Genomic DNA, 279,082 nt, shown 5'->3' with positions numbered 1-279,082 from the left:
TTCATGTCAAGAAAAAAGTCAGTTCATTAAGCCAAGTAAAATCATAGACATGTTTATGTTCATGGTCTCCAGGTCTGGCTCTTTTTAAAGGGAACTTGCTTTGCATTCTTATTCGCAGTTGCTGTTAATGCATTGGAAGGAAAAGACTGCAAGGAATCTGTCAAGCTGATTGCAGAAAGCACTAATCTCTCAGAAGAGCAACTTGCATTCCTCATTTCTGGCATGTACACCCTTCTCCGAGAAGCACTGAGACTGCCCTTATCAACTTTCAAGCAAGAAGTAAGTTCTGGGAGTACTTGGTTTCCTGATTAAGTTAAAAGCTGCATCAGATGCAAGTTACCATCTAAATCCTATTTGCCAGGGTGGGAGCTGCACATAAAAACGTTGCTCCAAGTTAAAGTGGTTGGAGGAAACTGTTACAAATCTAGAGCTTATTATTTTACTTGTTGGATAGACTTACAGTGAGCTTTTTGGAAGAGTATTTAAGCTTTGGGAAAGAGATTCCTGTATCTTTTTCTGCTTCAGCATCTTCTTTACTGTGCATGTTTGTTTTCACTCTTAAATTAAAACTCCAAATGAAACCATTGCAAAGTGTTATTTCATTGGCATCAAGTCTCTCTCTTACCCCAACTGTGTGTCCGCACATACTGCTCATGTTGTCCACACCTGCCATTTCTCATATCTGTTTGCTTGCCTTTCTTCATACTTCTGCCCTGGAAGAAGGAAGGTCTTATGGTCAAAGCAAGATAGTGGAACTGGGAGAAAGTGCTATTTCTGCTTACGCTATGGATGTTCAGTGTGAATGTTTATGTATCTGCCTTGTTCCCAACCCCTATCCCTTCTCCATGGCTATTTTTTTCCCCTTTTCATGTTACTTTACCTTACATACTTTCTTTTCTCTTTTCCCATTTCATTTTTATGTGAGTGAACCAGTTCAGGGTTTCCAGCACCTCTCTCTTGTTTAAGATACTGTTTTCATATTTACCCGCGCATACTGGGAAAGTTCATATAGTGCAGGACACATAGTGAAAGTATGCTTTTAGTATTCAGTTTATCTTTTTGCCACTTCCTTTCTGTTGTCATTGTTTAACCAAGTTACTGCAAAATGTTTGAAATAAGGGCACATAATTACTCTAAAAGAAGAACCTGTTATAGATGACTACATAAAAAAAATGGCAGGATGTTGTTTTCAAAAATAAAGGCTTCCAAGAGATTTAGTTTCTCACAACTTGATTGAACACTTCTGGAAATTCTTCTCAATATGTAACCTGTCATTTCAGAACTACTACCACTGAGGACTAAAACTTTTGGGGAGAGATACCAAGCTATTAACCACAATTAATTCGCTAGATAAGAAATCATCTTTCAAGACTACATCCTGTAAAATTTCACCTTCCTTGTCTTTCTAGGTTTTTAAGGAAGACCTAAAGGAGCTCAGGTATGCCTGGGTTTTTTAATCTGTCTGCTTTTTCATAGTAACTGCTTCCCTGAACCAACTTTTTTACACAACAAAGTTGGCATAAAAATTACTTGTAAATAACACACAATACATCTGTTGCCAAATGTCATGTGAAGCCAGAGGAAAAACAGGTGTTGTGTAAGACTTCATTTAGCACTGAGCATGAGCAGTAAATTTCACATGCTGGGGACACTGGTCTAATTTAGTCCATAATGTAGGTTATGCAAATGTGAGTGACCTTCTCTCTGCCATCCCCACCTTGCCCTGCAATATTTTTTTAGCATGTTTGGTAAGACGGTGGTAACATTTCAGATGCTAAGAAATTGCCCTACTTCTTTGCTTCTGTCAAAAGCCAGTGATATAACGCTCATGAAATCCCATCACCGTGTTCAGCTACGATCTCCCCTGCCCGTTACCCGAGGAAGCACACATAACATTTGTTACAAATTAGTCCAAGTCTGTATGAGTCTGCTCAGAGCATCTCTGAATAGACCTTCATATCCTAAAAACTAGACAGCAGATGCTAATAATTTTTATAGGTTTTCCCTTATTTCCGTCTTCAGTAGCAATGAGAGAGTAACAGCAGCTAATGTTTTCATCTATAGAGAAACCTTCGCACCAAGGCTCAATTATTTTAAAATGTTCATTTCCCGTAATTCTTAGCATTCTGATTGTTACCTAGGAGAAATACATAGATATGTTTCTAATTCTTTTTTCATCCCTTTTTGTCGGTTAACCTGCACATTGGCTTTCTCCTCAGACTCCGTTCTACAGAGTCATAAGCATTATTCACTTTATGAGCAACTTCAGGCAAATTAAAGCTGCGGATTTAGACATGTAATCGGGGTGTAATCGGTGAAAGGTGTGACTGGGGCCATGATGAAAGGTGCCTTGCTAGTTGATACAATTCTGTCTGCAGCTCAGTGCTGGAGTGTGGCCTGGCTTTTGTCTTGTGAGCTAAAATGCAAGCTGCTTCCTCTGCCACGTCATGGAGTTCACACCCAGGTTAAAGTAGGTCAGTAAGAAGCTGATGAATCGCTTTTGACCCAGAGGGAGTTCTTTGAGGTGCACACAGAGTGTGTTCAGTGTGATTACGGAATAGTGAGGAGCACTGAAAGCTCCATGGCAAGTTCTCTGGGGGCGGGTGAATATTCCCCTGTTGAGCAGTGGAGATAGTCGGTGTACAGGGCTGCTGGAGGTCGCTGGCTGTGTACACTGGCTCTGTTCAGAAATACAGACTCCCAGGCTCCTGTCCTTGTTGTTTCACCGTACTTTGATGCCTTACACTTTTGTAGCTGGTGGTTGTTTTTTTCTCACCTTATGGTTTATTCATGGAACTATGAAGACACTTTTCAATCTGGGTGATCTTTTTAATGTCTTTTCTATCCTGAGAATTTTTTTTTATCGTTGTTCTGGTTAACATGACTGATATAGCAGCAATAGTTCAGGTAACTGCATTTGTGTTACTTGCAGACTTGTATGTTTTATGTTGCTGCTCGTTGCTGCTATACTTCCATGGTTCTCACAGTACTGGGACTTTTCCTGTCTTCCATCTCTGACAGTCTTTATTTCCTGTGAGTAGCTCTCTTCACCTTGTGGCTAAACTTTTTAGAATACTAAATAGCTTATTCTACTCTCAAGGCATGATATTTAGTAAATTCAGTAGCACCTTTAGCATCTTTGATTCCTATGGGAAATGTCATTTCCTATGTTTCCCAATGCACTTGAGTCTGAAGATGAAATACCTGCTTGTTTTTAAGACACCTGCTAATTACGTTCAGACACTAATCCTTCTGCCGTGACTTCTTTGGCTCAGCCTGTGATCATGTGCATGAAGAACACATGTATTTGGTTGAACAGCAGTGTTTTAGCATTATTAGCACCCAGTGTTTGGTCAGGTATTTTGCATTTTAAGGCAGAAAAGTGGCTTATTTCTCTTTTTTTGTTGTGTCGTCTTTTAAAAGGTTTTAGCTCTGAGCCAGGCTACCTTTTATTCACCTCTCCATCATTCTATTTTTTTTCCTTCAGTGAAGCTGAAAATTGGACTAATACCACCTATATAGCCTTGTAATTCTCAACTTCCTGGTGATGCAGCTGGTCTTGGCTTCTAGTTTTGGTGGAGAGAGAGGATGTGAGACATGCCCACTTCTGATTAATTAGATCAGTACCACTGGTTTCACAGGGTTGCCATTCTGTATCCCCTGTTTCTTGACCTGACTGGCTGACCCAGTGAGAATAAATTCACTCTGAATTGTGGGTGCTATTTTTTCCCTTCCCTCTCAGGTTGTTCAATAAGTGTATGGCTCAGGCCAATAACATGCGATTAAGACATCTTCATGCCTTCCTTGCCCTTTGAGTCCCTTCCTCAGAATGTTCCGTAGAAAACTGATTGCCATTTGTAGCTCAGGCTTGAGCTGTGCTATGTTCTCTGTCTGATCTGTTTAGTGTGTGACTGACCTCATATAAGCTGCTTGTGCCAGGAGCAGAATTTTCAGCAAAATCATGAACTGCACAGCAAAAATAATGCTACCTTAAAGGCAGTATTAATGTTTCTGTTTTAGTAACACTTGCTCTTACAGTTGAGCAAATATTGTGATAGGTGTCATAACGATCATATTACAACCCCCCGTCTCCAGCTATTCTGCTACATACAGAGGATACTCGGTCATCATCAGGATGGGTTAAGTGATGCGCTTGCACAGACATTATAAGTAATGTTTGCAGAAATAGTCTTGTCTCTTCTGAAAGACAGACAGACATATGCAGCCAAAAAAGCACTGTCTAATCCCTCCTCCTCACTTCCCAGTTTGCCTCAGATAACTACCTTGCTAATATGAATTCAGTTTTACCCAAGCACCATTTTAAAATGTGTTTGAACCCTGCTTGTTCCATTAAGAATTCTAGCTCAGCTGCTGTTTCATCTTCCCACTGTACGAGTTGATGAGTTGTTTTTTCTCCCATCATTAGACACTGTAAGCCCTTTAGGACAGGTGACTTTCTTGTTTGCTTTGATCTTTCTTTGCTATACTGCTGTGTGTCTCAAGCCACTAGTGAGTAATGTCTCTGGGCACTGATTTATGTTGAGTGCTGGATTAACTGTGGCAGCAGTAGTCACTTCTCACACTTGTCCAACCTGCCTCTCTGTAGGAGGTTACTGTCCCCGTGGCGAAGGCAGCTGAATGGATAGTGTTTGCTCTGCAGTCTGTGCAGTTCGCAGCCTGATACACTGAACTGAAAATCAAGAGCAGCTTGTTTGTAAGGCAACAACAGCGTCAGAGGAGTAGAGTAGTGGAGAGGCTTAAGTGGGTGGAGTGTGAGTTAGTCTATTCAACCAGTTCTCATGGTCCCCATCAAATTTATGCTTCTCCTCCCCATGTTAGATATGCTCCTTTTGTAAGTAATTTGAGCTGCGAGGGCCTCTGGTTTTACTTTTGAGGGAGCAGTTCATTCTGTCTTCTTTTCATTACACTTCAGTTGAAAGTGAAACAAAATGTATAGGTTTGGGATTTTTGACAGTATGCATTGCTGGCCTGCCTTCTGCACTAGTCAGAGCCATCAGGAAAACTTTTCTTGACTTTACTGAGAGAAGTTAAGCAAATACTGGGTTCTTTTGAAACTTACTGTTGCCATACTAGGTATGACAGGAAGATGTAATACAGTTTTTAGGGTTCCTGTTACAAAAACATAGGCTGTTCTTTTGAGAGCCTAGACTGAATCAGTACCGAAGTGCTTATGTAAGAGCTGATGGCAATTCATTTTTTGTTTTCTATAATAGTTTCGAGGGGTGGGGGGGGTGGGGTGTTGTAGCTGAGGCTGTATATTTTTGGTTACAAAAAACTTAGCTCTTTTGTATTGCTCTTTAAGGATACCGGAAGATTTCATTGTGGACTTCTCCAGCATAGTCTTTGGTAACAGGTTAGTATCTTCATGTGTCATGCATTGTGCAGTCAGATGGATTGCACAGAGCTCTGCTGACAAAAATCCCAGGCCTACTGAAAGAACAGCAAAATTCTCTAAATTAATGAGAACAAGTTTTGTCCCATTATTCTGATTCGACATAACATGATGTCAGTCATTCATGGCTATATATGTGCAGTAGGTAGCCTTCATACCAACTCTCCGTTTTTCTGTGATCATTGCCCATCAGTTTCTATAATGTTCTATAGACTCTGTAAGGTGCATCAGTACCTACAGATGAAAAATGCATTGTAGAATTAAGCATTTTTATCATCATTATCATTGCAAGTTAGAGCAAAAGTGAAAGACTTGCTTTGTTGAGAGGCAAGCTACATATGCCTTCTATATGCTGTGGTTCATGAAAGCTTTCTCGGATAGCATTTATTCAAGTCTTAATGTACAGTTGAATGGGGAATTCACACTGAGTAACTTGATGTCATGTATGAGATATCAAGTGCTCTGCTAGCTGTAAGTCATTTTCAAAGCAGTATACATCAGTAGCTCTAGAGGAAGTATTAAATCAGGAACTTTTTGAACAGGCTATCTGTTCTGTCTGTTCCAGGCATTCCTTTTTTCTATATGGTCCTCTGTTCAGTCATATTTAGCTTAATCTACATCTAGAAATTGCTTGAACTTTTTCCATATGCAAAACTTCCCTCCTGAAACTTGAGGTCACTCAGCACATAGCATCACTAACCCAGTGCTGCTCCAGATACTCTGCAAGGAGTTCTGGTGATCATAGTTGTGGTTTTTCAGTTACCCTCACAAGGGTCTAAATGCTGCTACCAAAGTTAAAAATATTTTTCATTTCCTTAGTTAAGATCTTGGCTTAAAGCTAAAGGTTCTTGGAGTAAAAATAAATTCAGCCTTCTCATCTTTTCTTTGCTCTTCTGTTTGAATTATAGGTGTTAAGAATGCAAAATTCATGGTTGCAAAGTGGAAATATTGTTTGCAGTGGAGAAAGAAGATAAATTTAGATGTCATTTGAAGCATGCATGATTGTCTGTTTTCTACTGTGAAATCACGATGCTGGAAAATTTAGCTTTTTCTCATTTTGAAAGCTGTGATTATCCAGTGTAATCTTGCTCTGTGTTTTGAGACCAGAGAAGAGCACCTCAGATTTGATTTCTAGACAGATCTGCTTTTATAATCTTAAATGTAACACTGAATCATACATATGCTTATTGAGTTGTAAATATATATGATTGTGATGGTAAAAGAAGTATTAGCATCTGATCAAAAATTCAGTATGAGCTAGATAACCCAGAAAAATCCATTTTTAATACTTTTGCTGGCATCTTATCCTATTTTTGCAATTTTGACAGTGAGTAAGAACCAGCTGATCTATTTTTTCCTGCTCATTCCTTTACCATACTATTAGGAATGTGTGTCACTTATGACACCACCCAACACACCACACCCCCCCAAAAAAAAAAAAGGATAAATTCTTTCTTATATTGCCTTTGCTAATGCAAGAGAATTGGAGGCTCTCAGCCTGTCAGCCCATTAATCTTCCTGGGCAGTTTCTAAAGGCACCAGCTAACTTGCACACAAGAATCTGAGTAGGCATGTTAGACTATCATTCCTGCAGGCCTTGATTTGTTGAGAGAGGAATCCTTTCTGATGTAAAGTCTGTAATTAGATTATGTCTAGCACCATGGATGAAGGATGTAACATTTCTTATCTTGCCCTTAATGGGAGTACTAGAGTAGCTTTGAAATGTACCATAAATAACTTGCAGAGACATGGGATGCTTAGCAAAAATTATATATATTTTTTTTAATATATAAATACGCTAAGTAACATGAAGTCCAGACTAGCTCCCAAATGGACCAGCTGAATGACCTCATTCTGAAGATATTTCGGCACATATATCTAAAAATGGGTGGTTGTTATGTCTGTGTCAGATCTGGCTTGTTTATTTACCCAGAGCTTAAGATGCTGTTAAAATTTTTAAATTGTCAACCATCTGAAGTTTAATTGCTGTCAACTGTATTTCCTTACAGAAATAAACTGAGGCTTGATCAGCCTGATTCTTCCTGCAATATAAGTAATAGGTGAAGTCCCTGGCTTCATACACAATAGACTAGACAGAAATGTTGAATGTTGTGCTGGAGTTGGCAGTGAACATTATGTAAGGAACTTAGAGTTTGTAAATTATGTTGCATTAACAAGAACCACCGTGATGGTGTTTGTGGGGTTTTTTAAAGTATGCTTCAAAGTACACTCTAACATTCTTATGTTTTAAAACATTGCTGCTTGCTAATACTAGGTGCTTTCTGCTGAAAGAGCACAGTGACCATATTGCAACTTTTTTGCTCAAGTCACCTGTCTCATTCCTGCTTGCTTGTTCCTGTTGAATCTGCATGAAAGTAAAGTTATATTTGCAGAGACCTTTCTATACCTCACAGCTGCATATAATTGAAATAATAGATATGTCAGCCACCACAATGACTCTTAGTAAACTTTATAATGACATCAGTTTACTGGAATTACACAGAGTCACTTGGTCTCTTTTTTTTTAACTTGGACTTTTTAACAAGGTTTTAAGTGTAGGATAAGTGGGCAATCTGGACACAGCTGTCTTAAATACACAAAACTTCCACTCATTCAGACCTCTCTAAATGAGGGTAGATGTAGGACAGAAGCAATTTCTGGACAGGTTGGTTTTGAGGAATCTTATTTTCTCTTTAAATTGTTGTTTCTTTTATGAATTTGCATTTCAGTCTCTCATTTCTGATTTACACTGTAGGCGGCCCACTTCCGAAGGCACAGCTCTGATACAAGGAAGTAGGTTGCCAAGCATCCAGGACTTGAAGTGGAGAGTGGACGTAGCTATATCCACAAGGTATAAAAGAGAATCCTGAGTAACCCTAGAAATTCTTTTGGCCAAGGTTAAACTGACTTCTTGCTGCTTAAAAATGTTAACAGTGTTAAAATATATCTTGTTGTTAGGGATTGGCACGTAGCATTCAATGGTAAGATAGGAGGGAATTTTCTGAACAGTGTGGAAGTTGGTTTATGTACAGGTTACTGCTATTAACAATGACCTGCCAACAGGCTGCAGCCTTTGTCTTCTACTAATGATACATTTTAGGCTCCTTATTTGTTTTGATCTCTAAAACCTCCGTGCTAGAAATATTTCACTCAAACTTTGAGTCTCTCTTACAGTATTTTAAAACTTAGCGGAGCCGATACAACCACACAGGTCCTCAGAGGTGATGCAATAGATCAGATGGATTGAGCCTCACGCAGCCAGCCAAGCTCTCAGTTACACCAGAGCAGGGGAGGGAAATCTATTCAACTTCTCAAGTAGACTACCATTTCTGTTGCACACATTAAGTAAAATTACTTTCCATCACCTGTACGGTCTGCTGTGGATTCTACAAAGAGAGGCTTCAGAACAGCACTTTTACACTGCCATGGTTAAGCAATTGGTCATTGATCTACCGCCTAGGTTTTTGGTGGTGGTTTGGGGGTTTTTGTTGTTTGGGGGGGGTTGCTGTTTTGTTCGGGGTTTAGGGTTTTTTTCCCCACAAAGTAAGGAGTAAAGAAAGGCCTTTGTGATCATCCTGCAGTGAATAGCTTCTTGCCACCCTGCCACAGCAGAGGCAGCTGGGGGATGGATCTGTGGGTAGAGCAGAAGGAAATGGAAACCTGTTGTGTGTGCTGTTCCTGGTCTTTGTCTAGCTCTAACCAAGACAGATTGAGTTGAAAGAAACTGGAAGATGATTCAGTGTTTGTCAGTAGCGTAAATTGTTAGCACGAGTGACCTCATATTGTATTCATGAATACCTGCATCCAAGGGAGAGTGTAGTCTCTCTGCTGCCATAGTTGGGAGGCCTGTGGTTACATAATCTTCCTGAATTAGAATATCCTTCCATGGATAGTCTTCCTGAAATCAAGAGAAAAGGCTCCTAAGTGAAAATTGCAATGGCCACAAGCTACTAGTTCAGGTGACTGTCAGATGAGCAGTGGTGTAAGCACCACACAGATAGCACTGTGAAGAAAAAATCTGTACCTGTAAGAGAGCAAAATATACACAAAAACATCCTCAGGCACAATGCTTAAAAGCTGCATGCAAATCCCATGATTTGTTTTCCAAACAACACAGCACCAATACATTATCCTTTTCTATTTTCCTTCATCTTATTTTCCTTTCCAGTCAACCTTCCCCCTGGGATTTCTTGTTTTATCATCCAGTAACAGCCTCTGTGAAGAGGTATGGCTTCTGGCTGTAATGCCTGTCAGTACCTGAGCAGGCTTTGGCAACATTGGTTAGTGGAAGCCGCGCAAGAATGACTCATTTCCCCTCTTTGGGTCATCAAATAAAATAACAACCCACAAATTTATCATGAAGACTGGAAGAGCTTAATTCCCCAAATGAGATGGCAGTTGAAAGTATAAAGGGATGGAAAGAATTAGTGCAACATGGTAAACTGCATAAGAAAACTGTGCGTTATTAGTAGCAGTACTTGGTCAGCTCTTATCCCTGACATAGTTCCACTAAATTGATTATTATGTAAAATGAAAATGCTCCTAAATTTGCAGTTACTAAACTATTAAAAAAATTTTTAGTCTCAATACTGAGGTAAATAAGACAGAACTTGTATGTTCAGGAGTTCTGTGTTCCAGCCATCCAAGTACAGGACTCTATGATTGAAATTACTTATGTCCTATGTAGAGCCTACATGAACATCTTAAATTGTTAATGTACAGTGCTGTACTCATCACACTGCTGATGTCTATTGTTGTAATACTAATAATGTAAATAATTTCAGTTCACTGGCCCGTGCACTTCAACCATCCATTTTAATGATGATGAAGCTTTCAGATGGGACAGCTCATCGCTTTGAAGTAAGTCTGATTGCCAGAATAAATAAAAAAGAAAGCACTTGAAGTTCTTTTTAGAAAGTTGAATTACTGTTTAAAATATTAAAGCTTTTGTAAACCATGTATTATCATTGGTTGGTTTGCTTGGGAATCCTTCATGTTCAGCATAGCCACATACAATATATAATGAAATGCCAATGAAGCCTCATTTGTTAGAGGAATATTAATCACTGAAAAGCACCATTGCTATCTGGTATGATTATAAATTATGGTTTTGTTATCAACTGTAACCTTCAGACCCAATGGTGGCTCCTGAAGGCAGGAAAATTACTGGGGTAGTTTATATAATGTATGATACGCTTCTAAGCCTCCTACATTTGGTAGAGAATGGTAACATTCTCTTCTCTGGCAGGGGTAGTTTTATTCTTTTTCTTCAGTACAGTTCTTGCTGCTAGAAGGAAAGTAAAACTCTTTGCTTTTTACGTCAGAATTAGTCAGTGGCAGTATTTATGACACTGTACATAAAGGCTTGCCAGAAGATGGCATGAACTCTTCCATATTTTCAACCTTTGGAAAGGAATGCTGTTTATTCTATAAATAACATAGTGGTGCATACAGGAATTCAGTGCACAGCAGGCATTGTTACATTTGAACGCTTAAAGGTTTTGGCTTCAGTTCATGCGTTAGTAGTAGTCTGGAGGAAGCACCAAGGCACTGTGGGTGGAAAGAGGTGGACTGATTTCACTTTTACAAGGGCTGACAAGAAGGCAGCCATTGAGGAAGGCACAAATCCTGTGCTACACTGCAAAGTGTTGCGGGTGTCACTGCAAATTCACCCCTCTGTGGGCAGTCCAGCTTCAGAACATCCCATATGCTCCGTCTGAGGTCTTCCATGGAACTTAAATGATGCCATGGACTTCAGGTTAACCCTTTACAACAGGGCAAGTTTCACTTCTGAGAATAAAACTAGTATATATTCTTTATGTGTCAGTTTGGGGGTTTATTTCCTGGTATCTAATGTCAAGTCTTGGTGCCGTTGTTCCTGGTTGTTTTTGGTTTGGTTTTAGGTTGGGGGTTTTTTTTTGGTTGTAAGTCTGTGGAAGACCTTTTGCTATTCTGCAGTGGAGATGTGTTGGTGTGCCTGTCCAGTATGCACAGAAGTGGAGCTATCTGATGGCAAACAACGTGCTTCTCTTAGAATCACCTTGCTGCTGCTTAGATCTGAATGCCAAAGATCTGGCTGTAAACATGATTGCTGTACCTGATGAATGGTATTCCTACAGTTAGCAGGTCTTTGGGATAAACCTGTGTTTTGGCTCAAGGTACCATATGCAAGCAAATATAGTCCGCAGCATTTCAGTTTCCTTTCATTTGGACAAGTTCAGAATGTCCTGCTAACAGGACATGTCAGATGGTAAATCCAAAAGATAATTCTGTTATGAACAATTTTAAAATGTGAATGCCACAGGGAGAAGTTACACATTTGGTTTAGGTTTTTAATTGCAGTGTGACTGTGTGACTACTGACAATGAAAATTTTTATAAAAAGCAGTGGGAATTGCAGCATTTTGAGTCTTGTATATATGTCAGAAGTGAAAAGGACATGATGCCTTTTTGTGCATTTCTGATGCATATGGAAAATGCAAATCAGATGTTAGATTCCTCTCGCAAAATTGATATCTGTGCTACAGTAGGCAGAAGGATGACAAGGGACTCTGTCAAAGAACTGCGTGTCTTCAATGTAGTCAAAGAAGTAAATTAGGCAGTGCTTGGCAGAGCAGCCTGGGACTAGCTAGACCACTGTCGGTACTCAGGTGAGCATGTGCATTTGTGCATTGCACTAGTGTTAACCTGGGTCACCCAGTCTGTGCCTATGCTCAGATGTGGTTCTCCATCTCAACAGATGATAGATTTCCATCCATGTGGCTTCTTGGGCTTGCAGTGGTAAAGGAAATTCCATTAGTCTCCTGCAGTTGAAAATGTTCTGTATATTTAAAAATCTTTTGCCTTCCATGTATAGACCGTACCTAGTCCTCTCAGTTCTTGAGGTTGCTGCCAGGTCTCTTGCTTTGAGGCTCAATTCCTTTCTTTTGCAAGTTTGGACAAGCAGGATATCTGGACTTTGTTGCTTGAGAATTCTGTAGGCCCCACAGCCTTTCGCAACCTCTTTATCTTTCCTTCCAATGCATGACACTCTTACTTTACCACAGCGGCTATCGGTTAACATTCTGGAGTGCTTCCTTTTTCACATCAGGCAATATAGAAAATGTACTATGTAGCTGTTATTTCTGTTTCTTCCCACTCTCCTTTTCCTTTTTCACCCAGATGATTTAGTTGAATTAACTGAATTTTATTAACCTCAAATCCTTTGTCTTAAATCTGAAAAAAAAAAAAAAGTATTTTAAGACATTGGGCTGACAGTGTGGAATGTTCCCTATCCATAGGCATGCCCTCATCAAAGTTCCCAGGATGATTCATGTTTTCTAACTGGAATATTCTGTTTCAGGTGCCAGTTTCAAAGTTTCAAGAACTGAGATACAATATTGCCCTTATACTGAAGGAAATGAATGATTTGGAGAAGTGGAGCATACTGAAGATCCAGGACTGAATACTTCTAGGTTGGGAGTTTATAGACCAGATCTGAAACCCTCAGCAAGTTTTGTGAATGGCAAGGCAGAGGACCATCACCACTTTGCCTGTCTGAACTTCAGTGTAGCGTTTATGATGTCTGCTGTAAATATTTTTTCTGATTCAAGTGTTAAAAGCACAAGCTCTTTTCATAAGACTTAGGAAAAACAAAGTATCTATGAAAAAGTATAATGCTGCTTGCGAGCATTTTTTGTATGATTCATCAAAACATTTAAATAACTGTCTTAATAGATGTAAGAGTCATTTATTTCTGATTGTGATTCATCACTAATTATTTTTGAAAGCCTGTTACCGGAAGCCACATCAATGTGTTTCATAAGAAAGCTCTGCAGTATCTCAAATAAAAAATAAAATTAAAAAAACACTCCTGTGCTCTAGTATGACAAATGTGAACTTGAGTTTTGCATAAGTAAAACTGCTGTCTGGCTTCTCACTAAATGACTGAGGTATAGCTACAGATATTGAAAGCCTAATTTTGAAGAAAATTGCAAGTCTGCAGATCAAGAAAGAAATATTGACAGACAACCAATTCCGTGGAACTGCAGAAGTGGAAAGGTGCAATCAAGTCTTTATCTGGTTGATCAGAATGGGCTAAGTAGCAGTAATCTCATAGATTTCTAGCTGGAAATGCCTGCCACGTTTCATGTATTTCCGATGTGTTTGATGTGATCAGAATTATCTGACTTATTACTGGGCAGAAACCTCTGCCACTGCGACGATGGCAAACCTCAGGAGGCAGTAGTCTTGTAGGGCACTGCAGCTGTATCTCACCAACAGTGCAAGTCAAACCCCAGGATTTATCTGGCTGCCACAGGTAGTTTAGAAAGTATATGCCATTACCATTGTTAAGCGTTGGCTTATTCTAGCTGTTTTCAGGGTTTTTACCTCAACAGCACTACCCATACTTCTCTCTCTCACTTTTTGTGATTGTGGAATTTGCCTTTATCTTCCTTAATCCCTGCAGAAAACTACTGAAATTAAAATCATGGATGCAGGAGGCCTTTTACACTCCCACAGATGTTTGTGTAGGAAAGGATGACTTGGCTTTTGGATTCTAAGAATCACACCAGGCATAAAAAGAATTAATTGTCATAATTTTTAAGAGGAGACTTCTTTGACAGCAGTCCACACCAACCTAAAGACCGCTAAATAGCTGTGGTCCAGAAAGCTTTTAAAATCTGTGCAAGAACGTGTCCTGTAGTTTCAAATAAACCAATCAGCCATGATTTCAGACGGTTTGAAAGCTGCATGTTCCGTTTGCTTTGTAGGCTACCCATGGATAACTTCCAGGTGTTATGCATACTGCCTCTTAATTACTGTGTGCGGGTAACACTGAATTTGCTCCTACAACTGCAAGTGGATTGTAGATTGCATTAATGTGGTGCTTTCTTTTTGGTTTCACTTTGTGAAGCTTGTTCATCTTCTTTCTGGAATTACATTATCAGAAGCTGTGAAACAAAACATACATTCTGACATTCCTTTTTACAGCCTTTCCCTTCTGAGTGTTTAGGTTTATATGGTTTCGAGCTGGAGAGGTACCTTGACTGAGGCCATAAGTGAAGTCTTTTCAGACAAATAGAACACTGCACAGGTATAAAATGACCTATTGCTCAAGACATTTGCAAAGTATTTTTTTTGACTGGTCAGAGTAGAAGAACCCATAAATACCTTTACCTTCTAAACAGAATATATTCATTCAGTTGTAACAGTAATTGTCCATGTTCTCCAGAAATGGAAAGGCTTCTTGACTGTTTTCATCATGTTCTCTGCAAGGGGTGATGGACCTCTTGGTCTCAAGTTTGTCTTTCCACACATTAAGCGGGAGTTTACTGCAGCTGGAGGTTGACCGTGCACACGGAGGGGTATTTAAACACTGCAGAATTTCGTTCCTCTGTACTTAAAAGAAGGGTTAATTTGGGCTTTCCCTCTGACAGATCAGTTTTCCAGTAAAACAGCAATTGTCACCAAAATGGCTAGTGGGAGTGGATAGTTCCTCAGTTTTGATAAAATACGAGCTTTCAAATTATTGTTAGGTTTCTCAGAACTTAGTGGTGAATTGCGTGTCAGATATTTGTTCAACACTGAAATATCTTCTAACTTCACAATTAAAATACTCTGGAATTCAAATTCCACTGAATTTCTGACTGTAGCTCTTTCATTCCAATACAGAACAAAAGTAACTTTCTAAGAATCTGGGTATGTCTGAAAGGAAATTATTTTACCCATCTCACTCTAGGCGTGGTTGCACCTCAAGGACGCACTGAATCCTCTGTTCTGTATCACGCAGTGAAGGATACAGCTGGAATGGGATGCTTGCTTTGTCGGTCCCGAGGTCTTGTTAAGCTGGTCACTAGTCAGTTATCAATTAGTAAAGTAGGAGGTTTGCATGGAAAGGGCACTGTTTTTTTTTCTTATTCCACACTGTTAATGGACCAGCAGGACCTTTCACAGGTTCTATTGGTAGTTTTCCCTGATAAACAAACCCTAGTGATTCTCTGTTTGATGGTGCCATGCATTTATTTAAACTGGATAATGTATTTGTGAATGTCTTAATTCTAGTGATTTCCCAACCATGGCATATAAACATACATTTCTACTTTACACATTTTCTTTCGTTTCCTTTATAGTATATATGGAACATTATGCCTTTTCTTTCAAGATTAATGTGTCAAAATATATTTAAAACCAAACTTGATTGTTTTTCAATGCAAATCATGTGTATAATAGCAGAGATGCCCAGTGCCTGCAGGAGTAGTCACAGACAAAATGCAAAAGGAGAGTTGGTTGCCAGAAGTCATTCAGAGATTCAGTGGCAAAATAACACAGACCTCACATGCCTTTGCTTCCTGTTCTCTAACCTTACCTTAGCACAGCTTCCTGACGTAACGGTCAGACCTCCCTCTGGTTTTGTTTTTAATTGGCTCAACTCCATGGGCCATTAGTCCAAATCTATTCTTGCCCATGGAGTATTACAGCATGTGCAGAGCACTTGAAAATAAAAAGCCATCTGTGGCTGTATTCATGATGTGACTTTTCACATCCCTGCTTCCAGTAAAGAAGGAGCTTTGTCAGCATGAGTAGTAGGTTGGAATTTCACACTTGGGTTAGTTGTGTTTGAGAGGAGAAAGAAACAGGTTTGATGGTTGTTTTTGTGGTCTCAGAGTGTGATGCAGATTATAGCTCCAGAAGAAGGATGAGGGATGTAGTCATGCTCTCATACTGCCTGTTATGCCAGCCATTAACTGCTGGAAGAAGATCAGTATTGTGCTCACTGTCATTAAAAGGAAGAAATTAAACCTCCCTTTGTAGAAAAACCATACAAGGGAGATGTGCTTTTACAGCATGAGTCACCTCCTAGCTTTAACTACTTCTCTTTAAGTGAAGGATAAATCCATTCTTGATCTCATAACAATGCAGGTAGGTAGGGGGGTGCTTTTCTCGTTTCTGGTGGTTTTTTTTTTTCTTTTTCTTTTCTTGCTTTCTAATCAAGTGCATCTCATGACCCACTGCTGCTCCAAATCCATGAATATATGTATGAATGTATGAAAACTCCGTGCTTTCAGGATGTGTTATATAAAAACACCCCAGCATATCTAGATTGACTACCTACATTCAATTTACACAGCTGTTTTTGCTAAAATAGTCTTTGCAGAGCCAGGTCTGATGCCAGAATCAAATATTTTGTAGTTGTTTGACTTCTAGCAAACAGTAAATTAGTATCTTGGTTTTAAAATAATATTTTGCCATTAGAGACTGTACAGCTCACTCTGTACCTGTCACACCCCACAAAGTACTAAGGTTTACTAACCACCGCACGTACCAGGAACTAACAGAGGCAGAGCCAGCTGGTTTCTCTTCCTCTAAGAAGTCACAGAGTTGTTGCCCATCGGCCATCCATGATAAAGTCTTAACTGTTTCCCAGCTTTGGATAAAGGTCTGTGTTCTGAACCCTTCTACGCATACAGCTTCCACCATGGGAGTAGTGCATAAGCACAGCTTCCCTTTCCTCTTGAAATGTTTCAGCCACATCCCCGCTGGTGTAAGAGCACTCCCAGAAGTACACTTCACAGTGCTTTTTTGACTCATTTCAGCCCCAAGTGATCAGACTGTCAGCTAGCCCTGCAGATGCTTCCATACATTGTAAATAGAAACTGTGGAAGTTTCAGAACACAAATGCTGATTATATTTTCTACTATAGTCTATTGCCATTCCCTATCATGTGCTGCTAGAAACTCTGCCTTTCTACCGTGACTTACCTCTTTTAAGCATCTGCTGTGTATCTATGTAAATCCTGGTGGCATATCGCTGCAAGAGAGATTGTCATTGCATTGCTACTGGTAACCAGTGGTTATGTCACTTTCCCTCGCTTGAATAGGCTTTGACTCATAGTGGTTTTCAGGACAATGGTTATAAAATAACACACTGAGGGGTTGCCGAGACTATAGTTTTGCAATAGAGACAACTGTCGACCTCAAGGCTACAAGAAAGTGTTTCTCTTTTCTTTTTTCGTTAAGGGCGTTGTTCTTTTATAGTGTGAGTTTTCCTTGCATGGAAGTTTGGAGAGCAAGAAGTCGATGTTAGCAAGCGTGAGTCTAGTGGGAAACCCCCATACTTCTGAGCACAAATGCTAATTATTTCTAGCTGTTCTGAAGCATTGTTCAACTGAAACCTTCAGTGCTGCATTTGTCCTACCTTTGAATTATCTGATGGCAGGCTGTGCTATACTTTGGATTATTGTCAGACTTAAGTGATGGCAGAAAGAATCACTGAAACCAGTGGTTATTCAATTAATCTTTTTCTTTTTCTTTTACTAATTAAAGGATTTGCCTGGGAACAACAGTTAGATGTTGAACTTTTTCTTTTTTAAAGATTCAAGAGCCCTAGAGACAGAGGCCAAATTTTTGACAGATATGAAGTGTCTTGGCATCATAGGAATCAAAGCCAATTGAAGGATCTGATGGCTGGCTTCTGTTTCCAGGTATATATCTGACTTTCTGTTTAAGGTTGCCTACACACAGACACATAAACATCACAAAATTAGCCCTCATTATTGATTTGAAGTGTATATTATTAAAAGTTAAGATCCTGAACTTAAATGGCTTTAAATTAGATTTTCACTTTAAATCTAAGTTCATCTGGACTTTCTCAAGTATCCCCTCTAAACAAGGTCTTAGAAAAGTCACATTACCTCTCCGTCCTTCCATCCTTTGTCCTGTCCATTCAAACTCCATAGGCAGGGCTTGTCCCTTAATACCTGCTTAGCTCACACAGTCTGAGCTGGGGAGTCCAGACACTTCTGTAAGAAAGAAACGGGAAATTAATTCTTTCATCCCCTCTCTTCAGCTTTGTGAGGAGGCCATTAGTATCAGTAATAGTATATCCTCAGAAATCTCAAATTCTGCAGTGGATTTTAAGACAGTGTGAAAAGTGCCTCATATTTTTGCAGTATTTGAAAACGTATGTATATATATATTGGGCATTTCTAGCAACTGTAACTGTAGATCTGCGTAGAAGTGCAAAAAAAAAAAATATATAATCAGACAACTATTAGAATGACCTCTTCTACTCTATGGCAGCATAGGTGATTTTCTCCCTAGGCTACATTTAGCACAGTTACACAACTAGCACAATCCTTTCGTATAATCAAAACTGGTAGGAAGGTGCAGGTCTAAGCAGTCAGCACAGCTGGCCTTAAATAAAACAAACATACACCGAAGGGCATGTGCTGTTTTATCTGGAATCTGGCACGGACAGGTGTATCTATGCAATCTGCCACACCACATGATCAAATAAACATGACATTTTCCTTCTAATGTTCCCATCGCTTGTCCTGAAAGCGTGATTAGCCAACATGGAAATAGCTTCACTGGTGCGTAGGTTTCGCTTAAAGAGAGCGACTGCCTGCCTGACCGCAGCTTTTAAAAGCCCAGTTCTCGCAGGAAAGGGCATTCTTTTTTTCAAAGCCGCTTTGAACTGTTTTTTCTTTAGTATTACGGTGAGCACCGAAACACCGAAGGCGGGATCTCTCGCCGCCGTGTCACCGCGGGTCAGACCCGACTTCCCAGCGCGCGTAAGCGGGCGGCCCGGCGGGACGCGCCCCCCAGCCGGTGCCAGGCGCAGGGCCCCGCGGAGGTGCCCGGGCCGGGCCGGCGGGGCGGAGCGGGGGTGCGGGGCTAGCTCCCGGCCGGCAGCCCCGCCGAGCTGCTCCGCGCCCCACGGACCGCCACAGCGGCGCGGCCTGCCCGCCCAACGCTGACAGGGCGCCCCTCCCCGGGCCGGGCGCCGGGAACCACCCCACCCCCCGCCGCCGCCGCCACGCCGGGGGACGCTGCCGGCTCCCCCCACCCGCTGCCGGACCTCGGCCGGGGCTCGGTGCGGCGGCGGCTGCCGTGGGCCGCGGCGGGCGGGCGGCCCCTCAGCGGGCCGGGGGCCGCGGTCGGCGCGTTACAAAACCGCCTGGTTTTGTAACAACCTGCGGGCGCTGCCCAATGAGCGCCGCCGCGCGCCGTCACGTGCCCGCCTCTATATAAGCGGCGGCGGCGGCGCGGGGCGCTCGCGGCGCGGGGCGGCAGCAGCAGCATGGGCCGGCGGGGCCGCGCCGCGCCCCCTCCCCCGCTGCCTCCGCGCCCCGGCGCCCCGCGGCGCAGCCGCCCGCCCTGCTAGAGGCGCCGCTCCGCCGCCATGGGCTCCCACCTGCCGCCGCAGCAGCGCCCGGAGCCCCAGCTGGTGCTGCAGCTGGCGGCCGGCGCTCTGCAGGCGCAGAACTTGGAGCTGTCGGGCGGCGGCCTGGGGCCCGAGTGGCAGGTGCTGCTCGGGCGGGCCGACGCGCTGGCCTACGGCGGGCGGCTGCACGAAGCGCTGCCGCTCTACCAGCTGGCGTCCCGGCACCAGCAGCTGCGGGCCGAGCAGCTGGGGAAGCTGGTGGAGTGCCTGGCGCAGAGCGTCCGGATCAAAGAGGGGCTGCCCGCCGCCGGGAGCGGCCCGCCGCAGCCCCGCGAGTGGGACGTCTTCAGGTGCCGCAAATGCCAGGGCTTCCTCTTCGAGCCCGTTTCCTTGCCTTGCGGACACACGTTCTGCAAAAAGTGCCTGGAGAGGGACCGGGCGGCCGAGTCCCGCTGCGTCCTGTGCAAGGAGGCGGGCGGCGCGGCGGGCGGGCAGCTCCTGCGGGTCAATGTCATCCTCAGCAACCTGCTGGCCAAGTGGTTCCCCTGCCAAGTGAAGGCTTCGCAGCTCAGGCACGAAGGGAACCTGCTGTACAAGGAGAAGAAGCTACAAGCCGCCCTGCAGAAGTACAACGAAGCGGTCAGCCTAGGTAACGGCGTCCCCCTCTGGTTGGGGGCTGGCCCGCCGGTACCCCCCCGCGCCCGGGGCCGCCGCTGCCGCCCGGTTCCCGGGGTGGGGGTGGGGGGCGCCGGGAGGGGCCGGGGCTCGGCGGCCCGCGGCGGAACTGGGTCAGGAGAGCAGCGGTTGCGTAAGCCGGAGCCCGCGGTCCGGCCGGGCGCCCCCCGTTGTGTAACCGGCGGGGAGCGAGCGGGCCCCCGGGAGCGGAGCCTTCGTGCCGCCCGTGCCCGGCTGCTGTGGCGGGAGCCGTGCCACCGCGTGTCCCTGCGCTGAGCAGCGGCACGGGCAGGTCTTCCTGTATCCCTGGAAAACTTTGATGCTAAAAACGTGGAAGCTCCGCCCTGCAGGAGGGTAGCGTGGCTCCCGCAATGCCCCCGGTATGGACCCACCAGCCACCCGGTCCCCGGTCGGGGCGGGTGCGTTACGGTCCGGGCGGCTCGGCGGTGCTTTATGCAATGTTCCCCGCAGTTATATAATGCGGTGCTGACACTGTCTGGAGTTGCCCAAAGAGGTTTCCAATTTTCCTTTAGTACAGAGCTATTATGAAAACTGGATGTTCTGGGGCTTTGTGCAACTTGGAAGCACCAACATACAGGGGTTTTTTTAAAAAAAAAATAATTAAAAATTAAGGTATCAAGCTTATGTAACTAATTTCTAACTTCAATCAACCAATTTTTCCGTTTTCTACAGCTCCCAATGACCACTTACTATACAGCAACCGGTCCCAGATTAACTCAACTTTGAAAGCTTGTGAAGATGCGCTGCACGATGCAGAAACAGCATGCAGGCTCCAGCCGTACTGGTTAAAAGTAAGTTCTGGCTCCAGCTGTACTTTGTTGTGAAACAGTTTTGATACTGCCCTGATAGAAACCGTTAGAACAGTCAGACAGCAGAATCTGAGGGAGGCTTTTAAGTTCTGTAACTTCTTGGACTCCTGTGACTTATGGACATTTAACCATGATATTCCTGAGCTTCCTGAGGTGAAGGAAGAGAGTGATAATCCTGCAGGATAAGCTTAGGCTATTGTCTTTGACCTGGATGAATCTCAAGTTCATGAACTCTCCCTAAAAACTAAATGCTGTCCTCATATACTTCTATAAGGACATAGTGGCTACTTTAGGAGATTGCTGTAGGGAAAATAGATTTCTCCAAGATCTGTTGGGCTCTGCTGTGAGAATCATACTGGCTTGAGGTAGCGAATATCCCACTTCTGCCTGTAAGAGTTTTCAGGACCATTGTGGTTAAAAACCCAGGCACTGGCGGTGTCCTGAGTGTAAGAGATTGTTATAGGGATTCCCCCTGCCTAACTTGTTCTTCTCCAGAGAGATCTTTTGTGATTTCATCTTGGGTTTATTGCATATGCTCTGTCAAAAAACAAAAGCTGCAACCATGGATGCATTTTGTTGCAGGGTCACCTAAGGAAAGGACAAGCATTAGCTAATCTGGGGAAAACAGAAGAAGCTTTAAGAGAGTTTCTGTTCTGCCTTGCTTTAGATACTGGGAACAAGACAGCCAAGTCTGAGGCACAAAAGGTGAGTTCCTAAACCTGGAACTGCATTATTGTTTTCAGTGGCCTTTCATAAAGGAGGATAAGATTTTTTTTCTTCTCTTTTCCCCTTTCTTTCTCTCTTTGCTGCAAAGAGCTGGATGGAGACACATAGTTCAGATCTGAGTTTGTGTATTTCTTACCTGGAAGGTAGGGAGGCAGCAAGAAACCACGCTCAGCAGGCACTATATAGAAACGGTTACGGTGTTAGCATCAGCAAATCTGAAGTAGAACGGAATTGTTAATAAATTGCCACCCGCAGGCTTTTGTCATTCTCTGTAGTCTAATTTCTGATCCGTTTCCTAGCTTGGCAATGTGTTGCCAGTGATGGAGTGCAGAAGAGGGGGAGTTGCTATTGAATGTTGTTATCGGGCCATTGACTGGCAGAAGGCAACACGCAGCACCCGTCAAACTCCGCTGGGGAGCAGCAGCTCTCTTCCCACCGCCAGTCCTGCGAGTGTCAGTGCGTGAGGGAGGCATGAAAGGAAGCAGTGAACAATAGAGCCGTTTTGAAATAGTTCTTAAAGGTTGCTAATAACGCTAAATAAGCAACAAAATGGATTGGCAGCGAAGCTTTTTTCAGTAGCAGCTTAAGATGTGATGTATGTGTTCTTAAATGGCTTTTGTGAAGACTGCTCTGTTTTGCATACCCCTCAAATATTTCATTTCCTGTCAATCAGTGTTTTGACATTTGACTTTTTTTTTGTTGTCGTAGCTAAAAGGCTCAGCATTGCAGTGATAGCTTACAGTAATAAAAATCTATTAGTTCTGTTTTCCTCGTACTGAAATTTCTTGTATGGCAGTGCATTCATGCTTTTCTTCCATCACTGGTGGGATGGGAACTTTGGGGTTTCTGTGTGCTGTAATACATAAGGCTTCCTAAAAGCACAGTAGAATTCTTGCTGTAAAGCACTGTTCGTGAAGGTACCAAGAGAGGGTATAACCTGGATGGCTGTTGTGCAATTGAATTTCTATCTTATTTGGATATCACAACCTTATACAATATCCTGTGAGCTTTTTGTCACTGGTATTTGGGCGTTTTGTTTGGTAGCTTTTTTTCTCCTGGTGGGTTCCATGCAGTCTTTCACTGTCATTTTTATTTGTTCACGTAGTTGTGCTGAGAGACATCGTGTGCACTAGAGCAAAAAGAGCAGGAACTGATACATTTCTAAGTTTCAACTCCAAATAGCCTTATCCAAGACGCGTAATTTCTGAGCAGTGCAGTCCTGAGAAACTAGGCTTCTTATGACTGAAAGAATTACTCGTGCACTCATCAGACACAGAGTTCATCCATGATGCAATGTTCTACTGGGTCATTTCCAAGGCTGTTTGCATAACAATGACATGCTACATTTTACCAAATTCTTTGGGTGCAGCTGTGATGTTCTGCTTGTATTAACTGTCTGTCCATGTTAGTTTTGTCAAAGTGCGATCCTGTGGAATCCTTTTTCACTTTAAAAAAAAAAAAAATCTTAGCTGTCACATGGCTTCCTCTGGCATCAGCAGGATCACCTCAGTAGTATGTTGAAATTAATTTTTGAAATGCGAGTCTTGCATTCAGATCTGTTTATTTTTTTAAATAAACATCTGATAAGCTGTGCTGTACAAGTGGCTGCAAGCTGCTACTTGAAACATTCACTTATTTTCTGATAGCAAATGAAGTAGCATTTTTCTACTGTCTACGGGTTTTTTGTATTCTCACATAAGTGAATTAAAAATAGCTACAGTTCACAATATCAGATATGTTTACTTAACTGAACTTGGATTAAGCCTGTGAGATGAGTGCTCTCTTATTAGTAAACTCCAGTGAAAGCTTCTGATGTGCAGCACAAAACATTTAAGGAAGATGTTGGTCATTTCTGGTGAGCTCTGAACTGCAGGACAAAGAGGATGAAGGCATGTGCGTGTCACATCAGGGAATGATTAATAACTTTATGGGCTTATTTAACTCTGAAAATGTCTTTTGCTGTCTGTTTGGCCTATACTGCATTAGCTCTTGCACTTTTTGTTCTTGCCCTAGTCTAAAGGGCTCTTTAAATGGTTTTAACAAATTCAAGGATGCTTCTTTCAGCTATTCCCTTACTTGCTTTTTCATTTAGAGGTTGCAAGGAAGGAACTAAGCAGTGAAGTATTCTGTTTTATATCACAGCTTCTACTTAGTTTGTTTTCACTCATCCCGGGAAATGCTCAGGAACACTTACCCGATATCCTGCAGCTGTTGTCACATCACTCTAGATTAAAGGGGAATCTCCTAAATTCAGTGGGATCTGGAGGCACCAGCCATAACCTACAAAGGTTGCTCAAGGTAAAGATCAAGTCTGATGTGTGGTTCTTAATTTGTTGTGTGTGTTATGTTCACATGGGGAAGCCTTCTCTCCTTTTCACCTCTGGGAGATAGAAGAATGCATTTCCTCAGATTTTTACTGAGTTTCAGAAGATACAGAACAATGTTGACTTACTGAAGTCTCTTTTTCTGAATTTTTTCTTTAATAGAAGTCCCCTGGTCTGATTTTTATGCCGGAATTGAGCGGGTTCTATTCCTGTAACTGTCTTTAGCTCTTCCACTTAGTTGGTAGTGGGAAAGGGCTTCTGAAGATTGGATTGAGGGAGCCTCAAAAGCTGTGAAATATTAAAATCTACAATTTCAGCTTGAACTGTCATTGATGTCGGTGACAAAATCATCCTGCATTCAGATTTTGTACACAACTTAGAGGTTATTGTCGAGCCACAAGCTATATTAGCTACTCCATAAACTTGGTTTCACAGCCACAGTTTTGTAAATGGCTGTAGAGATTTTCGTTCATGGGTTTGTAAGGATCACCTTCGCTTCACTGAAACCTGAACTTTGAGGATAGCTTTTGCATATACTGTATGTGTAGGAGAAAACTTCACTAGTCCTTACAAACAAAAATGGTAGGTTTTGAGCAGCCCTATTGAGACTGATCAGAACAATCAGCGACAGTGCCTTCTGGAAAGGCTATTGGGATATTCTGATAAGAAATCCTTTTGTATGACCCTTTCATGAAATAATTTGAGGCACAGTTCACTCATGTTCCTGTTACGCATCACCACAGCTCCTGATCAAAATCCACAGTATCTGCTTTCGGGTTCATCGGGGAGTTGATGTGACAAGCTGATAGGTGACGTCCTGTATAATGGCTGCTCCCAGGCTGTTCTGTGGCCATAACAGGATCAAGACTGATTGTTTTATCCTTTACAAAAGAAATGTGTCTTGCTAAAGGAAGCTCGGTGCGATATCTCCGTTATAAATTTTGTGTTTATACTGCTTCCTTAAAATAGACTTGCATTGATTTGGTGGCTTTGATGGTTGATACCATCATTATGATATAAACAATGTGCATTTTTCCATGGGTTAAGTGATAACAATATATTTCACCTGAGATCTAGCCACATTTCTGCCTGAATCAAGTTTCATGGCCAAGCTATAAAGCCACACATAAAGGCTGAAAATATTCAGTGCCATGGTGGGGTGGTGGGAATAGTTTGCTGCCTTTTTTTCCCCTCCATTAAAATCAGGCCCTGACACAGCAATGCTCAAACTGATGCTTCTTGACCTACAAAGTCCTTCCTGGTGATCCATAATATTAAAATTTGTGACAGGTTTGGGTTTTTTATTTCCTTACCAAGTTGTTGGAAGATTGGTCTAATGTCAGTCCTTTCTTCGCATAGGTAAATGTGGAACAGAAAAAGGGTTTTCCTGTTCAAGAGGAACCAAATGTAACTACTTCTGGTAGTTTGAGGAAATCTATACAAATCACAGAGAGCAAAAAGGACTGCTCAGAGGAGAACAAACTCGCCTCCATGCCAGAGTCTACTTTTCTCATTTCTGAGAAGTGCAACCTCCTGAAAAGGAAGTGCTGCTCAGAGGAGATGCGAAATGCTGAGGTACCCTGCAAACTGATGAAGAAAGGTATGTTTAACTATGCACAGGAGAAGTTCTGTGGCATGCAATCAGTGGGAATTCTACTTTTATAAAACTTAAGAGGAAGAGGGTCCAAGTTACATTTTTACATTTTAGCTTTTATATTTTCACTTCAGCCTGATCAGGGCATGATGTGGAATCTTTCTTGTCTGTGTAAAAAAAAAAAAAAAAAATCTAAAAAAGGTGAGGGCTGGGCTAAGAAGGTTGGGTCAAGGTTTTGTTATAGTTGAGCTCTGAGTATTTTAAGGAACATCAATGTTGCACGTAATCTTAGCACTTTCTGGATCAATAAAAATTTGTGTAAAAGCACAAATTCTGTTAGTTCATGATACCTGGCCTTGTTTTCATGCTGTGGGATGTATTTACAATGGTATGACAGAAGAATTTTTCTCCCTTTAGACTTTCAACAAGAATAAAAAAATGTTTTGACATTAATTGTTAATGCAAGGCTAAATTCAACCCTTTACAAGTGGGTATAATGTCACTGAAACTAAGGGGAGGTATGCTGATTTGTGCCAAGACTGAATTTGATGCTTTGCATAGAAATTATTGTAATGAGGCTTAATGGTTCACTGCAATACACATGTAAATATCAGATGCTGCTTGTAGATACATGGGGTACTGTTGTTTAATGTAATTGAACAGAGCTGTGTATAATGTGTGTTTTGTTATTGATAGATACAGTTGATACTAAGGGGAACAGTACTGGACAACATATTCCATTTGAATTTGTGGATCCATCAGACTTGGACTGCTCCCTATGTATGAGGTATCCATTGTGTTCTCACAGATGTCTTCACCTTTTAAGCTGTATCTTTTTCCTTTTATGACCTAGATGGTCATAAAGTACCATAAATGGTACTTACTTTTCCCGCTGACTTGAAATTAGTTCTTATTATAATTGTTACTCCAGTGGTGCATTTGGAGACCTTTGGTTCTGAACACTGTTGATAAGTAGGAACTTCTTGATCTGCTCTAGCCTAGTGATTGTTTGGGAAAGGGCCTATAAGGTCACATTGAGGAAACATGTTATTGAAGGTGTCTGAAAGATTTCTTGTCATGAGTTACACACACCCACCCACTGACACACGTAGTGCACGAAACCACAGTTTGTCCTCTGGTATTTGTAGAGCTGTGTATGATGTTATACAAAGCATAAAGTAGCTAAAGAGACCTCATACAATGACTATTCCAAGTTTACATGTAAATACCATGTTGCTACTATTGCAGTAGAAGGATCTTGCAAGCAAACAAGAGCATGGGTTTTTCCTCTATTGCTTAAGAGATATATATCCTTAAATAGCAGATAGCATCTTCGTGGATTTATTTCTGAAGGCCTGTACTTTGAGAATTCTGGGGTTGCTTTGTTTTATTATTTGTATGCAGGGGAAAGGGGTGCCCTTCAATTTATTTCAGACAAACTGAAATCTTCGAGTCTGGTTTGCTTCTGCTTGGAATAAACCAGATCTGCCCCCCTCCCTGTCTGCCTACAGCTGAAACATGCTCCAAAAGTTTATACAGCTGTCAAAACACTTGATACTGCTAAGAGCAAAACTTTCCTCTAACAGAAAGCCACTCAATTAGTCTTAGCTGGTTTTAATGAGTGTGCATGCTTATGATCATTATGTCCACAAAGCATTTTTCAGATGTTTTTAATAAAATTAATTAGCCCTATTTCCTCATCCTCTATGTTAAATCAGAAACAGCCAGACTACAATACATTTTTAAAGGAATTGGCTCAAGGATGCAGATTCCCTTATGGTATAGAGGATAGTGATGCTGGTCTTGTAATTGCAATCACAAATACAGACCTTGCATGTAGAAGGATGTTACTTTCAACATCACTGCAACAATGAAGGCTTGGGCTAAGGGAAGTGGTCACAAGATCTTTATCTTGCTATTAATACAGATGGATTATAATTGTTTCCTGCTATGTTCTTCAGAAGTATCTTAGGGATTTGGATCCTGAGATACTTTGAACTAATTACCTAGTAACCTACTGACCTGTTCACAATTAACTGCAGGAGCTGTTATTAACCTATTTGTTTGATGGAGTGGCCAAAATGTTATTGATCTATATTTCCTCCAACAGCAAGCAGAAGAGAAAAAATAATAGTCAAAGCAACATAGTGGTGAGAAGCGAAGGAGCATTACTCAGCAGGAGTGTATATTTATTTTCTGCTGTTACAATAGCTTGAAATGATGTCATGAGAAATCTTGGTGTATAGTGTTTCTTCCTGTAAGTCAGGAGGCTTGGTCCAGGTCCCCTCAGAGTCATTAGGAAAAAGCTGCCGCTGGCTTTTGTGAGAGCCAGAGCAGACTCCTGCGTTTTAGCAGGGATTTCTTGTCTTTATGCTAGTGTTTCAGATCAAGTAATGATTACATATGCAAAGCAGTGCTCACTGAAACATTGTAGAATTCAGTATTTTACTTTGCTTAAAGGAATAAGGTAGCCTTGGTGAAGTGAGGTTTCTGTTCATGAAACAATTTGCAAGAGTTCAATATACAGTCAAGCTGCAATAAGATAGGTGTGGTATTTTAGGTGGTACTTCATATGTTCCCTTGCCTAAATGTCAATATTCAATGTCATTAGTTACTATAAATAAACTGGCTATGACACTCCTGTTCAGAGCCAATTACACTCTTAAATACACTTATCTTGTCAAAGATGCTAACAAATGTGGGTTTACATTCTTACAATTTCCACATGTGTAATAGAGTACTGTTTTGATAAATGGTAATACTTTAAAGTAAACTTATTAATTTAATTAAATTAGATTAATATTTGAGACCTTAAAATGCTTAGACAGTATGTTGTAAGTTATAGCAGATGCCTAACAGCTTGTTCCTAGTTTTGAATGTTTTCTATTTAAAAAAAAATGCTTCTGTATTATTTACATTTCCTTAAGATACTTATTGGCAAGGAAACATCACTTTGCAATATCACATAATAAGTGGAAAATCCTTACATGAAAGTAAATGTCACAGAGGTAAATGGGTAATGATTAGATACTGTGATACTTTGAAGACCTGGCCTTATACATTTAAATATTTTTGTAGATGAAACATGAATCTAATGCCACTAACTTTCCAGAAAAGCAGTAATTTGAAGGTAAAAACCTGTCTATTCTAACAAAACTGCTTTCCCAGTCCCCATTAGAGTTGGCAATAATAGTTTATTGCCATCACTTATGTGGACTGTTACTGCAAATAGCAATTTTGTGCTTAGCTCTACACATACAAGTAATCACATGATTTCCACAGTAATAGTGATGCAAGTATTGCTCAGTTTCATTACAGAAAGTCAGATGGTCCAACTTCTGCTTCTATTTATCACTCACACAGAGGAAAATTAAATCCTGGCTTGTTGGAAGTTAATGACAATATGCTTTTTCACATCCATTGAAATTAGAGTTCTTGGGCTGCCTTTCATGTTAGGTGGCAATAAGAAAGTTGAATAAATACAGAAGTAGGTTGAAAAAGTGAAAAGCAGGGAACAACTTTTTTGGTAGCAGCTTTTACTTCAGTACACAATATTGTTGTCTTTGTTTTTGGATTTGCCAATCCAGGCTCTTCTATGAACCTGTCACTACACCTTGTGGACACACCTTCTGTCTCAAATGTCTTGAGAGATGCCTGGATCACAACCCAAAATGTCCCTTGTGCAAGGAAGGGCTCTCGGAGGTAATGAGGCTTGGATCTTCTCAGCATAAATTCAAGGGCATAGAACAGGATCAAGTAGCACCTTCAGAAACCTTTGATATTTCCCTGCTCGAAGGAAATACTACATAACTTAAGAATGTGATTCTTAAAATGTTCTTCTGACTTAAAGCATGGATAGTATCCTCTGTTCAGACCTTGGGGCCAGACCTGTACTTAAAAAAACTGTAGGTGACTTTACTTCCCAGGTTTCCCAAGAAAATGCCCATAACACAGGGAATAGTTCAATGAACAACTCCTTAGTGGCAGTGCAAGCTTAAAAGATCATTTTGATTTGCTGTAGACGTAAGAAAATGGAGCTAAGAGATGACTGCTTGTGCACGGGCACCATACATGTGGAAATGCTAGACATATCTGTAACTGCTTGCATATGTTTTTATTGCAGTGCTTGGCTATGAGGAAATACTGTAAAACAGTACTAATGGAGGAGTTAATAGCTAGATATCTTCCAGAGGAACTCACTGAAAGAAGAAAGATTTACGAAGAGGAAATAGCAGAGCTTTCCAAGTATGTAATCCAGTTATATAAAATCCAGTCTTTAATACTACTGCCGTTAGCTGATGAATGGCTCCTGCTGCTGTGGAACACGAGCTAAGATGCTGACAAAGGAGCTTCTTAATGTCATGTGATTTCAGAGAGAACAGGGTCCAGGTGAAATTGTGCTTTGAGTTAGCATAAAAACTGGACACGGTGCTAAACAATAAACCCAAGCAAGAAGGCTGCTTTATAAACGCAGTGTGGTTGCTTTCAGTGGCCTTCCATGAAAGCCACAGTGTGAGACAATAGGTGGAAGTGGTCTCACAGGCTGGGAGTTGGAATGTGCTGGGTAGAAAAGAAATGGGATTAAGGAAAATAAAGTAAATAAAAGCAGTAATAGAGATGTAGTTTTGCTCTCACTAGCAAAACCAGAAAGCATAACTAAAAATTCTTCTACTAGTAAGTGGTATACTACTTTCATAATGTCTAGTCAATTAAGGGGGGAAATAATTTTAGTTTTTACTTCATTAAGAACTTCATCCTAAAGATGTTACAATATTAAAAAGTATGTTACTGCATAAAATGTATTTCATACCTTGTCAGTACTTTGGTAAAAGTATCATCTCTGATTTGTCCTTTCTTTCTTACAGCCTAAATAAGAATGTTCCTATATTTGTCTGCACGATGGCGTATCCTACAGTCCCATGCCCCCTGCACATCTTTGAGCCTTGTTACCGCCTGATGATTCGAAGGTGCATGGAGACTGGCACCAAACAGTTTGGGATGTGCATCAGTGACCCGGTAAAGGGGTGAGTGAGCAGCATGCTCTGGACCGTGTGATATACCCCACTTAGTCTGGAGCGAGTTTCTTTGGAGAGATGCAGAAAGGTCCATGGCTGTAATATCTGTGATAGTTTTCCAGTAGAGAAAGTTTCTTTCTAATTCTGATGGTTAAAGACATTGCGAAGACTGAAGTTTTTTTCTTAAAAGCACTTAGATTCTGACTAATAGGACTACCCATTTTTCTTGAAACATACACAGCTAATGTATATTATAGAAAGTTAAGCTGCAGACCTCTTGTGTAACACTTCCTTTTCATGTATATTTCCTACTGTTTTGAAATCTGTTGAATGTTTTGGCACAAGAAATCAAATTGAAATGGCAATAAGGTGTATTGGTGAGCTTATTTTTCTAAAATTATGGAAAGAGTAGCTAAGTTATTGGGATACCTTTATAGCCTCATGTTCTGGATATAGTGGAGGCCACAGAGGTACGGCAGAGCCTTCATAATTACTGGTTGAGCGTTTGTGTTGAGCCACTTGCAGTCAGTCTTGGGTAATTTAATGTCTGTCTCTGTATTTAGCTTTCCTCCCCCTTTTTATGATGGGGTATGTATACATCATAAAAAGCATGATGTACAGAAAATACACGCCTACAAAGTAAAATCTGCTGAAATTGTAGGAAAACATGGATTTCCATAGTCCTTCCACGATTCTAATACCCTGTATTGCACTTGTTCTTCTGTACAAATTGACTGAACATACTAGGATTATGGAGAAAGTGTGCTTCTGAGCTGTCTAACTTTCAATTTCATAAGATGCTCCCTGTATTCCAAAACATGCAGTTAGTGTTAATCAGATTAGACAGCCTGAATCTTCCTGATAGTTTTAAAAACAATTGTGGAATAATTTGAACTACAGCAGGTCAGTACTATGAACAATAGAAATGAGCTGACACTGGTAAATACCTTTGTGGTGGGGACTGGCTGTGTGGCAGTTCTGTGGAGCTAAGGGTGGAGAGAATAAGACTTGTTTACTTGCTTTTGTTCTGATTTCAATAGGTTTGCAGATTATGGCTGCATTCTGGAGATAAGAAATGTTGAATTCTTTGCTGATGGCCGCTCTGTTGTAGACAGCATTGGCAAGAGGAGGTTTAAGGTGATACAGCACAGCCAGCGTGATGGTTACAATACAGCAGATATTGAGTACATTGAGGATCAGAAGGTAAATTTAGAAATACTTAATTTAAACTGTGTATTATGTGTCAATTCTGAGCACATACGTTTTCAGTGAGTCCTCTTTTGTAGAACAGTTTAGAGTAGAACAGATCGGTGGTATTTACTAACTGCTCATGGTTAAAGATGGGAAACGTAAGTTACCACAGACATGCACATACACTGCCCATATACTGAAGAGTGTTTCTCCTAGAATTTTTTAGCAGAAGACAAAAGGAAGTGAATCCGGGGTGAGATCTTACCACTCTTCTAGACAGAATAACTGCAGTTTACAAGGGGGGATGGGACAGGAAGGGACACCTGCCTCCATTTGCATAGAAGCCAATTAGAAAACTCCCATTCAGGTAAGAAGCAGCAGGATTGGGTCTGCTACACCTTCAAAATTATGTACATTAATTCTTATTTTAAAAATGTAGGCAGAGTACAATGAGTGATGTATGAGCCTTTGGTATACAATGGGAAGATGTCTACTCTGAGGAGCTGCTACTAATTAAAAAAGATTTGCATAATCTCTTCTGTATTGTGTCATGGTTTATGTAAGTCTTTTCATATAGCAATCCAGAAAGTGCATGTTCTGTAAATAGGTGTCATTGGCTTAGAATGTAGGGTAGGAAAGTGAAGGATTTGATGGATGGGGAGCAGAACAGGGGACACCAAAATAGCTTTCAGGATTTATCCTGGAACTCTTTTTGGCATACTTTTTTCTTTGCCTTTCCTCTACCCACCCCAGAAAATCCTAAAAACTAATGTTGTGCCTTCCCCAACATGCAGACTGAACTAACGGTAAGCTTCCCTCTCTTTGCTTGTTTCAGGTGCAAGGACAAGAGTATGCTGCATTACTTGTTCTCCATGATTCAGTCTATGATCAGGCATATATGTGGTTTAACTCCCTCAAGCAAGCGCTCAAAAGTCGAATTCTCAGTCATTTTGGTCCAATGCCAGCTAAGGATCCTGACCCACAGGTATCCAGAGTCAGTGGTTTATGTAACTTCTAGAGACAGAAATAGCAGGGCTATCCGATAAGCTGGGAGGCACGGTGTTATAAGACTAAGAAGAGTATTCATATTACTTATCCTGCATAAGCGAAGTAGCGAAGTTATGTTGCCATACACCAGTGGTAGCACAGCTGTGAACAAAAAGCTCCTGTTTAGACTTGGTAACTTCCTGAGACTCCTTAACTGACCGCATGGATCCCAGGAGACTTAAATGCCTTTTTACCTACTCTGCTTCCCTAGTTAAATGACTGAGAGAAAATAGACAAGAGGAAACTTGTTCAAGGACTGCAAATGGTAAAATAACATCTAAAACAACAGAATATAATAACAAAACTAAATACAAAGTAGTGACATGAAGTATGAAGGGAGGCAGGAATCCCAAAGAACTGGGCCGATAACAATATGGGACTAAAATACTACTAATAATGTGGGAACAAAATAAAAAAAATTTAAAGGCCCAACCTGTAGATTGTTGATAGAAATGCATCTTGCTTCTGCCTTCAAAATTCTACTTTTAGGAAAAGTGCAATTTGGTTGCAATTTGTTTCAAGCCAGCCTGTAGTCACAAGCCATTTGGCGATGAAATGACCTGTTTCCTAGATGGCTATCAAAATACCATGTTTTCAAAGTTAAATCTTCAAAACTAAGACTGTACCATGTATGTTTACCCTAATTTCTATTTTTCCCCCCCTTACTGCAGGCTAACCCTAACGGGCCAGCCTGGTGCTGGTGGGTCTTAGCTGTCCTTCCACTTGAGAACAGAGCTCAGCTCCCTTTCCTTGCCATGAAATCCCTCAAAGACCGCTTGAATGGCATCAGACGTGTCCTTACATTCATGTCTCGTACGAGATCACGGTGATGGTGAGAAGGAGAGCTGTGAAGTCTCCCACAGTACTTGACTGTAGACTGTCTCTTGTAACTTCATCTAACTGCAATAATGTCTTACAGATTTGAGTGTCAGGATGTTTCAAGCCTGAATTTCAAAGAAAATGAGTTCTAAAGAGCAAGGGATGTTTATGGATACTTCAGTAGTTTCCATTTGGAACTCTCAGATGATTATTCAATCACTGCACTGCTAAATTAATAACAAATGTGATAGAACAAAAAGTGATCTTGTTTGCCATAAATCTTTTAAAAAGCTTAAGGGTTTTTTAATTTATTTTATTTTTATTTTTTTAGTGGATAAAGGATAAACTGTGCAGTTTAATGTGAAGCAGAAATAATAATGTTAATGCATTATTTCAGTGAACTGCAAAGTCTTTTATTCCAAATGGTTCAGGTTTTATATAGCATTGTGTAAAATAATGTTCACAACTTCTGTTCGATAATTTATTTTTGCACTATAAGTTTTTGTTTCAAAATGTATATTATTTATGTGTTCATTCCCTAAAGGAAAGTGAGCTGCTCTATTTATTTATAGTGTTTTTACCCTGTATTTATGACTGGGGGCAAAATGATAACTCTAGCAGTGCACAAGCAACTGCTTAGATAATTTTCATATTTGTGTTCAAATACTTTGAATGTTTTTCTACTTATCCCCAGTTCTACTGTAGCTTAAGAAGGATTTTTTTTTTTTTCCCTGAAACAGCCTGCTGTGAAGTCTTTGAATATACAGATTATGTCTGAGAACTCAAGCACAGTTGTTGGAGCTTGATCCTATGCTTGCGACTTGGTTCCTGATACCACAAAAGAGTCAAGCACATGCTTAACCTTAAGCATGAGTGTTTAAGTGCTTGAGTAAATTCAAGTACTGATTAGCTGATGTCAGTGGGAATTGGCCATAGTGGTGACAGAAGGATCTATCCCCTAGTTTTTCACAGAACAGAGAGTAACTTGGAGTTTAATGTATATCTGAACTCCTTCTTGCAAGAATGGATAATGGCTACAAATAACTGCGAAGAAAAAGCCACAATGTATGAGAAGTTGCTTCTCCTGAAGAAAACTGGAAGTACTGGTATCATTTCATTGTAGGTTACCACATAAATTTTTTTATATCAACTCTTCTTGCTGTTAAGATCAGTTTTCTTTCAATTGTGTGGTGGGATTTGGGTTTGGAGTGTGTTTGGGGGAGGGGGAGTTATTTTGAACTGTAGGACTGAGAGTGCAGTTTGTAGCACATAAGAAAGAATACGTTGTAATAAATGCTATTCATTTCATCCCATCTTCAGGTTTCTGTTAGCTTCAAACTCTACCCAGCCATTGCATTTCTTTTAAGAGATTGGGTAGTGTTGCTAATAATCATTAACTCCCAAGGAAAAGTGAATTTTAGCATGATGACTTCTAGCTATAAAAAAAAAAGGTGAAAATAGGGCACAAATGAGAGTAGGAAGTATCTTGGGTTTGATTATTTAGATCAACAGTTCATATACTTGTTTTGCTGCTTCTATTGCTTTCAGTGTACCACTGTCTGGGACTGATCTTGCCTCATCTGACTCTGGACTTTAACTGGTTTCAATGTGAGCAGAACCAGGCCTTTCATTCTAAGCTACTGTTTTCCTTTTCAGGGGCAAAAAATAGATTGAATTGAGAATGTTATGGAATGCAACAAATTTCCTTATTTATACCCGGGATAATAGCACTCTTTGCCATTCCATGCCTTTATGAAAAATTGCAGTAAAACTTAATGTCAGTTCTACATGTGTTTTCCGTCATCTCATCAGAACTATTTGTTAGTGTAAAAGTAACTTCCATACTGTTAAGTTTCCATAAAACTACCTTTTTTCCCCCCTCTTGTTAAATTCTATAGAACTTCTCCATAAGGGTACCAAAGAAACAAATGGAAGACAAACGTGTTTCAACCTTGTGATGCAAATGGAATATGTATCCTGTGATTGCATTGAGCTGCTCTAGGAATGCTACTTCCACACTGCTAGATCGCTGTACTTCTTCCATAGGTGGTACTTTACAAGCTTCTCTGTAAACAACATCTAGAAATACATACATGTTCTGAACAGTAACAAGTGTATGGTGGCTGACACCTGCTATGGCATTTGTCATCATTAAGTCAATAACAAAGTGATTTCTACTTGTTTGGAAGTGAAGCTGTGTTAAATGCAATTCTTCCTTAAACCATTATGTATTGCATAACATATAAGGGGCTTATATTGCTCCCGTAGAAAAAAGTTGTCACTTTGTTACTCTTACCTGTGAGAAAAGGACCTTAAATACCTATTTTAAACTGTTTTCTCACTGATGTCATTGTTCTTCTTGCCTGCATGCTACATCTTCCACATATTTATAGTCAGCCTATTTTGTTGATTTAGAAATTGACATGGAAAGAACCCTTGATTTTAAAAGTGAATACTGGCTTTTCTATTAGCCTTTAGTAAAGCTGCCAGAATCTCCTAAGCAGAAACTTCTCTACATGCCCCTCTCATGAATGCCCAGTGCATTTGTTGCAACCTGGAAACATGGCTTACTGCATGTCATGCGTACAGTTGATCTGCATATGCACAACAAACTGAATACATGAGGAAAATTCATCTGTATGTGTACAGTGGTGTTCTGTCTGGGACTGCTTTATGGCTGCACATCCTAGATTAATAGCTGAAGTCTATAAATGCCATCAGAAGAAAAGAAAATACTGAGAAATAGATTTGCTAGAGAACACAGACCTGTCCAGGAAAAGCTAGACAAGGAGTAGCTTTAGCCTTCAGTAAGCTGAGACTGTAAAGTTTCAGTAATGAGGTTCAAAAACAAAAGAAATCTTCTAGTTATGCCACAGTACTGATTTTTTCAGTTGTATTAATCAGTACAAGGATGTAAATGCAATGTTTATTAGAGATGTGAATAAACAGCCTAACAGATTTTAAAATGCTTCAAAATTCATTACAGAAATGGCATTGATCAGATAAAATGCTAATTGAGGAGTATTTTATTTAAGCTTTTCAGATTTTTCTAGACACTGAACCCAGTCCTATAACCAGTCTTGCCCATCTGTTTTAAAAAAAAAAATAAAAATCATAACTCAAACTTGCATTTCCTATGTGGCCAGAAGTACTGATTAATCTTTGTTGTGCAGACATAAGTAATGCATAGTGCTTCACAGAAGTCACTGTGCTTCACAGAAGTCAATTTCCATTGACCTTGGGTCACTGAGTTAGGATTACTGAAATCAATAGAAATAACTTTTATTTCTGAGTAAATGTGATCAATCTCCCTTTAAAAATAAAGGCTGTGGGGAGTACAAAAAGCAAGTCTTCTGTAACGCAGGCAGAGAGAGAACAAAGAGTAGCTCAAACTCTAACTAAGTGCCAGTCTCCTGGGTAATATCACCTGAACATCTCCCAGCAACTTCTTGAAAGTTTTAGACTTGCATTTGTAATATATAGTTTTGTTAATCTGAAATATCTCACTTTTCTGTAAATGAAGTATTTAACAAAATACATTAAATAACAAAGACTGGCTGTATCACCTTTCCAAATCTCTGTACATACACATTATGTGGCTTCTAATTAAAAATGAAGTTTTCTGCAGAAAGTAATAGTAATTTTTCATTCCTGCTATAGACAGGTTTAGGACACTCAGAATAACTGCTTTGTCTTACATGCTCCTTTGCCTAGAATACCTTAAGGGGATATGTTTCTATGAAAATAGCTATTATCTTGGCTAGCATGACTTGGTTGAAAGCAAACCAGAGATAGGGCTGGATTAATAGGAGAAATCATGAAACCTGAGAGTGGACTCAGACACGGTTGTGGGAAGTAGTTTAGTAGTTTTAATAATGAAATGATAAAATAGTGTGATAGGCCACTGCCATACCAAGTCTTAAGTGACATTCTGGCATTAGTTGTAAAAGTTCCTTTTTTTTTTTTTTTTTAAGTGCTGATATCTTTTATTACCTTTGTAGCAATAAGAGATACCAGCTGTCATACTGAATGGCTGACCTGTTCCTTGGCCTGCCCTTCTGTCCTGACTACTTACTAGCAGAACACCTGAACCATGGATTTCTTAATCCAAAGATTATTTTAATCTAACAAAAAAAAAAAAAAAAAGGTAGGTTTGGATGTAGCAGGTCTGGATTAATCTGTGCTGTAGAGAAAGAGCTTTATAAAATTAAGTTTTGTTTTAGATGGTTTTTTCATAGAATCATAGAATACCAGGTTGGAAGGGACCTCAGGGATCACCTGGTCCAAACTTTCTTGGCAAAAGCATGATCTAGACAAGATGGTCCAGCACCCTGTCCAGCTGAATCTTAAGTATCCGATGTCGGGTAATCCACTGCTTCCCAGGGGAGATTATTCCCTTGCTGATTGTTCTTGTCGTGAAAAAATTTCATTTTAATGATTTCTACTTGGTGCTGAAGTTTTACTGGTGTTTAAATGACTGACAGATAGGAATTATATTTAAATGCAGTGTTTAGGAATGGAGAACATGTTCACAAATTATTATTTAAATGAAAGTGTAACTTAACTACAGGTTTTCTGTGCATATAAATCCAATGGAACTATATGCACTTAGGATAGTGCTCCGCGTTCCCCCGAGTCCTACATCAGATGAACTCAATACCTACTTTCAATCCCTGCTTAGTTCTCACTCAGTTTCAGCTTCACAACCTAACTTGTAACTGGTGCAGCAGATGGTTTAGGATCCTGGGGTTTATTCCAAAGCCCAGTAAATCACTGAAAGTCTTATAGCTACAGAAAAATGGTAGTTTCAGCAGAGTCACTATTTTGAAACACTTTGCTAAATAAATATTGTCTGAGGACAAGAAACTAATCTGCTTAGACAGGATTAAAATGGTGAATAATAAAAAACCTGAACTACTACATTGACTTACTCATCCAGGTATCATGTGAAGTGCTTACTAATGTTGAAGTTTCATAAGGTCTAAAGTAACCCTCACGTAGAAGTGCCTGTATTCTGTTATTGCCATTCTTGAGCTTTTTAATAGTCATAGCCATATATTTTATAAGTACAAACATATGCACCTTTAAATCTTTACATTCAATTTGCAGAACAAAGGTTTACAGAGCAGAAGTGTAGCAAAAACAATGTAATAGTGTCTATAATTCCCTGGTGAGGAACGGGAGAAGTATAAAAATGAGGAGCAAAAGACTATCTGTGTAAGATGTCTTAATTTGGAACCATATACTTGTCCAATTTAATTCCATCAAGCTATGTGGTTACTAGAGTGCCAGAAGTATATCAAGCCATTTTAAATAAAAAGTTTTGTGGACTTGTGTATTCCATTTGTTTGTAAAACATCCTTTTGTGCACTGTAATGAACTTGAAATGCAACCTAAGTTATACTCTCATATCACTGAACGGAGTACTGTTCAGCTACCTCTACATAAGGTTGAAGTAATTTTGCTTTTTCCAGATTTGTTCACATTGTCATATAAAATATATTTTAAAAAATCATAGTCCAAAGAACCTGTATGTGTTTGTAGATGTACTTATAACTATGTTGTACCAACAATGTCTGTGTGGACAGTTGTTTGCTAATTAAAATTTTTGTGTTCTTTACTCTTTGGCTTGCATAACAAAACTACTAGAGGTGAACAGATATTACACGTGACCTGTTTTCTTTAGGTGTTTTGGATAAAGGAATAAGGAACAAATCCTAGATCACAACAACACTCGGTGTGAAGGAACCAAACCATAGAAATGAAGTTGTCCAAACCACATCATATATAAAGGTCATTAAGTGCTTTTTTTTTTTCCCTCCCCTCTTTGCTGTAGTAAAGTAAGAATAACGGGAACTGAAGAGGGCCTGGCTTAACATCACTACCACATACTTCTCTGCACTTTGGTACCTCTCATGCATTACTGTTTGCTTTACAGGTTTCTGTGATTTAAAGCTATAACCAGGATACCTTTTCATTTACAGTTTCAGGCAAGAATGAATCCTAGCTGCATTTAAGCTGCATCTGTGAAGTGATGAAAGGACCCTTTTCAGTGGAGACCCCTTAAGAAGCTGCATAGGATTTTCAAAGTCCTTAACTTCATAGAAAAAGCTAAAGAACAGTTCTGTTCATAAACCTACCTAACATTGAGAGGAGCATCTTGATACCTTATTCTACTAAAAATGTGTTAGGAGTTGCCAAAATATTTTTTTTTTTACAGTCGCATATGTATGGGCTGCTCCTTTTGCCTTGTATTTAAGCAAGATGTGGCATGCTTGTGACTTGCTGCCTAAGTCCCAGCCACCTCTGGTGTCAAGAGACTGGCGTACTGGTCTCTTATGTAAGCTTGTTCAGGCCCTCTATTTATTTTAGAATCCAGGGCACAGGCTAAGACTGTATATGGTAAGCCAACAACTAATTATGTCAACACTGCTGTTTTCTATAACAAAATACATTTGCATCTGAGCAGAGGAAGTGTTTTGGTTCAAGTGCTTTTTCCAGCAGGAAATAGTAAATAGCCAAAACTGACGTGTTGCTTGGGAACATGTTGGTTTAAACTATTCCTTTTAAGTCATGGGTTTAGTTTTGAAAGCTTTGAGAATGGTTGTAAAAGTGGTGTTCAGATGCAGTATAGAGCAAAGAAAATTGAAACCAAATATAGGATAGCAAATTGTTTCCCAACTATGTGTTCACTGTGTTCTCATTTTATAACAGTGTACCTACACAGATTTATTCAAATGGCATCTGAAATATTCTAAAGTCATCTGTGCTTACATAATGCTTCATATTAAAATGATCATCTAAAACTGCTAATTATCTCTATCATGTAAAGCAGTTCAAGGGAAAGTATTTATTCCAGTCAGGCTTTGCTTCTCAGTATAGTTCCCTGACACAAGAACCTGCACGGACTTTGCTGAGGCTTGGATCAGGACTGTTGCTTGCCACAGCTTTGGAAATTTTGTCATTCAGCTGTAATGCGCTTTTTATTCTGTGAATGAGATGCCACAAAATCCTGCAACATCTCTTAATCTGCCATGGTTCTTTGTATGACTGAGTGAAAAGTACGGCGACATTTTTACCTTCAAAAGATGGAGCTGACTTCTTTATTTATTTAGCCTCTGCTATACCAGTCATGGATTGACTGGTCTTTGCTCCATACTAGCCACAATAACAATGCAAGGTATGCTATCTGTCATTCTCTTGGCCACATGTACAGACGAAGGAAGAATAGAAACTGCATTACTAAACTACTGCAGGGCGGGTGCTGGGTTTTTTAAAATGTATTTCTGATTTGCAAACAGATTTTTATCAGCAGACACACTAACAGCAAGTTATCCAAAAACTACACAATAGAAGAATAGATGAAGTTGTGCTTAATAATAAACCGTAATGTCATCAGGCCGCCTTTACCAGAAATGTTATGTTTTTAATTAACCAGATAAACTGTATATTGATACCAAACATTAACATCCAGAGGCTACCTGGAAAACCAGAGCACAGACATAAAGAGCAAGATCTCCTAGGAAGACTAGCCTTCAGCTGCCACACTGAACAGTTTACATCTTATGCTAGGGCGGCTTTTGAGTTGTTAAAGCAGAAAAATTACTGGCTGAAAGAATCTATATAACGAAAGCCTGCACATGCTGTCAATACCGGGTTTATGCCAGTATAACATCTTTTGTTTCAGTAGATCTGGTCTTGATTTATAATGCCATAAATGAAAGGAGAATTAAGCTATTTATGTAAGTGGCTTTATTTATATAACTGATTTATGCTGTATTATGTGATGGAAAAGAAGACCAAGCACACGTCTTTTTTGCGTTTCCTATGAACTACAGAAAGATTTTGCAAAATTAATGCTAGTAATAAATAGTTCTAAGTAACATATTAGAAATTCAGTCTCATCGACATGGAGGTTTTATGATGAGTGGAATACATGGTAATAGATGACACAATAATGTGGAAGGATTTTAGCAAGTCTGCAGACAGTCTAGAAAATGTGAATGCTGAACATCACAATTTAGACTAAGTTCAACAAAGCAATTGTTATTCAGGCTCTTCCTTGGATGAGTCAATGATTTGTACTGTGACTATTAGTACTGAATGTACCATCTAAAATTCATTTTGAAAGATTACTGAAGCATTAATGATGTAAAAGTGGTTTCTACAAGTATTTTTTATCAATGAGAAGCCCAGGCACTATCAAGGTTAAAGAGCATGCACGAGGATTTTCAACATAGTAGAACTGGGTTTTTTTCACATGCTTTTTTTACATTGCTTTTTATTCCTTAGTGAATGATGACTATATAATATTTAGGAAATCAGGGTCAGTAGAGTAAATGTTTCTGTAGCAATTTGGCAGGCACACCTTTCATAACTCATAAAGTCACTACTGGAAAGGCACAACTGGGTCACAGAAGTGCATGGTGGGATGCTGCTTTCCAGTTATGCAACCAGGGTAACTAAAGGTTAGAGTAAGCACTTGAATAACGAGCTTTTTTTTTTTTTTTTTTTTGGCCAGAAAGAGTAGAACAGAAAAACACAGTGTTTTTAAATGCTGGCTTCTGAGCAGCAGCCGCCTAACGTGTCTAGTTAGGAGTCATCAAACCGAAATAGAACCGGATGCGTCAGAACTTTGAAGAATGGCAGTTCAACATCCCAAAAGAAAAATGCATCTGCTTGTATTCCAAAAGCAGATCCTACCGGTTCTTTCATTCCAATAGATGCTACTCGAGCTGTTTGCAGCATACTGCTTCAGCTTTTTCTCCCGGCCCGCTGTAACTGGCTTCATCACTCGTCTCTTGCTTTTTTTACTTTCTTCATCATCCAGCAACATCTTCAGCTTTAAGGAGTTCTACAGTTTGCCTCTGTTTGCTTTCCTGCTTCTATGTACATGTATGTTACTGGGTGACAATTAGTGCAGAATTCTTACTAACTTATGACAGAGGAAAAAAGAGAGAAAGGAACTTGTCTTCTCATACTGTGAGGATCTTGCAGGGTTTGGAGGGCTAGGAACATCGCCCAAGGGCACAAATGATGACATTAACTAACAAAGAACTCCCCTCAAGTTTGGGGATGTTAGTTACAAAACCTGAGCACTACCACAAAGAGACTAACTAAAATGGTGATTTTTTAATCACAATTACATCTCCTGTTACAGCTGCACACCAGATAAATACATTAATCAAAATGACCTCATTTTAGGCATGCGTAGCTGTGTGTTATATAACCATGTTAAGTATGCTATTTTATTTGCCTCCTGCCAAGGAGAAATAGTGTTTTTCTTACAAGAGTTCCAGATAAGTCTGGTTATAAAGTGATGGGGAAAAGAACAGGGAGGGAGAGATGAAAGTGAGAGAATTAATAAGCAAAATGACTCATACCCTGAGTGCAGAGGTGATGTTACACTCCACTTAAATCTCAGTTGCTCTATAGGAAGCTAATGCTGTCACCAGCAGTCTCGGTATTCCTAACATGCCCAACATTTCTCAGAATGGGAAAAACAGATGTGTAACAAGGATGGAAACTACGTCTTTTCAGACCTCATCGGTTCACAGCACTCCTGTTTTGTTTTCAAAGCTGTTTGTGAAGGCTGCCTCCATAAACAAGGAGTCTGCAGAATCCCCTGCCGCTCTTTTTGTTGCTCACTTCTTCAGAGAAAAGTGGCATTCAATTAATTCTTTTCTCGTGCTACTAATGATGCTTTAAACAAGCTCAAAAGCACCCTTAAAAGTCGAATACATCCCCCCACACACAACAAGGCTGAGACTCAGCTAGATTTATACTGCACTACAGAAAAAAGACCAAGAGGCGTACATTTTTGCAATATAAGATCACTCAGCCAGAGAACTCTGGTAAGTGCTGAAAATGTGAAAAACAAATGGCAGGGTATGCATTTCCCATTTGCTCAATACACACACATAAAAGAAACACTGTGTAGGCTTCACTGCAGCATACCAGTGCGTCCAAAACTCAAAGGTTAGTTACATAAATGATAAGGCGTGGGCTTAAATGCTTCATTCAGCTTGTTAATTACTTGCTTTGTGGCCTGAGCCAATGTTCTGAAACAGGTTCATCCAATATTGTGTTGCTTCCTCTGAATTTTCATTTAGTGTATTAAGCTGAAGCACGTAACAATTTGTTGCAATACCTAGGAAGAGTCTGTTTTCTTTTCAGGCAATTTACAGAACAAACTTACTCAGGCAAATCCACAGATGCTCTTTAAATGTCCTCGCTATTTCAGAAAATTATGAAATTTAATTCTTAGACCATTCTGTTTAAATAAGGGAACTGCTGATTGCATAAACATGTACGCATCGCTGGTGTATGTTTTGAGGGTTCCTTCTTTGTGTTCTTTTTAATCTACACGTACAATGTGGGGAAATGAACGGTGGTGTGTTAGAAAACTCTCAAAATAAAATACTTGTTATGTCTCTGGCAGAAAACTACTAGAAGCTATATTTTAATAGTAGATTGAAATATTTCCACCTTCAATTCAGTTAACTGGGACACCTAGTTGATGAGGCTCTTTAATGCCATGGGTATGAACAAGCCTTCATTAGTGAGCAGCCTATCCCAAGACAGACAGACCACCTATCTATTTCATGAGATGTGTGGGCAGAAACTGGAGGTTTCGAATTCCTTACCTCTGTGGAAAAAAAACCGTACTGTATTTGGAGCTAACTGAAGTTTTGCCACGAGATACCTCATCAAGACTGTACCTGGGAACCCCATCTAAGATTTACTTCAAACAACAAAATTTGTTTTAAAGTTCAAATTGCATAACTTGCCTTGTTTTCATCAGTGTACACTTGCAGACATCTTGATTTCTAACTCAGACACGGGCTAAGAAGCCTATTAAGACTTTGAATGTAACAGCTACAATGCAGTGGAAGCAAACTGAATGCAAACATTTCAGAAATTTCTGACTACCGGCATTTTAAAAGACTAATGAATATCCTTCAAACTGAGCTCACCTTTCTATTTCTACATGAAGGCTCCATCTTCTTCCTCTATGATAAGGATGCCACTTAGAGACTTCTGAGTCACAAATGCAGATTAGTATTGGGATTTGAATTAGAAGTCAAAAAACGGAGGTTGACTGAAACAGAACTAATCCAGTCCATTATATGGATCAACTGCAAAATATAGATTGCAGCTGCAAATCCAGGCTGAAGCTAGCTGGCAGGATGCACTGCTGTGTGAAAGGTGATGAGATTACCACATTGCCACTCTACATATAACCTTCCTTCTGAATCATTCTCGGGATTTTTCAGGAATATTACTTCTGAGGATGCTCATTCCCTTTGGTTCTGCATTTCATATTCCTTTTCCTACTCGTACTGGCTTGCTTTACTTTCCACATTTTGTTATTTCCTGCCCATGGGCCATATCATATCACATCATTTCATCAATATTTCATCAGAATGACTCTCTACTGGAATCAGTATGGATTTCTGCTTAAAAATTGATACAGCAGTATGGCCCCACATTTCTATACTTATGCACCTGTTCCTCTTGAGTTACAATCCCTCTATGTTTTAATACTTCCATTCTTCACATTGCTTAGAACATCAGAGTATTCTTAACTGTATTTAAACTATCAGATGAATACCATTCTGACTTAGAACATGCATAAAAATGCCTTTTCTGTTAGCAAGTGAGACTCGACCACACTGTTTAGCTGATTTCCCTACACAGATCACTTTTGTCTTGAGGCTAAACATTGTTTCTTCAAATTGAAGATGAAAACTGCAATTAAATATAGGCCACAGATGTTCAGGATGCAGAGGACAAAAATATAGGTTTCATAACTCGACAGTTATGCAACCAGTTGCTTTTCAATATTAAAATGAACATTTAATTTTATGCTTTTATTTACCCTTAATCTAAACACAAATAAACCAATAAGGGGTCCTTAAAATGGTGAGACTTAAAGAAAGATGTTTCTGATTTGTTTTAATCACTTTTAATATACTTTCCTCGAGATCTTCATTGGTTTCTAATTTAACTTCAGATCCCCAAATACTCAGACATCCAGTTCTCCATTGCATTAATGAGACACCTAAATAACTTTGAGGGTATCAGTCTTAATCTCGTCACAGATCTGGTAAAGGCAAGACTGTTTTAAAATAAGGTCATTATACATAAATGTTATTTACCTACTGAATATCATTTAAAGTGTCTACCCTGATAGTCAAAGTCCTCTCTGGGACTGGCTGCATGACACCCTGCAGCAATGAAACTCTCATCTAATACGGCACAGTAATACGTGCAAGAGACAAATTTTTTATAGCAGCTGAATCTAGACTATGGATATTAATCCCTTAGCAGATAAAAATGATCAGGGGACTAAGCACTTTCTGTACTTACATAAAAATCCTTTTCTTCAACTTAGCTTCCCTCTAGTAAATCACACATATTAATTCTCTCATGCAAAAATAAGGAAGCAAACAAAACAAGTTGTTCTGTTTGCTAAATGTAAATGGAAACAGAATGCAAAAGTGAGAGAATGTTCTTACAACTATTTATACTTTTAGCCTCGTTTTCTGTGGAAGCTTCACTTACAGTATAATACTGCCTGTCCATCATCTCTGATAAGTTTTGAACTAGGTGACTGATGTTTAACTATTTTTTTTTGAGATTTCTGCCACCTCCTTCCAAATTTGAAACTGCCAGCCAGTCACCCAACATGCGCACACACACACACACACAAGGTGGTGGGCTTCCAGGTGGCTCTGGACTAGCTGCAAAGTGGAGCGACAGCACAGGGGATGGGGGGACAGTTGCGGTGGGAAATAAGGAAAAGAAGGTAAACAGCTCTGTATGAGAGCAAATTTCTCAGCTTCAGCATTCACAAAATTAACTTCTTAAATATTCAGGAGGCACCTGAATTCCTTGGCAGTAGGAGCACAGTTCACAGAATGAGAAATAAAAACTGAAAGGCTTGCTAGGTATTTAGCAATTTTTTTGTAAACAAAGGCCACAAAGCACTATCTTAATAACAAAACCAGTAACAACCAAAAGCGGAATAGGAAGACAACAGGTTTGCCCGGAGTCCATAAAGGCAGTCATTCTCAAAACAAGTAATTTTTTGTGATGAATGAGACAGGCCATGTAGGTATCTCAGTTTGAATTTTACATCACAGTGTGACTGACTATGCAGAACTGGTATACTTTTATTTTTAATCTAAAGAAGGTTAATTCAGACACCACACAGAGCTTCACAATACCATTTTGCAGCCATTTCAGAAGCAGAATTGCACTTGGAAGAATGCAGATAAGAAGAGCTAAGAGCCTAAGATTTCTTAGAACAAAATCCATGTGACTCTAGAAGAGCTCTTGACCCTTTTGCAATGTCTGAAGAACCGGAAAACTACACAAACAAGACACTTAATAAACTTGAATTACAGCTGCTGGTATAAAAACCTGATGTGTACGTCTCATTCTGGGTCCCCGCAGCCTTGCAGAGGCAGAATCAGCTGCTCCAAACCCCTGAAGAAAATCTACATTAATCTCTTCTAAGGACCTGACACTAGTCAGTTGGGTATGTCAGGTTCAGCCAAGCTGCATGAGTCGGGTCACACAAGTCAAGAATAGAGTTTTACTGGTAACTCAGAAAAGAGAGAGACAGAGAGATGGTTGTTTTAAACCCCATATAATAGCCAGTCTGAATCTGGCAGGCCAGTTGCTCTCCACAGCACAAAGCAAGCTTCTCACAGTTTCTAAATGAAGCACAGAGTCCTTAATGCAGTTACTAAATGAGAAGTGGCATCTCAGTGGGCTGCCTCAGTGGATTAATTTTAAATGCATAATTCAATATAGACCCACATAAACCTTTATGAATAGAAATAGAGGTTATATAAGCATGTTCTTACAGCATATACTGCAAAGTTAAAGGCCAGTTTGAGTATAAATCAACTCTATCTTTTATTAATATTTTCACCTTCCTGTTGGTTCATTTCTCTAGCAAATGTGCTAATCAGATTACTTTCCTCAGTCATACATTGAGATGCCTAAAATAAAAACAGCATTTCATTGCCAGAGACCAACTTTTTTTCCTCAGTCCTTTAAGAAAAGTTTATGTCGGGCTTGTTCTATGGAGACAGTGGTGGTTCAGCAAAGGCACTGAACGTGAAACCGTCGTTCCACACTGATCAAAGTTAAACATCCACAAAGTCCTGCAGGGACCTGCATGTCTCATAGTCTTGTCTCACAAGAGCAGAAAAGATGCTGGACAAGCTCCTACAGAAAGGCAGTGCTAGGAGGCAAATTTGCAGCCCTTTTATGTCCCAGGAAACATCCTTGGGCAAATTTAACAAGGTATCAGGTGAAAGTGGGACATCTCCTGAAAACAAGGCAAAAGCTGTAAGCCTGCCGCCTTTGGAGCCAAAACACACAGTCTCCTCAGGGAACCCAGAATGGAAACCAGCTTCCTATTTTCAGCCCTTCCTAGCTAGACAAAACTGGCCCGCCAGCTTCAGACACACAGGCACTTCTCTGCTCTGCCACAAGAAATGGTCACAGGTTCATCAGTTTAGCTATGATTTCTGTGCTTTAAGCACACATCTTTTAACTGATCAAAGCCTTCAGAAAGCCAAAATAAATCAAGACCTACCTCAAAACTATTTTTTGTGTGTTAGACGAATCATTTCCCAGAAATCAGTTTCTTGGTATACTTCACTGCACTACAGAAAAAAAAAGGGGGGTGTGTGGTGTGGTGTGGTGTGGAGATTACTTTGATGATTCCAGAAATATAAAGATAGTCATCTTTTTAGCCAGGGATTAATATTGCCTTCTAAGCAAGGTAAATCCCTAGCCCACTGAATGCCAGTTTTGCAAAACTGATTAGCAGCCTCACCAGTTAAAAAATATGTCCAAAGCGTTACTACAATTTAATATTAAACATAATCAGATTAATTAAAGTCAGAATGTCAGGCTTGTGCTATTAGTAGAAATATTTATGATTACATGTTGGTAGTAGCAGCTATTCTGCTATTAGGCCGTGTATTAACAGACTGCATCCAAAACGAACACAATTTATAAGAGCTAGAAAACTGCTTGGGTTCCAAAACAAAAACAACCCTCCAAATACCCTCAAGCTTTGAGGGAGCTCAGATTCAGATCAGGACCAGAGCAGTGCATCTGAACTACACCTCCACAACACACAGAACCAAAACCTTAATTCATGTACTTGCTGAACTCTGGAAAACTTTATATCCAGCTCAAAATGTGGCTTTCTATCTTGGGTCCACCATCAATGTAAGCACAAATGAAGAACATGCTGTGAATGACTGTGGAAATGCCTACGCTGTGTTTTGCAGGGAGATGCGAGCTGCTTTGCTGTCTTTCAGAGTCAGGCAGGCATCAGTCAGTTCTAACTTAAAAGCCATTACGCCACAGGCGCCACGTTACATCAGTAATGCCGTACAACAGGTGACACGTGGTGGCACCCAGTCTGGTGCCAGCTCACATCCCCACAGCTCTGAACATGAGCCCAGTCAGCTGTGGTCAGCCTGTGAAATCTCCCACCTTGTGGAAGTTCAGTGGAAGAAATGTCTGCAGTGACAACAAGGAATTCCAAGAAGCCAAGAAAATAGTATTGTTACTAAGAAACAGCTGTTGATTACAAGTCAAGTTTTAAAAGGGCTACCTGGGAAACAGATATTTATTCAACCATTTTTTCACTGTAGACTATCAGACTGTGAATTTGGGGCAATTTCCCCCAACTTCAGCATAGTTCTGGCATAGCTAGGAGGAGGCTTGACCCCAAGTTATTTACTGAGATTTATTTTTGAGCAATGCAGAAACAAAAAAGACCCAATTATAATCTTATTTAGACTAAACTAATTCCACTGGCTTTGGTAGATTTGTTCCTGTCTGACAGAGCTGTTCCTGAGATCTGAAAGAAAGCCCGAACTGCCACTCAGCACTGAAATCCTTCTTGTTATTTCACATGTCTTTGGAAAATTGCATAAAGTCTGTTGTTGTTGAAGTCACTCCCTGAAAGAAAAAAATCTTTGCTGCAGTACTGTGGTTACAGAGACATACTGTTAATAAAAACACATGCAAAAGTATCCGTTCTGGCTGGAAAATTGTTGGTTTTATCTGCTCAGTCAATACAAATGCGTGTGTGCATGCTTCTAGAATTCCCATTATTAAACAGAGTGAGAAGACTGACAAGCTGCCTGTCCAAGGCAAAGAAATCAGATGTACCAGCGGCTCTGGCTCCAGCCACCACCAGCATTGCTGGCTCAACTTCTTTCACATGGTAAAAGCTACGAAAAATTCATTTTGAAGACCAAGTTATTATGCAATGGCGTTGGTTACATCAGCACAGCGAGGGAAACATTAGAGGAGAGTAAATAAATGTCAAGGCTCTGCACCTATGAGATGGCAGCTGCCCGCAGGAACCAAGCCATGGATCTGGGCTGGGAAAGAACATGAGCAGCACCCAGACAGCACCAGCACTGCCACCCTCCCACAGCGGCAGGGCTCAAGACTGGCTCAGACTGTGAGACTGGTACCCACAGTAGCCCCCAGCACAGGGTTGGGGCTGGATGTCTCAAGCCCCTGGTTCACTGCACTGCATCCAAGCCAGGGTTCAGCACTGCTGGCCAGGGTGGAGAAGGTGAAGCAGGGAGGGGAACAGGCTCTGGCACACCTGAAGTCTCCGCAGAGGGGTCCAGGCATCCCACTGCTCCATCCCAGCTCTCTCTACTATGCCATTAGCCTTCCAGGGATACAAACTGTCTTTCTAAAGGAGTGGCACGCTCTAAAAATGAATCGGTCGTGGCAGTATGTCTGTGTCATGTCACTTTTGGGCCACTGCCTTCAAAGGAGAAATCCATAAGAAAAAAGATGGAATAAGACATAAACCAGCATTAACAAATTACATTCCCATACAATTCCAGTGACTTTGGAGAAGTTGCAAATGAGACTGTTGCTACATGTGAACTGAACGCATTGGGCCAGATCAGTGGCCGGCAGTCATATGGCCACCTGTGCTGTAGGAAACCCACTGAACTAAATTAATTACACATACTATGAAAGACACCAGAGATCACGTCTGGACAACGAGTGGCAGCAGCTTACTCAGGAGAGTCCCTAATTAAAGCTGCACAAACATTTGTTTTGCTGTATCACAGTAGGGAGCTTCTGTCTGAAAGTAAAGCAAAACGTACAGCAGAGCAAGGTGCCTGTTAGCACGGATGCAAGCGCGCTGCATGGAGCAGCTACTCTTCCTTTGGATTTAAAAGACTCCCAGAAGTGACTTATCAAATCTGGCTTTAAGGAAGATGCATTTGCTTGGAACTTCTGAACTGATGTCACCAGATCCTTCAGATAACACCATCTGGCAGTGCATTACCGAGGAGTAAGTGAAGGTCTTCATGCCCAGCAAATCTAAGCCAAAGATGTCTCCTAGAGGTGTCAGACTGATCACAGCCCCAAAACCACACCAACCTGGTTACCAGACTTGGATTCCCAGGAGCGAGTGGTAACACCCAACCTCCCCCCCTGCCCCATCCAAGAATGCCTGGACTCGAGATTGCAACATTACACTTTGTCACAACAGCCCATGCCATTTTAACCCCCAAGTTATATTGCTTGAATTTGCATGACATGATTGACTATCAAAATGACAACACACTTTTGGGAAAGATTTTGTTCCATTTTGCTTAAACATCTCTTAAAAGGGACCAAATCCAGTTTCCTCTGTGGCCAGTCAAGAAGAGGACTAGATCTGCAGCGTACCTTTCAACAGGCCACACATGGTCAGACCAAGCCCTGGCACACATTGGTCCGTACCACTTTGTAGAATTAGGGCTTTAGTCACAAGTCATGCTCTGAAATTATTAAATAAATAACAAGTAAAAAGTTATGTTGATTTTTCTAGCATTTTACATGCAATGTACAGATTCCCAGCTACTATTCTACCACGATATGTAGTAATTCTCACAGCCAGAGCTCTTATTTTATAAACAATGTGAAGTAAGGAGAGAGTTATTTTTATAAGGCCATAACACTAAGAATGCTTATGTAATAAACTGTCCTGTCAAAATGGGGAAAAAAACCCCAAACCACAAAATGAGGCTCTGTTCCAATTTCCTTTCATGCAGGTACAGATCAGCTTATTCATCTTTGTGTGATGGCAAACTTCCTTTGCCAATCTAATCTATCTACTAAAACAGATCCGTATTTCTCCTCTTTGAAATATGTATGATTCAGGATCCAAACTGAGTAAACACCTTGTGTCTAAAACACAGCCCTAGTTTAATGTAGCTACATCCTAATTTGTACATCTAGCTGTAACAGACAAGTCACTTTATTTACTCCTATATGAATAAAACATATATCCACAGCTCATGAAGTCCAGCGAGGTTATTACATCCCACATGCACAACTGGTAAAATGCTGCACCTTTGGGAGCATGTCACCCCTCCGCCGCTTCTCAGTGATGCCACTTTACTCCATTTGCCCACGTCACCAGTGACGTAGGTATTTAGCACAGCAGGAACGATGCACTTGCTAGGAGCCAGCCAGCAACATCCTCTGCTTTGTTAGTTCTCAACCGGTGCAGATGACATCGTTAGGGAAGGCTGCTGCCTGTAATTTAAACTCTATGGAAACAAAACACAGCCCCAGGACTTCAAGCCTTTCCCACACATTGCCGCAGTTGCTACAATGAATTTACTGTGTAACTTGGAAAAAGTTACCTCAATGCCACAGAAACATAGTCCTGAGCAACGTGGAAAGCTTCTAATTTTAAAACAGTCAACCTCACCCTTCTGTGTTGGAAAAATACCTGTAAATCAGAACTGATTTGGAGCCAGAATGGTATCGTAGGGAAAATGTAATGAAGTATTAGCTTAACAAAGCAGGGTAGTGTTGCCAGTATAGATAGGTTTGTTATCTTGGATTTGTCAGCTTTTCATCAGATTTCTGTAAAATATGGCTGACTACAAAACATGTTAAGTAAAAAATTGGTTTGATCTCATAAATGAAAAGTAAGAATGCTTAGGGAGAGAAGTAATGTGTTTTTTTAACAGGACTACTCTGAGGAAGATAGAAGAAAGGCTGGAACGAGAGCTTCAGGTACTAACCAACCTCTTCTATTTAGGTTTATTTATGTAAATGAATCCCTTCTTACTACCTTTTTATTTCTACAGCATACAAAATTGTACCAATTACATGCTCCACACCTCAGCCATTTTCATACCTGTTTCTTGTTTAGTGACTAACTTGGTTTACAGATCAGTCTAAGAACTGACAGTTACTAACCCTGTTTAGATAATCTGCCTCTAGCTTTTTCTTCTTTCAACTGCCTCTGAAAAATAAATAGCTATTAAAATAACTTATTTGTAAATCTCTCCTAACACAAAAAGAATCATAATAGCATCTCACATTTTCCATAGTCAATAATCTGTCCCTCAAATCAGGGAAAGCTGCTAAACTTTGGCTTAGCTCCCTTCTGAGAAGCTGCAATTTTAACACACAGATCACACAGCAGTTCCATTTAAAGTGCTGCACTGCTGTGGACTTGACCAGCAGGTCACAGCATGCTTTGATTTGCAGTGCAGTCAAGGTGCTCACCTGCTTAATGTGGTTCAGAATAAGGCATGAGGTCTGGTAACAAAGCATTACCTTTCCTGGACCACATTAAGTGGAAATGTATGGACTGCATCAAATGAAAGGGAAAAAAAAGGAAAAGAATTAAAAAAAAAAAGAAAGAAAGAAAGAAAGAAAAAAAACCCCACTGGGATAGCTGTGGGTATCTCTGATGTATTTCCATTCATTTATAAGAACATAAATGAAGAGGTTCACTACTTAAAGGCCCTTTTTAATACCTTTCCTTGGGCTCAGACATCCCACTACAGAAGAGTAATTTGAATTGTAGCTTCCCACTCCAAGCCTTTTGTGTTTCAACTTGAACTGTCATTTTTCCCTAGTCATTCACCTTGATCCAGCCATGATCCTTCATCCATCCAGCTGGAAATACCTGAGCAACCTTTTTGTTCTGGGCAGATGCATGGGTTTGTGTTCCAAATTCAGAATTTACTGTTTATTTCACCTGCCTACTTCCATAAAAGACATTAAAAAATATTTTCAATGAAAAACAGAGGTTTCAGTCAACCTCTGCAACAATAACAAACCTACACCGTAACAACAATAGCCTGTAACAAATATTGGCACTTTGGGTACAATCCTTCCTGACAGCATGTAAGAGAGAGAATGCAACAACTACAGCCAGGAAGAAATCAAGATCAAAATCCTAAACAGATGCTCAGATTCCCCCAATACAAAAGGTTCCGCATCATAATTACTAACATTTGGGTGACAGTTGAGAAGACAAGATTGTCAAATCTCATAACCAGGATAAATCTCTAACAAAAAGGTAGGCAGGCTAACACACACTAGAGGGAAAGACAGAGAGAGAGATGTTTGCCTTATTTATTAGGCTGCTAATCACATCTCTTATTACCAGTATCCTTCAGATGTATCACCTTCCAGTAGCAGTTCTTATGGACAAAGTATCTTCACAGGCTAGTATCTTTCCTGTATTGATCTCAAAAGCACTTAACAGAGCAGGTGGCACAAGCTCAGGAATTACAGCTTTTATAAGCTGAGAACTTCTACTGTAATACTTCCAAAAAACCTGCATTTAAGGCTACAACACTTAAAAAGACATGATGTAATACTAGTTAGAGGGGCCCCTCTCTATCCAAACCTTCTAACACAGAAAGGGCTAATGTTTAGTGTTTGAGTATGGTTCGTTTCCCTCACTGTTCTAACACTTTCCTTCTAAGTACAGTAATTGAAATAAGTATTGGTTCCTCAGTTTTATATCTGAATTTTAGAATATATTCTTTGAGGTATTTAAGGAGATGTGTACACAAGATCCTCGTAATAAAAGTGTTGTCAGAGTTGTGCTAGAGCAGAAGTGTGTAGCTGTGGAAATTTTGAGGGTTTTTTCCCCTCTTTGAAACTGACTCATTCCCTCTTGTCCACAAACCCTCTTAATTACAAGTACATTCTCAGCTGGATAATAACCTAACAGATTGTCTTTTAGCCCAAGTCTTTACAGCTCACTGTTACAGCAAAAGGAACCTTCGTAGTCTACAGCTAGGTGCACGTCAAATTGCTGTTTGTCTCTAATCTCTTCTGTAAAATCATCAGATTCTACAGCTGGCTGGGATGAAGATCAACCTCTAGCCGGGCAGCAGTTGTTCTAAGCAGTAGAGTTGAAATGCCAAACTGCAGTGCTCTTTTTAGACAGGTTCATACATCTCCCCACATGGCCCCACTGCAGGACTGCACTCATCATGTAATCTACCTTTCCCCATCATTGTCATCTCCAGTTCTCAGGGGCTTCTTGTAACAATAAGGTAAAAGTTTTTTTTCCCATACTTTATAGCTCCATCAAATCACAAACAGAAATACTCCTCTCTTTCAGACCTCTCTGCATTAATGGAAAAATGCTCAATTCTCTGCATTAATGAAAACCTCCATCCTCCTTACTGTAACAGCGCACATGTAAATGCACACTGAAATCTGCTTTCTGGAACACTGAGAACGCAGGGGTTCTGCGCTCCCCGAGGACGGCACTGGCACCCTCTGCTGTCACACAGCAGCACCAAAGTCAGCTGAAACCCGTCGCTGTACTGTGCACAAGGAATTTCAGGGACAGCTTTCTACATCCTCCGCTAAAGATCCTGAGCCATAAAATCTCACAGTGACATTCTGCGATGAACTCTGCACTTCAAGACAGCTTATTTTCAAAGACAGCGGCTGTGTCTAGAAATAATCACCCAAAATGAGCTTATTATATTAGTTATTTACACTGACCAAACACCTAAAAACTCCACTAGGAGAACAGGAAATTAATGCCACGCTAACAAAGCTACCAACTTCTATAAATACATCAATAATTCACTAATATTTCAATGTTTATGTTAAAACCCATCTTCTAAACTCTTGTGATCATATGAGACGGTTTTGATTTTTTTCTCTACATGCTTTTTGTTCTTAGTTGCAGAGAAAAACTTGAAAACATTAATTTCTGAAATCCAGAAGGCAAATAAGTTCCAACTGTAACATCACATGATTCTCATGTGGTTTTCTTCTTTTTAAAAGCAACCCCAAAATGTCTTACAGCAGCTGGTTAGCAATACCAAAACACATTCAAACAAGGCTTCCTGCGACCAGAAGTGCTAACCTTCAAGTCAACCTTGTACTGAAGGAGCAGTAACTCCAGAACACAAGGAGAGCCATCAGCACTCTGGTGATGCTTTATACTTTTAAATAGCTAGTTTTAGAAAAGTTCATTAGTCTGACCAGCTGTGTTGATCAGTCCTAGGCCACACAAAATCCTCTCAAAACAAGATCTATGCAGTATATCCGTATATAGAGTCTACATTGACCAAAGACCTCTCTTTATTTTTTCCTTCATGAATGAGGGCCATCTATCACTCTTCCCAGGAATTATAACATCATCACTAACAACAGCATTTAATCATAAAACAAATAAGGGAATGGAATACAAAACAGGTTCCTTCAAGACAAGGATTACAAAAACATATATACATACCAAACATAAAAGACAGAAACAATATTAAGATCAAAAGCCAACACAAGGAAAGAGAGATTATAGTATCATTTGCAGTACTTTGGGTGAAGGATCACAATCCACACTAATAAAAAGAGGAGAGTTTGCTGAATATAGAAATCGCAGGTATTTTACACCAGGTCAGTAAGCTTGTGATGGGACAGCAGCTGTACAAAACTTCAGGAATCAAAGCTGAGTATGTTCATTTACATTACACTTAAAAGTTTCAGAGAAATACAAATGTTTTGGTTCTTTGTAAGAGAAGATATGCTTCCTAAGATAGAGAAAAGCAAGTAGTAAAACAGGCGTGAATTACCAAGCCAATGTGAAACTCTTACTCTTTCTGGTGTTAGTATAAAATACACAGCATCTCTAGCTTCAGTCAGCCTACTTGGGTGAGTAAGTCTTCACCTATATTTAAAAAAAATCACAGTCTAGGTCCTAATAAATACTGTTTTCAAATTGCAAGAGCTACATGTTAAATACAGGCCAAGACTGGAAGATTAAAGTTTTGCTTCAGCTGACCTGAAACCAAATTTTTTATTTTGTAGTTAATTCTACCAACAGGTAATATTTTCCTTAAAAATACCTACCAACTTTTCAGCTAAAAACTGTCCAACAGCCAAGTCAGCCTTCAAATTTTGCACTGACTGTAAACAAAAACTACATAAATGTACAATGCTGCCGAAACTGAAAAGGACCGGTAAGCACCGCTGCCACTTAACCCACTAACATAATTTTACAAAGCTTCTTTTTCAAATGACTGCTTCCTTCAAAATCAACAGCACAACTTCCATCAACTTAAGTGACTGCAATGCCAGGCCCTGAGAGAAAAATCCCTTCCCAGCTGCACATTCTTAGACCAATATTGAGTTACTGGTTAAAGACTGATGCAGCAAGGAGGAAAGCAGATGCCCCTTTTATCACTAGTATTAATACAACTGACTAAACCCATATCCACATGAACACGGAGAGTAGAGTGGCACTTGCTGAAAACAAGATGCCATCTTTTAGGTAGCCAACAGTTCCCATCCCCAACATCTCTTTAAGAGAGACAATTGGCTGAGGAATCTCACAAATAAAAAATCACCATTTGCCATAATTAAATAAGGGTTGGGGTTTTAGGGTTTTTTTGGTAGAATGGCCAAATTATCCCAGATTTCAAAAGGTGTAACCAAAAGCATAGAATATGCTAGAGTGTGGTGATTTTCCAGTGCATGGGAGAGAACAGGTGTGGTTCTGGGCCATTCCTGCTGGCATCAATGAGCAAAGCACAAGACCCACAGTGTTGTGACTTCAAAACATCCAGGAACCCGAATTCCTCCAACTCCTACTGCTGTTCAGATCTTATAGCTATCAAAAACCAGATCCATTAGCAATCAGAAGCAAAGTCAGACTGCCCATCCCAGAGCATTAAAGAAGCATGATGATACCAATGCCCACAAGTCATGACGTGTCAGTGCCCAGCATTGTATCTATTCTATAGCAAACATTAATTTCTTAGCCAAAATCACATTGCACAAAATACTGTATAGTCTGTGGAAACTTTAAAAACATATTCTGCAAGGGAAACGTTTCAAAAGCCTGAAGCATGTCTTCTTAGAACATCACTGTCAGATGTGTAAAGATATAACAAATTCATCAAGTTTTCCTAGCATTTGGTAGTAGGAAATGCTCAGCTTCCTAATACTTCCAATTAAGCCTGTGATGGCATTTCTTCATTATGTATTTACATACAACAGTCCGATCAAAAGTTTTAAGGCTCTTATTTCTCAAAAAAATGGTCACAGTAAATAAGAGATTAAATGGAGTTAACACAGCTATTGGCAACACAAAGACGGATGCTCATGTCATTTGCTATTGTACAATCTGGGGCATTTCACTCCATGCTTTGGCTTTCTTCTTGGCCAGGGATAGCCATGGTGGTTCAGCAGGGCTGCATGGTGTCATTGGCAGGTTAGAGGAGTGTCTGGCTTCCTTTTCAACAGCAGGAATCACAGATGCTTCCTGAGCAATGGGTCCAACTTTACCTGCCAAGAACAAGATATCCATCACTCATCAGAAGCCTAGAGAGTTAAGAACTCAACGTCTGCCAATAGTATTTCCTTCTCTCTAAAGCAATTGTTATACAGCCTGGAATATTTGTGACTCAAAAATAAGTCAGAGGAGTTGTTAAACTGGGTATTGCTAGCACTATCTGGTCCAGCTACAGTAACAGCAAGGACTAGCTATTGCAATGGAAGAACTGATACTGAACTGTTAGTGAATAATCTGCCCATAGAAGAATCTTCTTGGTCCCAACAGCAAGTGTCTAAGCCCTGATAAACGAAGAAGTTCTTCAAAATTCTTCAAGCATGTGGAGACTATAGCCCCAGGTATTTTTATCATTCATATTCTTGGCTAACACATTTCTTAATCTTTTCAAACTCTTAATTTCCATGACAGTGCACAGCAAGGAGTTCCACAGGCTTATTCTGCTCTGTGAGTGCAATAAAGTCTAGAAATAAGACTCCTGAGTATGCAGGAAAATGGAAACAAAATATCTGCAGGGAAAATATCACCCCAGGCTTGCTTCAGGGTTGAAAGTGACTGGTATATGTTTTTCAACACTGAGAAGTCTTAAGGATTCTTTTTTTTTTTTTTAGTCTTCACTGTTGGCACAAATATTGCTCCAGCAATATCATTAAAAACTAGGTAGGGATCAAACCAGTACTTTATGCTCTTGGGCTTGTAAGCCAAGAAGGTGGGATTCTGACGCGGCTAGGCGTTCCTCTTCATGTAGCCTAACACAAGCCTGTCATTCTCACAAAGGATGGAGGAATACAGGTAACACTCCTTGTATGGCTTTGAGTTACTATTTAGAAAAGGCCTCCTCCATCCACCTTGTTTGAAAATTTTCAAGATTAATGGCTTCAAACAGACAGCCTGGAACAGGGCTTCAGAGAATGCAGCTCTGAACAGACGCAGCTCTCATTTCTGAAGACATGGTTCACAAGTCTTTCAATGTCATGCTCTCTTCATCCATTTCAACCCAGGCAGTACTTCATCTCTGCGTCTAAGTCAAACGGAGAAAATTCACGCTTTTTCTCATACTTGATTACTCTGTGTGTGGCATGTGGCAGGCACGATGCGGCTACTGTGCTCCAGCACAAGAACAGAGGCCACATGGGGACTTAAGCAATGTTAAGTACAAGAAGCTTGATCTTGCTTGCACTGAATTCAATAGAAAATGTCCATTAGTTCCATCAGTGAAACTCCTGAGCAAAGTCAAAGAAGTTTCTTATCTCCACTCAGGAGGTCTCTGGTCTTTAAAAACCCTGGCTCATTGGTAGTTCTTGCAGGAGGCAAGCTATACTTAGGAATACTGTAGAAAGTATCAAATTCATTAAAAACAGGGTGCAGCTCTACGTACACAGGTCATTTTTCAGAAGTACCTAAGAATTTAAGTGTTGCTGAAATTTTTGTTTTCAAAATTAATTTTAATGTTTTGGGAGACTTCCTTCTTTATAATAAACAAAAGCAACAATAAAGACCTTTGCATGCTCTCAACAGCACAAGGTAAAAACGAAACCTGAAAATGGTGGCTCATGCCTATTTGAGGGAAGATAGGTTCTGGAACAAACCCACCATTCTTAGGATGAAGTGGGAGAGAGAAAAGGCAAGCCAAGTAATCTTTCCTTGGTTATGACATGGTCTTCCACACAGCAGTAACAAAACAGTCACAGTCAGTGAAGTAAGAATCTGATTGCTTGGAATTCTCTTCTAAACTTAGCTGACCTTGAGCTGTCCTGGCTCTTGCAGTTGTGTGCAGGATGTATGTATTGCACAGAAACCTCAACCGTCCGTCAAGAAAACCACTAACAGTTAACGTAAGCCAAAAAGCACGATCCAAATTACTAACTCTTTTGGATACTAAACCTACATCCTTTCCACCACCAGCATCTTCAGCTAGACAAATGGCTGGTTGTGCTAATGGGAACCAAACCAGAGAAGAGGAGAGTTTACATTTGGGGTTCCCAATTTTCTACTTCTGTGCTTACAGTGCTGAACATTTCCTAAACAATAGGGCATGGCTTTCTGAGCAGTAGAGAAGCAGTGTTTTCCTTAACCATCAGCACTGGTCAGAGCTCTTTGTGATATTCAAGGAGTGGAAGACTACAATATGACTAAAAATGCTATCCCTGGAGGGGAGGAAACAGTCATTGGATGTCAGGAAACCAGGCCAATTCTTGGGAAGAGGTGATGCAGGAAAAACTGTAATTCTGCTGCAAGGACTGCAAGTGGTGTAAGTTCTAGTAAACAAGTAGCAAAGTACTTTGCAGAGTTCTGAATTTTAACTGAAGGCTGCTGGGATTCCAAGGTTTAGATGATTTCAACACACAGAAATCCAGTCTGCTTGTGCCAGCATTTCAAAGGAAGACCTTCTAATCTGAGCAAAAAATCTCAGACTCTTTACATTTCATCTCTCACTTTGTACCTAAAACCGTAAGACAAAGCTGGCCTGTAACAGAATCCTTTTAAAAAACTATTGTATCTTAATCACACACACAGTTAGCTGGCAACTGACATCAGAGCCTCTGTGTTGGTGCACATCTTCAGCTGGTCAGCTACCTGTAGTAAGGGAGAAATCCTATTTTGTAGGACCCGTAGATTCAAAACTGGATAACATCTCTATAAACAGCTACCATAGGGAGCAGGCACAGAGGTAACCCTAATATCTCTAATATAACATTTCTGGATGCTGGTGCATTATAAGGGCAAAGTGGCCAGGTGCATGCACTCTCTCTAGACAGTATCTCTTACTGACAGTGTCAGCAACCTGAAACAGAAAAGCCACTGCTCTGACACAATGGGGCATTTCTTATCTTCTTAGGCAGTATCTGAAATCAATAGCTTTCAGCTAGCACAATATGCTTTTAGAGCTAAAGAACCAGCTTATCTATATCTAGCTGGAGCGTGTCTCTGAGGTTTGGCACCACACTGAGTAAGCAGGGAGGGATATGCTGCAGCCCAGCAGTAGCCTTGGAAGAGGTATGTGAGTCACGATGTCTGAGTCACACTCTCCCGCGGCATCTGTCTTACAGAGAATCACAGCTGAGAAACACAGCTAACAGGCAGGAGAGGGGCCATCCAGCCTCTGTGCTCACCTGAGGGGGGAACTGTCTCTGCCTACATTATTCTTGATACATGTTTATCTATTAAACACATCCCACAATGGCAACTGAACACGCTCTGCAGGCAACCTATGCTATTCTGCGCTTCACCACTTTTATTGTTGGAAAGTATTTCCTAATGTTGAAGCTAAACCTCCCTGGGTGCATTTTAAGCTCACACAGGCCATAAAGACTAGTCTTGTCCTGTGCAGCAAATGAAGCTGTCTTCTCTAAACTCCACTCCCATCAGTAATTCCTGGCTGACTAGAGGTCTAGAAGACCTGACCTTTTTTGCTGCTCTCTTCTGGACTCTTTCCAACTTCAACCACTATTCTTTAGTACTGACCTTTGCCAGTAATAAATAACCATACAATTTATATGTCATTCCACGAACTGGCAGTGGAGATAAAAGTTCCTCACTTGCTTTCTCTGTTAAGTAAGCAAGCCAAAGCGTTGACTTATATGCAAACTATAGTCTGAACAAGCTTTACATACAGTATGCTGATTATCAAAAAAGTAGTTATCTCCCCCTCCATTACCTGTCACCCACACCACTTAGTGGTGTAAACTATGTAAAGATACAAAGAAAGAGAGTACCTGCTGCAGCAGACACAGTGGTCTTTGTCTGCGTTTTTCTGTCCTGAGAGTTCAAGCTGGAAGGCATATTCTTCTTCAATACGTTCTCACTAGCACAGATCCCTTGCTACAAAAGGAGGAGAGAAAATAATGCAACTAAGAAACTCGCTGGCCACTGGCACTCATAAAGCTCCCCCTGGCAACATCTCTAAGCCTGACTGTGGAAATGCAGCAAGAGCCAGACCAGGGTGGCTGGGGACATCCTGTGGGAGAGACGGAGAAGGCAAGAAGGATGACAGCTGCTACAAATACAGGGTTACTTCACGTGCAGGCAAGATATCTTTCTCTCTTACAGACAGAGAATTGAGGAACTTGCCCAAGCTGCACAAAAAACTTGTGCAAGCGTGAGTGGAAAAGTCAAACTTTCAGTACACAGTCTCCAAAGCATAGCAGAGAATGCAGCCTATAGGTCACTAATATTGAGGAAGCTAATGCAATTCAAAGTAGCTCTTGGGCTACAAAAGTACATTCTGGGCAATAGGCAAGCTCTGAAAAGGTTCAGGTTTGAGTAGTGCAAAGGAACATATAGGAAGATCCAGCTCTGAAACTAATCACTGTGACAGCGTACATGTGTTTGCTCACTTGCATCATTTCTGTCTCAATACATCTGAGAGGCCAGTCTTTAAAACCTCTCTCCAAATAGTGCTCACAATATACCTCCCATGAAGATGATACTGAGTGGTTTGCAAAAGTACCCAGGCAATCTGGTGCACGATTCACAGCCATGCAAAATTACTTGGTACTCTACCTCCTCTTGATCCACTTTGGTCATAGCTTTGTCTTCAGCTTTATGTTCTTTGGCAAGAGGGTGATCCTGGAAACCCTTTTGTTTTAGTTTTGCCATGGAGACCCAAGCTGGTTCAGAGGAAGCTGTTTCCAAATGTGGAGAGGAGACTTTTTCTACAAAAGAAGCATTTTTGAAGTAAAGAAGGGATTTTTAGGTCAAGTCCGTCTAAAGCTAGTGTTTTTTGTTTTAAATCCTTCAGCATCTGTAATACCCTTTGAACACTGCGGAGATAAAATTACCTTCCCTGATGATTTTGTCCTTGGCAATAACTGTTTTCTGTTTATTCTGGAGTTTTTGACCTGACTCTGCTTCCGTTTAAGTCAATGGCAAAACTCCCACAGAGACCACTGTGAACCGGATTTTGCCTTTGAAACAACATCCTTACATTGCAGATTAAATGAGCATGATAACCATTATTTTTTCATGTAGGCCGTTAAATACAGGCTGCCTTTTCACTTTTTAAATATTTTAAATGAAGTGACTGTAGAAAAAAATCACACCTAATGCAACTCCTAGTTAAGGTTTTAGCTGCTGCAGTCTGGAAAATTAACTACAAAACAGCAGCAAGTTTTAAAAAGCTGTGTTAAAACTCCAACTATATGTGCAAGTAGGTCACACCAGAAATCTTTCAGAGGCCCTTAAGCTATTACTCTGTTGTTATTCTTGCTGGAACACACCCTTCATTAAGATAAGTCAAGAATTCTCTTGACTGGCCAAGTCATCAAGCCAATTAAATTATAGTGCTGACAAACTCAAGGCTGAATTTGGTCCTTGTCAAGAGGACTTTTATCTTTTGTTTTCCATTCTGCCAAGGTTCTTACATGACCACTGTTATTTACAATGTCTGGGTAAAAATACAGCATAAAATACCTGAAGGTTTATGACCATTTTGCTTCTTTGCCACTTCTTCTGATCTTGTCTTGGGAGAATTTTTGTCTTCTAGGAGATCTGTTTTTTTAACAAACGATTTTGGGCTGATAGGAAAGCACAGAGGTGGCTTCCCAGTGCCCACCAATTTCTGATCCTCTTTAACTGAAGCAGAAGCAGCAACAGGAACAGCTGAGGGGATCAACTTTGGAGATTCCGCACGGCTTTCACTCTGGTATTTGAGTAAAGAAGATGTTCTCCTTAGTCTGACCCCAAATGGGTTTTCAACGTTTTGTGCTTCATGGTCAGCCCACTCCACAGAAGTCAAATGAAAATCACTGTCCTTACAATCTCGATCAAATCTACCCGAGCTGTTTTTTGCCGATTCCTGGATGACTACATCAAAACGTGTGTGTTCTTTCATCATACCTTCAAACAACTCTGGTCTTATAGGGGACGTTGGGGAACTTCTGGTATAGGAATCTTCCTTTGAATTTGAACCCCCTGAAAGAGATCTTTGCCATGCTGGTGCAATGGTAAATCTGACTGGTTTAGCAGAAGCAGTCTTCCGTGGAGTTTTAACATTTTCATCTGAAGATGGACTGTCTTCCACTGTTTTTCTGTGAGAAGCTGTACTGCTTATCTGGTACTCCCTACTGTCATCAGCGGAAGAGATATTACTCTTCAAGCCAGCCAAACTGGAAGAGGCAAGACATCCAATGGAAAGTCTTTCAGAAATATTTGAGGTGTTGGCCTGTTGACTGCCTTGGTTACCCTTCGAAACAGGAACAGTTTCTGCTTTAAAACATACTTCCAATTTACTGGGAGGTAGCATGCAACCTGCTTCCAAGATAAATGCAGCAGTGTCTATTAATCTTTCTGCATTGCCTTTGGATGACTGAAATTCCATTCTTTCACAAGTTTCTTTGTCATTTCTTCTTACTGAGCTGTTTTCAGGCTTCAAAACAGCTACCGTCTTGATGTCAGAAGACTCTGAATCAATTACCACAATCTGTGAAGGGCCTGGCGCAGTACCTGAGACAATGTGGTTGGACTGATTCTCAATAGTACCCAAGCAGGCTTCTACTTTGCCAATAAACAGTAGATCCCCCTTTTCCTGGTCTTTAATGTTTGGGTCCACAGAATTTACTGAGGACCTTTGTGTAACCTCTGCCAATATATCCTTGCCCTCTGTTTCCACACCATTGCTAAACAAGTCAGCTGCTACTATGTCTGGAAACACAACAGCTTCTACTCCAATTTGTTGTGATTCTGGAAATGTAGATACTTCAGTATTGTTGTTTTGCTGATGTAATGTCAATTCATCAGCAGACTCATCTGAACAGTGTGACATTTTTGCACTGTGGTGCTCCTCCATGCTCACTGGAGAAGACTCAGGTTTCAGAAGGGGTGCAGCTGCTTTATAGTGATGGTCCATGCTGGGGAGGCATGTATCCTCTTGCAGCAAAGCACACGAGTCTTCTGCCACAAGTGTGGAATCATGAGAGTCACGGGCAGCATCAGTGGGACTTCTTACACCTTTTGTCTCCATAGGATCACCTCCCTTTGCACAATACCCCACCTGGGCTGATAATCCTATATTAAACACAGGAAAAGAGTGTGCACTTAAAGGTTACCATACAAGCACCATCTGCATCAGTAATTCATTCCAGTTAGTGCAGTCATTTAGCACACGTTCCTCAGGTGTCGGCACCATTGCCTGATAAATAAGGCTGTCGAAAGTGTATTTAGAAATGGGCTGTCCAAGTGAGGAGACTATAAAGGTTTTAGTTCAAACATATCTAATCCCAGGAATGACTGAAAGTTGTTGTCTGCTTAAGTGTACCAAATCAGTTGCTCTTCAGTTCTTTTCTGTGCATACCACTACCTCTAAGACTACCAGCCAGATTTCCCTAGACATTTCTTCATGTGTGCGCCTAGAGCAGCTGTCTAGAATGATCTGGAGGATTTTCTGTATTTCAGCAGAACATCTTAGCATCAGGTAGCTCTTCCTCCTGCAGCTCCAGCAGGGCTGCTGAACATCTGGATAGCTTAGATGTGTCTGCACACACAGTAACTCTGATGTGTGACAGCATCAGGTCCTGAGTCCGCCCTGACAACAAAGTGTCAACATTCCCACTACACTATAGCCTTATCATCAGCCAGTGCATTTGTAATGCAGTGTTAAAGAGAAAAGTCTTCAGTGCTGTTCTGGAGAAATTTCATTCGTTTTTAGAATTTAAAGATACAACTGTGTTACCACTGGCAATTAACTACTATTCACATGATAAGAGGGGAGGTGGCAAAGGAAGATATAGTAAACACAAGCCAATTAAAGTCACCTTACACACATAACAGATATAATGCTGAGGTTAACATTTTTCTGAGTATCACAGAACTCAGATCCCCAGTCAACGAGCTCTAGCCAACTGTGTAGCACACAGGTACTTCTGAACATGCAGCTTTCACCTCATGTATTTTTCAATGCTGCTCTCAAAGCTCACCATTCAGCACCACTGCGTTGAGTGGAGTACATGACTTTTCCATCATAACACTTCAACAGCCAGGACTGGTTTTATGATATAAAACCAAAAGATGCCTAGTTTGAAAGGACTTACAATGCAAATAGGTCCTGTCAGCTTTATAGGGAAGAGTTCACGGACCCAAAGTAGCAATACATAAGTCTTCATTACCTTCCCAATCACTTTTATGCTGGTCATTTGCAAGTAATTCTGTCGAATTTCCCTTCTTTTCTGGAGTTGCAGGAAGACATGCTTCACTTTCCAGCTCTTCCACCTAATGATGTGCAGTAATATCTTTTAATTAAAGAATAATGCACAAAAAATGTATTTTATACACACACATGTTTATGAATACTCAGAACATAGACGCAAAACCCCCATCCTGTAATTTACCAACACTGTGGGTAATGTACTATTTCAGTTAAGAACCTAGAAATCATTCGTGTTTAAAATGTCAAATGCAGCCCACTGATGTCTCTTGAATCTGAAACATTCTGGGATTGACATATTCTGAGTGAACAAGTACATTTTTAAGACATCACCAAAGCTAACTGGTGGCATAGAACAGACCAAGCCATTGAGAAGAGACATTACCACCGCTTCTGGTACCTCTGATTGACTCTCCACAATTAGCTTTTCTTCAGCAGTTGCACCAGCTGCAGCACAAAGAATATCCAGCAAAGATGTCATAAGGCCCAAATTTCAAGGAAACCTCATTCTATATTACTCTCATCCTGAATTCCCCTGTCGCGCTCCTCTCGACCTTTCTCAGGGCAGTGCACTTCTAAGTCCAGGACAGATTTTTGTGCATGATTCTCTGATGGAGAGGTGAACATGCAGTAGAGAAGCATAACTCCTTATTTCTGTTATGCTCCAGATCAATAACCTTTTCAATCTGGTGAACTTCACCTTCACAATGTGTTTCCTAGAAGCCAGGATGAGAAGCATCTCATCCTAATTTCCCACATGCAGAGCCACATTCCTTCCCAAAGTCCTTCAGTCTTTCCTTTGACAAACAAAGAATAAAGTTAAAGCTAATCTGAAATAGTTTGTAGAAATAGATTTAAGCTTATTTAAAACTGAAAACTAGGTTTTCAAACAACAGAAATGCTTTTACAAGTGAAGTGTAACCCACAAACTTTTTGGCTAAATAATGAAAAACCAAAGCTGCACTTTTCTTTAGCTCCCATGATAATGAAGTTTTCTGAGTCTTTCTTTGGTTGGTTGGTTGGTGGATAATAGGTGGTTTCCCATTTTCCAATGGAAGATTAAAAAAAAAAAGTAAAGGAATGTGGACAGGAAAGAAGAAGAAATAAATATTAAAGTAACAGTTAAAAATTCATATCCACTTCCTTCTGCGCAGTGATTCTTCCCCAGAAAACTTACCTGGGGAGTTTGCTGATTCTTGTTGGTAAAGCCTTTCTGTTTCCGTGGGTTTATGGCAATCCTGTGCCTGGCGGCTGAGGTGTCCAGGCAGCCAAGGGGACTGGCAGGGATGGTGAAGTCAACAGGAAGGCAGCTGCTGCCCCGAGAGCTGGGGGCCCCCAGAGTGGTGGAGGATGAAGGACTGATGGGCCTGGAGGAAGCTCCAGAAGGTATCTGTAAAACACAAACACGTCACTATACGTTTTGTTTGGCTTCCCCACATCTCTGAAACAATTCCTTGCCTAGCTCATTCCACTTCAGAAGCCTGAAATGGCTGTATTTCTGGACATAAATCCTCACTTTAAAATGCATGTCTAATGTCGTCTCTGCATAGAAATTACTCAGTTCTGTGTGTTCAGCTGTATGTTACACAAAAGTGAGAAATTCCTGTCTCTGCCTCTCCCACAGTAAGAGCCTCAGCTTGTCCCCCTCCCAGTTCTTAACCGGAAAACCATTTGCAATATATGTATACACCAGCAGGAGACACTGGTGCAGTTTTTATAGCTGCTTTTTCATCCCAACAATGTGACACATTGCAGGAGTACATTATTAAAAAGCCACAAAAGTAGCAGGGATGCTTGCTCCTCATTATCTGTATTTCTAAGAAAGTTACTAAAGCCACTTTGCTCTTTTAATATCCACTCTCCCAGGAAAATCAAATGCTCCTCTCCAACAAGTATCCCAGAACCATCTTCCAGACAGTGATGCGGATCTCACCCTTGCAGCAATGCTGCTCTGGGGATCTAAACAGCAGTAACCTTAAGTTATGCTATGAAAAATAAAGGGTTAACATAATTGTTTGTAGAGGGACCCCTAAACGTGCAGTTTGGTTCGTTGTGTTACTGCTTTCGAAACATAGACCAGACGTTGGAACATTGGCAAAATTTCACAGACATGCCAAACAAGCTTCATTCAGTGTAACGTACCTCCTATTTTGGCTTTGGCCATAAAGCTAGGTGAAACACAGCCATTTAACTGCACTTGGCATTCAGATTTTAGTTTTATTTAGGCTTAGGATATAACACAGCATTTAAAACATGTATGGTGATGAAGTTTTAAATATAATGAAAATATCTTCCTATCTGAGCTACAAAAATTGTCTAGGTACATTGCTTTGTGTTTAAGATAACTAAAAACAATTCCTTTATACTCCATTGAATTTTTTTAGTTCCTAGATCTGAAATAAACCACAACAGAATGTATTATGACAGATACAGACTCTTCTCATGAAAAATTTACATGCTATGAAAGACAGAAAGAAGAACACAGCTAGCAAATAAGCTAATTACTGTTATAATTCTACAAGATTAATGATAAACCTGGAAGGATCATAAGAACTTACAAAAACAGTAACACTGTTACTCATTTCTACATACAAGTTCTTCTGCCTTTCAATTATAAAATGACGGTTGTGCTTATTTAATATAAAAACACCTGCAGCTGAGCTACTGCTGTACACAAACAGCAAATTCCCTACTCCACTGAGGATTCAGGTATTTTTGTCTCTGCACACTGACAGTTGGTAACTTCTCTCAAGGACAGCGCAGCAGACACAAGATTTCCACATCAGTGTTTAAGTGTAAGATAGATTTGGTGTTTGTTGGTTATTGGGCAGATGCAGGAGCCTGCACAAGGAGAATGCTGCAGCTAGGAGACCCATTTCCTGAAAAGTGTTTGTGCCAGCCCCACGAGCTGAGACCCTGTTTTGGTTTTAATCAGTCCTGGTTGAAGATGCCAACAAGGAAGTTAGATTTCCATAAAGGTTATCTGGAAAAGGCAGGGTAATGCTGGCTAATGTCTCTGCGAAGTCACTTGCTGCTTGTTTTGAGTGATAGCCTCACATTTAGCTTTAGATTAGCCAGAAAGTAGGTCTTCATAGATGTGGAAAGCGCTGAGAAGTCACATGCATAACACAGCAGTGTTTCACGCAGAGGTGACAGCAGCGTGAAGCTCTTGGAAATCCCAGTGAAGCAGCACAGGGAAAAGAAATGAATTAACCATCATCTCAGCAAGATCCATGCAATGGTAAAATGTAAACTACTACACTGTGCGTAACTTCAGATTGCTTAGGCTCAAATCCTCTTTTTTCTTTACTATATTCCTGTACAACACTGTTAAATGGAATAACTGGTGTAGATTTCTTGGCGCTTTTCACAATTGTCCTCATCTTTGGGATGAGATTTTTCAGTTTATAATTTGTGTTCTGCTAGCTCAAATGCTGGTATTACATAGTTTCAAACGCTACTGCAAAAAATGATGATTATTTAGGAAAAGGGTTTTTATTTCATTTAAACATCTTGGCAAGATTTCTGCTAAGCCAGGCTCCTGACTAAGAAAAGTATTTGGGTAAAGGAACATACATGATACTATAAAGAAGCTAGCCAGATTCCTAGTGAGTTTGGAAGAAAAATGAAGACACTTTAAGTGGGGAATCCTGTGCAATACAGAAGAGAGAAAAAAATTTTCTCCTGTCCCTGCCTTTCTTTCTTGTAAGAGATGAGGTTGTAACACTGAAAGGGCTCAAAAGCTTCAGAACTGGATAGAAAAGGGCTTTTTGCACTGTAAGGAAAAACAGAATGTAGGCTTACAAAAATGGAGCATTTTATTCAAAATATAAGACAGGAGATAAGTTAATAAAATGTACATTGAAGTAAAGATAAAATATATAAAAGAAATTACTAAAAATAATTACGTTCCAAGTTACCTAGATCACTTGGGCCTCTAAAGTGGTGTGACTAGTAATCTGCTATGAGGGGGAGACATTGCTTTATCTTTCTATCCCTAAAGGAAAAGATCTAGGAATAACTGAGCGGGAGAGTGTCTGATCTCAACCACAGATAGGAAAGTTGAGCTAGCCTTGCCCAAAGGTTGCTCTCTTCCTTCTCAAAGGCTGGCCAAAGAGAGAGGGAAAGGGAAAGCTTCCTTAGCAGTGGGACTGGCACTAACTGACCCTCAAGGTCCTTCCCTGGCTGCTTAAGACCTTCTTAATCAGGGAGGAATCTTCTACATACCCTGCTACCTCCCCTTTACGTGTGGGCTAGTCTCAGTTTCACAAAGGGTTAGATTTTGTTCTCTCTGGTGAGCTTTTCAAACAGGGATTTTGTATGGAAGACTGCAAAGCTTGGGCTAAAAAGACCTGTAGCTGTTCTGGACCCATAATTATTCCCCTTCTCAGCTCTGTGGCAGATTACCTTGCTAGACAAGGACTATTCCATGAACCAATCAGCTCTACCAGAGCGGCAGCTGCCATTGTCACTGGCATTTGAAGACCTCATTGGCATAAATGTGGTCTGACTCGTCTTTTAGACATTATATTAACACTGGAGAAAGCCAATACAAGCAAATCTTGCAGGCTTGTCTTGAAAGCGTGAGATGGGCAGGAACTAATTAAGCTTCAAGCGGCAGGGACAGACTGTAAATTTTTCCAAGCTGGTCAAGGTTTAGATTGTGTTGGTCTGACAGGAGAACCTGATACTTCTGATGGTCACTTATCATCCAAAGAAAACTGCAAATTAACACAGACCTTTTCCTGTATAATACATGGTGTCAGAAAGCGCTGATACTGCAATTATTTCCCATGATAAGAGATGCAGCGCATTGCCTACAAGCCACTGCTGATGGGCAGGTGTTTAAATTAGACTACTGCTGTTGTTGGGTATTGGGGCTCTGGGACATGGAAATGGAACTGAAGTGCTTTGCCTTCTTCAATTTTCTGTTGTATAAGTTTACAGATTCATACTGTGTCACAAAGCTGACTATGCTGTTCACACAAACCACCTACCAGTAGATTTCTGCCTCTACCTGGTTCTTATTCAAAACTCTGAGAGAGGTATATTTTCAGTATCATTTGCATCACTCTGGAGTGTTTATGAATTGTTTGCTAGGATACACTGTACCCGGAACAGATTTAAAAAAAAAAAAAAAAATAAAATTGTACTGGGTCCATACAGACACCACACATGCTGTCTCAGGAAAGTTTATTAGCAGGAAAAGTAGCTATTTACCTGTTCATCTTCACTGTCTGTCCCGCCTAAACTCAAAGAGCTATGACGCTGAACAGGGTTGGAGGACTGTGGGATAAAATAAGGAAGAGGGTAAGTCAAGGAAAGTATCACATTGAATTATCTGGGACTGGATATCCAGTGCTAATTATGAGAAAACACAAAAGGAAAGATAAAGGAAGGGTCACCGAGTCCCTGCCTCATAGAGTAAGTTTCATTTGTTCACTGGGGATCAAACAGAAAGCAGGGGAGCTTTATCTTGCTTATGAGATATGCCATGAAGGTTGACCGCGTGAGGCGATATGTTTTATAAAGTTATTTTGGCTTATTGTTTTAAGATATTCAAATTTACAAATGCTCACATGTTCACTCAAGTCCAAAATCATGCATCTGCTGTGAGAAGGCAATTCTTAAGATAACCCAAACTCCCTCTGAGTCCCACCAAGACCTGTTGTCCTCACTTACAGCATTGTCACTTTCCTGTCAATACAACTAATATTGCCCTAGTTTTGAGCTATTTCATTCTAAAACCAGTAATTGTTTAAGATTCTCTTGCAGTCCCCATTATTTTTGTTTTCCTCACTAGCTTTAAAACACCTAAAAGTTCTTTCCATTTCACAGGTGCAGGAAACTGCCAATCTCTCCAGCTCTTTGAAGCTGGAAAACGGAAAGTTTGTTCGTGCAGCGTAAGTACCTCAGCTTGTTCTCAGACTGGAAGCAGAACAGTCACAGTAACACAACACTCACCCGTAAATAATTGACTTTTTATGCTTTCTGTCATACAGACCTGCCAGGAAAGACTGCCTTGCCCAAAGGCACTGACAGTTGTCATATCAACTGACTTTCTCTCCTCTTCCCCTAATGATTTAGATCAGAACTGCCCCAGCATTGGTCTACATAAAAGCATAAAAAATTGTACTCTGAAAGGGTATTTGTAATGACACTTCCTAAGTAACCCTCATAGTGACAAGTCCACGATCCACATAGGCAATTTGTTCTAGTTCTGGCTGATCTGTACCATCAGATTTTATCACAAGCAAGCAAAAAGGTCCTCCTGTTCTCCAAACAGATTTTATCTTTTCTGTACAGGTGGTCACTGAAGTGACATAACAATAGTACCTTGCTTGGTGAATCTGTCAGAACTTCATGAAGGGTTGAAATTTCAGGAGGGCTTCTAGGTAAACCATCATCTTCAGAAACAGCACCTGCATCTTCCAGTTTCTTTCCAATTATAACAAGAGGAGGTGATCCAAGTCTGATGTTCGGCTGCAACTGAAGCTGTGGTTGAAAAGAAATTTAGAATATAGACTTTTAATGGCATTATTTATAAAGGACATTTTGGACACTTTTAACCCAGGTGCTTCCATTAGGCATGCAGAATCTATTTGTTAACAAAAATACTTGAAGAAACAGACTGCTTACAGAAAATAGCCATTAATAAAATCTTATGTAGTTATATTCATGAAAGACCCATCATTGGAACTAGCTTTGGTACAAAATTAAAATCACTATCAGTTTTATTCAGTAAGTTACCAAAGACAGAAATTTCACCATTCCAGAAAACTTACAGCAGTTTAACTCAGTTTAAATTTAAAACATTAAAAATTCTAGATTTAAATATTCTTTAAATAATTACATGTATTTGAATGTTCCAAATAGTCACACAAAGTTTTGTCAGTCAGTAGTTCTCAGCCCCAGGTTTATATGGTCAGCTTTCCTTTACAAAGCCCTTCCAGATATTGAGAGCTTGTCACCACCCTCTACCACACAAGTAGCTGAGTCCCACTTTTTATACAAACACAATTTAATTCAGTTTCTAGTCCATCCTAATGAACTGCTTGTTAATTTTCCCCAGCATCACATCCTGGTCCTGCCTACAGCAAGAATGATAATGGCAGCCAGGAACAACTTTGTTTGTACAGGAGTGTGGGGATTCTTTTCCAAGATTGCACAAAAGAATGCTCTGGCAGGCTCTGACCTTAGAAAAATAAAACAAAGTCTGCAACCTCACAAGCAGCCAGATGTTCTCTCAAACTAAAAAAGTTCAGATCTCAGGAAACACCACTCTTAAAATTCTTGGCTTAAGTCTGTCAGCTATGTCAAAGCTGGAACAGAAACAAGGTCTGAAGCAAAACTTTGTCCTTCAACTAAAAATGTCTCGACTGAATATTCCCAAGATAAATATGCAGACCTGTTTTTTTTCTGTTTCTTTGCTTATTAAACCAGACTGGGAAATTCTAGGTCCAATTCTGTGCTTTTCTGCAAGCTATGAATTCATTTATATCTCTGTAAAACAGATCTAAATAGCTGACATTCTTATTCAGCAAGATTCACTTGCAATGTTAATTCCTATGGATCTAACAACCACGCAGGGTAGCACAATGTTACCCTTTAATCCACCAGTCTCCCATTTCAAACAGCTTTCTCACTCTCTTACCCACAACAGAGAAGTATCACTGATACCAGCTGCAAAAGAGCTGCAAAAGCAGGACAAACTGATGACAAACTGCACAAAGACTGCAATATATGGGCAAAACAAGACATAAGACATACCTGTGCACTTCACGGGAAAGAAAATAGAAAGTCAGTTTTGCTTTTCTCTCTTTTCACAACTTCCCATCTTTGATTTATTAAATTTATTACATGCAGACAGCAAAGTGTTGTGGGGAAAACTCTGAATCTACAGTCTGTCTTCTACCGGTAGAAGTTAATTTACATTGCTAAGAAAGTAACAGCTTTTATTAGTGCTTGGCTTTTATTCTGGCAAGAGTCAAGCTCACAGAAAAAGGCTGTCTTTTATGGCTATAAAAATAGTGCTGGTGGTATTGTATTAACACACAGGATGATGGACAGATGAAGAGAGGGCACAGTAGACTAGAGATAGCATGAAAAGAGCTTTTTTTCCCTGACAAAGTTCTGTCATATATAAACATGATTTCTCCTGCTACTCCTATTGTTATGCAAAAAATACCCTGAATTGAAGCTTAGCCTATTTTGCAGTCTTATGGAGGAACAAGTCCCTCTGTGCATCTTCTGTTACTTAACATGTGATGCAACTGGGTTTTGCAACATGAAGCTCACACTGAGCAAAGGAAGAATTTCAATGGCTTTTGGCTGCTTTATCAACAGTTTGTTTTCAGACTCTGGAAAAACCTTAAACTTTTATCTCAATGCTCTGAGCTGGGCTGTTACTTAAATGTAATTAATATAACCAACAGTTGATAAGGGAGCTGTCAGCGAGGGTTCAGTATGTGCTTTGGAAGACGGAAATGACCCAGCAGAATACAGTATCCTTTGCTGGCAGAGATCGGAAGAATAATGATATAAATAAAGCTGTCACTAAGATTGCCCTGACATATTCATCATCCCACACATTTACATAGCTGCTGGTGCTAGCTAGTGAAAACAACATAGCCAGAAACTGCCAAAAAGAATAATATATAAAGAATAACAGTGCAAAGGACATGCTATAGAATAAATAAATGGCCTTAACCCAAAAGCAGTAGCTATGAAGTTCAGAATGGAAATCCCATTGGAAGAGGAAATGCTCATTAATGAAAGTTTCCAAGAGTCCATGAGCTGGATTCATGTCACACACTGAGACGTGGGCAAGGCTGAAAGCACTGGGACTGCTCAAAGATGCAGCTTCCAAGAGGCAGAATAGATCCAAAAGTAGTGAATCTGGCTTTGGACACTTTAGTCAACAAAATCTTAAGGCACACAGCAGAGGAATCAAGCAACAGTTTCCTAGGAGAGAGCTAATACAGAGCAGCACCATTAATGAGGGGGCAGTGACCTCACCTGCAAAGCTTTCACTCTTCCAGGTATGTTTTCCTGAGACAACGTGTCACCCGCCACATTTCCTGGTGCAGACTCAAAAATGAAGACGCTGTCATGGGACAAGGCTTTGTTTCCCATGCTTCCTTTGGGCCTGGGAAGGAAGGAAGAGTGGTCAGTGCACTGGGTACAGCCCTCCAACACTCCCCTGCACTACTTCACCAGGGCAGAAGGATCATAAAGATGCCAGGGTGGGATGCATCTCACTTAACTTCAGATCTGTGCATGTTAACTGCCTAAGGTAGTCACTGCTAGCTCCTTTTATACTCAGGAGGGAGGAAAACCCACTTTTTAGGATGCTGATCTAATGCAGGTGTTGAGCATCTGCATTGAACACACAGGTCAGTTTATGTGGACTAGGGAGGGAATCCAGGGTGATTAGGTCAGATACTGGGATCTAGTTGGATGTATGCCACCTTGAAAGATGTCTACAGCACAGAGGAGGGCAACATGAGTCCCCTGCCCTCCTTTGGTAGCAACGTGCCTAGCATGAGACATTCAGGATACAACCTTTGCAGCCTGGTGTGTGTCATACCTGCCAAAGATCGTGGATTATCTTTCCCCTTCCTGCAAATGCAGGCAGAAAATGTAATTCCGCTAATTAACAAACAAGTCAAATCCTCTCAGGTCCAGCAATTAAAACAGTTCCATTCACCTGCATCATGAACGTCACCAGATCCTAAGCATATTAAAAAATGTAGAGGGGACAAGCGTCCATGGCCATAGTTACATACCTGTACGTGGTCAAGTTAAAGTACCCAGGTTAAGATATTCCTGCTCACTGGGTTAAGATATATGCTCACTGGGTGTTCAGCCAAGTGAAGCACTGATGAGTTCCCACAACAGCTGTTAACTGAGTTGTAATCAATTAAGATTGATTGGGGCTGGGCTATTAAGTTTTGCAGGGCAAATTATGCACTTGGGTGGCACAACAAGGCAGGCTCCAAATCTTTTATTCACCAAGTTCCACCAGCATAGGCAGACACTGTCTGTACATTACTTTGTCCAAAAGACACAAGGATGGCCTCTACCAGGATCTTATTCTAGAATTTAACTGGAAAACAACAGAGAATACTCTCACGTTGTTGACCACCAGCCTCGTAACTCACAAGCTACAAGGATTCTTTCACTCAACTGCCATGCAGGCAATGTTCATTGTCTCTGAAAGTTTTAATGTGGGTAACGGGATGATTAGGAACAGAACTTTCACAAGAAAAATCCAGTAAGGCTAACATCCTTCTGCAAGGAAAGCAACTAGAAGAGGTTTCTGCTGTTTGCCTAACCCCAGATTCTCTCTTTATTTAGAAGAAAGCCCTGAAAGACTGTGAACTTTCGTAAGGTAAATACACCATGTAAAAAACCCCAAAAAAATTCCTTTCTTTTTTTTTTTTTTTTTTCCTCCTGCATTTCCCTTCTTTACATCTCCAGAGACAACACCTCCTTTGTCTGCTTGACTAATCCTCCTGTTGCCCCAAAGGTACAGTCAATCTGTATACAGTTATACCAAGTCTCACAGTAGGGCAAAACAGTTTTTCTCTGTGTTTATGTTGTGTTGAAGACAATCTGAACTCTTGCCCTCACAGCACAGGTCAGTTCATGCTTTCTCCTGGTGTATGTAGTAGTTAATGCCTGTGTTAGTTTATAGGACAGCAGTTCTACACACAACTAAGGCACTTGCCTTATTTCACCACTAAAGTGAATGAAGTCATCCCATCTTTTTGTGTGTTTGATTTTTGAGTCTTTTTCAGGATGAAAGACACTCTATATGGGCAAGACATAATTTTACTGCATTCAGAAAGACAGTGTCATGCAACTTTTTTTTACTGTAATGTATATTCATTATTAGTTGGCATATTTTATTTACTATACATGTGCATTAGGATGTATTAACCTTCTTAACTGGGGATTTCCTCACTTCCTTTACTTGGAATTCTTTAGCAAGAAGAGCTGAGGCTTCCTTATTTTTGAGGCTGCCAGTACAAGATCTGCTTCTTTTTCTCTCTCTCTGCTCATGTTTCATATGTGTTTGCAGGCAAATTACTGTATTTTCTTTTGGCAGTCACAAAAAGAGCACTGGATTAAATATAGAATTAACTGCGGCTTTAGTATAGATGAATCTCTTATGTGCAAATATACATTCACATGTAATTCCAGGCAGTGTATTCATATTTGCACTGAAGTTAAAGATGCACTGTTAGTTAAACCCTCAGATGTTTTAGCCATTGTATCTCCACAGTGGTTTCCCTATACAAATGCTCATGTGTATCAGACACTCGAGCTAGCAAGACTGAGGAAATGATGGGACTCAACAGCCAGCAATAAAGCCACTCCTAAACTCCTCATGGCCTGTGCTATCTTCCACTTCTTCCTGCTGCAACCCCACGCCTTTTACTAGTGTTTGAGGTGAGGGGAAGAAAGGTGACACAATTCCTTCAGGCAGCCACCCTCTCAAAAACGACTGCAGCCTGCCAAAGCAGTGAGTGTTCATTACAAAGACCAGGACAATTTTACATGTTGTCCCAGCAGTTTTTCCTGCTCAAAGCTTTTTAACTGGATTAAGACTATTTGGGACCCAATTTTCCGCTATGTAAGGTCTTTTATCCCTTTGATAATACAGAAAAGCAGTCACGCTTTAACTTTGCCATCCAGGTTTTCCTATTTCCATTCAAAACTCATGCCTCTTGAAAGATAAAGAGGCAGTGGCACATAATGCTTCCTTCCCCTTCACAGATGCGTAATCCTATCGATTCCTTACAGCACCCTGACATCTAGACACATCCCTTTGGTTGTTACAAGAAGCCTTTGGCACATCTGGGGGTTTGGTCTCTGGTTAGTATTCTGAGAAGTTAAATTTTAAAAAGATTACATGGTGTATTGGGTTTGCATGGCCAAGCTTTGGTAGTGGGGGGCTGGAGGGGTGGTTTCTGTGAGAAGCTGCCAGAAGCTTCCCCCATGATTTGCCCCTGATGGTCATTCGTGAGTGATCTCCCTGCCCTTATCTCAACTCATGAGACTCATTCTATTTTCTCTCCCCTGTTCAGCTGAGGAGGGGAGTGATAGAGCAGCTTTGGTGGGCACCTGGTGTCCAGCCAGGGTCAAACCACCACACACAGTTTAAAAAGAAAAAAAAAAAAAAAAAGATAAAAAAAAAGGAAGGAAAAAGCAAAGCAGTGCTTCTGCCTCAAGAACAAACAAACAGCAGCACTGTTCTAGGATTGGTTTTGAAATTCTGCATGCCAGAAATTGCAGAGCTCAGGGTCCTGCTATAAAACTTTCACAAGTTGTATTTCCACTCACTTTCAGGATCAGGTTTTCCAAAGGATTGTGTAGTTCAGTCTCTCTAGGTACTTACAAAGCATGCTTATGCCTGCAGGGTCTGGACATGATAGGGTTTTCAAGTAGCACAAACACCTGCTCTTAATTTTTTTGGATAGTCCATCTGATCCTATCTCTAAGGGAAAAAACAGAAGGGTTTTACTCAATTCCTGATTTCTGATCTTGCAAAACAGTTCATTATCACTGGAGGGTAGTGCTGAGGTAAACAGCAAATGGACTTTAAGTACTTGGTTAAGGGCAAGAGAAAGAGTTCGCACTCATGCTGCCTCTGGAGCAGACAGTTGATTTTTAAGCCAGATACCTCCTATGGCCTGGCGGAGTAAGCTCAGCTGTTCCTAAACTTTCGACTGGGTTAGCTGAGTCAGTCTAATTCCCTTACTCCAGGGGACTGGTTGTGTGGTCACTTACTCTGTCGCTGTTATGCTAACAAACAAAATAGAGAGACTGTTGTTTCATTCCGATAATTTCCATGATGCGTTACATAAACGCAACAGAAGAGAGTGGGGAAAGGTGGGGAGAGGAGGAACAGGCACACATAAGAAAATAACATCTATAAGCTGTTCCACCAAAAGAAATGCAGTGTCCAGCTCTACCAAATGCCTTCTTTGGTGATACCAAGCATTTGGCAGCAATGCTGATTTCAGTGTGTCCCACCCCAGTCACCTATTCATGCCCTTTGCCAGTGTCACCCATCCAACGTCTTCTCCAAAAGAACACAGCAAACCATAGGATGTGGCTGGTGTTTTGTCACACCTTGTTAGTCTGCAGCTCCACAGCCCAAGGCCTAGGGTAATCCAAAGACAGGCCTAGCTGAGTAGCTAGCAGGGGAGTACGAGGAGGGTGGGGAGATGGAAAACAGCCAAATTATAGGTTGCCAGATACTGGTCCATGACACCCCGGTGAGAACCATAACCATGTTCAGAGGGTTGTCCCACCCTAGATTCAGTTTGAGACATGCAAGGGAAGTGTTGTATAGGTTGATGGTCTAGGGTTATCAGTGAAGCAGTGTTAGCAGTCCAAGTGTTTGTTTTACACTAACTGAAAAAAGGGTAAGTTTTGGAACTAACATCATTCAGGGTTGTGAAAATTGCTCTGGGCACTCCTTAAGGACTTGCAAACCTCACCTTATGTGCACAGCCCTCCAAGGGTAGCTGACACAAAACTAGAGGCCTTCAGTTGTTATCTATACCTAAACTGCTATGTAAGAAAGTTAAAGCAGCAATCTCATACTGATAATACACCAAAAATATTTCTTTCCTTTTACCTCAGCCATGACAGAGGGCACTGATGCTAAAGAACAGCAACTCAACTTCACACGTATTCTCTGTACTAGCACTACCCAATCATCATCCTCTTGTAAAGTTGCTGATCGGACCTTCCAGGACAGATTTCAGACACTAAAACCAATCAAAACAATCTGGGCTATCTGCAGTTCTAGACTAAGAGATTGGATCACCCTGCCCCTGGCTGCCCTCCCCCTCCTTTCCTGGCTGGCTTTTGAAGCACTAGCAAAGAAAGAGGAAATTCCTGGAATTCCTTCATCAGCATTAGGGCTTGTTTTGTACAAACTTGGACAGAGGTTGCTCCTAAGGGGCCAACTCATGCTTTCATCCTACTGCTGTGAGAGGTCCGCTTTTATTTATTTATTTTCCTTCCCCGCCAGCTTACCCAGCCTCCTTTGGTGAATGAAGTGCAGTAGTGTCGAGCACAGAGATGCTGACATCGCTGCTGGACTGGCAAGGTTTTAAATTACTCTCCCCCCTGGGAGGTGGAGGGTCTTTCCTTTTCTTCTTGGCAAAGAAGTTCTTGAAAGTCTGAAATTTGGATTTTTTCTTTCCTGCAACATGAGAAAAATGAAAATTTATGGAAGTTGGAGGTGTTGCTTAGATTGGAGAATGTTATCTCTTAAATTCTAGAGGAAGCCTCAAAGCTAGAGCAGCCCATTCAGTTTTAGTCGGCTCCTTTGTAAATAATTCAGTGGTGGAGTCCAGTGAAAGGTGAAGCTGCAGTTCTTACATTTGCTGCCTATAAAGCAACACTGGCATTACACTGACAATAGTGGTGCCTACTTAGGTTCCAGTTTATGAAAAATACCCCTTATACAGAGAATGCATCTACCTACAACTGAACAGTGATCATGCCAATCACAGTTGGTATATTTTCATTTAAAAAATTGATGCCAATGTCTTTAACTCTTATTGTTAAATGTCTTTACTCATAGTGCTCTTTACTTAGCTCAGTTTAGTTCTGCTTTCTCTTTACTCAATCCTGTAAGGAGACAACACCTCAAGGATATTTAACATTTGGTAAAAAGATTGAAATTGGCAAAAGAATTCATAAACTCTAAACCCAAAATATCTGTTTCCACATTAAACCACTGCCCCAAAATAAAATCAGCAACTCCTTCAAGGGCAATGGAGCAAACTTAGATTAAGACACTGCCCAGCAGGACATTAAACCCCTAAACATAGCACTCCTAAGAAAGAAATTAGAGAACTGTTAATCTGATTTCAGATTTTCCATTGTCCAAATGAAAATACAAAAAGAACAAAATAAACCATAGAAAACATCACTGACATTTCATTTTTAATAACCTAAGATACTTTAACATTCTTACTTGTATTTTCTTTCAGCACACAAGTGCTGCATTTTGTCACTGACCCTTACATTGAGGGGTAAGTTTGGAGCAGTTTGGGCCAAACTATTGTACTAAGACCCTGTGATTTACTTAAATACATATGCAGAGCAATAACATCACTGCATATCTGAGCCAAATTCATTGTTCAATTAATACTTTACAGCAGTGGGCATAATAAATGCCCACAGCTGGAGGACTCCTTCATAAGCAAGGCATTATTTCAACACAATTATTGTCTTCTCCCAGCAATGATTTAGTCGGCGATGCTCTGTCTCAACGTGTGCCCTGTACGTGTAGGGATCTCTGCCAATGGGCCTTATCTGGGCTGAAACTGTGCCACCACACAGCTGCATCAGACAGTAGCCACTTTGAGAAATAAACAATGAAACTGAGATCTACTTGCCCTGCCTCCTCCCTGCTTTCAAAACCAGTGCCAGCACCATGTGTCAGGACACACAAGGACACTGCTACACTGTCCGGCACAGACTGATGAAATGGCTACCTCTGCAGAGCAGTAGCTCCCACTCATCTGAGTAACAACAGGATGTGGTGCTCCTATGGAGAGTTTATCGGTGGAAGACCTTTTTGTCTTCCACTGCTGCTTATCAGGCAGTAAGTGGATAAGATAGTCACAAAAAACATACGGGTTATATTGCCTGCCCCAGATTACAGAGCTGGCCCCAAGGCTTTTGGATTTGTTAAGACTCTGACAGGGCCCGATGAGTTTCATGCTGCGCCCATAGCAATAACTGGTAAGAGAAGGCAGGTCACACAGCAACCAGAAAACCACAGTGCCTCTCAAATAAAACAAGCATGTCGAGTATCATTTATAAAATCTTTAGAAATACCTCCCTACCAATACTGCCATTCATATCAGCAATTAGATAATGTGTATGGTATTCTCCCAGTCAAAGTTGAGTTGGTTTATTTCAGATGAGCAAAACAAAAGATTACAAAGTTTCATGAAAACAGTGTCCCAAAATTACCAATTCAGCAATGTGTGCTACCACAGTCCAACAACTCAAGGAACAAAACGGAAGACTTTGTTATATGTAGAGTGGCCTGCAACTTAAAGGCAGTCTAAATGAAAAACAAGGACACTCTCATGTACGCTGGTCAGCTGACAGTGGTACAGACAGAAAGCAAGTTCGATCCTAGTGCAAGTATTACTGATGAGCTTAATTAGATGCTGCTATTTCCAGAGAACCAAGGGAATGTTTAAAAAAAAGCCCACAACACAAATAACACAACAACAAAAAAAAACCAAACAAAAAAAAGTGATGACATTTAAAGAGACACAGGATAACACTGCCAAGGTACTACTCCAAATATTTTTTTAGATCAGAAGTGGTGCTAACTTTAGAATGGAGCCCATGGAAGGGATTTGCAGACACTGCCAATGAGTAAACCTCAGCTGTCACGGGACAACACTTGGGTATCGTTGTGCACAGAGATCCTCTGATGCAGACACATCAGTTACTTTTAGTGCCTTCTCTAGCCTCTAATTTATTACTGATGTGCAGGGTACACCCCCTCCAGCAATAATTCCTCTTCAGCCATGCTCTTACTCAGCTGCATGCCTTCAGCTGTTTCAGATGAATGAGAAAACAGAAAGCCTCCCTGCAGTTCCAGAAAATGGGCACTTGCCATATTATTATGCTGAAACAGATAAAAATCACTCCTAGACACTTAGTGCTGCATGTGGATGAAAACTGTGGGACTGCTCTGTGTGAGAGCATTTGGCAAAAAAGACATGGTTCAGAAAGACGGTGTTCATATTTGTTTCCTGCTGTGAACACTTGTGTGCTGGTTTTACACACCATTAAAAGCATGCCACATTAAATTTAAAGGTGCCTACATTTCAGTGCACTGTGAAGCAGCCCAACATATCACTAAATTGGTAGAGTGCTCTATGATACTTGAACTAATAATAATATACAAGAGGATCTCACTACTTACAATGGAAAAAAATCATTGCGTAACAAAAATCCAGTCACAGCAGAAAAAGACAATCCAAGCTCAAATGTGTCTATCTCCCCTTCACCCACTGATGAATAATGACTCATGATTTTTTAATTCTTACATTTACCAATCTTCAATTTTATGTCATTAAAAATAAAAGATTAAAGACTACTGCCCTCAAAAGCAAAAGCCTTCCCAAAAACTAGTTGCTTATGTTAACTATGATTTAGCCCATTATAACAGAAAAAGGGGTAGGAGTAAGCATTTTGCTTTCTCTGTAAAGTTTGTTTATTCTGTATTTTTTATAGTTTGTGTACTGCCTATTTCATTGTTTCTCCGGTGCACAGAAAATTAATGCATCTTTCTGCTCTTTTCATGCTTCTTCCCTATAACAAGATAGAAGAGAAAAAGATGCTTTTTCCAGTGCAAAACTGAGACTAAAAAGCAGAGGGAACATCTAGTTTGGGAGCTCAATGATCATATTTAAATTAAACAGTTAATTTCGGGATCTTCCACGCTCTCCGACTTCCTAAGGTATGTTTAGGACACATTTTCCATTTCTTTTCTGAAATCCAAGGACTAGATATTTTCATCAATAAAAACAAGACGATAAAAAAAAATCCAGACAAGATTGTGAAAAAATACCATGAGTCTAGCTTCATAAAAAATAGCTGATAATGCCAGACAGGCAATAAAATCATGGGATTCAGTAAGGCTAACATTGGGTGCTGACAGTTTTTGGACTGACCTGATTACTGCCATCAAGAAGGAGCAGCACACACTGGAAGCCCTCTACTACTAGTCAGACAAGAAGGTAAAGCTCAAGAAATCAATCTAATTGACTACACTGTGAAGGCTGGGGATTTTAGCCTCCTAGAGCCTTTACATCACCAGCCAATTAAAGCTATGAAGAGGAAGAGGTGAAGCAATCCTACATTAACTGGAAAGTAAACAAAAGATCCAGGTGCAGTCAAGTGTCTCTTGAATACTTCAGCAATAGCATAGCAGCCTTTAACTTTTTTAAATTTCGGTTCAGTTTGAGACAAATATTCCTGGTCGGTTTAGAGCCAACACTTAAGACAGCAAGCCATCTCCTGCCTTCCCTATCACCCAGGTCAGAAATCGATCCATTTTCTGAATCTTCTAGTGAACCCAAATACAAAATCAGCATGCGTGGGTCTCACACAAGTTTGCCAGTGTGCCATGGGTAACCCTGGACTATGTGATAAACTAGGTTAAATTTAAGAAACCAGCCACTGCTGAGCACCCATCATTACACTTTCTTCAACCCCATCCATCTGCCCTGCAGAGTTCAACTGACAGTCACTTTGCCATTTGCTTTTTGATGGTGGCAAAGGTATTTCTAAAGGATAAAGCAAAATGACCTTTGAAACACAAACATTTGATTGCAAGACATTAGCCAAAGAAAAGAAGAAAAAGTATCAAGTGATATGACAGCCACTTATGAAACGCCTCAGCCATGATACTGTTCTTCATATTCACCTATCTCCTCAGGAATAGTCTGAACACTGGCAAAGGGGATTTCCTTTAATTAAGACAACTCTTTGGCATAAGTAGAGAAATTACTTTTTACTTTTTTACTTAATTACATTTAAAGAATAAGTAACAAACGGTTGTCTCTGGCCAGAAGCAGAGAACGAGGCTGCAGCAGGGATACCGGTACAGCTCCCACAGACGGGGGCTGGCTAAACCGCTCAGCCCCCACCTCTGTAGGCTACATCAAAGCAGGCACAACAATGAGCCCTTTAAGTTCTAACATCTTGGTTTTGAAAATCCAAGCCAGAATTGAAAAGAATATCCTCCATCAGGTTATGACCCTCCAGTACTGTACATTAAAAGATCCTTCCCATAATATAGCCAGCTGACAAAGCCACAGAGTTGGGGTTTTTTACAATACAAAAACCAAAACAACACTGCAAAACAAGTCACTACAGCCCCCCCAACCTGAAGAAAATAAATCCCAACTTCCAAATCAGCTATACTTTCAGAGAACAACTGCTTACCCGTGCACTCTTCAGCTGTCTCTCCTGTTTCAGGTGACTGTGTGACCTCTGTTGGCCCCGTAGCCATGTTATAGTCACTGAAATAGAGATGAAAGCTTCAGTTAAATTTTAGTCCACTTTCCTAGCAGAATATGGTCCCACCCAACATGAAGAAAGAACATGGCTGGATCCTTTCTGAAACTACATACTCAAATGCTTATCAGAAATATGGCTTGCACACTTTTTTGCACTTCAGCCACGAAGCTTTTCCTCATTTTTCAGTAACACCTATTTCTCCAGCCAAAACTAACAAACCCTCTAATTTCTTGCCAGTACCTCTCTCTTTTTAGTAAACCAGGATCAAAGTTTGCATTAATGAAAGATGTCATTAAACTTGCTCAGCAAAGACTCTAAAGCTTCCCAGCTTCAGAATAATGAACATTTATGATTTCTCTTTTCTAGAGAGTGACAGCTCCATGCTACTGTAAAAAAACATCTTAAGTGCTCTGCTGCTGAGGGTTCATGTATTACAGTGTCTTCACAGCAGGCACCAGGCTAGTCTGTCAGCGTTATTAAAATTAGTTAAGCTTCAGCACTGAAGCATCATCCTGGGCTATGCTACATTTGTGGAAACCAATAGATCAAATTTATTTTGGATTCAGTGCAATCAGCTTTTAGCCACAAGCTTTGAAACCCTATCGCAAGCAGGGCTATTGATCAACCAAATTAGCTGATGGCATCATCTTCCTCCCTGATGAAAACAAAAGTTCAGCCTAGTTTTAAGATCATTCAATGTTAACTGGCTCCGCTATGTATTTTCCAAGACTCCTAAACGGGTGTCTGTTAGACACAAAGGAACTAAGCAGCAGACCACAAGAGTTACAGTACAAATGTCAAGCAACAATAGAAACGTGACAGTTTAGCAGGTCAGCTCATAAATATTGTCCTTTGTTATGGAAGATATCTAGGTGATACATTTACATAGTTAGCAGTTCCAATGTACTGTGTCAGGAGTTAAAGAGTAAGAAATCTTTACAAATAAATGAAAATACCCAGAAACAAATCCTGCTCCCTTTTCTGCATAGACCTCATCTAACAATTTTCCACATCAAAATGGTATAATTTGGCAGTATAACTGCCAAATTAAGTATCTCAACAGCAAGCAAGATTATGATTCTATACCAATTTGACAAATCAGTAAACTATTCTATTTCTTCTGTATCACCCACACATTCTATAATCTGTCATGCCCAAAAGCACTGGAACTTTCCTACAAGCCCACATCCTCAGTTAACCTGAAAAGATAAGGTGCACAAAATCAGAGGCAGAGGCGATAGGACTGTAAAAAAAAAAAAGGGGGGGGGGGGGGGTAGGTGGGAGGTGGGACACGGATGACACACAGACCACAGAGGTAAAAGAAGCAGGGCTCCTGCAAAAAAAAAGAAACAGACCTCAAAGTAAGCTTTCCCTGTGCTAGACACAGATACACAAACTGCCATGCTGCTGTACTGTAGCAGAAATGGAGGAGACAGACTATAGACTGCAGTTTTCTTCTGGTTTGGAACGGATCATCTGTGAGCAGTGAACACAGGAGAGCATTAACACACTGTAGTTCCAAGCAATCTCATCCCAACCTGCTAAAATCAATGAAAAAGTCATTGCAGCAACCAGGACCAATTACACCTTTTCCAAGTAAGAAGCACTGAGGATGTTTTTGAAACATCCTCATGTTGAAACATGTTAGACAGTATTGAGAAGGAACAAAAAAAATAAGACTTTTAAGATTCTCCCTTTTGGATGATCATAACCGTTCAACTCTTCTTCCTTTTTTCCCCCGTGTCTCATCAACTATCCATGCAAATGTCTGCATTTTCTGCATATTTTGATTAAAGTGGTCATCAGCAGACTGTCTCATAGATTCTCTGTATTAAAAAGAATTTTTTTCCCATTTTCCTCCTCAACTTTATAGACCATGCATATTGATTATGTTAGATTTTTCTTGAGGGAAAGGGAAATGCATTTGAAATAAAACATCAAGAAAGCACTCAAAAAATTTCCAAGGACAAACTGGCAAATCCCCAGAGATGAGCTTATTTTCACAGAATGTGAGTGGGCCTGACATCTGGTTCATTTAGACCTCTAACTTCTGCTTTACCCATCTTCAATAAAATCAAAGCAAGAGAAAATGCTGCTTTCAGATCCAGCTTTTCTTTCACCAGCTCTACATTTATTTAAATTACTCAGTCATCTCAGCCGTTCACTCCAAATCCTTCCAGCCTTTGGAGATATTTTGACTGCTGTGTTTATTATAACTGGAAGCATTTATTTCCAATTGGTATATCTTTTATACAAGTAGAACTATAATTGCAAAGCAGTTCAGCTCCGAGGCAGTCTCTTCACAGTTAAATCAGCTCCAGCATTAACTCAATTTTATAGCTGAGTTCTCTGGGGCATATGGAGGTCAAGTGTCAATTGCAAGGGTGCATTGGTTGTTTGCAAATGTGCCCCATTTAGGACCTAATGGTTTGGTGCCTTTGTATACCTCATCACAGGATCATCTTTTTCCAGTGAACTGAAGAGTGACTTGAGGTGAGGGGAAACCATCACAGATTTTTACAAGCTTTAAGTTAGCAAGTATTTAAGCGACAAGAAAAAAAAATACATATATATATGTACAGCAAAGTGTAAGTTCCATCATTAAAAGCTCGATGACACACCCAAAGGAAAGTTAGCAATTAGTCGACACTTAGACTTCTATTTCTGGTGACAGTGAGTTGTACTTTACAGAGAACAGATAGGAAATGTTCTGAGCAACAAACCCTAGCCTGAGGATCAATATAATGGAGAAAAAGAGGACAAAACTCCATCAACACAAATACATGTGAGTGCACAGGCATTAACTGATCGAATCTTCAGACATTCACCACTTCCAGGCCTTAACGACAGCTGGCAGACGCAGCATCAGGATCTATCAATACCATGTATGTTCAGTTCAATCAACTGTATGAATCCTGTGCACCCTGCAAGCTTTCCCAGAGCATTATGCCATTAGAGACAAAGTTTTAAACAAATACCATATGCATATTGATTTCTAGTGATAAAAATATCAGGTTAAATAAATGGCCTTTTAGAGCAGTATTTCTGATACTCTTCAGGCTAGGAGATGCTAGAGGACAGCTGGGAGAAGGAGCTCACAGGGGGGGAAGGAGACTCCCCTCATGGGGGAACAGTCAAGGCAGAGCAGTGACAGACTGATATCTACGGCTGGCCAAGGGAGTAGAGTTGTCAAGTACCAGCTACCGTTTGATTACCACTAGAAGTGGAACAGTGGGCACATTTCTCCAGTCTACAACTTTTTTAATCATGTTCTTATCCTCTCTCCAACAGTACTCACAATCCCTGCATGTGCACAGGCCACAAGATGCTGAGTCTCTCCTAGACACCCTAAAAGCCAGGCCTGGCCATGCCCAGTAAGGCCACTGCAGCAATTCCTGCATAAGGCCATGGAAATGACCGAAAGCTTACTGAGGGCAGCAAGGACTGACTACATGGTGTTCATCTCTCCTTGCACAGGGTGATGGGCTGGGGCATTACATCTACAACCCAATAAATTAACTTGCAAACTGTGAAGTGGCTTCCTATACAGATGCAATCACAACAAAAAATCTGGTATTACTAGACTTTATTTGCATTGCGAGGGTGTATTTTAAAGCAAAAAAAAAAACCAAAACCTCCTGCAAAATTGCAGGGCTTGCTTTACTTTCAAAGCAGGCAGCAGGACCTACTTAGCAATCACCACTACCTTCACATGGTTTGATGGTTTAGATCTAGGCTCCCTGCTATCCCATACAAAACTTCTATTAATAACCCTGCTGTGTTGCATTCACTTGAGGCTCTTCAACTCATTAAAGGAACTAATGAGTCTTAAGAGAAAAAAAAGAATCTCCAGGAACTGGAGAAAAATTCCTGTCTCCCTGCTACAAATGGGGCAACTGGCCAGATATTTGGAGTGCTCTATGGGAGGGCAGTGACAGGGAAAAAGAAATAAAGTCCCAGGGTGGTGTTCTGACCATTCCCTCTTCCCAGATGAGTACATTACTGACTACCTACATTGGGGCGGGGCGGGGGAAGCTAAAAGAAGAAAAGACAATTCCCTTTCACTGCTTGGTTTGTGTATTTAAGGACTCCTGGGAAGTTAACATTGTACAGTCCTCAAGTCTCCTGCATTTAACAAAGGCCCAAGACAGACGCTTTCTGCTCAGTCTCAGAAACAGGACACAGCCTCCTTGCTGTCTCTCCAGTGGAGCAGAACACTTGGAGACTGCACAGCAAGGAAGCTCCTACCCCACCTTTAGTGTTTCTTCAGCTTTAGTCCCATGCTTCTGTATAAGCATTCCGGAAGGCCTTATGATAGAGAGATCAAAGGAGATGTTGAATCCTGAACAGCCTCTTTCCTACCCAATAAATGCTTGAGGAAATAAAGACTCAAGAATATAAAGTACTGGATTCAGTTAGCATCTTTATAGCCTACAGAAGATAGACAATGGTAAGCAGCCAAGAGAAAGAGGTGAAATTTTTGCCTGGAGCTTTTAAAGACCAATTTCCTTCACGCTACAAAAATTATTTGAAATCAAGCTTATGCTCCACATTTCAGAACACACACTTTGCACAGCAAGATGGATCATCACTGGGAAATACACTTCCTTCATCTGGTTCTCTAGGCCACCATCCTGCAGCCAGCCTCCCCCAAGAATACATTTCAAGCTACAGCAGGACCTCAGAGAAAGCCCCTCTCTGTTTCTTCTCAGCACCGAGTTTCAAAGAGACAGAGAATGCAGGATGGTCTAGTATTCAGATTACGTTCCGCAGCAAAAAGGTGACTGACAGGTTAAATTTTCACCGCAGCAAAAAGGTGACTGACAGGTTAAATTTTCACTCAGTCTTACTAAAGCACATTAGAGGACTTTGTTCTGACAAAATGTGGCTGATGGCTTTGTTCTCAAGGAACCCTACAAAGCTAACTATCAATGAACTCATTAATCCAATGACACTTAAGTGAAGTAAAGTTTACCCTCTGCTACTCCATGGAACAGGATTTCAGTCAGTCATAAAGCAGCAGCAGAGCCAGCAAGATTCCTATCTCATTTTCACATCCCTTGAGCATATCAGAAGCTCAATAGAAGCCCTTTGCCCTCCATGCAATGAGCAGAGCGAACTGCACTTCCAGGTCCAGGTTCAGGGAACATGCTGAATAGTGTGGGATCCCCACACACCTTTGCTGAAACAGCGTACGACCCAACATGACAGCAGGAACTGGGATCTGACCTTGCACAGCTGATCCCATTGTACTCTTGTATACTGTAGTGTTTCTAGGATGAAAATCCCAGCTTTTTTTACCAGCTCCTAGCTGGTATGTCCCTAGCCAGACCGTGGCCGTTTTAGGTAAGCACAAGAGAACAGCACAAACAGCAGTTTACATTAGGACTCTTGCTACTGCCTCCATTGATAACAGCGAGGGGAAGAGTTTACATTGTTACTGAATATTGCTCTTGTCATTTTCACAGGAGGGAGAGTTTAAGAAAGTGTAAGGTCCTTTTCCAAGGATTACCAATGATACAGTAATAGTAGCGATCAGGAAGTCTGGATAAGCACCTAGATAATATTTAATATCAATAGAATACTCTCCCAGGATAAGTTATGACCAGGGGGTCATAATTACCCACAGCAACAGGCAGCATTCACCTCCTACCCTTGAGGAGATTTCCAGAGCAAACAACCATTCACATAAAGAGATCCATTCACAGCTTTCACACACTTTGCCTTCAGCCAACACCCCCTCACTGCCCTCTGTCCCCACACCTTGGCTTCTCTGAGAAGGCTTGTCAGAAGACAGGCCCCAATGTGCTGAACTCTTTTAACCTACAATCTGCTTTGAGAAGCCTCTGTCTGACAGCAGTTCTGAAGGATTTCTGCTATTCAGCAGTGCCTGAAGCATTATGTGCTGCTCTCCTAGTGAGTGTGTGTGTAACACTAATGGAAAGCAGCTGGTGGGCTGAAGCTGACTGAAAAAAAAAAGTAACAGGAGGAAATGCCTTTCATACAGTCGCACAGGCTCAGTCTGTAATTGTGTGAGAAGCCAAAAGGATAAGCAGGGGGAAGGGCAAATGAGACAAAAACGTTCATAAGCTACTACAGAAAAAAAGTGGAAATGCACTCTGTTACCAGTCCAGGAACTGGGAGAGTAAATGCCTCCGTCCCCTGCACGCTGCCTGGTCTCCACTCCCTCTCAGCAGTCATGCCATTTGCTACATCACTGCAGAACGGTCACCCTGCACGTGGGAACACAACTGCAGCGTGCACACGCAGGCCTGTGTCACCTTAAAGCTGCAGCAGGTACCAGCAGCAGAGCAGCTGTTAGTTTGTACTGAGCTCAAGATACCAAACTGAAGTTGAAACTACTATAGCTTTGCAACGCTTGGCACCCAGGCCAGATAGATCAACCTGTTTTGGACATGCCACTTCAAGCTGCCCTTGTACACCTAATCACTCTGCAGTGCTTGTTAGCATGACCTTGTGTAGTTACTGTCAGTGCAAGGATCTCCACTGCAAGTTTCTATCTGCCCAGACAACAGAGCAAATATCTACCTGTTTGCCAAAATCTAAACAAAATGTTTCTGAATAGCCCGTCCCTGATAATAATTTATCACATAGTTTTTCCAGTGTATTTTCTAATCTGCACCAATCAGGAGAAATGTGACAGACCTTTGCTCAGACCAAGACTGGCACTAACATGGTCATCATCTAAGCACACGCAAGAGCTCAGCCAGTATTTTGGGCCCAGACTGCCTCTATTTTTAAGGAATGTACATTAAATGACCCAGCTGAATTGCACTATTTGGCATTAGCATAGGAATAAGTCAGTGCTTTTCCCGTGTAGTAATTCTTTTTCTTCACACTACCACACTGGGGAAATTCAGGAAACAGCTGGAATGGGGATCTTCTTCCACTCTTCCTAAAAAGATGGAAAAGCAGCAGTAGTCATCCAGCAACTGTGCTAAAGAGCTAGTACCATGCCAACAGTAAGAGACACTCTTAAGATCTACTTGACACGGATGCATTTCGAGTAGTTGGGAGGGAGGGGGAACATACATTTAAAAATCAAGGATATAACCAAAGGCTGCCTTTGCCAGTTTGGGAGCTACACCCAGTAAGTGTTACTGCCTTTGGAAACAGTTTCAAAGAGCAAAGCAACAGGAAACATCAAGCCACTATCACTAAACAGCAGGCATGCCTCATGCTGGCAGAGTCAAGATGTCAGAGAGTTAAGAATGGAAATAAAAGTAAAGCTTACTGTCTCTGCCTCTCCATGTGGCTAATTCAACAAATGCACATAATTTTCCATCCCAGACCTGGGTGGTGGGCATATTTGGCCACTGTTTTCTAGCTTGTGCATGTGCTTTTTACCCCCTCTCCAAATTCCTAATTAATTTTGCTCCACCTGTGGCCTCCCAACGTAAAGTTAGATGACTGATATCTGACCTGTGGTGTGCAGAGCCCTGGGAGTCCACGGGCTGCTTCACGGGGATCAGCAAAAGGTAGCTAAGGAAAGGAGTTTACCATCAGCCGGCTTCAACATGCTCTACAGGGGCTTGAAAAACTGCATGTCTGAAAAAACTCCATGGAAATTGCCAATATCTGCAAACTGTGAAGGTGAGAATTATTAGTTTAAACAGTAAAATCTCTAAGACAGAGCTCATCTTTTAAACATATCCTAGCAGATGGAGACTACTGGGCTGGGACTTGGGAGAATTGGCTGATTTTCCTGGCTCTACCGCTGGATAAAAGGGCAAATTACTGGACTGACAGCAGTAGTCAAGTTATTTATCACTCAGCTTTGAGTTTCTTTACCGGTGGAATCGAGATGGTCACACTGAATGCCTGGAAAGCTTACAAGCCCTATGGGGAAGTTAAGCACTACCTCCACTATGGGAGACCAGCATGCTGGAATCATACCCACTGACACTGCCAACAAAAAGATGAATAACAAAACCCATAAAATTTCGCAAGAGTAGCATGCATATCTGCCATACTCCTGTATTTGAGTCTCACACTGATTTCCAAGACCTAATTCTCACAGTATATGAAGAATCATTTCATCCTGGGCCTGAAAGAAAGAGTCTGGAGGCATTTTTACCAAATTAAGCTGTTTGAATATTGCAGGGGAAATGAGGCTGAAACAATAGTGAACTGAATGCCAGAACCGAAACATGGGACTTAAGACTATGTTTAAATCTTTCTGTTTTTTAAGGTTTTTCCAAAACAGTCACTTATCCCTCAATTTGTGGGTTAAAAAGCAGCTTAAGGATGGCGAAAAAAAACCCCAAACTTTCAGACAGATCAAAATTCCCAGGACACATTTCTACCAAGAGGAGATAGTATAGGTATTTAATGCCCAAGAATTCAAAGTACACTGAAAAAAAGGAGAGGCTAACAGAAATTTCCAGGGTGAACTGTGTTACAAATTTTCACTCTGAAGATCAAACTGTCATAAAAACAGTGAGCCATCTTTTGGCTACAAGAAAGCAAATAAAACACAGGCTTTGTGGTCTCAGAGGCTGCCTTTGGCAGGAAGCTCAGGAAATCTCTCTTCATGTGAAGTCCCAAAACCTAGTTGGGGCAACATCTACTGCCTGCACACACACAAAAATAAAAACAAAGCCAGCTCCTTCCTATGTTGAAACATACTGTGTCTGGCTGGCTAAACCCCCTGAGTTCCCACTGCCTGCGGGTATTTCTGGAATTCAGACCCCATTTTGGCTCCTGATCAAGGAAGGTCTGAGGCAGCTTCTAGCCTTGTAGAAGGAACTCTTCTGCAGCTATGTGTGAACTTTGGGGGTCTCCCTTTTTTTGCTCTAAAGGAAACCTCCTGCTGTCCCTGCTCTTCACTCGTGGCTGCTCTCTCTGAAGCCTCAAGTTAGGCAGCTTCTGAAGTACACTTGGTCTTGAAGCACATGGAGAACTGTTAGAACCAAGGGAGGTAATACATGTGCTTAAAGCAGCTTCTGAGCCATTCCTGTCCCAAGGGCATCTACTGACTTTCCTCTTTAGTATGAGCAACCACAAAAAAGGGATCCTGCTTCTCCAGGATTCCAGACACAAATACCTCTCTAAAATAGGATCATATTAAATAAGATTATCTGAGCTAATGCTGTTTTGCACCAATGAAGTATCAAGCTGTATTCAACTGTGTTTTGAAGAAGGTGATACGGTAGCATCAGGCAGCAGAGAGGTTGCATGACAGTAGAAAAACCCAGGCGGGTGACAAAAAAGCAAGAACTGCAAGATGGGGTACTGACAAGTAGGCAGTGGCGGGGGGAATCAGATGTGAACAGACATTCTGTAAGGTCTTCACAGGCCAAGGCTACAAGAAAGGAAGCAATAAGACAATCTGCTTTTTTTGAAGGAAAGCAATGAAGTTTCCACTTCTGGAACATTCCTTTCACTAAACGGAGATGATGGAAAGCAGTTTGACTGCTAGAGTGAACTAGCAAACAACTCCTCTGCACCTCTGTCAGATCTGTATTTTCCCATGTGCACAGACAGCTTGATGATTAACATGATGTCTGCATCATAACTCTGAGCTAGAGCATTCAAATACATGCCATTTGTATCCGAACTACTGTGTGGATCAGAACCACGCTGTTAGATGAGCAATACTTACAAGCCCTGGCAAAAGCACACAGTTAACATATTTTTGAGAATGAATAAGCATAAATGAATTCATCATGAATAAAAGTCAAACGTAGTTCACTAATTAGCACCAGATTCTTGAAACTCAGAGGCCAAAAGAAACAAGCACCACAAAAATCTGAAGCTGGAAAGCTGCCTTAGCTCTGGCTAGATGGTTAAAAATCATAATCAGGCAGCTTTGTCTGCACAGTCAAGTTACCCTGCTCCAGTGGAGAGGGCTACAATCCCCTCTAACAGTGTACTGATTTGGGCTGGGACAGGGTTCATTTTCTTCACGGTAACTAGTATGGATCTACATTTTGGATTTGTGCTGGAACAGCGCTGCTGACACAGGGGTGTCTTCGCTATTGCTGAGCAGGGCTGGCACAGAGCCAGCCAGTGGGCTGGGGGGCACAAGGAGCTGGGAGGGGGCACAGCCGGGGCAGGTGACCCCAGCTGACCCAGGAGATGTCCCACACCGTATGGCGTCATGCTCAGCGTGTAAAGCTGGGGGAGGAGGAGGAATGTGGGGACGTTTGCAGCGATGGCGTTTGCCTTCCCCAGGCACCGTCACGCGTGCTGGAGCCCGGCCGTCCTGGGGATGGCTGAGCACCGCCTGCCCATGGCAGGTGCTGGATGAACGCCTTGGGCTGCTTTGCTTGTGTGCGTGGTCTGGCTTTACCTGTTAAACCGTCTTTATCTCAATCCATGAGTTTTCCCACTTTTACTCTTCTGATTCTTTCCCCCATCCCAACAAGTGGAGGGAGCAAGCAGCTGCGTGGGACTTAGCTGCTGGCTGCGGTTAAACCACAACAGTCACAAAGGTACCAATAAGCTATAGCATGGTGGCAGGATACGATAGACCACAGAATACCTTGTACCTATATGAATGCAGCAGCAACACACCGGTATAATGACACAGTTAAAAAATGAATAATGATGTATGTGGCCCAGGTCTCAGCTTTCTCATGCACGTTGTGTTGGAAATGTTGAGCTGTTAGGACAACCCTGACTGTTAACGCAGTGATGATCAGTGACAGCTCAGCATCTGCAAGCAAACTCAGACGGGACATGAACTGGTTGACTTTTTTTGTTTGTTTGTTTAAACAGTGACTCCCACAATGGAGTCTTGGAGGGCCACCTGCCATCTTGATAAAAATTATTATGAATAATATAACAAGATTTTTAAAAAAATCAAAAAGTTTGCAGTTATTATTTGCTGTATTCAAAATACTGTTTAAAACACCTTAATCCATCATATTTTCACCAACCTTGAAACTACAACAGATTTAATGCAGAACTGTACGTTTGGATCATGTTAGAGCACAGCACCTCCTGCTCAACTGTTTTCTTATAGCAGCAACCTTTAGGAGAAATTACGGGGGGGAATCAACCTTGGAATTACCTTGGGATTTTCTTGATTTCCCCACAGACAGACTTATCTCAGATTTTCCTAAGTTTGGCTAGTAATCAGCTCTAGCTGCCCTACACCAGCTCAGGTAATTATCTACTGGAAGTACAGATTGGACCTACTACATCTTTGTCTCACTTATCTATAGACAGATTTCAGCTTCTAAAGCCAATTCTAGGCCTTCGCAACACGGCTATTAAACTTTCTAGACCTCTGTACAAGGAGGAAATGACAAATTCATCTCTCCAGTTGGCTGTAAAGGTACAAGCTAGACACTTTGAGCAGCAGAAGTTTTTGTATAAGAAGAGAACACAAGGCAAAGTTATGACAAGATGTTTTCATTGCTCAGTCTGGCAAAATAATGTAGACAAAAAACCTGCCAAATGGTGCAGAAAAGTGAGAATCACACTCGGCAGATTGTCCCAAACCAAGAATTTTCTGCTCCACTGCAAGAGAAGTCGGACAGGCAGCATTAGAGGTACATATCTGCCAAATACTCAGCACCTTAGTGATAGGGAAAGGGATGTTCTGCTGAAAGCAAACTGGCATGCCTGGTTGGAATTCTTCTGCCTACAGACAGCAAACGCGCCGCATCATGGTGGCTGCTAAAACAAACACTGTCCAGGGAGAAGCATGAACAGAACAAGGACTCGGAGGCGCGGAGTGACTCACTGGTGTATTAAGCCAGAACTGAGCTTCTTGCACAGAGGTGAATCAAATGGAATGAATCAACAAAGAGAAATAGTTGATCTTTTTGTTAATAATACAGCACTATTGTACTAATTGTGCTCAAATGCTTGCAGTGCCATGGCTCTGCTACCTCCTGACTGCTTTTGTTCACCCTCTCTACTATTCTTAAGTAAGAAAACAGCACTTAAGCCTCCACACATTTAATACCAGGCATTGTAATGAACAATTCCTGTGGGCTGAAGACAAAATACTCACAAATGTCCAAATGCTCTGTATAATTGCCATGTACAGGAACATGTTCATAGGTTGCATATTCAAAGATTCCACTGAAAGACTCCCAATGTCCAAGGATTCCTTCCACCTCAGCTCACCCTCTCTGACTTGGCCCCAGCTGGGAGAGCTCTCCGCTTTCTACAAAAGCACAGCACTTCTGTCCAATGCTGTGCCTCTTGCACCTATTTCTTGATACCCAGTATTGTCACCCCTGTGTAGATCCAGGGAGTCTCTGCACTGATGAACTAGCTTTGCTGGGCAGGAAGCACCTTTCATCCTCAGATGTTTTCATCTCAATAAAAAAAAACATGGAAAAACTGAAAATGAGTAATTCTTGCCCTCCCTGGGAAATATTGTGTTAAAGTGGTGTAAAGACAGGTACACAAACACATTTCAGAATTCCAAAGTGTTCATGTGAAGAATTTCACCTCACCAGAATTCACTGGCCACACAGGCAGACCCCCTAGATCACCATGGGACCACAGCACTAGCTCTGCCACAGCTTCCAGGCAGCATGCACCAACATGGAAGCCACACGGCCTCCTGACAGCTGCCAGCCCCACTGAGCCTATGGACCGCTGCTGAGCCAAGCCAAGCCCAGGTATGTGGAGGATGCCACAGGCAGGGATAGCCAGGGAACTCAGCATCTCACTTTAAACAACCTGTGAGTCCTGGAGAGATGCTCCATATCTAAAACTGTGCCAAAGAGCAGTGTCATGTACTGTGGACAGTCAATAAACATAGCTACTTAGACCCCATGGTGATGACATGCCTCCAAAAAGTGAGAGAGGCCACAGGAGGCGAACGAGCTGCTGACAGAGAAGAGCCAAGCGTTTTAAACTGCCCCATTACTCACAGTGCCAAGTTGCTACTTTGATAGCAGTTTGTGGAGCTTTAAAACACTTCCAATCCACTTGCTAGTGTCCAAGCTAAAACAGCAGCTGCTTGCTGTGGAGGGGGAACCAAAGGCTCTAAGGACTCCACACACATATAACAGCTGTAAAAAGCGTATTACGCACCAAGGACCAAGGGACTTCTGGCACTCCTTCCACTGTCCTCTACAAGCCTCTCCAACAAGAGGGCTTGGGGTGAAGGTGTGGGAAGCAGTGAACAGACATCTGAGCCTACTTGGTTATCCATCATGTGGACAGCACCATACCATCTTTGCAATAATCCCAGTAAACACCAAAACCACTTCCTGATGCTCATCTGAACAGGCAACAATGCAAGCTACAGCAACACAGAAACAGCACCTAATCCAGAAAACACATTTTACTCAATTTCATGGTCATAACATCATTCCACATGTGCAATGACTTCCATCTCAAACAATCCAAAAATGTATTGAAAATTACACTGATGCATCCCTTGTTCAACTCAGTTTACTCAGATGCTGAACCTCTTTGCAGGACAAGAGTGCACATCAAAATTTTCTGATCATTTCGGACTATAAGAAAAGAACACAGTATCCCACTGGAAGTGCAGAGCTTGGCATAGCAAAGACATTCAAACTGAAATATGTCCATAATTCTGGGATTGCTCATGAAAGGCACCATGAAGCCCTGAGTGACCACATTAAGTACAGAACAGTTAAATACATTTCCTTACAGTCTGCTACAGAAACCAGTTCTGAGCTGGCATGCAAAGCCTTCAGCCAAATATTTTATATAGCTTCTAGCATACTATATTTGTCTTTGGAAATTGGCAGTTTGTGTTGACCATCAGTGAACCTTACTATTCAAGCAACCACATTTTCAGCTCATAACTATATATTTGGCTAGTACCAAAAATTGAGCAATGTATAAAAAGATCCCTCCACAGACTTTAGAAAACTTCATCATATCTGTCCAGGTCTAATATTTATTTCTGGCACCATACTAGGATGAAGCACAACAAAACTTTGCAACAAGGATGATGAGCTATAAACATAGTAGAATAACAATTTAAGATTATTCAGAATCCAGATGCTGGTCAAAGAGAAATATGAAAGCAATCTACAACTTTCATTTCAGTGGAATAGCAGCCAAGATCGGGGCTGTGATGAAGAATTACCTGGTGGATACCTTTGGGCATTATTTTTTTTTTGTGACATCTCATAAAAGAACATTAACAAAGCACAGAGACAGGAGACTCTGCACAAAGATCAGATTCAGCCATACATTATCCATGTATCAAGACAGAGCCTTTGCTTCCCCTTGAAAAATGTGGGGGAGTGAAAGTAAATGTGACAGCAACACAGCAGAGCACTACCCAAAGCAACTTTTAAAACAGCCCAGGTGCGTTAGCTAGATCCAGCAGCATAAAGCCCTGGATGGACCCCCTCTTTCTCAGCATCAGTGGCAGGTTTTATGGCCTTCACTGAGCTCTACATTGCTTTGTCTAAATCACTACTGGCACCCAAGCCAATTGTTTAAAACATAAAAGTAATTTCATTCCAAAACAGCTTTCATTCAGAAAGCAAAGTAACTCCTACAGGTCAAATGACCATGTGAGGATTTAGGAAAGCCGTTCCAGTGACCCATTTGTCCAGAAGGACAAACACTTCATGTCAAACTCCAACTAAATTTAATCCAAAATTAATTTCAGGCTAAAAACATCACTGTTACTGCAATTGGTGTCTTAGATTCATTTTAACTGCCAATAATCACAGCCAAAGCAGCATATAAAATTTGTAAAGACTGCAGAGTATTAATAGTTGCACTAATCCACTTGGGAACACATCACAAGGCTGAAAGAACAGATCAAGGAATACAATCTATACACATATCAAGTGTAAAGACATAACTGAAGAGTAACAAGAAAGAAGAATTTGTTGATGAAAAAAAACCCTATTCCCCACAGATCAGGTGGAGATCCACCAGTAAAGAAGAGATTGTATGCCACATGAAAAAAGCTTCACCCACCCGGCCTTTATAGCCTCTCTCAGACCTCCAAGTTTGTTTTAACTTCATTAGATGCTGGAGGGTTTGGGGGAAAAACAACTTAGCATAAAACAAACAATGTAAATTGATTTTTCTTTCAAGTGTCAATCCTCCTACCTTCATCAGGACTCACTCTTAGCCCTTTTGCTAGTTCTGATTGCATTCTTCCCCTTTATCTAAGGCAGACTTACTCTCCAAATATTAATTCCTTCTCATAGACACTGTTAGAAATTTCAAAGGAAGACAAAAGTCAATATGGGATGGAAATGCTACCTGAAATCCAACAAGATTGATGTGCCTTTGAAAACGCCTCTTTCCACTAGCATAATGTGAGACAAACTGTTGGTATGAGGGATATAACCTTTAGGAGAGAGACAAGGAGAAAGAGTGAATCTTTGAACTACCTATTTTTCCCTCTGCTAAATAGGACTTACCCATACATTTAGCTATCAGCATTCACATCTTAAGCCTTGAGATACAACTTTGCTTGCCTTTCACTGTGCATTTTCACTTTCTGTAATCTCATACTGTGTGCAAGAATAGAGCCCTCTACAGTCTGCTAAGGCAAAACATGATGAAAAACCACTGTTCAGTTTTTGCAACAGAAAATTTTGTTCCATTCCTTAGCAGGGACAATGTCAAAAGAAAACTAGAATGTATCTTCATGGTGGTTTAAAGCACAAATACTAACATGCATTGTTGCATCCTCTTCTACCTTTACAGTCTGCTCCAACAGAATTATGTCAGTGAAGCAATAAAAAAAAATATTTCCTTTAAATACAACCAAATCTCTCAACGGGGAGCAACTACAGAATCAAACCTCAGGTTCCTTATATAAAAACTGAGCACATCAAGTTCTCAAAGAGCATTTACTGCCAGATTCTAAATGAACATTTTTTAAAAGCCAGTGTGCATTTCTGTATTTCTCATTTTTATGTGTTAATAAATAAACAATATAGCTAATCAATAAGGAAGACAACATTTTCCTTCTTGTTATAATTAGAGAGGAAAAGATTCTTAACTCCTTTTTCAGCATTTCATGTTTATACCTCTGAAGAAAAAAAACATGACCAATTTTGATCAATTTGGTATTTCAGGCAGGAATGATTTTTCACACTTTTGTACTCAGAATGGTACTTCAGTCTCAAGGTATAAGCATTTTTTTCAGTGCTGCTGCTAAAATACAACAAAGACAGAATTTCAAAGTACCCACTAGCCTCAGCTCAGTTTGGAAAGGTGGAGGGGAGGGCTTAGCATGGCACTTACTTTTTACTTTTCAGGCAACCGTAGAATCCAGCCATGGTCCTTCCCGGGAGGCATGTGTGCATTTAATTCATCCTTGTGTGTGGATGCCAGCACAAAGATTCTGCTTCGTATCCTGCTCACCAAATGCCCACACACGCACACAAGAAAGCCAGCATGCCGATGCAATTACTAGCCAGATAAAGTTCCTGATCTGAGGCCCTCAGACTCTGCTGAACTGGGTCCAAGGAGGGCTGTGCCTGTTCCATACATGGTTATGAATTGTTAACTCCCCCTTTTCCTGTCTCCTTCCAGCTCTTGGTAAGCACAGCATCCTAAGTGTAAAATACCATATGGCATTTGATTCTGTCTCCCTGTGGGACTAATGAGAGGCTTGGTTGTAATTAAGATGTGAAGAAGCCCTGAGGAGATTAATTTTTATTGTTATTTTTTAGGCAGAGAAAGGCTACAGAAGATACTTGCAACATCTTTGAAATAACCACTAAAAACCGTAATCATTTCCAGCACATAAGGGGTGCATGGGACCTTCCAGAACAGGCATTATCCCATCTCACTGTAAATCACAATCTATTCTAACAAGCTATTCTGCACATTAACAGAAGAAAAATAAATAAATAAATATATCCATGCAATATTGCAAGGTCAGGCAAAAAGCTCTGGGCTTTAAAGTAGCCAGCACACCCATACGAGAAAAATACTGCCTGGTGATGCCCTCTGACAGTACACTAACATTGTTACTACCGCAACTAAAGGAGACCCTCACTGGGTCTGGAAGGAGGAAAATGGCTATGGTTTAATGCTGGGGAACATAAACCTCAAGCAGCTTCATTCACAGGGGTGACCCAAGCCCTGGGGACAACATAGCCACACACATTTCTGACATTACATTGTATTAAATTCATATGGAAATGAATCCACACCATGGCTGTTAATGACCCCTGTTGAGGTAAAAGCAGAGAGATGAGGCAAGACATTGTTTGTGCTGCCTGCACACAGCTAGGGAGTACCAGCAGCCAGTAACAAAGTGTTAGCCTGTTGCTGGAGTCATATGTCTTGGTGAGAATCTCAGCTCTTGAAAAAAACCCACATGCTTGCATATTTAAATAAATTCATAATTGTCAGAATTGCAAAGGAAAGATTTACACTCATTCCTAAAAGATCAGAAGAAAACCAATTTATTTTTGGTTTTCAGCCTAGTACATAGTATTTGAATCCTTGGGTCTGGCAAGCCAGTAAGAGGGAGTATTTATACAAGTGTTTCTATATGAGTTAAAGGCATTGAGTAACAAGACCAGATCTAGGGTGGAGCAGTTCTTCTGGAATACCTGGGAAAAATATTTTATTTTAACACCTTTCCCATACAAGAGACATGGAGGTTGAGAAATGCACCTCAGCTGAGAAGTCCCATAACTGACTCAGCTACATCAAATTCGTAACAGTGCAGAACTTTCCAATCTATGAACAGACAACTCCATTTGTCATTTTTCTATAAAGCCTCCCACACAAAGGAAAGCCATGACACAAATAATAAAATGCAAGAGCCATCACAAACAGGAACCAAATTATATTCTAGTCTAGTTTCCCACTTAGCAGGAAGAGAAAGCCTCTACAAGCAGTCAACTTCAATGCCATCCACAGAACTGCAAATCAAACCTGACCTCAAGCAGATACACTTTCTCCCTCTTGGGAAAAGACAAAGAATCAAAAATACAATGACACTACTTCAAGTTTTACCCAAATGAGTTTCACTGTTGTCCTGAATTACTGCACTACTGCACTAGTCAAGATAACTTCACGGTGAACTCCGAATCCTAACAGGAAAAGGGTAGCTAAAAAGCATTAGTCTCCACCCATCAGAAAGCCCACAAAAAAAACCCAAAAAACAACAAACAAACAAAAAGAGGTCAAAATTAAGGATCCGACTACTGGGTAACGACCACCAAGAAGGAATTCCTGGAGATTACTGAAGAAACCTTCTGATGGGCTTAATATACAAACCCTTGGATGTAGGATTGCACCTGAAACCTGCCTGGCATTTAGTTCAGAAAATGCTGCCAATGGAAACATTTATAGTAAGAAATAAAAGAGACCTCATGAGAAAGTCACAATTGTATTTAAAAGCAAGAAAGATCAAATGGCCTTCCAGTGGGAAGACCCAATCCCTAAAGCCAGTGGAAGGGTGTAATCCTGACGGCTTTGGAAGAATTTCATCACTTCAACTGGTGTAGAATATGGCCCACAAGCTTCAGAAGATCAAACTTTTTGCTAACATGAAGCAGATTCCCTGTCTCCTAACCTCCTCAGATGGTGTGCCTTCAGAATATGCTTCCTTTCATTATTATTTTTTCTTTCATTTATTTTTGTCTTGAAGTTACTTACTTGAACATGCAAATCTTCATCTGTTGGGTTCCATTTAGGTCAAACATAGCCCTGTTCCCAGGAACTGACAGTTTAGCAAAACACATTTCACCATCTAGAAACCTCCTTACTTTCTAAGAGGCACAGACTAGTAAACATTCATTAAAAATAATTACACCACCTCAGGATTTAATCCTTTTTGATTCTCTATCTTCATATCAGTCTCCAAGCCACTTCATGGTCTTTTCCAACCTAAATGATTCTATGATTCTACAATCCTATGGCAGCATTTATTATTCACTGCTCTGCCTTCCTATCACTAGCACAGCTCCCAGAGGCTACACATTGAGCTTTTTGGGTACAGATCTGAAATCTGAGATGTTGATAAACATCATGGCTCTACATCCACAGGCAAATCAGTGGGAGTAAGCAGTTACGTACTGTACCCCAGGTCTGACAGCCAAAGAGCCAAAGACGTTAGCTCTTCATTTCTGAAGTGCTAAAGTAAATGGGCCGCTCTGCTGCTGGTTAGTTAATTAAAACTGTTTCCAGCTTGGAAAGTAGACGAACGCCAAATAGACACAGAATATGGACTTTGGCAATGTAAAGATGTTTCTTAAAGATAGGGAAGGCAGCAAGCTTAAACACCTGGAAGTTGAATCAGATCTGGATTTCCTCTAAAGTTTGTGACTTGGCTTGACTGAAATAGACCAGTCTAGGCTCACTTTAATTTGAAAATTATGGCCTTCCCCACTGACTTCTTCAAACTCTGTGTCGCCACTTTCCCTCAACAACCCAACATTGCACCACCCTCCTGTGATCACTGCACATCCAAATCGGCCTTGCTTCACCTTCTGAGTCTGCAAGGAGAACAAGCAGTCCAGGTGGCAAGCTGCCCTCCCGCAGCAGCACCGGCAGGGATGAAGAGATAGCAGCAGAGCTCCCAGCGCCTGATAAACTTCCCAACAAGTTTCTCAATTTCTGCAAAGGGAATGAGGGAGGCAAGTTTGAGCAAGGCCCAGCAACCCGATCACTGAGAAATGCTTGCACCGAAACACAGCTCCCAAAATCAGAGTTACTTGTTTCTCTGGCACTTTCACCTGCGTCATTGCAAAAAAAAAGGCCTCTTCAACATAAGTAACCAACAGCAACTAGTAATCCAACAGGGGAAGCTCAAAGTGAGCTAAAAAACACTGGCATGTTTCCACCGTCACTTCCTACACATATACATGTACACAGGGTACATGCCAGCAGCCTGACAGCAGAGGTGTGAGGAGCTACACACATAACCAGCAATTCAAAATACATTTTGTGTCCGACATCTACTGCTTTTCTTCAAGCCTCTTACAACTGGATCTCTAAGGGCTAACTACATCCTTGCCTCTCTGGCTCTCAGCTAGTGAACACTTCACACTTTGCAAAAAAGTCCACTCAGAGCTGGCTTGCACGCGATCAGGACACGTACACAGTGCAAAGCAGCAGGGATGGACCAGATGTCACACAGTTAGGAAATCCCGTGATTCACCAACTGTGTTTAAACATGGATGTTTGGTTTGTATTTTTTTGTAATTATTTTCAAACAAACATAGGCGTAGGAGTAGAAATCCTACAGCAAGCTGAGAGACCGTAGCATTTCAGATTTTCTCTATATTCTGGCGTCTCTGAACTGACTTCTGGTTAACAAGGCAGACTTCTGTCTCCCTTTTTTAGCCTTTAGCCTCTACCAAAAGCCAGTCTAGTTCCCTCTCTCCTAGTCACTGTAACAAAGTTGCATTTTGACTGCATTCCTCTGGTAATTTCTGCTGTTGAAAAAAACACATCTATCAGGTCAGAATTCACTGAAGGTTTGCAGCTCCCCCTACCACCATTGTGACTGATCTATATGCACTTGGATTTTATATAATGAAGATTCTGTGTATTTCTTAACATTCATGTTGCATCTGTACCCTTAGCAACATTTTGCACTTCTCAGTTATTTTGCCTCCCCACCTTTCCCAGCCACTGCCAGCCTGAAAGCACCATGTGCCCTCCTGCATCCTGTAACACAGTTGAAGACCTGCAGCGGCATAGACCCTCCCCTCCTTTTAGGGCAGGGCTGCACACCCTCCAACAACTGACATTTTCTATTCATTTGTTTAACTCTGAAAAAGTAACCCTGTCAGTGTCTGGACATCAAATGAGGTATTTGGGGCAAATCCAGCAGAATTCCAGTTCTCGTCTCTTTACCATTGACCAATGAAGCCTAGGTTAATTGAGAACTTTCAGATTAGATTTTATGCTGCACTTGATCTTGCCCAAGTATTTACAAAAATGTGCTGCTCCAGCTGAATTGCATGTAAAGCACTCCTTCCACTACAACCAGGAATCAACCCTGCACAGAAGTCGAATCATAACATTGCAAGTCACTCTTCCCATACCCCAATTCTCTCTGCTTTTGGTGTGGATTGCTTACCTGTGTGCTAACATAAATGTGACTCAGGAAATACTTTCCTGAAGCAGAAATGGATTCAGCTTTCTTACAAGTGAGGTTCCCAGGCTGGCAAATGGGCCTGGCTTGGAAATTTTCACCAAAAACCTTTCAATACTAAAGGAACAACTAAACATGCATCACTGTTAAATGCTGCATTATCAGAGCTTTAAACAAACCGGGTTGGAATCAAACACAGTACTCTGCAGAAAACAAAGAAGTGGAGATAAGAGGATTTCTGCCTTGCAGAGTTTATACATCCATCTGTGATTAATATTAGGAGGAAAATGAGGGTCAAATCCTGTCTCTAAAATTGAGACAGTGTAGTCAGGGGCCTCTAACTATGCACTATATCAGCTTTTTATTCATGCATATAAGCCTGAAGAATCTGACATAATACTTGCTCTGGAGTCTAATTACTGTATGTTGCTCTAATTATGTCTGGTTTTACACCATGTACAATGTGTGGGATTTGGGGGATTTTTATTGTTGTTATTCCCTGTTAGAGGAAATCCTGCAAGCTCCTTCAATAAAAAGAATATTTCAAAGACAGCAGCAATACATACAGTCTTTTTGAGTCCAGTGTTCGGTAATTCTGAGTCTGAATCATTTCTTGCAGTTTACCACAAACACACTGTATTCACCTCTTAGGAAAGAGTGAAGATAAACTTTGGTATGGGGTATCCACTGCATTACTGAACTCTAAAATATGGCCAAAGAGATACTGGGATACTAAATCTGTCCTTTGTGTCCCCACAGTCAAACATGAACTCCTCCTGGATTATCTGCAGATGAAGGTCAAGCTATGTGTCATTCAAAAGGTAATTTCCCCTAGATTTGCAACAGGATCACAGATGTAACCTCAGACTTCAGTGTCAGAAAATATCAATCGCCAAACAAATAAGATAGATAAAGACACATAAGCGTTTGTTCAACATTTTACAAATCTACAAGGATTGATTTGCCTATAAATATGTAATTTATTTACAGAGAAATAACAGCATCCCTATATAAATAGACAATATAGCCAGGATGTGCTGCCTCTCATATATCTGCTTTTCTCATCCAAGACCATAAATCTAAAATCTAAGATTTTAATGAGTCAGAATGAAAAGCAGATTATTTTTGACACAGTGGAAGAGCTTGGTATTTCCTGTGAAAATACTAGCATGGTCAATATTTTATATACTGGAAACTGTGGTTCTTTTGTCTAAGGGGTGGGGGGAGTGCAGAAGCTGAACAAAGGAGCTCTATTTCTACACATTCTGACATAAGAAAACACCATGTTAAAAAATACTAAGTTCCAACAACACAACTTTTCCTTCTTGCTGTCCAGGCAGGCACCAATATAGACGAGCATCTGGAAAGAAATGTGAGAACACAGTATGTAGCTACAGGCACATGGACCAGTGCCTAGCCTAGATGTAGAACATCAGAGGTAACAGTTACTTAGTCTTAACAAATAATCCTGAGACAAAGTGAATAATGAATTGAGTTTTCTACACCCCATTCTTTCCAAATTCCCCTCTAGGGATAGATCCAATCAATGTCCCTGCAACACTCCTGCCAAACTCCCTTGGAGACAGAACAGACTGACATTGCCACTGTTTGTGCTGTGAATAGCAATCAAGTTTAATGACTTCCCATGTATATTAGTTTTGCACTAATGTAGACCCACCTCTTCAACAGAATTACTCCCGATTTGTTTGTACAGGTATAAGCAAGAGGAGAACCAGGGACTCGCACATCTGGAATAATATTCCTAAAGCCATCAACATCCCGAATTTCAACTGCAACTGAAATAAAAATTCAAAAGCGAAGGTCATCTCTGATACCATCTCACTGGCTGTCGACTGAAGTAATAATATGGGAAATCACAGAAGTGCAACTGGGGAAAAGGCTGTCTGACTCCAGTGCCTGCAAACACAAGGCTAAAGATAAAGTGACCATTAACCTTCAGAGAAGGGCAGTGAGGTCCCAGAATGTCCTGCCTGCAGGCTTTATTGCTCCAAGGGGAAACGAACAGAAAAATAAAAGTAAAAACTACATACCCTTGACATTTAACTCAAATTAGTAGGCAATGGTAACATCATGCTTTCTTTGTTAGCTTTCCTCTGTATAAAGGCACAAATACAGTACCTGGTTCATTCCACAAACTGCAAAATCAGTAGAAAGTATCAAGTAATAATAAATTTACTCCTACTACTTGATAGCTGCAAGATTAATCACAAGTACCAGACCTGTATCCCTCTGTACAGAATATATTATTACTCCACACTGCCGATACAGCTGGAAGAACTGAGGCAGAGTAATTCAGTGACTATTCCAGAATCCATAAACTGCAACTGAACCCAAAGTTCCTAGTGCCTGCAACTGTGTTTTAAGAGACTTTCCCCATCCTTCCTTGCTCAAAAAGGACAGCCAGAAAGCCCCTACAAGAATAAGCACCCTATAAATATCCAGGATAACTTTAAGTTCACTAGCCAGCCTTCAGCCGTGGGAACTCTTACAGGATCACTGGCATCAGAATGCTGAGTTAAATTAGAAATCAATGACTGCACTGCATGATTTGGCCCAGCCTGTCCAGAGTTTTAAAATCACCACATAATAAAAAATACCTCATACTGAGCCAATTTCACCAGAACAGACCCACAGCACAGCGGAGTCCTTACACAGCAGCCCAACGCATTACTCAGATTCAAGTTCTGGGAATCTTTAAATATCTCAGTGTGTTCCCAATTGTCTCTTAAATATGCTGGAGCTGTTCCCATCATAATGGGAAAGGAAAATATCTAATAAATATCCAGAAGCAGGAAATAAGCTAATTGAAGAAGAATTTTACCTAAAACTGTTGAATAAACTACAGCTCTGTGTCACTAAGTCACATAATCACATGCTTAAACTGGATCTCTGCTTGGTCCTTCCCATTTCAAACAGTGCAACCACAGAGCTGCGCATACACTTCAGTAATGCACTGCGGTGATGGGTCTATCTATCATTCCAGGATCACCAATATCTGAAAAAGCTGCAGCTGAGAGCCACGACAAACATAAGTCCATTGTTTTAGTATCTTTTTGCTTTACCACAGAGATTAGGAGATACCTACAGCTTTCCTAGGATAAATGCCACTCTCAGCCTCACCACTCCAGCCCCTATTGCTAGTCTTTAAACAGAACGTACTTGAGATCCACTGGTGTTGGCCTCAGGTACTGAACCGTTGCTACTAAGCAGTTCCATCCATCTAAGTAGTTTCCACACTATGAAATACCAGCCGACACTGCAGGTCTGAGCAGGAAGAGGAGCAGTTGTCACCATGTGCCATGTAGCTCAAAAGTCACCTACCCCTTCTACAGGTTTTATCAGCGCCTATGCACCAACACAAACTTAGATCCTCTCATGGAAACAGCTCCTTTGGAACATAACATAGAGGCTAATATAACTGATACTGTTTGGCATGGTAATAAACAAGTCCTCAAGGGACTCCATATATTGCCTGGAGATAAGCTAATGTGAAGTGTAAAGATTAGCTATGCTTGTTCTACACCCGGAGAGCTCCCTTTGGTCATCAAAATATTAAGCAAGCCCTCCATCTACTGAGAACTATTGATATGTAATGTGTATAAGACTAGATAGTATTTAAAAGCAACTAAAGGTTCATGAGCTAAGATACAAGATGGTTTTCACTGCTGTCTTGATTATGCAATACCTATATTGTAGTATTTTCTCACTGCGGATGAGATTTAATATTTCATGAAGGCAACAAATGCTAAATACTAGTAAGACTTCTTGATTGTTTCCCTAGTTTGTGCAAAGTTTTCTCACCATGAATTCATATGTCATTGCTAAATATAATGGGATGTTAGTAAAAAAACATCCAAAGGAAATGACATTGAATGTTGCAGAATAACCACTGGTCATCAGTAAAAATGGTATCAGTGATGATATGATCAACCTTTTATTTTGATCAGAATCAGTTACAAGAAGAGCAACTATGTTATCTCTGAAAAGTCCCATACACACTACAAATGTAACACCCCTTCCACCAAAATGAAAACCTGTTCAAGATCTGAAATATTTTTCCTTTGGAGGAATGAGGGCACATGATCATGCTGATGCTGTGTAATGTACAGTAGAATAAAATCAAAGTCACACCCTATGACTATTTGTATCCCTCTTGTAACTGCAGAATGAAGAGCAAGTGGCAATGGCCATCATTGGAGGGCCAGCAGAGCAGAAGAAATGTGATCACCAGAATCAGAGCGTGTGAATTGCTTGTATTCCTTTTCTTCCTCTAATCCAATCCACAAAAGTTGTGGTGGTATTGTTCATAACATAGTTTCTTCAGACTCATCACAACAATAATGACTGGTTTACTCCTTTTTTTTCCTCTTTCTTCTAGTTAATGTCATTTTACACTGCTTCGCATTAAAAAGATAATATAAATCCTTTTGCATAGCCTAAAAGCTTGACAAATCAACTAATGCAAGAACTTCTGAGATAAACGATAGTCTTTCCTTGACTCAGATTTCTTGCTTTTAAGCTGATTTATTGTAAGAACCTTAACATTTTAATGTATTTTCTTGTACAATATGATATCATTTTTAGTTATTGCAGAACCTACAGCTTTAGGAGTTTAACTATCATTAAGTCCAGTCCTCAGTCAGCACAGTAGCAACAAAGTGATAACGTAAGAAAGATAGATCCAAAAAAAGAAAATAACCATTAAAAAAATAAATGCTTAAAGAAGTACACGCTGGTAGTTAACAACAGGTATACAAATGGTCTAATGTTCTTCTCCTCACTGTATTGCTCTTGAACTCTAAGCACACAAACACATTGCATTGTGATTTTGAAATTTACTCCGATGTGGAACAGCTGCATGCTACGTTTCAAAGGACCGGAATCTTTAAAAATGAAAGATTTGTGCATCTGTAAATAAGGTCTTTCTTAATATATCTGCAATGAAAGAACAAAGGATTTTGGAAAGAACTTTCATTAGTATTGTACACAAGGCAATTCTGAAATGCCATCTCCAGCTGAGTTTACTCTCTCAATCTACAGACGGTTTTCTAAGCCCCATTCTCTCTAACATTGTGTTGACATCTCCTTTTTTTTACTAAGATTTAAAGAATCAATTACATAAATCCACAAGCGCCCTATGAGGTGTTAAATCATATGCTGGCAGACTTGAATATAACATATAAATTGTAAAAGCAACAAAATTAAGCAATCACCGTTCACAAACAATCCCCATTTGTAGCACGTTCCTGGGTAATTATACCACAGGTCTATAGTTTAAATTTATAGAGAAACTCTTGGACCATTTCTCAAATGTCAAGTAAACCACGCAGCTTACCTCCTCTGCTTTCTTTCCCTCCCCCTTTTACTTCCTCCTGCCGAGATAATGAAATGTATAATATAAAAAACAGAGGGTAAATTCAGGAGAATTCAGAAATCCTGACACTGCTTTCAAAGAAAATAGGATGAGAGAACGCATCTTCTCTAAACCTTCTCCCTCCTGCCATTACCAGTGCTTAGGAATATACAAATAGTTTCTTGAATCATAGGGATAAAATTTATCCTGACATTGCAAGAAAGAGCCTTACACCCCTGTTATCTGGCTGCAGTCATTGCAGCAAGTCAGCAAGTTCCAGGCCTGGGAAAAGATGTTGGTTTGCCAGAACCATGATCCAAGGTGATCGCATGGCAATGGCTGCAGCTCCAACTGTCCTAAGGTAGCAATCTAAAAAAAAAAATAATAAAAATAAAAAAATCTGGGCACTCAAAAGAGCAAAGACTGGAAGACTAACAAAGAACCAGCCAAACTAAAGCAGCATTAACCCTTTCTGTGCTGCAAGGTATCCTTCCCACATAACCTAGTGGAATACATAAATGGTCTTATGAAGTGTAAACTGGAAGAAGGGAAAGGATGCACTTGACTGCAAGCTACTGTAACATTTTCTGGCAAAGTATAGCAATAATACTAAATAGACTTCTATGAATGATGGCAGACTCTTCTTACTAGCAAATACCAGTTAAATTTAAGAAATGCATGTTCAGCAGAAAGAAGAAAGGGCTGGAACAGCAGGTGAAAAGCCTAAGAATGGCAGTGAAAACAGGATAAGCTGTAAATCCTTGACATTCCATTTTGCTGAGGTTAGCTCTAGAGAGGGTGTCAAAGTTGTAAGCAAGGTAAGTATGTGCACTAACCACCATTTTCCCCCTCAGGCTTTTAAGCAGCAATTTAAAAAGAAGTTGTGAAGTAAGATCCTTATTACTTCCTCCAGTTTTAAGAGTTTGAAGTAGTGCGGCCACCCCAAAATCAGCATTCCTGAGTCAGCAAAACTATGTGATGGCTTAAACAAGCGGATATATTGGAAATATTGGGTGCTTTCTTCATTTTCAGGCTCTGATTCATTAAAGATCCTGCTTTCAAGCTTTTCACCCAAGTATGTATTTTGGCAGTTTTGCCTGGGTTTGGTTGGTCAGAAGAATGTTCGGAGTCTTGCATGATCACTTGGCTTTGCAAGCTATGACCTGATGAGGTCTCATAAGATTTATGGGGGGAATGACAAGTCAGGAGGAGGGAGGGAGGAACACCAGTTAAAACTAACTTTGTTAATAACATCATCTGGAAATCCCAGTGTTTGCTGCTCACCAAAGAGGTGGTTTCAAGTTCTAACCTGTAACACTCCTTCCACTGCACATACAAGCTGTCAACCAAAGATACGGAGATAAACCTCTTCAGATGGAGAGGAATCTATTTAGCTTTATGCTTAAACTACACAATAGATTGCCCTTAAACAGAAGAATTGGCATAGAAACTCATCGGAGGGAATGATGGGGGGATGCAGCCCTGTCTGACTACATTTCCACTAAAACCAATGTCAAGTAACAAAATCTCACAGAACGTGTTTGAATTCATTTAGAAGAAACTGATGAAATTCAAATGGCATCTATGCTTGTGGCATTGGCATTCCTTTTGGAAGCTATTTTAAACTTTAAGAGGATGTATATGTATCTGTGTATGCATGACTCAACATGATGTTGGTGGCATTCCAATATAGTCAAGCCACCGATTCTTGAGTTTGGCCCATATCCAGAGCTCATTAAAATCAATTACAATCTTTCCACAGAATTCAGCTCTTCCTATCATAACCTAAGCTTGCAGTCTGATGTACAACAGGGACTACAGTCACACTGCTTTGTCCCCTGTTTGACTTACTACACAGCTTGATGTTTACGTTACATAACTAAAGATATTGAGACCAACCACACCACGTACACCGTCCACAGTACAAACATAAGGATTACTGAAAATCCTCAGGGGAAAAAAAAATAAAATCAACTCCCCAGTTTGCTAAACCAATGTGTGCTTTCTTTTCATTTATATAGTGAGAGTTCATATAAATAAATAAATGTGAATGAATAACACACTTCTAACAGTATCAGACACAGTAAGCATTCTGGTCAAAGTTGTAGTGGATTTTAGCAGAGATTAAGCAGTCAAAGATGTGTTTGTTGGTATTAAACATATTAGTCTCTCCCACATACACACAGGATTGTTCACTGAGTGTCCATTTTCACAGCTGTTCAAAGCTGAGTAACATCTTAGCCTTCTCTTAATGCTTATGCATCGTCCCAGTATTTGCACTTGCACTTGCAGCTAGTGCTTTCTTGTGAAATATTCTCAGTAAACATTGATCTCTAAATAAATTTATTTAGAATCTAAAGAAATGGCCCTGTACTAAGCAGTTCTTTGGACCAAGTACAGTTTCTCATTTCTTCTTTGACTGTCATCTATCTTCTTCTGGTAACAGAAAACATAGCTGTACATTTGTCTGCAGCAAATTCTCTGGCCAGTACATAAAGACACATTTCAAGTGGAGGCAAATATTAACTTTGAAACTAAAGCCAATGCCAGTAACACTTCTGGAGTTGTAAAACTTAACTTTTGCTAGTTAAGTCTGCACTTAACTGGCTCCTGGGAAGACTAAAAAAAAAAGTCTAAATGGAGATCTACTTCCCAAATGTCTGAATACAGCCAAAAACCTGTGCTGTGGGTTCTAAAGGACAAAGAGTTTTGAGTCATCAAATCTGCACCCGGCATATCTCCACCTTTGTGGTCACAGGAATCTGTGACATTTCATTTTCAGAAAATTTCCATCAAATCTTTGACAGAAACACAAGCAAACAGCTTAAGTGGAGAAGTATTTAAACTCACAATGATCTAAAAAACCCCATGAAGTATACTTTTGGTTCACGTAAAAAAGCCCATGAACTATACTTTTGGTTCATGTAACATCCAAGTAACTTGGTTTTGCATAGCAGAAAAAGCATTTGTATACATATATAATCACATAAATATCTATATATACTAAACTTTAGTCAGTCATAAAGTCTAAGGTGGGAAGTGCTTTGCACTTATACTATAGTGAGTAAGAACTGAGCCACTTTGAATTTTGCAGATATGGACCCAGATTCTCTGTTGGGCTGGATAGTTCTGGAATCTTTGCAAACCTCACATCCCACCTGTGCCACAGGGCTGCATTTTTTTGACTATGTCGGAGCTCAGTCTGGAGAAGTGTAACTGTATTGATCTTGCATTAAGTCATCTACTGACACACTTTAGAAACAGATGAGCAATTTCACTAAGTCAACGCAACTTTTCAGGTGCAATATTCTTCAGGAATTGGTCTACAGCACTAGCAACGTACTGCTCCAGCAACGTACTGCTCCATACACTGTATAACCAGAAGTCCAAATTATAAACTACCAATCAACCAACCAGTGCAGAAAGTTATTTCATGTCTATTAAATCACTGAATTAATTTTTCCTTGTATTTGTTTTATAACAGCAAGACAAATATATATTTGCATTTTTCATCTTATTACGTATCTGCAAAGGTACTGGAGTCCAAATTATCATTTATTATGTTGTGTAAGAGAAAACAAAATAGAAAATTCACATTAATGAAGCTGTTAACAAAAGGTAATGCCATCAAACTTGCCTTTCTGTTTTAAAGGTTGCTAACACTATACTTGAAGTTACCTGTAACCTTCAGTTTCCACCAAGTATCAGGGCAACAGAAAGTGTAAAAGATCCACAGTGACAGTAATCCCAAGCAGCTCAGACTATGTGTACTAGGCTACCTCTTTCTAGTCCTCCAACCTGCTACATCAAGTCTGAAATGAACAAAACCCCATCCAAATCGGCATCAGACAAACTGATTGCATGGGTCTAGGCAGAGGACACCACACTGAGAGATCTCTGTAGGATGTGGTGCAAGGGCACAGCACAATGGCTGGAAGGGGAAAGGGACATTTCCAATGACATTTCCAAGACAGCAGTTGGACTAGACTATGGAAAAGACTGGAGGTGGTTTGCTGAGGTTCTGCAATACTCCGTGCTCATACCCTGCATGCAGCTCGTTACCTTGATGAAAGCACTTGCCCTTACATGAGCCATTCTACTTGCACAAGGATAGTTATCACAGGAAATCCATCAAAGTCATTACATGATTAAGGCTTTACTCCTGCATACAGTTGTTTATAAGACTGAACTCTCAAATTATGGAGTGTATCAGCAAAATAATTGTGAAAGAAATGACACAGTGGGTGACTTTCATTCTAATACAGGTTATGGATCCGATCTGCTCCCTTTACAAGACCCTACTACTCCTCTCACACCACCACTGCACGCTCGCTCCAAGATCACATGGATTGCCCCAGTCCGCAACACCAGTGTTAATACTTGGCATGTGGGAGACAGCCAACAATTCTGCTAGCAATGCAAGAGGGAAAGTCAAGTCCAGCTCATATTAGTAACCGTGCCTACTTCTGCTAAAACTGGTTAAAAAATGTTTTAGGGCATAAGATGCGGAGATCTGACACTGAAAGACCGCAAGGTCTTAAGTGAAGGGTAAGGATGCCAGTTCAGCCCGACAGACCCAACATTGGCAGGAAGAGTAAGGAGCCGTTAGCAGCAGTTGGCGAATAAAGCGTTTGAACAAAGAGCGCATCGGGGAAAGCTCTCGCCGCTCGCCTACGCCACAAAACGCCCGCCAGCGCTGCCCCACACCGGCACGGCCCCGCTGCCGAGCGGCGGGCAGGGCGGCACCACTGCCCGGGAGTCCCCCGCTGCCGGGCTGCGGCCGCCTCCCCTGCCGGTTACCGCCGGCCCCCCCGCGACCCCGCCGCCGCCGCCACTCACCGCCGCCACCCGAGCGCTCCGCGCCGCTCCGCCGCCCCGGAGCGGCCCCGCCCGCCGCCGCCCAGCGGCACCCTGCGCGCCGGCCGGGCACCGGCCCCGAGCGGCAGGTAGCAGGGTAGCAGGCCCCACCTCCCTCGCACCGGGGGAGCGGCGGGGGGGCCGGGGGAGCAGCGCAGACCCCCGAAACGAACGCCGTGCCACGCCGCTGCGCTCGGCCGGGGGAACCGCGGTAAATAAAATGGAGGCTTCCGACATCGCCGGAGTTGGGGCTTTCTCTTGCCCGGGCGGGGTGGGAAGGCCGTGTTACCTTCTTGGGCCTCCGCACTGGTGTCCCGGGAATTCCCACGGGCTCGGACCCAGGAGACCTGCCATCATTCAGCTGGGTGCAGCAAACCCACAGCGTGGAGGTCGTGGCGGTGCTGTGGCCTTGCTCTCGAGACACAGCGCTCGGGAAGATGCGAAGCCACGTAAGGGGTCTGCATCCGGCGCGTTGCCCAGCGGGTCTGGGGCACGGCGCGAGCCATCTTCTCAGTGTACATAATCCACGTAACATCTCTGAGGCTGTGGGGTGACTTTGAGGGTCTGAAAGATTTTCCCACTGAGGACATTGCACTAGAACAGCTGGAAATCCATCAGGCTGGGAAACTAACGGAGCGCTACCTTAACCTGTTGAAAACTGGATTCCACTGGACCGCTGCTTAGCCAGCCAACTTTGTGTGAAACCAAGCATGACTGAACTGTCTTCAAGTATTTAATAAAATCAGAAAACCAAAGATAAAAGGAACCATTTGTGGAACAGACAGAAATTTGGCTTGCGCCTGGAAGTGTGTTTAATCTAACCAGACACCTAGATGATTTTGAAAAAAAAACCCAACCAAGCAATATTTCTTCCACATGTCTGTCTTCCTACCATGGCTTTCTTCTTTTTACTCAGTCACCCCCATCTTGTCTCTACTGCTTTGTATGTGAGCACTTAACTAAAACAGAGCAAAGACAGACAGCAAAAGCTTTCTTGGTAATCAACAGAAGCAGATTTCAGCTAAATAAAACTGAGATAAGAATCCATGCCTGTCTCATTACACTTCTACAACTAAAATGTTGTAAGGTTACACCTAGAAAACTCTACCATCCTAGCTCACTGATACCTCCCTTTTTCTAATCTTTAAATCTATTAATGTTGAAGTTGGTTGTCAATTCACATCGAAACAGACTGGCCTGCTCCGTAGCAGAACTAGCACACTTTCATAGCAGCAGAGAAATAACAGGCCCTACTTCAGGGATATAGTGACACCAGTGAAGACAGCTCACGCATTCCAAAATGCAAAGTGAATGTTTCCAGCGTAAGCAAAAATTGGTCCTTGTGAAGAACACATGTACATGCAATGGATACCATTTCCCCATCCAACACTACCAGAGCAGAGAGAACATTTCCTACTCCCTCTAACAGTGCTACTGATTTGATTCAATCTGTGAATGCACCAAGTCTCCTTTATGTCATCCAGTTATTTTTGATACACAAAACGCTCCTGGCTTATCAGACCTGTAAGCAAATCCAAGTCGTCATTTTCAGGAAGTCAGGGACTTTACCCTTTCAGTGTCAATCATTGTGCTTTCTAGGGATACTGAGACTGTTACATTGCAAGAATCACATGCAGACTTGTGTGTCGTTCTTTCCTTGCCTCTTTCAGAAGTATCTACAGCTTGCCCAGATTGCTTTCAACATCTGCTGCCTTTCAAAAAAGGAGCCCATACTGAGAATTCACACCCAGATTTTAATCCATAGTTACAAGACAAGGCATCTCCAAAATTTTTCTAGCACAGTTGCTGCACAAACTGACCAAGCCAGCTTTCTTGTCATAGTGACTGTCAGTCCTGTTCGGCATGACTGAATTGAAAACCATAGTCCAGGCAGCCTAAAAGATAAGCAAGCAAGGGGGAAGATGAAGCTGGGGAGGAGATTTTATTTGCAAGCTCCCATCAGTCTGTTTCTGAGGAAAGCAATTCTCAGACATGAGCAGACTCCGCCTTTCCAACCTCCCTCTCTGACACCTTTTGTAAAACTTGGTAAAAATTCCCATCTGGAGCTGGTTTACACTGCAGATGTTTACACATATATCTCCAGGAATGACAGGATCTTGATAGCCTTCTGCATAGTGTCATCTTCACATTGCAAAGTTCTTTCTTCTCGCACTTCATTGGATGAAGAGCACAGCTACAAAGTCAGAAGATGCAACTGAAAAATAAACAGAAGTGTGACAGAAACGCAAATAAAAACAAAACAAACAAAAAAAAAGAAGACCAGCAGAAAGATGATATATGCTTTTGACCTGAGGACTAGATGTAATTCAGAACATTCCTGGGTCAGGTGCCTGCTCTGCACCTGGAACAGACCCACACTAACAACAGCTTAATAGAACGCCTGCTGCCAGCATTAGGAGCACACTTGACCTACAGGACCTCTTCAATTTAGGGAGGGGTTCTGTTTTCTTGGCACAGGTAGGCACTACTCAGTAAAATAAGAGATTACAGCATCTCATCATTCCTTTCTTTTTCCTCATTAGTAAGTTAAATTATTGTAGGGGGAGGGGGGAATGAGGAAGAAGTAAGACCCATATTAGACCAGCTGTGAGAAACAGGCAGGTGTGATAGAGCTTGCCTACGTCAATGTATTGGATGGCCTCATATAATATGTTGTCTCTCTCTAGAAGGCTCAAATTCCTCATGTCCTTGTAAGGCACATTTAATCTTGCTTTTTAATTTCTTTACTTAATCTACAAATTCCAAGGAGCCACTTGGACCACAAGGCAAAAACTTCTATGGTTGCTACTTGATGTTACAAGCTGTTTGTAATGCAGTACTATGGTACGTTACTGAAATATCTCAAATTCCCAGGTGTGAAGTTACAAATCAGACTTTAGGCTGGACAGTAAAGATCTAACTTGCCAGTGGTTTTATTCATCACTAGTTCTCGGTAAGCTCAAAGACTAAGATACCTCATCTGTCCTTCAGAAAGCCTGGGTCCTTGCAGGTCGAATGAAAGCCAGCAATAGTTCCAGGTGATCAGCAGCTCTGGCAGTCTGCTCCCAACTAGTACAAATTAGGCATCAGTATCTTTGCAAACTTCTGAAAACTTTTTTGCAGCCATAGTTTGAATTAGATTCATCAATCAGGTAAGTTAGAGAAAAGAATTCTTGTGGAGGGCTTCCAAAGGAACAATGAAAGAATGTGAGGACCAAAACCAGCTTGGCAAGAATGGTCCCCATGTACTCAGCCATGGTAAAGCATATCACAGAGAAACCAGGCAAAGCATACTTTGTTCAGAAGCATTAACTATGCTCTCAAAGATTCACTAAATATACCGGACAAATTCCAAAGTGGAAATAGAGCAGCAAGAAGAATGCTGAGGTGTAGCAGAGCTAATTTTGCTTCATCTCTAACAGATTCATGCTGGCTATATAAAAGGAAAAAAAAAACCCAAGTAGGAATATTTTAAAGCCATTTGAACTACTCTGATTTGCAAGAATATGAAAGTTACCCGAGTCCCAATGTTTTCTTCAACTAACAAGAAGAGAGCATTATATTAGAACTGCTTTATCAACCCATCTAATAGATGTTGTTAACAGAATGGTTTCAGGAAGGAAACTGTTGTTGTCTATGGAATAGAGAGGAAAACCTGTGTGGGAGCAGAGCTAATGCATGTGGTATTTAGCTGGGGCCAACTCTGTTCTGACTAGAACCTCAGTTCCATTTAAAGGCATTGCCAAATAAGCTTGCTAGCAAGAAATGTATAGCAAAGGATTTATTAATTTAGATAATGTTGACTGATGTATCATAATTTTGCTTATGCCCATTTATTTCTAAATATCTTTCTTACTTTTTTGTTAAGTAAGATACATTCTGAGGCATACAAATATTTTTTTATGTGCTGCAAGGTGAAAAGAGAGCTTGAAGTTGAGCAACTGTAACTTGCAGTACCAGTGGCACATAACAAGATTATATCAATCTCAGCAATGTTTCCTGGCCTTTCTTTATCTAGGAATGAACTGTTCTTAGATGGTTTCTCTAGGATACTAGGAATAAACAGAGCTTCTTTTTCCCTCCCTTCAGTGTCTGGTTCATGGTCAAATTCAGGGTTGGAGTTGTTTTGGAGTCCGAGTTTTTTCCTTGCTCTTGAACAGTATGTATTGTAAAAATGAAAGAAAAATCTCCTTCCAAACTTCAAGTTTTTCTACATCTATTCCTCTAACATGTAGTATCAATACAATGAAGTGTAGTAGTGTCACGTCTACACTGAGCAGAATTAACTGTCATCTAGGTAATACAGTTGAATAATTCTGAAGTTTCAGAGGTTTCTTTAGTATCCTAAATGGGTCAAAACGCAGACCTACTTTACTACCAAATACGATTCTCAGTCATCAGATCGATCAAACAATGGGTTTTCCAAGTTACACAGCAGGTGGAAGCAAAAGTCAGTGTATACCATGAAAGGACAGATCAAGGTCCAAGTACTGATCAATAAAACAAGGAGCTTCCCAAACCAGACAGGGTGTGGAACCAAACACCCTACCTTGCAAGGGCCAACATGATTAAACACCTTAGAACTGAGAGGTCTTGAGCATATCCCAAAAGACCTTTTTATCACTAAACCCACAGAGTTAAAATTTTCCTAACACGGAGAATTAGAAAATATATTAAAAGCACTGCTTTTGATTTTATTTATCTAAATGTCCCAATGATAGGTTCAAAGCGGCCTTTGTCACCCAAAGCAGTGGTACGGACCATCTGCCATCGAGGTATGGACCACCTGCCAAGCGACTAGGCGAGATCAAGGCTGGCACACCACGCTTTCCCGCAGGTGCCCTGAACCGATGGCACTCACTCGTGAGGAGGGAACGATGATATTCTGACTGGGCGTTGGTTTGGGCTCTTTCTGAAGGATGGTGAGGACACAGTTTGCAGAGACAACTACTCAGACCCAAAACATCACCCTGCTTTCTCAGGCCTGATACCGAGGAGCAGAGGACACCAGCAGTGCTTAGCTGTGTTCCGGGCTCCAGCTGCTCCATGTGAACACCACAGCAAGTCCACACATCAGGCTAGTACCTCCTTTATCGGAAGTTTTACTTCACCAGAACTTCCACTGAAAGAAGCCTGGATAAAAACGTCCATGTCCAGACACTTTTCTGTGTTATAATAGTACCTTGTGGCTACTGCTTCTGTCTTTTTTTTTTTTTTTTTTTTTGGGGGGGGGGGGGAAGGGCCAGGGGGTATTACCTGAAGAAAACCCCAGAAGTCTGATAATTTCTTCCCTTTTCTCCCGAGTTTGGCACGCTCGCTAGTAAGCGCCCGAAGAGATACCGCCTTGTCAGGAAGGCTGAGGCGCGGCCCCGCACGGCAGGATGGCGCAGGGAGGGCGCCGGCAGCTCTGATGCGGGTCTAACGCCACCCCGAAGCTGGTTTTGCCACAGTTTCTGTGCAACCGCCTCCCCCGGAGCCGCCGCTGCGGTGGCCCGGCCATCCCTGCTGCCGCCTGGGCGGGGAATGGCGGCCGGCGACGCCCTCCGCGGAGCCGCCCTCGCCTCAGCCGCGTTCCGGCCGGCGCCCGCCATCGCCGAGCTCACACCACCACCTAGCGCCGGCGGCGGCCCAGCCCCGCTCCGCTCCGCTCCGGCTGCGGGCAGCAGCCGCGCCCCGGCCTCCTCCCGCCCTCACCCCTGCCCGCGCCTCAGCCCGCCCGCCGGCCGCGTCCCGTTCCCCAGCGCGCGGAGGCGGCCCGGCCCCGCCTTCCCGCCGCCGCCCCGCCCCTCAGCCCGCCCGCCGGCCGCGGCCCCTCCCTCCTGCCCGCCGGCCCTGTCCCGCCCCGCAGCCCGCCGAGGCGGCCCGGCTCCTGTGCCCGCCGCCGCACCGCGCCTCAGCCCGCCGCGCCGGAGCGCAGCCGAGCCCCATGGCCCGCGAGGAGGCGGCGGTGGCCGGCGAGGAGGTGGCGGCCGAGGGGGGCGGCCTGCTGCTGGAGATCGTGGGCTCCCCGCTCAACCTGAGCCTGCTGGGCCTCTGCCTCTTCCTGCTTTACCAGATCCTGCGGGGCGAGCGGCCGGCGGCGCCGGCGGGGGAGGCGGACCCGCCGCCGCTGCCCAAGATGAAGCGCCGCGACTTCACGCTGGCGCAGCTGCGGCCCTACGACGGCGTGCGCGACCGCCGCATCCTCATGGCCATCAACGGCAAAGTCTTCGACGTGAGCCGCGCCAGGAAGTTCTACGGGCCCGGTGAGGGCGGGGGCCGGCGGGGCGGGCCCGGGAACGCAGCGGCCCTTTGTGCCCGGGGTGGGGGCGGAGGGACCGCGGGGGCTGCCGCCGGGAGGGCCGGGGTCAGGCCCGGGGCCGGGGTTCACGCCCTGCGGCGCGGCGATCAGCGCTCCCCGAGCCGCCGGGTGAGCGCCCGGCTAAGCCGCCCGTGCCCTCTCGGCCCTGCCCGCGATCGGGAGATCGGGAAAGGATCCGGCTCTCCCGGAGCCGGGCGGGGCGCGCTCAGCTCGGGCCGGGGGGCGGCTGCTCGGCCTCCGCCGCGGGAGAACTCCGGCGCTACTCCACGTTGCTGCGTTACTCTCTTTGTTTCCCCGGGGCAGGTTACACGCACCCTCGGTGGCTGTGCCGCTGCCGGGCCGCTTCGTCGTCCGCGGGTGCCTTTGCCCGACGCCGGGCGTCAGGAGCGGAGTGTGCTTGCAGCGCTGACATCCCATCCCCAGCATCACTGGATTGCATAATATTTATACTAAATACCTCGCAATTTACATTAAACCAGCTTCCTATCATGAGTGTAGCCGGTTGGAACGTGCAAAGATTGAATAAGCTACACAGGCTTATAGAGCAGCTAGTGATGAGGTGGGTGGGAGTATGTGCACCCAGGTATAAGATTTAATCACCTCCACGAGGACACGGGATTTTACTTTTAACAGAGGCCTCCTGTTAAAGAGCCTCACAGAGGCTTGCTAATTTGTGCCAGGATCTGTCCGGCATAACCATTCTTGAGCTCTCCAGACTGTGGGTAGCTGCAGTAGCAAGCTGCCAGTGCTACTCTGAGGCAAGGAGAGCAGTGCAGGAGATGCCACGTATTTGGAAGCACAATGAGGTTACTGCTTTTGGTCCAAACATAGACTGGAGGCTGTCATTGAATGATGTGGGACTGTAACTTTGAGTTCTGCAGCAGTCAAGATGATAATGTGTAGCTGAGTTAGGCATGTAGTTTTGTATTTGTGCAAACTAAACCCACTTGACTTATGGACCACACTTTGGATTCTATGCATGACAGCCAAAGCTCCCTATTGTATCTAATTTGGTTAAATGCTGAATGGTTCATCACAGTGTCTGGCTGGTTTGGGTTTCATTTTAATGGAAAAGTAAGATGCTTTTGAGGAATTCAGAAAGAAACCCTGGGAGGTGTGGAAGATGGCATGCTGTACAGTAAAAAGAGTTCATATTAACTTCTTTTAGCTCCCATAAGACTTTTCAATGTCTAACTGCAAGATGTGATACCTCCGTTTTCAGCTTGTCATGCAAGCAAGTGAATCATTAATGAAGTTTAGCAAGAGTCTGTCTTGATAAGATATCTCTGATCTGCTGTGAGTTGCATGTTTTGATCATTTGAGCTTATCTTGCACTTTGGGAGTTGTAATAGATGTTTCTTCCAAGTTGGTAATTTCTGGTATCTCCACCACATTTTCTGTCAAGTCATCCTTTCAGCTCTTTAAGTCAGGAGCATCTCTTAGAAAACTTCAATTTCACCTCAGACACACACCATTTGTATGCTTATTCTTACCCTGTTTGTATGTGCCATGCACTGTTGTGTGGTTCATTGTCCTGATGTTTCAGCAAACTCATCTCTTCCCATGGTTTTGTTTCTTGTCCTCTTCCTCTGTTTTCTGTTATTACCAAGCAGAATAAAACTTCAAAACATTTCAGAAGTTGGAGGCACCTCTGACCCATGGGACAAAGTAGGAACTCATTGTTTCAGTTTGGTGACTCTGATCCATGAAGAACATACAGCATCCGTTACCCCTGTAATAATGCTGCTTACGTTTTTATTTTAAAGGGGGCCCGTATGGGATTTTTGCTGGAAGAGATGCATCCCGAGGTCTTGCCACCTTCTGCCTGGATAAGGAGGCTCTGAGGGATGACTATGATGACCTCTCTGATCTCAACGCTACACAGCAAGAGACCTTGAGGGACTGGGAGTCACAATTCACTTGTAAGCCATTTTTAACCTATTCACAAAGTAGCTAACTAGTGTGTAATAAGGGAAGCAATGGTTAAAATGCAGTTACCAGCTGGAAGCATCAGTCTGCAAACTTACTTTGAGTTAATACCTGTTTACTAAGTATTACTAGAATTACTGTTAGTCAAAAGAATTAAGAGAAATGTCAGGTTTTCCCTCTGCTTTCTCCCTCCCGCTGTGCCTTACAGAACAGTAGGAGAGATAGAAGCACTCTCTCGTAGGGTAAAATCTGTAAGGCCACCCAAAAAGTTGACAGGAATTGGAAATTAAGAGCATGTTTTTGATGCAGTTATGACCCCATCTATAGAGACTATTAGATTTTAATGCTCTGAAAAAATTAAGCTTATGTCCCATTCAGCCTCTCAGAAATGAGAGTAGCATTTCAGTTACTACTTCCTTGGGGGGTTTGAGTTATGAAGACTGTTTAAACCAGGCCTTTTCCGCTTGGAGCTCTTGATACAACTTTTTTTACTCTTAAGTTATTCTGCATGGCCTTGCTGGTGGCTTTATTAGATTCACAGACAACTGTATCCAGCTGATTTTCTTCCCCAGCAGGTGATGAGGAATGAGCAAATGCCACCTCTGTGGTTGCAAGCAGCCTGGTTGTTACTGTACCAGTGATGGCCAGAGTGGCAGAGGAAAAATGGCAACTTGCACACTTGAGATGTTTGTTCTAAAAGTAACAGAAGGAAGTAATTTTCATAGTTGCCTTGTTTTTCTATGCTCAGTATTGGAAGTTGAAAAGACGCAATTCAAACTGTTTTCTGTCATGTGCCTCAACTTGCTGCTCAAAAAGAACTTCAGCCACAGTTTTATGGAAATTGCTGCATTGACCTTGTACCAGGGCATGCCAACTGGCATGATTTTTTTTTTCTCCCAATGTGTGTCTTGTTGATGAAAATTAATTCCTCTGTATCTCATGATGCCTTTTAGGCAAGTGAACACCAAAGGGATTGTTTCTATTTGGGTAAGACAAAAAATAAATGTATCAGTTGTTTGTCTTGATGAATTTTTATACGCACACACATAAATATATATATACAATGGAAACTGCATATACAAAATAGTAGTACAGTGGAAGTAAAATGTTTTTTGTTTTTAAATCTAGTGTTGGGTTTTAAAGATGTACTATGACAAGCTAGAATGGAGCTTTACTCCACTTAATGTCATCCAGAGTGTCTCAGTCCTGACCTGATGTGCCCCTCCTACTTTGGCGCTCTTCCTGTCTTAATCAAGACTGTTGATCATGCCATGCAGAATGGCTGTTTTATTATGCTAACACAAATATGTCACAGGAACCAGAACTATGCTACCAAAATACCTGCCCTAAACTAGTGTTTAAATCTACTTTTTAAAGAGTCAGGCATCAGGACCAACAGTGAACTGCACTCTTTATTACTACATTTCTAGTAAATTTGGCAATTAGTTGCTTTAAATTCTTATTAATTATAACAATGCTAGTCCGAAATGCCTATAGTCAGAGGCATCTTTTGCTTTGTTGAAGTTGACAGATGGGCAATATAGCATAGCTCTCAGTTCTTATGTGTATATGATCTCAGTGTTTTAACATGTTCAAAAAGAGATATAAGGCAGAGGCTTAGCTGCATAATCGGATAACAGATCTGTCTTTATCTTTGGGGAGAAAGGATCCCTCTTCTGTCCTATTAGATACTTTCAACATACGTTACAGACGATAAAACTCCTTGAAAGCTGCATACATATATGCAAATATGTATATGCGTGCGAGTGTAATACCTAACATAAATATTCTAACAATGCCATTAAGAGAAATAATCTAATCCTGGATTCTGTTTCTTAGTTGGATGAGTCCCCCAGTTTACATGTGTCTTTACATTTATTCATCTTTTGGCTTAGGCAGCAGAAGGAGAATTACAGCTACATTCACTTTACACATTTCTTACTACAACATTAGTAGTAGTTCAGGTAGTTGAGTTTGGCTTTTCTCCTTCCCTGCCCAGTGGTTGGAACAAGTTGCTGAGAGCTGTTTTATTATTATATAGGCATTTTGTTGAGTTAAAAAAGGCACATCTTTCAGGGAAGAATAATTACTTGATTTCTTTTTTTTTTCCCCCCAGTTAAGTATCACCATGTTGGTAAGCTGCTGAAGGAAGGGGAGGAACCCACTGTGTACTCTGATGAAGAAGAAAAAGATGCCCAAGACACAAAGAAAGACTAGAGAGTACAGTGAGGAACAATCTGGTTTTTGAATCGTAAAGGATCGTTTGTAACATTCCACTTCTGTTTTACAAGTTGCAACAGCAGCAATGCTTACAAAAGGTCCAGAGTTACAGCGAATTGTTGCTTTTCAAAGGTTTCCTTTTAAAATTCAGTGGTAAACTACTAAAAATCTAAGATCTGTCTTACTTTAAACCTGCATAATCTGACGTATGCATGAGAAATGCCTGTGCACAAGTAAACTGCAATTTTGGCAATAAAGGACTATTAATGTTTTTCTTCTATCACCATTTAGCACAGAGTAGGTTGAAATCCAGTTTTTCATTAACAACCTAGTAACTGTGGACACAAGCACAAGAGTAAAACTTCACACATGCAACACAAATTCCACTAAATCTTGTTTTGTGTTAGCTTTTGCAGGATCTGGGCCCCAGGCTGTATTTCCTTTAGAAAAGGGACTATATTTTATTTGTCCATGAAGCATCATACTCATTTGTGGTGCAGAGTAATTCAATATTATGTAAGGTAATTTGGCTTTTAAGGAGTTACATAGTGGTTTACAGATGAAACACTAACTGCTTTAAAAAATAAGAATTTTTTAGAGGTTAAATCACTTTTAGATACTTAAAAAATTAATAAGGACTAATGAATACTTGATGTATTCAGTCATGCATAATTATGCATGGATTAATATTCTTTATTCACGTTTAAAGCCCATCTGAAGTGCTACAAAGGATTAGATATTGAGTGCATTACCTGAAAACCAGGTACACCATGAAGCGTAACTCAGCTGGACTACTACTCATTCACTTTTCCTCCTAACAAAACTTTTCTGTGATTGTTAATGAAATTATATTAAAAGGGGAAGATCAGCTGCTGTCAATTCCTAGGCCTAAAAAAGATGACTTGCTGGTATGGCATAGTTTACAAGTACTCTTGTACACGCAGCTTTAACTAGCAGAGTAATGTTACTGGTCAGTGTAACTTACACAGTTTTCCTGCACAAAATAACATTGTGTAAGCTGTTTCTGTGTTGAGGCCTTTGTTGCTTTGGAACATTGCCATTAAAGAAACGGCACAATCCCATGCATAATCAGCAATACTATACCTGGGGGAACCTGACCTTTGAATTGCTTTTTACTTACTTGCTCTCTTAACTTACATCTATGCTTAATTACTAGTCTCCTGCCAGAGGGGGCTGGGTAAACAGATTTGACCAAGAAGAAAATGTCGATGTGCTCCATCACTATCTAAAATACTTCTGCAAAACTTTCTTAGAAATTCCAAGAAGGTAACTAATGATTTGCTGATCACTTGTAAATGTGTTTCTTGTCCAGGTGATTATGCTTGGGTGCCTGTCTGGGGTAGTTCCCCCCTATGTAGTTTCGCTGTCCAGTTGAGTTGTTTCAATTTGGCAACATAACCAAAATGATGAGTCCTGAGTGGGAAGGTGTAAACTGGGCCAAATTGTTTGGAAGCAGAGTGCATTGCACAACAGCAGCTTTCGTGAACAAGCTGACACAACGCGTTAAAAGTGCCTGAGACCATCTGTGGTGAGAATGAATGACTTTCCCTCAGTCCTAACACTGTCATGGCATTTTCTTCTGGTTACACTGGGCCTTCAAATGAAGATAGCTTGTGTAAAGTGGTACTGTGTGAACTACCTAACGAAGGTCTGGAGACGAATTTAAATCTTGTCACAACCTTTGTGTTGCTGTTTTTTTAGAGACATTTGTAATACTCTTTGCAAAGTACTACTAATGGTTTACCTCAAATCAGAAATACGCTTTTAAGCCAGAAAATAAAATACTCTTGTGTAATGGTGGTGTTTGGTTTTATTCACTGCAAGTAAACGTGATACTTAATCCTCCCCAATGTTTCAAGTTTTGTATTCTCTTTCTCCAATGTCCAACATTATCCAACTGAGTATATATTCTAACTGAATGCCTGTAAATGTGGTTCTGTAGTATAACTTGAACAGAATATTAAACACAGAACATGCGCATGTTGTATAACATGCATTGCTGTTGGAAAAACAGAGTTAGGTGTAAAAAGGCGCAAGTAATCATTAACACTGAGCAAAAGCTGGAGCTTCGGAAGGCTGACACGTAGCAGAATTAGGCTAGGCTATAACCTACCCTTCGGTGGACCCAACCATCTGACTGTTAAGGTAGCCCATAACATATCCTGAGGAACTCAACACTGTAACACTTTTAAATATTAATCTGTACCTTGCAACATGATGCATCAAAGAACAGTAAGAATACATAAAAACTACACAGAAAACCGGTCATAACACAAGACAAAGCTCAATGTTAAGCATCTGTGCTTCTTGGGAAGGAAATACCATGCTTTGGCAAGACCACTGCTTTTTCAGAGAAAACAAAACTAATTTATTGTGGAAGGGGAAGAAGCAAGTAACAAAAGTACAATTTCATGAAGCACCAGGCACGGATTTTATTTTCTCCTAAAGTACTGGAGAAAATGTATGGGTTTTAACTTCATTTTTACTCTGTTCATTGCAACTTGGCCCCTTCCTTCAACAGTGACTGGCTGCACTGATTAAGCAAAAACAACTGTGCCAGGTAGCTTATCAGACTGTACATTAACCAAGTAGGACACGATGACCAACTATGAGCAGAGACTGTCAGCCATCTCCCCCACGTGAAGCATCCAAACACCCGTTACTGGTGTGTGTAGTAAAGGCATACTTGAGGAGCTCTAGGACAAATCAAAACTTGACAAATTTGACACATCAAATTGAGCAGCATCTCCTTTCCAACCACTTCTGTCACTGTCAACTGCTTTGTAAAATTCAGGTATTATTTTGTCTGGACTCTCCCTGCTCTCAATCATCCTTATTAGCTCTTATTTCATGCTGTTCCACTTTTATAAAAGTTCAGTAATGAATGCTTATGTCTGGAGTTATGCAAGGGGTTTACAAAAGGTGAGGTGTTTCTATGCATTGCCTGGAATCTCTGGATTAAGAGAGGGCTTTATATCATAATTGCTGTGTTCTTGTATTTCAGGCAGACTGACTGATGTAACAACGGGCATTGTGTATTTCTGCTTTAAAACAGCCCGTAGGGTTTTGACCAGCATTCAGCACGAGGTACAACAGGCTGTGTATTTCCAGTAACAAAGCTTAGTTCAGACAGCTCCCCGGAGAAGACTTATGGGCTCACTAGCTCTATTAGGAGTCATTTTCACTAGTTCTGTAGGAAAAGTCAGATTTGATTGCAAGATCTGATCTGCAGTCTCAGCACCCTACTTCATACTTGTCACAGTAAACAGTGTTTCCAAAAAAAAAAATTAAATCCCACAGCGTGAAATGCCGGCTGAACAACAGCACATGCCAGGCTCAAACTGAAAGGTGTGAAATTATGCCAGCAAAGTTATACACCTCTGTTGCTGAACTATATAAATGCTGCTTTTAATGCATCTTTTCACCTGTGAAGTGTTACAATTGTCAAAACATTCTGTAACTTTCATACCCGAGATGTGACATTTATTCCTGTAACTATTGACATTTAATCTACAAAGCTATGCATCTTAGAAGTCTTAAAGCAAAATTTATACGCATCTTTAAAGATAAGCCTTCAGGATAACAAGCAAAATTATACTGAATAGTCCAGCGTATGATAGCATGGGGCTATCATGGGGAATTAATATTAAAACACCTGAGAACAGGTTCTACATAATGCCACCTGTAAACATAAATGTTGCTTCAGTATGAAGCTTACAATGGTGTCTCACATTTTAAAGTGCACACATTTTATTTACTAGCAAAGTTTTACACAGAATGAGGACTTGGAGAGAGAGGATTTGCTTCATCAATTTCAATCAATATAGGTGAACGCAAGAAGCAATTACAGAACTGGTATATTTATTTGTTATTGAATATTGTGACAACATGTTGATAAAACACTGGAAATTTACACCGAAGGAAATCTTTAGTTCCTGCTCCCCCAGATTAGCAAAAAGAAATGCTTCCTCACCTGTAATCAAAAGGCCTGTCTCATGGGAAATGGGTACTCACGGACACAGAACCGTATGGATCGACAGAGGGGGAAGTCTTGTCATCTTTAATCCGCAAATATTGCGTAGAGAGAAAACACCCTTGGTATGTCACATCAGTGCAACTGAAACATTTCACACAGTCAACAAATACAATAGTTGATCTTCATTATAACCGTATAAAATACTAAAAAGGAGACTTCAGAGGGGCATAAATGTTCTCCAAAATAGTCAGAAAATATTTCTGTCAAGAAAATAAGATCTTTTTAGATAATAGATTAACAGTACTTTGAGTAGCAACCATTTGTCATTCACGACCTGAAAAGGCACTCAACATCTGAACGTGTGAATAGAGAATACTGATAAAACCTGGCTTAGAAGCCTGTAGGAGTCACCAGTATTGAACACTGGGGAAAAACCTATCTACCATGAACAATTACAATATTTTTTTTAATTACTATTTATTAGAGCAGAAGTTACAAACATGGGTAAGATTCTATGTAATGAAGGCAACATTATTACATTATCTTCATATATTAACATGTAATGAATAAAGCATATTAAAATGATAGCTGAAATAATCAGTATTGAACTTACTGTCCTCTATATCTTGCTAAGGGACTTTGTCCAAAAGCAATTGTGGCTGTTTTCTAAATATAGCCAGCTGAATAAATATTAATATAACTCAAGCTCCTAGACTGTGTTTTTACGTTTTTACCTACATGCAGCACAAGTCTGACAAAATTTCACAATTTCTCTGGAAATTATTTGTAAGCAAACACACTAGCTATCTCACTACACGTGCCTTCAAAATATTGAGAGCAAATTTTCAACCTGCATACAGATACGGGGACTGTCAGCATGCTGACAAGTGTGGCCCTTTCCCTACCTAACATTCAGAGCTTTGCTTAGACAATCATTCAGATTCCTGGAAGCACCACATCTAGCAAAAGTTCAGTGAAACCCTTCCTTCCAAAGACCAGCAAGGCTTCAGAAACACTTCTAGAACTGTGAATAGAAAACAAGCATTTTCCCAGTGTGAGATTTACAGAAGATTGATTTTTTTTCTTCATATCTGGAAATCTATTACTTCCCACAATTGAGTATAAATGTCCCCTACACCTTCCAGTCCCACCATTTTAACAACCTGACTGAGGAGGCACTTGATACGCTTGCTCTAGGACTTACATAGCTATGTTTTTTCCCAATGATTCATTACTGCTAAAGACTAACTTTGATATTTACATGGGCCCCTACATTTAATCAGGGTATATAACACTCCAAGATCTTAATCTGTATCCTTTCAAGTTCTTAGCAACTGGTCCATGAAAGCCTGTCTGGTCCTCAGGAAAGTTTTGGTCCTCTGTTATCCAAAAGGCAAACACAGATTCTGGTGTTGCGTCTCACTACACCAGTTAGATATTCAAACCAAAGGAATTACCTAAGCAAAAAGACCCCAGTATTTCATATACCTTATAATGGTCAAAGGACTTCCTTCTCCCACTTCTGTATCAAAACTTAAGAGCTATTATATAGCAACTGTTCAACATCCTCTTCTGGGCTCTGCTCCACAGAAAGTATCTGAGCAGGGATTTGTCTGAATTATTTCAAGAGGAAATAGAGAGCATCCTCTGACATCTGCATCCACATCTCTTCTGAACATTAACTTCTTATCATCTCCTGTAGGTAAATATACGAAAAAGTTACTTTAAATGAGTTTATCATGGGGCAGGGAAAGAAAGGGTATGGGGAGGCAGCTGTAAGGTATCACCAATGAACTGAAAGCATAGTAAATTGTGAAAGGGCTGTGAGTAACAATAGCCAGAAACGCAGCAATCCTGTATGGAGATCAGATCACTACCTGTATATAAATTTACTAACTTCCCACCCAGATGTACCACATACTGAGTTACCTAGCAATGTTTTAGTTGTCTAAAGCATGTTGAGTTGTTAGCATGCATGTTATTAACAGTATAACCACCTATCTGCTAATGCCCATGACAGATACTTTGCTATCCAATTAAGCAGACAAATCCTGCTCTTGAACCACCACTGCGCATAGCGTTTCTGAGCTAAACTGAACAAACCTTTAACTGCAGAGAACTCGCACTCCTTTTTTTATACCATGTTTATATTCTTTAAAACTTTTTAAAAACAGTTACCATTCATCACTGTAAGAACTGGCAACTAACCTTACCTGCCAGAGACCTGTCAAATTCAGTCAACTTAGTTCTGGTGTCCCTCTTTCTCACCTGTGCTCTGGATGGTCCCCTGAAGTTGTGAGCCATCACGAGGGGTAACACCTGGTGCTGCCATGGTGCGGTGAAGGGTCTTGAATTTCACTTTTTTGTGGAACATTTTCTTGTATTTTCTTTGTATCTTTCTGAGCGACTCCAGCTGCATGCAACTGTCCATCTCTGAAAAGCCACATTCATCAGATAAAAGATTAGAAGAAAACTTTTTTGGCTTTTTCTTCATTTTGTGAGCACTTCTCTCCTCTTCCCCAGATTGTCTCTCACTTTTCTGTCCTTCATGTCTTAATTTACTACTAGACCTCTTGCACGACTTTTTAAACTTATGTTCACACTCCCTTGCCAAGTCCTCATGGACAGCATTACAACAGAAGCTACATTTGCTGTTTTCCTTCTCTTGACCTTCCAGAGTTACATTTTTAAGGTAAACCAGTAATTTTCTCTCCCCTGCTCTTGCAGGCAAGCACCCTTTGCCACAATTGCTGTAAATTTCTTCACACCTTCTTTCTGTTCTCTTCATCGAACTGCTACGTGCCCCTCTAAAGTACTCTGAATCACTCATCTCTTCCAACAAATCCTTTAGCCTGCAAGCAGATCTGCATGTTTCGTATGGTACAGTACCTTCATCACTACCTTCTTGTTTGAATTCCTTATCATGAGTAACAGCAGTGCAATCCAAAGAATGATTCAGTCCAGCACGTGGTAAGTTATCAGCAGTGAGAGAGTCATTCCTCTGCACTTCCAAACTTCTTGCAAGCCTACCCCCATAGGCTTTGTTTTCTAACACCGTGTCTGTGGACCCCAGTTCCCCAATAGTGATGACCAGTCTATAATTACCATCGCTACTACAGTTTCTCCTGTTGAGGTTTTGCACAGGGCTCGCTCCTCTGAAGCGTTCACCATGTTTGTTACTTAAGCAGATGTCAAAGCCACTATCATCATCAGACACCACTCTCTTCCACCAGGACTTGTTCACCGTGCTTTTTGGCTCTAAGCAAACACGTGCGTAGCGTGGTGTCTGATAGTAGTTTAGTAAATAATGGATGAATTCATCAGTCTCATAAACCTTTGGCTTTTTGCAACCATCTTCATCAGACACTGTCTGCGTGTGAACTACATTCAGTGCTGGGAAGTCCCTTCCATCGAGGGATTCGATGACCCTGCAGTCTTGCGTAACCGTAATCAGTAAAGATCCACAGCCAAAGGAGTTGTGTGCATCTCTGCCAGGCAGTCCGTCAGAACTCGGGGCTGTAGAGGAATCACTTAAAATCGTCCTGACTATATGACAAGTAGATGCATGGTAGTTACTCGCATCTCCTTCCTCACTACATAAGCTGCTACTTTTTCTGGTTAATGGGCACTTAAACTCTTTCTTACGTTTCAGTTCTTTGGGTGTAAGATAATGGGGGTTAATCAGTTCCTGATGTGTGCCTTTTAATCCTGTTTCAGGAAAGGAATTGTCCTTCCTTACGCCCAATGAAGGATCCACTTTTTGACTTGCCAACTGCACAAAATCCTTCAAATAAAAAAAATCAGGAAAATTATTATGTAAATTTTTCAAGCACTATAAAGAGTGCTAAACTGCAAACTCATGAGCAAGCAGTCTCACAGTCAGAAGAATTACACAGGTGATGGGTAAGTTTGGCTGAGTTCGGAGCTCAATAGTACAATCTCACAATTCCTAAGTTAGAACTACAGATATTTCATCATCTCAGAAAGCCACATTCTCAATTAAAGGAACCTTTCAACCAATTCACCTTTCTCACTGCAACTGTGTAAGAAAACATTCTTTGTTTGATCACAGCATCACAACAACTAGTATTGCCGGCAACAGTTACATTACCACACTTTTGTAGATCAAATAGTTTATTTAGAATAAATTGCTTTGTTATACATTGTTGTAAATGGCTCCAAATACAACCAATCTAAAGCTTTCCAAGTGGTGAAACCAAGAAAGTTGAAGTTTATTTAACACATCACCTTCATGATTAAAAGGGTAATGTCAGATTTTATAGGGCCCTAAAATCACGCAGAATGCCTCTGATTTCAACTCTAAGTAAATTATAGTCCTTTAGAAATCTTTTAACATTAAGGACTGGGGAAAACACACACTTGTAAGAGCTGTAAGCAAATGTTACTTAGCAAATAGTAAAGACAAAGTCATGTTAGTACCCCTGAGAAATTAAAACCCCTGTTTTCATTTAAAACATTATCTTTTTAGCCCAAAGCACTAAAACAACCTCCAAACATTAGCCTGTGTGCAAAACACTCAAATTTTTATCAATCCTCTGCTGACTTTCTCAAGACATTAGCCAAATCAAACTGAAATAAAACTGATAGCTTCATGCTGGCCACAAAAGAGAGGCTATTAGAAATGCAGCTGCCATAAATCATGTCAATTTAATTCTGCCACTTGTAGACCTGAAACCAAAACAAGCAGAGATAGCATCATTTACGTCCCCGCCCTGAAACTCCTTGTTTGCAATGCTGGATCAAGTCTAATAGAGCTGATACAGCCCTTCCAGCCCTATTTTTATTCAGTAACAACAAGGCCTCAAACAAGCATCAAAGGCAAAGTTTCCAGGTGGAAATGTGCTACCTTTGCTCTCAGGGTAAGACAGAGCAGATTGTCACAAGACTTAGACCTGAGGCCTTCTCAGTGTTTGGTCAGTACCAAGGCATTCCTCTGAACAGCATCAAGACATCAAATGTCTAGTGAATTACTCAAGGTCTAATAAAAATCCTTCAAAATTTAAAATACGTTTTAAAATAGTCTTACTTTCACATGGTTTAACAGCACTGTAAGCAGTCTGACAGACTCCACTCTTCTCTGAGCTAGCAGGGATTTCCTTTCTTCCCATTCAGGCATATTCTCTGGACACTGCTGTTCTTCAGCTGGTACCTTCTGCTGCTTTGGGGGATGTTTCTCATCTCCATCTATCTGCCTCTCTTCTCTCCTCTCGAGCTTAGCTTTCTTTTTTCTCTCTTGAACTTCATTTCATCACCACGTCTTTTTCTAGGTAATTATCAATATGGGACAATTTAGATGACACTTGTTTTACATTTTGAGTCCAGGGGAATTGGATACAAGTCTTTGAAGTGCTAATAAGCAGCAACCAGTTGCCAAGAATCCGCATGTGGCTAACAAAGAATCTCGTTTGTTCGAGTAATATGTTTAAAAAACCACGGCACATAGATGACATGCATCCAACTGATGACATGTTTAGAAAGTTCTTTGTGTCTTCAAATGGTTTGTATTCTAGGGTGTCTTTACAAGCACTGCCAAGACGACAGAGCCGCATCATCTTTTGTCTCCAAGGACACAACTAGAGACTAATGATTTGGATCTAATTCTTAAGTTAATACATCTCCCGTACAGATTAGAATGAGGGTCCCATTTAAGAGGTATTACAAAACTAATGCAGGGATGTTTTTGCTATTGCTGAGCAGGGCTGGCACAGAGCCAAGGCCTTTTCAGCTCCTCACCCCACCCTGCCAGCGAGTGGGCTGGGGGTGCACAAGGAGCTGGGAGGGGGCACAGCTAGGACAGCTGACCTCAGCCAGCCCAAGGGATATCCCATACCATATGATGTCACGCTCAGCATATAAAAGCTGGGGGAGAAGGAAGGGGGGGGATATTCAGAGTAATGGTGTTTGCCTTCTCAAGTAGACGTCACACGTGATGAAGCCCTGCCTTCCTGGGGATGACTGAACACCTGATTGCTGATGGGAAGTGGTAAATTAATTCCTTGTTTTGCTTTACTTGTGTGCGTGGCTTTTGCTTTACCTATTAAACTGTCTTTATCTCAATTCATTGGTTTTCTCTACTTTTACTCTTCTGATTCTCTTCCCCATTCTGACATGGGGGGAGCGAGTGAGCAGTTATGTGGGGCTTAGTTGCCAGCTGGAGTTAAGCCACAACAAGCCATCACTACTTTCTGGAAACCCTGTTCTGCAGAAAGGAGATCCACTAAACAATCAACATGACGTGTCACAGAAAACTCCAGAAAATTCAAGGAACAAAGTGTTCACCCAAATAAGTATTTAAAAAAATATTTTTAAAGTGTTTGAATTGGAAGGTATTAACAATAGAAGCATAGCAATATTTTCAGAGACCTAGCATTACAGTCACTATGCTCCACATTCCAAGCATTTGGGTTTTTTAAGACAGGAAGGTGTGACAATTTAGGATGCCATCCAAACACATTTTCTACAGAATTAAAACTTCAATATACTACTTTACTCAAATACAAAGATTTAAAAACACTGACCGAAAGATAACAACAATGAAAAAATAACATGTAAAAAGGGGCAGAGAGAAAGACAGAAGTGTTCACCTCTAGCTTTGGACCTTCCAGTCAAGTGGGAGGCACCCAGAAACATATGTCACATTAATTTTACTCCAGGGCATAGAGACATTAATTTGTGATGTTGCAGCACAGAGCAATACAAAAAGCCCACATGCAGAACCTTAAGCAATCAAGCCTCAGAGCAATTTGAGACCAATGGCTCTCCGATCTCACACCAGATCATAGAGCACTCCAATCTGAAAGAGACCTCAGGATGTCTCTAGTTCAACAATTCTCATAACCCAGACCCCTCCATCTGATGTTTTACACACAGAATTATCATGATGCTTTTCTTTCCAACAGTAACACATAAAAACTACATAGTATTGCTTCAAGTTCCCTGACTCCTGTTTCCTCAAAGCCTGGATTTTTAGAGTAGCCACTCTCTCTGGATTTTACTTGATATGAGGAAGTGTAACAAATCTCAAGAAAATGGGACATTCTCTAAAAATACACTCTCACCTTTCAACCCCCTCTCCTTTCCCCCTTTTCCGAACGTGCTCCTGTTCTTGCAGCTTTAGTCTTTCCAGGCTTCTCTTTCTTATGGCTCCTTCACTAAAGTGTCTGGTTGTATCAAAAGTCACCTGTCACAGAAGAAGCAGAGTCAGACTTAGCAGTCCAGTTTGCCGTGTATTTATACAAACACAGACAACCTGCTGAGCAAATGAGAGACCCTAGGTGACTAACAAAATATTACTATACCCACGAGACTCACTCTACCCTGGCATACTAGAACATCTCTTCTGGAGTTCATGCTGGGGTGTCAATCAAGCTCAAATGTCCCACTCCCAAGTGTCTCTTCCTGCTGTGGCATCAGGGGCCCCCAATCTGACATCATACCTTTGGCCAAATCTGTTCCTGGCATAACCTTCTGGGGACTCAAAGTTCAGCGTGTTCAGCAGAGCATTCCTACTGCAGGATTTGTGCAATTCTGCCAAAACTAGAGTTCACTGACTCTTAGAGCAACATCTTTTGGATCAAATACTTGCCTGCTTAAAAATTGGTGAATTCTGTTGATGTGTGCTGCATTTCATCAGCTTCAAATGACTAGATGTGAGCACAGTCAAAGAAAACACTCAAGGAAATTGCATCAACGTCTATCTACACTGAAAAAATAAGTAATGTGAAGTGTTATTTCCAGCATAGAGGTATATTTTAGGGTCACAGTTTAGAAATTACCTGCTGGAAAAAAACACCGAAACAGGGTACGCTATACTAAGTACCTACAGAGGTAAGCTGTTAGGCTGTGGAAATCAAGCTTACAGACTTCAAGTTTTCTTTTGTAATGTCACACTAAGCATAGCACTTAAACGGATTCATCTCTCAGCATACTTACAACAAAAAGGTGCACAGAAGAGAAAGGGTACCCCTTACTCACCAAGAACCACCTAAATAGGGCAGCTGCCACACCTACTTCATGCTTAACAATAAGAAACCAAGTATCTTTCAAAGACTCTTGCCAGCTCCTGAGATCATCTCCCAGTTTTAGTGCCAACCACACTGAAAATATTTACAACTTTTAGCTTACCCAACCAATTTTTCAGGAAATCAAAGCAGTAAAATGTCATTTTTCAATTAAAGGACTTAAGTTCAGATACATGAGCTTCATGTATCAGTATCTCTGTACCCAGCATAAATAGGATAAGCATAAGGGTTTTTCCCTGTCACATGCTTAACTCTCCAAAAAGTTTGCAGAGAGGCTTCCACTGATTAGCAATGAAACTAAAGGATTAGGTTCAAGGAAAAAAAGAGCCTAAGTTGGCAAACCACCATCTATGCCAGCTTCTTCCACAAAATCTCAGCAGCTAGTTACAAATAAAGGTTAGCATATTTAAATGCTGTCCATAAGCTATATTTTTCTCTCTTTTTAGCCACCATTTTAACATACATACAGACTATAGGAAAAAAATAACATATATATACACGGAGAACTGCAGGAGTGCCACATAAAAGCTTCCACTGAAGCAACGTGAAAAAAAGTCCATAGGATGGTTGTCACAGGTTAAAAACTATACTGCCATCACTTGAAAAATACCTGTTTGCCTTCAATACAGGAATCTACAGGGGAAGATAAGTGCAGTACAAGAAGCTGTTTGGTAAAAGAGAGTAAATACACTTCACTCAGAACAATGAAGAAAAAAACCACATATGTACTGAAGAAAAACTAATGTAATTTAAAAAACAAACAAACAACAACAAAACCTGGAATCTCTAGAAGCATCAGCTACAGCAGACTGCAGCACTGAATTGCTTGTGTTAAGGAACTGCTGCCAAATGCACTCAGAATTAACCACAACTTCATCAGGCAAAGCCGAGTATCTCAGGATTAATCTTTGAATACGGTCACTTACATATATATTTAGACACACCTTCAGCATGTCATACAAGCAAAGCAGATACACTACAAAACTCAAAAAGCGAGTAGTCTCTAGAATCCTTTCTGCCCACTGTGCATTAAGATAAAGAGCTTCCTCAAGCTATCTGTAATGTTAATATCAACTACACTTTTTCCATCACACTAAGATTTGAGCTGCAGCAGATTAAAACATCGAGGACACTGCTGCTGAAAGCTGTGGAGACACGAAAGTCAAGCCTGAAGAACGGCTGATGTACGCAAAAGCTTGTTCTGTTTTGCAAGTGCATCTTCTTTTAAACCAACTGATATTACCCTGCCCTCGCAAATCTTTCTTCACTCGTATCCTTACACCATCATGGCTGCAACCATATTCCTGCAATAAATCACCTAGAAGTAAGCCCAAAATTCTTTTCACAGGGCTGAGTAAGCTATGGCAATTTGCCAGTGCAGACCATTATTACCCTTGCTCCTCCCTGTATTCTTCATAGCCAGCTCTTCAAGCATCAGAAATGTATTTCTCATCATGCAACTGTGTATGAAGCACAGAATTATTTACTGTCTGATCCACCAGCTTACTACTCAGCAGCATGGGCTTTTGGAATCAACCCTGACATATTAATAAGCTGTTAACTTTAGGTTTTAAGCGTTCCAACTGACAAATCCCAAGGAATCTGACACTCAACCCCTTTACCAAGTTATTATTTCCTTTGAGCCATTCTGACATGGTTATAACATCAGAAACACATTTGCCCTTGCACTAGGGTTTACTATGAACTGCAGGCTGAACTGTCCTGTGCTACCTGCATGCCTGTCTTCTGTGATCGTGTGTTCTGATAACACTGATATATACTCAAAATAATAAAAATAATAATAAAAAAAAGATGTTACTTAAATGTATAAAAAGGAATCAAGATACTGACCTGGAACTCTACAGATCTGTGACAAATTCTCAGCTCTACTGAGGAATTCCTGTAAGCACCAGTAACTTCCTATGTCTCAAGGGCCTAAAATAATACAGTATTTTAGAACAGATTCAAGCTGATCAGGACAACAGGCCATCAGATCACTTACTCCAGCCTGTGCTAACCGCATCTCTTCCAGGAAGGCACCTGGCCCTGGTTTGAAAACACAACGATATGAAAACCTGCCACTTCGCACAGGCAGTCTGCACCGTTCCTTACTCATTCACTGTTTGAAATGGAAGCCACTTCTAGATACCGATTTTTCATAAGCCCTCCTCTACTAGATTCACATCCTTTTAGCATCTATGTGTTTTTTTGGCGGGTTGAGTTGTTTTTTTCCCCCTCCTCTTCCAAGTGATAATCCAGGTGCCTCTCCGTCAGCTTTCTTATATAAAATACACAGACTGAGCTCTGAGAGCTTTCTCAGTCCCTCATTATGAGACACTTTCTCCAGCCTGCAGGTATTTTTTGTTGCACTGTTCTAACAAGCTCCAATGTAGAACATGAATCCCAAACCCACACACAGTATTAATTTGGTCAGTGCCATGCACAGCTAATTGACTCCTTTAAGCATGCTTTCTATCGCCACTTATACTCCCCACAACACTGCAATGGAAACCCAAGCCGTTACTAACGTACTACAATAACCCTTTCAGAGCTTTAAAAAAGACAAACATGAGGATAAATCAGTAAAACTCTGAAATTACTTGCCTGAATATCTGCACAATCCTTTTTACAGTGACCGTCTTAGAACACCCTGAAATATGTCACCCAGGCTCATACTTAAAACAAAATGAAGACTTTAGGAGAACATTAATAACCTGGCAATATCTAACCTGAAACACCCATATAGCCCATATGAGCAGAATGCAATTAGTGAGAATAATTCAATGCCAAGGCGCCCCTCACATTTGCTTACAGTACTGCTAGCTCAGGCAGCTCTTACCAGCCCCAGTGTCCCAGCTGGTCACTCATGTCAAGCCCTGGGCCACCACAACTGTTTCTGAGACCATACCATCAACCAGGTCAGGAAACAGATCTAGCTTGGAGGCAAAAAAAAATTTTTAAAAAAATCTTATTTTGCCAGGTGACTTTTCAGAGTCTGTTGCCCTGCCCTCAAGCAGTTCTGCCCGCAGAGCTCGACACCATCATTCCGCAGAGGTGGGCACACAAGAGCACCTATGGCAAGGTGCCCAGCGTTCGACGTTATTGATCCATACCGTTACATACTATGGGTCCACAGTAGCAGACAAGAGTATATCACACAGGGGAAAGCATGTACCAGAAAGAGCCACTCGGAGAAGTTAAAAACACGGGTTTAAACAGATTTTCAACAGATGGGACTTGCGTGTTCTGCTTGCTCTGCGCAAAATTAAGCAAAAAGGAGAGGTGATCGGCAGGGCTGCCGCTCAAAGCATCGCAATGGAAGGGGCGTTGTGAAGCCACCGCGCCTGGCGTCCCTCCTTCATGGAGCGCCTTCCCGGGGGGGATGAAGCCGCAAGCCGGCCCCATGGCAGCGGCCCCTGCGCCCCAAGGAGCCCCGTGGCCAGGGCCCAGCGCCGCCGGGCGGCCGCGCACCCCTCGGCCAGCGCCCGGGAGGCGGCCTGGGCGGGAACCGGGGGACGGAGGCAGCAGCAGGGCCAGACCCGCTCGCCCCGGTGAGGGTGCGGGGCGGCCGGTGAGCCCCTGAGCGCGGCCGGGGCCGGACCACCCCCGGGCCCAGCGCCCGGGCCGGGGGAGAGGCGAGGGGCTGCCGCTCCCCCGGCCGAGCCTGCCGCCGCCCCGGCAACCGGAGGGGAGGGCCGGCCGGCCCGGAGCCCAGCCCGGCACCCGCCAGCTCGGCCCGGGAGGGCCGCGGGCTCCGGGCAGCCCCACCTGAGCTGCCGGGTACCGCTCCGCGCGCCGGTGCCCCGGAGGACGCGGGCCAGGCCCGGCACGGCCGGCACGGCGCAGAGCGGCAGCCCGCCGGCCGCGGCCCCTTCCCCTCACGGGCCCCGCCGGAGCCCCCAGCGCCCTCCGGCAGCCGCGTCCCCCGAAGGAGCGGGGCACCGAGCCCAGCCGCCCGCCCCGCCCCGCCCCGGCAGCGCCTCCCGCAGCGGCGGACGCCCTCCGCCGGCAGCGCCCCGCTCCCACAGGCCGCAGCGGGCCGGCTCCCCTTACCCCTCCGGCTGCCGCCCGCCGCCGGGCGCCCTTCCCGCCGCCACCCCGGGGCGGAGCGCGGCGCACGCCGGGCAGCGGCGGGGGGGACCCGCCTCGGGGGCGCGGCCCGGTACCGGCCGCTCCTCCCGCCTGCCGGAGCGGGGCTGGGGGCGGCGGGCGGGGCCGGCTGCTCGGCGCGGCCCCGGGGCGGGGGGGCGCTGCAGGCGCGGGGGCCATTTTGCGGCGGCCAGGGCCCGGGGCGAGGGCGGTGCGGCCGTGAGGTGTTCGGGCGTTTCACGCGTTTGTGAGGCACGATTCGCACAACGGGGCTCCATGCTTCCCCTGGCTGCTGCTCCCTGCCTGCCGCCCCCTGCCTGCCGCCGGGCACCTTCAGCCTGTGGTCGTCGTGTGTGTGGGCGTTGCGCTAAAAAACACCCCAAAGAGCCCCCTCCTCAGCCATTGCCTCACTCAGGCAGCATGAAGGCCTAGTTACAGGGGTGTGCTGCAATACCGTGGTTTTCTTTGTCCTGTCACACAGGTAACTCACCTACCACTGCTTCATCTGGGCAATAGGTGTGTGAGGGTTATTATCTGCTCTTCCCTGCTGCAGGACTGGCCTGTACGTGTTTAATCAGTGCAAACGCGGTGCCTGTGTCTCTTCCTACTATATGGCGGTCAGTGCGGCTCCAGGCGTGCCAGCACCTCGCCAGCACACTGCCGAAGGTACCCTCCGTGCTTCCCAGCACCTGGTTGTTCTTATTTTAATGTCCCCAAGGGAGCTGAGTTCAAGGCAGTCATTCACTCAAATGCTCCCTCAGTTTTCAGTGCGTTTTTGTCTCTTGTGATCTTCCAAACACAACTGTAAAACATGGTACATTTTATATTCCTTGCGCCCGTTCTTGAAAACAGACACCTGATTTCTTCCCTTGTGCTAGGTACAGTTGTAACCACAATGGGCAATGGTCATAGGATGCACAGGAGGCTGCAGACAGAGGTGTGTACCAAGCACTTCTCAGGTGGTCTAATTGCTATTTATGCAATTACAAGCTGCAAAGAATTGTTACGTGTGTATTTATTTAGTGTGGGAGGGCATTTATTTCTGTTACAACCTTGTGTGCCAAAAAGCATTCTCACTGTACAAGTTGAAACGGTAAAGATACTGCCTTTACCTACAAACATTTTTTGGGTCTAGTTGCCTTCTCCGCAGTTGTTGATTCCCCTTGCATCAGGAAGGTTTTCTAGGAGTCTTATTAGAAGCTGACATTTGTTTGTGTTTAACTTAAAAGATAAAACTGTTAATGGTACAAAAAGTTACATTTCAAAGATACTGTCTCTTAAGTTGTGGTTTTTTCCTTTCCATGTGTATTTTTCCAAATCCAAACTGGCAAACTGGAATTTGTGATCAGTTTGCAGCTGCAGGGTCATTATATTCACCTACTCTGTACCTGATGCTTTTCCAAAGATGCAATAAGCTGAAAAACTTCCATGTTTTAACTTGTAGATAAGAAGTTTAATGTAGTCATACAAAGTTATTTCAAGATCTGAGTATGGGATACAGAAATAGGAGATAAGAAGATATACACCTACTGATTCAGGGGACAATGGCTGTTACTGTTTTGCTTTTCCTGTTATGAGAGAGGTTATACAAAAAGTACATTTCCATTTTGTAATTTTATTGGCAATTATTTTGTAATAATGAAATTCCAAACAATGAATATAGTTTATATTTTCTTTTATATTGAGCTCTGTTAAACTCCGCCACAATTGTCTATAATTTTCTTGCTGCCAGCACAGTGGGTTTGAGGCTTTTGGTTTCATTTCCTTGGGCTTGTGACTGGCATAAGAATGCTGTCTTCCTTCTTAAGCACAATGCATTCCAACCCAACATTGTCACATCTTAGCATCTCTGCTACTAGAGGTACTACCTGACACAAGTAAGTAAAAAACTTATACTGTGGCTCCTGGTTGGAGAAAAAAACAACCAGTTTGTTACCTATAATTGAGGAAATTTAAATGTAAATAAAATCGAATTTGTATTCTGTGTTTCAGGGAGCAAACAACTGGAAACTGATCGTTTGCAACTGCAGAATATCCTGTCTACTAGGATCAAAAGCACTGCTGGAGGAGCATGGTGAGTTACTCTGTGAATGAACAGTAAGTTGTATTTCCTCTGGCAAAGGAGACAGGGAAAGCTAATGTTAAGGAAATCACTCTGGCAATGTTCTCATGTTGAGAAGTGCCATGTCATATTAATTAAAAGTGCCACATCCAAAACGGATAAAATAATTCACTTTTACACAGTGAACGAACTGATTCACTTTTACACAGCAAATAATAAAACTATGGAATTCATTGCTATAAAAAATATGGGAGACCAAATACATTGCTTCAGAAGTGGGTTTGATGTTTACAGAGGCAACAAGAAAATATGGAGTTGTTTTGCAGATGCAGTTTTGACCCAGTATTAGCTATCTTGTTTTATGCAAAAGATACGTCTGAGACATTAGAAAGAGATCTCGAGTGGCATAATTATCCCACATTTCCCTCTTGCAGAATAACTTCACTTTTCTCTGCAACCTGCAGTCTTCTAGGCTTTATTCCATCTCTTACCTACCTAGATTGTACAGACCCGAGATTTGCTCTGCTCTTACAGAAACCTTCTTCTTTGAACTGGACAACCAGGAAAGTTGAAACCCAGTCTGCACAAGTCATGTGATGTCTTTGAAAATCAGTTTAGATAGAACTGGTGCAAAGGACTGTGTAAATCCAGCTCATTTGCTTATTCTGGGGTTATTCACATTTAGAGGAAGTGGATTTGAAGTGAATTAACTTTAGGGCACAGGGGCACTCACACAGACATTGCAACATCATAAGATTATTTCATTTCTTTCTACATTTCATTCTACTACATTTCAACTGGGTTTGATTTAAAGCCTGACAACCTGTGCACATAGACAAGCTTTCTCTGGGAGCTTCAGGCATAGGCTGGGGAGGAAGATGGCTGGAAGAAGTCTTGGACATAAAGCATGTTCAAGTATGTGCAAGTAAGAATCTTGGCTATGGTTCTGCTTGTGGCTTGGTAACGTCATTCTGTGAATTATGCCTGGATGTTACATGCTGCTCGAGTAATTTAAAAGCTAGAATAACTTTTCATATTGAGACTATATATCTCCCTACCTTTAAGTAAGTAGGAAAAACCAAACCTCCATTTTGTATTTATTTTTGAAACAGAGCACCAAGACCTGTTCCAAGGGAAAGTAGGAAACTTGCATAGGTTTATTTCATAAATAACAATGATACAACTGTTGCTTGTTGCAAATGGCTGTCATTACAGGTTTGACTCATGAAACTAATTTGTGGACTGCTGAAGTATCCTTTCCCTAGATACTGATGTGATCAGTTACCGAGTGAGAAGCAGCTCACCTACACGACCACTTTCTAGTCAGAAGCAACCGAAGGATGGGTTGAATACTGCCATCCACTGGCTGGCTGCACAGAAAACTTGAACTTAAATTTCTTTAAGGTAATTAGAAAGTACCTGGTGGCATTTTGTTTTGTTTTTCTAACATGTTTAACTTCCCAGTCAGGACTTTCTAAACAGCCTGTGTGATGATGGGTTTAATCTACAATAAGGTTACCTCAGAAATACTTCATATATAAGTGGATGGTTTTGCTTAGAAGCCATTAAAAAAAAAAAGTTATTAGTCCAACAGATATGTTTTGGCTGTAAGGAGAATTAGTTTTCCAAAACATAAGTTGTCCAGCTAGAGGAAATACAACAATTTCTACAGAAGGTCCAGAATATACAATCCTTCTTAATATAATTCTGGTTTATAACATTTCTGAGCTATGCTTAGAATGTGTATCAATGGCATTAATTCTAGCGTGAGCTTTTTGTTAGACCCAGAGATTGAAGAAGTTTCTGGGTTGCTTCCTTCTTTTAAAGTCTGCTTTACACCTGACAAAGCCAGCTGGCACTGTGAATCGTTCTTAGTACAGAAAGGCAGGCTTGTGATTAAGTCACAGGAGTAGGAGTACAGGATTCTATTTCTGGCTTGGTCACAGACATCGTGGGTTATCATAGGCAAATCTGCTAATTTTCACTATCAGTCATATGGACAACACAACTGCTTGCTGGAGTGGCTTCTTCTTTCACCACCAATGAAGGAACGAACCAAGAACACGTTGTGCTCTACAAGTCTTCTCTCACCACCAATGAAGGAATGAACCAAGAACACGTTGTGCTCTACGAGTCTCCAGCAAATGTCCTGGAAAGCAGTGGCAAATGAACACCTCAGGGCAGTGCTAAATTTAGAGCTTTTCTAACTCATATTTGGCATGGGCAGAGAAATGGTTCTTTGACAGCTTTGTTTACTCTCCCTCCCTGATCTCAGAAGTTTTCTGTGAGACGTTAAACACAGTTAGGTACTGACATGCCCGAGGAAGGCAGTGTCAAAGTAGAATGGAATTTAACGTAAGAAATGACAGCACGCTCCAACACCACCTTTACTAATAAAACCAGTGTGTGACAGATTTCAGTGTTGTGCCTAATTCTGATGCTAGCCACAACTGTATTATCCTGAAGCAATGCACTGATAGTGACCAAACTATTTGCAGTGTTCAAGAAAAAAACAAGCCAAAACAGAAACAAAAACCACCAAAACCAATCCAGAACAGTACGAGAAACTAAGGAGGACATAAACAATATAAACTCAATTAGGCTGGCAGAAATGGTGAAAAGAAGGTGCAATGTAGAGCATTCATTTTTAGTAATCTCATATCCTGCAAGTGACATCCATTTTTTTTAATGACTGGTTTTATTTTGGCAGGTTCCTTTACACAGGAGAAAAAATTGACAACAGACAAACTCACACCAGCCACCGTCTTCTCCACAGATTAGACTGTGCTGTGGAAAGCTGAGGTCATCTGCTGATTCATTTTATCAGCCAGAACAAGGTATGTAAAAACTTGACCAAAAATGAGTAGTTGAAATGGGAAGACTGGGTGGAAAAAAACTGTGCTCAAGAAGAATCTTAAGCTGAGGTTTGTCTTTCTTGGGCAGATGAGCAAGAAAGGCAAACGCCTAGAAGAAATGTCACATTTTTATGGTTAGAAGTCTTCTGTTTCCAAGCAGTACTAAAGTATAGCAAGTTGATAACCCGTTTATTGTTGTTTCAAATTCTTCCTTAAATAGTTGAGTTCCTGGCAACTAGAGAGATGTCTTTTAGCTGTTTTATTGATTTGGGAATACTCTATTGGATTGGTGGCAGAGCGTTCTTGCCAAAGTTGAGCTAAGGAGCATCTTTATACTGTTTTGTTGGATCCACAAGTAAAAAGGTACTGAATGTAGGCTAATTGAGGTTTCAGTTTGCACCTTTTGTTTGTTTATTTTATTATTACAAGAAACAGAGCAGACATCCCATTTTGGAGTATATTGCTGCCACTGCCTTCTTACGAGCTGTTACCTCCTCGATCCATAGATCCTGGTCACTCCTGTACCTCCTTTCTACTTTCTTCTCTCTCCTCCCCATGCCTTTTCCCCGTTTTCTCTGGCAGCACATCAGCAAAGCCTGAACTAATTGACCTCGTAAATCTTATTAATGATGCTCACTCAGTTCCTCACTTTCAGCACGAATGCACAGGGCTTCAGCAGCAGGACTCACTAGTTAGGAAGCAGTATTTTTGGCTAGTAGTGCGGGACATAGAGCGGTAACCTATGGATGCAATCGATCACTGCAAAAATGTGTTTCAAGTTAAAGATGAAGGGAAGTGTCCTGGCTGCACCTAGGTCACTGCTGTCAGGGCTTGTTGTTTTAATGCTACATAAATGCAAATAATGTCATGCTATTGGGATTTAGATAGGAGCAGGAGCAGCGGGTGCTGTTGGCTGCCTTCGCGTGGGCCCGCGCAGGCCCGGGGCACCCTGCGGAAGGTACCGGCCCTGCTGGCGGGGTGGTACTGGCCCTGCTGGGGTGGCACCGGCCCTGCGGGGGGCACTGGCCTTGCTGGGGGGCACCGGCTCTGCTGGGGGGACACCGGCCCTGCAGGGGGCACTGGCTCTGCTGGGGGCACCGGCGGCCGCGCACGCCGTGCCAACCGAGGGAGAGCACCGGGCCGCGGCGCTGCCTCTGTCGGGAGCGCGGCCGCGATGCCGGGCGGCCCCGGCCCCCCTTCCCGGGGGGGGCAGCGCGGCGGGGGCGGGAGCAGCGCCCCGCGTCACGGCGCCCCAGCCTGGCGGCGCCGCCCCCCGCGCTGGCCGCGCCCCGCCGGGCCGTACCGGGCCGTGCCGTGTCGCTGCCGGCGCCCGCAGTGCCGCCGCGCCGCCGGCCGGTCCGCCGGGCCTCGGGCCATGGCCACCTGGCGGCGGGACGGGCGGGTGACCGGGCTGCAGCGGCTGGGCTGCGCCGGGCTGGCGGGCGCGCTGAGCCTCAGCCTGACGGCGCCGCTGGAGCTGCTGACGGTGCTGGCGCAGGTGGGCACCTGGCACTGCCGGCGGGGGCTGCGCGGCGCCGGGCGCAGCCTGTGCCGCACCGAGGGCCTGCGGGCCCTCTGGAAGGGCAACCTCACCGCCTGCCTCCGCCTCTTCCCCTACAGCGCGCTGCAGCTCGCCGCCTCCCGCCGGTAAGCGAGCGGCCCCGGCCCCGGCCCCGGCTGCGGGGGGCTCCGCGGGGAGGGAGGGGAGCGAGCTGCCTCCGGCCTGGCGCGTCTGTTGGAGGGCAAGGGGGGCACTTCAGTGCCGTCTCTCATCTGGGTGGCTCGCTGGTGGTGTGTCCCCTCTTCACACAGACATGTACCCTGGCTAATAACTCCATTGGGGTGATTTATTCAGCACGTAGCAGCTCTGAGGGCCTTGTGACATGCCAGCAGCTGCCTGTAAAGTCATAGGTGTTCTCCAAACTGTGAAGGGTTGATGCACTGTTAAATCTCTTCTGCTCAGCCAGACTCCTTTAGCAATGAAGTTGCAGCACTACCTACAAAAGTGACTGCAACATCTGTGCTTTGCAACTGATTTATTCTATTCATTTGTATGCTCTCAAGTATTTATGTTGTCTGTATCAAAATAAAAAAGCAACAAAATCGTAATTCAAATATTTTACCCTGTTATGCAGTAGTTGTTATGCAAATCTGATGAGTCCTGAAGTCAATATGTGACATCATTTGTTTTATGATCTTGTTTTCGATAATACACAGACAATAAATTAAGGTAAACACTGGAAGGGTGCAGCAGGGTCAACATGGGGCAGAGCTGACTGAGGTCTGCTGACCCGTGCTGTTCCCTAGGATTCCCTTGTGCTGCCAGTACCTTTTAGCCTTTAAAAGGCGTGCCTGACTCTTCGTTCAGCGTGTCTTGCCACTTCGAGGGTTGTGTTTCTCTCCTTTTTTTTTTTTTTATTGAGGTCAGCTGTGTGCATGGTATGCACTTGACATTTCTGCCCAGCTGGGTGATGGATTATTCCAGTTTGTGGGCCATGCTGGGTGGGGAGAAGCATGGGCTCAGCCCGTGCTGGCCAATCCTGCCTGCTGAGGCTCTCGCCCGGGCTGACGCTGCAGAGCCTGCTTGGGCTTGTCATTCATCTGGCTGAGCAAGAGTCACCCTCCCAGCTCTGCCTGTGCCTTTCAGGAAATGACAGATGAAGCTACCCTGGAACCAGGCAGCTTTGTAGTGTCCTTCTGCTTCTACTGCATGCGGTGGTCAAACGAGGGGAGGGATAATGGCGTTGGGAGGCAGTAACAGTGATTTACATGTAATTTAAAGTTCCCAGAAGAGTCAGTGTATTGCGCCACTATAAACCAGTTGATTTGGAGCAAAATAACTAACTTCATTGTTTGTTCAGTTGAAACAGTGTATTTATTTCCTTTGCAAGGCTGTAGTTTGTCTCTAGTTTGCACAGGGTGTTCTTTTGAATTACAAGTGGAAGGAGGCTACCAGGAAGTTAGATAAAAACTGCCTACCCGTATCTCTTGATACATTGTTTGGGGATTTTTTTAGTGTATTTCCTAGTGGGAGAATGGTGCATATAAGGGCAAGAAACACAAAAAGAGAAATGTTCCCTGGTGACTTACATAAATAGTAATGCCAGTTGCAGAACGAGCAGGGCGAAGCAGGGGCAGGGGGGGTTAGCTGGCTCTGCACTCTGTAGTTACTGTGCATAGACTCTGTCTTCCCGTGCAGTTTTAAATGTCTTCTGGGTGGTGCCTAGAGACACCCCAGCACGCTCTCCACGCATTTGTGCTTGCACAGGAAAATAAGGCTGTGTTGCTTTAGGGACCGTACAAGATACATAGGAAAAAAAGTTTGTGTCCTTTCGCTTTTGCTTGGCTCGTCTTTCTGCTCTGGGCTCTCTCCAGGGCACGAGACGAGTAGATGCAGGGATCTATCATGCAGTGTGAAATGAATGCTTATGTGAAAAAACATCAACTAAGCAAGCAGTGACTTGTAAATCTTTGCAAATTATTTTGTTCTGGACATGGTAACGTTGTGTAGTTTAAATGTAAATCTGCTGTTTAGGTGGTTTAGTTAATGCTTCCAAAATAGAATAATAACATTTCTTTACCTCCAGCTAAGATTGTCTTCTCTCAAGTCTTTTTACTTGCTTCTTGCTGTCTCCATGACACTTCTCCCTGGTGTAGGAGTGTCCTGGGTATGTAGTAAAGTCCTTCCATGCATCACAAATGCTTGAGTTGCAGGTTAGCCTTTAAAATTCTGTGCTTCAGTTTCAAAATTCCGAATTTAGACTTAACCTCCCATGCATAATAGTGCCTGGAAATAAGTCTTCTCTGCAGAAGTATCCCTGTAGATATTTCTGTCTCAACATAAGCAACCGAGGAAGGTTCAGTTGTTCTCAGAAGGTCTGTGATGAAGTTATCTGTGTATTTCTTCCTACGTGACATCTTTGACTGGGGGGTTGGACCAATGTCTCTAACTGATGACTGATGATCAGGGAATTTCTTGCAGACATGTTTTAAGTCATGGTAATTTTTTTGCTGTAGATGGAAATATATATGAGGATTCTGTGGTCTTTTGACTACTTTTGAAGTTTCTTGCAAAACAAACAAGTAAATCAAGTCTTTGAAGGTTTTGTCATTGTTGAATTGGTGCTTTGGACCATGATATCGCAGCTCAAGTTATATGAGTTCATATAGATAGAGCTATGCAAGCTGCCTCTAAAAAAGCTCTTTCAGGTACTGGAAGTATTTTTGCTGAGTAACATTAAAATCAAAGCAAATTGCAGAGTTACATATTCCAGTTCCTGACTTAGTTGTTAACTGTAACTTCTGTGCAGCATGGATTAACCCAAAATGTCTTTGGGCTCTTTGGTGCGTGTTTTGGACTCTGATCATGTTTGCTCATTCACATGTTCTGTTTCACAGAGGTTCTGATGCTTGTGTGGTGCTATATATAGCAAGGTCTTGGATGGAATACATGTTAAATTGTCAACTCCTGCTGCTGAAGGGGCTTGTGGGCAGAAGTACATTTACATCAAGAATAATCTGCCATAATTTTTCATGTGTTGTTTGTACTGTCATTAATAGTGCCTCTTTTATGTGTTTATTCTAGACTTGTTATACTTTTCACGGATGAGCTGGGTCATATTTCCCACTGGAGAGCCATCATGGCAGGAAGTCTGGCTGGCATGGTTGCAACCATCGTGACTTACCCCACTGATGTAATTAAAACACGTCTCATTGTGCAGAACCGACTGGAACCATCTTATGAAGGAATTCTTCATGCTTTTTACAAAATTTATCGTCAAGAAGGACTCCTTGCACTCTACCGTGGTGTTTCACCAGCTATATTAGGTAAAATAATATTAGGGAAAAATCACCTCATTGCACATTGTTTATTGCAGCTATGTAGTGCGTTCTTTTGCTCACTTGATTTCAAAAGCAAATAGTAATATTCTTCTGTAGAAGATCTGTAGATTTACAAGGCACAACAATACTGATCACCTCTGCTGCAGCTTTATTGCTTCAAATTACTACCGAGTGCATAGGATTTCTAGGTATGGTTATGTGTTCAACAAAATTTCCTTCTTTTATAGATGATCTAGGTGTGCTTGGATGCAAGATATCCACCATTTAGTTCTTAAAAAAAAACCCGAAACATATATATCCACACACAGAGTTTTCCTTATTCTTATGTAGGTGTCAGAATGTCTCCCTAGCTGTTCAGTGAAACCAGTACAAGCAGTAATGTATAACTGATGTGAGAAGTGAAGATTAGTGATATTCTCTAAGTGACTTTTTAATTATTTATTTACTCTTTATAGCTTTTAAAAATGCCATTAAACTTTGAGTCCACTTTTTCACAACATGACATTATAAAAAATGCATCATCATCATAATAATGTATAATCCCACTATAAAATTGATGAGAGCGGGAAACAAGCAAAAGAGGACAGAAGTATTTCTCATCAGCTTGACTGAAGAAACTGTTTACCTGTGCAACTGCTAGGGTTGGTATGGGCTGGAGAAAGAGCTTGTCACAAAAGAGATAACCTGGAGAAAGAGCTGACCTGTCACAAGAGTAAAGCAGTTAATGGTTCTAACAACGTGCACATTTTAATATGTAAATATATGCCCCTATCAGCACATCTAGTTGCTACAATATGGATGTTTGGTGGTAAGCCAGTGACTAAAAAGTGAAGTTCTTCAAAATATTGAGTTTGAGCAATGCAAGGTATAAACTGTCAGCTCATTCCGTCTTTCTAGGTTATGTGATGAGCAGCGCTGTTTTCTTTGTGTACAGTGCGTTGATACACAACTGTCTGGTTTGCTTTCTAGGTGCTGTCCCATTTTCTGCAGGCTCATTCTTTGTTTACATAAATCTGGACAAAATCTGGAGAGAACCCATAGTTCATTTCACTCCTCTTCAGAACTTCATAAATGGCTGTGTAGCAGCTGGTGTGGCACAGACACTTTCTTTCCCCTTTGAGACTGTCAAGAGGAAGATGCAGGTACAGAGCATTTGTGTTACTAGTGCTTTGCTATAGGTTCTTGTTGCAGGAGCTTGGGACAAGACTAGCCAGATGATGATGAGTCTCACTTTATTTCTCTTACCAGTAGGCTACAGAGACTTTGTTTTAGGTTGATTGGGTTTTGTTTCAGTTTTTTTTCTTTTTTTTTTTTAAGTCTGAAAATTATTGTCAGAAGTGTGCTGTTACACTTTTAAGGTGGGTTCGAGTACTAGCATGGGATATGTGTATACTCTCAGACTGTCTCTTTAGCTTTATTTTTTTTCTTTTTCATAGTAAGTCCATCAAATTCTCACAGTTCAGAATCGGCAAACCTTCAGCCAAATGTAGACATTCAGTACCCTTGGTGGTAGGCAGGATGAAGGAGATCCATGTCATTTTCAGAGCCTGTGTGTCTGCCATTTATGCCTGATCTACGTACTGGCAACCACAAGAAACTTGCACAGCCGGTATTAAGTCTGAAGGGTCAGAACTATCCTTGTTCTTTCTGACTCCTGTGGTTAACAGGTGACTTCCCAGTTGCTGGTGCTGCTGATTTCCTGGGGCGTCAGCAGCATGAAAGTTACTATAAGCAGTTACAGTATAATTTTATATCCACAAATCTGTTTTTTATATCCACAAACCAGTTACAGTATAATTTTATATCCACAAAACATGATGATTTGATGATGTTGGCTTTTCATTAGAACTTTATCAGTAGAATAACAGTGAATAGCTGTCATCATCTGGTGGCCTTCTGGCTGTGGCATATGTGTGTGTTCTTTTAGCCTATTTCATGGGACTGCAGGTTTTTAAGAAGCTTTTGTGATCTTATAAAAAAAGCAGTCATTTAGTATGGCAGCATTATATAGGTTCCCATCCCCTCCATCAAGTTGGTTGGTAAGTCACAAGCTAGCAAAACGTCAGTGGAACTGAATTCCCCTCTCCTGCTCCCCAGGTTCCCTTTTTCAGACAGGGCTCAGATCCAGTGGCACAGAAGCCTTTGTTGCCCTCTCTCCATCTCGTAACAGAGGACCTCAGCAGGAGAGTAATGTCTTTTTATAGACCAGTTCATGTAGCTGATGTGTTCAGAAGTCAAGCTTTAAGCTGAGCCCTTTCATCAGGTATCTCGTAAAATGGCTCAGGTGAGAAGGATTCTGAGCATGAAAACTTGATCATTTTTTCCAGCTTTATCAGTGGATCTAACAAAAGCAATTACTCCTTACAAGTCCTCTTTTTCTTGATATCCTTAGGCTCACAGCAATGCTGTTGCCCTAAAGAGTAAAGAAAAGTGAGGCATTTACTGTGCTGTTTCCCTTTTAATATTTTCTGTCAGTACATTAGTTACTTGAACATTCAGGTTTTTGTAATCATTTCAAAAGTAACTTTCAGTTGTAGCTGGTGTGGTGTTAAGTTCTATGTCAAGCTTTGTCTTGACAGGCAAGTAGGGAAGTGGAACAGGTTCATCTTTCATTTTCCTGCCACTAGGCTGTACTCTTTTACCAAAGGGATGCTTAAAACATCTGATTGGCACCTCTAGAAACAGGGGAACTGGATTTATTGCCTAAATATGTAGGAAGTGGGTATGCTAAAAATACTTTGGATGGAAAAAAGGCTCAACAATGGAGAGGGGTTTTTTCCTCATAGATGCATTGCAACAACTGAATAGTGATTTTTCCAAGCTTAGAGAAACACCTCCTGTTCAGTGATTTATTCTGAAGGCATGGGAGAAAGCAAAGATGTTTCAGAAGAACTAGCTGCTTAGGTGTGATAGCCCATAATTTGTTTGGTCCTAGAAATGACGTAAGTCATGGAGGCTAGTCCAGAAAAGATGCCTGTTGAAAATTGTACCCAAACTGATGCTAAGAGCTCACCGGAACTCACGTGAGGTCATCCAAGAAGTTTGTTTTTCATGGTTAGCATGCCAGGGTATGGCCCAGCTTTGCAGGGATCAGCTCTGCTTTGTGCTTACTTGTTGGCCTATGCAGTTTGCAGAGTGGTGGTGGTCAGAAGGGAGAAATGTCTAGGACTGCACCAGAAAAGGTACCATGCAAAGGGACCTAGAAAGAGGGAGAATGAAGGAGGGGGGGGAAAGAGCTTCAAGACATTTAAGTGTTCTGTAGAAAAGAAGGGAGCAGATACTTCTGATCATGGTTTTTCTCAGATAACATATTCTGGTCAGCCTCCGTGCAGTGATTCACCTTCCTAGCTGATAATAAGAGGGGTGTAGCAAAGCCTGTAGCTACCCATGGGCCTGGTGCAAGCGCTCTGCAGTGAGTGTAGGAAAAAGCTGGCTTTGTTTTGAAGCAATGTACAAAGAGGAACCCAGCACATTGCGGAGGTCAGTATCAGATTCCTCTTCCTTCTCTTCTGTCCCACTGATCTGACACATAGAGGCAGTATATTGCCAAAGAAGACTTTTCCAGGGAACCTGGCGACCAGGAACCGGGGGGTTGTAAGGCAATCTCAGGAGCTTCAAAAACTGAGAAATCAGGGCACGAGGCTGTCTTCACTGATTCTGGGATGGAGTACAAGCCTGAGACCAGGATATCCGGTACAGATCTTCACATGACATGCTAGGCAGTCTTGGAAGAGTTAGCTCCATTCATCTCATCTAGACAATGTTGGAATTGTTTGCACAGACTAGAAAAGGAATTCTGCTGTGGGAGGAAGGATAAGGTGTTATTTTTAATCTCAGTTGTAATAATTTTGTTTCATCCTTTCTCATTTTACATATCTGAATCCTACGCTTCTGACGTTGGCAGCTTTTGTCACTGACATCTTGTGGGAGTAGGAGCTGACTGTCAGTAAACAATTCTTCCTCTGTGTTTTGGTGGTGATTTATGATGTCAGATTTGCTCTGTAACCATGGTTTCTTCCCCCTCTGCTATTAGAATTATCTTTATCATGTTTACTTTTTTTTCCCACAAAGATGCTGTGTATGCTAAGTATACTTGAATGTTTTTCTTAAAAGAAATGTTAATTAATATGAGTGAGTCTTAATGAATATGCGAGTTCTCTGTGTTGTGCTTATCCTAATTTTATTCCTTTGTCTTCCTTTTTTCACTTTGCTTCTGATTGGCATGTTAGAGAATTAAGAGGTACTGTATGCATGTTTCAGCATGGAAATATGGCTTTTGTTGTACATCTCGTACATCTGTAGATGGGGATTAGTGAAGGAGAGGGTTATTCAAAGGGTTGTTCTATATCAAATGCTTTCCTGACACACTCTTACGCTGTATCAGTTTCTGAAAAAAAGCTTACTGATCTGTATGTCCTTCTGACATATGTTATTCTTGGCTTTCCTTCCTTACCTCACAATGTCATGGTCTTTGTTAAATCTGGTATCTAAACAATACTTAAGTACAGCACTTTAACTTGCATACAAGAACACTTTTTTCCTTCAATTTTTTTTTTTACCTTCAGCAGGGAAATACCTGCCTATGAATGAGTCTGAATTTAAGGGAAGTACTGGTAGTATGTTTCCACTTCCCCACATCATCTTTTTGCCTATAATGACCTTTATAAGTGCATATTGGACTGAGCTGTGGCATTTCAGTAAGGGAAGATGAATTTAGAGCTGTTATATGCTGTACAGAAGATTATTATTAGAATGACACTGATCCTAGACTATGTGTAGAACTGAAAAATCTACAAACATGCAAATGGTCAGCGCAAACCTAATACCCAAGTCTGGCACTTCCCTCTGTGCACATGACCCTCAGAAGTAGGCTCAGATACTCCTGGCTGGCCTTTCTCAACCTTCATTCCAAATTGACCCGTGACTTTGGTAGTTTTGTTAAGCAAGATGCACAAAGATGACCCTAAAGTTTCACAGATACTCCACCAGCTGTGCAGTTACTCCTCACCTGCTATATACTTTTAGTATACTGCAGGATTCGGCACATTTTTGGTGTTGACTGCATAGCATCCTCAAGTTGTGAGGACATTTCTCTGGGGAAAGCATTGCTCAGTAGTGATCTTTCTGTTTTAAAATCCAGGCTTTGAATTCCCTCTGCTGCCATAAACAAACAGGCTCACTGTTCTTGGTTAGCGTAGGCTGTTGCCATGCATCACCCAAGAAGTGGCCTCTTTTCAGTGACAAAAGTGAATCAGTTAGGCCTTGGCTGCCTATAAATCTGCAATGTGTTGTGCAAAGGTTTTTTGTTTGGCTTTTTATTTTTTGGTTCTTTGGAACACAAGTTGCTCTGCAAATGTGAAATCTGTTGTAAATGATGTAAATGCTATGAGTTCTCAGTAACCTGGAGAAAACTAAGCAGTCATTCCCTTTGTGAGGTAGCCTGTTTAAAGTAAATGCAATCTTATGCCCTGTTGGCCCATTTCTAGTCTGAAGTCAGTTAAAGGAGATAGTGAAGACTCTCTTTAAAAGTAGCATTGTTATTTAAGTATTTATTTAAAAATAGTCACCTTACTATGTTCCCTGCCTGGTGAAAGTCAGTTTAGCAAGAATGCTGGGTTGTAAACTAAGCTTTGGAAAAGAAAATTATAAATGTTTGTTAGAAAAGCACCTTCTCTCTGCTGAAATGAAGAGAGAGTGCTCCTGTGTTGCTTAAACATGAGTAACTTGCAAAGAGTGCTCTGTCATTGGAGATGGTCACTGGTGCTGGCCTGGCAGCCGCTGAAAGCTCTCAGGCTGTGGTGTCACTGCTGTTTGTGAGATCTCTGTCCTTGTCAGCTGGGAATATGAAAGTTATTGGAGACATGACCCAGTTTAAAAATAAGAAATCTTTTTTGGGTCATGTGGTTCACACGACATCTCAAAAGCATACGTGCTCTGAGACTTCATGCAAGGAGACTCTTCAATAGTGAACGGCATGGGATCCTGAGACTTGAAAATTTTCAGAGATGGAGCCATTTGGCCATACAGAGTGGCAAATTCCATAGTGTGGAAGCAAATAAGGAGCAATATTACAACTTCTAATCAGATTTCCTGTGGAAGTAAGGCTTAGATGGTTGCTAGCTGTCTGTCCTTGCCCCCAGTAACTTTTGATCCTGCTGTCCAACTTCACCCAAACTTGACGGAAGAGTGGAGGTTTCAGAGAAACTTCCTTCAAGTTTTGTGAAAACAAGTGCAGATAGAGACAAGACTCCAAAAATATTTCACCTGAGAGAGATGCAGTGAGAGTTCTTAGTTTTCTGACTTTTCTCTGTGGTGTTATGCTCCCCTTCTTGCTGCTGGGGTTCAGGCATCAGCCAGCACCCCACGCCCTGGGTGATACTTGAACTTGGGACCAGCATGGCTCCTCTGATTGTTAGCAAATAGCTAATAGATGTCAGATTCTGGTTTTGGTAAAATCCTTTCCTTCCTTCTCTTTTTCCCTATGTCTCAATGCTTTGAGCAATAGTGTTTTTTATTGTTTTGCTGATGTTGCTAAGATATTTTATACCACTTTCTCTGAGGCTGTTGTGGAATAGTGCTCTACTGCTTTGGGAAGTACTTAGTCCAGTAAATGGTTGAGACACTGCCTGAAAAAAGCTGCCAAGCATAACATGGGCTTTACCTTCTGTAACAGCCTAGAGCAACTTTTGTGCATCTGAACAAACCTCAAAAGCATTTCTCATGGATCCCCAGATTTCCACAGGAGAGAATCGTGAAGACTGCCTGTGAAGCTGAAACACTGAACAGTGCCAGTGGAAAAACTGATTAAAAGGGAAAAATTGTAAATCAAGAATTGGAAGCAGGACTGGGTGACAGCTTGTGCTATGTCTAGTGTCTTTAACCCTGTTCATCCAAGGAGCTGTGGTGTGATAAGTACATAATACTCACTCTGAGGTGGATTACAGCAGTAGCTTAGCACTGCAGCACAGTGGTGTGCAGAAGAAAAGCAGGAAAACACACTGTACCCATCTGAAATGCAGGAGGTCTGAGGGAGGGCAGAATGCAGTTCTCTCCGAATGATTTTCCCAGATACCGAAGCAGCCACCACGCTCCCAGTCCTGGATTTGGTAGTGCCACCTGAGTATGGCCACCATCCTCTTACAGCCTCCGCAGCTCTGTGATCAGTGTGGTGTGAGTGAGAGCTCTTTAATCTGCTTTGGAGCAAATCAGATGGGTTAACTTAGCCCACCTTTTTAAACTTGGTAATCTTACCCAACTGACATGGCCTGGCATGGGTCAGGGTACGCCGCTGTGCACACACAGCTGTTACAGCTGTGATTTTCAGCAGGGAGACAGTAATGTCTCCAGAGTGATAGCTGTCAGTGTTACCCCTAGCATGAGTACTTTTGCATCAGTTGCACAGGAGAGCCTTGTATCCATTTGTCTGTGCTTAAAATGATGTGCCTGTGACTAATTATGCAAAATACGCTAGGAAAAGGAGCTAAAACTTTATGGACACTCTTTTATATCTGATTTATTTTGATTTGGTGTAATTCCTTGCCTCATACACAGAAGGCCAATGGAAATATATTCTCTGTAAAGCCCTGATCCTGTAAAACGTTAATTTTCTCCTCAGCTCCTATGCAGACAGCTGGAGATGTGAGAACTAGTGTTGCTATTCATTGTGTGAAGTGTGGCACCAAGCTAGTTTGGCTAAGGGCTTGCACCATTAAATAAAGTAGTGCTAATGTACATGATGAAAATGGTACACCCATTTGTAAGGATTGAGCTGAACCACCACGAGGCATTCAGAAACCACCCAGAGATGTCCATGCAAGGGGGTTGCACTGCCTTGAGGGGGAAAAAAACCCCAACGACTTATATTCTATATCAGAGATTTCTTCATACCACAGGTGTTAAAAGCAAGGAAAGCTTTGGTTCGGTAGCAAAGGAGGGGTTCTGCAGCAACCTGTGAAGCCTCAGTGTACACAGGCCTGTCGATAATGTATTTAAAGCTAAGAGTCAAACTTTCGAGCAAGCATTAAAGTGTTTTGCTCATTCGGTGCCGTTGATCTCAGAAAGGTGAGATGTCTTGGCCCCAGTTCAGGTTACAGAAGAAAAGGACACCATGTTCCTGGAGTGCAGGAAGCTGGAGGTCAGCTGCTCTGCTGTGCTGCTCTCCAGCCGATTGCCTCCTGATAACTTGTCATCGTTTGCCTTCCTACATGCCTGAATACCTTTGGGTGCACTGTAGCCAGGGGTAAGTCAGCATTATACCAAACCACTGACACAGAAAAGACAATGACTACCAGGTAGGGCTGTCCTTCAGGAGAAAGGATTAATCAGCCCAAGAGAATGCATGCTTTTCCCCCCTAATATTAGTATTTATTTAAATTTTAATTATTTTTTATTTGAGTGCAGTGAAATATTCTTTCAAGGATTCAGCCTTCACTTGAGTGAAATTTCTATTGACTGCAGTGGCATTAGCTTGAATGAAAACAGCAAACTGTCCTTCAGTTTCCTTTGAACTACAGTTACGCTTGCCTGTTGGATGTGTCCTTATTAACCCAGACTGCAAAGACTTCTTATTTTAGCTTCCAGATTAGAGCGAGAATTCTTCTTGAGCTGTGTTGTAAAGTGCCTTCCTATACTTTTTTTTTTTTTTAATTGATTGGAAGTGTAGGACACCCAAACCTGTTGAAAATATACAAATAAGAAGAAATGTTACTATATCTACCATCAGGGTCACATATCACTTATGGCAGCTATTCGCTGTTAGTTGATCTTTCATACTCCATGCCAAACAGTACTGCATACTCAAAAAATCAATAAATAGCAAATCTTTGTACCAAACAAACTTTATGAACAGGGAGGAAAGGGGAGAAGTACGTGAATTGAGAGGGAAGTATTTCCAGATAGTCTCTGTTAGATGTAAATTCAAATAGTTGTGCAAACCAAAATGTTCTGAAGTGCAAGTGGGCTTTTTATTTGCACAGCTCTGGGCTCAGTCTCAAGTGGCCTAACCACCGTGTCTGCCATTCCCTGACCTGGTGGTCTCTCTGCTTGGTCCCTGTGCGGCTGTATGAATCTTGACAAGATTCAAGTGATTGATCTTTTGATGAGCATGGTTCCCACTGCAGCTGTGGTGAACTACATCCATCCTTCAATCCTAAGAGGAAGAGAGGAGGAGGAAGAGAGGGGCTGGGAGAGGTCATTGAAGGGAAAGTCTTTATAAGAATCTGTGAGATTAGTTCCCAAAATGAGACAACTATGTTGTTCTGGCAGTCACCTCATGATGCAGACAGTGGGGAGGGATGGTGTCTGAAGACCCTTCAGGTCACAATTAACTTTAACAATTAACTTGAGTTTTGTCATTACACTGCACCTTTATTTAAATATTTTTTTTATAGTTGTGTGGGGGTTTTATACATGTCTCTCAGGTTTAGATTGTTAAAATAGAACATAGATATAAATTTGGGGCTGTATCACAGTGCTCTGTCAGGACCCCTTAAAATAGAACCGCTTTAAATTGGCACCTTGACTTCTGTTGTTGCCAAATTCAAATCTCAAATCATGTCAGACTCACAGAATTATGCGATTGACTGAAAAGACACTAGTTTAAAAAACTAAAGGCTTTCTTTGGGTTTTTTGTGTGCTGTTTGGTTTTGAACCTTCATGGTACACTTCACTCATGTTTTCAGACTCTTCGCCGTGATTGTAAAGACTTAACTGTTTTAGTAAGGCTTCTGCGAGGAGCAGGGGGTTGGACTCAAGGAGCCTTATGGGTCCCTTCCAACTTGAGATATTCTATGACTTAATAGACTTGGTGGCCTCTGGATACTAAAAGACTGCTTGTAAGAGACCAAATGGAGCCAATTCTGCATGTGATGTTCTTTAATCATTTAGAGAACCCTTTGTCCATTAGAAGTAAAAAGATTAGCAACTTAGCCCCACTGTAACTACTGTGACTAACAACTTGGCACTCTGTAATCAGCGCAGTGGGCTGTACTGTTCCTCCAGGCTTCTGCAGTATGAGACAGCCGTAACTAGAGGGGAAGGAAGTCTTCAAAAATTTCATAACATGCAGGTTTCCACGCAGCAGCAGCCCACAGTGTCAAGGGGTGTTAAAAGAACTCAAGATGATTTGAGGTGCATGGCATGAAACGCTTCTGTCATGAACTTGATCTTTTTGGTATGAGATGAGCTGTTTGATTTGTATGTCATAGTAAGTTTCTGCAAAAAAAGGTAGAAAGACAAGTTTGATCTGGTTCGTTACTTCCATTTTCTGGATCTGGTGCCATAGGGCGCTTGTGAGAATTGCAGTGTTGTAGACATGCTTAGATGATGCAGAACCATCCAAAACCCACAGCTATTTTTGTCATTAAAAACTGCCAAATGAAATGCCTTCTTAGTTTTTTCTTTTATTAATACATTTTAAATTTGTTCAGGTGTTCCAAAATACTGAAGTTTTAACTCCACACTGATACAGTTTTTAGTTTTCCTTTTGCAGCAGGTGAGTCTGAGAGTCTGTGGACAATTGTTACTTGGTACTTTGTGTAGGGTCCTAGAAACATACTGCCTCTGTAAAACAGAAAGACCATCAAAACATACCTCACCCCACAGACTGGAATCTTGAAAATGGCTGTAACCGTGGGGAATGTTACTATAAATAATCTTTCAGTAAGTCTCTTAAGAGGTCAGTGTCTCTGGGCATATTAGGAATCTGGGGGGGTTGACTTACCTGTTCCTTTTTAACTGCCTGCTGGATGTATTTACTGCGTGCAGAATCTTACTGGAACCTGAGTGTGCTTGTCGCCTGTCGTGGTGTTGTAGGCAGGAGTACTGTACCAAACCCTTCGATGTCTGCCTTTGCAATGTATACAGTAATGAAAGGGATTAAGTCAAACTCATGCAGCTAATTCTGGCTCATCATGCCCTGCCTACTGCAAAGGGACTTAAAAAGGAAGGGAATCGCATGTTAACAGCATTCCTGCTTTCCCAAAGTGTTTTATAAACCTGTCCCTCTTCGCTGCTTGGCTGCCTGTAACTTCCTTTACCAAAAAAGCTTGTGGAAACTGGCTGACAGTCCAGAAAGCAGAACAGGGTTTGAATCCAGCTTTCCTATGACTGCTGACCTCAGTGCCAGGGAAGGTTATGGAACAGATCACCTTGAGTACCATCATGCAGCGTGCACAGGACAACCCAGCACAGGTTTATGAAGGCAGGACCTGCTTGACAAACCTGATCTGCTGTGACAAGGTGACCTGCCTAGTGGCTGAGGGAAAGGCTGTGGCTGGTGTCTGCCTGGGCCTTAGCGAAGCCTTTGGCACCGTCTCCCACAGCATCTCCCGGAGACACCGGCTGCCCGTGGCTGGGGCGGGTGTGCTCTGCGCTGGGCTAAGAGCTGGCTGGGCGGCCGGGCAGAGCGTGGTGGGGGATGGGGTGACATCCCGCTGGCGGGGGCACACGGGGTGTCCCCAGGGCTCAGCGCTGGGGCCGGCCCTGTTTGATATCTTTATCAACGACCTGGATGAGGGCACTGAGCGCACCCCCAGCCGGTCTGCGGAGGACACCAGGCTGGGGCAGTGCTGCCCTGCGGGGGGGCAGGAGGCCCTGCCGGGGGTCTGGCCAGGCCGGGCGAGGGGCCCAGGCCGGCTGTGTGAGGTTCAACCCGGCTCCGTGCCGGGCCCTGCCCGTGGGGCACAGCAGCCCCAGGCAGCGCTGCAGGCTGGGGCAGGGGGCTGGGAAGGTGCCCGGCGGGAAAGGTGCTGGGGGGGCTGGCTGGGCCGGCTGGGCAGGAGCCAGCCCTGTGCCCAGGTGGCCACGGGGGCCAGCAGCAGCCTGGCTGGTGTTAGGAACAGTGTGGCCAGCAGGGCCAGGGCAGTGCCCATCCCCCTGTGCTGGGCCCTGGTGCGGCCGCCCCTCGAATCCTGTGTTCAGCTTTGGGCCCCTCACTGCCAGGGGGACGTGGAGGGGCTGGAGCGTGTCCAGAGCCAGGCAGGGGCTGGGGCACAAGGCTCACGGGGGGGGCTGGGGGGCTCAGCCTGGAGAAAAGGAGGCTCAGGGGGCACCTGATGGCTCCCCACAGCTCCCTGACAGGGGGGTGTAGTGAGGTGAGGGTCGGTCTCTTCTCCCAAAAAAAGAAGTGGTAGGACAAGAGGAAACGGCCTCAAGTGGCACCAGGGAAGGTTTAGATTGGATATTAGGAAAAATGTCTTCACTGAAAGGGTGGTCAAGTGTTGGAACAGGCTGCCCAGGGACGTGGATGGGTCACCATCCCAGGAGGTATTTAAAAGATGTGTAGATGCGGTGCTTAGGGACATGGTTTAGTAGTGGGCTTGGCAGTCCTGGGTTAATGGCTGAACTCAATGTTAAAGGTCTTTTCCAACCTAAGCAATTCTATGATTCTGTGCTGTTGCATTTTCAAGGATACTTACATTATCTGAGTGCTCTTCTAAGCTAGTATTACCATCCTTAGTGGAACTGTTCCCTGAAGTCTCAGCTGCAGCACTCAGCATCTTCCACGGTACAGTCATGAGAGTCTGTGCAGGAGTTTCTCAAGTATTGTGGATTAAGTCTTGAAAGCTTATTTATGTCCTTCTCACTGCTGGATTTTGCTATTACTTTTAAAGCCTTACACCCCTTAAGTAGCAGAACCAAGCAGACAGCTGAGCTTCCCTGTAGCAAATGAGCATAAGTGAATATGTGTATGACCCTCGGCTGCCAGACTGGGTCCGTTACCTTGAACTACCTGCAAAGGCAGTGCTGGTCATACTGTAAAATCAACAACAGTGAAATCCCATAATGTCTGCGTCTCTGAGTCCTAAAACAGAAAGCTGTGGGAGCTTGCACCACAGTTAGGAATTATGAAAAAAGCTGTAGCCACATGGAGTTAGCAAGACCAATGTAGACACAAAGGGGATGAGCAATTAGAACAGGTGAAATACTTTCTGCCCCACAAATGTAATCCCTGTCTTGCAAATCAGGTACACTGTTGAGAAAGTTCAGAGAGAAGCAAGTGCTTCTCTTCTCTCCTTAAAATGTAAAATACAATGGATTAAATCCTCAGCCCTACTCTTGTCTGGGGTAAAAGAGTGAGGACATGATAAAGGGGATCCAGAAGATAACAAATCAGGACATTGTGGAAGCCTATTGCCTTCTTTCTCAGTGCAGACAGCTGCTTTCCCAAAATCACCTCCCAAAGGCCTGTCAAAAGGAAACTGAATGGTTTCACCTGTTACCTGCCATCACATGCGTATTCAATCATGCGCAAAAAAAAGGGAGAAAAAAAATCATGATATGTGAAGATACATGATACATAAAGAAGACTACGCAGTTAGTGTGTGGGATGATTAGGGTTGTTTTATTAGCTTCACAATTGTAGCAGTAGACTTACCAGTAATGCAAGGGAACACAACAGCATTAAACTGTTTGATTAGCAACTTCTCTTATACATCTGAAGCGTGAGGTTTATCTGTTTCCATTTCCATCATCTACGTTGCCAAGTATTTGAAATGCTATAGCTGAGGCATCTAGAAAATGTCATCACCACTTGTTGATTTATGAGAGGCTTGTTATAGGCTTAGCAGCTCTAGGTTAGTCTGGCCAAGGAGGGAAAAAATGCTACACCATATGGTGTTTCAGATCAATGAGGGGATAATGCCATCCATATTCACCAGTCAGTTAACTGTACAAGTCCCATTCATTTTTATCAAACTTCTGCCCTGTGGTGATCCACTTGCATGCACAAGTCATCAACCTGTGTCCTGGGGTCCCCACACACTCCTGACTGGGAAGTGTCACTTGCCATGTATTTGAGTGAAACTGATTTGAAAGTAAGCCCATGGCTGCATGTGCACAGATGGATGAGGATGGGATTATTCAAGGTCAGGTTACCCTGTCTGTGCTAACGCAGTAGGAGATTAATGAAGGAAGGATTTTGCTGTTAAAAATGACCCACTACACTTCTTCCATGTGAACTGACACTGTCTATACTGCAGTTGGAAACGTAGCTGCAGTCCAGCAGGATGCTCCCAAGCTAACTTTAACCAGTCTGGATCCACCAACCATGTAGCAGAGATACGGGAGTACAGGCACTAACTGCTCACCCACAGCCCTTGGTGGGCTTGGACAGCTCAGGCTGAAATCTCTGTCCTTTCCTTTCCGCTGCGCTGTTGCTACTCAACCCATAGTAAAGTTCGCCCTTCTCATTGCAGTGCGGACACAGCCTCGGCAGCCAGAGTCAAGCCAGCAGGCTCTTCTGTTTTGATCAGAATTACAGGAAGGCAGCGTGGCATCTGGGGCCAGCCCCAAGGTTCCCTCTCACAGCTGCTCCACTGCCAGCGATGTGCAGTACCTCTCCTCAGACCTGGCGTGGGGCTGATGCCTTTATGTGGCTCTGGTTTGGATGATTTGTCTTCGCAAGGGTGGGACTTATTTCTAGTAGTGACATGGCACAAAAGGCAGTGCTGTGTGAAATTACTGCTCTTTCTCCATTGTGCCTATCAGAGAGTGAATTCCCTCCCTTTTTTGTTTGTATTTCAAGGCAAAATAGCCGGGTTAATGGAAGAATCCAGATCAGTTTGTTGAAACCTGGTATTAAGTGTTCCTTATGTACCAGAATGGAGAAAACAATTATCTTTAACTACTCTGGTTTTCCTTTGCTTGTTCTAAACCCCTCTGGGTGTCTCTTGAACAGGCCCAGAGTCCTTGGCTTCCCCACTATGGAGCGGTTGATGTCCATTTTACTGGCATGGCTGACTGTTTTCGGCAGACTGTGAAGAACAAAGGTGTGCTTGGACTTTGGAGTGGACTCACACCCAGTCTGCTCAAGGTGAGGTTTTGCTTTCATCCCTGTCAAAGACTATCCTGAAGTAATTGAGACACACTTTTGGACCGTTGGGATTATAAAGTTTATGACATGCCTCTGAACTTATTAGCAGCTTATAGATGACAGTCTGTGACAGAACAGGTATAACCTCAGGCAGGTTATAAACCAGCTCTGGAACTGAGTTTGGGCATACTTCCCCAAATGTAACTTGGCTGCTAGATGTCACTACTTCCATTTAAATGTCCTTAGAGAAGGGAGTGCTGCTAACACACAAGGTAGGGTATGGATGGGCGATTGCGAGGGATCCTCTTACAACAGCTAAACAAGTTCTGCTTCTCAGCTGAGCTTCAGTAATTTGGCATGTAGTACCAAGCTGTAGAGAAAATTGTGTGTGTACAAGCCACTTCCTCGGAAGTCAAAAGCAGTACATCTGACCAGCTACTTAATGCATCCATATCGGTTACTGCAGCCCTTGCTGAGTTAAAAGCATGAAATAAAAGAAGGTAGTTTAGTTTACATAAATGCATTTTATAGCGCTGCAGTAAGGATTACCTACATGGAGTACTACAGCACAGCTAGGGAGTGGTAGTTGAGTGACAATATGATTGATTGTGACGGCCTGCCTGTGCCTGGCTCTGCCTTGGCTGGTATAAAGCCACATGGCACCAGAGCTGCCAATTTTGCATGGCGCAAAAGAAGAAAGTTGTTCAGTCAGTCTGCTGTATGTAGAGTAAATCCCACATTTCCTACCAGGATTTGCTGAGGTTGCTTAGGATTTGCGTAAGTATTTGGCAAGTTGTGATAATCTATAGGCTAGCACAGACCTTGTTCCGCACAATATTGTTAAATTAGTTATCTACCAATAATGAACTCCTACTTTTAGCATGCTGCAGGTGCCACCCTAGTGAGAGGTGGGACTCTGATTTTATATAAACGAGCATAGCTCTATTATCAGATCAGATCAGATGTGAAGTCCCCGAAGTTTCCTTTTATAATAAAACATCTAAGCTAAGAATGCTACTAGTGAGTGTAATACTGCTTTTTTTATCTTATGTTGCTTTTTTTATTATTATTTTATCAGATTGTCCCATACTTCGGTGTTATGTTTAGCACCTTTGAATTCTGCAAGCGGGTCTGTCTGTACAGGAACGGTTATATTGAATCCCCTTTAAATTACAAGCTAACTCCTGGGGTGGACCAGAGTTTACAGCCACAAGAACTGAGAGAATTAAAGCTCCTTCGAAGGGAAAATTTTGAACCAAGGAAATCAGCTTTTGAAAACTGACATCAGAGTGTCCATTGCAGATATACATACTACCTTTCTTAAGGAACTTTGCAAGAAAGACATGCTGAGCTACAGGTACCAGCGTTTCAGCGGATTGCATGGTATTAGTACTGAGACACCAGTGCTGGGGTGAATAAATCTTGTATCTCATTTGTTGAGTGGATATAAATAATATGAATAGCGAGCATATACTGAAGAGGAGAGATGCAACTAGTTTGAAAACGCTATTTGAACTTGAAATTACATTATTCTAGGTGCTTTTCAATATTGAATAGCCATCTTGAGATAAAACCACTTGCAGAAAGGCAAGATAACTGAGATGAGAGTATAAACTGCATTATAAATATTAAGAAAATTCAAATGGATTTTTTTTAAGTAATCTGAGATAGTGAGTCAGCCAAATGTGATAAACAGACCAGAATACATACAACGTCCAAGAATTTCTACTGAAACATCTTTTTTTTTTTTTTTCAGTGATACCGTATGGACGTGGCATTCTGCAAATGCAGAATTAGTCTCAGTTCAGTCACACTCCAGAATCCACTCTTTATTCTTGAGACTTATTTAAGAATAATGATTTTATATGAATCTTTGGTTTAGAGATGAAAATATGCTGCTGCAACTTTGATTTTGCTAAGAGAGAATTGCAGTGTGCGAAATGAACTGTAATACACTGGAATGACAATCTTGCAAACTTAAGTGCATACTGGAAAATCTTCCCCCTTTTCTCCTGTGTTGTTCCTGTGTGTATGTGAATTATTTCAGGCTTTGACAACTGGTTTTCCTGAAGTTCTCTAACTGAAATATTTCCTGAAAAACGCAGTTCTTAAATGTGTTAGATATTTCAGAGCCATAAGCCTTGTCATGTTTTGCTATTCTTAAAGCTCTATTTTTATATTAAACTACTTTTTAGTTCCTATGCGTAGACCCGGCCCTACTGTGCTGCTCAGAATTTACCAGCAGAATAGCACTGTGCACACAACCCGTGATTTTCCCACTTCCAACTGTTGTGATCTGGGAGCCACAGATTAGTTCCTGTAGGTAGGAACCTCTGTGAGACCACTAGGTTATTGCCAGTGGCAATGCCATTGGTAGTCCTCTGACCAGTGCAGGGAGCTTTTGGACAATAAAAGATCATTGGTATTATACCCGAGGACCTGGGGTATTGCTCCGGTTCCTTTGTGGAAGTACAGCCGTGGAAGAGCCCCATCCAAGTGCCTTAAAGCCCATGTCTGCGTGGGAAGGTGGCTCTGCCCTCGGCGTGCCCCACCAGCCTCGGGCTGTGGCAGCCTGTGAGTGAATCACAGCAGCCAGCGAGGCATGTCCACGCCAGCTGAGCTCCTGCCCTAGCTGCAGCACCCTGGCTCAGCACAGGATTTGCCTGCTGGTTTACACGGCTCTATGTGCGTGGTTTTGTACCATTTATGACCCTGCTGGGTGGAAATAAGTAAATCTCAGAAACTGCTTGGTTAAGCCAGGTCACAGCGGGATGAGGCAGTGGCAGATCGATGCAAGAAGTCTGTGACTACGGAGAGAGATTTGCAGAAAGGTTTGTGATAAGTAAGGCCTGCCTTGCACCTAGAACTCAACATTGATGTACCCTACAGCTAGTCTCTTAAATGTGCTTGCTCAGTTCTGCTGCAGTGGTGCTTCGTATTGGTTTTCTTCTTAGAGAAGAAATACAAGCATGGATAGCGAGAATTAAGGTTGTAGAGAGCAGATCTGGTGGCTCTTGCATCACACTGAGGCTGTAAATGCCTTTGGCTCTCTAGTCAACCTGCCTAGTGAACATGCTTCTCCGTGCCTCAGTTTCCCCATCAGCACAGTGCAGGTAATAATACTGAGGCTTATTTCAGGTGTGTGAATAAGGAGATGTGACTTGTGGGCATGTTGGGGACAAATGGATTTTCAGAGTGGCCTTACCTCGTCCAAGCATACCTGTATGTTTTTCACTAATGTTGTATTTCTAGATAGATTTTAAAGATTGACTGATGGGTGCATATGAATGTCTGATCAGCTCTTCAAAACTGGTAAGAGTCAAGCGAGTCAAGAAATTACCCCTACCTTGTTTCTGATATGCTGATAGCACCTTTGTATTGTAATGCACTCCTGCAACTATAAATCACTTACTAACCTGTTATCAGCTAAGCCTCTGCTTTTCGTCACATCACATCCATGTGTGAGAAATCCCCCAGAAGGTAACCCTAAAATACTGAAGACAAAGTGCTTCAGCAGCGGATCGCTGACATGTAAATGGTGTGTGATTGTGAAGACCCAGTTAATAGCAGAGCTGAATCGCAGAGACAGCTCTGGGGAGATGAACGGTAACTCAGGTGAGTTGGGTGCAGCCCTGCGGTGGGGCTGGTGGGGGGTACCTGGTGGGCTGTGTGCCCACCCGGGCGTCTCACCGCAGCCGAGCTCAGCGGTGGGGCTGGCGTAGGGAATCCCTATGATATTTGGAGAGCCCTGTGATGCCCGCAGTGTTGCGTACGCAGGGGGCTAGTGATGGGAGAGGGCTCTGAGTGGGGGGTACGCAGGGGGCTAGTGATGGGAGAGGGCTCTGAGTGGGGGGTACGCAGGGGGCTAGTGATGGGAGAGGGCTCTGGGTGGGGGTCCCGGCTGATGTGCTGTGGGTGTGAGCGGTCAGGCTGGATCCCGTGCGTGTCTGAGGCTCCGAGCCTGCCCCGTCCCCGCCCGGAGCACAGCCGTGCTCTGCCCCCGGCCGTCTGCATCACCCTCACCATGGCAGCCGGCTGGCGCGGAGGGGCTGGGGGAACGTGGGCACGGAAGGCCCCGTCACCGCCACGGGGGCTGCCCGCCGGAGGACGGGGGTGGCCGCGCCTGTGCCAGTGCGGCGGGGGGCCGGCGGGGTACCCCCCTCCCGGGGATGCGGCGGTGTGCGCCGTACGGGGGCCGCTTGGCTCGGTGCGCCCTGCCCGGGGCCGCCGCTGTGTGGTGCCCGTGCCCCCCCCCCCCTTCCCGGGGCCGCCGATTCCCCCCGCCCGGGGCCGCGGGCCATGTGCCCCCCGCCGGCTGCCGCGGCGGCCCCGTCCCCCTGCAGTGGCCACGCCCCCCTCCCTCAGCCAATGGGCGAGCGGGACGCGGCGGCGCGGGGCGCCCCCGCCCACGTGCCCGCCCCGCCCCTATATAAGGCGGCCATCTCAGCCGCCCGCAGCGCCGCCTCCCGCCTCCCGCCTCGCCTCGCCGGCCCGGCCTCGCCTCGCCTCGCCTCGCCCGCCGCCTCCCGACCATGACCGATGCGGCCGTGTCCTTCGCCAAGGATTTCCTCGCCGGCGGGGTGGCGGCCGCCATCTCCAAGACCGCCGTCGCCCCCATCGAGCGGGTCAAGCTGCTGCTGCAGGTGAGCGCCGGGGGCTGGGGCCGCCCCAAGGTCGCTGCAAGGAGGGAGGGAGGGAGGGAGGGAGGGGAGAGGAGGGGGGGGCGCGCCGGGGGGTCGCGGGGATGCGGCGCTGACCGTGGCATCCCGGTGACATCCCGGCCCCCACAGGTGCAGCACGCCAGCAAGCAGATCGCTGCCGACAAGCAGTACAAGGGCATCATCGACTGCGTGGTGCGCATCCCCCGGGAGCAGGGCGTCCTCTCCTTCTGGCGCGGCAACCTGGCCAATGTGATCCGGTACTTCCCCACCCAGGCCCTCAACTTCGCCTTCAAGGATAAGTACAAACAGATCTTCCTGGGCGGCGTGGACAAGCGCACCCAGTTCTGGCGGTACTTTGCCGGGAACCTGGCGTCCGGGGGTGCCGCCGGCGCTACCTCCCTGTGCTTCGTCTACCCCCTTGACTTTGCCCGAACCCGCCTGGCAGCAGACGTGGGCAAAGCCGGGGCTGACCGGGAGTTCAGCGGGCTCGGTGACTGCCTGGTCAAAATCTTCCGGTCGGATGGCCTCCGGGGCCTGTACCAGGGCTTCAGCGTCTCTGTCCAGGGCATCATCATCTACAGAGCCGCCTACTTCGGCATCTACGACACCGCCAAGGGTAGGTTGACCATAAAGGCACGAAAAGGGAGATGCTGGCCTGTGGCAGGCCTGTGGTGCATTTCAGCAGATGCTGGCGGCTCACCTGCCATTCTCCTCAAAACCTCTCTCCTGCAGGCATGCTCCCGGACCCAAAGAACACCCACATCGTGGTCAGCTGGATGATCGCTCAGACCGTCACCGCTGTTGCCGGTTTGACCTCCTACCCTTTCGATACAGTTCGTCGTCGCATGATGATGCAGTCTGGCCGTAAGGGAAGTAAGTGCCTGCCTCCTTGTGTGGGAAGTATTGAATCAACCAACTGAATCAACAGTTGGTGGGGGAGCTAGGGTGAAGGCAGAGTGGCTGGGCTTTCACCAAGACGTGTAGATATCCTCGCCTCTTGCAAGCGGCTGGGTGCGAGAGGGGCTGCAGAAGTGGATGTCAGGTGGGGGGACACGGACTGGTCAGTCTCCACAGCACACCTGTAAGGTGGCGTGCACGAGTCAGATACTTGTCAGTAGGTAGGAACAGCAGAACTTGCCCAAGGATGTTGCAAACTTGTGTCTCTGGGCCAAGAGGAGACGTCCCTGGTAGCAGGCACGGCCTGGCTGACTGCGCAATAGCTTTTGGGTCTGGAAGTGTTGGTGTCAAAGCAAACAGTAGCTGCCTTCTGCTCTAACCAGTCCTTCCAGTGTCTCCTGGGGGTGGTGCAGCAGCAGCATATCTCATGGGCAGTCTTGTGCTCTGATGCACTAGTACTAGGGAAAGTCACTCAAGAAATGGGATGCACTTAAAGTCACGAGGCTGGCAGGTACATTAGGCCATTTCTAACCTGGGTGGTAGGTGTCACGGGCATCTGATTCCTAACGCTGGCGTCTCCTGCAGGTGACATAATGTACACTGGCACTATTGATTGCTGGCGGAAGATTGCCCGCGACGAGGGCTCCAAGGCGTTTTTCAAAGGTGCATGGTCAAATGTACTCAGAGGAATGGGTGGTGCTTTTGTCTTAGTCCTGTACGATGAGATCAAGAAGTACACATAAGCTGTTTCCTGTTGTGAACTGGCATGTTGTTATGTGTAGTCTATGACCGTTCATGGACTTGTTTGAAAACCATCTAGTTACTAAACAGCGATGGCTGATGTTTATACAGGTTGGCATGGGGCAGAGGTGACTGCCTGCCCTGCCTTTATCAAGTTATTCCCCCTGATGGGACTCTCTGGTTTCTATTTCAGTCACTCCTGCTTAAAGAGTACAAAGAAATAAAAATCTGAAACCAGCTTTCTTCATCTCATGTTTGTTCTTGCAGCAGCTGCAGCATGAGAGGGTTGGGGGTCTCTGCCCTGAATGTAGAGAAGGAGGAAGATGAGCCACCTCCATCCTGCAAGCCTTGCTACCTTGGCCTCCGGCAGGTAAACACAGAGCAGGCTGCTGAGGAGGCTGTGCAGTGTTTCCTTGCCAGTGGTTGTGAGCTGGAATGGCGGCTGGCAGCCCTGAAGGACTCACCGGGCTGATCTCCCCTGAGACCCTGGTAACCAGAGATGATGCGCTGGCTGTGTGCCACCAGTCCTGCCTCTGGCCTGTCTGCTCCCCGGAGCTGATGAAACCTGGTTTTCAAAGTGCCAATTGCCTAAACCTTCTGGAAAGCACAGCCTTGCCCATGGCACTGAATGCCTGGGAGGCTGGAGAAATGTCTACGGGATATTTGCTGCTGTCTGGAGGAGCAGAGCTGGCGTCGCATACTCTGGCTTAGAAACTGAGCTACCTGCTGAGGCATGTTAAAACCCAGCCAGAGACCGTAAGTGCAGGTAATTGCTGCTCTTCTGTAGGAACCCTGGCTATCCTTGGCCTCGTGTGAGGTGGCGCGCTGTGGGGATGTAGTAGCTGAGCAGAGACAAACGGCTGCTGTGCCAGGGCTGTGCTTGCCAGGCAGGGAGTCGCATCCCCAGGCTCATCCCCTACCCCTGACAGTGAAGTTTGTCCCAGCCCCAAACTCTGGGGGAAGGGAGAAATTCCTTCTGGGATTCTTGCTGGGGCAGTTTGGGGAAAACACTGCAAGACTGGGCAATGCGTGTGGCTTGGCCTTCACCCAAACATCCCTGTGAGTCTGCGAGCCGCCCCAGTGGAGCTGCCTGGTTTCTCCCTGGGGAGCTGGGGTGGTGAGTGGATGCTCTCCTTTGCCCTTCCATCAAGGAGTCCTTCCTCGCCACCCCCACGCCTTTGGTCCTTTCTGGCTGCCCGGGCCTGCTCAAAGCAGTTGATCTCAATCACTGAAACTAATCTCAGTGCCGTCCAAGGCAGCCAAACAAGCCCTGGTGTTGCAAAGGGCAATAGCTGGTTTTATTGCTGAAATCTAAGCAGGGCAGCCGGGCACGAGCGTGCAGCACCATCCCACTGCAGATGGCAGTGGCGTGCTGGGCCCCCTGTGAACGGGTGCGTGGGTTTGTGACGGGAGGGGGTCTCGTGCCGTGCTGTTGAGCCTAGAGCCTGTGCTGGTGCTTTCCAGCTGCCCCTGCGGTGGGAGATACCCCCGCTGCCTGCTGTGGAAACAGTGGGGTCAGTATTTCCCTGGGAGATGCAGAGCAATGCCACCAGTGGTGGGGAGCAGGCAGGGGGGCTGTGTGAGGGGGCAGCGTTACAGGGCAGCCCCTCTCCTGCTGCACAAATGCAAGCTAATTAATTAAGGGCTCTCAGCTCTTATTGCCTCCTGCTGCTAAGCTCTCGGGGATTTCAAGGGCTGTTCTGAAATGCTGCTTGTTCCTGAACGCGGGGCATCCTTTCCTCTCCTTTCCTCCTCGGGGGATGCTTGGCCAGGCTGTAGCACAGGGAGGTAGGTGCATCATTTCGTGCTCTACACAGCGGGGGGTGACCGCAGCGCTGGGCCAGGCTGTTGTGCCGGGCGGTGAAGGAGCAGAGCTGGGGGACCTCGGAGTCCTTCACCCTACAGCATTTTGCATTGGGCTTGGAGAGCAGGGCTGGCACCGAGAGAGACGGGTTGTAGCTACTACCTGCAGTAGTTAATGCCTTTGGGACTCGGGAAACCCAGCCTGTGTTTCACAGCTTTTTTTAGCTCTGGCACATGGAGATGCAGGGCAGAGCCCGCGATGGGTTTTCCCTGCGGGGAGCACAGACCGGCAGCCCTCTCCAGCCTGGGGTCCCATGGGATTTAACCTCCCCCCCCCTCTGGGAGCGGCTTTATCTGGGGAAGCAGGCTGGGGGGGTCAGCTCCTGCTTTTGCCTGCCACAGGAGCACGTTACAGAGGGATTAAGGGTTTTGTTCTTGTGGGGAAACTGAGGCACGGGAAAGGGACTGGGGCCAGCCAGCGGCAAGGCAGCAAGCTGAGGGCAGTCCCCCAGCACCAGTGGTGTGGGTCCAAGGACAGCTGGGGCAGGGGAGGATTTTCCTCTTAAAAACAACTCCCGTGCCTGGAGTACCAAACATCTTGTACGTCATGACTTCCTCCAGAGGAGCTGTGCCCAGCCTGGCGTATCGGCCTCATCGCCACGGGGAGGGGTGTAATGCCGCTTTCGTCTCGGCCCCTTGCCCAGCGGCCGTAAATCCCAGGCTTAGAAGCTGTTGACGCAGCATCGCTGCAGACGGGATCATACGGAACACTTGTCACTGGCTGGGGCAGGTGGCGAGTGGCGCTGGGTGTTTGGAATGGCTGGGTGCTGTGCTGGCTGTGAGAGGGGGCTGCCCTTGTCCCCCACCAGCTCTGCGGGGCTGGGACCTTGCTGGCTGGGCTGGCGGCTGGGGGGACCACCCTTTGCCTGGAGGTTTGGGTGCCAGGCAAGGCAGGGGCAGCTGCCCTCTTCTGGGGGGGGGTTGGGTGGTGCTGATGGCAGCAGGGATGGGAGCGGGGCTCGGGGGCTCACCCCAGGCGGCGGGAGGGAGGTGTGATGGCTGAGCTTCCCTGCGCTCTCCTCTGCTGGAGATGGGCGCAGGGCCAGGCAGCGATGGGGACAGCAGTGTCCCCCAGCCCTCATCTCGCCCCACATCCAGGCTGAGCTGTGGAGACCACCAGGGAGCACCGTGGCTGGGAACAGAGGCAGGAGGGATCTCCAGCCACCTGGTGCAGGCAGGGAGCGGAGGCTCGGGGTATGCTCAGCAGGCAGGGGGGCAGCCCCAGGCTCACTCTGAGGCCGCTTTTCTCCCTCATGTTTACACCTTCCCATCTCTGCCTTCCATGTGCCACCAAAGCCTGACCTGCTCCAAGCCGTGTCAGCGCCGCGCGCAGCTGTGCGGGATCTGAGTGGGGCAAAGCTGCGCCCCAGGGCCGAGACGCCTCGGCTGGAGGAGGAGCAGCAGGAACCAGTTGTGTTGTGTGGAGTTAACCTGCTCCTGGGGAAACGGGCTGGTCTGAAGGCTTTCTCCAGCACATACACCACCCCTCTCGCTGCAGGGGCTGGTGCCTGGATCTCACCAGGCTTTGCGATGGAGACCGTCCCACCTCAAGGACCTCGCTCACAAAAGGTCAGTGTGATGCCGGCTCATCCCTGGTGGTTGGGCCACCCCAGGCTGTGTCTCTGGGCTCTGGATGGAGCCAGGAGTCCCCCTGCCCCTGTGTCCTTGTCACTATGGGCCAGGCATGGCCCCAGCATCCCCCACGTGCTGCCTGCACCGCTCTGGCAGCAGCTGGGGTGGGAGAGCAGGGGAAGAGGCGACACTTTGGGTCACACGGGGTAGAATCGGTTGTTCCCAGCGGGATGGGTGCAGTGAAACCACCTGCGGGACTGATGCTGCTGCTGCCCAGCCATGGGAGGTGTCCCCATCAGCTACCCAAAGCACATGGGGCAGGCTGTGGGGCACGAGCTAGAGCTGTCCCCGCAGGGACACAGCCCTGTTTGTGCACACCCTGATGCCACACTGAGCTGCTGGGGGAGGACAGGAGGAGCAGTTTGGGGCACACCGAGCCCTCAAGAGCTGCCAAGACCCACACCAAACCCCACAGCATCAGGGAGGTTCTGGGAAGTGGTGTCTCGCTAGGGGTTTGATGGTTGTCGCTGGCCACTTGTGCCTTGAAAGGCACCCAAAACCCCGGCATGCTGTGGCCGGCTCGGTTCATAAGATCTCCCCAGTGGAGTGCTACATGGCTTCCTCTCCCATTCCTTGGAGTCCAGCCCTGCAGCTTTTTAAACGAGCCCATTATTTTATATTTTTGAATGCCTGGATGTGGCAGTGCCCTGGGGACCTGTGGGGCTCTTTAGGATAGCACCAGCAAAAGCTGAGGCTAGTTTGATGTAGGTTGACCAGTCAGAGCTGTTCCCAAGCTGATCACATTGTCATACACCAAAAAAAGTTAGTGTGTGTTTATTGGGATTCATTGCAAGCGTCTAGGGAGTCAGAGCGAGCTGTCTGTGTGCCAGTCTGGTGGGTGACATAGCAGAAACAGCGCACAGCCCAAGGAGAGCTGTAACAGCTGACCAGAAGCATTTGCCTTCAGGCTTCGAGAACCATGAAGCACATGGTCCAGCCACCCAGTCACTATGGTGCCATCACCCCGTGGGGATGCAGGTGGAACTGGGGAGCTTGGGAGCATCCCAGCTGGGGCTCGCTGCTGCCGTGTCCCGCAGGCGTCTGGCAGTGTCGGTGGGGGCGGTGGGCGCAGTGCCCCGCACGGCTCCCTGCGGCACATCCCAGCACACGAGGCACCAGCCGTGGGTGCAAAGCAAGGCAACCGCTGCCGCCTGCGCCCTGGAAGGCAGCTTTCCGTGCTGGGTGGGAACGTCTGCCTTGTGCCGTGTGCCAGAACAGCAAACGCCCTGCAACCCTGCCCTGGGAGACAGACAGCCCCTTACTGGGCTCCCTCTGAGCTGTTAAACCTCAGCAGAGCCCAGGCAGGCGCCCGTAAAGCTGTACAGCAGCTTCCGAGCAAGCCCCAGGGACGCCCAGCACCCCAGAGCTGCGTGTGGGGAGGCAGGCGAGGAGGACCTCGTGTTGCTCCCCAGGTACAGCTGTGATTAACACCAATGAAGTTGGATTCGCAATTACTGCTTCTCTTCAGTGTTTACAAACTGCACGGGGCGGGTGTTTTTACAGGTTATGAGGAGCAAGGCAGCATTGCTACACACGGAGCTATTCTGACGCAGTAATTCAAACCAGGTTCTTGCAAAGCTGCTTGGAAAACGGACCAGACTAAGCTGTGAAACACACCAAGGTAAGTCTGGCCATGTGCGGCATTATTCTTGAACAGATCCCCTCCTCCACTTTGATTTTTACACGCTACTTTTTGCTTTGCAATACCTCTGCATCCAGACAAGTTCTTATGTACAATACAGTGCTCAGTTAAACAACCAAATCTATCACCCACCTATATTTACAGATTTCTAAACACTAATGTTGGCTTTTATGCTAACGCAAAATCTGACTCAAAAGAAATTTGGTCTGAAGGCTGCTGCAGATTACCCAGTTGCTACCAGGGTGTGGGAAACTCCGTGGAATGGCTAGTTTTATCCGTTATAATTGGACATATGACCAAGCATTTGAACTAGGTGCCCCTCCCTGTTGCTACAGTCAGCTAGTATCTTTTAATTCACCCAACTTGATTCAAATCGTTGTGAACTTGATGTAGTTGGGGTAAGAAGTACATACTTAGTAACGTATTGGATCAGATTATCTCTGTTGAAGTTGTTTCAGCCATTGACTGTGTAACTAGGGTGTATGAAAAGGATCTAGGGGACGGCCAGCGTGACAGACTACATGGTCCCTTCTGACTGGGTCTGTAAGCAAGTCCTGAGCCCAACTAGGCAGATCTTTAATGACAAGAATGAAAACCACTGACTGAACATGGGCTGGTTTTCTAAAAGCCAGAAAAGAGGAGTCCTGTGCCGTGAGCACTGCTGGGGAAGTTAGTTGATGTCAGTTGATAACTGCTACTTTGGACAACTTGTGCGCTCAACCAAATTTTCTTTGTGCCTCACCAAACCACAAAGATGGTCCTAGCACCGCCTGGCAGCCCTACATCAGCTGAAGCCCTGCGTTTTGTCACTCCCAACCGTAACCCTAACCGTAAAACACACACACTATCCCCGAGTCAGCTTCTGTTCTGGGTGTCCCTTGAAGCAGGACCATCCCTTGTCCTTTATGGCACCTGGAGACTCAGAAGTTTGCATCCCAGCAGGCCTCACACGGCTCCAAACCTATTTTCAGATTTTAAAGTCTTTGACTCCCGCTTGGAAAAAAAAAAACCTAATTTTTATGGAGACCAACCTTCCCGGCTTGGGCCGCTCCCAGAGGAACCCCGAGGCCCTCGCCTGGCCGGGCTGTGCTACCACACTTGGAAAAGGGCTTTGCGTAACCGAGTTGTACCCACTCATTCCTCCTGCCCTTACCGAGTATTACACACCACCTTAGAACTGCTTAACTGAAGAGCCTCTGGACACGGGCTTCTGGAAATAGGCTTCAGATTAGCAGATGATCAGCAGTGTCCAAGATCAGCGCTGCTTGAGTTAACCCGAACACACGCTCACCCAGCCTGGCATTAAATTGTCACACTGACAGATGCACCCCAGCTTGCCAGCTCTGGGGTAGAGTTCACTCCCTTCCTTACGCCTTACTTTTCTAAAGAAAGGAAGGACACATCCTTAGGCTAAGCAGACCTGAGGTTTCCCAGTCAGGGTTATAAAGCCAGATGGAAAATCTTTATTGATTATAGGTAGTCTTCCATAACGATTCTGGGAGATAAAGCATCTCATTCATCACTTGTATTATTTTATGATACTTAGTATAGTAAGAACACCTTAGGAAAATTATTTTAATGCAAATCTGTAGCCCGGTACTTAATCCCAAATAGAGCAACAAAGACACAGGCTATAGAGTGCTATTACATCATGTAAGAGACAAAATATTATTGCCCAAACAAGGTACTTGACAACATTAAGGATGGGTGTGTATTCATCCAAGTCCTCGGTGGCCAGTGCATTCAAAAAAATCTTCCCTTCTCCTTCACATTTAACCACTCCAAATACTGACACCGTTTTGCAGAACAGGTTAGTTCAGACATGCAGTTGTATTCTACTTCAAATGATCACCAATCATAGCAGCAGCTTCCAACTACATATTTGTACTCATCAGCGGTATAACGTGCAGGCAGTTTTTGTTTTCAGTAGTTTCCAAACAGAGTTGGGTTTCGTGTTCTTGTATCGGGCAGTATCAGCTGGGACAATGTAATTCTGTCCAACTGCAGCTTTCCAATGTTCAACAGGAGCTCTTAGAGCTCCAGCCAAGCCTGTGCTGGCTACCTCTGACAGCCTGTCTGCTGGCCAGGGTGAGCAGCAGCACGGTCCCCAAGCCCTGCATCTCAGTCGCTCCAGCCTGTGTTGGAATGGCATCTCTCTCAGGCTGCTGCACACTTTGGACACATTTAAAATAATAAAATGAGCAACAGGTACAAAGCTTACTTTTATCATGACTTCTTTGCTGTGCAGTTTACCTATTGCTCGAATACATTTATGGAAATCTTAAACATTTGAAAACTACCAAAATAAAAAAGACAGGTATCTAAAGGTGTACTGAACTCAGAAAGGCACCCAGCAAAGGCTTTCCCAAAAGTAAATATTCTTGCTGAACAGCTTGCTCCTAACACTGGGTCTGCAGAGAACTGCAGTTTCAGCAAAATCTCCAGTGCTGCTGGAGTTAGAATTGGTACCAGAGTACCACTGATGACAGAGAGGTACTCATCCTCCAAGCTAGTTGCAGCACGTTGCCCTTGAATGTTGTCTGTTACTTCTGCTTTGTTGACAGATAAGCAATAGCTCCTGGTAGCTTTCTCCTGTCTCCGAACACCCAGCAGATGTGCAGTGTTTCATTTGAACTGGTTATCAATCAGGGTTCCTTTCATCTTGGCTTTCTTAGCTTCCAATTCAGCCTGATTAAGAAAATTAAGACAGAATGAAATAATGTCTGGATATATTTCCCTTCAGTGCTCCAGTGAGGTCTGGTCTTCTTGTCTGACCACTGCAAGCTTTTCACACCAGGAGCAAAAGCAGCTCAAGTCCTTTGCTGACTCCCTCCTCCCCTGACATACAAAGCGAGGACCACCTTTAAAATCATAAAAAGCCCAAGACTAACTGCACAGGAGACAATTTCATATGTTCTGTCCTCAAGTGGAAGCTGCACATTACCCCCTGTGTTCATCTACTGCTCTCCTGTTGCAGCAGGTAAGATCAGCTGTATGTTCTTGCCATTAATTCTTCCAAGTGACCCTTTAAGTAGCAGCTGAGCTGTCAGGTCCTCCACAAGGACCTTAGCTTGCCCCAACGCTGCCAAGCTGGCGTGAGAGCAAAGCATTACGGGGGTGTTCTGGTTGGCAAAGCTACAGCCTGATTCCCCCTTCCCTTGTTCCTTGTTGTGTTGGTCATGGAAAGCCTCCCCGCAAAAGCCCTGCTGGCTGCTCTTCAGTTAGCCCTACAGGTAATTGCATATGATTTTAAGTTCAGGAGGACTAAAAGAACACCTCTATAAAACCTGTAAAGGAAAATTCATCCTCACAAAGCTACAAGTTACCTATCACTGTACCAGGATCTCTCTATACTTGTAGTCCAATATGCCATATAGCTTTTGTGTATGAAGCCAACAGATCTCAGGGATTCGTGTTCAACACTGAAGACACTCACCAACTCCTGCAGCCTTCTTTTGCTCATGCCTTTGCGCTCCAACTGTTTCTCAATCACTTTTGCGTTCTGTGCGTAAGAGTCTGCAATCTCCCTCTGAAATACATACAATGTCACTTTGCAACAGCAAACCCCAAAGTAACACCACCTCACCCAAATGGTGAGACAATCACTGGCTCTGAGCAGTGTCCGAGACAGCCGCCCGGTTTGGATGTCACTGCCCCTAAGGGCAGACAAAACTCACCGCTTCAATCTCCTCCTCCTCTTCATCAATTGTGGAGACTGTGACAGAACTGAACTTGCCCATGTCTTTGGTCCGTTTGGTCATCATCACCTGGGTGAGAAACAGAGTATTTTGTCAAACCTTGGCAACAGTTGTGCCACTAGGGATCACTTCCCCCTCCAGAGCTTTTAAGGCTTCTCATGCAAGCCATTGAGATTACCTGAACTCCATGGCTTGCAAAGAAGAACTATCCCCAGTGACTTCTAGGCTTAGGAGTTGTCATTAGCAGAAGCAAACTCAGTGACTTTTAACAGGTGAGACAGATTTTGTGAATTACTGTGCAGACTGCCAATCTGACCTACTTACAAGCAGAAACATTCTGGTAACTGAGCCTAACTATCAGGCACAGTCTAGATTTCCAAGTTTATTTTGCTTTCCTTTAGTGCTAGAACTTCAAGGTGCAGTGACCTCTGTAAAGGAAAACTTAAGGCAGACAGTGAGAAGACACCAAAATGAGTTATTGTTTAGAGGCCCTTTCCTTTCTTTTTTCTCCTCTTTGCCCCCTGCACTAAGTGATTTTACTCCCCACACCTTTCTGAAAAGCAGAGGTAGTCTTTTCACTTCTCTAAAGACAATTACCTTTTTGGGAGGTTCTTGTTTCTGAGTGTATATGTTTGTTTTCCCAAAGCCCTGGCCAAATTTGACCACAGCACCATCAACAATGAACGTCACGGGCGCGTTTTTCTGTTGGTGTTGATAAAAGAGCAGCAGTCCACACCTGGAAACAGAAACACACGTAGCTGTAAGAAAACCCTGATTCTGCATTCCTACGGTTGCCTCACAAACGTTCTAAAAGTCAGTAAAGAGCTGCTGGGGTCACTCACTTGCCACACTTCTTCCTGAACTGCCGCTCTATGCCTTCTGGTCTGGGGGAAAGAGGAAGAGTCTGAGAGGAGTGCACAAGCAGCGGGCACTGGTGGCTGGCTGACAGACCCCAGCCTGGTGCGGGGGCAAGGCCCGAGCAGGGCAGCCCCCTCCCCGGGCCGTGGAGGGGCTCTCAGGGCTGGGCAGAGGTCCGCTCCCACCTGCGCAGGAAGACGCTCTCCTCCTCCTCGGCGTTGCAGAACTTGTGGGCATGCTTGGCGGCGTCCATCACCCGGGCGCGGTCCCGTGGCCGCATCGGCAGCTTCTCCAGCTGGCAGTCTGCGGGGCGGCAGCAGGGCCGGGCTGGCGGCGGGGACCACACCGGCACCGCGGCCCCCCGGCCTGACCCTTCCCCGGGCCCCGCATCCCCTGGGCCCGCGGCCTGTAGCCCCCCCGGCCCGGGCCCGCGGCCTGTAGCACTCCCGCCCCGGGCCCTCGGGCCCCGCGGCCTGTCTCCCCACCTCGGGCCCTCGGGCCCCGCGGCCTGTCCCCCTCCGGGCCCCGCGGCCTGTCTCCCCACCTCCTCGGGCCCCGCGGCCTGTCGTTCCTCCCCGGCAGCCCCGGCCTGTGTCCCCCGGCCCGCGGCTCACCCAGGACCAGCACCATCTGCCCGCACAGGCAGTAGTAGACGTGAAGCGGCTTCTCCCCATCATCGTACTCCTCGCGGTCACGGGTGTCGGAACAGACGACGGAGCGGGACACAACCTTCGGCATGGCGGCGCCGACACCCGCTCCCCCTCTCCCCCCCCGGCAGGCCCGGCCTCCCCCCCCCCGCTAGCCCGGCCCCGCTCCGGCTGGGTGCCCTGGGAAGAGCTTTGGGGCCGGTGTGTGCCGCAGGGCTGAAGGCGCCCCGCTTCCGAGCCCGGGCTAGCGCAGCGCGATGGCGTGTTAAATGCAAATGACAATGGCGCGATGGCGGCGTGACGTCATTTCTTACAACAAACGGGCGGCTGAAGCCGGCCTGGAGGCCGCGGGGGACGGGAGGCAGCCCCGCCCCCCCCGGGGTGGGCACCGAGCGGGGTCTCTCCCTAGCAGGCACCCGGAGCTCGTCCAGATCCTGCTGCGGGGGCTGGGTGAGAGCAGGAAGGGTCAAGAACAGGAGACTTTCAGTGCAGCCATGAAAGCAATATTTTTATTATTTCCTTTCAGCTTCTTGCGCAAGGCGGTGGGCCTTCCTGCCGTGGCTTTTTCTGAGGCCGCCCCCCCGTGGGGCTGTGTTACATGAAGTTACACGTGAGGATAAATAGAAAAACAGGGCCTATCCAGTCTGTTCTAGTCAACAGCAGGGAGAAATTGCTTACTCCCAAAGGCTATTAAAAAAAGGTAGAGATTATTTTCCCTTGGAAAAAGCTCTCTGTGGAAGCAGAAAGTGCAACATAACAGGTTGTGCTGGTTTTGGCTGGGACAGGGTTAGTTCCCTTCACCGTGGCTGGTACTGGGCTGTGGTTGGATCCTGCTGGAGCAGCGCTGCTGACACAGGGGTGTCTTCGCTGTTGCTGAGCAGGGCTGGCACAGAGCCAGCCAGTGGGCTGGGGGGTACAAGGAGCTGGGAGGGGGCACAGCCGGGGCAGGTGACCCCAGCTGACCCAAGGGGTATCCCATCCCGTATTACAGCATGCTCAGTACGTCATATTCAGCTCAGGGTAGAAGATGGAATGGGGAGACGTTCAGAGTGATGGCGTCTGTCTTCCCCAGGCACCGTCACGCGTGCTGGAGCCCGGCCGTCCTGGGGATGGCTGAGCACCGCCTGCCCATGGCAGGTGCTGGATGAACGCCTTGGGCTGCTCTGCCTGCCTGCGGCTCTGGCTTTACCTGTTAAACCGTCTTTATCTCAACCCACGGGATTTCTCACTTCCCGGCCCCGACGCGGGGAGGCAGCGGGCGGCTGCGCGGGGCCCAACTGCCGGCCGGGTTCAGCCACGGCGCCGGCCAAGGGGCAGGAAGAGCCCTGCCGGTACCGAACGCCGCGCAGCTCTCACGACCAGCCGCCGCCATTTCCGCGCCGCCACCACCCTCCCCGGGACGTCACAGGCCACGTCCCACCCCCGCCGCCGCAGCCCTTGGTACAGCCCCTGCCTGAGGCGCCGCCCCTCGCCCCCGCGCCGCGGTGGTAGAGGCTGGGACGGGGACTCAGCGACATCCGGCTCCGCCCCCTCTCCCCGCGCCGTTGGTACGTCCCAGGATCGCCCGGCAGCCGGCGCAGGAGTCGGTGCAGCCCAGGGTCCCCCCCGCGCTCGCCTCAGTGGTAGGGGCCGCGATCGCTCCTGTCCGTCGGCGCTGCCGCCGCCTCAGCCGGAGCTCGCAGCCGCCGCCGTCCCTGGGCGCTCCGTCCTCCCGCTGACGGTGTATGAGTGATCTATAACCCCGAGCCCGCCATGTCCACTCCGGCCCGTAGGCGCCTCATGCGGGACTTCAAGAGGTACCGAGGCCGCCGGCTGAGGGGAACGGGGAGGGCGAGCGGGAGGAGGACGAAGGGCCCGGCTCTGCCGGGGGAGGAGGGGGGCAGCACAACATGGCGGCGGGGTAGGGCGCGCTCCGCCGATTGCGTAGCGCCGGCCGACGCTGCCCGCCCGCGGGTTACGCCGTTTGCGCAGGGGCGTGTAGCTACCTGCCTGGGTTACGCGAAGTGCGCAGGGGCGGCCCTGGCGGCGCGGGGGGGCGCCGGAGGGGCGGCGGGGCCGGCGCCTCAGCCCTCCCCGTGTCCCGCAGGCTGCAGGAGGATCCCCCGGCCGGGGTGAGCGGGGCTCCCTCCGAGAACAACATCATGGTGTGGAACGCTGTCATCTTCGGGTGAGTCGGGCGGCGGCGGGGGGCTGGGGGTGGCAGGCCGCGGGGGCCGCCGCCGCGCTGCCTCAGGGTGGTGGGGGCAGGGCTGCCCGCGGGGTAACGCTGTGCTCTGCTTCTTCCTTCCTCCAGGCCCGAGGGGACTCCGTTCGAGGACGGTAAGTGCGACGTGGGCCCGCGGGTGGGCTGTGGCAGGGGGCCCTGCTGTGATCTGTCAGCGCTGTGGGGTGCCGCGGCCGGGGGCTCGCAACAGGTGTGGGCCTGAGGGGGGAGGGGCGGGGGTGCCTGTGCACCTCACCGCATGTCTGTGTGCTGGACTTGGGTGAATCTCCCTTATTTTTATTTATCCCACTCCAAGAACGTGGTGTAGACCTAGATTGCTATGTTGATTTACAGAAACATACGAATCGCCTTGTAGGGGCTTGCTTGTAATCGCTAATTCTGACTACCCCAAGTCTTAATTTAACGTACTATTTTAAGGATTTCCAAGTTTTCCTGTTGAGCCCTGGATTGTGTATTTAGGGACACTCACATTGGGAGAACCGTCAAAAACCTGGTACAGAACCACTGTCACTTGTTCTGAATTGTTTTTTCTTATGCTGGAAGTGTTTTGCAAGTAAGTCCCAACGTGAGTCAGCTGAAGTAGGAAATGGGCTAAATGTTTGAGGAAGTTCAAAATGGATTTTTAGAAAAAAAAATTTCTTGGCATATACTTCATTCTGCTTTAATTGGTATCGTTCAGGGTTAAAATTGAAAGGACTTTCTAACTTTAAAAGCTGACTAAATGGGTCGTTGTGACATACCTGTCTCTTCTTAGTTTCCATCTGGCCTTAATGTGTTTTATAGCTTTACTGATGCTGTATGAATACTTCATCATCTTTTGTGAAAACTTGTTAGACACGAAATGCTGTCTAACTGAAATCGGTGATGTGTTTTTTAAGATACTTTCGGTGCAGGCTGTAATTAATCCTAGATCTCAATGACTCATGACAAAAGCATAGAAAAAATTTGTGCTTAACTCTTAATGTTGTTCTTGGCCAACTCCTTTGTCTCTGTTTATCCTCGGAGGTAGTACCTGTGGGCATGCCTGTAAATGGCAGATTTCTTTCTTTTTTTTTTTTTTTTTTTTTTCTCCTGTGAAGATCTTAAAGATTTTAAATATTTCAGGCCTAAGAAAACCCCAAAGACTCCAGTTATTTTTTAAAAAGTATTTCATTAGTTAAGAAACCTGCTGTGGTAGCTGCTTCAGAAGTTTTAATGTTCAGAACTTCAGTATTCCTTGATGTCACATAATAGAGCAGATAGACTAATACATTCTGTTATTTCATCTTGTAAACCTTAAAGAAGGGCTTCCTTAAACTTCTGCGAGGGTTGCTAGAGCTGCTTAGGTTCTTGGTGCACTGCTTCTAATAGAGTGATTCTATGTTTGGAGCAGAAAGCCATCTCTGCACTGTGCTAAAATACAGGTTGTTTCCATGTTCAGGCTCTTCCAGCTCGGTGTGGAGTTAACAGATGCTATAAGGGCTTTTTTCCATATATTTCGATTTAGTTGCAGAAGGCTGGAGACTACTTTTGAGAGCCCTGACATAATGATTTCCTCTGTGCTTTCCACTGTGGCTTTCCACTGTGGCAGCATTAAGTCTTTATCTCAAACACTTAGGACATGTTGCATTCACAGCAGTTTGAAGTCTAAACACATGCTTCAGTCTGCTACTGCTGTCCTACTGCTTTGGTTGATCTAATACAATCTTGGTGTGTGATGGATTGCTCTTTTCATAGCAAAGTGTGTATTTTCACAGTATGCGCTCAGGAAAACAGATATGTCTTTTGTTGCAGGATATGCTTATCTCCTTTTCTCTGGGACATATCTTACATTGTGCTAGATAACAAAATACTAAGTGGTGCCTAGAGATAGGGGTGTATTGGTGCCTCAGCTGTGCTCTTCCATTAAGTGAGTAGAGTAGCACAGTTCAGATGCAGTTTAGCTTAATGTAGGTAAAATAAAGGGAATTCTTATTTAACTGTATTGAGCTGCTAGTTTGGGTTTGTTTTGTAACTGTGCAGACTTCTGAGTCAAAGGTATGCTGGAGTTCTGTAATCCTGGTGAAGCCTTTGCAGGGCAGTGTTTCTCAGAAGTTACTTTGTATTTTCATTTTTAGGCTCTTGTCACTTTTTGGTGATACTGTAAGACTTTAGATACCTTAGTTATTGTGAGAGTAGCCTGTGATTATTTTTTGTTGTTGTTGAACTAGAGGTGTAATAGTCTCAACATCATAAGAATTACTGTTCTTTATCCTCATTCTAGTAAGGCCCTTCTCCAGTCTTAGCTTCTGAGGCTTCTTATCTTTGTCCGAACTGAAAAAACTTAAGTTCAGGCATGTTTACTTGCTGTGCAGCATAATGCAGCTAACAACCCTCCTTCCCCTCCACCCCCAGACTTCAGAGGGTGTTTTCACAACTCGGTGCACAGGCTGACTTGGCCTAGGAGCAGCTACTAATTTAGATCAGCAGCATAACTTCCATCTTCTCGTTGAAGAGGATTCGATTGCAGGTGTCTGCAGTAGGACCCTGGGGATATTTATCCTGCCCTTCGTATTTCTGAGAATCTATATGTGTGGGGTATCTAAAGTGGTAGTGCTGTCACAGTGATGGAAACCCAGGCTCTCCCGGTCCTTCAGACCTGTTTCTTTGAAACTGGATGATGATAGTGTGGTTAGCGCAGGATTCCTGGCTTGGAGAGAGTTAAGTAGCACAGCTATTGTAGTAGCCCGCCTTGCTGTGACCGTGCGGGAGGCTTGAACAGAGAAAGCAAGGCACTTGCCGCCTTTGTGGTTTGTTCCTTGCGTATGGAATATGGATTCTGTATCCTCATGCAGGAGGGGAAGAGATTGCGCCTGCTTTATGGATGGTGGAGTGAATAGTGGGGGCTGCTCTTGTTCCTTGCAGCAGGAAGGGTCTGGCAGCAATGTGGGTGCTGGTCGGGCAGGGGTTACTCGGGACAGCATACAGGTCGTGCAGAAACCTCACTCTTAGCCTCGTGAGTCTCACCTCCGGAGATAGGAGGAACAGATCAACAAGGTAAATACAGGAGAGAAGAGAATGTTCTCCTAAGATCAGTGATGATCCAAATATCATATTCACTGTCATTATTGATAACTTGATGTTTTAAAATTGGCTGTCTAGGGTAAGTCGCAAGGAATACCAGTTGAAAGCTTTAAAATTAGTGACAGAACAGCCTGGATACTGAAGGCCTCGTACCCAGCAGTGTGTGTTGTGATACCTGTTTTGCTTGTGTGGGCTTCCAGTGTAAGTGACCTTTGGACTTTGGTTCATCAAATTCCTGGATTTGTCCTTTAATAAAGCTCAACAACAAGGTGTTGGGTACTGTGGAGCACTTTCAAGAGCCATTGTCACTCTGGGTCTTTTTTGACTTGGAAACCTGAGTCAATAGATACTCCAGCTGGCAGCTGTTTGACCGCTCACTCAGATCTGTGTTAAAAGTAATGCTGCCCTGCCCCTGGTGGGACAGACAGCTTCCCTTTCCTGCAGTAGCTTTAAATGGATTCTAAGACCAAACCGCCTCTTGTTACTGCTTTTTGGCCATCTTATCTGTCCCCTCTGCTCCCACTTCAGCGTTCTGGAATAGCATTCATTTTCTCAAGTATGCTTGTTGAACTGTACAATCTGATGGTTTGTGCTCAGTTTTCAGCCTACTCTTTGCTTAGTCACTCTTCCACAGAAGAAAGTGCTTGCTTTCCTACCTCATAAGGAGGCTACTGAGAAACAGAACTAGGGCAGGGAGAGCTGGGAATCTCTAAAAATTTAAAATGAAATCTCCAAAGCATTCAATTCTAAAGGCCCAGTGTTGCTTGGGACTGTCACTGTAGGGAAGGACAGGTAGTTCTGAGCTGATGTTCACAGCTGCTAGAAGTTGTTGCTAACTTCCCAGTGCCAGCTTTCTAACTGATCTCAGATCTGGCTCTGTGCCTCTCTTTTATTAGCTGGAGTAGGGCTTGAAAGCCCCACTGCAGACTTCCGCTAATTTGAACAATCTTAACTATACTACTGTGGTTCCTTTTATTGTACAGTAAAATAGCATGCTGTTGGCTCTCGTGTTATTTTTTTATTAGCAGCCTAACAACATAACAAACATGCAAAAATTTATTTTTAGGATGTTGAGACTTCCCACTGCTGTACAGAAAGCTCTGGAGCATCCGTACTGTCTTCATATGCAAACCGGAACGTCAAAGCAATGACCTTAATTTCCTGCAACTCAATGTTATAGTTTATGTCCTTATAAAGGAAGGAGTCCCTGGGAAATACTGCAGATCTTTGCTGATCTGGGGGGGGAGGCATTTTAAAATTTGTTCTCTGGCTACCAGTTGTCGGCACATGTTTGCCAGCCAGCCAAAGCAATACATTTGTTATATTGGTGCTAGAAAACTCCCTAACTAAGAAGCAAGGTTGAGCTTTATGTCTGAGCCTCTGAGTTTTAATTTGGGCACCGAGTGCTAGGCAGGGAGAAAAGCCCTGTCACTGATATGTAAGAATGCCTTTTTAAAAAAAGGTACTATGTCTGCCCTGGCAGCTTGTTACAGCTATTACTTACTGTAAGGTGCGTTCCTTTTACAGGAGAGCTATATATTTATATGAAGGTGCTTCAGCTATTTTTCTCTGGGCATTCCCAGGACATAAAGTGCCTCTTGGATTGGTTGGTCTAGGGGTGATAGCATGGTAAAGAGACGCATGTTTTGAAGTGGCGTACGTAGAGTTCCTTAGTTACTGATCTGAATCACTAGCAGTACTTAGCCCCTTGGACCCATTTTTATGTAGCTTAGTTGACAGACTTCTTATTCTCAGATTGTCATAGCCTGAGGAGAAGGGCTAAAATAACTCCTCTTGGTGCAGGCTGTTAAAACGATTGGATTGGGACTTAGCTACATTGTTTCCACTCAATTAGTCTTTCTCAAAGGAAGATTAGTTAGGGTGAAGTGAATGATCTCATTTCTATTTTAAAGAGTCTTTCTTGCTATGGATTGCTGCTTTCGATACTACTTTCCTACAATACAACCTGATTACCTTACAGTTGTTGATTAAAAAATGTGTTTTCTTGAAGTTTAACCAAGAAATAAGTAAGAAGGCCCTTGTCAGGATAGCATATTCCAATTTCTAGGACTTAATAAATCATGGCCTGTTACGCAGATGGTTATACACCCACTTGTGGTGTTTTTACAGTACACTGGGATTAGGCTTTGTGGAAGAAAACCTCAAGGGCAGATTTATTTCTTTACACAAACCTTTTGACTGGGGTGGTGGTTTTGGCAGTAAAAGTCAGTCACAGGAGATACTCTTGTGTCAGTGGTGTCTAGGACTTCAGAGTTAATCATTAACTGTGAAGAGAGCAGGTGAATTGTTGTAGGACTGAGCAATCTGTATTCCATATCCAACATGCATGCATGAGCACAATAGTATTGGGTTGTGCTTGTGGAGGGGATGCTCTTTATTCATCCCTTGTGTAAATTCATTTTGAATAAAGGTTCCTTCTCTCTCTTTCAACTCCAGGAACTTTCAAACTTACAATAGAATTCACAGAAGAATATCCGAATAAGCCACCTACTGTTAGATTTGTCTCTAAAATGTTTCATCCAAATGGTAAGTAATTAAGGAATTATACAATGCTGCTTTTCTTTTGGGGTTTTTTTTTGTTTTTTTTTTTTTTTTTAATTACAGCTTGCTATAGCGCTGTAGAAAAAGATGCATTTATTTTAAAAGTTCCCACTATCTAATAAGGTGGCAAAATTCCAGTGTGGTTCTGTGTAGTTTTGGTAAGGATGAGTATGGGAGCGGTGCTCAGGCTTGAAATGAAAGGGGCAATAAAAAGAGCCTCTTGCCAATACTGTTCTGTAACGCCTAAATGGCGAGACATTCTTCTCTCTCAACTGCCTGTTGTTAAACCTTACAGAAGAATATTTTGTTCTTAAATAGCAGTGCCTTGGACTCCTGTCTGTACTGATTGCCTGCCTAGTGTAATGATGCTGCTGAATGCAGCTGTCTTTTATCACTTTCCCAAAATGCCTGTAAGAGTGACGTACCTTGAAACGCAGTGCTTGCTTCCAACTATAGCCAGTGATAGTAAGATTGTTTAATTAATCTCTTTCCTTACTAATTAACGGTTGGCAATGTATTCCTTGCATCCGAACAAATACTAACTTTGTGAAGAAATACTGGAAATTTTCACAGGTAGCAAGTAAGCATGTGTGGATAAAGTGCACTGAGGGGGGGCTCTGCTAAAGCTGCTGTGAGAAAGGGGACTAGACACTGATGTTGTAGGTATTTTCTGCGGAAACCTTATGTGTAAAGAGCTTTTCGCTTGTGTTCTTCATTTGGGTACCTTAAATGTTTTTGCCCTAAAATTTGTTATTGGATTTCCTTGTGGTAGTTGCACTGTCACAGAGAAGCTCGATGTTGAAGAATAAGCAGGGGTCAAGTTTAAGTACCTCAGGCAGCTGCCCATGACAAGCTTCACCTCTTCCTACCTACAGGCTTGTTTGCTGGATTTAAGGCTGTCAGACACTGTTGACTTTTGTAGTGTTTGTCAGGATTGGGCAATACTAGGAAAAAACTGAGTAGCTGTACAACTTCTGTTTTAAGCCATTCTTCTTGAACCTTTTCTAGTCTATGCAGATGGTAGTATATGTCTGGATATTCTTCAGAATCGTTGGAGTCCGACTTACGATGTCTCCTCCATCTTAACATCCATACAGGTAAAAAGAACTGCATGAAAAGGCAGAATGAAATTAGGCCACTTTGACAAAAACAGCTTGGGAAACACCTTTTTTTTTTTTTTTTTTTTTTTTTCTTCCTTCTTGCTGATACCCAGTATAGATAGCAGCTCTGTTGATATTTGCTAAAGTGTGAATACTTTCCAGATGTAAATTGACAAGACAATGGCAGCAGGTGGTCACTAAGGGAGCCCATCCAGTGATTGCACTGCATGGGTCTTGCTGCTTGGCTGTCAATGAAACGGTCACTTGCACTGCCAACAGTAAGACCGATAGTGAAAGCTTCCAGTAACTTACAGCTGGAATAATGCAACGTACTCTACCTGTATCTAGCTTAACTTCTGCACTCTTTATTAGTACCGATAGTTTGCAGAGCATGTTGGAAAACTATGCATCCTGTAAAGCGCCTAAGAATCTTTTTCTCTTTGCACAGTCTCTATTGGATGAGCCAAATCCTAACAGTCCAGCAAACAGCCAGGCAGCTCAGCTATACCAAGAGAATAAGCGGGAATATGAAAAACGGGTTTCTGCAATAGTAGAACAGAGCTGGCGTGACTGTTGACCCAGGATGATGCAAATGAACACTCTGTTGACGAGGAAAATAAACAAAGTGTCTGAGTCATCTTTTTCCTCCTAGCATTTACTTTGAAAGCAGAATAGCTGTTGTGCTGTTGCCACCCTCCCTTGCTGAAGCTTCTTCTCCCTGGACATCAGAAAGCACCCACTTTGAAGTCCAATGTTCTGTACTTGGGTTACTTGCAAAAGAGTTACTGATGCCGAATTCATTTTCTGTGGTCCCTCTCCAGTCTTAGGGCAGTATTGTGCATTTCTGTAGTGTACACTAAGCTTTTAATTGTAATTGTGTTATACACAGTGATGCTTATGTGTAGCTTGATAAAAGGGATGTTTATATACATACACATTTTTTAACTGATATTAACTAAAGTGCTGATGTGTCCAGGCTGGTCATTTACCTCTACTATTGGTTTAGACCCCACTGCATTTGTAAGTACTGAGAGAAGAAATAATCTCGTTTCCCTTTTGTATTGGTTTATCAACTCCTTACTTGTGGGAAAAAATGCAACTCAAACTGATTCCAATTCAAAAACTTATTAAGACTGTGGAATGCTAGATACTTCTGCACTTCACATGCAAGATTTATGTACAGATATACATAAATCACTACGGTTGTGGTACTCTGATCTCTGCTTAGGGTGAGAAACAACCCCCAATTTTTTTTCATTTTATTTTAAAGGACACGCCTACAGAGACTGCTTCAATATGTTTCTATAGTCCTGTCACTGAGGCATTACTGGACAAAACCAGGTAGACCTGTGTACTCTTGAGCGAAAGGTCTTCCACATTAAGGAAGAGGTAAAACCTGAAGTGTTCCAGTGGTGGAATTACTCTCCTTTGGTGTCCTTCTCCTGCCCCTTCTCTTTTAGCTGAGAAAGCTAAGGTCTTTGGGATCCAACTTTGCCTTGTGGAAAGTTCGAATAAAGAATGGGGCAGGCACTTGAGTCTCTGCAGTTTCTGCTCTCTGTAGATTACTGTGTGGTTTGTGTGAGCTACTGCTGCATGCTTGAGTTAGTTTCCCTTCAGTTTTATGAAAGTATTTTTTCAACTCTGAAAAAAAACCAAACAAAACATTTGTAAGTCCAGACTCACTTTTTTTGTAAGGCTAAGTTTGTACATTTGGATACAGTACCTTAAAGCAGCAGTGTGGGATGAAACCTACAATTGTGTTGTCCACTGTTCCAGTGTCTTTTGTGTGCACATTTGGTCTGTTAGTTGAGAAGTATAACTTTGCACAAGTAACCCATGTAAGAAACTGTACATTTTTCAAAACTTGTAAATAAAGTGTAACCTTAGTGCTTATTGTATAAATAGGCAAGAGGTGTATACCTGTGGTTATTTTCTCTGGGAAGGCAGGAGGCTGTTGTGGGATCCTATCAGGGAAGGATGGTGGCATCCTGGCCTGTAGTTGCTGTGCTCGGGCGAAAGCTGTGCCAGTTGTAGCGCAGGGGTAACAAGCTCGGCCCTGCCAGCCAGGAGGCGTGAGGGGCAGAGGAGGAAAAGAGTGGCTGGGATCAGCTAACCAGCAGAGAAACGGAGGAGTAGGCACGAGCCTGAGCAAAAAGCACTTGCAGGAAGCTCGGCACCCTGTCGTGCCTGCGAGGGGTGAGCTGTCGGCAAAGAAGGAGCCTATGAAACGAGTTAGTTGCAGCAACTTGGGCTCAGTAATGAATTGATACAGGAATCGTATTTATTTTCCTCCTGTCTTATGAGGGGGAGAACAGGATTTAGACTCACGCCTAACAAAAGCCGGTACTGCTGCTTAGCTCTACAGTTAAGGTAGAAGCTGCCAGGCTCTATCGGTCGGGATTTATACCCGCTGTGACAACAGCTCCTTCCCCCGGACAGGCCTTTCCGTCTTACCTGGAGCAGCCTTTTACCCCTGCAGCCCTGCCTACCGTTACCCCTGCCCCTCAGGGGCAGTGTCTTAACTGGTCCCCCTACCGCAGAGGGCCGGAGCCATGCCGCCTCAAGTCCCACACTTGTTCCTGCAGCATTCCCTGCGCAAGGTTTTCCCCCACTCCTCGCACCCACTAAGTTACAGACCAGCGCAAAAAAAGCCCCCAAGCGCCACCGCCTGCGCTGCGCTCCTCAGGGGGACCAGAGCCAACCAGCAGCACCACAACCATTGCCCCTACACCAGCTGCAACCGTTCCTGCAAGTAGAACCTTTCCTGGACAGGCCAAGTCATCTGACAGCCACAGAAGCCCTTGGATCAGTCCCTCCATTTTTGTACGTGTCTTGCTAGCTACTAAAAAGAAAAAGGATAGACCGAACACATAAGGCAGCCAGAAACAAGAGCAGTACCGAGCTGAAAATAAATACAAAACCCCACCTTCACACCCTTCTTAGGTAAGGCCTTCGTCACAAAAGTCCCACAGTGGCTCTCCAGAAAGCTTACAGCTACACCCCCCCCCGGGAAAGGGAGAGGCTGGCAAGCCCTTCGCTCAAACCGCTGACCCCGTCACCCAGCCAGGCCCCCAGCTAACCAGGGAGGCAGCAGGCGGGTCCGGCACAGAGGTACTGCGCCCAGCAAAGCCAGGTGGCCCAGAGTCACGGCCACTAGCCAGGAAAAGCAACACCCTGTGCAGCCTCATGCTGGGCAGCTAATCCTGGTGAAGCACCATCACAATTAGCCACCCCCCCTCCCCAAAATAGGGCTTTTTTACCCCAAATACTGCAGTGCTGCACTTGCTGCCTTACTTGGCATCACCAAGCTCTGAAGACCTGCTGCATAGCCAAGTTAGGGAGGGGGAGCTGCACCCCGGCTTGCAGGAATATCGCCTAAAAAGTACCAGGCTCCTTCTACTCCTACATCGCCATCTGCTAGAGCCCTGCCTTCTCGGGAACAGGATTCGGAAGCAGAGAGCAGGAGCAGTGCACGCAAAAACTCGTAAACAACAAAAGCCAACATACTTTCAGGATGAACTGCCAGATTACTTTTTGACAACAAAGACAGCAGCAGCGTGGTTTTAAATCAGAACTCCAAGAGCTGGCAGCAGCTGTGCTGCAGCCATCCAGGCAGAGGCACAAACGCTTGCTCTTTTCTTCCTTGAGCAAGTCTTACCTGCCAGGGCAGCCTCTTCCTTTCCATGCTGTAGGGATGAAAATGCCTCTAACTGCACATCACCAGGATGTTCTGCTTCATCAGTAGAGGTCAGTCACTCTCTCCTCAGCACTGAGAGTATTTAAAAAGAAAACAGAACAGGAGGTGAGGAAAAAAACTAGAGGATGACATCAGACGGGAGAGACAAACACAGGCAGCATAAAAACAAAAGCAATAGCTGAGACACGACGCAACAGAGGAGACAAAATACTTCATTAGGACTGGCTTCGTGCTGAAGAATCACCAGCGGGCCTTACTGTGACAGAAACACCGCAGCATCTCTAGGCACATCTCACTTTCAGCTCTTCCAAGGTCAATTCCTAAGCTGGATGTTTTCCAGGCACGCAGCGAGCGCTCCTCCAAGGCTCACAAAGCACCGTGTCCTGTGGTGCTGCTGGTGGAAGGGCACAGGCAGAGGTCAGTCTGCTTCCCTGGCGAGGAGAGGAGCCCTCCGGCCTCCCGGCAGCGTGCGCCAGTCCTGGAGAGACGCCAGACTCACACCACGCATCGGAGCAACACCAGAAAAAGTTTACTTGTGAAGCGTCCTTGACAAGCACAGGTACGGTAAGGGAGTAGAGAAATAATTAGGCACAGACTTGATTTTGCTCAGGATTAAAGAGCTTATATTCAAAGTAAAAAAATAAGTTATATAACAGTCCCCACAAGCTACACCAGCATCTTCGAGCGTGGGTTCTGCATTTACCTCCAGTTTTTATATTTCACACTTCACCGTGGTATTTGCACATGTCAAGCAGCGCTCCAAGGTGAAAATGCACTGGAATCCTCTTAGTCTGATACACTGACAATTACGGCACATTCAGTAATTCGCAGGACGGAAGGCTCAAGGTACAAATGTATGAATAACCCTGTGCTGTTGCACTGGTTAAGGAATCTCTCTACATACATACACAGTGGAGACAAGACCTCGCTACATATACTTCTCAAGAATAAATGCAGCTTCCATACTTTCTTTTTTTTTTTTTTCTTTTTCTTTACACAGTGTGACAAATCCTGCTTTTTTCCAGAAATAAAACTTTATTTTTTTTGTCATTAATACCAGCTTTACATACAGGTTTATTTCCCCAGACTGCATTTCCTTTGCTTTTTAATTTTTATTTTTTTTTTTTAAAAAAAAAAAGGCTTTTTTTCCTCCTTCCTCTGTCAGAAGAATAAGGGAACTGTAATTTTAAATGATGTCAAATTCCTTCTCATTGGATGTGTGTTTTTGCTATTACAAAACTATTAAAATGTGAAGGAACAAGTAATATCAAAGACACATACAGTGACAGCACTACTGCTTTGGGGTTGTGCTAACATACTCGAACAGAACTTGGTCAGTTCTAAACGTCTAACAACATTTTAGAAATTATATTAACGAAGTAAAAGAATCAAACGTTAATATAATCCAACAACAAAAAAATGCAGCATCTCTTTCTTTAATTAAGTATCTAGGAAGCTCAGTCTCTGGTCAAATGGGACACTTGACCTCAGTCTGCTTGAGGCATAATGAGCTCGTAATGTCCAACCTGGCCTTCTTGCTTCAGCTGGTCTAACAGATCCTCCTTGCGCCGCTTCCTGCTTACCACCAAGTATCTGTTGTGCCCCTGCCCATGAGATTTACTTTTAAGACCATATTTTTGGGCGATCTGATGTATCTGCTTCCGCTCATCCATGGTCAGTTCTCTAGAGAAAGTCAAGTCAATGTGACTGTCTGAGCGTGCATAGTTTCGAATGATCTCTTCAATATCTCTCTTAGCGATTTTGTTCACCCTTTCAACATCAAGCCCAAGTCCTTCCCTTTTGAACTGCTCCTTCACTGAAATAGGCTCCCTAATGCCTTCACCGTCTTTCCCTAGGCCACCCCCTGTCCAACCCATTTTTCTTAAAATTTGATTCCCAATGTTGTCTTCTTTGATCTTCTGCTTGAAAGCCTCCTCTGCTGATCGACCCCGAATCTCATTTCTGGAGATGACATCTTCAACGGTGCCTTTCTTTAGGTTATTAACAACAGTTGGCTGAGTCTTTTTGAGGATTTTCACAGCTTCCTCTGCTGCCTCATGCTTGACAGATTTTTTCACTCCAACTGCTTCTGCGATGAATTCATCTTCAAGCAGCACCTTGCATTTCCATCGCATGCCAGTCATCCTTTCAAAAACGTACTCCACCGTCATCTTGTTGAACTGGGCAGTGTCATTCAGCGTACACACCGGGTTACTGGAGTTCTCATAAATCACAAGGTCCTTCAGGTCCTTCTTCCTCCCAGAGCCCCGTGATGAGCAGCCCACTTTCTGAACCTGGGTCACTTTGATGGCTGCTATATTTGACTGCATCTTCTGCAGAATTTTCAGTGCCTCCTCAGCTGCTGCGTGCTTGCTGGTCTTTTTAGTGCCAAAGCCCTCAGCGAGGCAGTGATCTTGTAGATACACTTGACACCGCCACGAGCGATTGGGCATTAATTCGTATTTATATTCAATAGACATTTTGTTGTATGAGGCAGAATTGTTAAGTATTCCTATTGCATCGCTGGCATTCTCCGTGAGGACAAAACTAGTCCAGTGTTTGTTGGTATTAGTGGAACCTTTCACGGATTCAGTCCCAGGCTGCATCGGGACACAGTCCCTGTTGGCAACTACAAACTCCTCGTGAGGTTTGAGAGCAGGAGGGAAATCTGGGCGGCTCACGCCTGCCTCACACACCACCAAGTCTTCGTGATAGGTGTGCTTGAACTTCCGCTGAATGACTCTAACTTCCACAGACTTCTTCAGCAGCCTGACTGCCAGCTCTGCGGCTCGATCCCTGGATCCATTTTTGCTGCCAGCGTAACCGGTGGTCAGGTAGACATTCTGACACCGCACTTCACAAGCAAAGCCATCTGTTAGGAGCTTCTTGCTCTTGGGGAGGTCAGCAGGGGCGATTTCTTTCAGAGGAACATAAATATATTCAGGATTTGTCTTGCATGCCTGAATCGAACGTGTCAAAAGATACGTATAGTTAATTTTATCAGTCCCGGTGTTTGCATCTGGGTTAGCAAGATTTTTCCAGATAGCTGCTGACAGTTTCTCGATAAAACTCTGCTTCAGCATTATAGCTGACGGAGGGAAAGTCTCTGATGCAGACTGGACAGTTGAAGGAGAAACAGAAGCCTGCAACACGCTGCTTGTGGTAGAGTCCACACTATTCACAACCTTCTGGGCTGCTGCTGCCTGGCCTGCAAAGCCAAACCCAGCTGAGTTGGAGAGCTGGGGATCCGCCTCCCGTGCACTCGCAAACGAATTTGTACAGTTTTCAACTGGCTGTGCTATGCTGTTTGTATTTGCCTCCTGGTTCACCTCCTGCATTTGGTTGTCCAGAGAATCTTCCTTCCTGTCGTCCTTCTCAGCACTGGTGACAAAGTGTATGGGCTCAAAACGCGGTCGCACCCGGAACCTGGGGGCCATCTTTTTGGGTGGCTCAGGAATCTCTTCCGGCTCTGGACCTATGGGGTGGAAGAAAATGACAAGATCACAATACGCGCTATGACAGGGAGACAATGTTTTTGGAGAGTGATCTCCAGGAGGAGCCTGCAGGCTCTGAACACAGGATTCCCACTTCTTAGCCACAAACCAAAAGGTTTCTCTCTGAAGACATGCACAATTGGTCAAATAAGACCATTCACCCTTGTGCAGGTCGCTACAGTGGGATTTCCAGCTCCACAACTACCATACAAGAATCTCTGCATATTTAGTTGCAAGAATTTTAGGTCCGAATCACCTGGTCTGCCCTGCAACATTGCCCACTGAACCCATCCAGTCGTTTCTGCTGTTAATCCATTCAAAGCTATTAAAACAAGTAAAAACTATGGCCAATAAAGACAGAACAGAGCAGGACTGCAGCCTCAGCTCTGACTCTGCCACAGGGTTGCAGGATGATCTCAGATAAACTACATGATCTTCAGGTCTTCTCATTTGATGGAGGAACACAGTGACACTGAACCCTCATTTCCAAAACACTCAGGGCTGTTAATGACAGTGTTAATAGAAGCATATTTTCTGTAAATATAACTACCCTTGGCTGAAGGACACCAAACATGGAGAAATCTGCCCGAGCCTCAGGCGACAGCTGCAGCGGCCGGGGGGCCCCATTACACATTACTGGTAGACCTCTTGTTTCTTAACCAGAAGAAATGCCAATGAGGCAGAATATCCTGAGATGCACAGCTACTGCAGAAAATGAGAATCAAATAGCTGATAAGCAAATATGTAACATCTAAAAGATGGTTATACAAGACTTCTCATGGGAAAGATTTAGCCCACACACACTGAAGCGGTACATGTGTGTAATTTCATCAGAGGAGCAAAAGGCCACCTCGGCACCCTGGAATGAGCTGCCTAATCCACTGCCAATGTGTGCAACCATAATATAGGTCAGGCAACACATCTGTCTAGACACCACACTACCATAGCGTATTTATCACAGCCCGGTGCACTGCAGATGCAAAACCCACTTTGCATGCGGCATAAACAGGCCTTCACATTTAAATCAGGTGAGAAAGCTCTTACACATGTGTTAAATCCTTCAGTCATCAGTTTTGATAAATTATGGCAAGGTTTAAATTTCTTGCTCAGTTTGGTATTTTGATGATTGCACTGCAGCAGAATCTAAAGGCTCTCACCAGCAGAGCAGCTTTTAACGCTGTCTGTGTAACATGCAATAGGGAACCCTTCCCCTCAGCCTCAGAGCTGCTGCCTGAGAGACAGACAAAACACGGGAGAAAAGAAGTGGTTTTCTCAGTTTTGCAGCTGGCCCATGGAAGCACAGAAAGACTGCTGGGTGTCAAAATCAGGGAGGAAACTTTGGCAGAGCTAGGGATTATATCCAAGCCTAGAGGAGTCCTGTGCTTTCTGACCATTTGTCCTTTAAACAGCCAAACTACTGGTACTGCCTCACAAAGCAAGGGCCTGTCCGCTCACACCCACAACCTGCACACATCAACAATTCCCCCACCCCTCCCGCCCAAGAGAGGGGCGGAAAGCTCCAAAGGTGCAGGAGAGGAGGCAGCGGATGGAGCCACTGAACCACCAGCCCCTCTGCCTGCTGCATTTCCTCCACTGGAAAAGCTACAGCTGGAACACTGACCCCTGAGAGCAGGGGACTGGGCTGACATATGCAGGTCTCTTCGAGGCCCAGCAGGGAGAAAAAAAAAAACCCAACAAAGAAATAAATTAATGTCCCTGCAATGCTCCAGGCAGGTCATAAGTCAAAAAGCTAAACCCCATGTCTCCATGCACATGTACAGTCCCTTCTCAGGTCAGAACATTGCTCCTCACCACAGTGAAGAAGGGCATAGATTCAATTCCCTTGAACTGAAATTACATAGATTCATTTCCCTAACACTATCACTAGGAAAAATCAACCACCTGGTAATTTCAATGAAAAACTACATTTTCTTAAGTAAAAACGGAACTCTGCATGACTTATGTACACCCCACAAATGGCAGAGGAGGGGAAGCAACTGCAGTCTAGCAGAGTACATCATGGTTACTGCTTTTCAGTTTGCCATGCTGGCTCTCTCGGAGGTGGCCCCATGGCACACCACTCTCCCCATGCTCCCACAAATGCTCACCAAACAGTGACAGGGAAGAGTATCTCCTTTGACACACAGGCGGATATACTCACTGTCAGACAGAGAGCGGTGTCTTTTCAGCTTCCTGCTAGGGACCAACTCGTACGTCCTCATTTCCCCAATATCAATGCCTTCGGCCATCTTGAGAACCTTCTCCATGACCTGCAAGCCATATCTGTGTGGATTCAACAGCAAACCACTTTAGAACTGGTCCCACAGCAACACACACACAAGCTTTTATTATGCAAAACAAGAACTAAAGCTGCCTGAGACATAGTACTTGATGCAAGGGAGACACTCCCCCTATTTTGCCGGAATATTATCACGGAACCGACCACGGGCCCCAGGCTAGCTCAGCACTGGCAGAGAGCCGGCACACCAACTAACAAGCTACCTGGCTCCAAGTGAACACATTTGCGAATAACAAACCATAAAGCCACCAAACTGACAGTGTTTTAAACTTAAATACATTATCTGTCAAAACACAACATTTGGCAGAGTTACTAGAAACACTAAGGAATGCAGGGGTGTGGAGGAGTCGTCGTCTCCGTGGGCATCAGAGCATCAGTAAACACCGGAGCGACTGACTGGCACGGAAGTCTTGTCTGGGTCAGCAGCCACAGACTGCACGTCACCAATACTGACGCTGCAGATGTCAGATGACAAAGGCACTGCTCAGCCTTTATCGACCACTCTTTGAAAAGTCGTACTAATTTCTAGCTTGGTAGCTGTAACTGAAACGTTCCAAATCTCTGAGCCACGACAGACGTGAGGTGGCTGTATCGAGCTCTGTGCAAACCCTGACCTTGCTGCAGCATGCCTGCAGTTCCACACAGGCAGGACACGCACTGTACGACCCCATCCCTCTTGGCCTCACAACCCTGACCATCTCAGTTTTCCACCACTCTGGGAATCTGTCACATCAAGCCGTGTGCACGCTGAAGCTGAACAAGAAAAAAACCCAAACTTTTCTAAGCAAGGAGAACTTACAAACATGGCCTGAAACTAGCCTCTGACAGCTTCACACTGTGGTTCACAAAGAAGAAAAAGCAATCTTGCACCTGCTGTGTGGTCTGCTCACCTTCAAAAGGCAAAAAACATCAGGTCACTGCCCATGGACAGGAGTCCACAACTGTCCCAGCAGCTAAAGTTGCAGTAACTTACATGAGCTTTTAAATACTGCTGTTCCAAGGGCTCTGGAAATGTACTCACGCTCCACTCAAGAAATGCCCTTCCTGTTCCTGATTTAGAGGGCCAGGCAGAAATAAGATCCATTTAAATACTAGCAGAGAACTCCGAATACACACTACTGTGGTCCCTGCTTCATCTGAAGGTACACAGCACAGCTCAGCCCCCAGCAGCGAGGCAGTGGAACCCTACATGGGAAGAAAATACCAAGAGGGATCAAAGGGTGCCCGATGGTGGCAATACCCTCATTCTCCCACAGCCAGAAGGGAGCGGGGCAGGAATCTCTATTCCTCTCCCTGGCTTACAGAGAGAAGAATACATTACCTGTGATGGGAACATGAAGGACAATACCCTTTTCCAGCAGGGTGCAAGAACAGCATTAGATTTGACGTGAGCGTGCCACTCTTCTTCCCAAAAGATGGAGATACCTGGGGCTCAGATTTCTGCATGGGGGAACATCGACCAGTCCCAACGTGTTTGTCTAACCTGGCCTTAGACATCTCAGGTTGTGGTGACTGCACATGGAGGCGGAGGAACCCTATTCTTCCAATGCCTAAAAGTCTCCTGGGCGTAACTTAAATGTTACCTCTTATCCTCATCCCTCTAGCTCCGGAGCACAATGCTCCCTGCTTCCCCCCTCTCCATTTTGCAGCCACTTTTAACACACCTGATGACACAAGGCATCTTCTCTCATCCATCCCTAAGCTAAATGGATCCTGTTACTGAACGCCTTCCTCACAGACCATGTTTTCTAAGCTTTCTGGACATTTTCCATGTCATCCCCCAGCAGAACACACCTTCACGTTTCATCAGCAAAGACTGTAATGAACAGACTGCCTTCAACTAGCACATGCTCAACATTTTAAAAAAAAACCACAAACCAAACCAAGCCAAACAAACCAAAAGCCAACCCAATGAACTCAAACCAACAAAAACTCCCCAAACTTTGAAGTTATTCACTTGATACAGCAACAACAGCTCTCCCCAAGCAGCAAAAAGCAGTTCCAGAGCAAGCTGTGGGTCTCCTCCCTTCCCCAGACAAATCTTAAGTAAAGCTGCCAAGTGCTCTGTAACAGCGCAGCTGTTCACGTGCCAGTGTAGTGCATTCACATTCATGCACAACACAAGGTTTGAGGACACATCCTCGCTGATAATGGCTCTGCACCGCATCGTGCCTAAATCTATTGCTCACGTTTCCCCTGAGAGCTGCAGATAGAGATGTTCATCAGGGAAAGTACATGTGCTTACAGGCTTAAGTTGCATCATTTTTTAGGATTTGAGATCTTGGCACACAGTTCTTCACTTCTGTCATCAGCCCCCCCGTAACTATATTATTGCATAGATTCCCAAAAGCACTGTCGCAAAGACAGTGTGCCATTAAGACAGCACATAAACACATTAAGATGAGCTGATGGACCAAAGAGACTATAAAGCTTAAGAAGATACGCTCAATTTTAACATACTACTCAGGCTTTTGAACGTGAAGCTGTTCTAAAACTATGTTCAATTTTGGTACTTGGATTTGAAAGAAAGAAGAAAACATGCAGGTCTACATTTAAAGTCATTGGCGTGGCTGTGTACAAATAACACAAAATCCTGCCCAACAAGGCTTCAGGACAGTAACGTTAATACAAGTCAAACTACATGCCCTTTAGTGTTTACAAGCTCCTCCGTCCCTGCACAGTTTGCTGAAGTTAGTCGTTAGGCAGTTGCCTCTGTCTTTAAAGCCTTATGTCCAGTTAAAAATAATCACAACATCAGTAGTGGCAGTTGGGAAGGAGTGACGTTCCTACAGATCTCTGCAACCTTGCTAGTGGTGACAGCACGGTGGTTTCTGCGCATTAGCAGTAACCCTGGTGAAGGAAAACCTCTTCTCTCAGAAAAACTGAGCTTTAAGGGGACTGAATAGGCTGCCGGAGGTTTGGAGGGCCACGTTCACTGAAATTACAAAGCACAATACCACACGCTTAACGAGTCTTCAGGGGTGGGACATCAGGAACTACTTTCAAAACACATCTATAGACTTTCTCAGCAGCTTGCTCCCCTCCACATACGCATGTTGGAGCCAAGAAAACTACCCGGGCACCGAAGCTCTGCTCCAGCCCCTTCCGCCGTCACTGCAGAAGCCGGCTGGGGCCCAGGCTGAGCCGAGCAGCCCCGGGCCACGACGGGAGCCGGAACCGCTTCTCCTCGCCCGGCCCCGGCTTCAAACTCCTACCGCACCTCCGGGCAGCGGGACAGGCCGCCCCAGGCCTGGGGGGTCCCGCGGAGCCGGGCTGGCACCCCGGGGCCCACACGCCCGGCAGGCAGCGGGGCCCGCCACAGCCACCCCGGGCGGCCGCCTCAGGGCCCGGGCCCACCTCAGGGCCTCCCCCGCGGCCCCGGGCCCACCTCAGGGCCTGCCCCCGGCCCCACCGTGGCTGCCGAGCCGCCCCCCGGCGGCAGCCCGGTGCCGGTGCCGTCCCGCCGGGCCTCACCTGCAGCCCATGAAGATGTGGTTGGTCCAGAGGACGGAGAGCGAGAGCAGCTGGTCGATGGCGGCGCCGGGGTAGCCGTGGAGGTGGCGGAGGATGAAGCGGCGGCGCAGCCCCCATTGCCGCTCGGTCTCGTTGTACTGCCGCCACTGCTCCAGCACCGACTCGGGCACCTGCTCCGGCGGCGGCATGGCGGGCGGCGGCTCGGCGGACGGTCCCGCCCCCGCCGGTGGGTGCCGAGCCGCCGGGCACAGGCGCTCACGGCGGCGGAAGCGGCCCGGGCGTGCCGGAGGGAACCAGGCCCCACGTGCGGACCAGGCCGCGGCTCGCCGGGGAGCGCCGCCCGCCCTCAGCCCCCCCCCCACCCCCCCCCCCCCGCCACTCGGCCCAGCCCCCCCGCGCCCCCCGCCCGCCGCCGCGGCCCGGTACCCCCCGTCACCCGCGCGGAGCGGCCCGGCCGGCGCCGCGTCACGTGGCCGCGCGTCACGAGCGCCCGAGACGCCGCGAGAACACGCCGCGCCACACGCCGCCGCTGCCCCGCGCCCCCTGGCGGCTGCCGCCGGGCCGCTCAGGGCGCCGAGCGGCGGCGGGGACCGAGCCGCGGCCCCCACAGGCCGCCGGGGGAAGCGGCGGGGCGGGGAGAACGGCCCCGCCCGCCCGGCTCCGGGTGCCGCCCCAGAGGCTCCTGCTCGCCGGGCCCCGCGGTGCCGGAGCGAGAGGCCGGGTTCCCCTCGCTCTCCGCGGGGCTCGCCCCGGGCAGGCAGCGTAGCGCCGGGTGCCAGCCGCCGGCCCCGGGGCGCTGCAGGCAGCCTGGCGGGCCCGAGGTGGGGTGCCTCCCCCCGGAGAACCGCCCTTGCCACCCCCGGTGCCCACGAAGCCAGGCTGAGCCCCACGGCCCTGCGGGCACCCTCAGCCCCACACCGACCGCGCCAGCAGCAAACACGACCACACGCATGCTGCCTTTCATATTTTTTATTTAAATTTACATGAAATTTATAAAGGTATGGGGATGAACAGCGCTGGTTCCTCAGGGTTGGCGGCGTAAACCGGGCTCTGGGCCTTTGTACCGAGGCCACAGCCCCGGCATGGGGAGAGGAGATGGTGGCGGCCGGGCAGGGCCACGGGCCAGCGGGCTGAGGCGTGAGGGCTGGGGCCTGTGCGCCCGCGCCGGTCACTGTGCCTACGGTACCGGCTGCCAGCATCACCTCTCCCTCCTGATGCCACTAACTTTTTTCTAACTTCAAAGAACAAGAGGTTTCATTAGGGAAAAACCCCAACACAGTACCGCAGCCTGTTCTGTAAGGTGGTGAGACACAGGAGGACACCAATGAAAACACACAATTCTTCTTACTTTATTTCTTTGTTAAAATGATTTCGTGGCTGCCAGCAGAGCAAATTGCACCCTGTTTATATTTCCTTTGACTCTGAATGCACAGTTTCCAAACCCAATCGAACGACCGCATATTGAAAATATTCCTTAGGCTTCACACCTCATGGAAGCCCATGACATTTACATTATTAAAGACAAAATTAGAAAAAAAAATATGCCCGTAACAATGTTTGAAAATGTATTCGCTACATTGTTAGTCCAAACATCATTTCTGTTGCTCTTCAAAATCCCAGTTAAACAACCAGTTCCCCCCGTATTACCCTGTCTTGTCACACAAATTACAAGACACTTCAATTTTAGCTATCATGCAAGTCAGTAAACGAGCTTCTTCCCAATACACTAACACTGAAGATTTTTTCCCCCCCTCCCCAGACATAACACCCTTAAACTCTTCTAGAAGTGGCAGTCTTCTCCCTCAGACCCAGTGCAGCTGGCGAAGACAGATTAAAAAAAGCTACAGAGAGAGAAAAGGGGAAAAAAGAGAAAAAAACAGAAGATTAGCAAAAAAGAGAAAGACATTCAAAAAGCAAGAAAAAGAGATGCAACATGAAAACAGCTGACAGAGGAGAGATGGAACCTCCTTATGGTAGCTCAAGTACTTCAAGGAAATCACACAAGTAAAAACTTTTTCCCTTTAAAGTCTTTAAAAAGACTTTATGTAACTTTAAGTAACGTTCTAGTAAGGCAAACGTTCAGGAAGAACAGCTAGTGACCTGCAGTTTCTTAAAAAAAAAAAAAAAGCCACATTAAATGGTTCTTTTAGCAGATATCTAGAAATCACTGACAGACTGACACCGACTGGTTTTGGCAGCAAGCCAACATTTGACAGCAAGTCAAAACTTGTAGCAAATACTTGTAGTAAATACTCGAAGTATTATTGAATAGTAAATACATTATTTTCATTTGCTTAAAAATACCCCACAAAAACAAACCCACAAAACAGTCAAAGATTTTTAGGGGAAATAAAATTGTATTTACGGCAAAACAGAATACCTGAGAATATACATGGCGATCAAGAGTTTTAACTGCCTTGGCTGCCAGAAACAGAGGCCAGGCTGTTGCGTGATCGGGGCTACTGCGTAAAGTTTGCTGCCGCCGCAAGCAGCGAGCCAGACTAACGCATCGTATGCAGAAACCACTCATGAGGCTTCAGCATCATCCAGACTACCTTTCAAGTAAAACTCCCAGCAGTGCCTTGCGCTAAAATCAGCATTACCTATCACGGCTAGGTCTGAGGTATGCTCATCTTCCAAAAACCCAGGGTTTGCAGGGTTTTTGTTGAAACTATTTGGCAGCATGCATCCTGATCTTTCAGCAGGGTCAGGACGTGTGGATGCACCCACATACAGAGAACTTAGCCTGCACACAGTGTGACTGAAGGATCAGGGTCACAACAAGCAAGTCTGAAATGGAAATGAGGATTAAATGCTAGTCTTCAGGTAGCATGAATTAGCAAAATAAAAAATAAAAGCAAATAAAAAAAGACAGATGCTGTATTGAAAATTACATCAAGTATAAAGAGAAAAGAGGGGTTTTTTTATCTCTCAACTATGTGCTAATTAAACTAAGGTGGTGTCATCATTCTAACGTCACCAATAAATACATTTAAGCTGTGTTGTTATTTTGCCAGCAAAAATAACTCACAGAACTTATTTCCACATCCCTTATTTATCTGGGTGAAGAGGGACCAGGAGAAAGGGAAATCCATTAATTGTAGGGGGAAGTTAAAAAAAAAAAAGGGGGGTAGGATTTAATGTTGCTGCATCCAAAACCTTGTTAGGACTAATTTTACATTGTTTAATAAAAGCAATAACCACCAGTACATAGTAAAGACAGAATCACAATGAGGATATAGAAGAGAGCAAGGGTAACACCATGGAAAGGTCACAGCTGAAATGCTGTCACGCTTTATTAGACCCTCCGATTTAACAAGTAAATGAAGGTCCATTCCAGCCCATTGTATTCAGGGGTAACTACTCAGTACAGAGCCATGGGTTACTGTAAAAGAAGGGCAAAGAAAACAAAAAACAAAAGAAGTAAATGTTAACCAGAATTCACTGTCTGATGAAGTCTTTATTTAAAAACAAAACTCATCCAGAAATACACAGAGAAGACACCTACAGGCAAACCACAGTTGCACTTGGCCAGAGTGAACTCCTGGCCCCCGTGAGCAAAACACCCTCCTTCTCAGTGCAAATCTTGCATTAAAACAAGGCTTTTGCTGAACAGAAAATACGAGAAGCAACCTGCCAGCACCTGCAAACTTCTAAACAGATGCCAAATAAAAAAAAAATTAAGGTAATACTTTTTGCATTAAAACCAGAAATTGTTGGAATCACTGAGAAGAAAGTAAACGAAACATCATCATCATCTTTCTTCACAAACACTGATATGTACAGCAAGGTGACCAGCTTTCCCTGAGATTGGATCCAGGATGTGCATCCAGGCCAGCACACTGAGAGGGAGACAAGGCAAGAGATCCTTCGTGACCCCTGCAGCATTCAGAGAACACTTAGTTGCAAACCGTGGATCCAAGTTTGAGAATCCCCCAGGCCTGGGGACTAGAGGTCTGGACTCAGGCCCACGCCTGCGAGGATGTCAAGTTTTTTTGCAAAAAGTCCTTTAAAATTGAGTCACACATGGCGGCACAGGATGGTAATGAGGAGTTAGATACAGCAAATTAATAAGGGGAGAGAGGGCAGCTGGCCTCTTGAGACAGCACGTCCCACCCCACGGCAGCATCGGGTGGCATTCAGAGCGGTCCCACGACAGGGGCTAAATGCACACCAACAAGCAGCCGCGCTCTCTTACCATGCAGCCCTCGCACAAAACGGAGGGAGAGACAAAAAGCCGAGCAATTTTGAAGAGGGGATGCTAGCCCTACGAGCGCTCGGCAGCCTGCTACTGCCCAAAGGGGAAGAGATATCAGCCATGAGCACCTCTTGCCAGTTCCACGTAGGCTGTTGCCGAGCTCTTCGCCAGAACAACCATAACCCAGAACAGCCAAGGGTGCGGACTCTCGCTTAAAACAAAACGGTGAGCGCAGGAAGGGAGCAATGAGTAAAGGTGAGCAAACAGGCACAATGGCATAGCTGCGTGTTAACCGAATGTGGGGGCATTCGCTTCTGGTGTGAAGGGAAAGGTTCTACAGGAAACCTGAACTGAAAATGAAAGAAAAAGGCAGATTAATGGTTTTATGGATTAATGACAAAAACCAAAATAAGAATAAAAATGTTTCCTAACACACACACAAAAAGGAAATGTTGCTCAGTGTTAATAAGGTTTAATTTGATTACAAAACATGCTTTATGCAGTCACAGGCATACACACACACACTCAGCAGTGGGATGAAGCAAATTTATTTTCTAAAACAATCCTTTCACAGTGCTGTAAGCTACAGGACTCATCAACTGTGACTTGTTTGTATCCTTGCAAAACAGTGGAGCCCTGCAATACTTTATGGATCAATATGGAGAGTATTTTTCTGAATTCTGGAAAAGTACCATATATACATATTTAATTCAGCAATGACAAATGCCCATTGAAAAAGGCACTGTCTGCATTTGTATAGTGGGAACAAAGAACTTCATTGGATTCAAAGCCTGGCGTACAACAGCGTGTAGTTACGAGGGCTGCCAAAAGCAATCCAAACCCAACACAAATCAGTAATGTTCACTCTAACTGCACTTTAGCTGTGCCTTTGTACTCAGCACCAGAATGAACACTGTTATTCTTTGAGCTTATTTTTTCACTATCAGAGCCTGAGAAGCAGAGAATTGTTCTTTTCGTTGTTTTACAGTTACCATTAGCAGCAGAGACATTCATTCAACTGGACCGCTCAAGATGACAGCAAGCTCCAGTTCGAGTCAGTGCAAGACCCTTCTGAAGCTCTTCTGTTAAGTGGAACGTCCCATTGGAATCAAATTCAAATGCCTCTTACTGACAGCGTAATGTTTCCTCGCTTTTCCATTTCCCTTGGTGGAGCTAAGAGGGAAGGAATCCTGGAAACCAGCTTTTCCCTATTTAAGGGCAGACCTTAAGTTAGTTTGGACTGTACCCTGGAGAGAAAGTAAATCCTAGCTTTGTCTGCAGGGAAGGGTGGACTCAATGCTGAGGTTTTAGAGCGTTCTACAGTTAAGTGCTGCTGTTTCAACAGGTCCCTCCTCTGAGACACCTGTGCACCTCACCTGGGGTGCTGTCACCCTTGCCTTGCGTAATTAGTATTGCTGCTCTGTCAAGAAGCAAGACGTTCCTGTGGGAGCTTTCTTTTTCCTCTCACCAGAGAATCAACAGCAAATTAAAAAGGCTCAATTAAACACACTCAACCTTGCAGTAAGTAGACCACTGTCATTAGCAGCTTAACTAATAAGCCTTACCAGGATGCTGCTCTCCTGCCAGGCAGGTGCATTTCTTACGCACCTTTGTTTAAATGAGCCTTTGTTTTACAACAGATGCTGGCACTTTGCACTGCAGACACTTGCTTATGGCCAGATTTGTTCACTCTTTCAGGCAACCTTATCCATTCTACAAGCCTGCCCATGACTGTGTGGCCACCTTACATCCCTGCTCACGTGCAGCCAGAGACAGAGTTGCAGCAACTGGAGCAGAACAGACTCACAGCGTAACACCACAATCTCTGCTGCAGTGGAAACTCTCTACACCTTGGCAAAAGTCCTCAGAAACTTGGATGCTGGCCTTGTTCAGGGGCAAAGTGCTCTGGTAGGCTTCCTGGACACATCTTGAATACAACTTTCTTCTACCACTAGCCTTACCCAACTGTGGGCACATTTGGCATGACTGCCAGGAACATGGGTCTGAGTCCATCTGCTGCAACTGAACATCCAATCCATGGGCGACCCATGTGACTGTTAAAAATGTCATAAAGTCTCTCAGTCTACCTTCAGAGCCTTCATTATGTGCTAAATGCTCAGTCCATCATCTCTTGTGGTTTTGGATGATCAGCTGTAATTGGTCAGCAGGTGAATAGTGGTTTGGTTAGGTCTGGTTACTTGGCTGTAGCTTCTTTAACACCCCCTCACACATACACACACGTGTACACACACAGTTTGGTGATTCTCTGGTGCTTTGGGACAAAGGAAAAGCTCTAGGTGTGGCAAATTTTACCACCCTTCAGTATGTGAAGGGCAGGGATAGAAAACTAGTCTTGCATCTGCTTTCACCTGCACTGTAACCACAAGTTAACGCTACAACTTGGAGGGGTGGGAGGGAAGGAGGAGAAAGGAAAAAGACATTTGCATGGCTAGCTGGGTGCTATCGTCAGCACCACATCTCCATAGCAATTGTTGCCACAGTATCAACATGGCCTGTGTGATTAAAGAATATAATTTATTTCTAAGGGAGATGGAATAAGGAAAACAGAGCCAATAAAGTGCTGGAAAGGTTTAAAAGGGAGAGGACCTAATCCTTATTTTTCTACATTTCATGTCCTAATACTGAGTCCCTCTGCATTTTACTTTGCAGAATCTTTGAAGACAAACTTCACTGAACCCTTCTTTGACAAGGACCTATGTAGAAAGAGACTGGTAGAGCATGTGTAGTAAGGGTGAAAGCAGAGGAAGATAGAGAGAATACTTATAGGCTTCTGGACTTGCACAGGGTCTGCTTTTTTAGGAACTGTAACTGATCCCACTGTGAGGTCTATATTAGTTAATGACGCTTACCAGGACAATGTGCCTCATGCACCATGCAGCCAAACAGCAGCTAACTGTAAAACAGCATACATGTAAGAGCTAATAATGATGAGAATAATGTAACAACAACAACAAAAAAATGCCAAACAAAAAAAAAAAAACACCAAGTCATGATTAGTGCAAATTACAGAGCTTGGGTTTAACAGAGTCACCTGTGAAAGACAAAAGGCTAATGTACTGTCAGCCACTAGTAAACAAGATACAATTAAGCTACAGCTTGTGAAATTAATGGATTGTTAGAGATATTTATGATCTAAATACTGAAATTAGTTATTAAGGACAACTGGAGATGTTACAGAGTAAATAAAGCAGCACCATTTCTAACACAGCTATTTTCCTGGAGGAGAAAGAGGCCTCCTAGTATGTTCCCAAGCCTTACTCAAGCACTAACCTATCCCTTTCATGGAGTTTTCTGTGCCCTTAACCGACAAGGATGGTACTAACGATATTCCATATGAATGTGCTTGGTGTCAAGGAGCTCTTCTGAGATCAGAACTGCTTCTAGGAACAAGAGTGTGACTTGGGCCACTGCAACTAGTGGCTCATACTAAAGGGCATGTCCTCTCCCTTTTCTGCATTCCTGACCCTGGCTGATCTCAGGGCTGAAGTCTGCAGTCCTCAGCATGTGGATGTCTGAGGGCTCTCAGCATGAAAGAACTCAGTTGTGTGCTCCTCACACAGTCCAGGCTGGGGAGAGAGGCCTTTCCCCAGTCAGTCTCAGGCTCCTCAGTATGAAAAGATACTAAACCCCCCTGAAGGTAATTCAAAAGCGCAAATCAAAATACACAGTGGAAAAAGGAACTAACAAGCGAGAAAAGGGCAGCATGAATTGCTCATCGCAAAAGAATGTTGACACTAAAGCAGCTCCACCTCAAAACGAAAAAGACTAAACTAGGATTTCTGGTTACTGGGTTTTCCCTCTCCTGTCTCATTCGATTCCAAGCTTAACAGTCAAGGGCTATTTTCCCTGACAAACAGTCCTGTGAGCTCTCTGGGCACATGCCGTATTGTTCATATTAACAGCACTTCTCCACGTACTTAAGACTGTGTAGCGCAGGCAGGATTTACCCTGGATTTGCCCCAGGGATGTGCAGAGAGGGGATTATGGCAGTGGTAAAGAAACCAGAACCTGGTTTATCTGTGCACCACTCTTTGTACACATGCTAAGGTGGCACAGCACTGTGTTTTGGGAAACATACCACAAAGCGAGAAGAAAAGGACCTGCTGATTGCTACGTGAACGGGGAGGACTGTTTCAGCTGTACAGCTGGCTGCTCTCGACCAGCTGCAGAGCATTGGCAGCCTGGCATTGGCACTGCAGACAGCCCAGATCACAAGACCCTAACGAGGGGCCAGATCCTGTCACACTAGTCCCTGGCATGGGGAACCCCTGCTAAAGTCACGCAGGATCTTCTCACTGTTTCTGTGGAGAGCAAAAAGCTGATTTAGGGCTGGAGAAGAACACCAGCCCTAACAAGGAACTATGACCTATCCCCTAATTTTGCAGCCTTATATTTTGCACATTCCAGAATTCAAGACTATTAGTCTTGCTGAGTAATTTCCACAGTATAAGCTTTTTCCCAACCTAAACAAATAAGACTCCGAGACAGGACATGCTCCTCTCTGGGGGTAGCGGGACGTCCCTGCTATCTGCACCCTAGCCTTGGCAGCCAATACTGTTCCACTTCATTACAAGCACTGACAGACCAAGGGAGGAGCAGGGAATCTCAGGGAATAAAACCAAGTTCATCCTCTCCCATTCTGTCAGCAAACAATGAGGGAAGTGAGCACTAGTCCCTGCTCTTCAGGATGACAGCTAAAAGTAAAATGCTTCCAGCTACTAAACCTTACTACGGATTAAATCTGGCTGCAAACCTTCCCCTGGTAATGACTGGCTAGGCTGGAAGAGAGATATGAACACCCAGAAAAACAGTAAAGGAGAACCATTACCAAAAAGCAAATACCACTGGCTTAGCAACTTACTTTTTTCTTTCCTTATCTCTTTTCAGAGTTTGCGATCCTCCAGCCTGCTGAGCTTGAGATTGGAGCAATTCAGCTGCTGTCTTCCTTTGTTTAAATGCATTTACTTCATCATCCAGAGACTTCTTCTTATCCTCTAGCTTCTTTTTTTCATCCTGATGTAACTTCTTCAGGCGATCAAACTTCTCGTGTAGCTAGAGGGAAAGGAGAGAGGTGAGCAGGGCCCAGCACTACCAGACATTCTGTTCACAGGAGAAGGGAAGATGGAAGGATCCCATGAGATCTGAGCCTGCAAGACTCCCTTGGTCCCTACATTGTTTCTAGCCCCCTGAGTTGTCACTGTGTAGACAAAAGGCAGGGAACAGTCCCCTTCCACAACAGCTTACAAACCAGGCAGTGTTCTAGTGATGCACCATCGCACAGACTGACAACAGAGGATTGGGAGAGTATAATCATAAAAATAATAATAATAAAAAAAGTAAACCATTTCCAGGGGTCTCTGCCTTATTCCTCTTTAAAGGTCAGTAAATTAATGGATTTTTTACAACACTAAGGAAGTTGTATAGGTATATTTTTTATATAACAAGCTTATATGGGGGGCTGTTTCTCTCCTTGAGTTTTGCCACATTGCAACTCTCCATCAGAATCAAGACTATGGCACTTTCATGGTGCACTAGGTTGTACACTGCAAACACTGTGATCTAGTCTTGTCCCACAGGAAGAACGTGTCCCCATGTCCCCTTAATGTCACCACGACCCCAGTCAAACTTCAGATTTCTTGATAAGGAAGTCCTAAACTGTGGTCTGCAGAGAGTGCTTTGGCAGCAGCTACCTACTTTGGAGTGGATCTATCACTCACAACCGTGAAGAGACAAGTACTGCAGTCTTCACCTCTTTTTCAGCCTCCTTCAGCTCCGCTTCTTTCTCTTTGACCCTCTGGACAAACATCTGCCTCATTGCCTCTTCCTTTTTCTGCAGTTCCCCCAGAAACTCATTTCTTTTGGCTTCGTAAGTTTCTTGTAAGCTAAAAAGAAAGGAAAGTCCAGTGATATGACTTGGGACAAACTCTGCTTCCCCTGAGCCTCTGAAATCAGGCCCTCACCATGAATATTGCTTGCCCGCAGCACTTTTCCTACTCACCCACACGTGCCCAAGGTCTTTTTTATCCAACTGTTTCTGGGGTCTGTAAGCTACTGCACTTTTCTGCATGTTGAATGCTGGGCAATTCAAAGAGACCAGCTGGCAACTAACACTAGTTCAGAGGGACATTGCTGTATCTCTCCAGCACAGACACTTCTACTGCTACACTTGCAGCTTCACAGTTAATCCTGCACATGCTCTCTGTGTTTTCACCTTCCCTCACTCAGCCAGCACCTTTGCTGAAGTCTGAATTAATCTGACCTGGCAGGTTTTCTTGCCGCATTGGTCTTTTACGTGTTCTCTCAAGGACACACACACGCACACACACGCAGCGCACGAACAATGCCCGTCGGGAGCTCTCCTGTCTCCTCCAGGGATCCCACCTGAAGGGTTTGCTGTCTGGATCGGTGTCCTTGAAACCCATCTCTTCCAGCTTACATCGCCGGTACAGCTCATAATGGCGTGTGTGGGTCTGTTCACGAAGGTCTTCCATGTTCACGCGAATCAACATCTCCCGCAGCTTCACAAAGTCACAGTGAGCTTCGTTCTCCACTGTAAGAAAACATGACAAAGGAGTAAGATGGGGGCAGAAACAAAGGTCTCTTCCAACACTCTCCACCTGTCTACTCCTCCAACAAGTTTAACAGCCCTTCCAAGCAGAGAAAACTGTTACTCCAGGCCTAACACAAGGGTTCAACAAAGGATAATTCCCAGTGAGATACTTAAGTCCAGCAGCCCCTTGCTTCTCTTAGGAGAGCCCACTGCCTCCCAGCAGGAGTGTCACCATTCATGCTATGAAAATCCCAGGGCTCAACTCACCCTGCACTGTGCCCCAGGGGTACTGACGAGCCTTCATCATTTTGTTTCCTATTTTCAGCTCCTCCGTGCTCCCGACCACTGCAAATGGCAAGTGAGCCTGCAACACAGTTAATGATACCTGCGTTAGTCCCTCTCCACTCTGGCTGACTCGCCAGCACACAGAGATTAGCACAGCCACTGAGCAAGACAGTCATTATGCACACACAAATCTCAGGGAGTCTAGTCACTGGCCACTAGCCCAAGACAAGGGGGGAGAAGGGAGGCTCCTTTTTGGAAACCTTGTTAGTGCTACCGCTCTATATCCTCTACCTGGCTGATCCTCCCAGCCACAGGGTCTCAGGTGAGATGAGCCAGTGCAAGACTAGCATCAGATTGACAGCTCGAACAACGTGCTACGCGGCTCTGACTGCGGTGCTGTCCCAGGGGCTTGCCGTGGCTGAGGAGAACATCTGCACAAGCACAGAAGCAATAAAAGAGGTCTTGGAGCCTTCTTGATTCCATTCCCCCACCACTCCCTCAGCTCACACTGCAGCACAAGACAACTTGCTCTGTCGGATGGTGAGATCACAGTCCCTCCTTGACCCCCAGAGTAACAGCTCTTTCCTCCCCACGTGCCTCAGCCCTGCTGAGGAAGGGCTGACCAAGTCCCTGCACCGGCTCAGCCTGCACGTCCATATGTGTGCCCAGGCCCGCGCCAGGCTGAGCTGGGAAGGACTGGGCATCCCTGGGGGCTGTGCTGAGCCTGCCCCTGCTAACACTCCGTAGTGCCTTGTGCTTCCTGCGGCTGTGTTGGGCTCGCCCTCGGCATCCCCTCTCCCAAATCCTGCAGCACTCCTTTATCAAAACTGGTTCCGAGAAACCCAACGGAGTGCCAATGGCTTTATAAAGTCCTCATGATGCTGATGCTACATGCAGCCACAGCTAGATGGCTGCACGGCTAGGGGACAAAGGAGACCAGATCCAGGGAGATCACACCCATGAGAAGGGATCCTGGGGAAGGCAGAGCAGAGCTGTACCACGAGCTCAGCGGTGCCTTGTTATGCTCTTCAAGCCAAGACACACACTCCACAGAATACAGTTGCTACAAGCACCTGAAGGCTGACTAAGAACAAGAGGGATTTGTTTTTGAAAAACTTGGAAATAAAAAATAAGTCGCTTTTTAGTAAAGAAAATACCTTCTGCAGAGAGACTAAGAGACTTGCCCAGTACAAGCTCAGCAGAGTTGGAACAGGAAGAGTCCTGACACCTCTCTCTAGGCTCAGAAGACCTTACCTTACACCCCCCTCCTTCCCCAAACTCAGGCAGCCAAGCAACCCCCTCCCAACCACTGCCATCATACTTTGCTGCATTTATCCGTCGTGCAATAAGTGAGATCTCTCCCCACCTCCGCTGGCTCCTGGGAATTACATTGCATTCTGCTAAGCTGCAAAGAAGTGCAAAGTTTCAGCACTTAAAAATAGTCATCTCCCTTCTGCTGAGTTTTGTGCAGTGACATTTGTTAGCTAGAGCTATTAAAGTGCACTGAGTTCTGGGCAGTTAAAAGGGCCCCAAAAATATGGAAAATCAGTGACCCTGGACCGCTCTCAAGAGCGGGTGGTGAAGTCTTAATCCCACAGGTTATCTGAAAACTTGGACAAGTCAAGTTCATGACAGTTGGTACAATCAAAAGGTTTCAGAGATGCTGCTTTCTGCTTTCAGAGCGTGGCTCATACAGTCAAATCGCAAGCAGAGCAAAACTGCCTGCAAGCACTCGCAAAGATGGGCTCCTCAGCTTTCACTGCTTGGCTTCCCAGCTCTTGCACAGGACACAGGCAGAGTAAGTGGGGCTGGTCAGTCTGATGGGGCCATCCTGGGCCATGCAGAGGCTCTGCGCACTGGGGCCTCCTGGGCCAGTCTCCACGCCGAATTGCCTTTGCAATCAAGTCGACATGCCAGCGCCAGGAGGGACACAGGCCAGCACGGCTGTGCCTGCTCTGTGCAGGGTAAGTTCCCTGCGGGACAGACCAAGTAGCAGAAAAAGAAAAGTGGTCTCCTAGGCTGAAGGAATCTGATTTTCAGCGGAAGGCTGTCTGGTCGACCTCAGGGTTGAGCAAGGGCCACATGCCACCTTCAGCTGCTCTGGGAGGAACCGGAGACATCACACCGTGGGGCCACAGTGGCTACTGCCAGGCACTGGGTGGGCTCTGCACCGACTGCAGGTCAGGCTCCTTGCTACAGGATGCACTGGAACTGGTCTGTACCTGCGTTCAACTGCTGGGAACTCTGAAACACCCCAGGTACCAAACCCCACAAAGGCTTCAGCCTCCTCTGCAGGTCTACACAGTGCTATTTCCAGAGGAAAAGCCATCACAGTTCTGCAGCGCCTGAGGTACCAGGCCAGCCGCTCCCCCTCCGGGACACAGGACCAAGTGAATTCTTGCTAGTGATAACAGGCTCCCCACTGGTGACCACCACAGTCCAGCGGAGCTGCCCATTTCTCTCCTCTTCTCATCTTGCCGCTTCTGGGTGAGAGCTTCTAGATCTCCCTGCTGGTTTCTTCAGACTGCCCATGAGGAGCATCCCATGGCTGGCTTCTCCCACAGCTGTTAATGCTTTTTGTTCACTTCGTATCCAGGTCTTCGGGACAGTGAAGTAATGGGATTTCCAAGGGACAAAGCGAGCAAGGGGAGCAAGAGGAGCAACCTGAGACAGTGGCAACAAACACATTCTAAGGCCACACAGGCACAGCCTGAACCTTGGCCGTCCGTGGGCCTGGTTACCCTCAACAGCAGCGTCAGTTCTGCCACTGGTACCAACCGTTCAGCTGCTGTCTTCGCCAGGGAGAAAGTGCCGGTGATTTCCTTCTTCCAACAGCAAGGAAGCTCCAGCTCCCACCATGTGGGACAGCTCACTGTAGCTGCACATGGTTTCGTTTAACTAGCAGGTGCAGGCAGAATATTTTCTCCCGTAATTAGACTAATTCATTCAAGTCAATAGAGAGTTGGAAGAATAGGAGAGCTTGTTTTTCTTATTTAAGAATAAAATCCAGATGGGAAGAGACCTAAAGAATTTTGGACAGTGTTTTCTCTGAACCTCTAAACATATGTTTGGTGGGATTCTCAAAAAGATCAAACCAGTTTCAAGGAAAATCAGGCATCTTGTTTTGAAGATTTGTTTAATCTGATTATTTTCTAAATACTTCACTTGATGCCTTTGTTCATGGTTAAATATTTTTGTTTCTGATCCATGATGGCACAGATTTTAAAACCTGCAGTTAACCAATTCCTGCCAGATCAGGCAATCATTTTGGTGTTTAGTAAGCCAATCTGGAATACAAAATACTCTAGAAAAAAATTCCTAATGCACCCAGCACAAGTGGACATAATAAAGTAAAATGCATGTGAAATGGTGAGTTTGCATATTTTAAAGCCTAATTCTACTTTTCATGCAAAAGACAACTAATGCAGGTTATAAGCAAACCATTAAGTACTCAAAAGACCAGTCTCAATTTTCTCTGTAATTAAAAAAGAAAATAAATAAAATAACTGATCTAGAGAAGCCGCTGGACAGCAAGAAGCACTACTTCAGCATGAAGACTGCATTTATAACCTTTGTTGATCTGTACAGGCAAAGACAATGAAGTTTTCTGTAGAGAAGTACAAACACAAAGGTTAAGGCAACTGATTTAAATCAAAGTTTCCCATTCCTCGATTTTAAACATTACCAAAATCGGCAATTTAAATCACAAACCCAAATCAACCCATCCTGACTCTTTTCCTGGTCTCAATCCCTCCACAAGCTCATTTTCTGACCTGAATCGTAGGCAGATTTGTCTTATGTTGTTAATAAAATCAGTATTTGGATACAAGTTTTCCAGGTCTACAAAATTGCCTTGATTAGATTCAGATTCTGGCCTGTTTAGTCCCCATAAACCTCGTAATTATGATTTATATCAGTTTAATGGAGGATTTAAAGAGCCGATCTCTCTGCGCAGTGTCTGACACTACCCAGAACGTCTATGACCCGAGACAGCAATTCCCTCCCAGGAGACATGTAAATGGCTGAAAGGGAAGACGAGCAGAGGTTCACCACCTCCCCCAGAAGGGCCAAGGGGAGAGGACTTAACCCTTGGTCATCACACCTCTGGTTCCTTGAGGACGGAGTGATGTTGCATCTTTGTTTCCAGGAGTAACTGTATTCCTACAAAGTTGAGAGCACTAAGCACTGAGCAAGATGCCATCACAAAAGTACTCTGACCAGGAAACCGCCCCTGACAGCTCTAATAATGTTAGGACAAACTTCATGTTTCTTTCAGGCCTCTCCACAACACAACACAACTATTAATATTAGATCAAATGGCAACACAAAAGCACATCAGCTAGACCTGTACTTCATTGACAGCGGTTAAGCAAGCAACTTCCCCTACTTGCTTTCCTGTAAAAAGCCTTCTGGAAAATGGGAACATGCTCAGGATGCATGAGAGGGGCCAAGGGACAGCATGCTGTGTTTTCAGGGAGCCGCAGACAGGCACCCATGATGCTCGGAACGCTAGAGCCAGAACGAGCGCCTGCAGGCACCTCGAGACATCTTTGGCCCAAGCTGTGTACTGTTTTTCACACATAGCTGGTTTAGCTGTGTAACTCCTCGCTACGGGATCCTGGAAGTTCACTGGTGGCAGGTCATCACGTGATACATGGGACAGAAATCTAAAGAAACCCTTGAACTGAATGGGTTTAGATACTGGCGAAGTATCTGGGGGAAGTGAAGCATCGTACACATTTTCTCTCTTCTTACATACTCCAAAAGTGACCAAAAGCAGACATTTAGGGAAGAGAAGGGACACTGCACTGGATGGGCCTTTGGTGCCACCCTTGTGTTTTATTTCTCACATCAGCACTTGGATGTAGCTCAAGTGAAGCCCCTGCTCTAACCAGCCTCATTGTATCCCCCCGTCCATCCGTTCTGGCCAACAGTACCAGAGCCAAAATGCCAAATCAGACCCAGGACCTAGCTAAGTAACCTGATCAATAATTAAACAGCAACTCAGCGCGGACAGGAGTCCCAGAGCTGGCCAGGTGAAGGGGCTCTGCTGCAAGGACAGCCACAGGCAAGAGGAGACAGCTGGAGGCAGGGCTTTGCAGGAAACGCCAGCCCAGGAGAGCAGAACTGTTTGGTGCGAAAAACACAGGGTGAGGAACAGAGAGGTGCTTGTCTGCAGGCAGCCTGCCCCTCACACCAGACAGGGCACAGCCACCTGATTCATTCATAACCCAGGACTGTCCTTGCCCTGCACAGCCACGTCTCACCACCTCTCCAGTTTCCTACACGTCCCTCAACAGATATCCATTAGGACAAGGAAGGGGTTAAAAGACAGTCTGTTTTCTGACTAGAAAAGCCCACCAGAGAGGCAGTAGCCTACCACAAGGCTCTGCTAGCCTAGGATGATGACACTACAAGGACGGGATCCCTGTGAAAGCCTCTGGTTTTAAGACACAAAATAAAAGGGAAAGTGGATTTAAGAAGCGTCCCAATATGGGCCACCAAACCCTACAGTGACAGTGCTGTTCTGGGACAGGAGGAAGCACCAAGCACTTACATTCATTGTTCCATTTATCTCCGCCACGGATTCATCGTCTGTTGGGAACTGGTAGATCTGAACTCCGTTACTGACCAGTTCACTTGTGATTTTAATTTTAAATTTGGTCAGCTCACTCTTGGAAATGGCATCAGATTTGGCAATGATGGGAATGATGTTCACCTAGAAAAGAACAGAATGGTAAGAAGTCCTCAGCTTTGCTCCAAGGAGTTTTTCCAAGTCTGCAATACAACTTAAAAAAACCTCAGAAGCGCTCAATAAACCTACAGGATTTATCTTGCAACCCAGTCATCTCCACTAGCCTAAGAGCTATTCAAAGTGGGGAGATGTGCTCTGCGAAACAGCAGCCTTTCTGCCACGCACACGGCCAACCTGCCTGGTCTGAGTTAAACGTGCCCACCTTGCTGTCAAGCTTCTTCATTGTTACCAAGTCCAGAGATTTCAGCGAGTGGCCTGTCGGAGCAATGAAATACAAGCAAGCATGGATCCGGGTGTCATGGTAGTTGTGCAAGACCCTTTTTATCTTCAGTTCTTCTTGCAAGTAGGCTTCAAACTGAGCATCAATGAACTCAACAATGGGCTTATAGCTTTGGTGAAAGTAAAAGAAAAAAGAAGAAAAAAAGAAAAAAAAAAAAGTTACACAACTTATAGTCACAGAGGTAAACAGACAGCGCTCCTTCGCTTGCTTTTAAGAAACAAGCTGCTTATTAGATTTCACTTCCTAGGACCAGTTCTCACAATCTGCCTTCCTCCCTGCTCATAAAGTTCCACTACCGCCAAAGAGATGTGGTCCTACATCAGACCCTAGCAGCCTGTTTGACAAAACACCGTACTGGAGATTCAGCAGAAAACAGGAGACGCACCATCCTGTCCAGGGAAAGTGGACTGCCATACTTTGAAAATGTGAGGGTGAGAGACTTTCAAAAGGAAGGATAACGTAAACTTGTTCACAGCAGTGTGCACTTGCTTGCACTCCAGGAGCAAATGGCTTGCTGCTCTCACAGCCCTGAGTCCTGTAGGTGGAAGACACATCTCCCTTCCATACTACTTTTGCCCAGTGCTCTGGGGAAGGAAATCCCTGCAACAGCATTGCAAGGGCATCTGAAATACTGAGCCTGTTCAGACTCAGAACGTGAAGGACATCAGTGCATCTTAAACAAAACTAAAAATAAAATCTAACAGACCCACAACACAGTAAATCCCACCTCTGCAATGCCTCTGTGAAGATGCACCTTGGAGATGATCTGGTGGAATCGCACACCCCTTAACTGCCATGCTCCAACCATGCTGGGACGTGAGCTGCCAGAGATACACCCCCAAGGTATCTCACTCCACATTTATCCTGCTTCCTTTGGCAACACGGAGGAGGCCTGCCAGAAGTGGCTGGTAAGCCAAGCGGTCACTAGACTAGTGGTTTCATCAGCAGCTTGTGGTCAGCACAGCATGAGCGAACAAGCGCAGCTGCCCTGGAGCTCTCTGCTCTCCCCACCAGATGAACTTGGGCAGAAGGCTGTCAGCAGGGCAGATACTGCTCTGACAGCATGAGAAAAGCTGCTTTGAAAGCTGGAGCAGTGCTGACACACCACTGTCTCTGTTGTCTCTTGTACCTGTCCCATCCCAAAGGGATGACAAGGACAACCCATAAGAAGGAAGGAGGAAAACTTTACAGCACAGTCTGGCCCAACTAGGGCACAGCGAGTGACCCTGCAGGAGAAAACTGGGTCATAATACAGCCTCTCTCCCCCTTCACTCACCTGTCCTCTTTGTTGATCTGATCCCCAAAGCCCACTGTGCTCACAATAGTCAGTTTGAGGTTGACGTTGCTCTCCTGAAGGTCATAGGTGCTGGATTTCAGCTGTACCCCGGGCTGTGAGTGAGATGCTGGGTCACCTTCAAACTTGGTGTTGAAAAGCGTGTCCATGAGAGTGGACTTACCAAGGCCAGTTTCCCCTATTGGAGAAAAACAGTTAAAATATTGTGTTGAGTATTAATATGGCTTGGCCTTTCAGCTTCCAAATGTTAACGGGGATGAAATTGTAGCAGATGAAAGCAGATCTCATGCTCCAAAGGGATCGTCTGGCAAACAGAAAGCCATGTACAATGGGAGGTCTGTATTCTGGGCAAATTACATTTCACAGTCTAATGGCCACTAATATCATTAAAAAATAGAGATGAAAAGAAAGAGGTGAAAAGGCAGAGGGGAAAGCGTTGTTCAGATCCTACATAAATCCGTAACTACACTACAGAAGATACAGTTTTCATTGAAAAGTGGGAGGGGGAATGTGAGTCATTCGAATTTCCAAAAAAAGATGCTCCAGATCAATGTCTCTAACAAGCAGCCGCTGAAATAGGCTCCTTCCATGCAGAAACACTTAGAGCTGGTTCTAGTCCTACAGCAAGTTGTGCGGTTGGTTTCTTGTACTCCAAACAGATTGAGTTGGGGGATCAGCCATCTAGACTGCGAGGGGACATTTTCTGTAATATCTGGTTTCCGTACCACATAAGCTATACAATACTCCAAAAATTTGCTTCCAAAAGTTCTGCAGCACTGAACTGTTATTTGGATTCCATCTATCAACGGGGAACTATTTCCTTGTCTGGAAGGAAGAGGCAAATCCCAGAGACCAGTCTTAAATTTCTTTTAGATACATCCCAGGAAGAACAAAACAAATCCCTCCACGTACTAATTCTGCAGGGCAGCCTCACTTACCGCGCTCTGACAAAGGAGCTAGCTTTCCAAGCTCAAAGGATCTGACTTTGTGCTAAACCCATAAGGAGTCTGGCTGCTGCCTTATGAGGGCTGTTGTGTTTTGGGGAAACAGCAGTTGCTGAGCTGCCCAGCTAGCTTTTGCTAAAACTTCAGGAACTGGCTGATCCCCACCTGCTGCAAAGGCTGCTCCACTAGCCCACTGCAGGACCACAGGGAGACTGTGTCTGGCTGAAGCAGCCTTCCCCTCCCTCCCCCAAGTCCTCAGCTCCCAGCCAAGACAACTTCATCATTTTCCTACTTCGCTCAGAAGAAAAGAGCTTCTTATTTTTGTAGGTTTAAAGCCCTGCAACAGATCCAACTTCCATGAAATGCCCAATTCAACAAGAGGAAACTCCTCCCCATCCTCCCCCGTCCAAATCTCCAAGCCTCACCCCTGCAAGCAGGCAAATTCCTTTCTCTTGGCCCCAGAAGGGACTTTCTCACTCAAGGCTGCAGTACATGACAGGCAGGGCTGGGCAAACATCCACTGCTCTAGGAACTGAGCACTCTCTGATTGCCAGGATCATATATCAAGTATCTTTCCAGAGGCACCAAGTTCCATTAACATTTGAAAATCAATGCACTCCTTTGGCTGCACAGCTGCCTGGGAGCCAGCTAAGACCTTGTGCTCCACCACCAACTGATGCCAGCTACAGCCAAACAGCCACAAGTCCAGCTGCTCTTCACAGCAATCTTGTTTGCAACCCAAAGGGGAGAAGAGGGAGTCAGTAACACAAGCCGGCACTGCTGCGAACCCTTGTGCTACATCCATGCATCAACTACATCTATAAAACCACCAACTGGAGTGCACCGGCACAAGGAAGGGACGGGGACCCAGCAAAGCACAAGGTCACTGGAAGAATGAGCTGGACCATCCAGAAGTCTCATGGCTGATCCCAGCAAGCCCTTCATTGACTTGGGATCTCATAGTCCGGGCTTTGGGGGTACTGTTTGCCCCAAATAGGGAGCAAATGCACAAAGCACAGCAGACCAGAGCACCACCATGGTTTGCACAGGGATTGAGAGAGTTAACAGCAGGCAGCCTGCAGGACCCGCCAGGCCTTTCTCAGGGATTCCAGGAAAACAGGAGCGTAAAAAAAAAAGTAAAAAACCTAAACAGCCTGAGAAGGCTGCAGGATTTCCAGAGCCCCTGCCAAGGGATGGGTGGGCCAGAGCAGGGAGTTGGCTGCTTGCCTGCAAACACCAGGAACCCTGACGGGGTGTCTCAGGACAGGGGAGCTCGTCAGCGCTGGGGTTTGGGAGCATTGCCCACACACCAGCCTGCAAAGCCTCCTCCTGTGCTGCTGCTCCACATTCTCCATCCCATAGCTTGGCAGGCCCCGGAGCAGGGTTGGATCCAGCAGTCTGTGCACCGAGCCTCCAGGGCTGCAGGACAGGGAGAGTGGGGAGCAGCAGTGGCGAGCAGGGCAGGGAGCTACTCTGCAGCAAATACACAAGACCATGTGTAAATCACACCGGCTTCCAGGCAGACAAAACACCCTGCAAGCCACCTCCTGTTTCTGCCTCCCTCCTGCTTGAGGCCAAGACTACTCTTTAAACGTATCCTGAACCTGCTAATCATTGCCTACTTTAAAACAATCTAAGTTCTTGTTTCCAGCAGGGGTGACTTAAACTGTCAGAGGGGCCAGGAGAAGTGCCTAAGAGATGCAGTCAAATTTTTAAGACAGAACATGCTTTTATACTCCATCTCATGCCAGCTACACAGGGCCAGCGAAGGCAACTCTGAATTCACACAGCGAGGTTTTCCTTTTGGAAGGGCAAGATCTGAACTGGTGAGGCATTTTTCCATAGGTGAGAGGTGCCCATCCAAACACCTACAACTTCATGTTTAAAACACGTAACACCCAGCCATCAACAGAGCATCTCAAACATGAAGCCTGCCCACCAGAAATGACATTGAGCCAGCAGATACCCCCGCAGCGTGTAACCCCACCGACCTGGCACGGCATTAAAGTCTGCCAGGGAAGAGGAAGATGGAGAGAGAGGAATGACTGTCTCAGTTCAAAGAAACATGATGTTAACACTGATGGTGTGACATGCGATGGTAAAAGACTGAAGATGTTAATAATAAAGTGCTTTGCAGTGTTAAATATGACCAGAGCCAGGGAGCAGTGCTGCTTTGAAGGGCAAAATGACAGACGGGAGGATTTCTGCATCTCCTGAGTTTCTGCCTCACACAGAGGCAACTTTCTGCTGGCTGGAAGATGTAAATGGTGCCAACTGCTTCTTGTAAGGACAGGAGTCCAGATGGAACAGATGGTCTGATGAAAAGGACAAGTAGTCTGTGCTTGTTCCAGCTGACAGCGCTGGAATCTTCTCCAAAAAGCAGAAACAATGAATGGGATTAAGGGAGGCAGAATTACCATGGAAAAGGCAGCGGTGTATGCAAACCAAGTGAGAGGCATCCTTGTCGGGGAGATTATTTCCTGATGTCAGGCTTACAGGCACACATGTGATTTGATCTCCAAAACTGTGCTTAAGGATTACACAACTCTGCATCGGTCTGCTCTCCCAAACCAGGGCTGACAAAGTGCTGTGGGGAGGACAGGGCAGGGACAGTGACCTTTACTGATAAGAGTTCTGCACCAAGCAGCTCTGACAGCTACTGAAAAGCTGTAGCGTTGTGCCTTTCATCATGGGATGGATTTCTGCTGTTAACTCTGACGATTTTCAGAGACATAAGAAAAAATGGCAAGAGACACACCACCACGCAGGCTCTGGACATGCAGCAACTCTACACCAGTGCCCAGAAGACACCAACGCGTCGACTCTTAACACCCAGCAGTTTGCCAGGCCAGAGACTCTGCGCTGGGCTCCCCTCTGGTCTCCTGAGGGATGCTCCCTTGCTCCAACTGCACATGCACATTGTGTCTTCAGTGCTCAACACTGATGGAGCAGTGGCATCACTTGCAAAAACACAGCTGAAACAAGTGCCACTCTCTTCCCTTCAGCTACACCACAGAGATCCTCTGCTCTGGGACCAGACTGCCCTCCCAGTGTTGCCTGGGCAGGACATCGCTCACACTCTCTGGGGTGCTCCAGCTGGTGACCTGGCAGAGCTCGTGCCAAAAGACAGCAAGGACCAGTGCTGCAAGGAGCAAGTGATCCAGCCATCAGTAGTGATGCCACACATCACACTGTGCAGGCAAACGACACGAGGGCTACCAGCTATTTGGGGTGAGATGTAGATGAGGTGAGGTGCTACTGTACCTGTCTTTGACACTGGCCAGCAGCTAACACGGAGGAACAGAAGCAGCTGCGGCCACAGCAAATACTCTTTCCTTTAGGAAGCTCCCAGCTTCCCAAACTAAAACTGGTATCTTTGTGCTGAATGCACCTTCATAGCTTTTACCTTCCACAGAAATTTTGGCATCCCAAGCACCCCGCAGCAGTAAGATGAATTATACACCACAAAAGCTGTACCTCCTTTTTTATGTCTGGTGATTTCATCTGCTTTTCCCCAGTACATGTTAAGTGAAAAACCAAACAATGGCTCACTGGCCCCCTTCTCCACATCACTCAGGATTTAAGAGGTCCCAGTCATATCATCCTCAATTGACTCTGTGGGAGGACAGAGGAGTCCTTGGACTATTTCCCTATTCAGAGGCACGGAGCAGCTTTCACAAGGGAGCAACGGCTGTCCTTCACAAGATTAACAACCATGGCTCCAGATATCAAATAATTCAATCTTAAAGAAAATGTATATACATGCACAGCCCTTTCATGTAGAGAAATGGGAGCTAATCCAATGTAGCAGGTTCGTTGAGACAAGCCCTGAGGCAGCTCAGCCTGATAAGGCCACCTCTCACAGAGAGAGGAAAAAAATAGTTCTTTTCATCTGACAGGTGTACAGAGACACTGCACAATTCACCCGTCGCAAGGCAAAGGCTGGGCTGTGAGGGCAGGAGCAGCAACACGGGCTCACAGAAGATGCTGAAGCGCCTCAGAGGACTACCCAGCTCCCAGCCGCTGCTGCCCGCCCCAGGGGACCAGCGGTGAGGGGGCAGGAGAGGGCTGAGGAGACCGATGGCTTTACAGTTGGAGAAATCCCGTTCTCTCCTCAGCTGCTTGCACCAGTGACCACAAAACCAACCTCTGGGCAACCTCCAGGCAGCACAGCTCATCACTCCACAGAAAGCTGCCTGCTGGAGAGCAGACAGTAGCTCTGCACGAGGAAACCTGTGCGCATCCCTCCGCTCCTGAGCTGGTGAGAGCTCCTGCACACCAAGGGGCTCACTAGTTTGGAGTGAGAGACATCAAGCAGTAGGTGGTACAGCACCTGGGAAAAAAGAAGGTATTTCTGCCACAAAACAGCCATTTCTCATTGCACAGAATAGGCCGGTTAGAAAAAATTGCCAGCAAATCCTGGGAGACAGGAAGGGGGAAACTCCCGCTTATAATGGGATACTACTCCAACGCAACTTTAATCTACCCTGGCCAAAACTGAGAAAGTTTACACTAAAAACGTCAGCCTATTCTTCCTCTTTCTTTCCCCCATCTCACTGAGAAATACAGTCAGCACAGAAAGTCTCAGCCATTAAATACTTCTCCAGCCTTTGCACTGAACTAAGAGGCAACTAACATTTTATCATGGAAGCTTTAGGAAGGAAATGGTTGTGCTGAGGAATAACATATCAGAGAAACCATCCCCAACCCCTAACTTCTTATGAGAGGTTTGCTCATTTATTCTATATTTGGCTCTAATCTCAAAGGGGAGACAGCTTTCAGCATGAGATGAGCTAAAAATTGCTCCACTCTGGACATGCTGCTGAGAGTTGTTTCTGAAGCTTTCCTTGGCTCCTCCACCAGGAGCTGGAGGAATCGGTGGCTCAGATCCAGTACAGCGCAGAGCAAAATTGTCATTGGATTTTTCCTCCAACAAATGCCACACACAGCTGAAAAACGGGGGGCAATGAAGTGCCTCTCTATCATGCTTAGTGGCCTCACTATGGGATCAGTTAATCCACTTCTTCTGTTGGCTCCAGTCCTCATTTCCTCCCTGTCCTTCCAGTTTTTCACCCCAAACTCCTGCTGTACGAGTGAGACACAACAGAATAACGGACAGATAGACTCTGGGTTTTTTTGTTTCCTTTCTCCAGTATGTTTAGTAAGATTTTAACTTTGCTACCACAAGTTAACAGAGGCACCAGAAAACTCTTAAAAGACATTTTAAAGTCTGACCTCCTCAACTCGATATCTGCAGATCTTTTGCTAATGAAGCTCATTCATTTTTTTCTATAGTTTCTTTATTTCAAGATTGACCATGTCTGTGTTATTACTATTGATAAAAGACTGACATTAATAACTAATGCACATTGATCTCGGCAAGTCCTCGTTATCCAGATCAACGACTGATGCATTCCATTTCTGTCCTGTAAAGAGGAAAGCAGAGGCATTCAACTCCTCTCCATGCATTAAAGTGAACATATAAACACAGGGGGCATCCACTGCTACACCTATAACTTGTAGAAAAACCCCACAGCAGCTCAGTAAGTGCAAAAGGAAATACTTTAAGACTTCAGCCTTTGGGACAAGAGTTTCACTAGGTCTTATCACATTCATGTACTGTGGAAATCACCTAGCGACTCAGCCTGACAGTGACCTCCACTTGTCAGCAAAGTTTATCATCTCACAGGAATGCCACTGCCAGGGAAGGTTTTCTTCTCAGATCCATTTAACAGGGCTCAGCTCCCCTCTCCCTGCTCTGCTCCTCTCTTCTCAGAATTAACCCTGTCCTGGGCAAACACCAGGTCCATACCATGAGCTGGATCTCTCACGGAGGGGACAGACAACCTTTTCTGCCTACCACCTAAGATGAGTCCCCAGGAGGTATCCCCAGCTGCAGCTCTCCCCTCTATCACACCAGGCGTGACTGGGAGCAACTGCAGACAGGGCTTACACCGAGCAGCCGTGGCCACACATTAACCTCCTGCTCCCAGAGGCAGGGCACCAGCATCAGTAAAACAAACTAATTGTCCCATCAGACAATTAATAATTCCCTGTTATTAATTTCCTTATCCCCCTTACCAAACTACTGTACTGAAGCCATACAAGATTTTACTACTGTTACCTAGGAGTGCCTCCGAGGAGGGACCATTTGGGATCCTAACCCTGTGGAAGACCTGTGAGACTGGCAGACGCTGCAGGAACAGACACAAACTCCTACTACAGCGCCAGGCCCCAGCTGAGATCCACACCACATGGCAGCGTGGATAATCGTCTGACCAGCTAAGGCTTGGCCAGACGCTATTTTAATTCAAGAATGCACAGAAGGGAGGAGAAAAAAAAATAGCTTTTAGTGATTTAAGAGGAGCATGACTTGTATTTTGTTAAAATAATCATAATAATAATAATTCAATACCTAACCAAACAAGATCTCAGAACGAAGTTCTCTGGCACAAATACCTATTTTCTTTTTAAACATGAAATTCAAACATGCTAGGAAAATAAAGATCGTAACAAAACCCTGGGATTTTAGGTATTTTATTTCTATGGTTCACTGCTTGGTAGAAAGCCATACTGCATAACTCCAGCAGGGATCTCCCAGGGCACCAGTAAATCTTGTTACTGAAAATAGACAGAACAGTTGGGGAAATCTAAATCAAAGCTACCTTGTTAACGCCATCACCTACAAGCTACATCCAGCTGCAGAGAAGCCCTTTTCAGAAAGAGAACTTCCCCAAATGGAAATACTCACCCACGCACAGGATGTTGAAACAAAACCCATGATTAACTGACTTATTAACCAGCTGGTCAGGCAAACTGTCAAATCCTACATGTCCGGAAAGCGGGACAGTACGACAGCCTTCACCCTGAAATACAATGAAATAGTTGTGTTATTTTCAAGCAAAATACACTTATCTGTACAAATCCTTAAGACCTCCCAAGTAGAATCAACGGCACAGTCGAAGCAGAGATTTGCACGTACACCGTAAATCATGTCAGCATGCTTCCCTCTTCTCCAAAACAAATCCAGACAGCACAAACAGAACGTTTCATTTGCCACACATTAGAAGGTAGCCCTGTCACTAAAATATTGAACTGTGCAAAACACATACCCAAACACAGCTGCTGAAATAAAGAGGTGGCAAAACATTTCTTTCTTGAGAAATTATGTAGACACTCCAGTCTCACCTTATACTGAAAATAAAAAGAATCCCCTGTGCAAAGGAATGTTTTAATGATGCCTCCCCATATAAGCCTATTACAATTCACTTAATGCCAATTGTAACTCACACATAATTCACATTCACAGCTGCAGTTACAGAAACTAGCTAGGAATTACAGAAACAGTGTGGGAACCTGTATCTACATCTAATAATTGAACAACCCAAACACACTGCCTCTGCAAAGCTCAAGTGCTGTAGCACAGAAACAGCAGAGAATGCAGTCCTCAAGCTACTAAACACAGAAATATCTTCCACGTTGTTGCAAAGCTGAAAATCTCAGACTGCAAACAGGAGCCTGTCTAAATCTATAAAATGGCCATTAACACCAGAAAATCAGGGATCACTGAAGGAAGCTGCAAGGAAGATGCTCACATGGGCAGGTGGCCAGACCATGCAAGGCAGCAGGTCTTCTCCAGCTCTGAGTGTTGCTAGCTGAGCTTTGCAGCATTTTTCAAAGCTAGGAAATAAATGGGGGAAAAAAAACCAGAAAAAGTGTCCAGAACTGAGCTGTTCCTAACCACACAGGCCCATCAGAAGGGAGCCTGCGCAGGGGTTTGGGAGTGGAGGCACCCAAATCTCCCTGCTGGGGGGGCACGGGACGCTCTTGCCCAGCCACCCAAACGACTTTATGAGAAACTGCTCCCACAACCTGCTCCCTCCCATGCCCGACATCACTAACCCAGTCTCCCCAGCCAGATGTCCCCTTTCTGTCCCAGGAAGCAGAAGGGCTGAGCTCCAGCTCCAGCTCCTGCTGTGCTCCACACCCATCACGGCCGCTTGCTTCTGGAGCGGGGTCAGAAATTTTCAACCGGCCATTCCACAAAGGCCTATGTACGCCAAGACACTCCGGGTGCCAAACCCACACAGCAGACGGTAACGAACTACATGCAGAGGCTCACCCTCAGAAATGCCATCATGCAAATCTGAGAGTCAGTGCTAACCCCGTTTTGTGTCCGGGAAGTTCCCCTCCTGCAGCCCCCCAGAAAGGTATTTCCCCTCTCTGGAGGCAAAGGCTTTTCTTAACGACCTATTTTAGTGTCAAATACAGAAAACTCCCCCCGGCCTTTCAGGGACATCATCAGTTTGCAAGAAATACTATAGCCAAAAGGCAATAGTTTATAGGGTGTAATTTTTAACTTACTCTTTCAGAATAATGTTTTCACATTTCACTGTTTATAGGGACAGGCATACTGGTTTTCCCTCTTCTGTTAACGGCACTGGTATTTTAGGCTAGGAAAACATCCCCAAGGACTGCATTTACTACAGCAGCGTGTCAGAGTATCATTACTTGCCTTGTTACTCTTTTGCTGGTCTGGTTTTTTTTTTCCAAATACAAGGCTCCAAATACACTTCAGCCATTAACCATATTTACCACCCTGTCATGTGTAAATATGTTTCCCCTTAACCATATTTTGTGTATTAGTCTGACTCTTCCTGCCAAGATGTTCACCAAATATGGCGCTTTATTAATTCCTGAGCACCTTGCCTCCAAACGACATGTTCATCAGGAAGGCACTCGAGCTCCCCAGCAGATTCTGTTTTCGCCTTCTAAGGATGCAGCTCTGAGGCCCAACAATTCCCAAACAAACCGCTAAAGCAGAAGCAAGGGAAACCATCAGGCACACAGATTTTGTGATGACAAACCTAAACTCCCCTGAACTGCCTTCATGAAAACAGAAACCCAGCACTGGGATAATATCTTGTGGCAGGGTCTGATCTGCAGCAGGAGCACCATGGCCCCAGTAAAGAACAGATGGGTGGACAGAGTCCACAAAGGCACACAAGAGAACCACAGGCAGATTCCTCTTGGGGAAGGAGAAATATCAAGCGTATTTTTAATACTCAGCCTTAAAACTGCACCGTTGGAAGACTGTTTGAACACTACTCTCCCCAGGAAGCGTGGGCAGGAGTGTGGGCTTTCATTAAGAACAAATCTTCTCCTCACCCCTAAATATAAGTGTGATCCAGATGGAACAAAATAAACGGTAGAAGTTAAGCTACTCTCAGCTGAGAGGAGGCATTTACCATCGCACAGAATTCAGCCTGCAAGTCATTTCCTGTAGCCTCTTTTTCTAGTCACCTGTGGTTTTATAAGGCAGTTAAACCACAATTCACATCTGCTACAGGCCAGGAAACAAGTACTGCAAAACCTGATTTCCAGCCACAGCAGCTGAGCCTTCATGTTAAGTACGCAGCCACGAGGTATATTGTGCTACTCTGGTTAAAAATCCAAAGCCTGCTTGGCCAAGACATTGCGAGATCCGATGCGGTGGAAAAAACCAAAACAAAAACATTTTAAGGTCAGACTAGTTCTGAAACACATCAGAAAGTTGTCAGCAATTACCAGACCTGCAGAGAGAAAAGAAACGTTTTCTAGCTGATCCACCATGAAACACTGCAAGTCACTAGTCTTCACACATCAAGCAGTGTCTCTCTATCCAGAATGCTGCTATATATAAACAGCATCATCATAAACAACATATGAACACAGTGATTAGTCATCCTGCCTGTACATTAAAGGTGGATTTAGATTACCTTCGTCAAAACTGAAGGAGAATATGTAAAGCTTACAAGCTTTTTGCTGAAAAAAAAATGTTCAAGAACTATCTTCCATTACTTATCATCAAAAATAATCTTTTAGGTCAAATGTAAAACATATAAAGAGGTACCAACAAGGTTAGCAAGGTTTGACTACTGTATATGCAAAGGCTTTTTCCACAAGCATCAGTGAGCACTGGATGGCTGAGAGTCCTTCCATACTCTCTGTTTTAAAGTTATCATCTTGGAACAATGATGAAGATGGGATCTCTGGGCAGCCAGTGTGAATGCTGGCACCACACCAAGATACCAGATGCCTTTTCTTTCCCCGTATACACAGAGTGACCTCCTCTAGGACAGAATGGGCTGTTGTTGCTCGGGAGGAAGCAAGGCGTGTTTGCCACAAACAAGATTAAAAGAACAAAAAGAGCAACGTGCTCTCTTGCTGCATTACCAGGCAGGGCTATTGTAGAGTGAAAGTACGGAGCAGCCACTTGGAGAAGTTACTTTATTTTTTCTCTATCTTTGGAGGATTTACACCCCTTTTGTTAGGGCTTCTCCATGCCACAGAAACCACCACTGCCTACTCTTAATTCTTACAGAGAACTATCAGAAATACATGGAAAATACAAAGATGTTATAATAAATGACCCCAAGCCTGAAAGCACTGCACATTAAATGTTTACAGAGAATGGGCAAGATTTAGACACTAGGTGTTTGTATCACTCCAGTGTCCTCAGGATGAAAAAACAATTAGAGGAAAACCTTGCTGAATGTGCATCTCTGCCTTGATCTGCTTTTCATGACAAGCAGGTACAGCATGGTCCCCTCCTAACATCCTCGGAGCCCCAAGAGGCTGTTACCACTTTGTGGAGATAAAGCAGAGCATCCTCCCCGAGACATGCAATGGTGCTGCTCTTTGCAGATGTCAGCACTCCATATTCAGGACAATTTCTGGTAGCCTGGACTAAAGAAACAATGAAAAAGGACACCATAGAAAAGGAAAAGCCTCCACTCGGCAATATTCAGGTGCAGCACAGCAATAAAGAATGCTACAGCTCTGAACACAAGGGACCCCGTGCCCAAACAAGGCCTGAATGATGAGAAAATGCTCCCAAAGACTGTGGTACAATACTCCTTCTGCATCTAATAGAAAAGACTGTTTCTGCTTAGGACACTGACAGCTGACATTTAGTACTTCTGACACAATCCCCCACCTCTCCCCAGATGAGATTCACTTTGAATGCCAAAGCCCTGAAGACTCCCTTCGGAGGATTTCCAAGCAGCCGCAACAAACACAACAGGACCATCCCTCAATGAAAACCAATGAAGCAAAGCTCAGAGCTCCACCACTGCGGCCAACGCTCACAGCAGCCACTCCCCTGCCCCTCTGCCACTCCATGGGCAGAGCTGAGACCATATATAACCTCTATACCTGAGGCAACTCTTCCATAAGAAGTCAAATGTCAAATTGCAAAGCAAGGGAGAACCTGAATTCAGGTTTCCACACTAGTTTTTCACATCATCTTTAAGCCAGAACAACATCAGATCCCTTCTCATGACCTCGATGTTATGGCATCCACTTCCCCAGACTGCATTTGGCTCTGATTAAACAGCAAATTAAAGCAACACTTGTACCAATTACTTCTCACTTGTACCAGTGTGTAATTCTCTTATGCAATGACAGAATTATCCAGCAGACAGTATAAACATCCTCCAAGAGATAAATGCAAAGCAGGAATGTAAAGTGTAGATAAAGATTTTCTATTTCTTTTCCTTGCTCAGCTGATAACAGATCATGAGGACATATATAAAACAAAAACAACAGAAAAGTGGGAGATAAATAGTTCTGAATCAGCGACCACAGAAAGCAAGCAATGCCTCACCCAAAGCTCCTGACCACTGACCACCCTCCTCAGGCACATTGCATCATTCAGTCATCCAACCTTCACAAATGGTCAAGTGCTTCCGAAATCTCCAATTCTGACAGCTCTTAAGATTATATTTCTTTATGCCTCTGCCAAAGGGCTGCAGAAATGCCATGCTGTTTGGATACGTTCCCAGCAGAAGTCTCCTTCAGCAATTAAAAAATATGTATCTGTATCAGCAATCTTAACAATTTTTCTGACCTGTACTACAGAGACTGAGTGAGAGCCCAGCGAGCCGGTCCTCTGCACCTGTCTTTCACCCATGGGAAGCAGGGCGCACACATCCCCCGTGGGTCGCAGTGCTTAAATCCTGCACCCTCCAGGGCAGCAGAGGACAGGAGAGGGGCCTCGGCTCAGCGGTGACAGGGCCGCCTCACCGCCCAGGAAGAAGGGGGTTTCAACCAACCATTTCCACAATAAAAGTGGGTTTAGATAAAAGGTGGTGACCACAGCTCCCCCTCGCACCCAGCCTCAGCTCTCACATGTGTTTAACCCTGCAGCACACACAGAGCAGCCCTCTGCATCACCAGGACATTACAGCTGACTGCTCCACAAACCATGGCCACAACCAGATGTCCAAGACCTGGGCTGACAAGTCGTCTGTCTGGACAAAGACATTTTCAATTTGCAACATTCTAATTACATGTCCGACTCACAGCTAGCTTTCTCTTTTGCCTCTGAAGAGAGGCTGTGCTGCAATTGTAATTCATTCCAAGCCACAAGGAGATGTCTGAAACTCCTGTACATTATCTTAGGGAAGTCTAATGCTCAATTTCTTTACAAGACAGGGGAGCAAGTGAGTCACTTTACATACCTTGGCAGTCACATACAAGGCAACGGGTACGTCCAGGAGGAAATAACATCACAAACTGGCAAGGAATGGCTACATCTACCCGTTCAACAGGACTGGGTCCATGCTAAAACCTACTGCTTTGAAGACAAAACAGCGAGCATTCATCTCAAGTACTATTTCTGGACTAATGCACAGACATGAAAGTTGGAAGCCCATCAAATCACAGACGAAACGCTTCTGCATGCAAACGGGTTACAGCTGCCTCCATAGCATTTCTCTAACGAACACCGAGGTGGCTCAAGTCCCTCTGCTCCTCTTCTGGATAATTCTCTGCAGGCACAGAGAGCTCTGCGCTGCGCTAGGAAGGCAGGCGAGCATCGGCGGTGCCAGGTGTGCCCATGGGCAGCCAGGGAGACACCGCAGGGGGACCCTTGGGGACAAAGCCCAGCGGTGCTGCGGTGCCTGTGTTTGGCGTGAGCTCCCACAGCCCGCCCCCCCCCGCACACGGTGCCGGACCGACACCTTCCTCACATCACGCCCTAACAAGTACGGGATGGCAGTTTCTTTGGGAGGAGAAGCGCATCCCTGGCCAGATGGGGATGCCAAGGGGCGCTTCACCCACCACCGCACCCCGGCCTGGCAACGGGCCCCCAGCCCAGCGTGAGGGTGCAGGGCCAGGGGCCAGGTGTCCCCAGCACGGTAGCCAGGGGCTGCGCTGCGGGTCCCTCTGCGGCCCCGGCGGGGCCCGGGCACGGGGGGCCCGGCAGGGCAGGACTCCCGGGGCCACCCCGGGGCGAGCAGCCCAAGGTCGCCGGGCCGGGCTGCTGCCCCGCAGCAGGGAAACCCCACACCTCCCGCCCGCAGGTAAACCCGGCCCCGCTGCGAGCCGCCGCCAAATCCCGACCCTCCTGGGGGGCCGCCGCCACCCCGGGCTGCGCCCCGGAGCCCGCCGAGGCCCCAGGCCGGTGCCCCCGCAGCCCGCGCCCCGCCCGGCGCATCCACCCCGCCCCGGTCCTGCCCGCCCCGGCCCACCGCCCTGGCACCACCAGGCGCCCCCGCCCGCCGCCCCGGCCATGCCCGGCCCGCAGGAAGCCGCCGGGGGCGGCCGGCGCCCGCTCCCACCTGCCGCGCCACCTCGGCCGCCGCCATCGCTGCGCGCCCGCCACGGCGCCCGCCCCGGCCGGCCGGGAGGCTCCGGGCGCGCCCACCACGGCGCCGCGCGGGGGGGATAGACGGACCCGCCGCGCCCCCCGGTCCCGCCCAGCCCCGCGCCCCTCGCGCCACCGCCCCCTCGCCCCGCCCCGCCCTGCCGTCCCCCACCTCGCCGAGCTCGATCCCGCCGGTCCCGCCGCCGTCTCCCCGCTCCGGGAGGCGCGAAGCTGCCCGTCTCCCCCCCCCGCGGCCGCTGGCGATGGTGCAGCCCGGGCCGCGGGCGGGGCCGCGGCCGCAGTGTGGCGGGGCACGGCGGGCTGAGGCGCCCGGGGCAGCGGTGGCGAGCGGGGCCGGGCGAGCAGCCCGCCGCCCCCAGAGCCCCTGCCAGGCCCGCAGGCTGCCCGGCGGGCCGCTGCCCGCCCCCCGCACCGTGATGGGTTCTCCCGCACCGACTCCATGGGCAGGCCCGGGGGGCCTCGCCCGCCGCCCTGTGGCCCCGCAGGCTGGGCCGGGGTTCAGGGTTTGGGTCTGGGGTCTCCCTGCCTCAGTGAATTACTCGATATTTAAAATAAAAGGGCTCTGCGCTTTGCGCACTCTCCCTGCGGGTGGTCGGTCGGTCGCGCTCGGGCTGGCCGGGAGCGTGGCTGATGGCAGCTGTGCCTGCTGCTCACCCACAGCCCCTTCCCCAGCCCCTGCGCCCTGTGGTGCAGAGGGGAAACTCGGTCCTTACCCAAAGCAAAAAAATTTCACACTGCTGGAACCCCCGAGTAAAGCCCCCAGGTTGGCACCCCAGCTTTAGTCTAGCCAGAGCTCACCAGTGTGACCAGTCCCTAAGGCAGGCACGGCTGGGATGGCCCTAAACGGGTGCTCTGCTTTGCACTGTCTGTGCCCTCATTCCCCCAAAGCAGCACCTTGTTTCCCTCCATGTTTTCCCCGGTTGCCACCCAAGAAGTGTTTTAAACTGTTCCCCAGGATCCCACAGCCATGTGGGTAAAGTTCTTTGCCTCCCTGCACCCGCAGAAGCCACCAACAGCTAGTGACAAAACCAGGCAGTGCCAGGAAGGGAGCAAGGGGACAATTATCTTTTCACCACCAGTTGTTTGGGCTTTATGGGATAATGCTGGCTCCTCACACATCCCAGAAAAACTGGTCCAAGTGGTTGGGGAAAGGCAAAGCTGCCCCAAGGGCTGATGACCAGCCCAGGAGCAGGTTGGAGCAGGGCTAACGCTGCGGGAAAGGCAAAGAAAAAGGGCTGAAGGGGCTGGCGTGGCTCTTAGCTGCCTGACCAGCTGCAAAGCCACCTGGTTCAGCCATGCTGTGGGTGTCTGAATCGTCACGGATAAGAAAGGCCTTGGGAGAAACCGCACTGGGGACTTCCAGGGCAGAGGAATTTGTCCTGATACCTAATAACTAATAGGATACAGACTGCTGGTGGCGGCAGCTGCCAACAACGCAGGCACGGGGCTTTGCTGCAAAGTGAAACACAGTGAGAGAGGAAGGACACAATGCTGCTGGGCTGACACCTTGGGGGGTAAGGGACCCAAAGCACCGCCCCGGGCTGGGCCTGCCTTACAGCATGGAGACCCCCTGGCCACCAGGAAAGTGGCCCCTTGGGGCAGTAACCTCGACCTTCCTGAGCACAGCACCAAGGAGAAACATTGCAATGGTGGGCGGCAACGGTGGGGGGTGGGGGGCTGTAAGGCAGCAAAGTACCTGGGGCTTTGGGGTGCTGCCGGGGCCAGGGGAAGTGTCCCGGGATCAGTGTTATGGATTTATGTGTGCCAGCCACCGCAGCAGGGTCCGACTGGAGGATCCTGCTGAGAATGCCAAGCCCAAGTGAAGGTTATCAATTAGTCTTTTATTAATTCCTGGGTTACAGCTTGAGCTGGGTGCCTCCGGCGAGGGACCCCTACCCCAGTCACCTCTCAGTTACACCCACGCCACCACCACCCAGCCCCCAGGTCCAATAACATAAGTGTTGTCAGTGGTCTCCTGATTCCTTACTGGGTTTGGCTGTCGCTGGGCTGGCCGCCTTCTGGTTCCTGCATTCTCTTGGAAATGTCTCCTTGGTCCTGAACTTCTTCACTCTGCTCAGATCTGCTGGATTCGGGGAGTTCTTTGTTGGCAGCATTACTTGTATCAAAAGTTTACGCTTGGGCGGCTCTTGCAGCCTAAGGCTTCAGCTGCTTTAGCTGCTGATGCTAACGAGGCTGTTCAGGGAGAAGAACACAGTTAGCTCATCAAATGTCTTCTGTAACACCAGCATCAGGCTGCCCAGGACCCTCCACCTCTGCCCGCCGCAGCGGCCCCGCGCACCCACCCGCTCTCCCTCTGTGACGCTGCAGCGGGGCCGGGGGGCGGGTGGCCCGTGGCTGCAGTCGTGCTCAGCACCGGCAGCGGACGCAGCGTGCAAAGGTCGCCTGCGCCACCCCGGCAGTGCAGCAGTGCAGCAGATCCGCCGCCCTGCCTGGTGTGCCCTCCCGCCACGCACAGTCGGTTCCTCCTTTGCCTGCCGCTGGGGCAGCGTGGGGCGAGAGCTGGGCAGCGTGGGGCGAGAGCTGTGCCCTGCCGGGGAGCGAGCTGCCGGCCAGCCCCACGGGCAGCACTGCCATGGCCCGGCGGGAGCGGGAGCAGGGCTCGGCAACGCAGAAGGTAGCTGGCATCATCCGGACATTCACCTTCCTGGAAGCCACCCAGCCCCAAGCAGGGAGCCTAGCCCGCAGCTCCCATCTCTGGCCGGCCGCCACAGGGAGTAGAGAGCGTTTCCATCCGCTGCAGAAGATGGACACCAACAGGAGCATCAGCCGGGGAAGCCAGGGCCTGGGGAGCTGGGGTAGGACAGCAGGTAGGCTCTCTCTCGGCCCTGGCAGTGCCCGGAGGAAGGAGCTGAAGGAAATCCTCCTGCAGAGCAATAGCCCTAGCAGCACCATGCGGTTTGCCACCGCTCAGAAGACATCCAACAGCAGCAGTCTCCTTGCAGGGCCGCACCAAGAGCCGAAACCCGAGCAGAGCCCTGAGGTGCTGTCCCTTGCTCTGGATCCCCTGGAGCACGAGTGGCTGCTGACGGTGGCCCAGGGCGATGCAGACAATATCATCAGGCTGCTGGACCTGGATCCCAGCCTGCTGACCAGGAAAGACTTTGTGACGGGCTTCACCGCTATCCACTGGCTTGCCAAGCATGGCCACCATGAGAGCTTCATCCAGGTCATCTCCCACGCGCAAAAGAGGGGCTATCCCGTCGACGTGAACATCCCCACAGCCAGTGGTGGGCTCACCCCCTTGCACCTGGCTGCCCTGCAGGGACACGAGCTGCTCATCAAAGTGCTGGTGGGAGCTTACGGAGCAGACACCAGCCGCAGGGACCACAATGGGCGCAAGGCTTGGCAGTACCTGAGGGCAGACACCTCCAGGGAGCTGAAGGAGCTGGCGGGGGCCTTGGAGGAGGACTTGGTCCAGCTGCACTCTTACAACACCAACAACAACTGTAAGTCATCCAGAGAGGCCAGGGCAGGGCAGGACTGTGTGGACTCCGGGGCTGAGGGGAAAGCCCAGCGTTCCTGGAGCCTGTCAACCCTCCGGGACTTTGTCAGGCAGGCATTTACTTTCTTCCAGGAGCGCTGAAGCTCCCCTGGCCCCATTCGCCTGCAAACCCACGCTGAGCAGCAACCAGAAAAGCTTGCAGGGAGCTGGGAATTTGGCAAGGGCTGGCACTTGAAATCCCGGCCACGTGGGGATTAACCCCCTGCACGGGGGCACCGCGGCCACCCTGGGTCTCGCATGGTCTTTTGGGGCTGTGCTGGTGTGAGTGTGTGTGGGGCCACCACAGCCATGGGGAGCACTGCCTGGGGACAGCCCTTCCAAAAAACCACCCATCCCTGGAGGGGGTTTCACCCCCTGCCCCTGCTGATGGGGACTCCTTGCTGCAGCTCAGCAAGGACCCACAGTGGGGGCTCACGTGCCGGCCCTGCTGCTTCCCGACACCCCGTGTGCCCATGGGGGGATGCTGACCCCCCACGGGAGCTGATGCACCACGCTGGGAGCTGGGGGTAGGTGTTTGGGCTGCCCATCCCAGGCTGCCGGCAGGCTTTGCGTGTGACTGTAGGTGTGTCACACAGCGACTCGGTGACTTGGTTCTCCCACCTGTAAAATGAGGCTGTTGGCACTGCCGTGGCTCCCAGAAGTGCTGCGAGGTTGGACTGGTCATGGCACCTCGGGTGCCTGGATAGAGACACTGACAGAATATCAAATATTTCACAAACATACTCTGAGATGCCAGAGACCTGGCACTGGGCTGGCAATGTAGAAGCAACTATGGCTTCAGAAACAACCCCCCCACCCCAACACTTTTTTATGTACGCTTCTCTGCCGGCAGGGAGAGCGGGTACAGACAAACAGACCATGCCACCGAGCTGCAAACGCTTTCCGGCTCCCTGTGAGATCCCTGGATCTCTGCCACATGCACTTCCTCTGGGCTGCTGGTTGTTTATGACAGCTAAAGCTGTTTCTCAGTGAAGTAAGAGCTGGAGTGCCCATCTTGCCAGAGGAGGCCAGGCCCAGAGAAGCCTTTCAAAGTGCAAGACAGGTCCCCCTGGCAGCCCTTCCATGGGGACCCTCATCCAGAGGAGCCCAAGATGCTCAGCCTCGCTAGGATGGGGGCCAGAGCGGAGGAGGCAGGAGGGATGCCCGTGGTGGCTCCCACAGGGACTGAAGTCCAGGAGCAGCTCTGGAAAGATGATTCATTGCTTAAACCCATGGAAAAGGTACAAAGGCTGTGAGATTATCTTTGTTGCTACTGAGGTCATGCTCGAAAATGAAACTTGAGAAACATTCCCACAGCAGCATAACCCCCCATGTATATACGGATAACTGCATTAAAAGGGGAAAGCCTCTGCTCTCCTGTTTGTGTTTTTTTTCACCAAATGCAGCTCTGCCCAGCTGATTTCAACTCGCTTTTCACATTCTGGAAGGCCAGGGCTGCTTCAAAGTATCCTCAGAAAAACAACTGCTCTTCCCCTTTTTCATCAGCATGAGGCCATTTCTACTCCTTAAATAGCAGTCCCATTTGAGAAGAGACTCAGACAGCAACCGGGGAGTTTCTGTTCCCCACTGCAGAGCAGCAGCCCCTGCGGAGACACCTCGCTTCAGAGGGAAGTCACAGTTTCTTTCCAGTTGCCTTTCTGGGGGTCTGCAGGGGTGACCGAGCGACTCAGGATCACCTCTGGCCACTCAAGATCTCGCACCTTGATGCAGAAAGATACAGGTAACTTCCTTGGGGGAACTTCAACCTGTGGGTTTCACAGACCCTGAGCAAACCCCATTTATATTCAGACTGTGCACTGAAGTGCTGCTGTGACACTGGAATAATCCAGTCTCAGTGGATGACACATGGAAGAACAGCCTCCAGATGAGTGGACGGTGATCCAGTGACTGATAGTGTCCGTACAGGTGGCTGGGTGGACACGTAGATGTGTCTGGACATGTTTTTAATCACTGAGGTCAGCAGCAGAAACATGCAAAACACACTGGGAATGGATGTAATGCCTGATCTATAGTGGTTTTGTAATGCTTTAACTTCTTAAGAGATGGAAGACTATGGCAACATAGCTCCTTCCAGAACTTCTCTGGCCACATCCATGCCATGGGGCAGCAGGCTGGCTTCTAACGAGTCTGGTCACACCAGCCCAAGTTTTGGTAACCCAAGTGCTGCTGATAAAGGCTGGTGTATGTCTGACAGAATATTTTTTGACCTCTTAGTCCTCTGTCACCCTTTCACAGCGGCAGGCTGTCGGGGAGGGAGCACGGGACTGCTCTTACATCCTCCTCTGAGTAAGGCACAGAGCAAACAGTGGAACTAGTGAGCATTTCCTTGGAGGAGCGGTTTTCTTGGCATTTGTACCCGCAGCTTAATCACATTGCACCAGGAAACGTGGACTTCAATGTTCCATTCAAAAGTAAAATTTAACTGGCAAGCGCTACGGTTAAATAAGACTAAACGTTTTTTAGTACTTGCCTCCCCTTGACAGCTAACCAAACCCCCCTGAAAGCAGCCTGTCCCCCCCATGTTTTGCTTGTGAGTTTAAAGCTGTATTCTGCTCCAGGGCAAATCAAGCAGGCACTTCAGGAGGAAGACCAAAGCCCTGCTTCTCCGAGTGGTGTTACAACATACTCATCACCACCACCACCCCAGCCTTGCCTGCCCTGCAAGGGTTCCTCTCCACAGAGGAAAAAAAAGGATCTTCTTCAAATCGCAGTACTCTTTCTGCTGCTGTATGTTGTGTTTGCCCCAAACACCATGCCACTTCCAGTGACCCACACCTCTGCCTCGCGTGGTTTATTTTCATACCTACAGAGGGGCAGTCGGTTTGGAAATACAGGCATGTGTAAAAAGCAGTCTTCAAGTATACAATCGGCTCTCCCTTGCTTCTCACTCAGAAAACAGACTTATATCCACCAAAATTAATGGGCTAGAATATCCAAATGATTTAATTTTTTCCTTAAAGCTTCTGTTGACATCTTGGTTATTGTGTGTTAGCCCAGTTCTGCAGAGGTCCTTGATCCCCCCCTGTGACTCTCACATGGAAAGAGAGGGCAGAGAGCTGCCACAGGAACAACAGCAATCATTCAGACCCAGAGGTACCTGTGTCGGTTAAGGTTCTGCAGATTGAGTTTAACCCAATTTTATTTTGTACTAAATTTACTTTGTGCGATGCCTTAATGTCCAATGTGAAAAGTCAATCAAATTTGAAACTGGGAAAAATAATATGAGGGGTTATTTTCCAAAGAAGCTTCTTGATAGAAGCTGCTTCCATCTAATAAAAATAGCCCAGTAATGATAGTAATAGGGAGACTACTAATAAACAGTAATAAATAGTTCAATCTATTGCTCAGGAAAGCTTTCCCACAGATGCCATGGAGAAAACTGTCTTCTTCCATTCTCAAGTCCATAAAATGACTTTTTTTCCTCCTCAGCCAGATCCCCAGAGATATGATTAAAAGAGAAACTCTTTTTAAAAAAAAGCAGCTTTGCCTGCCAGCCGCGGTGATGGGGAGAGGCAGGGGGTGGTCTGCAGGGCTCCAAGGCTGATCTTTGATCCTCAGCAGCGCTGTTATTTCCTAAACACCTGCTTCAAAGAGAAGGGCGTAAGAGAGATTAAAAACCATTGGGGTAAAGGTGTTTGTATCACGTGAGCGTCTGTTGAAACATCTCTGGCAATGCCGTCTGCTGCTTTCCTGTTGCAGTTACTACTTCCCCCTGATAACGAAGTAGAAACAAGACTCTTGGGAGACAGGAAGAGAAGCCAGAAGATACTGCTCAAGTGTCCTGAAGCTGGTAAAAATCCCAGCCTTGCTCTCCTACGCTCACAGAAACCTCCAGCACACCCCAGGAGGCAGAGGCTGCCATAAGCTCTGAGCGAGGTGTTGTTGGGCATTTACATGTGCTTGGCATATGCTGCTGCCCAGCACTGTTTGCAATGAATTGTAACACGAAGGAGATAAAAATCCATTTACCTTCCACATGAAAAGCCACAACACAGAAAGTGTGGCAGGCTGAAGCTTCCTCCGGAAGCTGCCACCCAGGAGCTGAGCCACCACAGCAGGCTGAACCCGGAAAGCAGCACCTTCACAGCCCTCGGCATCAGGATGGGCTTTGCCACAGCTACATCCGTGAACGGGCTTGCACCTCCCTCCCGTTCTTTCCTGCTGACCGGGGCGTCCATCCCAGGCCTGCAGTGCAGAAGGGAAAGGAGCAGCAGCCACGCAGGACTCGGTGCTGAGCCAGACTCCTCCTCCACTTCCCTGCAGTAAATAGATGTTTCACAGGCCCCAGTGGAGAAGGCCAGTGCTGAGGAGCGGGAGCGCTGACTGTTCTGAGTGGTTTAATCGCTTCTTTCCTCTCACCCTTTTTACATAGCTGCCAACTCTTCCTTTGAGCAACATCTTGAGTTACTACCCTTCTGCTGAGAACATCTTACATTAAGCTGCACCTGTGGCTGGCATCAAGACCAACTCCATCAAGCCAACACAAAGCTCCGCACAAAACTTGAAAGGTTATTACATATCCTAGGGAACACGCAGACATTATGTACTAGTCTGTAAAAGTATTGCATTTTGTAGGAGATAAAGCTATCCGCTGCCCTTGCCGTATTCTTCCCTTTCCTCCTCCTTTCCCACCTCCCAAGTGAAACTTTCAACTAGATTATTCCACTGCACCCACTGCCCATCCAGGATCTTAACCCCAGGCTCCAAGGGCTGCCCTGCCCCACGTCCTGAGAGCAGCTCCGGGTGCTGTTCCGATCTCCGGGACCAGACCCACATGTGGTAAGAAGCCGCCACCCTCGGCTGAGCACAGGAGCCACCTACAGCTGACACAGGCGAGTGGTTGGGGCAGCCTTGCCGTGACACTGCTCAGGTGCAGGACCAGGACAGGCAATGGTCTCTGTATTCAAGCACCACTGACTACTCTCTGCTCCATGTTCTCACCACCTGGGCAAGTATTTGTACCGTACTTCTGGGCATGTAACGTGTCAGCATTTGCCCAGCGCTGTCGTGCCACCTTTTGTGCTGTTCAACACCTGCAGTTCAGACATGCTCTCCCATTAATGAAACCGTTATCTGACTGACCAACAGGCCCAGCTACACGATGTGGCCCATGCTGGATTTTCAAAAGGGCCACGTGGGACATAGCGGTGGAGTCAAGAATCTGCAGCTGTGACAGAAGCCAGCCACAGGGAACATCAGACTTTTAAGCATAACAGAAGAGAGGGTGGTAGCTGGGGATTGACTTGGTTTAGCAAAAGGTTGTTAGTCTGGATCCCCCTCACCTACCACAACACGCTGCCAGCAGGAAGCCACCTTACCCCAGATGAGCATATTCAGTGTGCTTCACTTTTCAGCCCCATAAAATGCACCCAGTGGCTATACAGACACATCTTTAGCAAATTCTGACAATGCTACTCACTTTTCTTAATAGCATTTCATAAATCTACAAGAAATGTAATCCAGTCTTCCCCAGGGTTAAGTAGCAAGAGGCTGACACTCCTGCTACTGTAGCCACCGTGGTCTACGGATCATAAAGTGAAGTCTTTTTCAAACATGTCTCTCTAAGACATTTTTTTTAACCTATTTCAGTTTGCCTAGGAAGAGATTTTCTTCCAGTTAACTCCTCTAAAATCAGTTCTGATTCTTATCCCTTTTTCTTTAAAAAATTGGTACACTTGGCTCTAAAAAGGTTTACAAAAGTGAAAAGGAAGCCACAGTCTACCTGAAAAGAGCTGACAAAGCATCTCACACCAAGTGAGGCTACATTCACGATACTGTTAGTTTTTGTTCTCTGTCACTATCCATATATAGATATAAAATAATTCCAAGCAAGACATTCATGTCCATATTTATTAGTAAGCCTGTACACTGTCAATACTCATGATGAAGCCTGAAAAAAAGAACACTAATAGAACACAGTCTCCATGTTTCAGATGCAAATTACTTCAAGATTTTCCCCAGTTAACATCAATATCCCAGACCAGCTCATAAAAAACCAAAACTACTGGTAATTGCCGTCCAACACTACAGCAGGAATCACTCAGGGGTCACCGAACAGCGTACAGGGTTTATCAATCTGACGCAGAAAGACAAGTGTTTAATTAGAGTTCCCAGGAGACAGTCTCTCTTACAAGCCCAGCTTGGTCCTTCTCCAGTGTCTCCTTTTGGAGTTGTACCTAAGACAAAAGCAGTGTAAATTAGCAAAGTGCACACACACATTCGAGGATCAAGGCGGACTGAAACCACCTTTAATTAGCTCAACAGTAAAGGACTGAAATCCTTCTTTAGACAGCAAGCTGCCAACAATAATTAGCTGTGTACTTTTTTAAAAAATTTCCCCCTCTTTACTTTCTTCATTCACTAACCAACTAGCACATAAATTGTTACTGTGACAGAATCCAAACCTGAGAGATAACAATGCCTGCACAGATGCATCAGCACTGGCGTGTGAATATCCTGCCTCCTCATTTAGACACAAGACCTGGGATCTTGTACATATTGTCTAACGATAATGAAAACTACCTCCTGAACGCAGTTCATGGTCTAACACAAGTATCACTTTTTTTCAAAATACAAAAGCAGAGCAGCGTATGGAAAAGGCCCTCCTCCAGGAAAGTATATTAATTTATGAGTATGTACTTGTACATGTTAAGAACATGCAGTTTCACCACTGTATAGGTGAAACCGAAGACAGCGTTAACACGAGTTACTCTCAGCAGGAAAATGGCAGTACTCCCACAGAATGAAGCACTGTAATTGCAGCCTGCTTTAGCCACAGTTCGGATAAAACTGATGACTGCAGTACTGAAGTGCTACAGGACAAAAAAAATCATGGTTTTGCCCCATGATAAAGTATTCCAAAGTACTGCGATTTAGCTAAAACAGAACCCTGTTACAAGCTGGTGTCTGGAAGACAGGGATACAGTTTGGGGCACACGACACCAATTTTGCCTGGAAAGAAACCAGTCAGGGGAAGTAACAGGAACAGAATCTGGCACTTCTGTGCAGTAACGCTGCCTGAGCCAGCCACTGCTACTGTCACTCTCCTCAGTACTTAGGACTAAAAATGATCTGGAAGAATCCTGTTCTCTCGGAAAGTCTAGACAAGGGAATATACGAGATAAAAAGCCAGCTGCACAGTGTAAGTGACCAAACTGTATTGGTTGAAGCTTTTAAACCAGAGGGCTCCGATATGCACCACCTTCTGCACGCCTCACATGTACCCAGTATTCTACAGTACTTGCTGCACTGTCCTAAATACAGTGCTTTAAAACAAACACTGTAAGCAAACAAAACTGCACTGTTGTACGTTAATTCTGCAGTCATGTGTCAAGGATCTTAAAACTATCCATTTTATCTCCCATCCACCCAACAAGCCCTTTGCTCCTTTACACACAACCTTCCGTATCTCAGAACACCCATGCCCAGCAAGATACTGTTCCTTGGAAATACAGGAACCCAGAGGGACAGCTATGAGAGAGGGGAAAGGTGTTGCAAAGTGGAATGTCAGAAGCAGAGAGGCTACCAGGGTACAAGTTCTGGAATTAATTATCCACACGTACAGTTCACGCTTTACACGTGCCATCACGTGGACGCTTGCAGAGCCCTGGCAGGAACTAACCTGCCGCAGAAGGGACTGGCATGAAAGCCCCACCATGCCTCAGGAAAACAGCGAGCCAGCAGCATCCAGAGGAGCGGCCTATCGCCACCAACATGCCTGTGCAGTAGCCACAGCCTGCACTTTCCCTTGCAGAAACACTCTGGACAACGGGCTTGTGAGCTGAGCGCGCAGGCAGGGCGGGCCTGAGCCTGTGCGGCCGCGGCCCTGGGAAAGCACCAGCCCGCATTCACAAGTTACCTGATCTTATTGCCCGTTTTCATGCGAATCCACTGCGGGATGGGCCGGTTCTGCTTCTGCTTCTTAGCAAGGAAGCGTTTGATCTTGAACGTCTTGTGGGACGACTGGAAGAGAAAGCAGGCAGCCGTTAGCGCCGCACGGCCCCGCGGGCAGCTCTGCCGGGCCCGGGACAGGGGCTCAGCCACGCCAGAGCACGCAGCCCCGCCGAGCAGGGCCCGGGCCGGGGGCTCAGCCGGAGCGGGCAGCTGGCCCCGCCGAGCAGGGCCCGGGCCGGGGGCTCAGCCGGAGCGGGCAGCTGGCCCCGCCGAGCAGGGCCCGGGCCGGGGGCTCAGCCGGGGAAGGGTGCACCTGGGGCCCTCCCGCTCCGCCCCCCGCCTCCCGGGATCCCCAAGGCAGCCAGCGGCCACCGGAGCGCTCGGGGTGGCGCGGCAGGGCGGCGGATGGCGGCCGATGGTCTCACCATGGCGCGGAGCTGCCCAGCCTCCCGGCGATGGCGGCGGCGGAAGAGGCGGAAGGGGCGGGGGGACGCGGCGAGCGAGGCGGCGGCGCGGGCGGGAGCGGCGGGCACAGCGCCCCCAGCGGCGCGGCGGGCAGCGCTCCCCCTGGCGGCGCGGCGGGCGCGGCGCAGCGGCGAGCAGCGAGGCAGGGCGGCGGCAGGGTTTCTGCGAGTTTATTGGGTTCGGTACAAAAGAGCTACGGCTAACAGGCGCTAGCTGGGGAGGAGCTGCTACTGGCGAAGTCTCTCTCTGGGCTGTAAAACAATAATACTTCAGGTTACGAGGGAAGAGGAAGCGGTGCCAAGAAGGCAGGAGTTCGGAAACATTTCAGCCTCCAAGAAGGGAGAACGCTGGAAAAGAACAGGATGCCCAAACCAGCTACATTTGATTAAAAATAAGCATTTCAACGTAGGCAGACTTTACATGAGAATTTGTCAATTAAGCCAGCTTATTCATACACTCCAACTTGGTTACTTTATCCAGAGAACCACCGAAGAGGAGGGCCTCTCCCTCCCTACTGCTGCCACTGCAATGCCAGATGTTCTCCTCTCTACCTGCCCGAGGGCTCCTGGTCGCTGGATCCTCAACAACCCCCGCCTGGTACCTGCCTCAGCCAGACTAACACAACCTAGTCCTCACTGCCTCAGGCGGGAGCACCACACAACACAGCAACACCTGTGTTAACTCCAGGCAACTTCGAGCTCATGCCGCTTAAGTGCGTCAAACACTGGCTCCGATGGCTTTACAGTAAAGCTCTGGCTTTAGATCCAGCTGTCATCTCCTCCTGACCACGCGACTCATTTATTATCATACTTAAGGCCATAAAGTCTTTCTACTTTGCAAAGATTCTCTTCTCCGTTGTAGTTAGATGCTGGGAAAATAAATTCAAATAACTGAAAATACAATGAGAACACATTTCAAATTCCGAATCTACAACTGAGGTTCTTTAACCAGAAACATCCAACAGCACAATGCCCCCTTTTCTTCCTGTGTTCCTTCTTCGCTTCGAAGGCACTTCTGGATTGCGTAGTACATGCTCTTTGGCTGCACAGACAGTCAGAACACATAAGGCTTGCACACTAGTCACTCCTCTTCCTTCGTATTACTGGTCTCACTCTCTTGTTTCTTATCCGCTCCCTGATCTGTGGGCTTCGCAGCACTGTCTTCATACTGACACAATCTGCTTCGGCTTCGGGCTCCTGGCTGGTACAGCTGCATTGCTGGACGATCCTGAAATAGATCAAAACTATTTAGACTCTTTCACAGCCCCATGCTATCATGGTTATTACAGCATCAGTGATATCAGAAACAGCTCAAATTCAAAATTTTCAAGGCGTTTTAAGTTAAATTATTCCACCATGGTGGCAATGTAACTGCAACTGTCTCAAACCAAGGTAGTCTCTGTTGTAAGGCAACATCCCTGTTCAAGCCACAAAGAACACTTCACATAGTTGAAGTTATTTGTAAAGAGTTTCTTCTTGGATGAGTTCAGCTCACCCTCTCTCAGAATAGAGGCCAACCTCAAAGCTTCTTCAAAACCTTGAGTTTCATTTATACCTGATAACGCCTTAAGTGACATGGAAAACATGCAAAAGAGATTTGCAAAGTATGTAAAAAAACTAAACTCAAGACATTATTTCTTGAGTCTTCAGATTTTCCTTTCACATTCTGCACGTAGCAGTCTTGCCCTCGTTTTGGAGGAACCTGTTCAATCACACTCCCACTTTGAGATGTATTTTCAGGCATGTATAGCACCAGCAGAGATACAGGCAGATTACTGATGCTCTACTGAGACCTTAAAGGTACAGCCTACGGCATAAGTCAGCAAATGAAAAGGGATCAGTGCCTTCACAGTTTAGCCCAAAGTATCTGGGCTTAATTCCTGCAGTGGCAAGAAATACCACAAACAATTTAGCAGGCTTTAGCAGACAAATGGGTAAACTTTCTTGCAATGGCAGAGTTTGTTACCAGAACAGGGAGAAGTTTCAACAGAGAAACCACATGGTTCTTTCCTCTAAGTGTTTTCATCCTAAACAACCACAAACTGGTCCCTGTGAATTAACACATGAATTTAAAGAAATCCAGCACCTTGTTTCTGATACGATCCCTCTTAATTGTATCCTCTTTTTTATCGTCTTTGGTTACTTTCTCAGATTTGTCCATGCTGCTGGTAAAGTCTGTAAGATCACTTTTCTTTCCCTTTTCTCTGAGTAAGTCTCTCTCCTTTTTCACCTCTTCCTCTTTTCTTCTAAAAACCTTCTCTTTCTCAAAGCGCTCTTTCTGCCTCCGACGCTCCTCTTCTTGGCGTCTCAGTTTCTCCCTCTGTGCTCTCTCATATTCTCTGTCTCTTTCAAAATCTCTATCTCGGTCCCTGTAGTCCTTTACACACTCATCTTCCGATCTGTATGAAAACAAAACTGAAAATTAAGCTCAAAAGATTCATCCAACAGACCTGGGAGATCAATGCAATAGGGGTGTAAATGTGCAACATGAAGACGACACACTGGTAGGTTCTAGGGAGCTTTTGGGAAGCTGTAATAACCCAAGTCATGCATGATAACCAGAGATGACACTGACTTGCTGGCATTTCCTAGCCTTCTCCTCACACAGCTGGCTGAGTCTCCTCTGGCTTTGGAAAACACCCAAGTTTCTCTGTCTCATCTCTATTTCTCACATGGCAGAACTGAATCTGGAATGGATCACAGAGTTTTTGAGAATTACACTTCTCACTTTGACCTTCCACAAGACTTAAAGGGACTAATAACTGGAGTACGCTTCTCCTCTTGCCACAGTTATAATTCTCTCATTGCAAGGACAGTGCTCACAGCCTGCTGCAGGTCACCTGCACCTGGGCTTCTTTTTTGGAGCTCCTACAGTGAGTTGTGAAACTACTAAAATTTGTCCACTAGTGAAGAATTGTCAGGTAGTGCACACAGCTTTCTGTAATCACAGGGATGTGCACTGCCACAGAGAATACATCCCATGCCTTATATCAAAAAGAGAATTTGAAAGGAATTTGAAGACATGGTCATGGCAGAGCAGCCTAAGCCTTAGCATGATCAGGAAACAAGTTATATATACATATATATATATTTATAGCAAGTACTAGAATACTTTTTTGCCTTCTCTTCTTTTGTCTCCCCATCAGATCGTTTGGCAGATGCACTACTCGCATTTTTTTCCTCCCTCAGAGTCTCTTTTTCCAGTTTCTTGGATTTTTCTTTTTTCTCCAAGTCTTTTTCATCTTTTTCAGGCTTCTTAAGTAGCTACAAAGAAAACAGAAGTCTCAACTAAAAAGCTCACTCTAACACATATTGTCTGGCACAACACTGAAATTGCATCAAAAGGAACCATAGTCCAGTAAGAAATAAACATTAATATTACTACAAATCTGTAGTATTTCTAAAAGCTGGAGTGTATGAGTAAGCATAATCCACACAGCAGACTAAGATTTTTCTCTTAAAACAGGCCATTTTAGAAAGCTTTAAAATAGTCTCCGATTCCACAGTGAATTCACAATTGTTTACCACAGCATGTACAACAGTCACATGACAAAAGCTTTAAATATTTCTATGAAGCATTACAGCATGTAAACCTTTACAATGCCCAATATTGAATATTACAAAAAAGTCGTAATTTACTAACACCAAACTCATGTTATTCTTCACACAATACTCAAAGCACATTTTGAGAGACTGATATACAAATAATAGGGAAAGGGAGTGTAACAGTTTATAATAAAGAACTGTTCTAGACCTTAATCTTTGGTTCTTCTTTTGATCTGTCTCTTTCTTTTTCTGGGCATCTGTCTACCTTCTTCAGTTTTTCTGCTTCTTTTCTCTTCCTTCTCTCCTCCTCTTTCCATTTTCTTCTTTCTTCTTCTCTTTGCCTTTTTCTTTCCAATTCTCTCCTCCTCCTCTCCTCTCTTTTTTCTTCTCTCAGTCTCTGTGTGTGTAAAAGCAAAGAGAAATAGTGTATTTCCACACTAGAAAACATCCCTTTAAGCTTAACAAGACACCCTGCTGCAAAGCAATAAAGTACTTCCTTGCCAAATAACTCACTTCAAAAATGCCCCTATTGTAAAAGGACAAAAAAAAAAAAAAGGTCCTGTCGTCTCTGCTGTTCTGCTGTGAATCCTGACCATGTCACAGCAGCATCTCATTTTTTCCCCCCCTTGCTCATAAGCCTTGGTTTGCACAGTCTTAAACACACACAACACTAAATTAAAAATTAGAATGCTAAAGGCTGAGGCTAATCTGCTCCGTTTGTGAACTTTTCTGATACTAAAAGTTAAAATGATATCACGTGCTAGGAGATAGATCATCTACAAGGACCTCAGCCATAACTGCACTAAAAATGAAACCATTAAAATGGAATCTGGTTTGGCAGTGCCACAAGAATGTTTAGCTGTGACCAGAATGCACGCAAAGCACCACCGTTCCTGCAAAGGCCAGCATTCTAGTAGTTTGCAACATGTGAACCAGATGTTAACAAGTAAGCTGGGTCAAAAGCTGCTTCTTCAAAAAGAAGGGCAGAAACATAATATATACACACCCATGCTTTAAATGAGCAAATTGTACTTTCAAGCAACAAGAAGATTCTGGAAATGTCTTACCTGTTTATTTTTCAAGAAGTTCAATAAAGGAGTAGTCTTTTTAGCTAGAGAATATATAAAACAAATTTAAACAATTACTGAAATACCTACAACAAAACCCTATATGAAATGAAGCCGCCACATGGATTATCCAGCCTATCTCTTCCCCTCACATACAGCAGCGAAACAAATATTCCAATCCTATCCCTGAACAGTAGCAACCATTAGGATTCTATAAACTTCTTTAGGACTCTAATACAATATCCAGTACACCTATCTGTAAAGCGTTATTCAGCCTGCATTAGGCTTCTCCTAGATTTTCTCACTTTGAAACAGATGCAACATGCTTAAAAAGAGCATTCTGGTCATTTCTGTGGTAGTTTACCCAACCACACCACCTCCTAACTTGTGCCTGCAGGGAACATCACTGCATCTCACTGAAATACAGCCCCTCCACAGCCTCATCTGGCTAACAAATATCTGACTAGCAGCTTAAAACAGGAAGGAAGATTATAAAACTTAAACCTAGGGAAGAATTCGGAGCACAGGAGCAACATAAAATACACTGAAACAATATTAGCCTAAAGGTTTAACAAATACCAAGCAAGCACACAAAAGAATTCGGAGCTCCCAATTACACCACATACATTTCTTTGTGCTCTACGAAAATGTAACTATAATACACATATTTCCATACCTATTAACTCTTTGTTTCTTGCCTCTATTTCCTCCAACAAAGTTTCAGGAGTGGAGGTTAGTTTTTCATCATCTGCACTGTAACTTTCCAAAAACTTCTTGTACTCTGGATCTACAGGGGAGAGGAAAAGGGAAGGAGGAAAAAAAGGGGGGAGGGGCAGGGAAGATACACTGTAGCATGAAAAGAATTTGCATTGCACACTGCTGGAAGTCTGGGTTAGATTTGCGTAAGTTGTGTTTATAGGTCACCTTCTCATAAGCTGGCAGCTCTCAAACGAGCTGCTGCATTGTTTCCCTAGGATGATGGCATTTAATAGATTCACAGCTGACAAAGCAGTGCTAGTAAGCTTCACATACAGTTAAGCAAACATTCTATTGATCAACTACAGTGTCACAATAAAACCATTATACTCAAATTACTGTTAGGCCTTTGAAGTCTACACATGAGAAACAAACTAGCTGCTGTACCATCTTCGATAGTTCCAGTTTTAGCATCCTTTTTCTTACTCTTCTTTTTTGCAGCTTTTTGGAAGGGTGCAAACTCAACTATGGCAGCATATTCCTGACCTGTTATGAAGAAAAGGAAAAATACATTAAAATAGAGATGAAACACCTATAAAACAATGAGTATATTGTCCACGTCTAAAGCAGGAAGGTAAGCCTCACAAGAAATATGCAATACTATAACAGAAGACTTGGACAGCATTAAAAAACTCTAGTATTTTGAAAGCCATTTAATTAAAAAAAACCTGAAACAACATTTTAGAGACAGCAGAATTAATGAACTACACACTTTCACAATGTTAACAAACCAGCAAATTCACAGACTCACAAGAAGGAAACAGTAGATTTAAGACTGTCCGTAACTGCCAGTTCAGCCACCTCGGCTACACTGCACCACATAATACCCTCATCCTACAGACCACGTGCTCACTGTGCAAGCAGAAGAGAGTATTTACAGTTAACACAACTGAGGCAACTCTCACTTTTTGGCACACTACAGGCAGGCTTCCACACTTTATCTTCTGACAAAAGTGTTACATTTATGGCTGCATAAATCCAATATTGCTGTTGGGTATGGCAAATAGTGTGCTGTTACACTGTCAACCAGCTTTTTTAAAAGACCTAGGTCTTATTAGAACCTTGTCACGCAACCCTCCTAAGTAAGGAGGAATCTTGCGGACAGAGCTGTGTGTCGCATAAAACACCTGGCTGGACAAAATGTGAAACTCAACAGACTGGAAACAAAGTTCAAGACAAAATCCTTAGCCAACAGGAAGACTCTTGTTAAAGCTTTTGCAAAATATCTAAATTTAAAGGTCTATCAATGAGAGACTAACACTTTTCAGTGCTACTCAATGTAAGCAATTCTAAAATGCAAAATCTAAGAACATGAGATGCACTGAATACCTAACATATTTAGAAAAAAAGCTAAGTGGCAACTAAATACTTAGATGTTTAACCAATGAATTAAACAAAACATTTGTTTCCTACAGATTAACATCTCTAGAGAGCAGTCACTTTCACCACTTAGACTGCAAGGAACAAGCTGTTCATTTTACAGAACCAAGATAACTCACTCGGTTGCAAACTGGAACAAGTAATAATCTGAATTCAAAACTGACTAAAAAATAATTCAGTTACACATGTACAGAACAGGTGAGAGGAGCAGCAGAGGATGTCTGGCATCATTAACCTCAGCTTCACTTAGTTTGGACAGTGACACCACCTACTCACTCTCACCTTTCAGGCTTTATACTGGGGTATGACAACACAAGTATTAACGTCAGTAACGTGGCAACTGGTCCTGTACGGATACCACTACCACTTTCACATGTGCTTAACTGCACTTTACGCATGATCTAGAACATCAATCCAGAAGCGTACAAAACCGATTTTGAGTAGTTTCCACAAGGAGTAAGAAGTCTTTGAAATACCGCATGACATTCACTTAAGGCAGTAAACCCAAAGAAACCAGAAGCGGCTCGCCAGGCAGCCCACCCCCCTCACTTGCCTTTCTGATCCACAAAAACGTAGCCGTCAAAACGGTCCCTGAAGAGGACTATATCTTCCTGGTTTTTGAAATTGATGTAGGCTCTCGAGAACATGTGAGGGTACAAGCTGCAGAACGACAAAAGGGAGAGCGCCAGGCTGAGGCAGCGGCATTCGCCGGGACCCGGCCGGCGGCAGTGGCGGCTCCCGGGAGCCGCGGGGAGCTGAGGGGGGAGGGCGGCGGCCGTACCTGGAGTCGTTGGCGAAGAACTCGAAGTAGTCGTGCTCGGGCAGGGGCTGCAGGTGCTCCTCCAGCTGCTCCTTCGTCAGGCTGGGCGGCAGCCGGCGGATCACCACCTGCGCACGGCGGCGGCGGTCAGAGCGGCCGGCCCCCTCCCCCCCGCGGCGCCCCCCTCCCCACGGCCGCCCCGCCAGGCCCGGTACCGCGGCGGGGGCCCCGCCGAGCCGCCCGCAGGCCGCACCTTGCTCAGCGTCTCCTTCTTGTCCTTGGGCCGCTCGAGACGGTCGAGCTCGGCACCGCCGGCCCTGCCGTCCGTGCCGGGGGCGGTGCCACCCGCCGTGCCCGTGCCCAGCGGGGCCCCCGGCCCGGCGGCGGGCCCGCGCCGCTCCTTGGGCCTGGCGTTTTCCTTGTCCTCCTTCATCCCGGGCCGCGGGGCAGCGCCGCGCGCCCCCACGCGCCCATCGGCCGCCGCGCCTCTCGCGCGACTGCGCCTTAAAGGGCCACGAGCCGCACCCTGGGCCCCGGCCCGCCCCGCCGGACCACGGCTCCCGGCGTGCCCCGCGCCCCGCCAGCCCCACCGCTCCCGGCGTGCCCCGCGGCTCCTGGGTAGCGGCGGCGCGGGGTAGGCCGGGAAGGCGCGCGGGGCAGGCCGGGAGTGCCCGCAGCGAGCTCGGGGCGGCGGGGCGGCAGCGGCGGGGCGGCAGCGGCGGGATGTGGTACGAGATCCTGCCCGGCATGGCCATCATGGGCATCTGCCTCAGCATCCCCGGCCTCTCCACCCTCTACATGCACCGCTGGTGCAACGGCGGCAAGGTCAGTGCGGGGGCGGGCCGCCCGCGGCCTCCCACCGGTGGCCCTGCCCGCCGTCCCGGGGCTCCGCTTTCCTCCTTGGGATTTCCCCCTGTCCCCTAGGATCTTTCCTTCCCCCTGGGGTCCGCTCCCGCTCGGCCCCACCCTCCCCCCCCGCCGCGACCCCCCTTCCCCTGGGCCGTAACGGGCCGCTGTGTGGGCCTCGGCAGGAGAAGAGGATCGCCCGGTTCCCCTACCAGTGGACCCTGATGGAGAGGGACAGGCGGATCTCGGGCACCAACAAGTACTACGTGTCCAAGGCAGGTGCTGGGGCATCGGGCCGAGACTGTGGGGGGAGGAGCAAGGACCACCTGTCCCCGAGCTCTGGGCTGGGGGCTCCCACAGCTTCCCAGGTGGGCAATGGCTGCTCCTGGGGCTGTGGGAGCTCCGTGCCGACATTTTAATTTTTATTTATGATGGGATTTGGGTACTTTGGCATAGCTTGAAGACCTGTGTGTTCAGCAGTGCCCTTTGGCAGTTAGCCATGGGAACGGTGCAGACACAAGCTGTTATGTTTTCTTTTTCAGGGCCTGGAGAACATAGACTAAAGTAGCGGCACTTTGAAGAATCCACCTATCTATATAAAAATGATTTAACTCTATAGTAAAGATATACATCTATTCAACCCTTGTGTCTGTATTGCTGTGGTTTTATTGCTGACGTACCATACGTTATATGGTATGTAAGGCCCCTTTGGTCAGTTGGGGCCAGCTGTCCCACCTGTGTCCCCTCCTAATGTCATGTGCCCCCCAGCCCGCTCGCTGGTGGGCTGGGTTGAGGAGCAGGAAAGGACTTGGCTGTTATTGCTTGGCAGGCCTTAAATGAACACCCTGTGTTATCAATGCTGTTCCGAGCACAGATCCAAACCATAGCCTCATAGTAGCTACTGTGAAAAAAATTAACTCTACCCCAGCCAAAACCAGCACAACAGCTCATAGCCACTGCTCAGAAATCTTGTACTGTAGCACAACCTTAACACTGTAACATTTGCCTTCACAAGAAATTACTCCCAGAGGCTTTAAACCAAAACTAGTCTCATCCATGAAATTTTGAAGTACTAGATAGTAGCTTTCACCTAATCCATCTGCTTTTTGAGGTCCTGAATGTTAACTCTGCCCCACCTCTCCTCTCCTGCAGACCTTGCCTGCGGAGGTATTCTTCACTCTTGAGTCCAAGCAGGCTGAATCACAGGTAAATAGCACTACTCCTTCATCACCAACAATTTGGGAAGTTCTAGCAAGCTTCTCCATGCCAAAAACAAATAGGGAGGAGCTTGATCTAAGTTAGTTTGCAGTAACAGCAGAGAGGCGGAGAAACCTGTCAAAACCTTGCTATGTAAAACTAATTGACTCTGCTTATTAGCTTCACCACTCCACCACAAGCAGGGATAGCCACCCCATAAACATCTGCCGTGTCCCTAATGACTTTGTCCTGGGCTTACACAGGTCTAGCGGTGTTCTTTTTAGCAGATCTGCTTACACAGTTCTTTTTGGCAGATACACTTGCCCTGTGCATGAAGGCCAGCTCTGAGCTGGCCAAACTCAGATTCAATACTATTCATACTATTTATCCTCTTTTTATTCCACCTTCCAGGCCAGAACAGCGTCAGTTTAGACAAAAGTGGCTTAAGGACATTATTGAAAATAAAACAATCCTCATGGAAAGACTTATTTTCTCCAGTTTGCCGTCACCAATGCACTGTTGGTATTTTGTGGAGAATCAAATAAACATAACTAAGAAAGAATGACTCATCCTTGTTAGCATTTCTGCTCTGTGGATACATAAAAAGCATTAAATCTGTGCAAAATTAACTACAGCCTGACCTGGCAGCTGGCTTTATATAACGGTCCCTTGCAGGTGTGGTGGGTATAGCAAGATGGAACCAGGTTCCAGAGCGCAAACAGGAAGAGGCAACTGGGCCAGACTTGCTTGTTTGCGAACACCAGGTCTGAAGAACTCCAGGGCAAATGTTATAGGACTTTTATTTTCTTTATACAAATATACAAGACATCTCTGCTGCCAGAACTACAACACAGAGACTCGGGAGAACCAAAAAAAAAAAAAAAAAAATAGCCTTTAGAAAACATTTTGGCTTTAAAAGCATTTGAGAAAAAGGTGGCTAACGCGCAGTATGTTTGGAAATATGCAGTTGAGTCAAAGATAACCACCACAGAAGCACTATCCGGAATAGGCCTCCAAGCACAGAGTTTAAAGAAAGCCTGTGATACTGCTGAAACAGACCAAATTAAAGTACCACAGGAATTAAAATAAGGTTTTAATCTAGAACAATTCCACAGGCAAAAAAAATGAAAATAAATTAAAAGACACATCCTTGTTACCATCTGTGTACATCCAGGGGTTCCAATCACTGCACCCCACTGCTCTGATACCTATGTATAACATAGGAGAAAAAGAAGCAAGCAACGTAGTTCTCCACCATGGGCTTTGGCAGATTGAAGCTCAGACCCTCCTATTTATACCCCAATGGCAATCTGCTTGCTTTAATTGAAGCCCATCTGTATTAAATTACAAACTCATTTCTATTTACAAGTCTAGTTTGAACCACAAACCAAACAACTGTTTCGAGAAAAAAAATAGTATCTAAAAGACTTACAAAAAAAAAAATACCTAAGTGGATAGTCTTAGATCTTAAACAGGAACCGAGGAGTTCCTTCGTTTTTGCTGCTGTTACTGGTAGCTTGCTTCTGATGGCCAGCCTACTCTCATTAATCAAAATAAATGGAAAAATCACACTTGTCAGCATCAGGTAACAAAAGTCCTTCCATGGAATCCTCCTGCTTTTCCAATTGAAAGTGAGCACAGAACACTGCCAGCTCTAACCTTCCCTGCCTGTTCCTGCCTTCCCTGCCTTGTAGCCTTTCACTTTACAGGGATTCCCTGTAGACTGTGAATAAATCATCCAAGACAATCTGACAAAAGTATTTCCTTCATACAAGTGATCCACTCCTGAGGCTTGGCCCTGTTGGGTGAAAGGCACTGCAGCACTTGGAGCTTTTTTCAAATTATGACTGGAACAGGTTAGCTGCTGCTTAGTAGAATCTCTGGTGTACAGTTCAAATAAAGAATTATTTTTCCTCTTTGCCCTTAGTCTTTCTGTAGACCATCTCTCGAAAACTTGCGAGGATCTTATTCTCTCGTTTCCTCCTCTCCTCCTGGTTGAAAGATGCCAGAGCTCTCTTTTCATCTGCGCTGTAAATCTGGTTCTCTTTACGCAGACGCACAGCTTCCATTCGGCGATGTCTGCAGGGGAGAACATTGTGTACATCAGCATGGGCAGAGGGATGCAATTCCCTGTCACGGGTTCCATCCATCAACTGGCTTGTAAATAAAGATACCTACACTAGGGAATCCAAACTGCACACAAGCTTTCTCAGAAAGGAGCATGGCAGAGCAAGAAACTGACTTCTGGGAGTGTCTGCTCCCAGCCTGTCAGCTGGAAGCCCTGCCTACTCCCAGGGTGTCAACTGCTGGTTCCCTAGAATTTAAGTGAAATTCCTGTTGGACTCGGAGAAAAGTGCAGTCAGCCTCTCACATCTTAATTTGTCTCCTACTGAAGAGCCAGCACATCACCTCTGCTGTCCAAACACACCACCTTCGAGCCACCTGACTGACACAAGCATCTCTTCATTTGGAATACAAGATACTTAAAAGTTATTAACTGGAAAGAATTTTTGCTCTTGGGGAGAAAGTGTCCTTAAAAAACTCACCATGTGTCTATAGCAATAGCAAGTTTAGCACAGATTATTGCAAGCGCACAGAGCACCTTCTCCACGCTTTCATCTAGAGCTTGGAAGCAGTCTTCCAATGGGCCAACAGAGGAAGCAGCTCTTGAAAATTTCACTGAACCATTACCACCATCAAAACCATACCTGCTGCCACTCATGACATAACCAGAGCTCTCAAACGATGCAATCTCTTCACTGGTCAAGCCGATTTCACCTCTCCGGGGTATACGTTTTCCTGCTTTTACGTACTCTGCCATGGCTGCACCTTCACCAGGCAAGAGGGCATGTCCGTAGCTTAAACAAACAAACGAACAAGCATCCCAGTGATTTCAATCAGTCTCAAATATAGAGCTAGAACATGATTTAGATGAGCTAAACATCCAGCTTCCCTCTTCACTACTTCCTACAGCTGCATTTTTAAGCATTCTTTTTCTTTCCCACACATTGCTCCATTTCTTCCTTATGGCTAACACTAGCAAAAACATCTTAAATAACCAGTTGAATCCATTCCGATTACACAGGAATGAAGACACTATAAAGTCACAATACCGCAGAGCATTAGAATAGACATCTTACAATTGATTTTCTAGAAATCAAGGTTAACACACATAAACCAGACTTTCCTACCTCAATTCAGGCTAGCACCACTACTACTTCTGTCTGAGTTTCTGGCACAGCATTTCTCTGATGCATGTACACTGTTATAACAGCCCTTCTGAACTGTAACTTTCAGGCTTGGTTTACTTGATGCAATCAAAGTATTGTTAGAGCTGGCTACTCACTTCAAAGGCCTATCATCCTGAGATGCATGAGTTTTGGGGGCTTCTGGTCCAATCAAGCTATCAGCTTCTGTATTTTCTGCAACAATCAAATAACAAGGAAGATTAATGTTGTGCTCATTGTTATCAGAACAGTTACGCAGGTCAGCAACACCTAACAAAGAATTCATGAAAAGGACATCAAGAAGTTTCAACCCAAGTTTAAAGTCAGGTGAACCTACTTGACCTCTCAATCCAGAGATCTTCCCCTTGAAACGTTTCATCATCAGAATCCTCACTACTTGAATCACTGGATTCCTTCCTGCTTCTTTTATTTTTCTTTTTCTTATACTTCTTCCTGTGATAAAGTCAAAGACAGACATGCTATTTACCAAAATCTAAGATGAAAGAAAGTGCTGGAAATCATACTCAGGTAATTAGTTTCTGAAGGCAAATTCCACCTACAGGAAGACCAGCTGTCTGCATATAGATTGTTGCTTCATAGAAAACGCCTTACAACAAAACAAAGACAATATATACTCTGTTAAGCCTTTCATATAGCGTTAGAAAGTGGCTCCTTATTTTTGCATCAAGTCTTCTATGCTGCATATTCTGTAGATTTAAATAAAATCTGTCAAATTAAGATTATTTGACAGCATTTACAGCCCTAATCACAAGAGTGCTCAGCCTTCCTCACTACCTGCTAAGGAAGTGGTACTTCCCTCTAGTTAAAAGCAGGGAGAATTACACACGACTACCTGGAAACTTACTTTCTGTTCTTCTTTTTCTTCTTCTTGCTTTTCTTTTTATCTTCATCTGAAAAATGAAAGTATGTATAATTAGCAAAAGGAGATGAATAGTTATAACTAAGTAGTTTACTGCACTGTGAATAACTAACTGCCTCCACCAGAATGCCACGCTACAGAGTTTCTCAGATGCGATTTGTCTAGGTACCAAATAATACTGAGAAGTATTAGTAGAAACCTACCTGCAGTATTGTTCGGTATGAGAACGTACTAAACATACCTCTGGCACAAGATGCTCAACGGATGCTAAATTCAGAAACCCTATTTCCTGAGGCCAGACCACAAGCACTCAAGGAAAAGGCACTACAAACCCAGCAAGATGGTGAAAGAAAAGAACAGACTGATGCTGCAGCTCTGTAATTTCAGAACACTGCAAGCGTGCAACAAAAGCCAGAAGCACCACTTTGTGTTCAGAGGAGAGAAGGAGAGTTCTTGCACCACGCACATTAGCTGAAACCCTCGTTTCTTACCGCTGGAGTTCTGCTCAGACTCTGACTCGCTGTCGCTGTCCTCAGAATGTTTTCTGCTTTTTCTTTTGGATGCCTTCCGCTTTTTCTTCTTTCTTTTCTTCTTCTTTTTCTTTTTTTCCTCTAAATGTTTTAAAAAGATAACATTGGAGAACAAAGATCATCTAGCTCCATATGCATTTCCCGACCTTTCCAAAACAACGCTCTCCTTTGAACTGGAGTCCACCACGCTCACTTCCACCTATCAAAGTCAGTGAACCTCTTGCAAGCAACAACAGCGGGTTCTAGACTTGGTAGCATCCCATTTTTAAAACAAGCTGTGTAAGCAAACCAAAATACCTTCTGAGCTGGAATCTGAAGAACTACTCTTGGATTTTGCCTCTTCATCTTCTACTGGTGTATGCTCATCGGAACTGAATAAAAATAAAAGTTTGCTATTTAAAATCTATTTTGTAATATTCAAGATCAAAGGCACATGCTTGCAGATTTTGAGTCAAAACTTGCAATAGAGGAATTATTAAACAGCTAATTTGCAGCATGGGAGCTGCTTTCAGAACCGCAACATGAAGGCCACCTGATCTACAATAAATCATCTCTCTCATAATCCGTATGATAGAATTATTTGGGGGGAAAAAAGAAAACTAATAATCTCATTATGTTGATTCAGAAATGAACCGACACATGAATTGTGGCAAAGGGACCAGAGCAGGGCTAAGACTTTTTTTAAGTTAAACTGACATACAATCCATATCATAAAAAACGGAAGGAAAGAAGATATGCCTTACTCGGGGTCAGGAACCTTTGGTGACAGTCCCCAGACTTCAGGTGCCCCCAGTTCTCCAATTCTCTCTCTCTCATTGAGTCTCCTGTAACGGAAAACACCTTCGCTGAAGCCCAGGTGCTACACCCAGCACGTAAACATCTGAAGTCTGATACCTGTTCCCACTTCTAATTGCCTACAGCAGCCACAGTAAGGAGAACAAGCAGCCAGCAGCAAAGCTCCGTATGCTGCAGATGGGCGGGTAAGGGGTGTCAACACCCTCCCAGCCCAGCCCGCTGCGGAGGACGGGGTGTCAGCCCAGCCCGGCCCAGCCCCGGCCCGCCCGGGCGCCCCGGCCTGCCAGTACAACCGCGGGGAACGCCTCACGCCGTGCCCGCCGCCAGGGAAGGCCGAAGGGGTTAACGCAACGCGCCGCCAGGCCCTGAAAGGCCCCGCACAGCAACAGGCCCGGCCACCCCCGCCCCGGGAACCACTGTCCCGGTTCCTGCTCTGCGCGCCCCGGGAGCGCCGGTTCCTCCGAGCGGCGGGGAGGAACGGGCACGACAGGCCCCACGGGAAGCCCCGGGCCGGGCCAGCCCGGGCGGGCGCTCGCCTCTGCCGCAGGATCTCCTCCTTCTCCTTCTCGTAGTACTCGGGCCAGGCCTTGCCGTGGTGGTGGCCGTGGTGCGCGGCGGAGCGCGGCCCGCCGGGGGTGCGCTCGCGGGAGCGGGACCAGCTGCGGCTCCGTCGGTGGCTCGGGCGCTTCAGGCCGTTGCGCTCACGGGAGCGCGACCGGGACCGGGACCGGCGGCCGCGGCGCTCGGGGCTGGCGGCGGGCGGGCTGCGCGAACGCGACGCCGGCGCCATGGCGGCGGCGGCGGCGGATGAGCCACTTCCGGGCGGCGCGCGGCTTCCGGCGCCCTCCCGGCCGGGCGGGGGCGGGCGGCGGGGCGGGAGCGGGCCGACCCCGCCCGCGGGCGCACCGCCCCACCCGCCCGTGCGGCAACACGGCGCCGCGGCGGCGGCGTTCCCGGCAGCGGCGTTCCCGGCGGCGGCTCCCTTTGTGCTGCCGGCGGTGGGGGGAGCCCCGCGGCGGCCGGCTGGGCTCCGGCCGGCAGCATGGACGTGCGGACAGCGGCGGCGCCAGGTAAGTCGGCGCGGGGGCCGCGCTCCGGGGGCCGGGGGGGAGCAGCGAGGCGGGCAGCGGCGGGGAGCCCGGCGCCGGGTGGCGGCCGGGAGCTGTCCAGGGCGGCCCGGGAGCAGCACTGCCCGGCGGACAGCTCACGGCCCACCCCCGCCTCCCGCCGCCGGGGCGGCTCCGTCGCTCACCTCCCCGCCGGGCTGCGGGCGCCGGGGCTTCCCCCTTCCCCGGGCACCGGGGCCCGGCGCCGCCCGGCACCTTCGCGGCCGCTTTTTTGAAGATTAAAAAAACAAACGGCCCCTCCCAGAGCGGCCTGTCGCGGCCCCGGCCGCCGGCCTCGGCGGCAGCATGTAAAGAAGCACCTGGAACAGCAGCGATTTGGGGTTAAAATTGTACAAATCCTGTGCTAAGATAAGGCGCTCACTGTCCTTCTGTGAGCGTCCTTCCTCTTCAGGCTGCCAGGTCTGAGCACCCTCCGGTGGTGCTTGCTTAAAAAAACAACCGAATTTCTGCTCTGACCTGGGAAATGCGGTGTGATATCACTAGGCTCCTGCGAGCTCGGCATAAACGGGGCATATGCTGTCTAGAAAAGGCATCGTATGTCAGCCCTCTTTTTTACAAATGAAACACTACTTTAATTCCCTAACCTATCATAAGCCCATTTAAAAAAATATCTGTAAGGAGGAAGCTTATTTGAATTGTGTATTATTTTGGGTGCATGTGACCACATGCAGAATGGGGATGGAAAAGATGCTGCCAAAGGTTTGCATATGTGTAGCGTTACCGTACCCTGTGTCTGTCCAAGGACAGCCTGGTATCTCTCTCCTGTGGAGCTTTGTGAATATTTTGATGTCAGGGAGTACTGCTTGTCTAATTAAACTAGATAGGGCTGTCTTTTAAAAGACTGTTGTTTTGATTGGTGGTAGGGTCATCTGAATGAGACAGCTGGCAGCCTGCAGTGGCTGCATTTTTGCCAGCTGGCTCAGTGACTTTGCCTCTCTGAACTTCCAGTCTCAGGAAGAACCTGAAACCTAAAGTGATCCTGAGACTTAGCAGACTGTGTCCACGCTCTCCTCGCAGGCTGCCCACGTTCATTTACCCCTGTGGTATGTGAAGTCAGATGTCCCCAGGAAGAAGTCCAGGCCACTATGTAGTCCCAGCACTGGTTACAGGAGGTCATACCATCAACCCGTGAGAAAGATGGAAGCTGCTGGGCCAGACATGTAAAGTAGGGACCTGTCCATGTGGCAAGTAAATGTACCCCTGAGGCCTTCATGAGGGCACATGGTCCTCCCCAGCTTCTCCCCTGGGATCCCCCCCCAGCCAGGGCTTGGGGCTGCCCCAGAAAAGGGGTGGAAGGCCCTGAAATGCGGCCAGCGGTAGCGTGCTGTGGACTGGAGTCTGGGTTTGCTGTGTGCTGACTCGGGCTGGCTGAGAGGCGGACGGTCAGGGGGGTTCAGAGGCACTGAGCGCTGCAGTGCTTGGCACAGCTGGCTGCCAGCCTTCGGTGGTGCTGAGGCAGCTCTCATGATAAGGCCACTTGTGTCTGCAACCCAGGGTCTGTCTTGGCAAAACGGTGACTAAAACATCTACTTCTCGGGAGCACTCTGCACCTCCACGACTTAATATTGTAAAGTGATTTGAAGTATTTTTATACACAGGTTACACAATGCACATATATACAGTATGTAACAGCATCTACAGCAACTGCTAATGTCAATAAAACGTATCACTGGACTTTAAATTCAGTTATATAAGGTTTTATATGGATTGACAGGAAAAATACTCTTTGAAAATTCCTCAAAATGTGAATGGTGGAAATTAGTATTTTAGAGTCCTTTGGAAGTAGTGGTGTTTCATTTTAAATTCCACAGTGGAATAATATTTCTGTCTCTAAAAGTAGTCTTAGCTAGGATAACTGTTGAATTTTGATTTTACCGAAGGCCCTAAGGGGAAATTCCTGTCCTGTTTATCAAATTTATTTTAATGTAAAAATACATTTTCTCATGACAGAGAATGCTTCTTTGTGTCTCAGATTTGTCAAGTCTTTAGAAGAATTTTCTGTTCCCATAAGCTGTATTTTTAAAAAAGATGAGAGCTCTTCAAATTGCCTAGCTGAAAACTTGTCACTGAATTGTGTATTTTTTTTGTCTTTTTGCAAAAGCCTACACATTACTTCTTTAAATTTATACTTAGGTTTTTCAGAGCCTCTATTCTAAATTTTTTTATAACTTCTATGCATTGAAATAAAAGTTGCTATTGTGTCTCTTATTTATTTTTTCAGTTCCAAGAATGTCACATTTCGTTCTATGTTCTAGATGTTTCTTGTCAATATCCTAGATAAAATGGTTCTTTTAATTTGTCACTATGTAAGTTTTTATGTGAGTCAAATCACCAAATACTTTCTAGGATTATGTAAATATAAAAGAGAAAAAAAACAACAATAAAAACTGAGGGGCATGCTAGACAAAAAAATACGCTGAAATTCTGCATTCAGGTGCAGGAGGACTGAATGGCAGCTTTAATAAAATTAAGCTGGTCAAAGCAGTAGCTGTGCCCTGACCAGGGCAAGGTGACAGCGGGGTTCAGATTTTCTATCTGATATAAGAAATTGCCAGAGAGAGAGAAGTTTCTGCAAAAAGGTAAAAGTAAAGGAGATGGTGCAACTCTCACAATTAGACCATCTTTTTTTTTAAAAAAAAATTAGACCAGCATTTCTGTGCTTAAGGGTAAGCAGTTTAAACCTGATTTTTGAGAAATTGTGATGATACAGGAGCAGGGCTCCTTCCAAATCAGTGCTCATCTTTATCTGTAGATTTTCCTGTTGGTTACTTAGAAATGAGATAGGCATTGAGGAGAAGAAAACTCCTTAAAGCGAAAGGCTAAGAAATGGTTTAATTGGACCAACAGACATTTTTGGAGGAGAAAAAAGAACACTGGATTATACATTAAGAATTAAAACAATTACAGTATTTTTATTTAATATAACCTGCTGCGTAAAACCGACTAAGAACCTGTATCAAAGGAGAAAATTTAACTGAAAAGTTATATAAGGAAGAAAAGCTTACCTTTTCCCCTGATTATTCTTTTCTACTATTTATTCTTCTTCACTCAACTCTCTGGAAAAACCTATAAATAAACAGAAACCAGCTTTGTAACAATTTAGATCTGAAGGCTCGCTTTAAAAAGGCACTTCTGCTACTAGCTATACAAATACAGGGAGCATGGCAGGTGATTTTTTTTCTAGAAGAGATCATAAACCTAGGCAGGACCATTTTGTTGCTGATGTATGCAGTGAGGGATTGCAGTCATTTGTGCTGGTGATTGTGGCCTGTTAATATTTTTGGTTGAACTTGATAGAAGGACATTTGTTCTTAGCAGTTTTTGAATCTTGAGAAATATCAAGAACCCCTGTGGTTCAAGTCCACAAAATGCATAGAGTGGGGGGGAAGAAAAAAAAAAAAAAAAAAAAGAGCACAGATCAGTAACTGAAGATGAAAAATATCTTTTATGATCTTGGTGCTCTTTGAGAATTCACGAACAGCGACAGTTTCCAAGAGACCGTATTGTAGATGTGTCACTTTGATGACCACGTCAAATGTGCCAAGACCTGCATTTTGTCAAAGGACATACGTCTGCACAGCTCCTAGCGGAGTCCAACACGTGCCACTGTGGTGCAAAGAATACAAAATAAATGATCCTGCACTGCAAGCGTGGGTGTTCAGGTTTAGGTTACAGGGGATTTCCTCCCAGCAGGGCGGAGGTGTCAGCTGCATCAGGGCTTGGCAGAGCACTGGCAGCCTGCTCTCTGACCCCGGGAAGGAGATAAGCTGCAGCGGGAAGTAAGCTGCTGCCAGCACACCTCCACAGCCTTGCCCAGCACGGTAAGTCACAGGGTGGGTGTCGGGGGGCTGGCTGGGGGCTTCACCCGGGCACCGAGAGCGTGACAGCTGGCCGCCAGGCAGGCTCCGGCAAGGCTGGAGCAAGGCCCTCGGCTGCCCAAGGCCTTCAGTGGAGCAGGGCCGGGGACCGGGGCAAGGTGCAGAGCCTCCCCAGAGGGATCCCTCTGGGATTCCCAACAGGCGGGGCCTCGGGGCCTGCCACCGGCCTTCGGCGCACCTGGCGGCGACCACACGAGTGGCGGCGGCCCCAGGCGGCCTCCCGGGACTGCTGAGAGCCGCCAACGGCCTCAGCCCGCCGCACCGGTACCGCAGCCGGGGCGCCACGGGGGGAGCCCCCGCCAGGCACCGCCGCAGCCCGCCCCGCCCGGCCCAGCCTCGGGCCCCGCTTCAGGCGGCGGGAGGGCCGCCCCGCCGCGCTTCCGGCCCCGAGCGCGCCCGAAGGGTCCCGAGGCCGTTCGGTCGGGGAGCCGAAGGGTGACGAGAGCGCTCGGGCGGAGCGTGGCGGCCCGCAGGGGCAGAGCGGCGCGGGGCAGCGCCCCCTGGCGGCCGCGCAGCGGGGGCGGCGCCCGAGTCCGGGAAGCGGCGGCGGCCGCCGATGCCTGTTGTGCGGGAAGGGCGGCGGGAGCGCAGGTAACGCGGGCCCTCGCCCTCCCCCTCCGCGCCGCGGGCTGCCTTCCCCCCCCCCCCCCCCCCCCCCGCCCCGCCGCCGCGGCGGGCCGGCCCCGTTCGCCTCGCCACCAGCAGGAAGCGGCGGCGGCGGGCACGGCCTGGCTGCGGGAAGGCGGCGGAGGGGCCGCCCGTCACCTCCGGCCGCCGCTGCTGGGCCGCTCCCGGGGCCCGCCGCCTGTCAGCGCCGCCGCCGCTCCGGCTGCGTGAGGGGGCCCCCGGCGCCCGCCCGCCCGCCGCCCCCACGACGGTGCCCTCCGGGCTGGCAGCGCCCGCTTTCATGGTAAACTTCCGCGGGGCGGCGGGCCGGGGCGGCCGGAGCAGCGCTGGGGGCCGTGGCCGGGCTGGGGGGGCTCGGCGGGCGGGGATGGGGGGGCTCGGCGGGCGTGGGCCGCGGCCTCCTCGGCACATCCTGCCCTCCCGGCAGGAAACAAAGTTTTACGAGGGGGAAAAAACCCCATAAACCCTTAAACTCGCTGTCGGTGGGTTTTGATGTTTTTTTTGCCGCTTGTTGGGTGCTTCGACTTGGAAGTGCCAACAGATCACAGCAGTTTGACTTTACAGATCTTTTTTACCGTGTTGCCTTAGTGTCTTGGTTCCAAACACAAAGCAAGCTTGCAAGTATATGGAGGGGTATGTGTGTAAAAAAACCTTAAAAGTTTATTTTTCTGGGCCAGGAAATGAAGTCTCTCAATAGCATCGGCATTACCCTCAGTCGGCTGGTAATATATAGGTACACAGGTTTTGTTGTCTGGCCCATAAATAACCCAGGCTTTCTCACAACAATTTGTGGAATATTAAAGTAAATATCAAATTATGTTTAAAGCCTTTTGAGGGACCCACATCTTGCACCCTGGTTCTCAAATTTACCTTACTTGCTGTTGAATTGGACAAGCGGTTCTTTCTCTGTTGCTCACCTGGTAAGGATGGAGGATGTATTCAGAAGTTCACATGCCTTGTGTAGAAGGTAAAGGGAAAAATAACAGTAAGATTTGCAGAGTGCTACAGCTTGTAAGCTTATGAATACAATCTCAGATTTGTATCTCCTTCTACAGCTTGTAAGCTTATGAATACAGTCTCAGATTTGTATCTCCTTTTTTCAGAAGAAGGAATAAACAGATGTGGGAACGTTGTGCAGTTAAAACCGTAAAGCTGTATTTTTACTAATTTGATGCCTTTTACTTTCTCTTTGTAGGAATGGAGGGGAAAAACCTGATTTCTGCAACAGACGCACAATATTCTAGCGTGCTCCTTCAGTCTTTGAACGAACAACGTGGCCACGGACTTTTTTGTGATGTTACTGTCATCGTGGAGGACCGCAAATTTCGAGCTCACAGAAACATCCTCTCAGCCTCCAGCACTTACTTTCACCACCTTTTCTCAGAGGCTGGGCAGGTGGTTGAACTGAGCTTTGTAAGAGCAGAAATTTTTTCAGAAATTCTTAACTATATTTATAGTTCCAAAATAATCAGCATTCGATCAGATTTACTTGATGAACTCATTAAATCAGGGCAACAGCTTGGTATTAAATTCATAGCTGATCTGGGTGTACCTCCATCTGAAGGAAAAGACATGCCAAGCGAGGTCAAAGGTGGTGCTTCCGAAGCTTCAACTTCCAGTCCTGGTCAAAAGGACGCTCAAACACAAGTACCAGTAATAAGGCCAGAGAGTCAAGAGGTAATGGATGGGATGCCGGTTATAACACAGTCATTCTCCTTACGTGGCATAGAATATGAGACTACAAAAATTACGGTGAGCGATTCAGATGATGAGGATGATGATGTAATTTTTTGCTCTGAGATTGTTCCCCCAAAAGAATGTACTAAAGATACAAATGCTGCAACCCAGAACCAGCCTTGCCCAAGTCTGGCTGGAGTTTCTGACCAAAAATCGTGTGGCAGCGGTGGCTCTCCCCATTTGACAAGCATCACAGCAGCTCAAAAACTCACTTCTTGTGCCAGTCAGCTTAGCCCAACCCAAATGCAATCGAGCACCGCATCGCTTGTCTCTGCGGCACCGCAGCATTTGACTCCTAGTATCATTGTGCTAAATAAGCCTCTGCTTAACTCATCACTCAGTGCCAGCTCCTCGCATCAAACACATGTGACCCCTACAATTAATTTAGTTGAGGAGAACCAGCAGCCATCTAATAATGGCTCCTTAACTGAAGTGGAAACAACTGCTGTTGATGATGAAGAGGTTGTTGAAGATGATGTCGCCATCATTAGCTCCTCTAGTCCTGATTCAGTGAGCAGTAGCAATTTGGTTCAGCAACCTTCTACACCCAAGGCAGCAACCACAGAAGGATCAGGTGTACAGAAAAAGCAGGTTGTAACATGTTCACAAGAGCCATCTTCTAAACCTGGAGAATTTAAAATAAAAATCTCAGATGTCCTTACCGGAAACAACAAGGAGTTGGGTTCAGGTATAGCATCAAAGCCAGCGGTGGAAGGGCAGAAAATCATAACATTAGATACAGCAACTGAAATCGAAGGCTTATCCACAGGCTGTAAGGTTTATGCAAATATCGGTGAGGATACGTACGACATAGTCATTCCTGTGAAGGGTGATTCTGAGGAAGGTGAAGCCAAGCCTGATGAAAAGCCCAGAACATCTGGTGGTGATTCTCCAAACAGGAAGCGCATGAAAGTAAAGCACGATGACCATTACGAGCTCATAGTGGATGGAAGAGTCTACTACATTTGTATTGTGTGTAAGAGATCGTATGCCTGTCTGACGAGTTTACGGAGACATTTTAACGTTCACTCCTGGGAGAAGAAGTATCCATGTCGATACTGTGACAAAGTGTTTCCTCTTGCAGAATACCGTACAAAGCATGAGATTCACCACACCGGTGAGCGAAGGTATCAGTGCTTGGCATGTGGGAAATCGTTCATCAACTACCAAATTACGGCCTCCCACATAAGATCAGTTCATAGCCAAGACCCTTCTGGAGACACCAAGCTTTATCGATTGCATCCTTGCAGGTCTTTGCAGATCAGACAGTATGCGTACATTGCTAATCACTCAAGCAGTATACCGGTAATAAACGAGGGTGGAATTGTTTATCGTGTTGGCACAGGGAAGGATGGTACTGAAGGAACAACATCTAACACTCCAGCCAAACAAATTACCTGGGATGACATTTTCATTCCACAGGGAAATGAAGCAATTTTTAAACAAAATCCATCAGAGGGAAGTACTGAATTTGAGTTTGTAATACCGGAATCCTACTGAAATACATTAAATGCTGGAAAAAGGATTCAGTGCAGCTGAATATCGCAGCTGTTTTAAATGAACTGTTAAAATCATTGTAAAATCAAATGTTAAAGTGAAAACAAGTTAACTTGTTCTACCAAGTCATCAAATGGTAGCATTTACAATGGATCATTAGTAGCTGCAAGTGATTTGTGGAAGCAATTCATCTGAAAGGTTACTTGCATAGGAAGCGAGACATTTCTAAGGAGCTGGCAGTGTTTTCTGGTATGTTAATTTTGATCAAAACGTGGGGATTTGTAGCTTGAAAAGGTACAATTTCTTCTAAAGAGCTAGAAATCTTTCTTCTAAAGTAATTGAGGTATTTCTGTACCCGCACTATGTAAACCTTTTCTTTTATGTTGGCACTTTAATGCTGGATTCTGTTTAGATGTTAACCAAGGAAACAGATTTTTCGTTGTAGTCACTTGAATATGGAACCATTAAAAGAAAACATCCCACAACTTAAGTTTATTTTTGTGAACAGCGCATTACTGCAAGGGTCCAAAATAACTGATTCAGTAGTTTGGAGTAGTGTATTTTTGAGCTAGCATCTTAGTTCTGCTTATGAGCGCTATGAATCATCTGTCATCATGCAAATAGTCTTGTCAACAAGAGATATTCAGTGAGGGCTAACAAACTTTATTTATACTTGGCAGCGTGGTGAGCAGAGTATGAATATTCAGTGACTGGACCATCATATTTTACTCTTTTACTATGGGACAGCCCCCCCCCCCCCCCCCCCGGCCCGAAACCTATGAAGCTCAATAGTGAAGAAGCTTAGAACGCTTAATGAGGAGATAATTTTGCCTTTTCAGAGCTTGAGGAATAATGTTGGGTGTTTACCACTAGAAAAGATGCCAGTAGTTAGTTTGGAATAAAGTGCTGTTCTTATTTTTTGCTCTTCAAAAGGGCTTCAGTCTGGTATTTTTTAAAAAATTAATACTGATGATAAAAGTAATACTTTTTAGCTGAAGGCTTTGGCATATACTTCCAAAAACTATGAAATTATCTATGTGTTGTGTTGATTTAGCACAGACTGCTGAGGATCTTGTAATGCCTGTTTGGTTAGATATTTAAGTAAAACAGGGATTTGGATATTCCCCCCCGCCCCCCGCCTTCCCTGTTTATAAGGTGTGGAAACATGAGGACTAAACCAACAATCAAAAAAATACCCTCCATCCACCATAATCCAAAATATCATTTCTCTGTGGTGGTTGTCATACATTTTCAGTTTTGGGTTTATTACATTGTCCTTTTTTTCTCCTTGCAGTTGGTACATGTTTAGGCACTTAGAAGATGAATTAGATGTCCAACTTGAATAGGAAACAGACTGAGAAAAACAAACAGCTGTTTACTGGAGTCATAGTTTAACATTTCAGATTTAGTGACTTGTTGAGTTTTTGTAAATGGTAATAGGAAAGCAACTCAAGTTCTAGAAGATGACTGAGAAAGATTGTTGTGCATAGTATTAGTTATCGTAACCTTTCATTGCTTAAATGACAGTTGAAAGTTTTTTCTTGTTCACGTTTTAAGCAAGCATCTTGATCCTGTGACCTTGAAAGTTAAGGTTTTAGACATATGATGCTCTAGACAGAAAGACATTTAAATGGTAAATGGTTCAAATGCAACTTGAACTATAAAAAAGGGTACCAGAAATCTGTATGAGTAACGATGGGAAAAAGAGGAGGATTTGTTTACCTTATTCATGTAATGCTCAGCACCTCTGTTTTGTAGGACAAGAAGATGATAGACATGATTATTTTCAGGTCATATTGCAGACCCCTTTGAATATAATGGGGTATGCTTTCAGATGTTACAGGTTGGATGTTATCTGAGATGGCATTTCAGTAGTCAAACGTAATCATCCCAAGATGTAAGTGCTGATGGCCTGTATTGGCACAGGTAGCTCTGACACACCTGGGTGAGTGCTATATTGAGACTTCCTGAACTTTTTGATGAGAAAAAAATACAATGTTATTTTTGTTATTGATGTGACACATATGGAAATAAGCATACACTGCAAAGTGTACATTCAGTAATAGCTAAATATAATGGCTATCAATATTTGCTGCTGATATATTTAAGACCTTAAATTGAACTGTGCCTACTAAAGGTATCTTTTTTTTTTCTTTTTTTTTTTTTTTTTGAGGAAAACTGGAAAATTAGGGCTTTGTAACTATTTTTGCTAGAAGACTCGTGCTTGCTTGCATGTGTCTCAGGGTCTTCAGTTTTCCTTGGAAGTGATTTTTGATATCCAAAGTGCAGAGGTCATGTAAAACATTTTTTTAATTTCACTACCTGTATTTATTGGTTTGGAAACGTGTTAAATCCATTCGTTTAAAACTTTTTATGGGGCTATGAGCTTTTATATTTAGATTTCTGGCTATTGCACATATATTTGATTTTTTGTTTGTTTTTGTAAACACTTACCTTCCAGTTTAACTTAATGAAAAATCTTATGTAAATATTGAGAAATTGGCTTTGGGGTAATGGAAGAAAATGATTGAATCTGAAAAAGCATTTATATAAAAAGTAAAAATTTTAACAGAGTATGGTAGCAAACCTCACAGTCATTTATATGCATATAAGAACAATGGATCTGCTGCAAAGTATGATAACGGTGGCTGCATCCTCACTGTATGGTTTCTTTGGGGACTCATACCATAGCATTCCAGTATGTGAATTAAACAAATATTGAGACAACAATTGACTGCTTATTTATTTTGTAATGTTAAGGCATGCAGCTTATAAAAAGATGCAGAAGCTGATGACTATATACATTGAACATGGAGTTCTACAGCTATTGCCTAGGAATTGTTCCATGTGAAGCATTTATCACTTTTGCCACATCTTTAATGTATATAGTTGTACAGTCTTTCCTTAACATACTTTTAAAAGTTGTGTTCTACTTTTCATTAATCAATACTTGATATTAGTTCTTAGAGCTTTCTATGGCAAAAATAAAAATGTTTAATTCTAAAGATGGGTGTAGCATGTTTCTTTCTAATGACAACTCAGCTTCTACAGTCTAATGTGTTACATTAGCAACAGTTCACATAATTTCCCTTTCCAGGTCTTTGGGAACAGTAGGGAACCCCTGGGGGCTCTGTGTGTGTGTGTGTTTGTATTTGGGACTTTGTTTTTTTCTATTTTTTTGTTTTGTTTGTTTGTTTGTTGGGTGGTTTTCTTCTGGTTGAGCACTTTCCAAGAAAACAAATTAGCTGAAAAACTCCCCTGTGTATCGTAAGCTGACTGTTATGATGCATGCTTACTCTCAGAATAGGCAGATGAACAGTCTGTCTGACTACTACCATCACTGCAAATGAGCTAGAAATCAAGAAAAACACACCCAGTGACCAGTGCAATGCATTTCAGCTAACTCATGGTTAGGGCACCTTCTCTTACCAGGTTGCTGACTAGTTACGATTTGGAAGAGTTAGATTGTTAGTGAACTGTGGCTAACATGGAGAAAATGAGTTACTTTATGCAGACTTCTTGCAGGTAAGGAATGCAATTTAATAAGTAAGGTACCAAATGATGTTTTAGATGCTTTTATCTCCTTGGCTTAGGGCTTCCACCTACTTCTGCTAATATCAAGGAGCAGCTGGCATTAGTAGGACAGAGTTATAGAACCATAGAATGGTTTGGGTTGGAAGGGACCTTGAAGCCCATCTAGTTCCAGCCCCCTGCCATGGGCAGGGACACCTTCCACCAGCCCAGGCTGCTCCAAGCCCCATCCAGCCTGGCCTTGGACACTGCCAGGGATGGGGCAG

At 44.7% G+C, this 279,082-nt stretch overlaps 17 protein-coding genes, 3 long non-coding RNA genes and 1 other non-coding gene across 52 annotated transcripts in view; 10 read left to right on the top strand and 11 right to left on the bottom strand.

The window, feature by feature from the left end:
* Window positions 1-13,284, top strand: part of COMMD5 (COMM domain containing 5) — a 16,421-nt gene extending 3,137 nt beyond the window's left edge. The window contains exons 2-7 of the mRNA XM_055727435.1: window positions 119-279; window positions 1,410-1,438; window positions 5,324-5,374; window positions 8,169-8,264; window positions 10,198-10,273; window positions 12,755-13,284. Of these exons, the coding sequence (XP_055583410.1) occupies window positions 119-279; window positions 1,410-1,438; window positions 5,324-5,374; window positions 8,169-8,264; window positions 10,198-10,273; window positions 12,755-12,856 (515 nt within the window). The 3' untranslated portion in view covers window positions 12,857-13,284. The remainder of the gene's footprint in view (window positions 1-118; window positions 280-1,409; window positions 1,439-5,323; window positions 5,375-8,168; window positions 8,265-10,197; window positions 10,274-12,754) is intronic.
* LOC114014737 (uncharacterized) lies at window positions 10,312-18,351 on the bottom strand. Its single transcript, XR_003558367.2, has 2 exons — window positions 18,086-18,351; window positions 10,312-12,627 (listed from the first exon to the last, which is right to left on the bottom strand). It is a non-coding gene; the product is annotated as an uncharacterized LOC114014737 (long non-coding RNA).
* A 1,099-nt stretch (window positions 18,352-19,450) lies between these two features.
* LONRF3 (LON peptidase N-terminal domain and ring finger 3) lies at window positions 19,451-40,774 on the top strand. 3 transcript variants are annotated; one of them, XR_008735238.1, is made up of 14 exons: window positions 19,452-20,209; window positions 20,929-21,047; window positions 21,648-21,770; window positions 23,934-24,089; window positions 25,475-25,715; window positions 26,406-26,496; window positions 29,297-29,411; window positions 29,833-29,954; window positions 30,575-30,733; window positions 31,765-31,927; window positions 32,751-32,900; window positions 33,634-34,900; window positions 39,468-39,574; window positions 39,766-40,774. XR_008735238.1 is itself a non-coding variant. In XM_055727432.1 (13 exons), exons 1-12 carry the CDS (start codon window positions 19,579-19,581, stop codon window positions 33,790-33,792), a joined length of 2,229 nt encoding a protein of 742 aa, XP_055583407.1. In that variant the 5' UTR covers window positions 19,452-19,578; the 3' UTR covers window positions 33,793-33,794; window positions 34,522-37,128. The 3 variants fall into 3 exon arrangements, 2 of the variants coding, with proteins under 2 accessions (XP_055583408.1, XP_055583407.1); XM_055727432.1 differs by lacking the exons at window positions 39,468-39,574; window positions 39,766-40,774 and having other exon boundaries at window positions 33,634-33,794; window positions 34,522-37,128; XM_055727433.1 differs by lacking the exons at window positions 23,934-24,089; window positions 39,468-39,574; window positions 39,766-40,774 and having other exon boundaries at window positions 19,451-20,209; window positions 33,634-37,128.
* Window positions 40,775-42,263: 1,489 nt separating this feature from the next.
* Window positions 42,264-117,137, bottom strand: KIAA1210 (KIAA1210 ortholog). Of its 8 annotated transcripts, none has more exons than XM_055727426.1 (13): window positions 101,845-102,048; window positions 100,852-100,939; window positions 85,576-85,652; window positions 80,620-80,788; window positions 75,580-75,709; window positions 72,898-73,056; window positions 71,782-71,847; window positions 67,739-67,951; window positions 66,524-66,626; window positions 63,834-65,426; window positions 62,925-63,076; window positions 62,138-62,243; window positions 42,264-58,417 (listed from the first exon to the last, which is right to left on the bottom strand). In XM_055727426.1, the coding sequence occupies exons 2-13, from the start codon at window positions 100,902-100,904 to the stop codon at window positions 58,245-58,247; spliced, it is 2,994 nt and encodes a 997-aa protein (XP_055583401.1). In that variant the 5' UTR covers window positions 100,905-100,939; window positions 101,845-102,048; the 3' UTR covers window positions 42,264-58,244. The 8 variants fall into 8 exon arrangements, with proteins under 8 accessions (XP_055583401.1, XP_055583402.1, XP_055583404.1 ...); XM_055727427.1 differs by lacking the exon at window positions 100,852-100,939 and adding an exon at window positions 93,094-93,256; XM_055727429.1 differs by lacking the exon at window positions 100,852-100,939 and adding an exon at window positions 93,172-93,256.
* A 907-nt stretch (window positions 117,138-118,044) lies between these two features.
* LOC114014739 (uncharacterized) lies at window positions 118,045-122,580 on the bottom strand. The gene is made up of 2 exons (XR_003558372.2): window positions 122,154-122,580; window positions 118,045-119,112 (listed from the first exon to the last, which is right to left on the bottom strand). It is a non-coding gene; the product is annotated as an uncharacterized LOC114014739 (long non-coding RNA).
* A 135-nt stretch (window positions 122,581-122,715) lies between these two features.
* Window positions 122,716-129,163, top strand: PGRMC1 (progesterone receptor membrane component 1). The gene is made up of 3 exons (XM_055727353.1): window positions 122,716-123,142; window positions 124,965-125,120; window positions 127,244-129,163. The coding sequence occupies exons 1-3, from the start codon at window positions 122,824-122,826 to the stop codon at window positions 127,342-127,344; spliced, it is 576 nt and encodes a 191-aa protein (XP_055583328.1). The 5' UTR covers window positions 122,716-122,823; the 3' UTR covers window positions 127,345-129,163.
* Window positions 129,164-131,095: 1,932 nt separating this feature from the next.
* Window positions 131,096-143,587, bottom strand: LOC102050440 (A-kinase anchor protein 17B). 9 transcript variants are annotated; one of them, XM_055727347.1, is made up of 7 exons: window positions 143,440-143,563; window positions 142,226-142,318; window positions 141,238-141,321; window positions 138,424-138,545; window positions 136,392-136,628; window positions 133,613-135,128; window positions 131,096-133,040 (listed from the first exon to the last, which is right to left on the bottom strand). In XM_055727347.1, exons 5-7 carry the CDS (start codon window positions 136,479-136,481, stop codon window positions 132,904-132,906), a joined length of 1,743 nt encoding a protein of 580 aa, XP_055583322.1. In that variant the 5' UTR covers window positions 136,482-136,628; window positions 138,424-138,545; window positions 141,238-141,321; window positions 142,226-142,318; window positions 143,440-143,563; the 3' UTR covers window positions 131,096-132,903. The 9 variants fall into 9 exon arrangements, 7 of the variants coding, with proteins under 7 accessions (XP_055583322.1, XP_055583325.1, XP_055583326.1 ...); XM_055727350.1 differs by lacking the exons at window positions 141,238-141,321; window positions 142,226-142,318 and having other exon boundaries at window positions 133,613-133,777; window positions 134,234-135,128; window positions 143,440-143,587; XM_055727351.1 differs by lacking the exons at window positions 141,238-141,321; window positions 142,226-142,318 and having other exon boundaries at window positions 133,613-133,777; window positions 134,450-135,128; window positions 143,440-143,587.
* A 6,083-nt stretch (window positions 143,588-149,670) lies between these two features.
* Window positions 149,671-171,465, top strand: SLC25A43 (solute carrier family 25 member 43). Of its 3 annotated transcripts, none has more exons than XR_003558375.2 (6): window positions 149,671-150,039; window positions 152,978-153,219; window positions 154,204-154,376; window positions 167,912-168,046; window positions 169,125-169,403; window positions 171,303-171,465. XR_003558375.2 is itself a non-coding variant. In XM_014276653.3 (5 exons), exons 1-5 carry the CDS (start codon window positions 149,768-149,770, stop codon window positions 169,326-169,328), a joined length of 1,026 nt encoding a protein of 341 aa, XP_014132128.2. In that variant the 5' UTR covers window positions 149,671-149,767; the 3' UTR covers window positions 169,329-169,478. The 3 variants fall into 3 exon arrangements, 1 of the variants encoding a protein (XP_014132128.2); XR_003558374.2 differs by having other exon boundaries at window positions 169,803-171,465; XM_014276653.3 differs by lacking the exon at window positions 171,303-171,465 and having other exon boundaries at window positions 169,125-169,478.
* Window positions 171,466-172,481: 1,016 nt separating this feature from the next.
* Window positions 172,482-174,584, top strand: SLC25A5 (solute carrier family 25 member 5). The gene is made up of 4 exons (XM_055727581.1): window positions 172,482-172,689; window positions 172,837-173,323; window positions 173,440-173,580; window positions 174,190-174,584. The coding sequence occupies exons 1-4, from the start codon at window positions 172,579-172,581 to the stop codon at window positions 174,345-174,347; spliced, it is 897 nt and encodes a 298-aa protein (XP_055583556.1). The 5' UTR covers window positions 172,482-172,578; the 3' UTR covers window positions 174,348-174,584.
* Window positions 174,585-181,043: 6,459 nt separating this feature from the next.
* On the bottom strand, window positions 181,044-184,987 carry STEEP1 (STING1 ER exit protein 1). Its single transcript, XM_055727242.1, has 7 exons — window positions 184,653-184,987; window positions 184,224-184,341; window positions 184,023-184,064; window positions 183,778-183,916; window positions 183,160-183,249; window positions 182,919-183,011; window positions 181,044-182,170 (listed from the first exon to the last, which is right to left on the bottom strand). Exons 1-7 carry the CDS (start codon window positions 184,774-184,776, stop codon window positions 182,108-182,110), a joined length of 669 nt encoding a protein of 222 aa, XP_055583217.1. The 5' UTR covers window positions 184,777-184,987; the 3' UTR covers window positions 181,044-182,107.
* A 1,223-nt stretch (window positions 184,988-186,210) lies between these two features.
* On the top strand, window positions 186,211-195,522 carry UBE2A (ubiquitin conjugating enzyme E2 A). The gene is made up of 6 exons (XM_055727243.1): window positions 186,211-186,481; window positions 186,772-186,852; window positions 186,979-187,004; window positions 192,409-192,498; window positions 193,522-193,610; window positions 194,062-195,522. Exons 1-6 carry the CDS (start codon window positions 186,438-186,440, stop codon window positions 194,188-194,190), a joined length of 459 nt encoding a protein of 152 aa, XP_055583218.1. The 5' UTR covers window positions 186,211-186,437; the 3' UTR covers window positions 194,191-195,522.
* Window positions 195,523-198,730: 3,208 nt separating this feature from the next.
* NKRF (NFKB repressing factor) lies at window positions 198,731-206,899 on the bottom strand. 4 transcript variants are annotated; one of them, XM_055727241.1, is made up of 5 exons: window positions 204,425-205,601; window positions 204,125-204,288; window positions 203,903-203,993; window positions 202,966-203,087; window positions 198,731-200,785 (listed from the first exon to the last, which is right to left on the bottom strand). In XM_055727241.1, exons 4-5 carry the CDS (start codon window positions 203,069-203,071, stop codon window positions 198,798-198,800), a joined length of 2,094 nt encoding a protein of 697 aa, XP_055583216.1. In that variant the 5' UTR covers window positions 203,072-203,087; window positions 203,903-203,993; window positions 204,125-204,288; window positions 204,425-205,601; the 3' UTR covers window positions 198,731-198,797. The 4 variants fall into 4 exon arrangements, with proteins under 4 accessions (XP_055583216.1, XP_027655267.1, XP_055583215.1 ...); XM_027799466.2 differs by having other exon boundaries at window positions 204,125-205,601; XM_055727240.1 differs by lacking the exons at window positions 203,903-203,993; window positions 204,125-204,288; window positions 204,425-205,601 and adding an exon at window positions 206,578-206,899.
* Window positions 206,900-207,902: 1,003 nt separating this feature from the next.
* Window positions 207,903-239,624, bottom strand: SEPTIN6 (septin 6). 4 transcript variants are annotated; one of them, XM_055727532.1, is made up of 11 exons: window positions 239,509-239,624; window positions 232,656-232,770; window positions 224,943-225,138; window positions 223,589-223,775; window positions 223,189-223,350; window positions 217,614-217,710; window positions 217,178-217,346; window positions 216,546-216,678; window positions 215,658-215,848; window positions 213,646-213,689; window positions 210,985-211,125 (listed from the first exon to the last, which is right to left on the bottom strand). In XM_055727532.1, exons 1-10 carry the CDS (start codon window positions 239,533-239,535, stop codon window positions 213,686-213,688), a joined length of 1,281 nt encoding a protein of 426 aa, XP_055583507.1. In that variant the 5' UTR covers window positions 239,536-239,624; the 3' UTR covers window positions 210,985-211,125; window positions 213,646-213,685. The 4 variants fall into 4 exon arrangements, with proteins under 4 accessions (XP_055583506.1, XP_055583504.1, XP_055583505.1 ...); XM_055727531.1 differs by lacking the exons at window positions 210,985-211,125; window positions 213,646-213,689 and adding an exon at window positions 207,903-208,418; XM_055727529.1 differs by lacking the exons at window positions 210,985-211,125; window positions 213,646-213,689 and adding an exon at window positions 209,843-209,962.
* A 2,249-nt stretch (window positions 239,625-241,873) lies between these two features.
* SOWAHD (sosondowah ankyrin repeat domain family member D) lies at window positions 241,874-247,041 on the top strand. 4 transcript variants are annotated; one of them, XR_008735250.1, is made up of 3 exons: window positions 241,874-243,022; window positions 244,464-244,798; window positions 246,778-247,041. XR_008735250.1 is itself a non-coding variant. In XM_027799473.2 (2 exons), exons 1-2 carry the CDS (start codon window positions 242,149-242,151, stop codon window positions 246,792-246,794), a joined length of 891 nt encoding a protein of 296 aa, XP_027655274.2. In that variant the 5' UTR covers window positions 241,874-242,148; the 3' UTR covers window positions 246,795-247,041. The 4 variants fall into 4 exon arrangements, 3 of the variants coding, with proteins under 3 accessions (XP_027655274.2, XP_027655273.2, XP_055583511.1); XM_027799473.2 differs by lacking the exon at window positions 244,464-244,798; XM_027799472.2 differs by lacking the exons at window positions 244,464-244,798; window positions 246,778-247,041 and adding an exon at window positions 243,911-244,430 and having other exon boundaries at window positions 241,875-243,022.
* A 38-nt stretch (window positions 247,042-247,079) lies between these two features.
* LOC129737417 (uncharacterized) lies at window positions 247,080-249,187 on the top strand. The gene is made up of 2 exons (XR_008735251.1): window positions 247,080-247,340; window positions 247,451-249,187. It is a non-coding gene; the product is annotated as an uncharacterized LOC129737417 (long non-coding RNA).
* RPL39 (ribosomal protein L39) lies at window positions 248,915-251,547 on the bottom strand. The gene is made up of 3 exons (XM_055727541.1): window positions 251,397-251,547; window positions 250,937-251,040; window positions 248,915-249,254 (listed from the first exon to the last, which is right to left on the bottom strand). The coding sequence occupies exons 1-3, from the start codon at window positions 251,397-251,399 to the stop codon at window positions 249,206-249,208; spliced, it is 156 nt and encodes a 51-aa protein (XP_055583516.1). The 5' UTR covers window positions 251,400-251,547; the 3' UTR covers window positions 248,915-249,205.
* On the bottom strand, window positions 249,716-249,848 carry LOC114014743 (small nucleolar RNA SNORA69). Its single transcript, XR_003558378.1, has one exon. It is a non-coding gene; the product is annotated as a small nucleolar RNA SNORA69 (small nucleolar RNA).
* Window positions 251,548-251,591: 44 nt separating the features above from the next.
* On the bottom strand, window positions 251,592-259,494 carry UPF3B (UPF3B regulator of nonsense mediated mRNA decay). Its single transcript, XM_055727526.1, has 10 exons — window positions 259,198-259,494; window positions 258,966-259,072; window positions 258,738-258,844; window positions 257,192-257,290; window positions 256,725-256,835; window positions 256,049-256,092; window positions 255,190-255,378; window positions 254,548-254,699; window positions 253,522-253,834; window positions 251,592-252,663 (listed from the first exon to the last, which is right to left on the bottom strand). The coding sequence occupies exons 1-10, from the start codon at window positions 259,375-259,377 to the stop codon at window positions 252,517-252,519; spliced, it is 1,449 nt and encodes a 482-aa protein (XP_055583501.1). The 5' UTR covers window positions 259,378-259,494; the 3' UTR covers window positions 251,592-252,516.
* An 88-nt stretch (window positions 259,495-259,582) lies between these two features.
* Window positions 259,583-260,430, top strand: NDUFA1 (NADH:ubiquinone oxidoreductase subunit A1). Its single transcript, XM_055727542.1, has 3 exons — window positions 259,583-259,769; window positions 259,976-260,065; window positions 260,333-260,430. Exons 1-3 carry the CDS (start codon window positions 259,668-259,670, stop codon window positions 260,351-260,353), a joined length of 213 nt encoding a protein of 70 aa, XP_055583517.1. The 5' UTR covers window positions 259,583-259,667; the 3' UTR covers window positions 260,354-260,430.
* Window positions 260,431-261,539: 1,109 nt separating this feature from the next.
* NKAP (NFKB activating protein) lies at window positions 261,540-267,331 on the bottom strand. The gene is made up of 9 exons (XM_055727539.1): window positions 266,956-267,331; window positions 266,368-266,448; window positions 265,922-265,995; window positions 265,586-265,705; window positions 265,080-265,125; window positions 264,552-264,667; window positions 264,334-264,409; window positions 263,696-263,845; window positions 261,540-263,066 (listed from the first exon to the last, which is right to left on the bottom strand). Exons 1-9 carry the CDS (start codon window positions 267,207-267,209, stop codon window positions 262,892-262,894), a joined length of 1,092 nt encoding a protein of 363 aa, XP_055583514.1. The 5' UTR covers window positions 267,210-267,331; the 3' UTR covers window positions 261,540-262,891.
* Window positions 267,332-267,357: 26 nt separating this feature from the next.
* On the top strand, window positions 267,358-278,290 carry ZBTB33 (zinc finger and BTB domain containing 33). 4 transcript variants are annotated; one of them, XM_055727522.1, is made up of 2 exons: window positions 267,358-267,489; window positions 273,247-278,290. In XM_055727522.1, exons 1-2 carry the CDS (start codon window positions 267,462-267,464, stop codon window positions 275,286-275,288), a joined length of 2,070 nt encoding a protein of 689 aa, XP_055583497.1. In that variant the 5' UTR covers window positions 267,358-267,461; the 3' UTR covers window positions 275,289-278,290. The 4 variants fall into 4 exon arrangements, with proteins under 4 accessions (XP_055583497.1, XP_055583499.1, XP_055583498.1 ...); XM_055727524.1 differs by lacking the exon at window positions 267,358-267,489 and adding an exon at window positions 270,958-271,367; XM_055727523.1 differs by lacking the exon at window positions 267,358-267,489 and adding an exon at window positions 271,625-272,015.
* The last annotated feature ends 792 nt before the right edge of the window (window positions 278,291-279,082 follow it).

The sequence above is a fragment of the Falco cherrug genome, chromosome 15, assembly GCF_023634085.1.
Source record: "Falco cherrug isolate bFalChe1 chromosome 15, bFalChe1.pri, whole genome shotgun sequence".
Lineage (NCBI taxonomy): Eukaryota > Metazoa > Chordata > Aves > Falconiformes > Falconidae > Falco > Falco cherrug.
Note: the sequence above shows the minus strand (reverse complement) of the source record. Positions and strands in the feature narration are given on the sequence as shown.

Excerpts from the sequence above, each read along its gene's own strand:
- STEEP1 (XM_055727242.1), bottom strand. The coding sequence starts at position 184,776 with ATGCCGAAGGTTGTGTCCCGCTCCGTCGTCTGTTCCGACACCCGTGAC. Across the intron at positions 184,342-184,652 it reads GCAGATGGTGCTGGTCCTGG|ACTGCCAGCTGGAGAAGCTG; the intron begins GTGAGCCGCGGG and ends GCCGCCCCGCAG. Across the intron at positions 183,012-183,159 it reads AGGAGGAGGAGATTGAAGCG|AGGGAGATTGCAGACTCTTA; the intron begins GTGAGTTTTGTC and ends TATGTATTTCAG.
- KIAA1210 (XM_055727425.1), bottom strand. The coding sequence starts at position 101,906 with ATGCACACATGCCTCCCGGGAAGGACCATGGCTGGATTCTACGGTTGC. Across the intron at positions 75,710-80,619 it reads CATTCACCAAAGGAGGCTGG|GCCCAAAGGAAGCATGGGAA; the intron begins GTAAGCTGGCGG and ends CTTCCTTCCCAG. Across the intron at positions 71,848-72,897 it reads TGACAGATTCACCAAGCAAG|TCCTCCAACCCTGTTCAGCG; the intron begins GTACTATTGTTA and ends TTTATCCCACAG.
- UBE2A (XM_055727243.1), top strand. The coding sequence starts at position 186,438 with ATGTCCACTCCGGCCCGTAGGCGCCTCATGCGGGACTTCAAGAG. Across the intron at positions 186,853-186,978 it reads TGGAACGCTGTCATCTTCGG|GCCCGAGGGGACTCCGTTCG; the intron begins GTGAGTCGGGCG and ends TCCTTCCTCCAG. Across the intron at positions 192,499-193,521 it reads TAAAATGTTTCATCCAAATG|TCTATGCAGATGGTAGTATA; the intron begins GTAAGTAATTAA and ends AACCTTTTCTAG.
- RPL39 (XM_055727541.1), bottom strand. Across the intron at positions 249,255-250,936 it reads AAAACGGGCAATAAGATCAG|GTACAACTCCAAAAGGAGAC; the intron begins GTAACTTGTGAA and ends CTTTTGTCTTAG.
- LOC102050440 (XM_055727346.1), bottom strand. The coding sequence starts at position 136,481 with ATGCCTGAATGGGAAGAAAGGAAATCCCTGCTAGCTCAGAGAAGAGTG. Across the intron at positions 135,129-136,391 it reads TGCTGTTAAACCATGTGAAA|GATTTTGTGCAGTTGGCAAG; the intron begins GTAAGACTATTT and ends TTTTATTTGAAG. Across the intron at positions 133,041-133,612 it reads GGGGACCATCCAGAGCACAG|GAGATGATAAGAAGTTAATG; the intron begins GTGAGAAAGAGG and ends ATTTACCTACAG.
- UPF3B (XM_055727526.1), bottom strand. The coding sequence starts at position 259,377 with ATGAAGGAGGACAAGGAAAACGCCAGGCCCAAGGAGCGGCGCGGGCCC. Across the intron at positions 258,845-258,965 it reads TTCTTCGCCAACGACTCCAG|CTTGTACCCTCACATGTTCT; the intron begins GTACGGCCGCCG and ends GTCGTTCTGCAG. Across the intron at positions 252,664-253,521 it reads GGGATCGTATCAGAAACAAG|GATCGTCCAGCAATGCAGCT; the intron begins GTGCTGGATTTC and ends GATCTATTTCAG.
- SOWAHD (XM_027799472.2), top strand. The coding sequence starts at position 242,149 with ATGGCCCGGCGGGAGCGGGAGCAGGGCTCGGCAACGCAGAAGGTAGCT. Across the intron at positions 243,023-243,910 it reads TTACAACACCAACAACAACT|GGAGAGCGGGTACAGACAAA; the intron begins GTAAGTCATCCA and ends CTCTGCCGGCAG.
- NKRF (XM_055727240.1), bottom strand. The coding sequence starts at position 206,765 with ATGCCGCCGCCGGAGCAGGTGCCCGAGTCGGTGCTGGAGCAGTGGCGG. Across the intron at positions 203,088-206,577 it reads CACATCTTCATGGGCTGCAG|ATATGGCTTGCAGGTCATGG; the intron begins GTGAGGCCCGGC and ends GAATCCACACAG. Across the intron at positions 200,786-202,965 it reads ACACCGCTCTCTGTCTGACA|GTCCAGAGCCGGAAGAGATT; the intron begins GTGAGTATATCC and ends TCCACCCCATAG.
- LONRF3 (XM_055727432.1), top strand. The coding sequence starts at position 19,579 with ATGGGCTCCCACCTGCCGCCGCAGCAGCGCCCGGAGCCCCAGCTGGTG. Across the intron at positions 21,771-23,933 it reads CCAAGTCTGAGGCACAAAAG|CTTCTACTTAGTTTGTTTTC; the intron begins GTGAGTTCCTAA and ends TTTATATCACAG. Across the intron at positions 31,928-32,750 it reads AGTACATTGAGGATCAGAAG|GTGCAAGGACAAGAGTATGC; the intron begins GTAAATTTAGAA and ends TGCTTGTTTCAG.
- PGRMC1 (XM_055727353.1), top strand. The coding sequence starts at position 122,824 with ATGGCCCGCGAGGAGGCGGCGGTGGCCGGCGAGGAGGTGGCGGCCGAG. Across the intron at positions 123,143-124,964 it reads CAGGAAGTTCTACGGGCCCG|GGGGCCCGTATGGGATTTTT; the intron begins GTGAGGGCGGGG and ends TTTATTTTAAAG. Across the intron at positions 125,121-127,243 it reads CTGGGAGTCACAATTCACTT|TTAAGTATCACCATGTTGGT; the intron begins GTAAGCCATTTT and ends TTTTCCCCCCAG.
- NKAP (XM_055727539.1), bottom strand. The coding sequence starts at position 267,209 with ATGGCGCCGGCGTCGCGTTCGCGCAGCCCGCCCGCCGCCAGCCCCGAG. Across the intron at positions 266,449-266,955 it reads GAGGAGATCCTGCGGCAGAG|GAGACTCAATGAGAGAGAGA; the intron begins GCGAGCGCCCGC and ends TTTCCGTTACAG. Across the intron at positions 265,706-265,921 it reads TTCAGATTCCAGCTCAGAAG|AGGAAAAAAAGAAAAAGAAG; the intron begins GTATTTTGGTTT and ends TAAAACATTTAG.
- SEPTIN6 (XM_055727529.1), bottom strand. The coding sequence starts at position 239,535 with ATGGCGGCGGCCGAGGTGGCGCGGCAG. Across the intron at positions 216,679-217,177 it reads CCAGACAGCAAACCCTTCAG|CTTACAAGAAACTTACGAAG; the intron begins GTGGGATCCCTG and ends CTTTCTTTTTAG. Across the intron at positions 215,849-216,545 it reads TGAAGGAGGCTGAAAAAGAG|CTACACGAGAAGTTTGATCG; the intron begins GTGAAGACTGCA and ends CTTTCCCTCTAG.
- ZBTB33 (XM_055727522.1), top strand. The coding sequence starts at position 267,462 with ATGGACGTGCGGACAGCGGCGGCGCCAG. Across the intron at positions 267,490-273,246 it reads GCGGACAGCGGCGGCGCCAG|GAATGGAGGGGAAAAACCTG; the intron begins GTAAGTCGGCGC and ends TTCTCTTTGTAG.
- SLC25A43 (XM_014276653.3), top strand. The coding sequence starts at position 149,768 with ATGGCCACCTGGCGGCGGGACGGGCGGGTGACCGGGCTGCAGCGGCTG. Across the intron at positions 150,040-152,977 it reads CAGCTCGCCGCCTCCCGCCG|ACTTGTTATACTTTTCACGG; the intron begins GTAAGCGAGCGG and ends TGTTTATTCTAG. Across the intron at positions 153,220-154,203 it reads TGTTTCACCAGCTATATTAG|GTGCTGTCCCATTTTCTGCA; the intron begins GTAAAATAATAT and ends TTTGCTTTCTAG.
- SLC25A5 (XM_055727581.1), top strand. The coding sequence starts at position 172,579 with ATGACCGATGCGGCCGTGTCCTTCGCCAAGGATTTCCTCGCCGGCGGG. Across the intron at positions 172,690-172,836 it reads GGGTCAAGCTGCTGCTGCAG|GTGCAGCACGCCAGCAAGCA; the intron begins GTGAGCGCCGGG and ends CGGCCCCCACAG. Across the intron at positions 173,581-174,189 it reads GCAGTCTGGCCGTAAGGGAA|GTGACATAATGTACACTGGC; the intron begins GTAAGTGCCTGC and ends CGTCTCCTGCAG.
- NDUFA1 (XM_055727542.1), top strand. The coding sequence starts at position 259,668 with ATGTGGTACGAGATCCTGCCCGGCATGGCCATCATGGGCATCTGCCTC. Across the intron at positions 259,770-259,975 it reads GCTGGTGCAACGGCGGCAAG|GAGAAGAGGATCGCCCGGTT; the intron begins GTCAGTGCGGGG and ends GGGCCTCGGCAG. Across the intron at positions 260,066-260,332 it reads ACAAGTACTACGTGTCCAAG|GGCCTGGAGAACATAGACTA; the intron begins GCAGGTGCTGGG and ends TTTCTTTTTCAG.